This window comes from Phyllostomus hastatus, unplaced genomic scaffold (genome assembly GCF_019186645.2).
Source record: "Phyllostomus hastatus isolate PE091 unplaced genomic scaffold, TTU_PhHast_1.1 phas_scaffold_78, whole genome shotgun sequence".
NCBI lineage: Eukaryota > Metazoa > Chordata > Mammalia > Chiroptera > Phyllostomidae > Phyllostomus > Phyllostomus hastatus.
Genome location: NW_025334041.1, coordinates 108,331,803 through 108,620,160, shown reverse-complemented (window position 1 = coordinate 108,620,160; position 288,358 = coordinate 108,331,803). Strand labels below are relative to the sequence as shown.

Here is a 288,358-nt window from a genome sequence, read left to right as displayed (position 1 = left end):
TGAAAAGGTTGCATTGCTCTCGTAGCTGAGTGCCAAAACCCATTCTTGGCCAAACTCGCATCAGAACCTCACTGTGCTCACAGCCCAACACAGCAAAGAGGTACACGCACAGAACCCGCCTGAGATGCATCAAGAATGGAGATGATGGAGCTTGGGCGGCGGGTCTCTCACTCTGCCAGTCTGAGACGTCAATAAAAGATGGGAGGGAAGACCTGTGAAAATTCCACCCCCACCTTTTTTAACCAAAACATTCCCTTGTTGGGTCTCAAAATTTTCTACCATACACACTGGCTTGTAATTCTTTTAAATTTGTGAAAAACAATCCAACCAAATAATAGTCAGTCTGACATTTGCTATTATTTTTCCTTAAAAGAAAACAAAAACCTGATTACTTTAAGACAAACAAACAAACAAACAAACAGAAAACTGCTGCTGAGAAGCAAAGCCTGTGGCTTAGAAATCATCGCTCTGATTAATTGCACATAAGTGTTACCTGACAAATGGATTCCTATCATAAATGCAATTAACACACATTTCCTGTGATCCCCACTGTTTTTAGAAAAGTTTACGCCCAGCTCTTGAAGCAGTAACTGGAATAGCAATGTCAGAGGAAACCTCACCTCAGCACACGAGCAGACTGACTGTTTTCCACCTCAGTCAGCGGCGATCCGCCCCCCAGTGAAGAGTTGGACCCCGTCTCAACAGCTGTCCCAGGAGGTCCCTACCCCTCCACCCTCGGAAGTCTTGCTTCTACTCCTGAATGGGTCGGTCCACAGTGAAGCCCACTGTCAGGCTCTCCTGAGACCATCAGGACAGGCAGGGCCTCTGCCCCCAGGAAACCCCTGCCCGAGGCCCTGCTGGGGCCTCGTGGGGATGGGGCCTCACGGTCAGGTGTTTCTGGCAGCGAGGAGGAAATGCCATCCAAATCCAAAGAGCACTGGAGTAAAAGAAAGTCAAATCTGAGCTCAATTCCTGCGGGAAGTCAGGGGTATGAAGGACCGTGAGGGCTGAAGGGAAGGATGGAGGGCCACGTAGACTTTTCAGCAGGAGAAACGGAAGCGTCGGGCAGGCGTGTATGTCACTGAGAACATTTCGCAGCATTTAGAAGATACAATTTCCAAGGTTTTGACTCAACACGTGTTACATGCCTATACGTACCCATGTTCATTGCCCGGAAACTTACCTCACGGAGATGATTTATGTTCTTGCGACAGAACAGAGGAGTATTAAAACGGAGAAAGGGAATGTGAAAACAGGTCAGGGGAAGATGAAAGGATGGAGTCAGAACCACGCGACGCTCAGAGGCACGGTCCAGCCAGGAGACACCTGTTGTGCTTCAGCCACCATCCGTTTATTGCAAAGTGAGGTTTCAGCAGAACACAGGACAAATGAGTCCAGGAAGAATGAACTACACTAGTTAATGAAGTCAACAGACAGTACACGTACTTAGTATCAGCTGTAGGTCATTCTCGAGGTCAAATTTATTTACTATTCAAACGTTCAAGCTGTGCAGATTTTTCCAGGTGTACATACAACATATTTATATCATACCAAAGTTAGGTTTTTATAAAATACTTATTTTAAGGACTAAAGATGCTAAAAAACTCCTACCAACCACCAATTGGCTAAATATGTGACATACATTTACAGGCACTGTTAAAGGTCTGACATGGGAACACACGGGCAGTCACGCGGCTGAAAGAGAAAAGCTAGTTACTGTGATCACGCACTTGACTCACCCTGTATTAAAGCAGAAAATGAATTTAGGCCACATAAATTGATTTTAAGAACTTTTTTATTAGAAGATAAAAGCTATGTCCATTTAAACCATCATTCCTAGAAGAGCTACCAGTGAAATTGTCACCTTAATCCCAAACTGCAATACAACCTTCACTGTTCTGATCACCTTTCCTGTTGGTTGATACAGCACCTCTGACCCCTCCCTGATATATGTGGTGGTGACTGATGGTGGCGATTAGCAGGAGTTACATGTATGTAGTGGAAGTAGAGTAGGACTGACCATATACCCAACTGAACCACTACTCCCACTGAGAACAGGGTCAGTAAAATAATGGTTGAAAGCAATGCACATGTCTTCTGTCAAATCACTTTTGCTCCCTTTAGCAGTAAATGCCACACCACACACACATGCTTTGTTCCATAAAATCTTTACACGCTGTAAATACTTTTTAATCCAGGTTCAGATTATTAACAATAAAAACAATCATCTTCTTTCTTACCTCCATGGACTTTCGCAGGCCCAGATTCACCAGGTACATACACAGATGAGTAATTGGATAGACAATTTGACCACAGACTGTTTGCGAAACAGAAATGCTCTTTTTTTAAGGCAAGTATCTTTATCATATACATACACAGCAATTTATCCACTGGTGAACTTGATCACATGACAGTACAAAATTCAGCAAAAAACTGAGGTTTATGTTAACATAAACACAAATGTCAGAAAGTGCTAAGACGTTCTCAATGTACTTAACATATTTTATCCTTAAATGGAGAACTCTTCTCAAAGTTCTTGTATGTCCAGAAATACATGAGATTCTGAATTCTTTTTTAAAAAATGCTAGAAATTAAATACTCTTAAAATCTTTATAATAAGGCTCTCCACATAAGGCTAACCTTTGCTATAAGGCTACGTCAACTTTGTTCCTGAAAATGGCAAAATGTTTTCAAGCTATTCTGAACTAAAGAAAGAGGGATTAGTCTCATGAGAGATAATGAGGCGTTAAGTTTATTGAACAGAAGTAAAGAGGGAATAAGCAAATGTTAAAATACATCCAATAAAAACTTTTCCTATCACATTTCACCATAAAACTGGCCTATGGCGTTATAAAGATGGTTGAATATGTAAGGTACTTTTTTAGTGTGAAACAGACATATATTTACCTCTACCTAAATAATTCAAATGGAATTATATCCATAACTTGATATATGTGTATATATATATATATTAAAATCTACATTCTATGACCTTTACAAAAGTAGATCTATTCTTTACTTTCAAGTTAGAAATAGTTTAACAGTTTATCTTTGGGTATGTCCAGGCCACGGCTACATAAAACAAAAGCGGATACTAATCTAAGTCACTGCCACTGTGCACATCCACGTGTGAGCCAGCATCGGCTCGGGACCTTAACAGCGAAAAATGACCAACACCACGTAAAGCGGAACACATAAACCCCAGACTTCCGCTCTAGTCCAGAAACTTACAGTCAACAAGTATTTCTAGTTACTGAATAGTTTGATACAATGACAGTCGGTGAAAAATCTGATTACTAATTACACTCAGGTTAAAAACATTTTCCTTAAAATTAAAACACAGTATTCATTGGACCTAAATACAAAAGTAAACTAATGACAAGGCAGATTTTTTTTTTAAGTTTGGCAATTACTGCACTCATTTCCTCTGCCAAACTCCCAGTGACGTGGGGAGAAAAAAAATCCAATTATGTTCACCTAATAATTTAATCAAGTACGCTGAAAAATAATGTTCTGAGCAGAAGTTAATCAGAAATTGCTCATTAAATTTCCATCTTAAATCAAAATAAGGGAAACAAAATGGCATTCAAAAACTTAGACTATGTAACAGAATAAATTAGAATGACAGAGACAAATGCTATGCAAAATCTGGGAAATTCAAGAGCGAACATTTTTGGTAACCTCATTCTTGACTGTACATGATAAAAAGGAACTTAAATTGCAGATTGATGAATGGAAGTTTCCATTCAGAGTAACCAGACAGATCCCCCATCCAAATTCCACTTTCAGCGTGATGTCAGGCATCACATGGTCACGGGCTGTGGATTTCCGCGTGACTCCTACGGAACAGGCACAGAGCACCTTCCAGTTTTCAGTCACCAAACTCAGATACTTGCTCCCTTACAGAAATGTCCTAATATTGGTCAACAGTGGGGGTAGGGAAAATGAACCAATTCAAGGTAAATACCTAAGTCCTCCTTCATTTCAAGGGATCTAGAAATGTGCTTATTTAGTAATTAACCAAACACACCACTGACTTCAAATACCCGCACTCCTGGAGAGAGCCACAGATCAGCCACAGCCACTGCCCACACACTGAGTCACTCGTGTTGTAACTGTGACTGATCGCAACAGCAAAGTGAGCTCTGGGTGAAATCAGTTTTCTACTTGGAGTACACCACAGAAAGCCGATCACAGAGCACTTATTTGCTTCTGCCTGCTCATCATGTCTAATCAGCAAAATGCCCACCATGAACATAGGTGCCCACGGTATGGTTCGGTGCAATATCTCTGCAGGCAACCTATGGCAGTTCCGAGATTCCCTTCTAAAGGAAACCGTCCTGCCCACAACCTTCTCCCCACCTCCGAGAGATCTCTTCCCCTAAGCCAGGAGGACTGGCTCAGAAAACTGCTCCCCAACCTCAGAGATGCTAAGGCTAAGCTAATGCTACTCTGGAATTTGAATAGGGAAAGAAAAAAGAGTCAGCCAGGGGACACCAAGCCAGGGGACACCAGGGGACACCAGGAGAAGACACTGGAGGAGGTGCAGAGATGCCGCGCTGCTGCCAGGGACTGCAACCCTGAGAGGCCGGAAGAGACACGTCGGAGAGATGTGTGGGATCCGCAGACTCAAGCAGGCAGCTGCTGCTGTGTCTTTACAGCAAACGCCCACTGCTTCTGGTGACCTACCGTTCCCTCTAACGAATGAACCCATAGATGCAGGAACAATGATATATTTTTGAGTTACTGCTAGCTACACATTTTTTTTCTCAGCAAATTTTGTTTTTTAGGATAACCAACGAGGGTCAGGTTTATTTTCAGGACATTCAGTGAAAGTAGTAAACACAAATAAAAGAATTGTAAAACACTAGCACATTACTTTTAGTGAAAAAGTTGCCATAATTTTCATTACTCTATAAACTTTAGGAATTGTAACCATTATGCAAGCATTTCGATGACTAGTAATTGGGAATCCTACTGTTTCTAAGAGTAGTTGCTATGAGTACGCGGAATACATTTATTTTATATCTATAACAAACTATACCTCTCTTTGAAACTTTTCCTAAATATCTGTAGTATAAATGTAACGTTCCAAATGTAGCATACCGCAAGTTTTGGATAATAACTCCATTAGGCTTGAAGATTATTAACATTTGTACTGAAGATTATTAACATTCCCCCAGCACATCCATGTGATTTATTTAAAATGTAGCCATTAGGCAAGGCCTTCGGGGCATATGTACAAAATTAGAGAACTGTAAGTATTTAGTCAAGTACTACATTAACAATGTTACTCAAGGAAAAAACGCCAGTGGGGCCCTACCGTTAAAAGTTAGTCAGACTGGAAACTCAGTCTGGCAGGTGATCATCCAAGCCGTTTGGGGAAGCACTGTTTGCAGATAACTTTGACTTTTTCTCCAATTATTTTACTGACATAATTTCCTGAAGGAATTTCAGCATGATTATTTTCATGGTGAGGGATTACATTAAAATATCTGGGCTTAGTATTTTTGTAAAAAAACCTCAGGCTAAACCAAAGAATGGATGTTTTGCACAGAACAAAAGGAGTTTTTCAAAGGGCAGCTGCCAGGGCAAGACCAGCTGACAGTCAGTCATCCCTGTGCAGCCCCACGGGGCACGGTACAGCAGAGGCATGGATTGGGTAAATGCTCCTACTGTGTGCGCACAAAGGAATTTTGAAAAATTATTTTTTCCTACGGCAATACTACTTCAAGTCTTGTTTTTGAGACGAATGGCTTCTTCCCACAGAAATCCAGGGATACTTGCACTTTCTGGAAAGATGCAACTTTAAAACACTAGGAAACTCAATTCCAGGAACTCAGACAGGCCCTCTGTTTCTCCAGTGTTCCTACCAAGGTACTCCCAAGACAGGCGGGGAGGAGAACTGTAAGGGCTCCAGCACTGGCTGTTGGGGAGACAGAGCCTGCCTCTTCCCACGCCACCCGGGACCCTCCCCGTACTCCTGGGGTATCTGAGTACCGAGCCGCACAAGGTCAGGTAATAAAGGGGAATTAAATGAACAAACAGAAACAAATGATCTCTTCTGTGTCTGTGTGTCTCTGTATCTTTAGACAAGTGAACACAAACTCAAATTAACTTGGGTTAATGAAGAGGATCAGTTTAATAGTCTTAGAATCCATTAAGTGTATATCAACTGATGAACTATGAAAACCATCCACGAACACCTCTATAGCTTCAATCTGATTAGTATCTTGTACAGCTCTGGAAACTCTCTTCAACAAAATTTGCCTCCTGACACAGTGCAACAACTCAACGCACAACAAAACCTGTCCACCTCTTCGCTGAAACCTATCACCGAAACGTTATCATTACAATCCAGCATCCTTTCATGACCAGAACCCCCAACAAACTTGGAACACAAGAAAACTTCTGCAACCTGATCAAGGGCATCCATGAAAAACCCATAGCCAGCATCATACTTAATGGTGAGGACTGGAAGTTTTGCCCCTAAGATCAGTAATGAGACGAGGATGTCCACCCTCACCACTCACAGTTGACATTGTACTAGAAGCTCTAGCCAGGGTCATTAATTAGACAAGATCAATAAATTAAAGGAAGGAATAAGTAAAACCATCTCTCTTTGTGAATGACATGACATTATACATAGAAAACTGTAAAAATTCACAAAAAATAAATTAATAAGCAATTCCATTTACAATAGCATCAAAACCAACCAAACAAACAAAAAATACTTACGAATAAATAAACTAAACCAGAGAAGTGAACGGCTTGTACACTGAAAACTATAAAACACTGGAAGAAATTAACGAGGACTTAAGTAAATTAAAGCACAAACTGTGCCCGTGGATTGGAAGGCTTAATATTGTTAACATGGTGATACTTTCCTAATTGATTTCCAGTTCCTATCAAAATTCAAAGCTGTCCCTATAAAAATTCCAAGTGTTTTATTTTTCTCAAAATGGATAAGCCTGTTCTAAAATTCACATGTAAGTGCAAAGGACCCGGAATAGCGAAAACAGTCTTACAAAAGAAGAGGAACTCACATTTTCTGACTTCCAAACTGACTACAAAGCTACAGTCTCCTGTGCGGCTCTGGCACGAGAACAGACACACAGATCAATGGGAAAGGACTGAGAGCCGGAAATAAAACCACACATTGATGGCCATCTGATTTCTGACAGTTCCGTTCAATGGTAAAAAAGAATCATCTTTTCAACAAATGGTGTCGGGACAACTGGATTACCACCTCCCAAAGAGTGACGTTGAACCCCATACCACAGACCTGAAAGTAAGAGCAAATACTGTAACATTTTTATATGGAAGCATAGGAATTAATCTTGAGTTTCTTAGGTACAACACCACCAAAAGCACAGAGAAAAAATATATCAGAATACATAAAAAAATTAAAACCTGTGTGCTACAATTAATATCATTAAGTGAAAAAACCTTCGAACCGAGAGAAAAATATTTGCAAACCATGTATCTGCTAAGGGTCTAGCTTCCAGAATATAAAAAGCACTTTTACAACTCAACAATGAAAAGACAAATAACCCATTTTTTTTAAATGGGCAAAGGATTTGAATAGGCATTTTCACCCAAAAGGATATACAAATAATCAATAAATAAGCACATGAAAAATATGCTCAATATCATTAGTCATGAGGGAAGTGCAAATCAAAATCACAATGCAATACCTGCACACCCACCAGGATGGCTATTATACCCCCCAAAAGGGAAATGAGCACTGGAGGGGCACTGAGAAACTGAAACCCTCACCTACTGCTACTGGGAACCTTAAGTGGTTCGACTACTTTGGAAAATGATATGGCACTTCCTTAAAAATTAAACCTAGTGTTACCTCTCCCGCAGTGCCTCTCCTAGATACATACACAAGAGGATGTAAAACATGCTCACACAAAAACCTGTACATGAATGTTCACAGCATCATTGTTCGTAACATCCAAGAAATGAAAATAACCTGAATGTCCAATACCAGAGAAATAAACAAAATGTGGCATATCCACACCATAGAATATTACTCAGCAATAAAACAAATGAAGGACTGACACAAACTACAATGTCGTGGATGAACCTGAAAAACACGCTAGGTGAAGCAAGCCAGACACAAAAGACCTTGGGTTTTCATTTCTGAGCAATGTCTACAGGCAAATCCACAGAGACAGACAGTAGATTAGTGGTTACCAGGGTGATGGGTGAGGGGGTTGGGGAGTGACTACTAATGAGTTCGGGGTACACGAAAACCTTCTGGAGTAGAGGTGGTGATGGTGGCTCCGCTCTGTGAATGTACCAAAAACCACAGAGCTGCATGCACTCTTCAAAATGATATTTTATGATATGTGCATTTTATCTCATTTAAAAGAAACCCATTAATAGGACCCTCTTATTTATTTAGTTCCACTTTTTTAACTTCCCTAACTAGTCTTCCAAAATAGCTTAAAGTTTATCAACAAAACCACTGTTTCCCACTCCCTTCCCTGGCCACTCGCCTTCTGGCCTGGTGACCACAGGCTTAATCTCACTTGTGTGGTGTTCAGCCGACTAGGATGTGGGTCACTCAGGTGAGGGAGGGAAAAGCAGCAAAGATTTAACACAGGTAATAAAAAGAAGATATCCACCTACCATCCCCAGCCACCCCTCAGAAAACTTTTGTGGGGACCAGACAACCATGCCTTTTATTATTAATAGTTGATAGAAGTCTTCATTATGAAGTGCAATGTGATAACCTGATGTCATACACAGCAGATTTTCAATAATTTAATCTGATTCTGATCCTCATGCAGGTATGCCCTTGCCCAGAGACCTCATGCTAATAATGTACTTGAAAAATCAAATAGAAAAACACACACTTCAGGAGATAGTAACAGAACAGAAGGATGATTCACGGGTTGAAAGAATTCCCTGAGTTCCTGTATATGAAATATTATGTTTCAAATCTTTTTCTTTTCACCCAAATGATTGGAAACCTATTTACTACAAAAAGTGGGATGCACCTAAGTATTTCTTGCCAGTGTTCTTATCTCTGCCTTGTACTGCAGCACCAAAAAAAAATCATAAATTTTAAAACGTTAAGAAAAAGACACAAACATACAAATGCTCAATTTCTACCTGATCTTTTTAAACTGAGTCGACTGGAAGGTAATACAAGGTGACTTCCCTTAAATTACTATAAGCAAGATATCATTTGTCTTATTTAAAAAAAACTTGCAAATGGTAAAATTTTCTGAATAGATACATTCATGAAAATAGGCAGTTTAACTCAAAGCAAAAAAAATCTAAACTTTCCAATTCTGTCCTATGAACAAAAAATAAACTGCTGTCACATGGACCTGGAAGCAAAGCCTTGCAGCAATGTCATAATTTTGCATTTTACTTCTGAGTGTTTCCAACGAAAGAGCAGCCAGGGCTGAAGAAAGAAGACAAATCCACACGTAGCTATGGACACACACACACGGAGACATCTCTCCAGCTCAGAGTTCCAGTTTAGAACTCAGGTACTGCTCTCCACTCAGGAAGGGGAGTTCCCCTGCCCTCTGTGTTGCAGAGGCTGTGGAATTCCATCAAAGCTGCAAGATCAAGCTTGTTAATATCCAGTAAAAAGCAATGTGTAAGTTAAGCAAATCCTTGCATATTAAGACAGAAAAAAACCCCCTGTCATTACTTATACTTCCTTTAAAAAAAACCACACAACAACAATACACCCTACAGACATCCTCTACTGTGTCGTGGACAGAGTCATAGGATTACTTCAAAACGATTGAAATAACTGAAATCTAAGGGGGAGAAAAACCTACCTAATACAAAATTATGGGAAATTTTAGTCTTAGTTTTAATACAATGTTACATAAATAAAGAGCAACACTTCAGATATAAATGACATAGCATTAGTCCTAGTAGGTGAAACCCAAATAATACTTATTCCCCCTCTCTTTCATCCTCTAAATGTCATTAATGCTTTCACTGTACATGGTATAGTGTTAGTACTTTTCAATATAAATCACAGGTTTCTCACCAAAGTTTCTTAAAATTAATTTGTTTAAATTATAGAATAAGGCAGATTGTAGAATACAATCCCCTAAATAGTAAACTGGCAACTGCACCTATACTGATGATCAAAACTTCAAGTGCTTATTATGCCCTGGCTACTGTGGCTCAGTGGACTGAGTGCCAGCTTGTGAACCAAAAGGTCGTTGGTTCGATTCCCAGTCAGGGTACATGCCTGGGTTGCAGGGCCAGGCCCCCTGGTGGAGGGGCACATGAGAGGCAACCACACCATGATATTTCTCTCCCTCTTTTTCTCTCTCCCTTCCCTTCTCTCTAAAAAATAAGCAAATAAAATCTTTAAAAAAATTGGGAATGTCTAAATGTTTAGGCACTAGTGGGGAATTGCTACAAGGAAACAAAGTTAATCACAGGACCGGACCATGTAATCATGCTTGCAGATGACACTGCACCTGCCTTGGGAAGGCTCCACGGCACAGAGCAGTAAATCATTAATTTACTTTCGAGGCAGAACTGATACACGGTCCTCTGAGTGCAGATGGGTCTGAAAAGGCAGGAAGCAAAACACCATACGGAAGCATGCTGAACAAACAGGGAAGTGTGTGCAAGCTTCCCTGACCAAAATGGCACCTCTCCAGAACATTCCATTAAAGCTTCAACCCATGTTACTTCCTATCTAGCTATGGTATTTCTCAACCTGCACCTTCTAAATACTGCAGTGGTAACTATGCACTGCACTTATTTGCGTATATGTGAGTGGGTGCACAACTGAAGTTTTGCAATTTAAAAACTCGATAGAAAACCGGAGTTCCCTATACATTGGTCCCAAGCCCTCCTTCCTGACATCTAGGGCATCTAAAAGAAATGCTTGCTTTTTATTTGACCTATAAAAAGGGGCCTCAAAGAAAATATTTTTAAAAGAAATCACTCATGCCTTCTGATGTCACAAAACAAACAAGAAGTATGTCCAAAGAGCACGGAACCAGAAGGCTGAGAACGAGGTTCCTGGGTCCCGACCCGACACTGGGATGCCAACAGTCTGGGTCCACCTTAGGCTAAGGGACTTTCCAGGGTTTTGGTGCTAAAGCTCTGTTCATTCTTAGTAACTAATGGGTAGCTGAACTGTCTTCAGAATTTATCCAACATGCTCCTTTATGAAAAATCTGGCGTCTCCAACAAGAGAGTTTTTACTTGCTACTTGAGGGCAGCCTCACAGTCCGCATGTGTGTTCACCAATGTGGCTATGCAGGTACACGTATAGGAATTTGCTTCTCTGCCTCTGCACACAGAAGTTTCTCCCCCCAAATCAGTGAATAGTTTCTGCCCAAATCTGCCATGGACACTGTGGGAATATAAAAGGTGTGTGCAAAAAAGGGCACCCCAGTCCTCAAGGTATTTATAATTTATTTGGGAAAGAAAAGACACAGTATTCCTGCCCTGGCTGGTGTGGCTCAGTGGACTGAGTGAGCACCAGACTGCGAACCAAAGGGTCACCTGTTCGATTCCCAGTCAGGGGACATGCCTGGGTTGCAGGCCAGGTCCTCAGTTGGGGGTGCATGAGAGGCAACCACACATTGATGTTTCTCTCCCTCTTTCTCTCTCCCTTCCCCTCTCCAAAAATAAATAAATAAAATATTTAAAAAAATAAATGTAAAAAAAAAAGACATAGTATTCCCATGAAGAGTTCCCTGTCTCAGCAAAATGGATGGCTATTGTATCTTAATTAGTAATATCGGGATGCTGTTGTCTACATATTATTTGCATAAATCACAAAACCTTGATCCAAATAGGTAAGAAAAAAATAAATCCATGCTATTTATTTCCAATATATTAAAATACAATAAATGTTCAATAAATAATATAATTTATTTTGAGTATGTAATGGGTAGCATACCACTGTGCAATAGTAAGAAAGATGGGGTGAGATTCTTAATGGCCAAAATATCATATAAATCAGGAAACCGGGGGAAAGGAAAAGTTTTGCTATTATCCCCTCAGCAATGGCAATGGCAAAGAAGTGTGGCTTCTCAAAACCCAGAGGTTTGTGAAGAACAACCTGCTGGACTCCATTTTTAGAGATCCAGGTGGTAGCCCTAACTCCTTCACAATCGTACCATCTCGTCCCTGGTTTTCCACCTGTACCAGCTGGGGTCTGAACTCGATGATGGCTAACGTTCCTTTAAAGAACAATTCTGGTAACTCCTTCTCCGATAAATATATCAAAGTGCCATCCTCTCTCTGCCTCACTCCCCCCCACTAGATTATGGTGTACAATATTAAATTATTCGTTAATCTATGACTTTAATTTTTTGTGTCTATACACTGACTTCTTTATGGCAGCTGGTTAACAAGGCAAAAGTCTTAATTTACCTTAGTAAAATTTAGCACTAAACAGTCATCAGTTTTACATCTAGTTCTAATAATCTAGCTAAAATTATGTGGCATATTATTCAATAGTGTTGCAAGAAGTTTTGATGTAGCCATATTTCACAATGGCGAAGATCAGATCAAATAGTTACGTATTAATTGCTTTTAGCTGGCTTACAATGGCTAAGCTACACAGCAACCAAGAGTAAGAAAATATTTCATTTCTGTGTTTATGATAATCCAGTGACAACATCTAAGCATGACTTTGGTGTACATAGATATCTTTTCACCTGGCAAGCCTTAACCCATGTTGTTCAGTTGAAAAAAAAGAACAGAAGAAAAATATGGGCCATAATATCAAACTTCTTCTATTATAATTTTTATGCAAAAATCTTGTTGTTTGGACATCGGTATATAAGGTCAATTACCACCTAGTGACAGCAATGAATTCAAATAAAATAACTCCAATTAAATGCTAACTAATATAAGCTCTCTTCATTCTAGAACACTCTTTTAAAAGAGGCATTTCAGTAAAGAGATTTTACAAGTCCAAAATGAAAAAGTGAGGACATACTCAAGCTTCATGAAGCTGTGTGATTAAATGAATAATAGCAACAAAAATAAATCTGAGAATTGAGAAATGTGCTGGAAAAGTTTTCCAATACTATTCTTGCTTGTATCTAGCTCCATTATACAGTTTAAATTCAGCCAAATTTTTAAAGTATTTGTTAAACAGTTCCCGCATGTGACATATGTTTCCAAGATACTTCTGACATTGATATGAGAGATTATAAAACATTTAGAAATGAAAATGTTACTCTCCAACAAAAAACACCATAACTTCCAAGCTTCTTCTGAATTCATAAGATGGAAAAACATTTGGAAAATAGTAGCTTTCCATTTTAAAATGTTCAAATAATATACTTGAAAACAAAAAAAGAGTCATTGTTCAAGGCAAGAAGGAGACAAGCCTAAATAAAATAAGATCCTAAAATTAACTCTAGAGATTATTACTTCTCCTTTGCAGTCTCACTCCTATTTACTCCATAATAAGTAAACTGTTTTACCCCTTCAGCTGGGAAGGATAGTTTTTACCCCACCGAGATAACAGTTCCACGCTGCAGTGCCTGCCGAGCAAGAAACACATCAATGTGAAGGAGCATCAGCTCTTTCTACCAAACAAAGTATATGCAAGACTTGATTTGCAATGCATTAATTTAGGAACTCGGTGGAGAGGCTCCTACTGTACCTAGCTGATCTAAACTTGAGCTCATGGTAACACTGCACAAAGCTGTGGTAGATGAAAGTGATAGGTAATGCCAACAGAACAATTCCACTGACAACACAAACTCCTCCAAGAATTCTTCCAGGCATTGTGATAGGATACATATCTCCATAGCCAACTGTAGTCATAGAGATAATCACCCACCAGCAGGCAGCAGGGATGCTGGCGAAGTCCTTGTTGGATGCTTCCAGGTCCAACCCATGTTCAAGAAGCTGAGAAAGTGCACTAAAGATTGCCATGGCAACACAAATGAAGACAAGTAACATAACCATCTCTCGGTAACATCGTTTGAGAGTCAAACCAAGTGTCTGAAGACCAATGAAGTGACGGGCAAGCTTAATCACCCAAAAAATCCGCATCATTCTAAGCACCCTCAAGGTGACTCCAGCCCTCTGGAGCTGGGAGTTCTCGCCCGTAAATACTGTCATTAACACGGAGATGTAATACGGCGTGATTGCCAGCAAGTCAATGATGTTCAGGGGTCTCTTGACGAACTCACACTTGTTTTTGGAGACGATGAACCTCACGATGCACTCTGCAGTGAACCAACCTATGCAGATGGCTTCAATTATCCTGTCAAGAGAACAAAAGAAGAACCGATCATTTTATTTTTAAGCATTTTAATAGCTCTTAGAGTTTTTCAGACAGTACTATACTAACATATTAATTCAGTTACTTATTCCAGAAAACATAAAGGACAGACAGCATCACCAACATCATCAGACCCACTAGGACGCAACAGAACAACAAATACTACAGCTCAAATGAAAAGTAAACTTGAGAAAGTTCTTATTTACATACTGCATGTAAAACCACTGATTTTTTTGTTTTGCTTGTCACTAATACTTAAAACCTATTTCTTATTTTGTGAAATTGAAATGAACTTATAACTCAGCCAACCTCAATGTGACACGTCACGTACCCTGAGAGGGCACTGATTCTCAGCTGTGATGTCAGTTATGACACTGGTCAGAGGACTTTGTTCCTGTACTGCAGACGTACCCCCGTTTTCAATGATGCACTTCTTGGTAAATTAGAGTGAACGCAAGATCATTTCTCAAAATGGTACTCTGCCACCTCTGCCTATAGGCTTGGTGTGGGAGACGCGAGGCTGAGCCAGCTCTCCGGGCTTGGCAGGACCACCGTGCCCTCGCCAGCTGAGCAGTGCCGTCCCCGGGGCTGTCACAGTGCAGACAAGGCTGCGGACTCTTGCGCTGGAGCAAAACAGTTACCAGGATGAATTTTCCCAAAGACCCCGTTTGCTTTCCATAGCGATTTTTATGCAACATACATTTTTTAAAGGGCACACGTTAGTTAGAACAGTATTTACCAACCTTTCCACACCACGGCACGCACACGCACATCAGGGTAATATTTACATAATGTACCGGCGCCAAGGAGTTATGTTCTTAAAGTGGAAGCCGCCTGTCTGGGGGCTCTGGCCACTCACCGTTGCCCACAGTCCCGAGGCTGGGAAAATGAAATCTCAGCACACTAGTCAGGAAACCTTGATCCAGAATAAGAGGCAATTCTAAGGTAAATTTTAATTAAATTACATTTTAGATTTAAAGTAAGTTATAATTATTACACCATCATTCATGTTTTCCCACATAATTCTTTCCCATCGCTGACCTAGGCCCAAACATCAGAAGGACAACAGAGAGAGAAGAAATTGGAGTAGGGGAGATGGTAAGGCCCGTGGGGCAACATTTTGTAAAGAATTCCTCAAAGTGCAGTCACAGAACACAAGCGGTACTGAAGTTACTTGGGGAAATGAACATGTAAAATTAACCATGTTCCCCCTACTGTGACATTCGCAGGGCTTTAAAGATCAATTTTATTTCTTATTTGAATATGTAGTATATTCATGTAGTTCAAATTTAAAAGGTGAAAACAGCCTTGATTCGTGTGGCTCAGTGGACTGAGTGCCAGCCTATGAACCAAAGGATTACTGGTTCGAATCCCAGACAGGGCACATGTCTGGGTCACAGGACAGGTCCCCAGTAGGGGGAGCACATGAGGCAACCACACACTGATGTTTCTCTTCCCCTTTCTCCTTCCCTTCCCCTCTTTAAAAAAAAATGAAGAATTTTTTAAAAAATTTAAAATGTGAAAACAGAGGCTACAAAGAAAATTCTCCCTCTCAGCCCATTCCCCAGGCACCCAGTTTCCCAGTCTTCACGCCAGTCACCAAACCCTCAGGGCACTGTCTGTAGAAGCGACAGCCACTGACCACCAAGACCCTGGAAACCCAAGTAGATTACTGTCCTGTGGCTGCTGTTAAAAATCACCACAAATTTGATGGCATAAAAATAACAGAAAAGTATTCCCCCCTAGTTCTAGAGGCCAGAAGTGCAATCAGCATCCCTGGGCCAATGCCGAGCCCTAGGAGGCCACACTCCCGTCGGAGGGTCTGGGAGAGAGTCCACTCCCCGCCTCTTCCAGCCTCTGGTGGCTGTGGGCATTCCTTGGCTGGCAGCCAGTCATTGTAATCTCTGTCTCCAGGGCCCTGCTGCCTCCTCCTCCTCCTCTGTCGCTGTGTCAGATCTCCCCCTGCGTGCTTCTCATGGAGATGCACGTGACAGCATTTACAGCCTGGTGCGATCATCAGGATAATCCCACCATCTCAAGAGCCTTAATTTAACCACATCTGGACCACCCCTTTTGCCCTGTATGACAACACCTACAGGTTCCAGGGATTAGGATCTGGTATCTTTGGGGGCAAAAACTTACCACACAAAGTCAGCAGCTGAAGTCACATTATCTGCATCATCTGTCCCTCTGCTCATGGACCCCATGACTCTGCGGTTGGCGGTGCTTTCCCTGTCCCCACCAGAGTATCAGGAAAAGCTGCTGCCATGACAGCCTCTGTGAACCTGGTGGCTTAGAAAACTGGGAGCAATGAAACTTGGCAGATCGAGAGAAGAAGCTGCATTTGTTTTCAGTAACACTTCTCCCTGGTAATGCTCATCAAATATTCCGTATGTCCCCCACATTTCCAGCCCCCTTGCAGTTAGGCAGGGTCATATAACCAGGTCTGACAGATGAGCGGTTTGCCAAATGATTCTGTCACTTTGGGGCAGGAGCACAGAAGAAGTGCTGATTCTCTTCCCTGCCATGGCAACCTGCAAGGCCTGTGCCCTGCGAAATGGCTACGAGATGGCGGGGCCCCTGTGAGCTCAAGTCCCCGAGCGTCTGGGCAGAGAAGAACCCGACTCCGATTGGACCTGATGTGTGAGCAACAAATAAATCGTTGCTGGGTTAAGCCACTGAGATTTCTAAATGGGTTGCAATCCTAGGTAATAAACTGGTAAATACAGTAAGATCCGCACACGGTAGTAACAGTAATGGTTTTCTTGCAGTGACTACAGTTAAAATGTCACCAGTTCACCAGCTAACGTGAAGGGACAAGGGACGTGAGCAGGAGCAATGCACCTGCTCCCGCTCTGAGGGAGGCCCCTCGCCTCTCACGTGGCAGAGTTGCCTTGGTCCCCTAAGGGCTGTCCTGGCAATAAAATCCTAAGATTCTATTAAATTAAGAAGAGTAGAAATTTTAATTGTGCCAGAAATACCAGAACATTTTCTGTTTAATTATTTCGACCAGCAGCCACAGTTGTTCAGCTTGAAAAGGAGGAAACCCACAAGGTGCAGGATGATCCCTCAGTAGGAGAATTTCAAAGGGGTAAATGCCTCTATAACGAAGCCCCCTGGGCTCTTCCTGCCCACCCCCCAAGTCAGATGCAGGTTAGTCGGAATTCCACACTAAAGGGATGAATCAGCGGGAAGCCCAGGCATCCCTCTCTCACCTAGGACTTTGCCAAGGCAGTCTCCAACAGCAAACACCGCTAAGCCTGCCAAAATCCCCCGTGTTTCCAGCGGCACTCTTGCCAATGCCACCACCGACGACTGCCGGGGAACCGAGTGCTGTTTCCTGAGCCCCAGAGCCAATGGTTGGGTACTCCCAAAGGAGAGTGCCACGAAAAACAAATAGAAGAACTAAAGGAGATAACTGGGGAACATATTTTTTGGAAGCCCATTCTAATTCCTTAGAGGCCCCAACTATGGAAGGTCATGGATTCAAGGCTGACAAAAATGTTTACCCCTTATCGAGGCCTTTCAGTTGGGCACTGTGCTGGGCACTTCACAGACACCATCTCATTTAATCCTTTCCCAGAATCCCAGAAAGTGGGCATTTCCCCTACTATCTCCATTTTACAGAGGACAAAACCGAGGCTGGGAAATTAAACACCTTTTCCAAGGTCACACAGCTAAAACATGATAGCGGCACATGTAATGAGTCTCGGGTCTACGGGGTTTTGAAGTTCTAAGGAACCCCAGAAAGACTAATAATTTTATGACAATGTTCAGTGTTAATATTAAATGATACGTGTCAAACAGCAGCATTTTTCAACCTGTCGGTTCTTAACCCATTAATGGATCAAAACTGACATTTTTCAGAAATTACATGGAAAATACCAGAGTACAGCGAAGTGTTCTGCAGGATTGCTCCTCCCTACAACCCCCGCCTCTGGCTGTCCTTGCTTTTTCTGCTTTCCCCGCGGCAGGCAGGCGGGCAGGCAGGCAGTGGGGGCCACACGGCTCTCTCCCGTGCCTGAATACACTGGGCTCTGCGCCTCCTCCCCGCACGCACTGCAGTTTCTCCTCTGTCGTTCCTCTGACCCCTGTTGCTCAGCCAACACAGGCACCAGACCCATACACTTTCTTAACAGATGAACAGGGACCAACGACCCTCTACAAAGAAACAGCCAAGTTCTCGACCGTGTATCCAAGGACCCCACCGCTCGCTCTGCTACGGCAGGGGGCTACTCATTGTCCATCAATCTCCATCAAAGATCAGAATGTGTTTCCGTGAAAACTCCCAGACAATTACTCCAAATAATCCTTACCTCCTTGACCACTTTCTGGCATAATCAATTCTATTTTCAACCCCAAAACATGAATTAAGTGCATTTTGGTAGAACCTGAGGTACAGGCATACCTGAAAGACATTGCAGGCCTGGTCCCAGACCACCCTAACAAAGAAAGTACCACAGTAAGTAAGGCCAGTTGTAATTGCTTTGCTGGTGGAGGGTCTTGCCTTCAGTTTGTAAAAACAAACAAACAAACAAACAAACAAACAAACAAACAAACAAAAAAACAAAAAAAACCCCAACACCTTTTGAAGCACTGTGAAGCAAAGTGCAATAGAATGGGGTATGCCTGTAGTATGTATATATCTACTAAGTGTGACTTAGTGGAGATGAATTCTAAAACCTAAGAAAGAAACGGTGACGATACTTTGTCCATGTGGCAGTTTTTAACTCTTTGAGATGGAGAACTGAGACCATTCATCACACAAAAGAAAACAGAACGGTACCATCACAAGCCAGCAGGTATGCAGCCCCCTGAGCCTACAGCCAATTCCACGCCCACAGCCACTTCCCCCCTCAAGTGTTATTTTGAAATGAATCTCAGATGTAGGCATGTGTTCCAGAACCCTCTCTCATCCTCCCTGCCTGGTGGGTCAACCAAGTGTTCACAAAGGAGGCGAGAAATGTCCCTGACTTCAGTCTGGGTCTGTTGAGACAGGCCAGGTCCAGCCAGTCCTGGGGTAAGGGTGGGATGAATATCCCCATCAACTTGGATGTGATTCCAAGCTCATGGAGCACACATGCATTCACCACACAATAAAGCTTATGAGTGCCTACTGTAGACCAGGCTCTTCAGAGTCCCCAGGAGGCCTAGAAGGATGAACTAAAGACAGAACTTAACTATAGTTACTAAGATGTTATTACTGGACAAGATGGATGCAGGGTACACTGAAATTCTGTGTACTATTTTTGCGACTTTTTTAAATAAAGGTGATTGTAATTTCTTTCTTTTTTTAAAGATTTTATTTACTTATTTTTAGAGAGGGAAGGGAGGGAGATAGAGAGAGAGAGAAACATCAATGTGCAGTTGCTGGGGGTTATGGCCTGCAACCCAGGCATGTACCCTGGCTGGGAATCGAACCTGCGAACACAGGTTCGCAGCCTGTGTTCAATCCACTGAGCTATGCCAGCTACGGCTGCGACTTCTTCTAAGTATCAAGTTATTTCAAAACAAAAACTTTAAAACAACAAAAGTTGGCAACTTAGGGAAAGGCAAGACATCCCCTCCTGACAACAACCTTACCCATATAAACTCAAATATAAAACGAAGACAGTGATAAATGCTGTAGTCAATGTACACTGAGTTCAGAAGAAGGATAGTTTCCCTTCATCTGGGGGCTGATGAGAGGCTTCTTTGATAAAGTGGCAAGTTAATTACAGGGAGGGGCACAAGTAGGGTTAGAGTTGTTCGTATGGAAAATAATATAATAATTAGTAAATAATAATCCAAGAGTAAACCCTGTGTTTCAGGTACTCAAAACTGTAAACTTACTTTTGCCTCCCCCTGTGTTCTGGAAAGATCAGCACAAGCAAAGTCAGGAAAGCGCTGAGTAAATTTGATGTAGTGAAAGCAATTACATTTAAAAAGTTAAAAAAAAAAAAGAAAGCAGCAGCAGCAGCCTAAGGGAGGTAGCAAGTAATAAAGATAATAAAGATGGAAAGGTAAATTGGAGCCCAAAGTTGATTTGATGGCAACAACAGTGGGTACCATTTATTGAAATAACTGCGATGAGGCTGATGCTTTCAATATACCATGTCATATACAGAGGTAAATATGACCCGGAAAAGAAGCCAGGTTATTAACAGTGTTTATTCAAGGAGAAAGAAAGCAGGTAGAGGGTTTGTAAAAGTAGAAATCCACCTTTTTTTTTTAACCAAAAGCATCTTTAATTCTTTCACAAATATTAACTATATGATTTTAAAAATAACTTACATAACCAAACAGTCGTTGGTTCAATTCCCAGTCAGGGCACATGCCTGGGTAGCAGACCAGGCCCCCAGTTAGGGGCACACGAGAGGCAACCACATATTGATGTTTCTCTCCCTCTCTTTCTCCTTCCCTTCCCCTCTCTCTAGAAATAAATAAATAAAATCTTTTAACAAGAATATTCTTTTATTTTTATATAAGAGGATAACTTTTACATATGTTATTATTAGTCTTCAGGGCCCACAAGTTGGCCGTCACTATTGCATTATCCCTACTTTACAAACACGCTCCAGGCTAAGTCCGTGGCCTGGCTGGGATGCTGGGGGGGCAGCGTGAACGTCTCTGCCGGGGGGAGAGACTGAAGACAGATGGTCTGCTTAGGGGACCACTAAAATATTCAAACACAAACGCAAAGGCCACACACCAAGCAGTGACCGTGGGAAAAAGAAGAGGCACGCAGGCAGAAAAGCACCATAGTGCTCAGAGAACGTGGGGCCTGGCTTGGCCACAAAGTGAGGTGTGCAGCGGGAAGAGGGCGTGGCTGCAGGAATTGTGGTTGGGTGTGTACACTGAAGCTTTATGGCAAAGCTGGTGGGTTTTGAAAGTCAAGTTACAGCTTTAAAGGCAAAGGGAACCCATTAAAGATCTGGCTACAGGTGGCTTCATTCATTCAATAAGCATTTCTTAAGAGGTTACTATGCGCCAGGCATATTGCCAGGCCAGCAGGTGGGGAAGAGGCCAAGTGTGCTGTGAGAACAGCCATCAGGCAGGAGGTAATGGGATGACTGGGGGATGATGGGAAGAAAAGGAAATGAGATGATGTGGCACGGATGTCGGAAGCCTTCAACAAGGCCCTGTCCTGGCTGGCTGGGAAGGGCAGAGAGTCATGGGTACAAGCATGTGGGCTGACGCCCACCGCTCAGCAGACATTCATCACCACCGGGAGCCTCCTGGAGAGGTACGAGGGTCAGAGGAAGCCAGACAGAGCCCCCGAGACTGTCCCTTTATTTATTTAAAGGCAAGTGAAGAGAGGAAAACTACCCAGAAAAATCTTATTACAAGGGAGGCCACTCTGAACCATTCTCTTTCCTTAACAACATCTTTTCAGAGCAAAAGTACATAAAGAATTTCATCAGCATCGGCTTCAGTGTTCCTGTGCGTTACCCTGCAGTCGAGGACTTTGGCTCTGGGCCGACTGTGCAGAAACCACCGTGGTTCTGTATATGACTCACCTGAGGCTCTCAAAGTCGAGGCCATCAGGGTAGTTTCTCTTCACCTGATGCTAACGAATGTGTTTTTAGAAGACTACTGTATCCTAGGTGGTCACACGAGTAGAGAGTCCAAAATCTATGGCTCTGATTGTTACTTCTGAAACACTCCCCAGAGACGACAGCGTCCATCAGCACCTGTCCGCCTTTCCAGGCACCTGTGGTCTCCACTCCAAGTGGGCCCCCCTTCCCCCTGCAGGTACAGTGATCTCTCCCAGCACCTTCACCTCTACCCCAGAGGGACATAAACTCATCTAAATAGTGCTACAAGAAAACCAGTCTCTTCATGAGAATCCATCCCCATTCCCTAGAACTGCCAGATGGGTTCTACTCCGTTTTTATTTAATTGGCAATTCATTAGTAGAAGAATTATGAAACTAGAAGGAATATCAAGAGACCATCTTCCTTTTCAGACAAGATCATCTTTAAAAACTGATATCTATTCTTTTTCTTTAATAGCATTGTGTTATTTTGATGTCAATATAGTTTTTACCTAAAGAGCTGCTCAGAAAATGAATTTCAAAAGAATGGTATTTCTCAAATGAGGTATTTCATGCTAATATCATTATTTGCTAGTTTTTAAAAGATTTTATTTATTTATTTTTAGAACAGAGGGGAAGGGGAGGAGAAAGAGAGGGAGAGAAATATCAATGTGTAGTTGCCTCTCACATGCCCCCTACTGGGGACCTGGCCTGTGACCCAGGCATGTGCCCTGACTGGGAATTGAACTGGCAACTCTTTGGTTCTCAGGCCGGTGCTCAATTGACTCAGCCACACAAACCAGGGTATTTGCTATTTTTTAAGCACAGGTAAATATGTCCAGAGCTCAACTTAGTTATTTTTGCTTAATTAGTGTGTACCAGATACTCACATGCAAACCTCAGAACATAAATGATACTTCTTCACATACAAAGTTTCCAACACACACACAAATAAAAAATTTAATTAATTATAGGGATAGTTAAAAATATCCACTTGTAAGTCTTTTCAAACAACAAGCTAAGCATTTTATAAAACATTCACAGCACTAAAAGCGACATATCTCAGCTCCCCGTCAATTCTCAGCTCCCCATCTGGAGTTACTGACTCCCAACTATCATCAGATAAAAGCTGAGTTCATGATCAGGTCATCCAAGGCTCCAGATCACGCTCATGCCACTCCTGCTTTGGACCATCTGCTCCAATGTAAGATTTTCTCAGGCCTCTGGCCTTTGCACATCTATCCCTCTTTCTTGGCTAATAGCAACCAGACCTTCAAGTCTGAGCTGAAGCATCACCATCCTTGGAAAGCCTCAAGGCTTTCTAGTTCCCTAGCATGGCAGGGCTTCTCCTGTGTCCCCCAGACAGCCAGCATGTATCTCTAGCACAGTGCAGATCACACTGCATGCTGGCTGTACATTTGCTGTGTCTCCCCAGGCCGCGGGAGAACTGGGCTCTGTGTGTGTGTGTATCTCTTTTAAGACACTATATTGGCCTAGTTATGACACTTAATCCAACAAATGTTGTTTGAATAAATGAATGGTGTAATAAACTTTATTAGTGAGTGCAGCTGCTTTATCAGTCTCATAAAATATTTATGAGAAAATGATGTATTTGTTGTGTTGATTTCTTAAAAATTAAAAATAATGCATTACCATCCTTCATACCACACACTAAAATTAATGACATGGAAAACAGTCCTAAAGGTAAAAGCTAAACCTGTAAAGATTTCAGAAGAAAACACAGGAATCATCTTTGTTACTGGGCAGTAGGCTAAATTTCTTATGCAGGACACAAAAGCAGTCATTGTGAAATAAAATACTGATAAATTAGACTTTATCAAAATTTAAAAATTCCAAAATTTTTTTAAAACTTCAGTACAGTGGGGGGGGGGCCTGGGATGGGAGTAAAAGAAAACTGTACTTGAAACAACAATTTAAAAAATGTTATCAAAAAAATGTTCCTGCCCTTTGACTCCATTAATTATAATAATAAGAAATTCTAAATTACTTACATGTCAATAAATAATAAAAACAATAAAAATTGGGAAAAAACTTCAGTACAGTGAAAATGAAGGTAAGCCAGAGACTAGAGGAAAATAGTCACAAAACATTTATCTGTCAAAGCCCTGGCTGGTGTGGCTCAGTGGACTGAGTGCCAGCCTGCGAACCAAAGGGTCTCTGGTTCAATTCCCAGGCAGGGCACATGCCTGGGTTGCAGGCCAGGTTCCCATTGGGAGGCATGCAGGAAGCAACTACACATTGATGTTTCTCTCCCTCTCTTTCTCCCTCCCTTCCCCTCACTCTAAAAATAAGTAAATAAAATCTTGTTTAAAAATTGAATTAAAAAATTAAAAGGAGAGATTTTTTTCCTGAAAGTTTAGGCCAAAAACGTGGGCGCGCATTATACACAGGAGCATGTTATACACAGCAAAATACGGTATTTAAAAATGAGCGCATTTCATTGTATGTAAATTATATCTCAATAAAATTGATTTTTAAACAAAAAACCAAGATACTTCACACCAGCCAGATTAGCAAAAGTTTTAAAGTCTGACAACGTGTAGAAATGATGAGGACTGAGCAACAGACTCTTACTACTGACAAAAGAAGCAATCAGTACAACTCCTCTGCAGAGCTGTTAGCAACATCTGGGAGAGACGTGCACACCTTCCAGTACAGTACCTCCAGTCCTAGGAGATGCGTTAAACGGATTCTCCTCTGTGTGCATTGAGACGTGAACAAAACCATTTATTGCAGCACCACTGTAACAGCAAAATTTCCACGGACAGCAGAACAAATGAATCAATACTCATTACATTATAGTTGCAATGAAGAGGTTATAGAGCAGCTGCTATCAACATGTGAGCATCTAAACAAAATACAGTTGAGCTAAAACATCAGGCCGCAGATTCCACTGATGACACCACTTCACAAAACAATGGTTTTAAGTCTACAAAAACAATCCTATACTTCTTAAACAATCCAGACACATATGCAAGCATATATAAAAAGTACTTTTAAATTTGTGGAAATAGCTTCCAAGTCAGGAAAGTGTCTATTTCTGTGGGAAAAGAAGAGATTTCAGTGGGAAAGAGGCACTCAGGGGACCCAACTGTTTTTTTTAAGCTCTCATTTCTTATGCTGGCGTACACGGGCGTTCATTGTGCTATAATCTGTATTTTTCACATGCCTGAAGGACTCTGTAATTGTATGATACCTAATTTCCTCTTCCTACCTTTGTAAGAAAAAAAAAGGAAATAAAAGAAAACATGTTTCTTTGATTTCACAGATTGTTTTGTTCTGCTGCTTAAGTTTTTGGTAGCTGTCGTCAAGGAAAACACATTTTGATTGGCATCAAGAAGTCTACTTTTTTAATGTTTTAAGTTTTGCTTTATTTTTAATAGTCTCTCATATTTAAAAATCTTCAAGGCATTTGCTGTATGCCTTAAAACACCAACATTTAATTAAATTATACAGATTTTAATTGAAAAATAGGGACAATTTATTTTAAAAGCCCCATGTATATTATACTGTTACCTGGAAAAACTTTATTTTTATCTTTATAGAGACTGAAAATGCTGCTCTTTCTTTCACTTGTTCTTAAATGGCACGTGTAAAAATAACTATCAATTAAATCCAATGTGGTCCTTAATTTAGTTCTTGGGATGTGAGTCAAAGTCCCCCACACACCATCCACACGCCCAAAGGCGAAGTTGCTGCCACACAGAAAGCAACGGAGCTTCAGCCAAGAACAGCCGCTCTGGATGGGGATGGTTTCCAACTCGCTCTCGTGTTCTGTGGCCCAGTCCATCACCTGACTTCTGTACTGCCTCTACCTGTAACCTGACATGCTAGTGACCTCAGAGTGTTTTGTCTAAACAAGACAACTCGCACGTTGTCGGGCATGCAGTGGGGAGCCCTGTAATATTTACTTCACCCACCCCCATCTCACGCACACCAGGTAATGTGCACACATACACAGGTCCTCACAAGATGGCATGCAGACGAGTCACACTGCTCCAAAGGGTTGCCTTTAAAGTGTCACAAATGAAAATGTTCCTTTTTCCTCAAAACATGTTATGTCACATCACACAACCATATTCATGGTGACCATAAATTAACACACATTATTAGTAAATAAACAGGTGGATAAAATCCTGTCACGAAGTGTTCTACTAATTGGCATTTTATCAAAGCCAAAAACTTAATGTTGTCTCCCAGGCATTTCAGCATTGCTACTTAGGGTTTAAATGCTCCGCTCCCTGAAATGCATCCTGACCCCTGCTTGTAAAGATACAGTTACTTACTGTGTCACCTGGGGAGCTGCTGCCCCAGCTGGTGCCCTCTCCCTGACTTCCTGACACTTTGTGACAACACGAGGGGAGACCCCCCAAAAGCCTGAATTAATTTTTTTTAAAAATTGTGTATTTATTCTTACATGTTTACATTTCAGTCACCTTCAAAGTACTCTCCATTTGATGCAATACACCTATCGAGACATTTTTTCCACTGCTCAAAACAGTTTTTGAACTCATAGGCTTTGATGCTTTTAGCGCTTCTGCCGGTTTTTTGTTTCATCTCTTCCACATCAGCAAAATGTTTCCCTTTGAGGACTTTTTCATCCGGGAAAACAAAAAAAAGTTGGTTGGAGGTGAAATTGGATGAATAAGAAGGGTGGAGCACGAGGGTCAAAAACTGCTGGACATTCAGCCCTGGCTGGTGTGGCTCAGTGGACTGAGGGGCCAGTTCGACTCCCAGTAGGGCACATGCCTGGGTTGCTGGCCGGGTCCCTGGTGGTGAGGGGTGCACGAGAGGCAACCACACATTGATGTTTCTCTCCCTTTTTCTCCCTCCCTTCTCCTCTCTAAAAATAAATAAGTAAAGTCTTTTAAAAATTTTAAAAACTGCTGAGCATTCAGCACAGTGTGAGCAGGTGCAGTCGTAAATCATCTATCATGAATTGGGCAAAGGTGGTGACAGTCTTCAAAAACGCCAGTTAGTACACTGATACAGATGGGTTCCTAAAACACTCATCCAGCCTGTACTACAAAGGGCCCACCCACCAGAAGATAATTCTAGGTTTTCTGGGTGCCCCTATAGGAAGCAATGTAGTCTCCCAAAACAATCCTGGCAGCTCTTCCCTGCCTCTAGCCCACTTGAACACAGTGGTCCCCAAACTTTTGGCTCATGCGACCCATGAAAGAATTTAGGAAAACTATGTATCACCCTTGGACATTTTTATTTTGACACTTGACAATTTTAAAGTTAAAACACCTACAAAGCATGCAAATTCTGCCATGTTGTAAATATTTAAAATATTTGTCAGACTGTTACATCACTTTTTTAAAGTGTCTAATGAATCCAAATACTTTTGTGTTTTCATACAGCCCACAAACTCTCCTTTTAAACACATGCTAACAGCCCTGGCCAGTGTGGCAAGGCTGGAGCGTCGGCCAGTGCACCGAATGGCTGGCGCCCGATTCCCAGACAGGGCACATGCCGCGGTTGTAGGTTTGACCCCTGGTCTAGGGGCATACAAGAGGCAACGATCATGCTTCTCTCTCTGTCTCTCTCCCCTTCCTCTCTAAAATCAATGTGTATTTCTTTATTTTAATTACACTAACAAACCCCTCTTTAACGTAATTGTACATTTTTATAACTTTCTTATAAAACTCGCATTTCCATTCCATTTCTTCAATATAATTTTGCTCTACTGTAATATATTTTCACGTATATGTAATATATGCTTGAAGAACTTTAAATATCCTATCATACTTCTCTGCAGTATCAAAAATTATGCTTATATCTTTAATTTTCTTCATTACCTATTTACCTGTAACTTAACTTGCTATATAGTCTGTTATTTTTTGTTGAGTTATTACAAAATTCAGTATATAACTAAACAAAAGGTAAGATTTTGTTTGAACTGTATCTTCAGGTTTTTTTTTTCTTTTCAACTAGTTCATGTCTTTTCAGCAGGTGAATATTTTATGGCCAAATTAATAAATGAATATTTCTCATGTCATTGGTAGAATGATATAGATTCAGCTTCATTTCTATTCCTATTCTTTTTCTTTTTTATTGAATTTACTGGGGTAACATTGGTTAATAAAAATATATAGGTTTCAAGTGTACAATTCAATAATACATCATTTGAATATTATATTCCTGTTTGTTTTTACAGATAAAAGAGCTGAAAATCCTTACTTAAACAAGTAGAGGAAAATGGAAGGACTTGTATTATAGGAATGTTATTCAATTCCCTTTGCCTCCTTCCAAGTATATGCAAAAATATCACATTTTGATTATCAAAAATTCTTTCTACACCTATATAGTATTTCTACAGAAAAGCTTTGACTTGAACATAATTATGATGAAACCATCAGACAAGTTCAAGTTAAGGGGCATCTACAAAACAACTGGCCTGGGTCTCAAAAGCATCGATGTTAAACGATACTCTGAGTGCAATCACTGTATTGCTGGACAGGACAGCGTCCCGATCGTCAGAAGGTAAGTGCTGACGTATTTAGGGATCAAGTGTCGAGATGTTTGCATCCAACTCTCAAATGTTTCAGCAGAGAAGTAATAATTGTAGACAGACCAACAGATCAAATCAAGAATAATTACTGTTATATGATGATGATAGACAAAATGAGGCAAAATCTTCACAATAGGGGAATCTGAGTGAAAGCCATAAGGCTGTTCATCATATTTATCTTGCAACTTTCCTATAGATGTGATATTTATAAAATTAAAAATTGAGGTGAAATTATTTTTAATGGTTTATATGTTGTGAAATCAATCAGATTCTTCACATTTGTTAAAAGCAAACACCGCCAGTCCCCTAACTTGCAGTCAGATCTGCTGCCCAAAATTAGAGTCACTCACTTTCTCACTTCCTAGGAAGCACTGCAGAAAGAAACGAAACAAAGAAAACAGAAACCACTTAGACCAAGACGTAGCCAGTGACTGCTGAATACACCAGGTCCTCTTCTACTTTGAGGCACAAGTTCTACACCTGATTATATTAGAAAGGGTTGGGATATTAAAATATTTCAGTACATTTGTCAACACAACATTTTTAATTAAATGTTTATATCTGATCACATGCTTTCAATATATTTTCATCAAAATGCTGGAACTGTACCTAGCTTATTCAGCTTGTGGAAAACGCCCACAAGGTAACTAAATGAGCAAAGTCAACACTCACTATTAAACCAATCATTCAAATCAGATGTACTTTTCTAAGGAAGAGACTAATTTATTTTTTTCAATTCAAATGCTGTGAAAATAGTGTATTTCTCTATGACAACCTTCTTACTTTTGAACTGTACCACACAGAGGGAAAGAGAAGGAGGGAGGGATGGGGGAAAGAGGAAGAGCGAACGTGAAGACAAAGAAAAGATGATGGAGCATTGTTGTGAGCCTGCTGGCCGGATGAAGTAAGGTCCTGCTGGATACTTTCTTATAGATCTTCCTGATTCTCTGGGTATTTCCTACCAATGTCCTCTTTGTTTTGCTATCACATGACTCTCTCTCTGGGAATGGCAAAGGCAAGATTATTAAAAGAAAAATACTTTGGCCCTGGCTGGCGTAGCTCAGTGGATTGAGAGCGGGCTGTGAACCAAAGTGTCGCAGGTTCAATTCCCAGTCAGGGTACATGCCTGAGTTGCAGGCCATAACCCCCAGCAACCGCACATTGATGTTTCTCTCTCTCTCTCTATCTCTCTCCCTTCCCTCTCTAAAAATAAATAAATAAAATCTTTTAAAAATAAGTAAATAAAAAGAATGCAAGGCTTTATTTTAAAAAAAAAGAATACTTTGAGTGGTGTCTTTCATTAGGATCCGTAATTTTTACAACGTTAGACAATGCACATTATTTAGTAAGACTCAGGATGGTGGGAGGACTGCCTTGTGAAACGGAAGGAGAACTGTGAAAGACCACTGCCTTCACCACGGGCATGTCCTCAAGCGGACTGGTGTTACGGAAGCGGACATACTGAAGGGCTTGGGACCTGGTGCTTTTGAAATGGTGGTTCTCCAACTTTTGGGTCTCGAATCAGGATCCGAATCGGGATCCCTTTACACTCGAAAATTTCTGAGACCCCCCCAAAGAGCTTTAGTTTAATGTAGGTTATCTCTATCGATATTTACCATGTTAAATGTTAATACTAGGAATTTTTTTAAAGTATTTATTCTATTTAAAAAAAACAAATACATTTACATATATGTGGAATATTTTTATGAAAAATAAGCATAGTTTTCCCAAAAAAAGTGAGCAAAGTGAGTCTTTTACCTTTCTGCAAATCTCATTAATGCCTGGCTTCATATAGGATAGCTGAATTATTCTGTTTCCACATTCAATATGTTGTGCTATGTTATTTTAAAGTATACAAAAACAGGTAGTTGGGAAAGGGAAGAGCACTTTAATAGGCTTTTATGATAAATGTGGATATGCTTTTTTGATATCACACCAAAAATCATAAAGTGGTAATTTCTTAAGGGTTAGCAGCAATGTGAAAACTGACATCCTATCACTGAACTTTTGGTATTTGGTTACATTAAAATCCACTGGAGTCTCTGGCACTCAGGGTGGATCTCTTGCCCTCGCATAGTTTTGCACACAGCAGGTATTAGTCACTTAGAATGTACCAGTTACTGAATGATGTGGGCCTTCCAATGTTAGCACATTTCATTCTACGATGTTTTACAGATTACACTGATTAACATCACCACCAATGACATCAGAAAAGTGATTAAGTATTGGGAAGCTGGCAAGCATGCATTGGCAGATTCAAGTTTTCTGAATGTCTGTTTTTCACTTGGAATCTCTGATCTTACCACTGACAACGATTACTGTCTGTTGTTTTCCTAGAAGGGACAGACTCATCTAGCTCATTTATGACGAAATGTCTGCTATCTACTCAGGTCTGAATAACCACATTCTTTGAAAGAAAAATGGTACTCCATGCTAGTTCTGCATGCAGCTCATCCAGCTGCACCAGCGATTTCCCCCGAGACAGCCACAGTGTTCCAGTCTGCAGCAGGAACGCTTTCTGCGACTTCCCACTTCATCACAGAGAAGATTTAAAATACATACTTCAAAGTCAGGGTTAACAGAATTAATAATTTTAATTGCTGCCCTGGCTGGTGTGGCTCAGTGGATCAAGTGCTGCCCTGAGAACCGAGGGGTCACTGGTCCGATTACCAGTCAGGGCCCATGCCTGGGTTGTAGGCCAGGTCCCCATTTGGGGGCGTGAGATAGGTAACCGATTGATGTGTCCCTCACACACTGTTTCTCTCCCTCTTCCTCTCTTTCTCCCTCCTTCACCACCTCTCTGGAAAGAGATGAATAAAATCTTTAATAATAATAATAATAATAGTTTTAATTGCTTTGTCAAGGGCATTCTTAGGTAAAACTCTTTTTTTTTTTTTTACTATATATGGTGACCTGGCTAGCTAGCTCAGTTGGTTGGAGGTTCATCCTGATACACCAAGGCTGCAGATTCAATCCCCAGTCAGGGCATGTGTAAGAGTCAACCAGTGAATGCATAAATAAGTGGAACAGCAAGTGATGTTTCTCTCTCTTCTCTCTCTCTCTCTCTCCTCCTTTTTTTCCCCCTCCTCACCCCGACCAAACTAATAAAGAAAAAAAGAAAAAAAATCTAACTGTATGTGGTGGTGGAGAATACACCTCCCAACCCAGTTTGGTGCCACTGACACTTCCACTGTGTTCTTGTACCTGGCACTTGGGGGATCTGGTGTAGACTTACATGAGGCCACATCGGAAGCCCTTCCATGACACTCAAGGCTGCCCAGGCTCTGCTCCCAGCCCTTGTACAGCCGTAACAACGCACCTGCCCATCATCAATGACTCTGGTTCTTCCTCCCTGTGTACAGGAAACTCCTAGAGGAGGGCGAGGGCTGTCGTGGTTATGCCTTAAGGCAACTGAATTATTCCATATATTAACTAATATGACTCACTCCCTTTTTTGAAATGTATTTCCCATTTTATTTCCTATAAAATCGTAAACTTTCAATGTTACGAAAACACAGTCCTCGATTTAATAGGGCGTATCTTGTGAATCCCAGTTTTGATCATCTATCCCTTCCTACCCACCTCCCACACTTACCAATTCAGAGTAAACTGGTAAATCTAAATCTGTAATCTGTATAAGAAAATCCCTAACTTGTAAGTACTTGATTTCCCACCCCAACCATAAACACTAATAAAAGCTCCTACTCACCAGAACTCCTATGACTGAATAGTACGCTTTGATTAGGGCAAGTTCTTGGGAAAAGAGAACAACCTGAGTCAGAGTAGGCTTTGCTGAGAGCCAAGGGCAGAGTTCGGCATCAGGCTGGTTAGAAGACCCGAATCAGCAATCAAATCCTGGGTCCTCAATTCTCAAAACATAGGTACTATCAGCTATCCTTATTTTACAAATGAGGAGACTCAGGCTTGGAAAGCAAAGTGTCTGAGGGAGCACAGCCCGGAAGGCCCAGGCCTTGTGAAAGGCCAGACAGAAAATGTTTAAGCTTTGCAGGCCATTCTGTCTCTGTTGCAACTATCAATTCTGCTGAAGTAGCGGGAAAGTTGCCATAGACAATATGTAAATGATTTAGCGTGGTGATGCTCCAATAAAGCTCTATTTATGGACACTGAAATTTGAATGTCAGGTAATTCTCACGAGTCATAAAACAGTATTCTTTTGGGTTTCTTTTGTCACCATTTAAAAATGGTTTTTACGTTCTTGGCTCAGGGGCTGTACAGAAACAGGCAGTGGGTGTGAACTGTCAGCAGCCACAGTGTCCCCACCCCTCTCCAGACCACCACCAGTCCTGCAACAGGGAGTGGGGGGCCAGTCCAGACCCCTGTCATAGGCCCTGGCTGGTGTAGCTCAGTGGATTGGGCATGAGCTGCAGACCAAAGGGTCATAGGTTTGATTCCCAGTCAGGGCACATGCCTGGGTTGAGGGCCAGGTTCCCTGTCAGAGAGCTTTCAAATGGAAACTGTCAATGTTTCTCCCCCTCCCTTTCCCTCTCTCTAAAAATAAATAAATAAAATCTTTAAAACGTATGTCTTCTGCTTAAAACCCACATTCATATACAAAGTGAAAGTCTTGACCATTTTCTCCTTTTAAAAAAAAAAACTACCCAAACTAATTGCTTTTACTTGGTTCATCCCTAAGACTATGCAAGATCTATTTTCCCCACCTTTGCTCCCAATTCCCTACCACTCTGTTTCCTTGCTCTTCCTCCAACAGATCAATGGCACACCCACCTCAGGGGGTCGTACTTACTGCATCCCTCCGGGTCCTTATTCAGACACCCATCACCTTCTCAAAGAGGCCTTTCCTGACCATGTTTTTACTTACTCTGTAAACCCCATATTCTGCTTTATTTCTTCATGGAACTTATCTCCATCTGTTTAGAATACATGGTTCTTGAGGGTAGGGGCTCTGTTTTCTTCACTGCCATGTCCCCAGCACCTAAAATAGTCTGGGATACTTAGTAGTTGCTCAATAAATGTTTGTCAAAATTAATGAGTAAGCGACTGGGAAGCCACAAAAACAATTTGCAATTGCCTTCTTAAAATATAACCTGCTCATAGGTTGAAGACAATTTATAAGCTGTCTCCTATCAAAAGAGAAAATGCTGCTGAATTTGCATGGGTCTTTCACACGTATAATTCAATAAAAAATATATACCGAGTGCCTACCCATGGGCAAGGTATTGAACAGTATGCTGTGAAGCACAAAATTTCTGTTCTCAAAGAACTTCCACACTAAAAGGAACCTAAGACATACTGACATGCAACCTCAAGAAAAGACAGCCCTGGCTGGTATGACTCAGTGGATTGAGCAGCAGGCCTGAAAAATGAAAGGTCGCTGGTTCAATTCCCAGTGGGAGCACATGCCTGGTTTGCAGGCCAGGTCCCCAGTGGGAGACTTGAGAAGAGCAGTCAATCGTTGTTTCTCTCCCTCTCTTTCTCCCTCCCCTCCCTTCTCTCTGGAAAAAAATATTTGTTTTTCAGGAAAATAAATAAAAATCTTTAAAAAGAAAAGATAGACCATGAGAAGGGGTCTAAGCAGGGAAAGATAAAGACCTAGGGAAGTTTAGTTTCTTGTCTTCATTCTCTCATTTGACCATCTGTGCGATAACCCCACTGAACAGGCCCAGAATAGGGCAAGTGAATGAACTAGCCAGGGTGGTCTCCTAACTTTGATTTCTGGGTTCTTTCCACCATAGCCTTTTCCTTTTGATATCTTTTTTGCCTCAATTACATACTTCCCTTTGCCAGTAAAGGCAAGAGTTGAGGAGTCCTTGCTATTCTCAAGCTAAGAAAATCATTAAATATATATAACCATTCCAAACACTCCAATGAGTTCACAAATGAATTAATTAATTCAAGCACAAATGTTTTGCCTGATTTATCTGTCTGGCCAAAACGCCCCAAGTCCCTTTCCTAGCCATTCAAGGGCTCCAGCTTTATAAACATTTCATACTCCTTCAAACACACCACCAAACCATAATGCTTAAAAAGGTATGGATGGTGATGGTTGTATAACTCTGACAACATACAGAAAGCCACTGAATATGCACTTTAAAAGGTCAGTTCCATGGGATGTGAGTTATATCTCAAAAAAGCTGTTATATTTTTTAAAAGGAGGTTGTTACCAAATGTTTGCTATTAAAATATTACTAATATGAGTATTCTATCCATTATTAATTGCATTACTATAATGGCTGTTATTAATGATGAGTGGTGCTGGACTCTTTTCATCCTGTTAGCCCGGCTGTTTTTCCCCTTTGGCATTTCTCGAACATACGTGCAGACATGCGCATCAATTTGGAAAGATCTATGAAAAAAATTGTGTCCTGCACCATGTTTGCATTTTGAAAAGCTAGAGTCAAACTAACCATTCCACAGCAGAGTGGAGCAAGGGTGTGGGTGTCAAATACCAGGTAGCCACTTACTCACTACGTGAGTTTGAATGTACTACTTACTTAACCCACCTAAGCTCAGTTATAAAACGGGAATAATAACAGTCCTACTTGATAGGATTGTTATGAGACTTAGATGACAAAATACACATAAAAACTGAACAAGCGACTAGCATATGTTAAGTATTTATTAAATATTAACTGGCAGAGCCAATACTATTATCGACTGGACGCTTGTTGAATGGACTGGGAGCCATCCCGATGATGGAACACCAGACAGATTTTTAAAGAAGCAGGGAGATTTACGCAAACTGATATGGAAAGGTTCCAAGATGTTAAGCTAAAAACCAAAATGCTAAACAAGATTATAGAAAGACCAAGTTATAAACTCTTTAAAATCTTTATAATGTGTACATATAATTATATATGCATGTATGTGTGAAAGTGCCTGCATGTTTTTACAGAGTATTTTTGGAAGAACACTCAGAAGCTGGGTGATGGGACTGAGGAGAAAGGGGCCTATTTATTCTTCACGTCATAACCCTTGGAGCCATACCTTTTTCCAGTGAGCGAAATTTTCATTTTTAAAAAAATTAAGAGAAAAACAGTAATGATGGCTTGTTTACTAAAAAGGAAAAAGAAAGCACCTTGATTAAAGAAAAGCTACTGACAAAAGAAAGTCTGCACTGAACTCTAAAACTGGCAGCAGACAGAAAAACCCTACACACATATTAAAAGAAACAGTCCACTGTGAAAGAACGGAATTTAACTGAAGTCTGGGTTATGTTCAATACTATCAGAGATCTATTAATTACTGGCTTCTGAAAATAGCCACCTTATCTACAAAGTAAAATCACTGAGACTTCCATCTTCAGATTCAAACACTGCCTTTTATTTTTAAAGTACTTAACAACCAACTGGATTTATATAATGCTGGCCTAGAAGGCAATAGAAAGAATACAATTGGTTTTTAAATTTCCATCACCTGGTGTTTCACTGTGATGGTTTCATTTTTTAAACTTGGACTTAAAATAACACTGTAAGAAATTTTCACATCTTTACATCTCAAAATCTCCCCACCACAACACAAAGCAATACAAATTAAAGATCAAAAGTCCCACATGAAGTAACTGTTAGAAATAATTTCTAAAAAAAACAGATTAAAATTACAGCAAGAACTGCATGCTACAGAGATTTAAAACTCAAATGAGAATGCTACTGCTGAGACTGACTGAAGAGACCAAAGTTCAGGGGCCAAAGAGCCCAAAAGTGATAAGGACAACTACTTCACATCTCACCCTCTTCCTCAAAGTTCTGGCTAGCAGAGGGCATTTTTTTTTTTTTATGAAACACTCAGCAATGCTGAGTAATTTTAAAAGATTGTATCTATATGTTCAAATACCCAAAGACCATTAATCTCCTCGGCAGTACTGAAATGATACTCAGATGTTACTAGAAGGTACACTGCCTGAAAAATCTTTAGTTTGTCTTGTCAATCAGATGTAGCGTTAAGAACATCATCAGTCTAAGATTAGTTATTAGGATTGTTCATTAAGGGAAGCTGTGAATGTCCTCACCAGAGATCTTTAACAGAAGGGATGGGCCGTCCTGGCTAGTGTGGCTCAGTGGATTGAACATGGGCTGCGAACCAAAGAGTCACCGGGTTGATTCCCAGTCAGAGCACATGCCTGGGTTGCAGGGTCAGGTCCCCAGTGGAGGCCAAGTGAGAGGCAACCGCACAATGATGTTTCTCTTTTCTCTCCCCCTCTTTCTCCCTCCCTTCCCCTCTCTAAAAATAAATAAAACCTTTAAAAAATAAAAAAAAGGATGGTCCTCATCATTAAGATAGCTTTGGTTGCACAAAAAAGGAAAATGGTACATGATCCCTTTTCCACTCACCCTCAGGAGATCCCACTTCCAGAACCTTCTCCACACAAGACCCCACCCAAATGGGAAGCAGGCCCTGTATAGAAAAGAAGTGGATTCCCAGCTCACTAGATGTGGGCCAAGGCAGTTAAGCGAAAGGGACCCCCAATGTCTGTGGGTCCTAACATTGCTTCACTCAATAAATGATACCTCACACACCATCCTAGCACTGGCAGATGAGTCATCATTAGTAAAATCCACATTTTGCCCAAGCCCAATCACTTCTCACCATCTTGACGGCTACTCCCCTAGATCAAGTTCCACATTCTCTCTAGTGCTAGGTCTTGTGGCCTCTGCTGTTGCCCTCTCAGCCCATTCTCTACCCAGCAGTCACTGGGGTTTTTAAAACACAGCAGATCATATCTTCCTTCTGCTTTAAAATCTTCCAAGGGCCTAGCTGTCACTCTTAGAATAATATCCAACCTCTTTCCCAGGGCACGCAGTCCCTGCCTGATGCTCTCCTGCCCTTGGACTAAATGCTAGCCCACGGGGAGGCCTCCCTTTTCTGTTCTGTAGACCAGCCAAGGCCATTGTCCCACTGCCTGTGCACTCGCTGTTCCCTCTGTCCAGAACACCCTTCCCTCCCTCTCCAAGGCCGGGTCTTTCTAATTGTTCACACCACCTCCTCATATCCTATACGAAGAAGCGCCCCGGCTGCATTCCAGACTCTGTGTTTCTTTTAATATCTGAAATTCTGATTTACTTGCTAACTTTGCTGTTTGTCCACCCTCTTGCTACCCCACTCGTCCACCAGCTCCATGAGACCCTGGTCTTATGTACCTCCACATCCACAGTGCCTGGCATGGTGATTGCCAGGAGTCAGACACTGGTTGACAAATGGTTAGAATTCACAATTATTCTTTAATCATGTACTTTTTCACAATAAATAGATATTAAAGGTACAGCTACTATGTCCTAGGATTTCTTTTAGTGGGGTCCTAAATTAGAGAACAAAATATTTGTAATTCATATCATAAACAAAGGGCTAATTTCTTAACATTTAAAAAAAATCTTCAAACTGGTCCTGGCTGGTGTGGCTCAATGGATTCAGTGCTACCTGTGAACCAAAGGGTCACCGGTTCCATTCCCAGTCAGGGCACATGCCTCGGTTTCAGGCCAGGTCCCCAGTAGGGGGCATGTGCGAGGCAGCCACAGACTGACTTTTTTCTCCCTCCTTTCCCTCTCTAAAAATAAATAAATAATTATTTTTTTAAAAGTCTTCAAACTGGTCTGGCTGGTGTGGCTCAGTGGATTGAACACTGGCCTGTGAACCAAAGGGTTGCTGGTTTGACTTCCAATCAGCACATGCCTGGGTTGCGGGCCAGGCCCCCAGTAAGGGGTGTATGAGAAGCAACCACGCAATGTTTCTCTCCCTCTTGTTTCTCCCTCCTTTCCCGTCTCAAAATAAATAAATAAAATCTTTAAAAAAAAGTTCAAACTACAAAAGTCATTGACAAAAATGAGCAAAAGGTAAAATAGCTCATCAAAAAGTAAGATAAAGAACTCCAAAGTATATGTTAAGATGAATAGTTTTATTCAAAATAAAAATAAATTAAAGCTACTAGATATCATTTTTCACCTTTCAGCATGATAAAGATATAAAGTACAATTAACATTTGTAGATTATGAAGAAACATGCTCTCTCATACATTGCTGGTGGGGGTGTAAACTGATATAACCTTTTTTGGAGAGTAATTTGGAATTATCTATAAAAATTAAAAGTACCCTGCCCTATGACTTAATTTTCAGGAATTTAGCTTATGGATATACTTTAATAAAAGCAAAATAACGCATATGCATAAGGATACTCATTAAAACATATCCTACAGATAAGAAACAATATAAATGTCCAGAAGTTATTCTATGCAAGGGAATATTATGCAGCTGTGTAAAAGAATCAAAAGCTCTTTATAGACCCATGTGGAACAATCTCCATGACATGTTGGTAAGTTAATAAATCAAGTTTCAGGACAGTATTATCACACTGTTTTTTGTTTTTGAAAATATGTATGGTATGCTTTGTAAATATATAAAGTGTCTTTGAAATGACAGAAAATACTATAACTTTGCTTACATCTAAGGAAAAGAACTGAATGATTGGATAATGGAGAAAGGCTTGCTTTTGTAGCTTTTGGACTTGAAACTATCATTTATATGATCATTAACCATCTAAAACAAATCAATTTGAAAGATCATATCCATACACAAAAGTTTTCAAATTACTGATTTAGAAACCTCTCTAGATTTCTTCCAAACTTCAGATTGTGCATCATTCCAGGTCAACAAAAAGGATAAGGATACTCTTATCCTTATTCCTTTTGCACAGTAAGTTTGTTCTTCTTAAATAATTATTTCTTGAGTCAATAGACATTTTTCTCGCTCTAGCACAGGGGCCTGTCCTCCTCAGCTGAGAGTTCTGCCACCTGAACACCACAGCCTTACCCACACAGCTCTTCAACCTCTGCAAGAGAAGATATATTCCTGGGAGATTATATTCTGAAATGTAAAATACACCGTAGATATTTATTGTGCCAGAATAATCATTTTTTTCTAGAAGATGCTATCATAATAAATAGTATAACAGAATTTAGCTGCCTTCTCGGGCTTTTCAACTCATCTAGTTTAGAAGCTAGGACGTGTTTATATGAAAAAATAATGACCATGCTAGGAAGGATATTACAGATGCCAAATAAGTATCACAAGTAAGCAATCCCTCAGGAAATTCAAGAGGAAACTCACATTTACTAGTGTAATCAGAAAAGGTTTCAAAAGAGAAACAGAATCTGAGTTGGGCCTGATGTACGATCTGTTTCAGTAGGCAAGGGAAGGCACAGAGGGATGGTGTGGCCCGTCTGGACAAACGAGCCTCCAGGTGGCGGAAGTGCTCCTAGCCCCTGGCGGTCTACTTATCAGTTCCCAAGCCTGCATGCTTCCAGTGCCCTGGATTAATTTTGATTCTTACTCATATCTCCCAGAGTTGTTATTTCTTCTCCATTCTCACCACCTCAGAGCAATCCAAGCTCTCATTCCCTCCTTATGGAGAGATCTCTAAACTCATCTTCCTGTTTCCAATCTCTCCCATCTCCAATCCACAGTGCACAACCCATGAATGACATTACTTTATATGTCACTCACCCCACTTTATACTCCACTCATCCCAAACCCACCGATGGCCAATTACAGCTTGCAAAGGCCCTTCATTCCAGGCCTTCTAACATTTTCTCTCCATCCACCTCTCATACGCCATCACCAGACTCACACCCACTCAATATAATATCCAGATATCAAGCCTATGACCATGCGATTTCTTTTACCTGGAAAAATTCTCCAGGTGGGGCACACGTGGTTGTACAGGTTGTGAACACTATAGTTTATATAAATGATACCCTCTGCCAGTGTACAACCTCTGTAATCTTCCAAAGATGGCTTGTTTCCATCCTCCTACACACCTTCAAGACCTTCTCAGAAAGCTCAACTCACATTGTTGATCAGTTATACATCTGATTTCTGCATCACCAAGTTGACACCTTTTCTTCACCAAAAAAAAAAACAACGGTACAATATTTGGCGCACCAACAGTGCCTTGAACACAGCAGATACTCAAAACATGCTTGCAAATTACAAAGGGCTAAGTTAAGAAAGGCAAACTTTGGCATCAAGAGCCTCGAAGGCCAAGAGAGAAGTTTTGACTTTACTTGGCAGGTAACAAGTATGATCAACGATCAAAATGATGTTTCAGAAATGCTAATTGCAGCAACCATAAGCAAGCAGGGGTTGAGAGATGAAACCAGAAGTGCCAGCTGAGGGGCCCTGGGGGGTGCGGGAGGCCTGCGGGGGGGTGGGAGGGGGGACTTCCTCTATAACGTGCAGCCTCCAAAGTCCTTCAGTCAGTCACCCTTCAATTTATCTGTTTGGGATAACAGACATTGATTTTCATATGCCATCAGAGTGAAGCTTAAAACTGGGCCATTAAGCCAAGAAAAGGACGCTTTTGCCTGAAATATCTGCGTATCTAGGAAACAGTTGTGACTTGAATAATTATATACATACATAAAACACATATACACAAATTAAGCATTACTCTTATCTTCTTCCTTCACTTCTTTTGCAGTCTTCCTCTTTTCCATCTGTCTCTCCCCTTTTTGGTTTCTCTCTCTCTCCCCCCTCCCTAAAATTATTATTCTTGTTTCCCATTTCTTTCCGAGTGCTATACATTAATGATCTCCAGACTGCCCTCCCCTCCTCCCCAACCCCCCCAATTTTATTCAGCTTATTTGACTGTTTTTGCTTATATACTGATTTAGCCAACTCCCTAAATATTTGTACTAGTAACTCAATTCTTCCACTTCCTTTCCTAATGTAGCCTCAACCTTCACTAACCTTAGAATTCTACAATTACTAGTGAATCATTCAAGGCCAATCATTTTCCTATAGTCCTCTAAGAGAATCAAGGGCACTTATGTATTTAGGTATATAAATTAATTTCATTGTACTGTTGTTGCAGTACCAAATAAGTAATTTTTATTGGTAATTTGAAAACTCAAAACTTTATACATTAAACAATATTAGTCTCCTAATGAATTTTCTTCCAAAGCACATATCTTGGAGCTCATGCCAAGACGTCCTATCAGTAGTGGACTCCACGGTACTAGGCAATTGCATTTACTTCTCATATTTATACAAAAATCTTTACTCTCCAAAGGAAGAATATCAAGTGGAGAAACCCACTGTAGTATCAAGGCAGGTAACACCATTAGAAACATATGCATGCTTATCAGGAAAAGATTACCTGGAGCAAGCTAAATTAAAAAAAAATGAATGAAGGGTAATCTTAACACAGTATCAAAGGTAAAACAAAATATGTAATTTTATATTTGTGCCCAAACAGGCTGTCTGCCTTGAAAGTCCAAATTTACCGAGGTAAAAATGATCTAAGGAAAGATTTAAATATTTTCTTTTCATCCTAAAGTGAAAAAAAATTAACTACTCAAATACTGTCCCTAGATTTAGGGCAGTTTAGATTTTTCTCTTCTACCAAGGTAATGTTTTTTTTCCCTCCCCACACTAAAGATCCTTCTGAATGCTACAGTGTGAATCTTTGGTACTAAACAGTGGGCAGGTGCTTTGCTAACCCCATACTTTGTAGGAAAGGATAGAATCGAGCACAGACACCTATTATCTAGAGTCTATCGTTAAGTTAATGCTCTATATAACAATTCCATTACAATACGTATTATACAGAGTGTATAGACTGTGTAAGCAGTGTATAGTACACCACATTCACAATAGAAAGACTTTGTCTTTTCAGAACCACCAAAAACTGGCAAATTATTCAAACTGCTCTTAGCTCAATTTTAGATTGTTGAATACTACCAATAAAAGTTAAGAAAAATCTAATTAACCGGTTGCTAAGTGCTCCAAAGTAAACTATTATCTGCCCTTCCCCATGCCCAGCGATTGGCCCACAAGAGAGGTGTTTTGTGTCTGGGCCAGAGCCGACTAGTGTCGGGGAAATAGGGGTGGGGAGTGAGCACCAACCGTCCCTTGCTGGCCGTGCCTGGGGCTTCGTGGACCCCAAACCCAGACTGACTCGGCCGCCCAGAGGCTTACAGGACAGAGACGGAACCGACGGACTGGACGAAAGGACGTGACAGGACGGACGCGACGGGCAAAGAAGCAGTGCGTCCTACCCGGAGGGTTCCCTCCCAGGGATGGCGGAGTACCTGCTCCGGTCATCCAGGCTGCGGTTGTCGGCTGCTGCGGCGCGCCAGTCTGGCAGTGTGCTAGCGCACAACACCACCATGGACACGATCACAAACACCACCGACACGCTGGCCAGGATCTGCGCGGCCAGCGACGACGTGGGCTCCTCGAAGGTGCGCCGCATGCGCTCCAACCAACGCCTGGTGGGGGCTGCCTCCGCACCGCCGGGTCGCGCCTCGTCGCGGCCCGGCTCGTCTGCGGAGTAGAAGGTGTAGGTGTCGGACATGCGGTCGTCGAGGCGGCGCTGGCAGCAGTACTCGAGGTGTGCGCCCTCCAGGCCCCAGTAGATCATCTCGTTGTAGAAGGAGAGCTCGCACATTCGCGGCGCGAAGCGCAGCTTGCCGTGGCCGCGCACGTAGAGTAGGATGAAGCCGAAGGCCTCCGAGTGCCGGTCGAAGAAGTACTCGTTGCGCTCGCGGTCGTAGTCGTCGCACACCTCGAGCACATCGCGCTCCGAGCGGCAGCCGTGCAGCCGGCTCACACGGCGCAGCGGGAAGTCCTTCAGCAGCTCCCGGGACAGGGAGTACCGGGCGCCGCCCACATTCAGTACCACCGAGGCCGCCCCGCTGCGCCCGAAGGTCATGGTTGACCGCCCCGAGGCCCTGCGGCCCCGAGGCCCGAAGGCGCCACGGCCCCCTAGCCCAGCAGGATCTGCCCGATGTTGGCCGATCCCGGAGCGCACCGTCGGGGCCCGCGGGCTGTCTGGCCCACTCTGCCTCCGAGCTCCGATTCTGCCCTTCTCTGGCCCGGGGATCCCTAGGCTCTAGCCTCCTCGGCAGCCCAGCGTCGCTCCTAGAGACACTTCCTCCGCGCGGCGGTACCTGCAGGTGTCCAGGGAGTCCCCTCCGGCGCCAGCTCTGCACCCCACTGGCGGAGACTGAGGCTGTCAGCGCCGCCGCCCCTTGCGCCCGCGGGGTGCCCCCTCCAAGGCCGGGCGCTGTTCCCTCTGAGGGGCGCGGGCGCCAAGAGAGGAAGCTGGTGCGGGATGGCTCCTGGTCCCCAGCTTTCCCTCCGGCCGCGGATGTGGCAACCGCCCCACCGCCGTCCAGAGGCAAGAAGCAAAGTGAGCGGTTTGGGAGGCTGCAAAGAGCCAGCTCGGAGAGGCGGGGGCGGGGCCTCCTCGCCTCCCGGCTCAGCTCGGCTCACCTCCCAACGCGCGCCGCCCTCCTCTTCCCGCCCGCACCTCTCGGGCTCGCTCTGGCTGGGATTCCCCGGCGCCCCGCCCTGGACCTCGGGCTCCCCGCCTCGTGATGCCGTCCTCCCCCTCCGCTCCCGCCGTGGCCGAAAGGGGTCCGCGGGGCGCGGAGGTTTGAAGCGGGGAACCCCGGGATTGCCGGGGGGAGCCTGCTCTAGCGTCCCGCCCCGGGCCATCAGGATGACCTGGGCAGCCCCCAAAGGGAGCTTTTAACAGCCCCCAAAGAGGCGACAATGTGGTGGGGAGGATTGAGGACTGGGGTGCAGGATTTGAGGGGCGGGGACAGAGGGCGTTTGGAGAGCTTTTTCCAGAAACTATTCAGAACCCAGCTCGGTTTCTGAGACCGCCCAAAGGATTTCTCAGAGAAGGCACCCCAGCAACTGCTTTTCGTGCCGACTTTGCTCTTCCTTTCCCGGCGCGGAGATAACGTACCGCGTGCTCCGAAGGCAGCCACACACCCCAGCACCCAACCTCAGGGCTAACCTCCCGAGGAGGAGAGCGGCACCAGCTCCCGCTTTCTGGGACACCGGTCCCAAGACGGAGCCTACGGGTAGTGCGCCTGGACCCTATCCTGACTTCTCTTCCAGAGTGGGGTAAAAGTCTGGGGAGCATCACCTTGCCACTAGCAAGAATTGCTCGTTGCCTTCGTCTGCATCCTCCTTTTCTTAAAGTCCTGATTGCCGCCGTGCGCCCCCAAGCTGGCTGCAGCACCGGTCCTCGGAGCTTTAAGAGCCCCTTAAGACTCCGCAGAGCGAACTGCCCTGCGCTCTCCTGTAGTCAATGCCCAGGCAGTGGGTTCCACTTGGCAGTTACATTTTAAAATGCTACTAGCAATTCACATATCTGACACCGGCAGCCAAGCCCGCGCAGAGGTGAAGCAGGTGAGTCTTAACGTAAAACTATGTTAAATCCAAAACAAATACTGGAAGAAAAAATAAGGGTGGAGATGGGTGGGATGTGGTCATCTGACCTGAGAGTAACCCGACTGGTTACTGAGAAAGGTTTTTTACTTTTCGTGATTTTGTAGGATTGTCTCGTGCCCACTAGAGGTCACCAAAAAGAGTCGGTTTGTCCTAGGTCTAGTATGGTTTCCTAGCGAAAAATCAAGACAGCTAAAAATTGGAGTGCTCTCTATCGCAATGTTAAAAAAAAGAAAGAAAGAAAACCACTGGATTTTTAAAAAATTTCTTGCTGTTTTAATTGAATTTATGTGGGTGAGATAGGTTAATAAAACCATACAGGTTTCAAGAGTACAACTCAGTAATATCATCTACACACTGCATCGCGTGCTCACCACCCAAAGTAAAGTCTCTTTCCAGCACCATTTATCCCCCATTTGCCCACCCCCACCCCACTTTCCCTCTGGCAATCACCGTACTATTGTCTGTGTCTGTATTTTTTTTCTTAATCTCTTCACCTTTTTCATCCAACCCCCCAACCTCCCCCACCTCTGACAACTGTCAGTCTCTTATATGCATCTATGATGACGTTTTGACTGGGTGGTTTCTTTCCTTTTTCTTTCCCCTTTTTTCCCCTAGTTTATTGGTGGGTGGTTTCTTAAAGAATGAAACCTGTAAGTTGTTTACCCCTAGATTTGTATAGTTTATCTTAGAAGCATTTAATGTGATTAAAAGCTTAAAAGCAGAAGTTTATTTGCTAAGTAGCTACTAAAACAGAAAAACAACCCTAAGGAAACAAGTTTCAAGGTAGAGTGAAGGAGGTGCTGGTCTTGAGCTGGCTGAAAGAAAGAGATTTCTGAGGAGGAGAATCTCAGATGTGAAGGATTAAAGTCTAAGGAAATCGAATGCATTCACTTGGCTGAAAGAATGGGGATCTCTATTGCAGAATTTAGATTTTATCCTAAAAGCAAAGGGATCCCAAATGATTTTAATAATAGAAATGGCTTGACGAAAGCTTTATTTCAGGAAGATTACTTTGCCTTTTGGGTTATTCTGAGAAGTCCATTTCTGCAACGCCAGAATGAGAATCCCACCCCCAAGTCTTTGTAGATGAGAAAAGAAACACTGAAACCAAGGGCTCAGCAGAGCTTGGAAATGGATTTGTTATAGGACATGAGGATGGAGAAAAGTTGGCAGATGTGAGCCGAGAGAAGAGCCTGGCTTCACACCAGCAAGAGCCAATTCCTCAGAGAGTTGTTAAAAATACTTTCTAGAAGCATCAGAAGCCACAGAACACAGATCTGCTTTGTTGATTACTTGCTCCAACATTACTGTATTTATTTCCTGTGTTCACCCTCTAAAATTCCTTTAAAATCTGTTGATTGAACCATTTAAAGAAATGTCACATTTTAAATTAAATTTGAGCTCAGAAAACAAATTAATATGACATTAATACAATTTGTGCCTCCTAGGTATATTTTCATAACATTTCTTAGAGATAGGCTTAAATCATTTCATTTGTTTCAAGAGTCATACTCCTATTTGATTCATCAATGACTGCCACAACAGCAATACCCAGATCATTTTCCTTTTTTTTTTAAACTTTATAGAGGGATATTCTTTTTTTTAATAAGATTTTATTTATTTATTTTTAGAGAGGGAAGGGAGGGAGAAAGAGAGAGAGGAACATCAATGTGCAGTTGCTGGGGGTCATGGCCTGCAACCCAGGCATGTACCCTGACTGGGAATCAAACCTGCGACACTTTGGTTCGCAGCCTGTGTTCAATCCACTGAGCTATGCCAGCTAAGGCTCCAAATCATTTTCTTAAACAAAGAAACAGGATGATGCAGAAGCAGTTGGCTTGTCTGGTTTAGAAAGCATTCTTAAAAACAGTTCTACTCTTTTGTACTTTTAAAAGAATACTACATTAAGAATTATAACATCTAAATTCTTTTCTGGATTGTGGGTGATATTGAAGGCCTTCATATATAAATCTTTAGGACGCATTAAAATTTAAAGACATCAGGCAGAATTTTAGAATTTGAAGGAACCAAGAGATTTCATTGTCTTGATTTATCAACCCATTATTTAGGGAGGAGTAAGGAGGCTTCCAGATGTGGCTGTAATTTGCCCAAGTCTCCCCAGTTAGCAGCATCATGGTAGAGACAGGCGGGAACCAGGTTTTTTAGTTCCAAACTCTAGTAACTCCATCTCCAGGCCTGCATTGCTACCACAACCTTCTATCTGGTCTCTCTGCAGTCCAGTTCTTTCCTCTGCCTGTGAATCCTGTATTGTGCCACCAGACAGCTCTTCCTTCTGTTCATTTCAATAGAGTCATTTCCCAGTTTGAGAACCAAAAAGGTCTATAGATCTACAGAATTTCAATATTACAGTATTATTGTCTGCACAATAAAGTCTAAACTGGTTATTAGGGCCCTCCCTAGATTAAAATTCTGGCTGCACAAGTTATTTGCTAAGTGACCTGGATCGAGTTCCTTAATGTCCTTGGGCCTCCGTTTTCTCCTCCATACCACAGAGGTGCTGATAGCTACATCCAAGGGGCGGTGTTGGGATTAAATGAGTGAGGGTGGTTGGGCTAAAGCTCAGGGCTCGACATTGGAAAATCTCGGTTTATGTACGCTTACACAAGCCCAGAGAGGACATGCTCACTCTCATTCCTGGGTTCTAAATAAATACAAATTGGACAAGTGAGTTGATCCATCTAAAAATGTGACCAATCGCAAATAAGTAACCTGAAATGTCAGAAAGGCAACGAAAAGTTGTGACCCTTAACTGCCGACTTTTCAGATCGAGCACAGATTCCTCCATCACTTTACTTTGCACAACTAGATGTGTTCAGAGACTCCCAACACCCTGCCCAGAGGCTTTATCAAGTGGTGTATGTGGCCTGTGAGTGCTGCCAGTCCTTGAAGCTTACTTATCAGCTCCAGTTTAGAAAGCCCTCAGCCTGCTGCTAATTCATATTTCCAAGTGTTTACACCAGCTTATTTCTCGGTATCTGCAGAACCAGTGGGTGCTTTAAAAAGTCAGCTTTTTTAAAATAAAATTTTAAAAAAGTCAGCTTTTTTCATGGAAACACAGCCTGTGCACATCTCTATTTTTAAGTAAATGGAAGACTACAGACATCTCCCATGATTACCACTGTAAAAGGTAAACTTGTAACTTTCAATAAACTGCCCTCGTAACAATTGCACCACGTCAACCCCATTCTTAAAAGTGAGAAGCCACCAAAGGGTCTTGTCACCCCATCCAACACCAATATTCTTGCCTTGTCTGCTCTAGGAAACTTGATGCCCTTACTCAAGCAGAAGGAACACTATCTTCCTTACAGTTCCAACTTTGGAGGGTTACCGTGTAGTTATTATAGGGGAGGCAAGTTTTTACCTCTCCCTTAGAGTGTTCAACTGGGCCTACGAATTAGACTGACATAAAGCATATTAGCTGGAGCCCTAGCTGGATAGCTCGGTTGGAGTGTCATCTCCATGCACCAAGGTTGCGGGTTCAATCTCTCTGGTCAGAGCACATGCTAGAATCAACCAAAGAATCTATAAATAAGTGGAACAAAAAATTGATGTTTCTCTTTCTCAGAAAAAAAATATATATACATAGACGGCTATGTATATATAGAGAGGGCTAATGTGGCTCAGTGGATTGAGCGAGGGTCCGCAAACCAAAGGTTGCCGCCTCGATTCCCAATCCGGGCACGTGCCTGGGTTGTGGGCCTGGTCCCCAGTGGGGGGCATGCGAGAGGCAACGATTAACGTTTCTCTCCCTCTCTTTTTCCTTCCCTTCCCCTCTCTAAAAAATAAATAAAATCTTAAAAAAAATAACAAAGCAATATATATATATACATATATATATATGTCTAGATAGATAGATAGATAGATGTGGACTGTCCAGAAAGTCCAGCCATGTAATATGAAGAGTAGAGACATTTACTGAAGAAGCTACAAGGAACATTGTACACAGAACAAAGAAGCTTCAGTCCCCTTCACAGTAGGGCCCCGTGAACATCAAACCCCCGCTGGGGAGGGAGGAACAAGTTTGGTAAAACCAGAGGAGGGAATCTGGCAAATCTTGAATGCGTCTTCCTACAAGATAACTAATCTTCAAAACGACACTTTGTTATCCTAAAATATTTGAGATGATATAATGTCTGATACTTGCTTCAAAATAATCAAAGGCAGGGGCAAGCAGATGGGAACATGGATGTCACAAAATTGGCCATGAGTTGGTAATGATTGAAGCTAGGTGATGGGGGGTTATTATATTACTCTCATTAATCTCTCCTCCTCTTCATTTATTTTTTTATTTTAAATTGTCCATAATAAAAGAGTAAAAGTAAAAATTTCAAACCTTCAGGTTCATTTAAGCCTGTTTTTGAATGTTGACAGCTTTTCCTCCAGACTAGACCAAAGTGCACCCTTTTACCATATTTATAGTGAAGAGTCCCTCCAGAGTTTCTCCAGAGTGTGGAAAAGGTCAGCACACGTTTGACTATGGACATTAAAATTTCATGTGCACTCACCTAGTGCTCTAGCAATTTTAATACCAGTTACTTACCCTACAGATAGAGTCATATATTTTGCAAAGACATGCATTTAAGGACCCCACTGCATTGCTTTCAATAGCAAAAGTCTACGAACAACCTAAATGTCCATAATTAGGAGACTGGCTGTTTTAAATAGCAGCATATCCTTGGTCTTAATGCTGTTGTTCACATAGGCTCATGTAGAACCATTTCTAAGCCAAACTGCTAAACAACAACGTCTAGGCCTTGAGCCGATTCCTTCTGTATAGTAAAGATATATAAATACAGACATGTGGTAAGATTTCTGAAAGTTATGGGTGGTGGTTTTTTCATTGAGGGACTGGGAAGGCTGGAGTAGCTATAAGGCCTACTTGTTATTGGTTATTGTAAACCTTTTGTCCTTTTTTTTAAAACCAAATGTAAGAATTATGTTTTCAGTTTTGAAAAAAAGAGTTTAAAAAATAAAATACAATCTCAGCACATATCCTTCTACCAACTTCCCCTTCTCTTTCCTCCGCTCATCCTTGCTGTGTCCTGCCTCCTCTGCCCAGTGACCGGTGGGGCCGTGCCGCTGCTGCTCCCTCTGCCCGGAACACTCTGACCCGGAGCATTATGTGGCTGACTCTTGCAGGTCGAGTCCTGACTCAGATGTCTCTTCCTCAGAGAGGTCTTCTCCAGCCATTCATTCTAGCATATCAACCTATTTTTTTTAATGTCCTTATCACTGTAAAAAAAAAATCAACTTGTTCATCCACCTGTTCCTTGTTTATCATCTGTATCCCCACCAGATTCTGCTCATTTCCTTTGAGAGCAGGGACCCTGGGTCTAGTTCACAGCAGTGTCCTCAGCTCCTGAAATAGTGCCAGGATCCTTGCTGAAGCTCAGTAACTATTTGTTAAAGGAATGAATGACTATTACTGTTAATTAAACTGTTGAATAAAGTTCCCACCCTGAGTGGTGTAGCTCGGTGGGTTGGGCGTCATCCCCTGAACGGAAAGGTTGCCAGTTCAGTTCCCGTCAGGTCAGGTTCCTGGTTAGGAATGAGCAACAGAGGCAATGTTTCTCCTTCTCTTTCTCCCTCCCTTCCCCTCTCTGTAAAAAAACAAGTAAATAAAAACTTTTTTTTAAAGATTTTATTTATTTATTTTTAGAGAGAGGGGAGGGGAGGGAGAAAGAGAAGGAGAGAAACATCAATATGTGGTTGCCTCTTGCACGACCCACGTTGGGGACCTGGCCCACAACGGAGGCATGTGCCCTAGACTGGGAACCGAACTGACGACCTTTTGGTTCACAAGCCAGCACTCAATCCACTGAGCCATACCAGCCAGGGCTAAATAAAATCTTTTTTTAAAAAAATTCTCTGAGTGCAGAACTGACAGTATCAGCATATACGTAAAGTGAGGCCAGAATTAACCAGCTTGGGAAATCCAGGCTCTTCAGAAAACCGACTTCAGTTTTGTTAAATGGTTGACATACTGTTAGAGGAGACGTTGGCACTGCTTTCCTTATGTACCTTCAGTGTATGCCTCCTGGCCTTTAAAAGCACTACAGAAGCCCTACTTATATAGTGGCCCTCACCCCTGGATCAGTGAGTATCCCTATGTCCCCTTTCTAGCATGTGCTTTAGTTAGAAAAGTTATTGGAATCAGCTCCAGTAGTATCTGAGTCCCATGATCCTCTCCTACCTGTCTCTGGAGGAAGGAGACATGTAGAAACCAGGGACTGCAAGGAAAGAACTGTCCACCTTTAACTTGAACACTTCAATATTGTTTCCAAAAAATAAATAAAACAGTCCAGAAAGGTACCCTAGCCAGGTAGTTGGTTAGGGCGTCATCGAGATATGCTGAGGTTGCAGGTTTCATCCCCAGTCAGGGCACCAGTGAATGCATAAATAAGTGGAACAACAAATCAATCTCTCTCTCTCTCTCTCAAATCAACCTATTAAAACAAAAAGGGAAATTTAACCTATTCAGAAAGGATTGGATGTGGAGGATCCAGGAGGTTCTATGCGTCTTGGCTTGGGAACCATAGAAAATACGGGAAGAAATGTAAAAGGCTGTTGGCCTGGTGGTAGAGTGGCATCTCAGAGATCCAGCTACCTGACTGGGTGCTCAGGATAGAGAAGAGCAGCTCTCCAGCAAAGCAGGCCTTGAGCTTAGACAGGAAGAAAGTGGAAAAGCCTAGCAGAGAGAGAGGGATTCCCCACTCTGCTCCTTATCACCTACTCAAACATCCTGAAAGAATATTCTACTCACGAGAAAAAAATCAAAGACAGTTTCTAAATGAATGAAAATCCCCCACTCCGTTTTATCCATTCTGCAAAGAGGACAGCTGCCTTAACGTTAATGAACCAAAATGAACTACTTTAGAAGTCAGTTTTCAAAAACACCTGCTGTTCTTACCCTTCTGTCCCAATAACAATCCATTTCCCTGCCCCACAATCCCAGCCCCACCCTTCCCCCCATGGCCAGTGCTGTTTTTTCTGCCTGAGGAAAAACTGGGGCTGGGGTTGACTGAAACGAAGCGTATATTCCTGGAAATGATCTTCTCATTGTAGATACAACCAAAATAGCACTGGCTTGCACTTAATAATTGATATACTCTTCAACGGCAATTGCATTTTTCTCCAAGGTACAGGATTTAAAATACTGACCATTTTTCTCCCATTCTTAACTGGAGATAAAATAATCCAATTCTGGTGTGTGTGATCCCCTTAACCGTCTATGGCAAAAACCCCAGGCATTTGCCTCAGTTTTTCCCGAGACACGTGTTCTTTTACAGGTTAGGGGGAAAAATGTTTCTAGTAGAAAGTCAAGAGGTACAACAGTATGGAAGAGGTGCAGTTCTTAAAGGAGGCTGTAAGCCCTGGCTGGGAAGCTCAAGTGGTTGGAGCGTTGTCCCACCCACCAAAAGGTTTCAGGTCCAATTCCCTATCTGGGCATATACCTAGGCTGTGGGTTCAAATCCAGGTCAGACCACATATGAGAGGCAACCAACCAACTGATCTCTCTCTCTATCTCTCTCTCCCCCCTCCCTCCCTATATCCTCAGATGAGAATTAAATTAAAAAAGGAGGTTTGAAGCAGATGCAGTTAGGTTGGTAGATGTCTGTCTTAGGCCTGGGTCAGAGAACAGTGCCAGTGGCTCAGCAAAAAAAATGGTGAAATGAGTGCTCACTGTAACTCCATGTGGCCATGTGGCCCAGAAACATCAGATCCTGTTCCCAGATAGGACCTTCCTGTGCTTGCAAGGAATCTTGCCCTCTGCTTCTCATTTGCTAGTACTTTAGGTCTTCCAGGTGGGATTTTTGCCTTTCCAGAGGAAAGTTATTGCAAATAAAAATCTTTGTAGCAAAGGATGCTGAGAAGCTGTTTATCCTTTCACTAGCTTCTACTGTGATGGATGAAACTGCAAGAATAATTAGAGCAAATGTCAGTGTAAATCTCCAGAGAAAGAAGAAAATAGCCTTACCACGTTTTCTTTAAGGATGCCGAGTTGGCATTCTTTTCTCTAGATTCAGTGTGTATTCAACTTCGTGTTGAGAGATTAGCAGACAGCCAATGACTCCTGGGCCAGCGGTCTATCTCAGTAGCAACAGACCCTCACGGAAAGGGAGACATTGTGAATATAAACTCCACTGAGTCAGCACTAGTCAAGACTTTCAATTTATAGTTACTGTGATTTCACAATAGTAACCACCTCAAAAGTGACATTTGTATTCTATACAAATTTAACATTGTCGAGACTTCCTCTTACTTATAGAACCCTTAAGGATACTGCAGTTTTAACAGTGCCACTAAACAATCAATTTTCTTACACTGGGAAAATGTGACATACATAAGTAATCGTGCCAATTCATTTGATTCCGTTACCATGGGATCCCCTAGAAGAATATTCACTCTGCCCTTCCTTCTAACTTTCCAAAGAATCGAATAGGCACATAGGAGAGGTTGGCATTTGTTACCCCTTCAGTGAGGATCCCATTTCATCTCTGCCTTAGCAAACACCTTGTTTAAGTTTTTTTTAATATTAAACCACAGTGATTTATATTGCAAAAACCGATTGGTGCCAGAGGGATGGTAGGGGATAAAATGAGAACTACTGGGAATAACCGGTCCTTATTCAGACTTTGACAGAGAAAGGACCCTGCCGTTATTAAGCTTGAGGAGGTCAATCTTCTTGGGTTAACAAATACCCGTAGAACTGAACATATCAGGCACTAACAAAAAGAACCTTCCAGAGAGGGCCACTAGGAGGCATGAGAAGGAGAGAGCGGTGGCCGCACCCCGGAAAAGGGATGAACTCCAAGTGAAGGAGCCTCCGAGGCCATCTGGCACTCAATGGTGACATGACACCTAAAGCTATTAAGAAACCCAGCTCCAAGGAAGAATAATACGAGGCTTTTCAAGACCTTCAGAAAAATTCTTTAGATAGTCAGACAGGACAGGGAAGCAGGTAGAACTTCCAGGGCAGAGAAAGAGGAACACCAGGAGGGGCATTTGGGAAATTAGACACACCTGGCTTGAAGCCCAGACGCGGAGTGCTCGAGTCAGTGAGGTGGGAACTGGGGAGAACCTGAAAGGCCCAGAGAACCACGAAGGTGGCTGCCCCATCCCAGGCTAATTTGAGGAGCAAATGCGGGCTCGTGTCCACGAAGGCCCCAGAAGGATCTCAGACTCCCATCAGACCGGGCAAGGCTGGCCCTCCTCCTCCGCCTCAGGTTGAGAGACAGAAGTGAGAACATGAATAATCCCATGTCTGCAGTAATGACAATCGGGCAAAGCATGGTTTTCTTAAAGCAAGTACGCTGTGCTCCATTAGCTCACCTTTTCTGTGCTGTGTGTAAAAAGCTCTACATATTTCACTTGTATGTGTGTATGTTTATTTAAAAAGCTTTTTACGTGAAAACTCAGTTTGTGTTTGTTAAACTGCAAGGAGCCCTGACCGGTGCTGCTCAATTGGTTTGGTGTCATCCTGCAAAGTGAGCAGGATGCTCACTCGGGGCACATGCCTAGGTTGTGGGTTCAGTCCCTGGTCAAGGCAGATACGGGAGGCAACCAATCAGAGTTGCTCTGGCACAATGATGTTTCTCTCCCTCTCTTTCTCCCTCCCTTACCCTCTCACTAAAAATTAATTAATTAACTAATTAATTAATTAACTAATTAATTAATTTTTTAAAAAACCCTGAACGCTGGCTAGTGTGGCTCAGTGGATTGAGCACTAGCCTGAGAACCAAAGAGTCTCTGGTTCGATTCCCAGTCAGGGCATATTCCTGGGTTTCAGGCCAGGTCTCCAGTTGGGAGCATGTGAGAGGCAACCACACATTGATGTTTCTCTCCCTCTCTTTTTCCTTTCCCTTCTGTCTAAAAATAAATAAATATTTAAATAAATAAATAAATAAAAATAAAACTGAGCCCTGGCTGGTATAGCTCAGCTGATTAGGTTGCCAACCTGCAGACCTAGAAGTTGCAGGTTCCATTCCCAGTCAGGGCACATGCCTGGGTTTTGGACCAGGTCCCCAGATGGGGGCGTGTGAGAGGCAACCAAGCATTGTTTCTCTCGCACGTCAATGTTTCTCCCTCCCTCTTTTTCTTTCTCTTTCCTTTTCTCTAAAAATAAATAAAACCTTGAAAAAAGAAACTGAAAGGGGAGGGATTTGAGGCCATACTTGGGTTTCAGAGTGGCGGTATCAGATACAAATTATTTAAAAACCATAAATACAATATCCCCTTTCGCTTTTGACCCATGCTATTTACTATGCTCAACATGGATATACCTTCACGAAGTTCAAGCTTTTTCTGGTTAGGGTCACAGCTCACTGCAGCTCCCTAGGTGTCCAGGTGACTCCCCCTTCCCTACCCCAACAATGGTTTTATAGAATTCTAATTTTTAGAGAGTTACAAACTCAAGGCAAATGCCATAGTTTTATTTTACAAAATGCTAATACCCTTATACTCAGAAGGAAAGAAACGGCTGTAGGAGCTCCAGTCTAGACTTGAAACAGTAAATGTGATTGAGTAATCTAGTGGTGACATCCCACGGACATCAGTCTAGCCGAAGCCCTTGTAAGCAGCTTTAAATAGAGAGAAAGCAAGAGAGAGAATGAGTATTAAAGTGTACAAAAGGAATTAGGAAACCAAAATGGAAACAAAAGCATGGCACACTTTACCCTAAGTCAGGAAATAGTAGAGGATGAAAATACAGTTGAGCACACACAGTGAGTGGCCAGATCTCAGTTGCTAATATTATTCTCCAGTGAAGGAATCAGGGCTTGGAGGAATGGCTGATTCTAGGGCTGGGGCACGATGAATCTGGAGCATCTTTTTTTTTTTTTTTTTAAAGATTTTATTTATTTATTTTTAGAGAGGGAAGGCGAGGAGGGAGAGAGACAGACAGACAGACAGACAGACATCAATGTGCGGTTGCTGGGGGTTATGGCCTGCAACCCAGGAATGTACTCTGGCTGGGAATCGAACCTGGGACACTTTAGTTCCCAGCCCACACTCAATCCACTGAGCTACGCCAGCCAGGTGGAGCATCTTATGATGCTAGAAAGTAAGGGAGTTCTAACAAAAGGAAACCACCACAACGATGGCAGTATGTCAGAGCAACCGAGGAGCCAACTGAAAGAGCTTCTAGTGGCCCATGCTGGAACAGTTTTTTGTTTTTAATCTTCACCTAATGATATAGTCACTGCTTTCAGAAAGAGAGGAATGTCAATGTGAGAAACATTGATCAGTTGCCTTCTGTAAGCACCCCCAACCAGGGATCAAACCTGTAACCTAGATACTCTTGTTACGTGCCCTGACCATGATCAAACCCACAACCTTTTGGTGTACAGGATGATGCTCCAACCAAGTAAGCCACCAGCCAAGGGCAAAGCTGGAACAATTTCAGCAAAACAAAACAAAACTAAGTGGCATTGGATTATAACCCAAAGCATAAAATGCATATTCATTAGCTCCTACTAATATTAGTATGTGACTGAATGAATGAATGGGAAATAGATACCTCCAGTCTTGGAATGGTGCTACTTTGTCTCAGAATCTGGTAGTACTAGGGCCCTAAAACCTTGTATTTTGGCACTGGTAGAATAGAACAAAAGAAAGAAAAAGGAAAAAGCACCTTCCATAAGGCCACCTCTCAGGCCTGACGGCCAACCTGGAGGAACCTAATATTCCATGACATATAATTGAATTACCAAAGCCTGAATCTTCTTGGGTCTCTTAAGGGTGAGTCATGGCAGGTGAATTAAGTCTTATTACTTCTGAATTTCAGTTTCAACCTCCTTTGCCAAGAGAAAGAACTGTCATGTCAATCGATGTTTCCCCAGGGAGCCAGAGTACACAGGGACCCCAAATACTACCTGAAGAAGTCCTGACCCAGGTAACCCCACCCAGACCAGGAAATCAATGCCCAGAACCTACATAAACACTAATCTGCAACCCAAGAACTCCGTCACCCAGACTGAGCCCTGGAGAAAGGCAGGTGCAGGTGTGGCTACCCCATAGCTTCTTGTTTGCCCTGATGGGTGAGGCCAAGATTCGTGGCTCTGCCTGTTTCTCACATGTCTCTGGAGGCCTACAGGGTCCTGCCAAGACGATGAACATGTTCTTTGGAACTTTTATTGGCCCTGCCAATAGTCAGTGTGCCCTGCTCTGCCATGTGAACCCAGACAAATGGCAGGCACCCCAAGGACAACTCCATTCATCCTCATCTCTGGAAGGAGGCCTATGTAGAATTGGTTTCCAAACTTCTTCTCTGTCTGTGCCATGATTTGTTTATTTTACTCATTCTTTTTCTTTCTTTCTTTTTTTTTTTTTTTAGAGAAAGGGAGAGAGAAAAGCATCAACCTGTTCCTCCACTCACCCATGCATCCACTTACTGATTCTTGTATATGCCCTAACTGGGGATTGAACCTGCAACCCTGGCACACTGGGACAAAGCTCCAACCAACCGAGTCACCTAGCCAATGAAAAGTTACAATACTCTGAACTTTCAGTGTCCTCCAATAGACTCTTCCCTTTACCATAGCTCCTCCCAAGTCCACCAAGAGCAGCTTCTCTGGACTTTGGTGTGGTTTGCTATAAGACCTGCTTGTCACATACTGCAATTCTTTGTTCTTCCCAAATAAACCCATTTTGCTGGAGAAATATATGGTTGTCTATTTCTTTGAGGTTAACAACCCAAAATAACAGTAGCATACACAAGACAGAATTTTATTTCTTTCTTAAGGAGAGAAAATTTTTGAGAGAAATAAACTTCCATCTTGTTTTGCTACTGGTTTTTGGACTTAGTCTATTATATGCAAATGAACCTAATGAGAAATGATGTGTGGATTTCTAACAGCCAACTTGGACCATTAGACAACAAGCTAATGAGGACAAAGAAGCAAGATAGAAGGAACTCAGATCCTGGATGACAGAGGAGCTATCATTGGCTTATTGTCTCAGGGTTCAAGAAAGCTATTAGCAGTCCACATTCCAGGCAGAATAAAAGTGAAAAGGGAGGGAATAAGGCTTTTTCCTTTTTTGTAAGGTACTTTTTAAGTACCGTACAAGACTCTATTTGCATTCCATTGGCCAGAACTTGGTTACTTGGTACACCTGGCTTCAAGAGAAGGTGAGAAATAACTTTTAGATAGATGAATTGATGTCTTGAATAAAATCAAGGTTCTACCACTGAGAAGGAAGAAGAAAAGGAATGTCGGGGTAAGCAACACATTTGTTGATATATGGCGATGGCCTGTATCACTCTGAAGGGACCCACAACATAGGCCTACACCTTCCCGCATGGGTGTGTGGGTAAAAGACAATCCATACAGCATTCACACTCCCAAGATGTCTCCCTGAGTTTCATACAAATTGGGGAAGCATAGAGCAAATCAAGTCTGTGCACAGGGGGCAGGGAACACAGGCTTGAAGACCATCTGCTCCCTTGGAGAAGGGCATCTGCCAGGGTGCCCTTAGAGAAGACCATCACTAAGACAATCCTGCCTCAGTAGCAATCGGACGATTAGGATTGTGTAGTGCCCTACCTTTGACCACAGCATAGGTGTCCCAATAGGGGCTTTATTGGCTCACGTAACCAAACTGCAAAAAAGGCAGGTGGATCTTGCCTCAGGGACAACTGAATTCACTCAGATGCCACCTTCCTCCTGCATCATCTGCACTTTTCCTTCCTGCTGCAGACTGGCTTCTGCTCCGCTGGGAATTTGTCTGCCAAATGAGCTTCACATCTACCACCAAAAAGGAGCCCTGACTGGTGTTGCTCTGTTAGTTGGGCATGATCCTGCAAAGCAAAATTTCAGTTCCCAGTCAGGGCACATGCCTGGGTTGTGGGTTTGGTTCCTGGTTAGGATGCATGCAAAAGGCCCCAATGGGGACCTGGACTGCAACCCAGGCATATGTCCTGACCAGGAATCAAACCAGACACCTTTTGGTTTGCGAGCAGGTGCTCGATCCACTGAGCCACGCCCGCCAGGGAAAATAAATAAAATCTTTAAAAAGGAGCTGTGCCTTCCTCTCTCTGGCTGGAAATTCAGAAAGCCCAGGGAGGGCTCTGATTGATCCAACATGCATCACATACCCTGTCCAGAAGGGTTGAGTGGGTGAAGGGGGAGGAAAGGTCTGGCTGTGGATGGACAAAGCAATGCTCATTACAGTTAATAGGGTTATCTTTGTAGAAACCTTTACCAAAATAAGAGGTGAAAATATGTAGAAAAAGAACCTTCCCTTTGTTGTAAACTCTGCTCCCACCATTTGATGTTTGCATTTTAGTTTTAGCCATTCGATAAACACTGATTGGACTTAGGTATTTCCCAAGTCTTCTCAGTAATATTCTCACTAACCAATTTTCTCCCTGGAGCCCTTACCCAGATGGCTACTGTCAATTAGTTAGCGCTCTTTGCTTGTAAATATTAGAAGTTTGCTCAAATCAGCTTAGGCAAAAATGATGACACAACCTATGGGGTCCAAAAAAAACAGGCATTGGGGGGACTGAAATCTGGAAGTAGAGGGCTGTAAGGTACCAAGGTAACATTTTCCTGGTTTGTCTATATTCTCTGCCCCCTCCCACCCCCACCTTCCCCTACACACTAGTTTCTGCTTAAATCTGCTTTCTGTGCAGGTGAGCTTTCTTTCCGCTCCCAGGGAATGTTAGGGTGGTCAGTGGTGTGGACTGTGAAAGAATTCACAAAGAGAAGAGAGTGCAGAGTAAAGGTTTCATCTTTACTTTCACAAGGGAGGGAAAGGGCTCACGGTGCGGAGATGGGCAGCCAGCACCAGCTCTGAAGGGTCAGGGCTCTGGGTTTTTATCGGTGATGGGAGGGGGGGTGGTTATAGAGCAGGATGTTTCCATTAGCTGTAGCTTGTTTCAATGCTATCTTTGGGTGCAGGGTCTGGTCCCATCGTTGTGGTCTGGCTTGTCCTTTTCTGAAAGTTCCAGAAGCCTTTGAGCCTTCAGGGCACTTCCAGTAATTTTCTAGTCCTGAGGATAAAGGCTCAAAACAATTAAGGTCAGTCATGCTTTATGGGGTCCAGCCAGCACTGGGAAAGGGACTGAGAAAGGGGCTTTTGTGTTATTAGGGAAGATCGCTTCTTCCCATTCCCACCATTCCAAAATGAGGATATACTCCTACATCAAGTACACAGACTCCCAAGTATGAGTCCCATCCCCACATTCCTTATTTCTTTTTCTTTTCTTTTTTTTTTTTTAAGAGAGAGAGGGGGAAAGGAAGGGAGAAAAAGAGGGAGAGAAACATACATTGGTTACCTTCCATATGTGCCCTTACTGGGGACCAAACCCGCAACCCAGATGTATACCCTGACCTGGAATGGAAACAACCACCTTCCAGTTCCAGGGATGACGCCCCACTCACTGAGCCGCACCGGCCAGGGTCCATCCCCAGGTTCTTGAATAACGGACCCACTTGAGCTAGGGATTGTTTCCCTCTATTTTTTTAGGTTCACTACATTTATTTATTTTTTTAAAATATTGTATTTATATACCTATCTGTTCATTTATTTATTTATTTATTTTTAGAGAGGAAGGGAGGGAGAGAAACATTAATGTGTGGTTTCCTCTCTTGCGCCACCTACTGGGGAGCTGGTCTGCAACCCAGGCTTGTGCCCTGCCTGGGAATCAAACTGGTGGCCCTCTGGTTCATAGGCCAACACTCAATCCACTACCTTTATTTTTAAAATCATAAAATGTTTATTTTTAATTTACTATTTAAAAAATTTTAATAAAATTTTTAAAAAGATTTATTTATTTATTTTTAGAGTGGGAAGGGAGGGAGAAAGAGAGAGAGAAACATCAATGTGCGGTTGCTGGGGGCCGTGGCCTGCAATCCAGGCATGTGCCCTGGCTGGGAATCGAACCTGCGATACTTTGGTTTGCAACCCGTGCTCAATCCATTGAGCTACGCCAGCCAGGGTATTATTTAAAATTTTTTAATAAATTTTTTTTATTTTAAGGGGTCTTTCCTTATTCCAGTCACCTATGGTCATGGAACAGGGTCCCAAATAATAAATATGCCCCTACACCCAGCTCTGTGCAGGTTGTGGGAATGTGGGTGAGTTCTCAGAGAATGCAGGTCATGGGCTTATATTGTTAGAATCTTGCCGAGAGCTTCCTGGTACAGATCCCCAAATGTGGAAAAAGTGGTACTGAACAGCAAAGACCACGCTGTTTATTTCTTGCCTGCCTTCTTGGCAACAGCTGGTAGTTGACTATCAGCGAATACCTAACCTTGAACAGCACATTCTTTGATCAATATAATGGTTTGTTTAGGTCTCACAAAGAGTAGAGGCCCCCAGCCCTCAGAGTCCAGATGATGACGGGAGAAAACAGCGTGGTCATGAAACCATAAAGATTTTTAATCCCAAAGAATGCAGTCCTCCAAGTGAATTCTCGAGTAGATGAACTAATGTACTTGATTTGTGGATTTGTGACATTATAACAAGATGAGACTTGGGAAAAAATGCTAGATTCTTACCTCAAGCTACAATTTTCCCTTCAGTGAACCTATCCATTTCTATGGTTTTAACCATCATCTCTATAGAAGACTCATAAATCTCTACAGGAGCCCTCCCCTCTACGCTCAGCTCCATATGTATTTCCAACTACACTGGGTATTGCTTTAAATATTCCAAATTCATTATGACCAAAACATAACTGTATTTCCCCACAGATTTGCTCTCACCAAATTACCAAACAAGCACTCGATGGACGCCTCCCCACATCCTCTCCATCTGTCCCCTTTCTCCAAACCCAGAACTACCCCCGTGGCATAAGCACTCTTATGTCTTATCTGGACAATTGCAATGGACTCCTCAGTGACTTTCTTACTTTTTCTCTCTGCCCTTCAGTCTATTTTCCATGCAAGAATCAGATTATCTTATTAAAAACTCAAGTCCAGTGTTGCTGTCTGCATCAAAAGCTCCTGATCTCCTACAGAGTAAAAAACCCCAAGCTTCTTAGCAATCAAGACTCTTAAGATTTTCTAGCTTTTACTTGTCCAGCTGCATCCCCCATTATGTGCTGGGATTATTAGGCTTCACCTCCTGGTTACACCCTATTAATGTCAATTTCTCACCCTTCCTGAAATAAGTATTTTCCAACCTAGGTGCCAGAATGTATATTCAGGGCAATGAGTGGAAATGTAATGTGCCATAATGGAGCTATAAGCAAGTGCTAAGGGAGCCCAGAGGAGGAACATCTATCAGCCTACGAGCTTGGGGAAGAGGTACTTCTAAGCCCCCAGTAGAAATGGCCAGGTGTAATGTAAGGGGAAAGGATCATCAGATACAAAGGCTAGGAGATGGAAGGAGCGGCTCTTAGAGCGTTTAGCATTTCACTGTGGTGTAGCAGACCGTGCATGGTGGGGGAGGGAGTCGGGGGACTGGCAGTTCCGGCCTAGCTGAACTGTAGGTGAGGCAAAGCAGCATTTTAGGGAAGTAGCCTCAATACATTTGCAAGATAAAGAGATGCCTCTGGAGTGTAAACAGAACCTAACAATATGCAAAACTTTGTCAGTAATTCAAGAGGGAAATACTCTGGGCAAGAACTAGGGCAATGAAGGCCGAGATCCTGGGATGAATGGAGGGGAGGGCAGGGACTCCCCAAGAGCATCAATGAGTTGGAGTAAATAAAAAATGGGGGAGGGGGTGCTCGTGCACAAGGAGAGGTGCCAAAGAGGAACCTGGTTCCCTATAGATAAGCGAAGAATATAATATTGTTTTAAAAAAATTTCAACCAAGTAAATTTGAAGATCCAATCAATTTATTAAGCAATTCATGAGTTGGGCAGCATCCCATCTAGCAATTAAATGGGCACTCCAAGGGGCTGTACGAAATGGAAGGATTTTATAGGAAGAAGGGTGGGCCAAGGGTACTGTTAGCAGAAGAAATGATTATTTTTAGTCTCGTTTGTCCACTTTGTGGGGTGGGCAGGGAACAGCAAGGGTATTGTCAGGGAGATTGCCTCTTCTCCCTAAAGGAGGATGGTGGGGTGGGGGGAGAGGGATGGAGAGGGCTCACGTGTCAGATTACCTCATCCATGCTGACCAGAGAATTCCAGACTAGATGATTAAGGTTACATTTCTGGTGACAGTTGAAACTGCACTTCAGTGAGGCATTAAGTCCAGGTTTGGTATTATGAGCATAAGTGACACCATTTTGGGTCTGCAATGTTCTCTTTAACAATAAAATGCCTACTGCACCAGATAAAACCTGTAAAGCCTCTAGTTTTGTGCCTGGTGCATGACAGATTTTCAAGGGGGTTTAAAGGTTACAAACCATTTTCAATACATGGCATGATATAATCCTCAGAAGTGTGGGCTACAAAGGCAGACAGCTTTCAGATGTGAAAATCAAGCCCCCTCACCCCTCCCACCCCCAGGTTCCAGCTCCTCAAGTCAATGGGGCTTGGCGTTGAGATTCCAGACCAGGCCTTTGACCAGAGTCATGGCTCCTTCGCAGTGTCTCCAGGCAGTTGTAAGAACTTCCAGCCTGAAATCCTGGTTGTTGAAATTCTTTTAAGCAGGACATCTTGAATTTTCCTCCCCAAAAAGATTCAAAGAAATGAAAGAAAGGTAATCACAATTATGATTGTACACTGTGCCAATCCTGAAACCGTGATTGGCTGATTTGGGAATTCTTGCTGTAGGTACCCTGGTGGGGTGGGGGAGGGAGCGCCTTAGAGTTTAATAAAAAAAAACCATTAACATCAGCTAATAGCAATGACAATGGAGGTCCCTGGTGATTGTGGACACTTAAATTGTAAATGGAAAACAGGAGGGCACCTTGGGCGTGCATTGTTTCATGCTAATGAAGTGGCTGCACGCAAACAAAGGCGGGGGAGATTAGAGGAGGGTGTGGCCTGGCCCCACGCTGGGTAAGAAGTCAGTGTGGCCTCTGGCCGTCCTAGACTCAGAATTAAGAGGTCTTCCCCTGCCCTTCTTGGCTTTGTGACCTGGAGCAAGAGTCTGCACTCCCCAGAACCTCTGTGTTTTTAGTGAAATGTACATAATTAAATCTAGGGGTGGCTGTTACCTACTGTCCAACTTGGCAAGTAGATCTTAGATTGATCATCTTTTTTCTTAGTCAAACCAACAAAGAGCTAAAAGTAATTACTTGTAGTTTCCTACGAGTACTGCACTCTATTTAGATGTGTTTTCTGCTTTCATGCTTTATGCATGTTGCAAATCTTCCCCAAGAATCCATGTTCCCGGGATCTGTGGCAGTACCTGATGGCGTCCCTGCTCTCAGGAGCTCACAGTTGGATAGGAGATGGGACATGGGGGCAGACAGAAAGCTGGGTGGGACATAAAGACAAATAACTGTATAGCATGGCAAAATGGGACACGTGTCACACAGATCCGATCACAAGAGTGGTCCTGAGGTGGGAGCACAGTGCTGAGGGAGCCACTGGGGTTGGTCTGGGAGGCTTCACATGACGTGGTCTGTAAACTACAGAGGCCCCCCAGTCCTGGCTGATGACTACAAGTCAATGAAGACTCTATAAATGCAGATTCCCTGGCTCCTTCCCCAGAGACACAGATTTTGTAGATCTAGGGAGGGACCTGGGGCATCTAGTGGGAGAAAAAAAAAACAACAAAAAAAACCCCAGCAAGAAAACAAACCGCCCTTTCCGGTGCTTCTGTTGATTGGCCAGATTTGGGGCCCATTGGTGCAGTATGAGGACAGGCCCAAATAATCGTGGCATTAGAATAAATGGCGTGAAGGGGTGTGAGTGCTCTGGGGAGGAGGTTTGTGTATAAGCTGAGAGGCTCACCCAGTGGAGAAGGAGAGTGTACCAGGTCCTCAGGATGTGATTGTAGAGGCCAAGGCCAAGGAAAGTCCATGCCCTAATCAAGGAGCTGAGGGTGGCTCTGAGTTGGGGGAGTACACAGAGAGAGAGGTGAGACAGGAAGCTGAGAAGGGGAGGCTGGGGACAGCTTGTAAAGGACCAGCCTTGAATACTGTGCTAAGGAGTACGGACTTGACTGTGGAGGCACTGGAGAACCAGCACATAATACCTTGATAGAGGAATATAAAGTCTTGCAGTCATTGTAGGGATTTGGTTATTCCTTCCTCTTGTCCTTGTATAAATTAATGAATAATTAAGATCGAAAGTGAATCTAAGTCATTCAGCAAATTTAGAGCAGAATATGAAGAAGCCTGTCTTTTTGTAAAAAATTTTTTTACTCATTGATTTTAGAGGGAGAGGAAGACAATGAGAGAAACATTGATTTGTTGTTCCATGGATTTATGCATTCATGTGTTTATTCTTGTGTGTGCCCTGCTCTGGAATCAAACCCACAACCTTGGACCCTCAACTTAGTGTATTGGTACAGTACTTGAACCAACTGAGCTACTTGGCCAGGGCTGAAGAAGTCTGTCTTAAAACCATCTCTCACTGGACTATTGAAAAAGCTTTTTGTAACTGGACACCTTGCTTCAGCCCTGCCTTTCTCAGATTTGTCCTCCTTGCTGCTTCTGAGATGTATTTCTAAAATGCTTGTCACATCCTCGCTTAAAACCCTTCAGTTGCTCCCTCTGGTCTCCACACATAAAACTTTCATGTTAGCCTGGAGATTCAGGTGATTCTGGTGACATGAGCACTTGTGATCTGGCATCTTCTTATTGCAGCTGGTTTTTTATTGTGGGCGTTGTTTATGTAAGCTACCTTAAATTAATTTAACCATGAAAAAAGAGGGGCTGGGGATTTGTTGTTATTCAGGAAAGGAGGGTGTCATGAACCTGGGGTGAAATGAGGCTGAATCTCAGAAAGGGACAGGAATCTGAGGTGCACTGGAAGGCTGGGGAATTTTTTTGCCTTTCCCTTCCGCCTCATGTCTTCCCCCACATTTTCTCTCTGCCCAGCAGCCAACCCGGTTGGCTCTGGGATTGGCGCAAGCAAAAGGGCAGGCTGGACACCCAAGAGATGGTGACAGTCTCCATACTGACAAATGTGGCTTCAGAAAGTTCTGCTCTATAATTTTGTGTCTATGTCTTTGTTTTGTTTTTTTTTAATTTTCCCTTAATTAAAAAGAATTTTTTATGAAAATCTAATATATTCTCATTGTAAAAATTTTTTGGACAACATCTAAGTACACCGAAGAAAATTAATTTTTCACACACCTCCCACTTCCTGCCCTCAGAGGTAACTGCTTGCTGTTTGGGTGCCAAGATCCTAGCCAATATTCTCACCAGTATATGCCTACATATTTATACTACAAATATCTAATTTTTGTTTTTTCCTAAATGCAATTGTACCACATGCATTTTAATCCAGCATATTTTTTCACTTAACATATGTTGTAGCTTTCTGTTTTTTTGGTCATTCTTCTTCTAAATTTCTCAGACATTTAGCCCTGGCTGGTGTGACTCAGTGGACTGAGCACCAGCCTGCATAAAACATAAAAGTTGCTGGTTCAATTCCCAGCCAGGGCACATGTCTGGGTTGCAGGCCAGGTCCCCACTTGGGGGTGTGAGAGAGGCAACTGGTCATGTATCTCTTGCACATAGACATTTCTCTACTCTCTCCCTCCCTTCCTATCTCTCTAAAAATAAATAAATAAAATCTCTAAAAAAAGAAAAATAAATAAATTTCTCAGACATTTACATTATTTTGCAAATGTTCAGCCTTGTATCTATGAACAAATACATTTTTTAAGATTTTATTTATTTTTAGAGAGAGGGGAAGGAAAGGAGAGAGGGAGAGAAACATTCCCAGGCATGTGCCCTGACTGGGAATTGAACTAGCAACCCTTTGGTTCGCAGACTGTCACTCAATCCACTGAGACACACCAGCCAGGGCAAGCAAATAATTTTTAAACCTGTGCTTCTGTACTTGATCGGAGAGAGTGGATCAGTGCCCCTCTCCCTGGAGGAGAAAACTCATGTATCCGAGCACCCAGAGAGAGGTGGTGGAGGGAATGCAGGACCGCACCAGTGGGACTATTATAAATTTTGGTCATTCCTTACCTAGCATTTCTTCTTAAGTTGTTTAATGTTTCCTTTTAAAAAAATTATTATTATTGTTATAATTTTCCATCTGTTACTCTTCATTTAATTTTTCGAAGGCCTGGACAGCTTCAGCCTTCACATTTTTCAAGTGTGGATGATTCCAGGTTCCCAGAAGTTCCAAATTCTCATCATCTGGAATTCTCACAGGCCTGAGTAACAACCTCTCTCAACTTCTTCAGCCTAAATAATCCCCGCTCTTAGGAGTCCTACCCCCCAACCCCCCTCCCCGTTTTCATCTGCTTCCCTCTGACTAGAATTCTCTAGGGCTTGGGGTGCCCTCATCCTCTTGGGACTCCTGGAACCTCAGACATCTGGGATATCTGAAGTAGAGGCCAACACGCAGGAGGGGGTCCTCAGGCAATGATACCACCTCTCTGAACATTTGGGTAATTTTTGCCTTTCCCAAGTGCCTTAGACAATTCAGGCTGCTCTAACAGAATACCGTAGACCGGGTGGCTTACAAACAACAGAAATGTATTTCTCACAGTCTCAGAGGCTGGAAGACTGAGACCAGGGTCCAGCATGGTCAGGTTCTGATGAGAGCCTACTTCTGGGCTGCAGACAGCCGCCTTCTTGTTGTACCCCTACACAGCCAGATCTCTGGAGTCTCTCTCTGTATTTATTTTTATTTTTTTAAACTGAAATTCTTCTGATTTTTTCTTTCTTTTTTTAAAGATTTTATTTATTTCATTTTAGAGAGAGAGAGAGAGAGAGAGAGAGAGAGAGAGAAACATCAATGTGCGGTTGCTGGGGGTCATGGCCTGCAACCCAGGCATGTGCCCTGGCTGGGAATCGAACCTGCGCCACTTTGGTTCACAGCCCACGCTCAATCCACTGAGCTACGCCAGCCAGGGCTGGAGTCTCTCTCTTTAAAAAAATTGTTTTTATTTATTTACTAGAGGAAGGGGGAAGGGAGGGAGAAAAACAGGGAGAGAAATAGTGATTCATTGCTAGGGTCCAAATCCACAACTCAGGCACGTGCCCGGACCTGGAATTGAGCCGGCACCCCTTTGCTTTGTGGGGTGACACCCAGCCAACTGAGCCACACCAGTCAGGGCTTGAATCTCTTATAAAGGCAATAATTTCACTCATGAAGACTTCACCCTCATGATGTAATCGCCTCCCAAGGAACACCCCCTGCCCCAAATCCTAACACCATCACAATAATATTAGAGTTTCACATTAGGATTTCAACATACCAGTTAGAGGGGGACACAAACATTCAGTTCATAATACCAAGATAAAAGAACGGAACTTTAGCCATGGGCTCTAATTTATCCCTTGTCTTCTCAAACACTGTTCTCTGTTGAAATTGTCTTGTAGGGAGACTGTCTACTTTACAGGGTGGCAGTATTTTAGCCTGTTTTAGTATTTTGGTCTATTGTCAGCTCTGCAGGTCTAGAAACATAATATATTTATGCCATCCTAACTCACAGGAGAGAGCTGCATAAATTAAAATGCCGATTTATTACACTTTAGGCACTACTATACTTCACTTTTTAAAAAGATTTTATTTATGCCCTGGCTGGTGTGACTCAGTGGATTGAGTGCTGGCCTATGAACCAAAGGGTTGCTGGTTCGATTCCCACTCAGGGCACATGCCTGGGTTGCAGGCCAGGTCCCAAGAAGGAGATGTCCAAGCAGTAACCACACGTGGATTTCTCTCCCTCTCTTTCTCTCTCCCTTCCCCTCTGTCTATAAATTAAAATATTTTTAAAATACTTTAAAAATATTTTATTTATTTATTTTTAGAGAGAAGGAAAGGGAAGGAGAAAGAGGGAGAGAAACATCAGTGTGTAGTTGCCTCTCATGTGCTCCTTACTGGGGATCTGGCCCACAACTCAGGCATGTGCCCTGACTGGGAATCAAGCTGGTAACCTTTTGGTTCGCAGGCCCGCACTCAATTCACTGAGCCACACCAGCCAGGGCAGATATTACTATACTTCTTAAATACAAATATTATCATGTTGGCTTCCTGTTGTCTAAAGGGCCTATAGTTTTAGGTCAAACTCTTTAGCTTGGTGTTCAATGACTTTACAATCTGACCTTGAACCAACTTCGCTATCATATGTCATGCATGTACTACCTATATGCTGTTCCCTTTGTCTGGAATGTCCTTTCTGACCCTCTACCAGAAAAAGTCCTTATTTTGATTGAAGGTCCAGATCAAATATTGCCTTTTCTGAAATCCTTCTCTGACCAACCCTGCCCCTGCAGCAGGCTATAACAATCACATCCAATTCAAGCTATTTTGGCCCTTATCTTATTAGATTACAACTCATGTCTGCCTCTTCCATTGGATAGTGAACCCCCTGAGAACCAGGACCCTGTTTCATCTATCAAGGTAACCCAGAGAACAGCACATTGACTAGGCACAAGAATCTCAAAAACGTTGAACTAAATTGAACTGATCCATTTGTATTTTCTGCAGTTACTTCTTTTTATTTCCCAAGTTCTTATAAAAATTAATTATGAAAATGTCAGCCTGTCTGAGCTGTCTTTAAAGGGAAGGAGGGAGAGGGCGTTTGTTCATGCTGAGGCCGTGAAAAGCCTGTCTCTGGGGGCCAGGGCAGGTGACTGCTTCGGAAATACAAGTGAGGGACCCCACAGGCAAGGGGGAAAATGTGGCAGGAAAAACTAGGCTGAATGACAACTGTTTCTTTCCACCAGGAAATTTCCTTTTGAGATGTTGTCTTTCCTCCAATCTGGGGATTCCTGGGGGCTGTAAAGGGAGGGCCGGGATCCCTCAAGTCTTCCCTATTTCGGGCCTCCTCTCTGTGCACAGTGGGTGGAGGCCATCTTCCTGACTGAGACCTGTCTCAGGTGAGGTGAGAGTCAAGGCAAGAGTGTTTATTGGTTGCCCAACATCTCACCACCCTCCTTCCAGCTAATCTAAAGGTAAGAGTGATAATGTGGGTGGGTGCAATAGAACAGATCTTGTGCCACAAGGAACTGGAGGTCGCTGGAGGAAAAAGAAGCAGCCAGAGGCGTGAGCTGTACCTGACTTTGTTCTGGTGTCTCCTAATCTCATTCCCACAGTGGCTCAGACTGTCCCTCTGCTTCCACATCTCCCCTCTTCTATTCTGACTCCCAAGTCCCTTACAAATCCCGTAGATCTGCCCAGGAGAGGGAGCTGGGAGCTGAAGGTGAAACAGAGCCATAGACGGAGGCTCCCAGCCTTTCCCATGATCTGCATGGTGTTTACCAAGTCCCCAGCCATGAAGTCATTTGTGGTGCTCTCTGCCGTACTGAAGAAAAGCAGATTTTTGCCTCAATTCCTTATCCTGTTTAAATATTTAGTTTAATCAGCACAGGCCCAAGTGCCTTTTCCATTTCCCCCGGTGCCTGGGAGCCATGCTGACACCAGCATCATAAATAATGCATCCAATCCAAGCAACATGCCCCTGGCTGGGAGTCACTCCATCCCTCACGTCTTGGGGCCTGCCCTCTGCGTTAGCTGCTCTGGGAGAAGCTGGACTGGAACAGAGAAGTCAGGCTTGAGCCTTGAAGGCTCTGCCACTCCTGGAAGGAATCATTGTGACAGGCAGGCAGCCCCCACTCCAGCCCAGATCTGAGGGGCCTTGGGGTATGTGTGAGGGTGGATGTGTAGGTGGGAAGGAGTGGGAAGAAGTAGGAACACCATGGCAACAGAATGTTCAAACTATGGCCTCAAAGTTGTTCTCATCTGGCAGAGAGACTTCAGGGCCACCTACAAAGGTCTGACCTAGACTCTGAGTGTGGAGCAGAGGGCAAGGATGCTAAGTAGGAGGAGGCAGCAAGTTTAGGGCAGAGAAATAAGGAGACTCCATGAAATGCTGGACCCTTCTCTCCTCCCTATGCCTCCAGAATTCTGACTCCTAATGTGGGTTCTACCCTCTATTCCAAGAACAGAGTTCAGATTTCACCCCATTACACCAGAAGAGTAGGGGGTGTGTGTGTGAGGGGGGGGGAAGTCCGGACCTCCAGGGGTGGACACTTTGTCTCCTCTTACAAAAAAAGAAACAATCATGGGATTTGGTTGGACAGGTCCTGGGTATCCTTTGCCAAAACCTCAAAAAGGTTAAATTGCCTTTGGGTCCCCTTTCCCTGGAGCCAGCTCTTCGGCACTCTGATGTGTGCAATTAAATGGGAAATAATATGTTGGTTACCACTAATGATAGGGTCCTGGCCTGGCTTTGTAAAAGAAGTTCCTAGGGGCAGCTCTGCAATACTCATGCTTTTTCCTTCCAAGACTTTAAAAGGAGATATAAACAATGATTCATTTATCCACAAGTTCAAAGTTTATCTATGAGCCCTTTAACATTTTCTGTCCTTTTTGAAATCAAAAGTGCAAATAAACTTTCCTCTCAATCTCTTTCAGAAAGGGCAGCTGATACAAATCCACAGATAAAGATAAAAGTTGCTGATGAAAGGAGCAAATTCTGGTCTCTAGCCTTTGTTTGGGGGGAGGGGGGTGTCAGGAGCCCACCTACCAGCCCTGGGAGCTGGGGTGTCTAACCTGCGGCCCTCGGGTTGCATGCAGCCCAGGATGACTGTGAATGAGGCCCAACACAAAATCATAAACTCATTTAAAACATTATGAGGTTTTCACCCCGACTGCTGTGGCTCAGTGGTTGAGTGCTGGCCTGTGAATCAAAGGGTAGCTGGTTCAATTCCCGGTCTAGGGCATATGCCTAGGCTGTGGGTCAGGCCCCCGGTAGGGGGTGTGTGAGAGGCAACCACACACTGATCTTTCTCTCCTTTTCCCTCCCTTCCCCCTATTAAAAAAAAGACATTATGAGATATTTTGTGATTACATGTCTCCATGTATTTAATATGGCCCAAGACAACTCTTCTTCCAGGGTGGTGCAGAGACTCCAGGGTGCAGAGACTCCAGGGTGCAGTTTGGACGCCCCTGCCTTGGAGTCATCTACACAATAGAATATCTCGGGCCAGAACCCTATCGATAGGTTTTGGCTGCCCAGGACCTGGACCGTTAGGAACCACCAAAACAAAGGTGGCAGGGGAGTTGGTCTCCAATGACTAGCACCTTGCCAAATCCAGTGGACAGTGTGTTGCTCTGGTATATCACAGTCGAACCCCTTTTAATTTTTCTTGGCTTCAGGGACCTGTATTCCTCTGCATTTCTCCATTCTCCCCCCTTGTGATTCTCCTCATCCTGGTCACTGCACGAGTACTTCTCAATCTTGGCTGCACAGTAGAATTTCCTGAGGATTTTCATTGAAAACAGAGACTCAGGGTCCATTCCACCCTAATTAAATCAGGATCTCTGGGGGGCGGGGGGGGGGGGGGGCTTGGTAGTGTGATAGTTCTGGTGCAGAGAGGGTACAGAACCAACCTCTGCTCTCAGTGCTGGCTTGTCCGAGGCCTTAGGCTTTGGCCTTCTTCTTTATCTACACTATCTCCCTGGTGATTGCACAAGTCCCCAGCTTCATGGACTGCTGACACAATGGTGACTCCAAAATTTGTATTTTCTTAGCCTGGGCCTATGTGCTGAGCTCCAGAGCCCAGATCCAGTTGTCCATTTAACACCTCCGAAGAGTTTATGTATGTATGTATGTATGTATGTATGTATTTATACTTTTTTCTTGAATTTATTTTTCTTGAATTTACTTTTTTCTTGACATTGGTGGATAAAATTATATAGGTTTCAGGTGTACAATTCTATAACACATCATCTGTATGTTGTATCATGTGTTCGCCACCCCAAGTCAGGACTCCTTCCATCACCATTTATCCCCCTTTACCCTCTTCCACCTTCCCCACCCCCCTTTCCCTCTGGTGATCGCTGTTGTCTGTAATCTACTGCTGCTCGTGGGAATGTGTGTTGTCCTTCAGGATACCGCCTCTGGCCCTTAGCTGAGGTGCATAGTATCTGAATGCCTTCTTCTGTTTGTGCTAAGTGAACCACGTCAGCTAGAAGGAGAGACACACTGAGATAAGCTGAGCTTTGTCTCAAGGGTTTGAGCAAGACTGAGATGCAGTGGTGCTGCTGGGCCCCTTCTTTCCCAGTGTATCTCTCTTTTATCCCCTTATTCCATTTCTATGTCCCTTAGCTTCTGCTCAGGTTTCTGGCTGAATCTGTGTTTCCTTAAAATTGAGTGGAGGATACCATCTGTATTCGTTTTCTAGGGCTGCCGTAACAAATTACCACAAATTGGATGACTTCAAAAACTGACATTTAATCTCTCACACTTTGGAAGGCCAGGAATCAGAAATCAAGGTGTCAAAAATCAGGGTCGCCCTGATCGGTGTGATTCAGTGGGTTGGGTGTCCTCCTGCAAACAGAAGGGTCACTGGTTTGAATCCCGGTCAGGGCACATGCCTGGGTTGCAGGCTGGGCCCCTGACTGGGGGCCTGCAAGAGGCAACGGATTGATATTTCTCTCACACATCGATTTTTCTCTTCCTCTCTTTCTCCCTCCTTTCCTCTCTCTCTAAAAATAAATAAATAAAATATATTTTTTAAAAATCAGGGTTGTCCCTTCTGGGGAGGGGGCATGGTTCTGAGGAAGAAACCCTATGCCTCTCCCTTGTATCCGGTGGTTGCTGTGATCTTTGGCTGTCCTTGGCTTATAGCTTTATAACTGCAATCTCTGCCTCCTCCTTCATATGGCCTTCTCCTCATGCTGAATCCTTTCTTCTGTCTTTTATAAGGACACTTGTCATTGGATTTAGGGCTCACCCTAATCCAGGATGACCTTAATAATCCAGATCCTTGATTTTGTCCACCAATATCCTTTTTCTAAATAAGGTCACATTCACAGGTTCCAGGTGGGCATATCTTTTGGGGGACCACCATTCAACCCACTGCACAATTTTAGAGGCCAAAGGGAGAGGTAGGAAATAGATTTGCTTTTTTGGGCTGTGTCTCTTCCCTTCTCCTCCTATTCTTTTGTCTTCCCTCCTCCACCCCACACTGGCTGCTTTTCTAGAGCTGGGAGCAGAACTCCGTATCTGAGAAATCTGCCGGCCCTTGTGGGATGGTCAGCCTGGAGCATTCCCCCTTGTCTTCATCATCTGCCTTGGTCGGTGACTATGTGACTCTTTACCCATGTCCTGCATGTTTGCACGTTTAGACCTGGACTCTGATCTTCTGAACCTGGACCTGCTAAACCTGTTTTTACCCAAGCTGAAGGACTCAGGGAACCTGCTTTTTCCCCTGGGGCCAGGGTTTGGCTTACCCCTCAGACAAGACAAGCTGGGTTTTGTACTGATGGTAACACAGAAGAGGATAGTTCCAGCCCAGGTCTGTCTCCTAAGCTTCAGGTCTGTTCATCCATCTCTTTCCTGAAGAGGAGACATCTACCTGGATGTTTTCAAAGGCATCTCGAACATAATACATTTAACACTGAACCTGTCAACGGTTTCCTCTCCCCCAACTTGCCTCCCCTCTTGTGTTCTCTACTCACCGAATTGCACCTCTTTCCACCCAGTTGCTTATAACTTGCTATTACCCTTTCTCTCTACGTCTCTCAAAAGCCACCAGATTTTGTAGCTCCTACCTCTTATATTTCCCTCAAACCCATTTATTTCTCTCACATGCCACTGATTCTATTCTAGGTCAAGCCATCATCTCTCTCACCAATGTCCCAACTCATTTTGCCTGCACTCTCTGCTCTCTCTATTACCTGTGATGTCGGCTCTTGGTTCTTGGGTTTGGCCAAGAAAGAATTCAGAGCCAAGAACTATAGCACAAGAGGAAGTTTATTTAGCATGCAAAGCGAAAGTATACTCAAAGAGAAGATTCGAGCAAGCTGCTCAGAGAGCTGGCTGCCTTGGTTGGCTTTGCAGAAAGACAGTCACAGAGGCAGAAGTAAGCCCGCTGGGCTGTGTGAACTCAGGAAACAATTTATAGAGGCGAAGGAGGGGCCTTTGAAAACGGGTTCAGGGGGTGAGGCCAGGATGACCTGCTGCTGCTGTCGGCTTCCCTTGCTGTTGCAAGTCTCATGAGGACCCTTAGAGCTCAGGAGAAAGAAGGCAAAGATACATGCCTAAAGAAAGAAGGGGCAAGGTGTGCTCTAGAGCAGTGGTCCCCAACCTTTTTTTTGGGGGGGGGGAAGGAGGTGGAGCTTAGGTGAGCTTTGCTAGCTTGCCTGCCGTTGATGGATTGGGGGTGCGGAGACAGGAGGGTGAGCTTCACTCGCTGGCCCACTGTGGAAGGGGTGGGGTGGGGTGATAGGAGGTGGCGCTCAGGATAGCCTTGCTTATGGCCCTGTTCCTAACAGGCCAGCGACCTGTAGCAGTCTGTGGCTCAAGGGTTGGGGATCCCTGTGAGAGAGAGAGAGAGAGAGAGAGAGAGAGAGAGAGAGGGAAAGAAATAGAGATGAATTCGGGAGTATGCAAGTGCACGTGAACACTGGGTTCCTTTGTCTTAAAAGCTTTATCTGTTTTCTAAAGTCAAGAATTTTAGGGAAGGTCTCAGGGGAGGGTCTGAACAGAATAGTCATCAGCTTTCCTGGTGTGTCTTTTAGTATGCTAATTCATCAAAATGAGCATATAGGGTCAGGGTCGAGGTCCCTACTGATTGGCCTGGACTAGGGGTCATTGCTCATTGCAGCTGTTCCTGATGTCAGCCATGGTAACACTTCATCTGGTTTTGCTGCTTTTCTGGGTCTGGAGCTGAAACACAACTGAGGCCTAGATGTTATCTCTAGTTTGACCAAAACTCTGTCTCTGTGTGAACATACTTGAGGCTTCGTTCCTCAGATTATTTGATGTTGATCAGAACCTCATTGTCCTGAGGGCTTAAGACTTGAGGGAGGGAGTGGTCATGCAGGAGACTGGTGAGTCAGGGTGCTGGATGAAACCAGTTTGAATCAGCTCTCTGTCTCAGTTTCCCCATTCCTTTTGCCAAGGAATTTTCTGAGCTTCCTGCTATTCTGCCTCATCTCCACTTGTTTTTTTCTTTCCTGCAGCCCGGGTCATTTCTATAAACTCTCCCTGATATATCCCTTCAGTGCTTCCTATTGTCCCTTAGGATTCTTTTCCTTGCCCCACACCCTACACTTCCCAGACATCTCTCATTCAAATCCACAGCTCTCTACATGCTGAAAAAGGGAATCACAACTGAGGCCTGGATGTTATCTCTAGTTTGACAAAAACTCTGTCTCTGTGGTCAACAGACCCAAGGCTCTGTTCCTAAGATGGTTTGATGCTGATCAGAACATCATTGTCTTGAGGGTTTAATGCTTAAGGGAGGGAGTGGTTGTGCAGGAGAGGAGGAGGCAGGTGAGTCGGGGTTAACCTTCTTGGGGCTCATCTATTCCCCATTGTGACTTTCAGTCCCCTTTTCACTACCTGGCACCAATGTTGTCACTAGGGAATCTCCTGTGGGTGCAACCAAATAGCTGAGCTAGCTACCGCCTTCGAGGGCATGTTGGAACCCTAAAACACACACTTCTAAAAAGCAGGACAGTCTGGGTTTGGTCCTGGGTTTCCTGTTTTTAGCACAAGGATCGATGGGAGGAGAAGCATCTCCAGACTCTAATTCCTTTCCCTTACAGGTTCCCTTGCTTCGATTCTTTTTTTATTTTTTATTTTTTTTATTATTATTTTTTTTAATATTTTATTTATTTACTTTTAGAGAAGGAAGGGAGGGAGGGGGAGAGAGAGAGAGAGAGAGAGAGAGAGAGAAACATCAATGTGCGGTTGCTGGGTGTTATGGCCTGCAACCCAGGAATGTACCCTGGCTGGGAATCGAACCTCAATTCTTTTTTTTAAAAAATTTAATCTTTATTGTATTTCTTTCTTCTCCCCCTCCCCCCCCCCCAACCCTTGCTTTAATTCTTGTTGTCACATACCTACATTTTTCCTGGGACAAAATCATCTTCCTTTAATGACCAGGGCCTCCTTAGAACAGCTCTGTTTTTTTTTCCAAAAGAATTTTAATAAATAACAAAATAAGTTGGTGGAGTGAGAGAGAGAGAGAGAGAGAGATCACAGAACACCCAAACAACATAGAGTTCCTTACCTAAAGCCTGGCACCAGTTTCAGATTTCTGTAATTACATTCTAGACCACCAGGCTTCTTTCATGAGGTCAATGTGAGGAAGCTTCCAGACTTGGTGGCCAGCCCCATCTTATTTATTTATTTATTTTTTGCATGTGTGAAACTTCACCGTGAAGTTGAAACAAAAACCAATTCTATGTCTCATGTATAGCTCTCTTACAGCATGCACTTCTCTTCAGCTCCATGGTGGGATGCTGAAAATGCCCTGGGCTTTTAGGCAATCCCTTATCTGTTTTTTTTTTTAAGACTTTATTTATTTAACTCTGGCTGGTATAGCTCAGTGGACTATGCGTGGGCCAGTGAATCAAAAGGGTTGCTGGTTCAATTCCAAGTCAGGGCACATGCCTGGGTTGCCAGTCAGGTCCCTAGTAGGGGACACAGGAGAGGCAACCACACATTGATGTTTCTCTCCCCCTCTTTCTCCTTCCCTTCACCTCTCTTTGAAAATAAATAAACAAATAAAGTAAACAAATAAATATTTTTTTTAAAATTTAGAGAAGGGAGGGAGAAAGAGAGGGAGACAAACATCAATGTGTGGTGGCCTCTCATGAGCCCCGCACTGGGGACTCAGCCCGAAACCCAGGCATGTGCCCTGACTGGGAATTGAACCGGTGACCCTATGGTTCACAGGCTAGCACTCAATCCACTGAGCCATACCAACCAGGGCCCTTTATCTAGTTATTCAATAAAAACAGCCTCCTTAGGAAATTTTACCCATGGGAGAGATGGATTTGCCCTCAAATTCCTGGCATGGTCCGAGAGACACTCCTTTGTAATGAGGATGGCTGGAATAGAGAGAAGAAACCTAATAATTATGAAGCTCTTAGCATGTGCCAAACACTTTAAATATTTAATTTTTAGCACAAGCCTTTGCTGTAGGTGTCAATCGCTAATTATATTTTGTAGAACTTGAGACTCAGAGGAGTTAAGTAATTTGTTCAAGATTTTAAAGCTAAAGAGCTAAACTAAGAGTAAAGTTTGGGCTGGTTGATGACAAGAAAGTAGAAGTGCCTTTGCTTTCTTTGAATGTGCAGGCTTTTCCACCCTTCTTTGTCTGGTTGGAGGGAGTCTTTTAGTCTAAACACATCTGCCAAACTCCCTGATGTGCATACCTCTTTGGTATTAGGAGGTACTGAAGTTTCATAGACAAAGTCCTTGTCTGCTGCCAGTTTACTGGATGACTCCAGGTAACTTATTCAACTTACTTATGTGGCAGCTCAGACATGGAGTGATGAGTGACGTCAGATTAAGTCACAATACATTTTTGATGGGATCTCCAATAAAATGATGATAAACAACAGCTATGCAGTGTGTATACCAGAACACTTGCTTGTTGTCTTTGGGTCAAAAGAGTTGATTGCAGGCTCCCAATTTGACACATGGTATAAAACCCTTGGGAATCTGAAACTTTCTCAAGTTGCGGGGGAGGGGGAAGAAAAGCAACAGACACCTGCTATTTGCATAGTGCTCTACAGAGCATTTCCGAATCTGCACAACTGATCCTCCCCCCGCCCCCCCTCCCCCCCAGCCTGCGCAGTGGGGTTAGTGTACCCATTTTAACAGATGAAAAATCTTGGGTCACACAGTCAATCAAGGTAAGTCAGGCAAAGGTGCTTTGCTTATTTTATTTTTGACTTTGCTTCAGATATCTAGAAACTTTTTTCACCTCAAACATTTGTCATAATGGACCAACACAAATGCCATCAACAGGCAAACGAAACACAGTTTTATTTTCTGGGGACACCTCCCATCCCTGCACAGACCTCCAAACCCAGAGTCAACAACACACAGCTCCGCATCCCCAGGAACAACAAAAAAACCATAGCAGTAAGGGATCATCTTCATGTTTGTTTGTCTACTTATTTATTACTTAAAATTTTTTTTAAATTACTGATTTTTGGAGAAAAATTTGTTCCACTTTATGCATTCGGTGGCTGATTCCTGTATGAGCCCTGACCGGGGATTGAATCCGCAGCAACCTGGGTGCATCAGGTGGATGCTCCAACAAACTGAGCTACCTCGCCAGGGCAGTCTTCTTGTTTATTACACAACAATGTCTGGGAGAAGTCTGGAATGGATTGGCTTCTTTAAAGAAAGTTGTTTGTGTTCGTGTGAGGGATAGTCAGCTAAGATTAAACTCTCCTTGTTTTTTTATTTCTGTGAGCGTATGAAAGCTGAGCAAACAGCGATTGTCTAGAGAATCAGCATGGGAAAAATAATAACTATGTAAAAGCTTTAGGCACACAACCAAGTTAACAGTCCAACAATAAACAGCACGCGGATTGACAGCATACCCTCCTTTGGAGGTGGTGATGGTGAACCATAGAGCCCAGTTATCCTTTTGAACAACGAACACCCTCCCCCCCACCCTCTCCTCTCGGCAGGGCAGAGCTGTATATAGGGACTGTTTAGAGGCAAGTCCTCCTGGTGTGGGGGAGTGGGTTCTGCTCAACCCAGTTTTGGGGCAAACGCTGATAGACGGGCCAATGCAGTTAGGGCGGACTTGGAAAGGAGCCAGTTTTTCTAGCCTGGTCCCCAGCTGGGTCTCTGCCTGGGAAGCTGGAAGCACGTGGTGGGGCTTCCTGGCCCCTGAGCCTAGAGGCTCCAACAAGCCCTATTAACATCGCCACAAGGAAGGCACCCTGCATTGTGCACTTATTTGTATCCACGTGTTTGCCTTAAGACTGGAACCTACGTGCTCGAGGTCACTTTTGCTGGGGTTCCCAGAGGGACAGACCTGTCTCCGGGTGGGCAGGTGACAGGGTACCTGGGTAGAGCGGTAGGGGCTCCGGAGAGGCTGACCCCTTGCTCCCACCCCAATTTTCTAATGGGCCCTGGTCCACATTTGCGAGTGCTGGCCTCCCCCTGGGTCAGGACCCTTACCCTAGGAGCCTCCACTTCCAGCAAGGTCCCTCAGACCGTCCCCTTCCCCGATTCCCTGCTGGCCAGGCACCGCTCCGACCTCCCCTGGTCCGGCCCACTGGGCCGCGCTGCCCTGGGGCTGGGAGCCCGCACCTGCCCCCACCCCGCGGCGTCCCCTCCCCTTCACTTCCCCCTCCCCTCGTTCCCTCCTTCCCCTCCCCCCTGCGGCGAGGCGGCAGCAGCGGCTGAGGCGGCGGCGGCGGCGGCGGCTGAGGCGGCGGCGGCGGGCGGGGCTCGGCTCGGCTCGGGCTCCGCGGGCGGGCGGGCGGACATGGCGGCCAACATGTACCGGGTCGGAGGTAGGAAGGCTCGGCCCGACCCGGCCCGTTTGGGAGCGGGCTCCGGGAGGGCGAGGTCGGGGCGAGTTCACCCTAACCGCTGGCAGCACGGGCGCCCGGACTGAGGGCGCGGGGGGCGGGGGGACGCCGGGGCCCGTAGAGGGGCCGGGGCTCCCTACCCCGCCACCTTCCCCTCCCCCTCCCCCGCCGGGGCCCGCCAGGGGCCCAGGCCCACCCCCCCCCCACCCGCCCAGTGTTTCAGGGTCAGGCCTGTACTTGGGGGCGTGAATTATCAGACGCCCCTCCGTGAAACTCCCATGGGGGTAGGGACCGTCGAGCCCCCTAATAGGGTTGTCTTTCCTCGCGTGGCTTCTAGGCAGTGGGGGTTGCACAGGGTGGGGGACATCCTTCCCATCTTCTACTTATCTTCAGTGGGAGTGTGAGGCGGGGGTGTGGGTGAGGGGGGCCCATCTGGACAGGCCTGTTTGCGGGGACAGGGCCCAGCACCTCTCCTTCCTCACACCCTCTTTGGTTGCTGTCCTGCCCCCCAAGAATGGGGCTTAGTGGGGCCAGGGCACCGCAGCCAGAGCGGGGGAGTTGAGCTCCGCCTGGACGTTTGCTCTCCTGTCCGCCTCCTTCCCAGCCTTCTGCAGAAGAGAGAAATAAGGTCAAACAAACTTTCTCCCTACTCACGACGCCCTCCTCCCTCTTTCCTGGTAAAATAATAATTCAGATAAGTGGCGTGTTTGTCTGTGAGACATGCTTTTGCTTCTCTGCTCATTAGCTGAGCTCCTGATGGATGGTGCTGGGAATGGCCTGCCTGAATGAGGCCACTTTGCAGAAGAGAGACAGGAAAGAGCTACTAAGATAGACAACAATGCAGCCCAGCCTCTCAAATAAACAAACACACAGTGGGCAGTTTCCAGTGAACCTATTGCATGAGAGAAGAAGCCACAGTTGAAAATTTTACACTGTTTGTTAAAGGCCTGCAGCGATTTTTTAAATAACAGAACTCTAAATGGACCTTGATTACATACGGTAAAGATATGAATAAAGACTCTTGATACCACCTCGGAGACCTGTGTCTCTTAGAAAGTGGGCGCCTGCCCTTGCCCCTCATCTTCTAGATAGAGCTGTGGAAAAGTTTGTCAATGTGCTTCCCCTTACTCTATCCACTCACCTGATTTCCTCTTTAAGTTGATGATTGAAATGTGCTTTGAGTTGCCAAGCCTTTCAAGATGCTCTGAATTTGTCTTAGGCCAATAGTTTTATATGAGAAGTGTACTCCAGAGCAAATTGGATTGGAGGGAAAAGATGTAAAAGTGGTTATAGTGTGAAAGACACTTGTTTGTCAGCTCTGACTGCTCAGTGATGACGTGAGGTGTCTTTGTTATTAAAGAGATGACATGTGTGGGACAGGAGTCCAGAACTTGATAAAACATTAATTGAAATGAACATGCCAGGAAAATAAGGGTCTGAATAGTAGGCACATGGGAGAATATATTAAGGTTGCATTACTGAGTTTGTTTTTACCAGGGAATGAATTACATGCCTCATTTTGAGTGTGAATTGCCTAATGTAGAAAGTCATAGATCCACAAATGTGAACTTTCTGTTGAAAAGATTAAGCTCTTTACTTCCTTTAATTACAGATTATGTCTACTTTGAGAATTCCTCCAGCAACCCGTACTTAATCAGGAGGATAGAAGAGCTCAACAAGGTATATACTTGAGTATCCTTGATTCTAATATTAAAAAGCAATTGTTTTCCATTGAAGATAATTGGGTAAAGGGCATAGAGGTGATTTTACTTTCAGTCCCAGACTCTCTGAAAGTAGAGATTTCAGATTAGAGAATTATGCAGTATTCTGAATGTTCATTTCCTTTTATAATTACCTCATATTAAATATTATTGGATATTTAACATCTGCAGATTTCTTCAGATTGCTTAGAGCTTCTCAGAGTAGGTTGTTCCTGTAACTCAGTTCCTTTTTATATTTAGAGTCATAATTTGTATTTCTCCCTTTTTTAAATTTTATTTTATTAATTTTAAATATTTTACTTACTTATATTTTGAGAGAGTGGAAGGGAAGGAGAAAGAGAAAGAGAGAAATGTCAATGTGCAAGACACATAGATCCAATCTGCTGTCTCTTGCATGGCCCAAAATTGGGGACCTGGCCTGTAACCCAGGCATGTGCCCAGACTGGGAATCGAACCAGTGACCTTTTGGTTTGCAGGCCGGTGCTCATTCCACTGAGCCACATCAGCCAGGGCAACTTCTCCCTTTTTAGTGAATTAATTTTGTCCTCTTTCAGCTTTAAAAGGAGGAAGTTAGGAAATACAGTATTGAAGGGAATTTGTAAAATTCTGGACTAGGCTAACTAGCTTTGATGTAATACGTAATATAAACTGACTTTGTACCTTAGGCTTAAGTAAGTAAAACTTTTACATTAAGGTTTGTCTCTGATCACAGGTGTTCAGGACGTCAGAAGCATTAAGACTTTGTAGTAGATGAGCTTTTCCAGTGGAGGCACACAAAACATTCAAAAACTACGTGAACCATAGATTTCTAATGACGCTCTGGTTTCCTGCAAACCACTTTGAGGGTTATTTGTATAGCTTATGAAAATTCATAGTGTTAAAATGTTTGAGGCTGTCTACTTGATGCCTTTCCCACAAAATACCATGTAGAGATTGGTCCATTTCTGAGTCCTAGGAAGCCAGGTATAATCAAGGACATTCCAGGCCTACAAACCTTGAGATTTTGGTTTGCTTCTGGGATTACAGTAGGAGCCATGCATTTTTAAAACTTCTGCAGCCTTGGCCAGTGTGGTTCAGTTGGTTGGAATGTCATCCTGTAACTGAAAGGTTGTGGGTTCGATTTCCTCAGGGCACACCTAAGTTGGGAGTTCGATCCTCCATCCTGGCCCATATGGAAGGCAACCAGTCAATGCTTCTCTCTGGCATTGCTGTTTCTGTCTCTCCTTTCCTCTCTAAAAGCAATGAAAAAATGTCTGAGGATAATGTTAAAAAGAAAATAAAACAAAACTTCTGTAGTGTTTGCGACCACCACCAAATGTAGACAGTGGCTCAGGACTGGATCAGGCTGTGGGCGGAACTGTCCCTGTCGGATGGCCACTCCTGCTGCTCTGCACTTTGCTCGTTTGGCCCCCAGCACCGTAGACAGTGCTTACGTGTTTCTTACACGTGCCCTCCTTAGAGCCATTTAGTTGTTACCATTCTTCTGTACCTTGCTCTTTTTTCCATTCTCTTATCACCATTGAGTATATGTAATTATTGTGTCTTTCCATTGCCTGTTTCCCCAAACTAGAATGTAAGGTCTGTGTGTGTAATGATTTTCTCTGTTCACTAATGCATCATCCCAAGTGTCTTAGAATAGTGGCTGGCCCACAGTTATGATGTTCGGTAAATATTTGTTGAATTAATGGATTTCTCAAATGTCTCCTGTTAATGCTTGTACATAGTTTTTCTGTTTACAAAGTATTTTGATTCATTTGTTCTACAGATATTTCTGAGAACCTGCCACTTGTCAGGCACTTTTAGATAGGCACTGTTAGGAATTCAAGGCTGAAGAAAAAAAAATGGAGACAGACACGAAGGAAATAGCAACTGTGTTAAATTTATAAACATTAGGAAGTATATAATCTAGGGATTCACATCTGTTACCTCTGTTGAGCCTCATAATAACCTTAAACCATTAAGGCAGATGCATTATGAATTATAGTCATGAAGCACACAGTGGAATGACTGGGTTACCCATTGAGCTTGAACCTGGATCATTTCACACTCCTTTATATTACCATTCACTTCAAAAGTACCCCTCCCCACTCACCATTCCTCACCTTCTCTCTGCCCCTCAGCTTTCAGCCAAGAGTCATTAATGTAATAATTGTCCTTTGGGGGCTGGAGATGACTGAACCATGAGGAGTAGGACTCTGTTATTTCAAGAATGGCAGTTTGACTGGAGGGAGTATTGGTAAACAACTGAAATTGGCTAGTTAAGTACTAAATATTCATAGAGGGCCTTTATTTCTGAAGGGATGTGAAAAAGATATCTTTTTTAAAAAAACATTGATTTTTAGAGAGGAAGCAGTTGAGGAGGACAGAGAGAGAGAGAGAGGAAGAAAGAAAGAAAGAAAGAAACAGTGATTTGTTCTACCTATTTATGAATTCATTAGTTGCTTCTTGTATGTGCCCTGACTGGGATTGAACCTGCAACCTTGGCATATCAGGATGGTGCTCTAACCAACTAAGCTACCTGGCCAGGCCTAAAAGAGATCTCATTTTAAATAATCCATTAAGCAAATATTTCTTGAGCACCTATTATGTACTAGGAATTATGTTAGGCTCAGATATAATAATGAACAATATGGATATAGTCCCTGCCCTCACAAAGTCTGTGTTCTCAGGGAGGAGATGAAGGAGACACATGAAAAGATGTTATCAGGCATAAAGAAAATAGTGATAAATAGTGTTAACTCCTAAGGAGGAAATATGCAACAGCCTTGCATAAGGAATAACAACTGGTCAGTTCTTTTGGACAGAGAAGGAAAGGATTTTAAGTGCATTGAAGTTGAGGCCTAAAGGATGAGGAAGAGGTAGTCATGGCAGAGGCTATAAGAATGTTCCAGAAAGGCCTTGACTACTCAGAGGTCAAGTTGACGAAGTGGGGAAAGCTGGATTATAGTATTTCTTTGTCTTTTTCTTCTTCTTTTTAAAATTACAGTTATAGACTTTAGCCTCAATTTTTCCAGAAAAGTTTTTTTTTTAACTTTTATTTTTTGAAATTTTATTTATTCATTTTTAGAGAGAGGGGAAGAGAAGGAGAAAGATAGGGAGAGAAATATCAATGTGTAGTTGCCTCTCGTGTGCCCCCTACTGGGGACCTGCCCTGCAACTCAGCAAGCTAGTAGCCCAGGCATGTATCTTGACTGGGAATCGAACTGGTGACCCTTCAGTTCACAGCTGGCTCTCAATCCACTGAGCTACACTAGCCAGGGCAGTTTTGTGAACTTTTAGGTGCAAAACTAAGTATCAGTTGATAATCACAGTTCGGTATTGTTATTTATACACGGATATAGTTAAGATGATCTTTTGGAAGAAGAATGTAAGGTTAAAATAGAAAACACCTTTTTGGTAAATTTTCTTTAGTCACTGTCTAGGTTGGGTGTTGGTCTTGCTTCTAAAGATGGAGCCTACATACATGTTGAAAGAAATCTTTCTGCACATAACATTGAGGATGTATTCTCAGGAAGTTTTGGAAGGTGTGATTGTAGATAAAATAGCATGTGGTTTGTTATTGGGATTTTTTTTTGTGTGTATACTGTGTAGTTTATATGTACCTTCACATTCTGCATATTTTATTAATCTTCCAACTTAGTCTGAGATTCATTTTGTTTTGGGGCTTTCATTTTGTAAAAGGGCTTTTTTTTTCTTTCAGTGGGAGGAAGGAATCACTGACTTCTTTAAGCATCTGATGACCCCCCCATCTACATTTGCACATAATTTCAGGAGATTCCCTCAAAGCCCTTTTATGGAATGCAGGTTAATACCTCTCCTGCCATTTGGGATCTTTTGGGAATAAGGGCAGAAATTGGGAAAGGAAAGTCCCTTTTTTAAAAAATTTATTTTATAAAGGTGTATTTTATTCTCATGAGAGAGCGAGAGAGAAATATTGATTGATTGGTTGCCTCCTGCATGCATCCCAGCTGGGGAAATGAAACCTGCAACCTAGGCGTGTGCCCTGACTGGGAATCGAACTGCTGACCTTTTGGTTACTAGACAATGCTCCAACCAACTGAGCCACACTGGCCAGTTGAGGAAAGTCCCTTTCCACTTGCTCCTTTTTTTATTTTTTTAAGAGAGGGGAAGGGAAGGAGAAAGAGAGGGAGAGAAACATGATTGATTGCCTCTTGCACGGCTCGAACCAGGGACCAGGCCTGTAACCCAGACATGTGCCCTGAACAGGAATTGAACCATAGACCTTTCAGTTTGCAGGACAGCGCCCAACCCACTGTACCACACCAGTCAAGGCTTTCCACTTGCTCTTTACTTTGGGTAAACCATGGACTTTCTGAAAATAGAAAGTGGTTTTTAAAAAAAAATTTTTTGAAAAAAAATGTATTTTCTAAGTGTGGGATAGAAACAGATATGAATATGAGGCAACTAAAATGGTTTTAGAGCTTAAGATAGACTCTTATTGCGAGAGGATGTTTTGATAGACCTGTTTGACAGAATAGAGATTTAAGAGACTACGACCTAAATGGAGAAAAGAAATTGGTGTTCTTTGTGGGTTCTTTTTTTTTAAATCCTCACCTGAGAACTTTTCTCGTTGCTTTTAGCGAGAGAGAGGGAAACATCAATGAGAGAAAGAGAAGCATCCATTGGTTGTCTCCCACAGGTGCCGGATGGGGATCAAACTTACCGGGACTGGGGTTTGAACTCGCAACCTAGGTATATACCCTGACTGGGAATTGAACCCGCAACCTTTAGGTTACGGGATGATGCTCCAACCAACTGAGCCACACCAGCCAGGACCATTGTGGGTTATTCTTTATACATGTCCCTACTTTTCCCACGTGTGGGTTTTTGCTCAGGGCCTTTTTTTTTTTTTTTTCCCTTAGACAATTTAGTAGTCCTCCAGGCCTCACCTGTTGGGATTCCTTTCCTTTTTTCCTAGTGGTCAAGGATCCTTCCACCCCATTTCTTCTTCCATGAAGCTTTTGCTGTCTCTATGACTGAGAAGTGGAGTCTGAAGGGGAGAGGAGAAAGTAAGGGAAAATAGTGTGGGGAATATTGTCAAGGATGTTTTACATTTATGTGTTAGTTGTGGGCAATTGTTGAAAGTTTCTAATCAGGTGAGGGACAAGATTATAGCTGGGTTTTGGAGGGTTTGGAGAGGAGATGACATGTGACCAGGCATCCTTACTGGATTGGAGGCTTAGTGAGGACAGGCACCATGTATCTGCAGTGCTTGGCCTAGTGCTGGGGCATGTAGGAAGGGCTAAAAAAGTTTTTAGTAAATATATATTTCTTTGAATGTGTACACACATGCACACACACACATACACACACCCAGATTTTACATATGTCAAATATTTAACCTAGGTTTTAGAGCAGTACTTTTTCATACTGTTTGTGGTAAAGAAGTTTCACTATCTTAGACTGCTTTTCTAAAAATAAAAAAGAAAAATGAAATTTAAAATAGGCTTATAACAATACAACCCCCATTTTTCATTGTTAGGTTCAATAGTTATAAAATTAACTCTGAAATTCCATAATACTCATTTCATTACACAGTTACAGTGTGGACTGGGCCTCAGACCACACTTTGGGTAGTTCATTGTTTGGGTAGATGCTTGAGGGTTGTGTGTGTGTGTGTGTATTGTAGAGGAATACTCTGGTTGTAAACAACCTAATAGCCAAGGGTGTACAAGTTAGAAGAGGTTATTTATTTTGGACTATGCCTCTCCATCCTATGCAGGTTTAAATAAGAACTTAATTAGGTTTGTAGAGTATTCCTGTGGAAGGACGTCGCTGGTGAGTCAGAAGAAAAATATGCCTTGAAACTCGTGTTTTGGATTTTTAACATACTTTTGTGTCAAGACAAAAACAATGAAGAGCTATAATTGAAGTCATTGATACATTTTATGTACATGGAAATATTGGTTTGTTCATTTCGCAGATTGCTGGATCATTACTTCTGAAGGATATATTTGATCATATATTGTGAAATCTAGAAGCACTTTGGTTAGGATTTAATATAATTTCAATTTTAAGGGGCAGCATTTCTATAAGACTTATTTTCACTCTAAAACTGCTGCTGAGCTTCACAAAATTGACAAATTTACTGCAGCACATATATATTCTTATTTCTTTATGTTTAAATATATCTGTAAGCCCAGAGAAATTCTGAAAATCTGTTTTCAATGTGTTTGAAATTGGAAATCACAATAGCTTTTTATTGTGCCCTATGTGTTTTTACAAAGAACTTTGTAATGAATGATTGGCCTTCTTGAAAGCTCTCAGAATTCATAAAGAACAGGAGAGTTGGAGCCTGGGCCCCAGCTGCAGTAAATTACACCCTAACTAAATATTGATTTGTATTCTAGACTGTAGTCAGAAAGAAATAAGAGCTTCAGTGGTTTATAACTCAAGGTTTTTAATACTTTCATATGGGAAGGGAAAGTAAGTACTACTAAGATTATTGACTATTATGGATTCATAGACTCCCTTGGGTTGGAGACTGCTTTTCCAAGTCGTTCGGTCCATTCGGCCTGATGGCTGCCTGCACCTGCAGGGCTTCATCATCAGTCCACTGTGGGGTGTTCAGGAGAGGGCTGGGTGATTTTACTCTTAGCCAGTGCTTCTGGGAGTGGTTTTGCAGGAGATATGTTTAACTGTCTTAAATAAGTTCTGTTGTGGCTGTTGAAGTTTTGGGGATTAGTTTCTCGTGGCTAATCAGATTTAACTATGTCTGGCTTTATTCATTAAAATGGTCTGATCACTTTAGTTTAATTGATGCCAGTAAGTTATTTTATGTTTGACATTTTAGTGTCACTTGGACCCCGAACAAGTGTTGTTCATCCTTATTTGAAATTTTTAGCTTTCTGATTATCCTACAGTTGTGGTTGGCACAGTGTAAAGATGAGTGTGACTTTATAATTGTGTTGTATTCTAGTTTTGTTCTATAAACTATTTGAATCTAATATTCAGTACAGATGACTTTTATTTTTCTTATTTCTTAGACTGCAACTGGCAACGTGGAAGCAAAAGTAGTATGCTTTTATAGACGACGAGATATTTCCAACACGCTTATAATGCTTGCAGACAAGCATGCTAGTAAGTTAATTGTTTTTTTTTTCTTGGATTAATAAAAAAAATGTCAAGTCTTTTGTTTTCCATAATGTGTGGAAAAATACTTTTTTGTTACTTGTAGCTTTTTGCATTCCCATTTTTCTTCCTCTTAGTTTAGATGGGAGTAATTTTTGGGGTGGTGATTGGTTTTAGTGTATTTCTTAGGTTGCATCATATGTTTCCTAATTAGTCAAAATGTTGACATAGAAGTCTTTGCAAGTAGGCTTTAGCAGACAATCAGAGCAGTGTTCTGCCATGTCTCATTTTCGATGGTGGTTTGAGTGTATAACTGTCAGGAAATTTATACTTCACTGGCATTTTCTTGGAGCACTTTTTTCCTGTCTGTAAATAACTAGATAATACTTACATTCTTAAAAATCTTGAGTATTAATTATGTGGTTATAGTATTAGGGATGCATTAAAAATTGCTAGAAAAAGAAATGCAAAGTGATATTTAGATATGCATTCCTGTAGATAACAGCTCTGAGCACTTCCTTTAAACATTTTTAAAAAAATTGATTTTAGCCCTGGCTGGTGTAGCTCAGTGGATTGAGCGTGGGCCTGCAAAGCAAAAGGTGACTGGTTCGATTCCCAGTCAGGGTACATGCCTGGGGTGCAGGCCAGGTCCCCAGTAGGGGGCGCACAAGAGGCAACCACACATTGATATTTTTCTCCCTCTCTTTTTCTCTCCCTTACCCTCTCTCTAAAAATAAATAAATTTTAAAAGAATTGATTTTAGAGATAGAAGAAAGGGGAGAGAGAGACATCAATTTGTCATTCCAGTTATTTAGACATTCATTGGTTGATTCTTATTTAAAAAAATTTTATTTACTGATTTTAAAAGAAGGAAGAGAGAAACATTGATTTGTTTTTCTACCGATCTATGCATTCATTGGTTGATCTTCTTTTTGGTAAACATTTTATTTATTTATTTTTAGAGAGAGGGAAAGGGAAGGAGAAAGAGACGGAGAGAAACATCAGTATGTGGTTTCCTCTCACGTGCCCCATATGTGGGACCTGGCCTGCAACCCAGGCATGTGGCTTGACTGGAAATCAAACCAGCGAGCAACCCTTTGGTTCGCAGGCAGGTATTCAATCTACTGTGTTACACCAGCCAGGGCCATTGGTTGGTTCTTGTGTGTGCCCTACTGGTGATCGAACCCACAGCAATAGCACACTAGGGTGATGCTCTAACCAACTGAGCTACCCAGGCAGGGCTAAAATTTAAAAAAAAATTTAAATGTAGTCGGTAAATACACCTAAGCACTTATTTGTAGTATAATCTGTTTGTATTGCATTTATTTGTTTTTTGTCCAATCAACGGTTTTAATATATTTTAGCATCTTTTTTTAAAACAACAGTCTTAAAATGATTTATTTTTAAGAAAGGCATATACAGACAATAAGTACTTTATTTTGAAAGCCATCTTTCAGTGTGACACTGTGATCTGTAGTGGGTCTTGGAGACCCTGAAGCTGTAGAGGCGATGTGGGGCTGGGCGAGGGAGGCCGCTGTGTGCACGCGTGCTTTGTTCTCTTCTGTCTGCTAGGGAGCTGTTCCCCCGCCGCGCTGCCGGTTTAAACGGGCAGATCGGTTGTCTCATGAGTTAAATTCCTATTACGTATTCTGCTGTGTAGTTCATAGTGTTTCTAAATTTCTGTTTTTATATAGAAAGTATTCATTATGATACAGATTGTGTAGTATTTACAAATTTTATATTGACAGATTCAGGGCATTCGTGTCTATCCCATATGTATGTGACCAAAATAATTGCTTTTTTTTTTAAGTTAAAGGGAGTTTATTAGTGAAGCAGTGAGGCAAAGAATGGGCTACTCCATAGAGTAGGCAAAATAATTGCTTATTAGAATGACATACTAATCAGTTATTTTAGCTATTATCCAAACTCTGTAAATTCAATGTGTAGTCAAGTGTCTACATGAAGTTATTTGCATTTTGTTCACCATTTACAACATAAACTTAAGAAAGGTAAAATGCTTCATTTATATTCACGTATTTTGGGGTTTAATTTAGCTGCTAATGCAGCTTCTTAAGTTGTTACTGCGAAAGTAGTGAAATGTAAAGATTGTTAAGGGATTTGCTGACCCTTCCTGGAGGGTCTCAGCATGCCTGTACCTGGGGGCTATTTTAGACTTGTGTATACAGAAAATCAGTATTTTCAAAATTGATTGGGTTTTGGGGATTGACTCATAGAAACCAAATTTTAAGAGACTTGAGTCAATCAAATTACATACTGGCAGTTGTGCAGTGTAGAGAAAGACCTGGGTTCAGATTCTGGTTTGCTGCTAGTGGCTTGCTTTGGAAAATTTTCTTAACTTCTCATTCATTTCCATTTTCTTCATCTGTTAGATGGGATTGAAGAAATTACCTCACTTTATGTTATATGTATTGTAACGCAATTTAAAAAGTAACGGGAGAACGTTGTGCCGTTGTTGCTGTGAGGATTAAGGGACCCACGGAAAGGTGCATTGTGGGTGCTCAACAACCGTCAGTTGGAGTTTCTAACTTCCTCAATCATTTCAGAGCATCTCCCTAGGTGGATGACTTCTGTTTACGTTGACCTGTTTTCATTCACTGTTTGTTGATATAGCTTAGTATGCTGGAGTTAGAGGTGTCTTTCTGTTTGTTGATATTGACTAAAACTTAAGGTGGGGAGAACAAATAAAATTGCCTGAATAGTTCACACTTTATAAAGAGGTTTACAGAAGGATTAATGGGGAGAGTGTCATAGATTAGAAAGATTTCAAAATTGGAATCCTGTGTGTGGAATGCCAGTTAATTTTACTGAACTTTAGTTGATCCATTTAAGAAACTTTTCATTATAGACTCCTTTAAAGCTTTGATTACAGGAATTATCAAACATACAGAAGTACAGAGAATGACATCATACACCTGGTGTCCATTACTGTGCTTTAACAGTTATTAATACCTGACCAATTGCTTCATTCAGACCGGCAATTTTCAGCCTTTTTCATCTCATGGCACAGAAAACTCATTACTAAAATGCCGCAACTCACCAAAAAGTCTATTTTTTGCTTATCTGACAAAGTAAGTATAATTTTGATTGTTGTACAAAAAAACAAACAAAACCCCCTAATAATAGTAATTATCTACCCTTTTGCTCCAAAGTGCTATTTTAGAAAATCAGGTGCCTCTAGTTTTATGTCAGGATATCTGATACCAAGAATTAACCAATCAGATGAAACCTTATTAATGCAATGTGACCAATAAGATGAAACACTATTATATGACCTATATATTTATGATTACAGGGCATTCACAGCAGATGGCTATTGTTGTGTTAGCTGTTGTCATTTTTTGACAATCTAAGGGAAAAGTGGTCAGATCCCCTGAAATAGGTATTATATTTAAAAAATTTTTGTGGCATACCAGTTAAAAATTGCTGGTCTAGACCCCTACTTACTTGCTCTATAATTTTAAGCTTATCAGAGAAATTTTACCATTTCATCTATAGATATCTCAGAATGTATTTCTAAAAGATAGGACCTCATTCAGACTTACAGTGAGTGCCAAGAATATACAAGGAACTCTCAAGTGCCCTATATCCAGATTTAGCAAATTAACATTTTGCCCTGTTGAATTTGTCACCGTTTTTCTATATAAATAATTTGTATTTTTTCATGAACAATTTGAGAATAGCTTGGAAATGTCAGTGTGTCCTTCCTAAATGCAAGGAAATTCTTTTAAAACATTTTAAAAAGACTTCATTTATTTATTTTTAGAGAGAAGGGGGAGGGAGAAAGAGAGGGAGAGAAAAACATCACTGTGTGAGAGGAACATCAATGGATTACCTTAAACCAGGTATCTGGCAGGCAGACCAGGCATGTGCCCTGACCTGGAATCAAACCTGTGACCTTTCTGTTTAGGGGCTGACGCCCAACCCACTGAGCCATACCAGTAAGGGCAGGAAGTTCTTTTACATAACCACAGTATAGTAAACAAGTCAGGAAATCTGATATTTACACAAGACTATTATCTCACAGTCCTTATTCAAATTCTATGTCTCAATGGTGTTCTTTATAGCTATATATAGCTTTTGTTAGTCTACAATAAAATCCAAGCTCACACATTGTATTTTATTGTCAGGTCTTCTTTATATGAAACCAGTTCCTCATCTTTGTGTTTTTTGACCTTAACATTTTTGACGAAAGGCCAGTTATTTTGTAGAATATGGCTCAAATTTGGTTTGTCAAATGTTTCTTCATGATAGATTCAGGTTAGGTGTTTTTGTAGGGATGCCATGTCTCTTTGTGTTCTGTAAGTTATTTGTGGGGAGATAAGTGGCAACTGTATAAATACCTTGTTCTTTCTTTTTAATCCGCACTCGAGGACATGCTTATTGATTGTAGAGAGAGGGGCAGGGAGGGAGAGAGGGAGAGAAACATCGATAGGTTGGTTGCCTCTCACATGCTCCCTGACCTGGATGAGCTCGCAGCCTAGGCCTATGCCCTGGTGGGAATCAAATCCTATTGCCTTTCAGTTCATAGGATGATGCTCCAACCAACTGAGCCACATGGGCCAGAGCTAAATGCTTTTTGTTCTTGGTCAAACTTTAACCTACTTGTCTTAGCATCCATTAATCATTTAGGATTCTGTAAACACTAGTATCTTTAATATCTAGTTAGTTTTAACATTTCTCCTTTCATGATTTTTTTCTATTTTATAGTTTGTTTAAAATGGGATCTAAATGAAGTTAATAGATTATTACTAATTAGTAAGACTCTGAAATCTTTTTCTCTTGTCCATCAATGTTTAAAAATTAAGTTGTAATTCACATAGCACAGAATTCCTGCTTTTAAAGTGCATAATTTAGTGGGTTTTAGTATATGCACAAAGCTATCACCACCACCACTATCTAATTTTAGAATATTTTCATTGCCCGAAAAAGAAACCAGTTACTCTTCATTCCCCCTTTCTCTCAGCCTCTGGCAAACACTGGTCTACTTTCTGTCTATAGATTTGCCCGTTCTGGACATTTCATATAAATGGAATCATACAATATGTGTTTTTCTGTGTCTGGAATTTTTTCTTACTTAGTATAAAGTTTTCAGGGTCCTTTCATGTTACAGCATGAATTCATTCTTTTTTATAGCTGAATGATATCCTATTGGAGGAAATACCATATTTTATTCATCAGTTGATGGGTATTTGGATTGTTTTCACTTTCTGGTTGTTAACAACTGATGTGAACATTCATGTGTAAGTTTTTGTGTGGAGATTGTTTAGTCTTTTAATCTGTAGATACACATTCATTCATAGTCTATCTCTCAATATTTGTTAAAAATACCAGGTTGTGCCCTGGCTGAAGTGGCTCAGTGGACTGAGTGCTGGCCTGCAAACCAAAAGGTCACTGGTTTGATTCCCAGTTAGGGCATATGCCTGGGTTGCAGGCCAGGTCCTCAGTGGAAGGTGTACAAGAGACAACCACACATTGATATTCCTCTCCCTTTCTCCCTCCCTTCCCCTCTTCCTAAAAATAAATAAATAAAATCTTTAAAAAATACCAGTTTGTTCATCCTATAATTTCCTTTGGCCTCGAGTTTGTTGCATCTCTTTTGCATTCTTTAGCATATTTCTCTGTAGATGGATATTAGATCCAAATTCTAGAGGCTCTAAATGCAGGGTATTTTTGGAGGTTAGGGGGACAGGATTACTTCATAGGTAACAGTGTATACTTCATGTATTACTTCATGAGGTTCAAAATGTATTGTTGCCTGTTCCTTTTTTAAAAAATATTTTACTCTGAGATTATTTATTTATTTATAATCCTCACCCAAGGACATTTTTTCCCCATTGCTTTTAAAGAGAGAGGAAGGGAGACAGAGAAACATTGATGTGAGAGAGCAGCATTGATTGGTTGTTTTCTTGCATGCGCCCTGACTGGGGATTGAACCCGCAACCCTGGGTATATGCCCTGACCAGGAATCAAATCTGCAGCCTTTTGGTAATGGGACGATGCTCAAGCTAATTGAGCCATACCGACCAGGGCTTACTTTGAAATAATTTTAGATTTATAGAAAAATTCTTAAAAATATTACCAAGAATTGCTATCTGCCCTTTAACTAGATTTGTCAGATGTTAACATCTTACTATATTTGTTCTGTTCCATCTGTGTACATATTAGTATTTTTGAACCATTTGAAAGTACATTGAAGACATATTTCCCCTAACTCTTAGAAGTAGTTTAGTGAATATCTTCTAAGATCAAGGATATTCTCTTATCTAATCTCTAATGTATAGACAGATTTTGCAGAATTTTCTACTATGGCCTTTTAGAGCAAAAAATAAAAGAAGAATTTTAAAACTACCCTTTTTGCAGTGTTATCAACCATTGATCAATGATTGCCTAATCTGTTAATTCATTATAGTTTCACGAATTGAATTCTGCTTCTAGCTTTAACATCTTGTTGGTGGAATATTTCTAGGAATACCGTGTTCCCTCTTCAGCCATCAAGTTACTCTTGAGGTTCCAAGCTTACAGGAAAGTCACGTTAAATGCTTGATATGGTTTTTCCTCTTTTTAGTTAACAGTTTCAAAAATAATGATCTAATAATGATCCAGTGATCATCATCAATTCATTTCTTTTTTTAGTTTATCATGAACTCAAGGACTTGAGTCTTTGGTATTAATTATCAATTACAGTTCTTATTGGTACTCAAATTGTCCCATCTTTAGCCAGCAAGACTTACTTAGGTTGGTTTTTGAATCATTTTGAAGTGATTGCAGTGGTCTTTATCTTAACCTGCTTCTCGCATGACAAGGTATTCCAGGCTCATCTTTTGCACTTCTTGCCCCTGGACCGCATCTCCATGGAGCCCTGATTCCTTTTACTGGAAATGAACTTGGAGGCCACAATCTGATCATTAGGGGATTGACTCTTTTTTGAGAGAGGGTAGTGCCATACCTAGATTGCCACGCACTTTTAACAGGTTGGGTTATTTTGTGTTGTATTCAGAATTAAAAGAAATCTTATTTGAGTACTTGTTACTGATTCTTCTAACGTAATTTCACTAAAATCCAGCATACATATTTTGTACAGTAAATGCAATATTGGTTGTCTTAATCTGTTAGAAATGCAATTTTGGATTAAAGGAGTGATGCCAGTTTAGGATGGACATGGTTCTCTGGGACTGATGGACTCTTCCAGAATGAAGAGTTTCATTAGTACACTTTATGGCCTTTTGCACATTTAGGATATTTTTGACATATGGCATACTCTTATATTGTGATTCCTAAAATGTAAAGCTACAGGAAATTAAAATCATCTTCAATCTGGGCAAAAGGTAAGGTGTTTACTGTACTCTCTTCTGTCCTTGGAATTTTCTTCTCTAATTTTCAGTTGTCGTGTCATTAACACTGGACTGGGGTTGTGACGTAGGGAAAAGTGGAATAAATGAGAATAGTGCTTTTACTTACTAGTGCTCATTCTGCTTGCCCTTGCTTTTCTGCTCTAACACGCACACGCTAACACGCACATCCTTGGAACTTTGTGGAAGGAGAAGAGGAAAGCAAATCAGATAGGGCCCTTGGCTGGTGTGGCTCAGTATACTGAGCATCGGACTGAGAAGCAGAGGGTCTCTGGTTCGATTCCTAGTCAGGGCACATGACTGGGTTTTGGGCCAGGTCCCCCAACCCCTGGTAGGGGGTGCACAAGAGGCAACCACACATTGATGTTTTTCTCCCTCTCTTTATCCCTCCCTTCCCCTCTGTCTAAAAATAAATAAATAAAATCTTAAAAAAAATAATAAGACTTCAAATGAAAGTTTAAAAAAAATTGGATAGGAAGATTTATTTATACCTTCTCAGAATTATAAAACCAGAATTAGCTGTTGGAGAAAATTGGGGATAAGCTGATCCTGCCTATGTGAAGTCTTCTTCATACAGTTTACTTACTTATTAATATTCTGGTATTTCTATGTTGTTATTGTAAGTAGAATCAGAAAGTGGTATTGACTATTCTTAAATTTTTTAAATAATGAGGCATTTCTGGATGTGGTAATATTATTAGGCAGTAAGATTATAATATGTTTCATGTGAAAGGTGAGATGACTTCTATACATAGTTCTTATCACGTCCCAGTCTAAGTCACTGTGTTCTTATAAAGTGTTTTGGTGTCAAAGGCCGTATTGGGAACTTTGTTTTTTAAGTTTCATGAATTAATTAAAAATATATGGAATGTTTAGTATGTTTCATAGTTTGGGGGCTAAAATGGGCTTTTATAAAAAGAAACCTTTTTAAAAAAGATTTAGAACCATTAATCACAATTGATTGTTACTTCAAAGTACTGAAATTGGATGTTTTGAATACATCTGCCTTCCTGGCCTTGGCACCCAGTTTGCACATTTAGAGTGCTCAGTGTTAAGTTCTTTAATGTTGGGGACATGGTCTTGATCATCTTTCTAGCCTGCATGTGTCTTGATCATTATAGTTGCTCCACAGATGTTTGTAGCTTTAAATTACCTGGGGGCCCTGGCTGATGTGGCTCAGTGGATTGAGCCCAGGCCTGCAAACCAAAGGGTCACCGTTTTGATTCCCAGTCTAGGGCACATGCCTGGGTTTGGGGCTAGGTCCCCAGTTTGGGGCATGTGAGAGGCAACCACACATTGATGTTTTTCTCCCTCTCTCTCTCCCTTCCTTCCCCTTTCTAAGAACAAATAAATAAAATCTTTATAAAATAAATAGATAAATTTACCAGGGGGACAAACCTGAAGGACAGCCAGGCTGTCAGTTGTTTTGTTTTAGCATCTTGGTTGGCTGAAAAGAATCTGTGGTGGCTTTCAAACATGATCCCCCGATTCTTTAACATTGATAGGTGGGGTACGTGTTTTCTCCCCCTGAATGTGGGGGGGGGGTGGTGACCAGTATAGTATGGTAGAAGTAATGTTACGTGAGTCCCAGGCCTAGGCCATAAAAGGCCATGCAGCTTCCTTCTGGGTCTCTTGGAATGTTTGTTCTCAGGATATTCCTGCTTAAAATGCAGTAGTTCGCAAAGACTAAGCCACATGGCAGGTCCGCGTGTAGGTTCTATGGTTGACAGTCCTAGATGAGCCGAGGTGCCAGACGTGGCTGAAGGAGCCACCAGCTGAGCTAGCCTCTGCCACTTGAGTCCCTGTTGAGGCACAGCAAGACTTCTGTGCCGGGCCCTGTCTGAGTTCCTTACCCCCGAACCTGTGAGCAAAATGAAGTAGTTGTTTTGTGTCTGTTTTGTGTCGCTAAGTTCTGGGGTGATTTGTCACTAGACAATAGATAAACTGAAAGAAGATCGTAATGGATTTTCTATTTTGTGTATTTTCAGTGACAGTTTAGAATTAACATCTAAGCTTATGGCTTTTTTAAAAAAGTACACCTTATTTTCTTTTGACACATTGACTATATAAGAGATACCATGGTGATGCCTTCCACTGAATGTTTTCATTATCAACGATTTTTGGCCAGAGTGAGCACAAGTCAGAAAAATTGCCCTCTATAATTCTGAAATGAAATTCGTATATGGCGTACTTTGTACATAAAATGTAAAAAGCAAAATTAAACTTAATATTGTGTTCTAACTGAAACATAGTAAGAAAAGTTTATAATAATAATAAAATATTCTATAATAGAATATGTAATGTGATAGGATCATACGTACTGTATTTCACCATATGTAAATTCTGGGGCATGACTGGTGGAAGACATTTTCAAATTATGAAATGCTTGCATGTTTGCATTGAATCACAAGCAACGCAACAGTTACAAATTAGATAGATATGTTGTATTTAAGAATGCTAATATTTGTTGAGATTTCTCAAAATGGTATTCTTGGTAAGTTCTGAATGAAATAAAATAACAGCCTTTTTGTATTATTATTATGCCTGCATTTCTACAAAGTTGAATTTTTTAAAAACCATACCCAAAATACCTTGTGTTACCATAGATAAAATAGAATTAGCTCTAGTCTCAGGTAACAAAATCATGTTTTTACCTACCTAAATGTCCAGGTGGACATTTGAAAGTCATTTGAATCAGTTCTTTGGTACTGGACTGTTCTCTGCTATGTACTTACGTTCTACAGGATGTCTGACCCCATTGTCTTCCATCTGTGAAACGTACCACTCCCATTGTGGAGCCCCCTCCTCTGCTCCTTTCAAAGGACTCCTTAGTTTGTGTACCAGCACCCATTCAAAACCCCTGCACTAAACTTAGTATCATAGAACAAAACGAGGTCTCTCTCTCTTTTTCTTCCTATTTTTTCCTTATTTTTAAAATTTTTAAATATATTTTCTTGATTATGCTATTACAGTTGTGCCATTTTTCTCTCTCTGTTATTCCCCTCTGCCCTGCACCCCTCCCCCCCCAGCATTTCTCCACCTTAGTTCATGTCCATGGGTCGTACATATAAGTCCTTTGGCTTCTCCATTTCCCATGCTATTGTTAACCTCCCCCTGTCTATTTTGTACCTACCATTTATTCTTATTCCCTGTACCTTTCACCCTTCTCCTCCCCCTCCCTGCTGATAACCCTAGATGTAATCTCCATTTCTGTGATTCTGTTCCTGTTCTAGTTTGCCTAGTTTGTTTTTGTTTTAGGTTCAGTTGTTGATAGTTGTGAGTTTGTTGTCATTTTACTGTTCATATTTTTGATCATCATCTTTTTCTCAGATAAGTCCCTTTAACATTTAATATAATAAGGGCTTGGTGATGATGAAATCCTTTAACATAACCTTATCTGGGAAGCTCTGTGTCTGCCCTTCCATTCTAAATGATAGCTTTGCTGGACAGAGTAATCTTGGATGTAGGTCCTTGCCTTTCATGATATTGAATACTTTTTTCCAGCTCCTTTTACCTGCAAGATTTCTTTTGAGAAATCAGCTGGTAGCCTTATGGGTACTCCTTTGTAGGCAACTCTCTCCTTTTCTCTTGAAGCTTTTAAGATTGTCTCCTTATCTTTAATCTTGGCTAATGTAATTATGATGTGCCTTTGTGTGTGCTTCCTTGGGTCCGCCTTCTTTGGGACTTTTAGCTTCCTGGACTTCCTGGAAGTCTCTTTCCTTTGCCAGATTGGAGAAGTTCTCCTTCATTATTTTTTTAACTAACTTCAGTTTCTTGCTCTTCCTCTTCTTCTTCTAGCACTCCTATGATTCGGATGATGGAACATTTAAAATTGTCCCGGAGGATCCTAAGCCTCTCCTTATTTTTTTGAATTCTTGTTTCTTCATTGTGTTCTGGTTGAATGTTTATTTCTTCCTTCTGTCCAAACTGTTGATTTGAGTCCCAGTTTCCCTCCCTTCATTGTAGGTTCCCTGTACATTTTCCATTATTTCACTTTACATAGCCTTTACTTCTTCCTCTATTTTGTGACCATATTCAACCATTTCTGTGAGCCTTTTGATTACCAGTGATTTGAACTCTGCATCTGATAGGTTGGTTATCTCTTTATGGCATAGTTATTTTTGGAGTTTTGATGTGTTCTTTCATTTTGGCCACATTTTTTTTGTCTCGTGACTGTTATGTAGTAGGGGGAGGGGCCTTAGATATTCGCCAGGGCAGGGCAACCCACGTAGCTGTGTTGTGGTACTGTAAGTGGGGAGGGGTCTGAGACAGAACTGTGCTGCTTGCTTAGCTCTGGGCAGGCTTTCAGTCACTTTGCCCACTACCCACAAGCAAATTGGGCCCTTCTGATGCTGATTCCTTGGTGGGTGGGTTTGTGTATGTTCTAGGACCCTGTGGGTCTCTCCAGTGAACTCTCCTGTGAGGCTAGGAGTTTCTCCCGCTGCCACAACCCCTACAGGTTTTTATAGTCAGTAGTTTTGAGGCTTTATTTCCCTGCACTGGAACCCTGGGTTGTGCAGTTTATTTCACTCCCCAGTTGTTCCTCTGGTTTATCTGCACACAAATGTGGGCCCTCCCAGTCCTATCGCCTCCGCCTTGCCCTGAGTCCTCTCTGCCCCGATGCCTGCCTTTGCTCCTCCTACTGGTATAGATGAATGTTTCTTCTTTAACTCCTTGGTTGTCGGACTTCCAAACAGTTTGATTTTCTGACAGTTCTGGTTGTTTTTTGTTTTTAAATTATTTGTTTTCTTTCTTTTGGTTGTGTGAGGATGTAAAGTGTATCTACCTATGCCTCCATCTTGCCTGGAAGTCTCTCTTATTGACTAATATATTCACTAACATTCATTCATCATAATACTGGAAACATGGAAATTATTCATTATGTTCAAATGTAAAAAAGATATTAAAATTTTCTCTAATTTCCAAAAATGGAAATTAAAGTTCTAAGCAGTAAAAAAATTAAAATTACTTGTACTCAGCTAGGATTGATACTGTTTTGACCTGAGAGAATTTGGTAATACCTAGCAGAATTGGAACTCATTATATCTCTTTCCATTACTGCATACTAATTGTAGATAAGCAAGGAAATGTGCCTTTGTAATAGCAAGAAAAGGGACAAGTAAATGTCCAACAATAGGGCATTGAACTAAACAAACTTTGTTTACTGTGTATGTCCTGGAATGCTTTGAAGCTTTTTAAGTGAAAATAGATTTATACATATCAACATGGACAGGTGGCACAATACATAGGTGAATTAAATAGTTGGATAAATATGTAAGATATAGCCCCAATTTTGAAACAAATATATGGAAAGTAAGATTTTATGGACATTTTGGGTATGAACTTTCTATGTACGAGGCCTGTCCAGTTGCCATCTGTTGCCTGATTGTATTTTCCCGAATCTCATCAATGGTATGAAATCTCTTCCCTTTCAAAGATGAGTTTAGTTTTGGGAAAAGCCAAAAGTTGCAGGGTGCCAAATCTGGGCTGTAGTGTGGCTGAGTCACCTGGGTGATTTGATGTTGTGCTGAAAAATTCAGTACGAGATGTGATGCATGAGCAGGCACATTGTAGTAATAAAGCTGCCAAACACCAGTTGCCATTAGCTGCAGCCTAGAATCATCTGAGTAGTTTCTGTGGAGTAATGTTCAAGTTTAATGCAAAATTTGATGCAGATTCATTGCTCTACTCTCTCAGTAGTTTTGAATGTGTCTATTGTCCACACTGTCTGGTACAGTGAAGTTGTCATTGTTCATGCATGTGCATTCAAATCCACTCTCCTTGGCTGCCAGGTTGCATTGATGTAGCGTAAATTGTGCTCGTTATGTTAACAGTGGTTAGAGTTTTTCTGGACAGGCCTTGTATACATGTATGTGTGTATATATACACGTATGCATATATTTGCATGCATGTGGCCTGTATATACATATTGATTTTTCAAAACAACAGTTATAAAGAACAATCAGAATAAGAAAGTGAGGAAGTTAAAATGGTTATTGAAATAAATAATAGGGCTGAATAATAAATGCTGATGAATTTAAGTAATAAAAATAAATGAGAGAGGGAGAAATTATTAAAAAGAACATTTCCCCAGAGGTGGAAGACATGAATCTTTAGATTGGTTGGAAAAAAGGGGCAAATACTTCATTTGAGAACACCAAAGCATGAGGATCCTATAATCTTTTTAGAAAGAAATTGATCAGTAAATTGAGGATCAATGAGGATCAAGATTTCTTAGATACCAGAAAAGCAAATTACTTTGAGAATTCAGTAACAGTATGAACTATAAAATAAAGGTATTCTTCAACACACAAAAAGTATGACATTAATTTAGGAATAAAATTCCAGGTTATCAAAACATTAGAAATGAGGAAGGGAAGTAAAAGTCTTCTAAAAATCTGGTATTTCGAGGGAAGAGAAGGTTATGTTCAATGTATTATGCTGACAGAAAGTTCATATTGGTTATATCACAATTTAAGGATAACATGTGTAAGGAGGTTGATAAATCATTTGATTTTACTTCATCTACATTACTAGATTAACAGATGAATAATAAATGGTCCCAAATAGACCCCAACTCAATAGGAGGAGAAAAAAAAACTAAGGTAAATATAAGATGATCAGGATAAGTGCAAACATGTTAATAACAAAAAGGTGAATGGAATAAATTCTTTTTTTAAGATTTTATGTATTTTTTTTTTTTTAAGAGAGGGAAGGGAGGGAGGGGGAGAGAGAAACATTACTGTGCGGTTGCTGGGGGTCATGACCTGCAACCCAGGCATGTGCCCTGGCTGGGAATCGAACCTGCGACACTTTGGTTCGCAGCCCGCACTCAATCCACTGAGCTATGCCAGCCAGGGCTAGATTTTATGTATTTTTTAGAGCAGGGGAAGGGATGGGAAAAAAGGGAGAGAAAAATCGATGTGTAAGATGTGTGAGAGAAACATCAATCCATTGCTTTCCATGCCCCCAGCCAGGGACCTGGTTCACAACCCAGGCATGTGCCCTGGCTCGGAACCGAACCGGGGACCCTTCAGTTCGCAGACTGACGCTGAATCCTCTGAGCTACACCAGCCAGGACTGAATGGAATATATTCTGTTAACAGGCAGGCTGTTAATTCATAACATTTGTCATTTTATAAATGAGGCCCAAAGAAAACTTTGAACAAATACCAAAAGCAAGAGCTGCACAAGTAACATTCTGTCTGCAAAGCAATGAAATAAATAATGAACAATTATTAAAAAACCAGCCATATTACTGTAAAATTTGGAAATTTATAAAACATGCTTCTAAATAGTTTTTGTGCTAAAGGAGAAATAAAATTTGCAAGTGTGGTGATTCCAAACCATAATTATTTAAAACCCGTAGGATGAGGCAAGAATGATACTCATAAGAAAATTTAAAGCCTTCAAAGCAACCCTTGGGGGAAAAAAATGACTAAAAATAATTACTAAAGCCAGGCATTCAAGATAGAAGAGAGAAATAAAGTAAATCCAAAACAAAGATGGAATTAAATAGAAAAGCAAAAATTAATGAAATAGGGGAAATATAGAAGTTTTAAAAATAAAGATTTGCATCTTTCAAATATTATTCACTTGTAAATGTTTAAATTTTCTCTGGATTAATCTTTAATTTTAATGATATTGATTTAATTTTAATGATAATGATAATGATTAAAATTCTAGTAGGGCTTTATTATACGACTTGGCAAGGTGATTCTGTCCTACACTGGGAGAAAGAAAAGTGAGGAGTGGGAGAGTGAGGTTCATTTGTTTTCTCTTTTTCTCTTGCTTTCTAAGGTTACGTATTTTTCTTTGGGAACCTGAGGTCATCTCTCCTAGGTTTTGCTGAGTAATGCTTTGTCATTCACTTCTGAGTAAGTCCCTTAACAAAACAAATGTGGAAGAGCACGATGAAACCTCCGTTTAACCAGCACCAAGCTGCTACAATTAATCAACATGACTTTATTTCCTTTACTCTTTGCTGTTTTTTCTTCCACCTTGGACCCCAATGCAGACATCAGTCAGGACATACTTCCCTCTGTAAATGTATCTTTTTTTTTTAAACCCTAATATGTATTCACATGAATGGGCTTCATTTGTTTGTCTGATGTTTTGATTATTAATTTGTTGATTACTTCTGTTAAGTGTATCAGTCCATTTTTCCTTGCATTTCGAGTAGTTTTTGCAGTTAACCATGTCAGGTGCATAAAGGTTGTTCTTCCAGATTAGATTCTTTTTTAAAAATAATAGTAACTATTTTTCTCAAGATGGTTTTTATTTGAATTCAGTTTTTGTTAAAAACTTACTGATTTGAGAGAGAGACAGACAGACATCGATTTGTTGTTCCACTCATTTATGTGTTCACTGGTTGCTTCTTCTTGTGCCCTGATGGCGAGGGGCTGGGATCTAATCAGTAACCTTGGTGTATTTGGATGATGCTCTAACTAACTGAGCTACCTGGCTAGGCCTGTGGTTTTTTTGCCCTGGCACTATTGCTATTCCCTTTTTTTGTGGTTAGTGTTTGTGCAGTTTATACATTTTTAAATCCTTTTTAAAAAAAGATTTTTAAAATTTATTTTTAGAGAGAGAGGAAGGGAGGAAGAAATAGAGGGAGAGAAACATCAATGTGTGGGTGCCTCTCATGTGCTCCCTCACTGGGGACCTGGCCAGCAACCCAGGCATGTACCTTGACTGGGAATCAAACCAGTGACCCTTTGCTTCGCAGGCCAGCGCTCAATCCACTGAACTATACCAGACAGGGCTACATTTTTTTTATCCTTTAATTTTTAATCTCTTAAATTGGTTTTTGGAATTCAATGTCTCATTAGACCACATACAGATGGATCACTTGTTTGCATATTTTGGTCTTTAAACCTATTCTGAGAGTCTGTAATCTCAGTAAGGATATTTAATTTTTACTGTTTAATCGTATTTTATTTAATTCCTCTGTGTGTCTGTCTTTCTCCTTCCTTTCTTTGTGTTGTTTTATCAGATTTTCTATTTGTCAGGATGATATTCTTTCTATTTGTAGTCTTATAATGTAGTCTTAAAATTTTAAAAATTTAAAATTTTTTTGCTTGTTAAAATATTTTGTTTTTTTGAGAGTCATATTTGATTGTGAGTCAACAGTTAAAAGGTACAAAAGTATATTCAGTGGAAAACCTCTCCAAATCAGGTCTCCAAAACCTAGTGTTCTGTCACAGCTCAACACTGATTAGTTGCTGGTGTTTTTCCCTGAGAAAATCAGTGTCTATAGAAGGAAATCATACATATGTATACACACATATTTTCCTTCAACAGACTTGCTTTCAGATTTCTACATACACATATTTTCCTTCATCTTACTTGCTTTCAAATTTCTCTTAATAATTTGAAAAACTTCCTTACATATTTTAAAGTAGACATCTAAAATTTTTCATAAAAATTTTAAGTAGTTGCAAAGATATATCTAGTGTGTTGTAAATATTGACATTTAAAAATTGTTGTCACAATTCTGTTGGAAAAGAAATATTGCAACAATTTGCTTACCATTGCAGGTTAAAAAAATGCAAGAACAAACTAACAGTTTAAAATTTCATGTGATCCCTTTTTCTCTTTGCGCTTCTTTCCATTTTGTTTTCTCCACAGAATTTCAACGTGACATAGTTTACGTTTGAAAGGTTTCATCATCATCATCATGTCATTCTCTGTAACAAAAAATAGTATGTGTAAATTAAAATGTAAAAATTGCTTATTTTTTCTGTGTCCATAAGGCTCAGAGTCTTAATTTCTCTTGTTATAATTATAGTACAAATATTATAAAAATTTTGATGATTACTAAGCATAAAAATGTATATTTACTGGAAATCCTCTGTTAATGAGATGACTGGGGCTTGCTGTCATCCAAACTATAATAGTCAATGAGTCCTTGCATTAATGTAATTCGTTGCTAGATTGAAGAATGTGGCAGGGTTTGGCACTGATTCCGTTTCTGTTTTTTGAGTTTATAGATGTAGGTTCTGACAGAATTTGTTCATCTAAGTAATGGATGAAAATAGTGGAGTTTTGCTCATTAATTGATTTATCAAATACATTTTGAGCTTCTGCTATGTTCTGGACACTCTTCTATGCTCTGGGGATGGGCAGGGAACAAAGCAGCAGAAATCCCTCTCCTCAGAGTTTACGAATTACCTCATTCTTTGTTCTTTTGAGTTGTATGTGAAAAATCGTATCGCGGTTTTTCATCAAAAGTGATTTTTGAACCACCACCATCGCCCCAAAGAACCACCCCGCATCAACACAAGAAATTTTTTTAAAAAGTAATTTTTGAAATGATTAAGCAACTGACAATTCAATTAGGACATCCTTCAGTTTTGCTGAAAGCCAAGAATTTGAAACCATCAGGCTTAGAAGAGGTTTCTTAACCAGTTGTTAGAGTCATTCATGGTCTCATTTTCTGAAAAGCACATTAAAAAAGCTTTACCAAGACCTAACGAATGACTGTTAATTATACTTTTTGTTCTTTCATCTATAGGGATTGTATCACCTACAGTTCTGTCAGGGAAACACAACCAGCTGGAGATTGGTGTATATATATTATATACACACACAGGTATACTCTCCAACTGGTTTATATAAATATATAAAAAGATTCAGTGCAAGTAATTGGCTTATAAGATTGTGGGGGTTGGCCAGCCAATTCTGCAGTCTGACTAGAAAGCTAACAGGTAGAATTTTGGCTTCAGAGAAACCCGAGTTTCCCTGGTGAGGCCTTTCAACTGATTGGATGAGGCCCACTCAGATTATTAGGGATAATTTCCTTTGTTTAAAATCAGCAGATGTTAATCACATCTACAAAGTATTTTCACAGCAACATCTAGATAACAGTTTGAATAATTGGAATATAGCCTTGCTAATTCAACAGAATTAACTATCAAAGGGATCTTATTTAAACCAATACACTTACAAATGTTTGGAAAAGTTGAAATAATGTTCACTTAAATATACCTTTGTATTTTAAATTTATGTCTGATAAAGTGTTTAAATCTCGCCCTGACTGGTGTGGCTCAGTGATTGAGTGCCAGCCTGCAAACCAAAGTATCGATGATTCAATTCCCAGTGTGTAAGGCACATGCCTGGATTGTGGGCCAGGTCCCCAGTAGGGGGTGTGCTAGAGGCAACCACACATTGCTTCTCTACCTCTCTTTCTCCCCCCCTTCCTCTCTGTCTAAAAATAAAGTCTAAAAAAAAAAAAAGAAAAAAAAAAAGAAAGCCCTGGCTGGCGTAGCTCAGTGGATTGAGCGCGGGCTGTGAACCCAAGTGTCACAGGTTCGATTCCCACTCAGGGCACATGCCTGCGTTGCAGGCCATGGCCCCCAGCAACCACACATTGATGTTTCTCTCCCTCCCTCCCTCCCTCCCTTCCCTCTCTTAAAAAAAAATAAATAAAAGTAAATAAATGAATAAAAAATCTTTAAAAAAGAAAAATACTATAAAAATGCTCAAATCTTATATATGTCCTGAAAATATATTTAAATATGATATGTAAATTGATATATAAAGCATTTAAATATATTTTCATCAGATTGTCGGAACTGTAGATTTTGTTTTTCCATTTATAGAAAATGACCCCCGGTAAACCTTAATGGCTAAGCCAGTCCTTATTGACAAACAAGGCAGCCAAAACACCCTGCCGTTCTGTCAGAGAGTCTGAGTCCTTTTTCCAGTTTCATTACATGAGTACCATGCATTTCCAAGGCAACCATCTTCGGAATTGTAAGAGAGGCTCCTGGATAAAGCTCAAAGCCTTGCTGTGATGCACTAAGGCCTTCTGAGTTTTTTGTTTGTTTTTTTATAGATGCTCTTTGTTTTTTCATTTTGTTTTGTCTGTTTAACAGGAGCTATGCATTTTTTTTGACCACCATTCACTGTTTGGAAAAAGTAAAGTCTTTAAGTGAAAATTGTTCATTTATCTACTTATTGCTGATTGGCAGGTAGATAGATACCTGATGCCATAGTCTAAAATATTTTTTAATTCATAACATCCTAACACTGGGCAAAATGCCTCAATTCTAATACACACTTCTCTGTTACTGAAGTGTGTGTGAGATGCAAAACTCGTCTGTGTGAGTTTCGGCTATCTTGGCTAGCTTCAGTTTTGGCTTCAGTTTTGTTACCTGTAGTCTCTTTGCTTCGTGCCCAGGAGCAGTTGGTTCCCTGGGGCTCTGCCCCACTCTGCCATACAGGACATTTGAGGGGTGCGTGAGAGAACGCCAGTGGGGTTGAGACCAGAAGGATCAGCCTGATGCCTTGACACTGTGCTAGTTCTAGGGTAGATCAGTAGGAACTAGTACACGTGAAAGTTGATCTGAAAACTGAGTTCCTCAAACCTGTATTTGTGTACCTCTTGAACAGGCACCCTCAGAGGGGCATGGGTTCACCTTTTGAAGCTTTCAGATGCACTGTACCACTTTTCCTGGGCCTTGTGTTTTTCTCACCTTGGAGAATCTTTCATATCAGTACTTTCTTTTAATGGCTACATCGTGTGATCTACTGTACTGTGGTAATTTAACCACTCGTACTGGTGGAGTATGGTGTTTTTCATCTTTTGTTCTGAAACTGGTCTAGAACTTACCATTTAGCACAGGTATAAGTATAGCATCTATATTTAGTATAGATTCTTAGAATGGTTGTTGTGGGGGCAAAAGATTGTGCATTGTGATTTTGATAGATATTGCCAAATTGCCCTCCTCAGATAGGGTACCGGTCTACACCTACCAGCAATGAGTGAGTGTCTGTTCCCTTCTACCCTAACCAATACAGTTTACTATCAGGCTTTTGGTCTCTACTGACTTAGTAGGTGGGAAATGATATTTTAGTATAGTTTTATTTTTCTATTTCTCATGAAGATGTGGCTTTCTTATAAAAGCCACTTATATTTTTCTGCTGTGAATTGTTTCATATCCTTTGCGTATTTTATATTGAGTTTAACTTTTGCTAAGTTAATTTGTAGGTAGACAATCTTTGATTAACTCAGTAAAGAAAGAAAATCAAATACCCTCACATTTAACCAGACATGTTTAACCTTGTATTTTGCCCCTTTTTTTTAGCATAAGGAAATAAATTTAATTCACATTTTCTTCTTTCCTTGTCCTCTCCATTCCCTTGTTGAAACTACACAGCATGTAGTTCTGGATTTTTACTAAATAATAATAATGAGTTAATAATAATAACACATAGCATCAGACACTATTCTAAGTGCTTTTACACGTAAGTTCATTTCCGTTACATGGCTGCTCTTTAAGATTTACTTGTTTAGGTTTACTTGTTTGTTGCCTCTCCACTGTTTCTTGTATCCATGCCATCATTATTTTTGAATTACACTTGTATTTTGTCTTGCTGAAATATGTCCTCATCTAAATTTTTTTTTTTTTTTCAGAAAGTGCCTGTGGGTGGTAAACTTATTAAACCTTTGCATTCCTTAAAAATGTTTTTATTTTACTATCACACTCCACTGCAAGTTTGGATATTATAGAATTCTAAGTTCAAAATAGTTTCCCCTCATAATTTTGAAGCAGTCTTGGCTGGAAAGCTCACTGGTTTGAGCGCCTACCTGCAAACTGATAGGTTGCAGGTTCTATTCCCAGTCAGGGCACACGCCTGGGTTGAGGGCCAGGTCCCCAGTTGGGGCATTGGAGAGGCAACCAATCGATACATCTTTTGCACATCACTGTTCTTCTCTGTCTCTGTCTCTGTCTCTGTCTCTGTCTCTAAAAGTAAATAAAATCTTTTAAAATAAAACAAAAAAGAATTTTGAAGCAGTTGCATCACTGTCTTCTGGAATACAGTGTCCTTGGTAAGTCTGTTGTCACCTTGTCCTGGTGGCTCATTTGATTAGAGTGTCATTGATATGCTAAGGTTGTGGAGTCTATCCCTGGTCAGGACATGTACAGGAAGCAACCAATAAATTTATAAATAAGTGGAAAGACAAATTAGTGTTTCTTCTTTCCTCTCTCTCTCTAAAAATCAATTAAAAAAAGATCTGATGGTCAATCTCATTCTTGCTCTTTTGTGGGTAATAATTATTTTCCTCTGAAAGTTTTTCTCTTTTAGAATTGTTGTTCTAAAGCTCTGACTGGTGTAGCTCAGTGGATTGAGCGTGGGCTGCGAACCCAAGCATCGTAGGTTCGATTCCCAGTTGGGGCACATGCCTAGGTTGCAGGCCACGGCCCCCAGCAGCCGCACATTGATGTCTCTCTCTCTCTCTCTCCCCCTCCTTTCCCTCTCTGAAAGTAAATAAATAAAATCTTTAAAAAAATGTTCATTAAAAAAAAAGAACTGGTGTTCTGACATTATCATAATATGTCTACATTTTGGATTTATTTCAGTAACCATTCTATGCATTTTTGGTGAAGATGTTCGTATGATCGAGGACCTTTAATTAGTTTTTGGCTCAGGGATGTTTTCTTCTAAGATTTTTTTTAAAGATTTTATTTATTTATTTTTAGAGAGATGGGAAGGGATGGAGAATGAGAAGGAGGGAAATGTCAATGTGCAAGAGATACATCAACCAGCTGACCTGGCCTGCAACCCAGGCATGTACCCTGACTGGGAATTGAACCAGTGACCTTTCTGTTCTCAGGCCAGTGCTCAATCCACTGAGCCACACCAGCCAGGGCAGATTTCTATTTCTCTCTTGTCCCTCTGTCTTCTGTTCTCTTTATGGAATTCCTAGTAACAAAAGTTTGTGACTTCTGTTAACTTGATCTCATTTCTTTAATTTCTTAGGAATTTGTGTGGCTTACTAGGATAATTCTTTGATATAATACTCCAAGTTACTTATGTAATTAGTATCTTATCTATTTTGAGATGTTTTTTGCCCATTTGTTCAAATTGTAATACTTCCAAGAGGAATACCAGGGAGAGAAGGAAAAATAAAGCAACAATAGAAAGTCACCCTGGCATTTGAAGAACTTTTTCTTACTTCTAATCTTTGTACTTTGACCACAAATTTTATTGGCAAGGGTAAGTCTAAACATATTTTATTTCTAGATTATCTGTTGTATTTTTCTTATGAAGTTTGACATTATGAGAACATAGCCCATAATTCTGTTGTTTCTCAGGCTATAAAGTACATAGGCATATAGATCTCAGCCTGATGCTCTCCTTTTCTTCTTTTCTGTATCCAGGGGCAAAGCTGGCTAGTCTGAGCCCTAACTCTGCCCCTGGAGACCCTTCTTAGTTCTTTCCAGGCAGCTTCTACCAGTTGATTGGAGCCGGCACAAAAAACCTATTCTCTTTCACAGCATTAAAAGTAATAAACATTCAGCTTTGGCTGGTGTGGTTGAATGGATTGAGTGCCGGCCTGTAAACCAAAGGTCGCTGGTTTGATTCCTAGTCAGGGCACATACCTGGGTTGCGGGCCAGGTCCCCAGTTGGGAAGTAGTGAAAGGCAACTGATGCATGTACCAATGGATGTATGTCTTGCACATCGATGTTTCCCTCTGTTCTCCTCTCTCTAAAAAGAAATAAAATCTTAAAAAAAATAGTAATAAACATTCAGCCCTAGTCAATGCAGCTCAGTGGTTAGAGCATTGTCTGGTAGCTGAAGGGTTCCTGGTTCAATTCCCAGTCAGAACACATGCCTAGGTTGCAGGTTCATCCCCAGTCCTGGCATGGACCACATGTGGATCCCCTATCTGGGTACCTACCAAGGCAACCAGTCGATGCGATGCTCCTTTCTCATCAGTGTTTCTCTCTCTCCCTTCCCCTTTCTCTCTAGAAAAGGCAATGAAATTGTCCTCAGGTGAGGATAAAAAAAAGTAATAAATATTCATTCGTAAGGATACTTTTCTTTTGCTGTTTCATATATAATGTTTTTATTTTTGTAAATGATATTTTGTAATTAGCAGTTATGGCAAGTTTGTGTCTCATTAACCAGATTATTATCAACTGTAAATATTATAAAGGTTTATTATTTGACAAGCTAGTTATGTTTTATAATAACACATTTTCTTATTGATCTGTAACTTTGAATGTTAATGATTATTGTCTTTTTAAACAAAGCAAGTACTATATTAATACTTTAAAATTGATGTCACATTGCTTATTGATTGTTAAATGAGGCATTCCGATGATTAGTTAGCTTCTTTAAAGGCCTTTTACTAGTTAGCTTTACTTAATTTGTGGGTTGGAAAGTTATAGACTCATGTTTTATATTTGATTAGTTGAATAGAGATCATTTTTGTGGTCAGAGTATCTAATTTAAAATTTTCCACAGATTATGTTTTTAAAAATAATTTTTGCATTAAAGTTCAGTATAAATACTGAATTCTGTAGCTTATTCCTGTTGCCTGTATTTCTAATAGTGCTTTTACCGTATGCCTTTATTGAGAGTAGAGCAAAGTAAGTTTCTGTTTACATTTCAAACTACAGAATTTTAGATATGGCAGGACCTTATAAAAAGTCTGTTGGAATTCTCTATATTTCATAGCTGAGTCCTTGACCCAGTCAGTATTACCTGGATGGACTTACATTCTGCCCTTTGTTTGCTTCTTTTCTGTGTTTTGTTTATCTATCCCTATAAAATATATTTTAGAGAGGTTAAATATGAATATACTCCATTTTATATTTGTCCAAATTGGCATTGTGGAAAAACTGGTTTTGGAGTCAGACCTGGATATTGATACTGGTTCTATTTAGTAGCCATGTGGCCTTAAGCAGATAGATTAAGTTTGCTGACTTAAATTTCTTCACCTTTATATAAGGGCTTGCTAATACTTTCTACCTTATTACCCTCTATGTCTTGAGGGTTATTATAGGAATAAAGTGTCTGGTAAATTATGAGATGTGCAGAAAATGGTAGCTCTCTTTTTTCAGTTTTTCATTAAAATTTTGTTTTTTAAATATATATCTATTACTTTTGTGTTCTTTAAGTTGAATTTATTGGGGTGACATTGGTTAGTAAAGTTGTATAGGTTTCAGGTGTACAGTTCTATAAGACATCATCTGTATATTGTGTTGTTTGTGTGTTCACTACCCAAAGTCAAGTCTCCTTCCATCACCGTTTATCCTCCTTTACTCTCTTCTACCTCCCTCCACCCCCTCTCCCTCTGGTAATCACCATACTGTTATCTGTGTCTGTGAGGTTCTTTTTTCTTAATCCCTTCACCTTTTCACCCTGCTCCTTAACCCGCTTCCCCTCTGACAGCTGTCAGTCAGTTCTCTGTATCTGAGCCTGTTTCTGTTTTGTTCATTAGTTTTTTTGTTCATTAGATTGCATATATAAGTGAGATCCTATGATACTTGGTTCTCTGACTGGCTTATTTCACTTAGCATAGTACTCTCCATGTCCATCCATGATGTTACAAAGGGTAAGATTTCCTTTTTAAGGCTAACTAGTATTTTACTGAGTAAACATACCACTGCTTTTTTATCCACTCATCTACCGATGGTCTGTACTGTTTCCATTGCTTGGCTATTGTAAGTAATGCTGCAGGAAACACAGGGGTGCATATCTTTTGAATTAATGTTTCAAGTTTCTTTGGGTATATACCCAGAAGTGGAATCTCTGGGTTATAAGGCAGTTCCATTTTTAAGTTTTCTAGGTAACTCCATGCAGCTTTCCATGGTGGCTGCTCTAGTCTGCATTCCCACCAGCAGTGCGCAAGGGTTCCCCTTTGTCCACATCCTCACCAGCACTTGTTGTTTGTTGATTTATTGATGACAGTCATTCTGACAGGTGTGAGATGGTATCTCATTTTGGTTTTGATTTGCATTTCTTTGATTATTAGTGATATTGAGCATCTCTTCATGTATCTATTGGCCATCTGTATGTTCTATTTGGAGAAGGGTCTCTTGAGGTCCTTTGCCCATTTTTTAATTGGGTTGTTTGTTTTTTTGGGGTTGAGTTTTATAAGTTCTTTATAAATTTTGGGTGTTAATCCCTTATCAGATGTATCATTGGCGAATATGTTCTCCCATTTAGTGAACAGTCTTTTCATTTTGTTGATGGTTTCCTTTCCTTTGCAAAAACTTTTTAGTGTGATGCAGTCTCATTTGTTTATTTATTTGTTTTTGTTTCCCTTGCTTGAGGAGATTTATCAGAAAAAAATATTGCTACAAGAAATGTCAGTGACAGTCAGAAACCAATTTGGATTTGCTCTTTCACTGGGCCTTAGGTGCTTACCAAATGTAATGGTTTGAAGGAACAGATCCAAGGCGGGGTCTCTGGAAGACTCCCAGAACAATATGAAGAGCTGACCCACACAGAAAGCTGGTTCTTCTGAAACCTTTTTTGGAGCTAAGCTAGCAGCATGCTTTTTCAGTTGCCCCTCAGGAAGTTGGAAAATGGTTACCCAAGAGCCTCAAGTTGGAAAATGTTCACCTGAAAGTCACATCAAGAAGCTGTTGACACCAATCTCTTTCCTGACTCTGGGACCTTGGAGAATGGACACATTGCTGCATAAAAGCTTCGCCTTTTCAAGTCTTCTTGCTAATGGCTAAGAGTCTCAGGAAGACGGCCCCCACCTCATAGCCTTCGAGTACATCTAATGCCAGTTCTCACACACCGTTTGGGAATTAGAACTAGAGCTAGAAATCCCAGACCCAGTTATTTTCAGGGGACTGTTCTCATTCCAAAGGTTTATTCTTTAGTCACTCAAAATACAGTTCATCTCAATGTGAACAGATGTCCATTCTGAGTGCTCAGATGTTAGCAGTGACCTGATACTGTCCCTGCTCCCAGAAAGCCTGATAGGGGACTTCTAAAGTGACACCAAGCGCTTTTAGGAAATGATCATTCATAAGTTTGAGTACCTCAGTTGCCTCTACGTTTTATAGTAAAAGAGAATTGTTTCATGACAATTTTTAAAATATTTTATTTTTAGAGAGATGGGAAGGGAGTAAAAGGGAGAGAAACATCAATGTGTGAGAGAAACATTGACTGGCTGTGTCTCACATGTGCCAAGACCAGGTACTGAACCTGCAACCCAGGCATGTGCCCTGACCAGAATTGAACTGGTGATATTTCACTTTGCTGCATGACACCCAACCACCTGAAGCCACACTGGTCAGGGCACATGACGATTTCTGATAATACGACAGTGTAGATGGGAGATTCTTTTTTAGAGGCATGGAGAACACTTAAGAGGAGAAAACTCTCTTGGATTTGGTCAGTTCTGTTGATGCGCTGAGCAGTATCTTCGATGGCTTCTGCCATTGTGCATTTATCATCTTCACCTGTAAGGCCTCCAGGCCATACATATTCCTTTCTTTTTTTTTTTTAAGATGTACTTATTTATTTTTAGACAGGGGAAGGGAGGGAGAAAGAAAGGGAGAGAAATGTCAGTGTGTGGTTGCCTTTTCTGCATCGCTGCTGGGGACCTGGCCTGCAACCTAGGCGTGTGCCCTGACTGGGAATCGAACCAGTGACTCTTTGGTTCACAGGCTGGCACTCAATCCACTGAGCCACCCCAGCCAGGGCACATATTCCTTTCTTAAAGAGCCAAGTAGGCATCTGTGGCATAATGCAAATTCTAGGCCAAATGTCCAGAGGTTCTCCATCCTTTTCCCTATTATCTTCTCTTCATCTAAGATATAAGGAGGGCCTCCTTACTTTTATTCTTCGTGTGCAACAAACATAATTTTAAAGCACCGAAGAGAACCTTATTTGTTTATCTTTCTTTCTTTTTTTTTTTTTTTTGTCATCCAGATGTGGCTTTTTTCAGTTCTAGAGGACAAAGGCAGAACAAAAGATCATAGCTTGTGTCAAAATTGCCTCTGCATTAGACAACAGATAGAAATCTTTTAAAAAAAAATAGGCTCAGCTTCCAGTCAAGATGGAGGCATAGGTAAACATGCTTCACCTCCTTGTGCAACCACAGAAAGAATTACAAATAGACCTCAAAACAAATAATACCCAGAACCATCAGAAAATTGAGCTGTATGGAAGTCTGACAACCAAGGGTTTATTTATTTTGTTTTTTTTTTTAAAGATTTTATGTTTTTATTTTTAGAGAGAGGGTAAAGGAGGGAGAAAGAGAGGGAGAGAAACATCAGTGTGTGATTGCCTCTCGTACATCCCTTACTGGGGACCTGGGCCGCAGCCGAGGCATGTGCCCTGGCTGGCAATTGAACTGGCAACCACCTTGTTTCACAGGCTGGCACTCAGTTCACTGAGCCACACCAGCCAGGGCTGAGTGAACATTTTCATATTGTGGGATTTGTGAGTTTTTGTGGCAAGTTTGTATAAATAGCTGGTTAGCCAAACTTTGCATTTAAGAGTATGGGTAATTCATGTGGGTGGAACTGAAATTCCTGACAGGATTAATTTCAACCTAGTAGAAAAAATTATTGCAGGTTAGGCTGTTGGAAAAACCTTCCTAGAGGTAACAAAATAAAATACTTTATTTTCTGTTTCTGTATAATTCCTTTTGCCTTTTTTATTTTTAAAATTCTTTTAACTTTTTTCATTTTTAATTTTCAATTACAGTTGACCTATAATATTATATTAGCTTTAAGTGTACATCCCAGTGATTAGACATTACATAACTTACTAAGTGGTCATCCCCATGAATCTTGCATATATCTGACACCATACATGGTTATTAGAATATTCTTGACCATATTCCCTACCCTGTGTTTACATCCCCATGATTACTCTGTAACAATCAATTTGTACTTCTTTTCTCCCAAACATTTTATTTACTTATTTTTAGAGAGAGGGGAAAGAAGGGAGAAAGAGGGAGAGAAACACCAATGTAGGAGAGAAAGATTGACGTGGGAGAAAAACATCAATTGGTTGCCTCTTGCATTCCGCCAGCCCTGTAACCTGCCTGTAACCCAGGCATTTGCCGTGTCTGTGAACCGTCAACCTTTTGATTTGTGGGGACGATGCCCAACCCAATGGGCTGTGCAGGTCAGGGCCAGTTTGTATTTTTTAATCCCTTCATCTTTTATACCCATCTCCTCAACATCCTTCCCATCTGGCACCAGTCAGAATGTCCTCTGTATCCACTAGTCTGTTTCCATTCTGTGTTTTAGATTCAGTTGTTCGCAGGCTGTGGCAATCAGTCCACTGAGCCACGCCAGCCAGGGCTTAGATTCAGTTGTTGCTACATATATATTTATTGCGATTTTATTGTTCATATTGTTTATCTCTCTTCTTCTGGTACCCTCATGGTGTAAACGCTGGTTCACTTGAAATTTTCTCAGAGGTTACTTACACTACCCTCATTTTGGGAGGGTTCCTTTTTCTTTTTGCTATTCTGATTGGGTGTTTTGTGCTTCCTTATAATCCACATCACTGATTTGATTCTCACCTTCATCTACTCTACTGTTGATGCCCTGTAAATTATTCTTCATTTCAGCTACTGTATCCTTCATTTCTGATGGGTTCTTTTTTTGTTGTTGAGATTCTCATAAGTTCATTGAGCATCCTTATTACCAGTGTTCTGAATTCTGCATCTAGTAGATTGCTGTCTCCATTTTGTTTAGTTCTTTTTTGAGAGTTTTGATCTGTTCTTGCATTTGGGACATGTTTCTTTGTCTCCTCATTTTGGCAGCCTTCTTGTGTTCGTTTCTATGTATTATGAGAAGCTGCTATATCTCTTGGGCTTGGTAGAGTGGCCTAATGTAATAGGTGTCCTGTAGGGTCCAGTGTCACGATCTCCCCATTCACCCAAGCTGGGCACTCCAGGTGCCCCCAACCCTGTGTTGTCTGTGTACTCCCTTCTCTTCTAGTTGAGCTTTTATTGCTGTCAGCACATCAGGCCAATCAGCTGCAAGGACTGGCTGTGACCACTGACCACCAACCTTCTAACCACTGCAGAGGAGATCATCTGTATTGGGGTTCACCCCACAGAGCAGAACTTAATTCAGCAGGGTGGGCCTGAAAGTTGGGTGGGGCAGGGCCTCAGGGAATCGCCAGAGTCGGGCAAACAGTGTGAGCCTGGTTGATGGAGTCTGAAATGTGGCCTGCCAGCTCTGTGGGGGGCAGGCTCATCAGAGGAACTGTGGCCTGTGCCAGGAACACCTGTCTGGGAGAAATTGGTCCCCAGCTCTTACCCTGATGCTGAACAATTCAGTTCCTCCCTGTATGTCTCTGGTGCCTTTTAAACTACTGCCCCCATGCAGGAGGTGAGAGGGAGTGAATGGGAGTTAGTCCGTGTTCAGAGCTTTAAGAGGAACTGCTGGAGAGGGACTCCAGCCGCCTCCTGTACCTAAGCTCAGTCCCCACTGGTTTTTACAGCCAGAGGTTATGGGGACTGACTTCCCAACACTGCAGCCCTGGGCTGGGTGGCATGGTGTGGGGCTGGAACCCATCACTCCTCAGGGGTACTTCTGCAGGGGAGATAAACCTCTGGATTTTTATTGGCCACACATGGGTATGGGACCAACCTATCAGTCCTGTGTTTCTTCTGTCAGTCTCTTGTGGCTTTTAATCCCCTAGTTGTAGGACTTCCAGTTCGATTGCAGGTGGTTCTGAATGATGGTTGTTCTGTAGTTTTGGTGTGGTTGTGCGATGAGGCGAGTGCTGTGTTTGCATACGCTGCCATCTTGACTGGAAGTCTCTTTTTGCCTTTTAAGTGTGATATGTTGACTCCTTTGCTGGTTTTCATAGCTGGAGAAGGAGATCTATCTTCTTTTGTTGAGGCTATTTTCAGATTATTTAGTACTGTATACCTTTGGGGAAATGTTTTCTGTATTATTCCTCATTTATTTGAAATGACTTTTTAAAAACTCACATATGATTACATCCTTTCTCATATAAATGACTGTAAATAGGAAAGGATGACAGGATTATAAACAATTTTTAGAAATTATGAAGCTTATTATTGAAAGACTCACAGAAGGAAATATACTGCAGAAAATATCTGAAAGAAATGTAGTTGTGTGATCTGGCTAGTGTGACTCAGTGGATTGAGCGCTGGCCTGCGAATCAATGGGTCACTGGTTTGATTCCCAGTCAGGGCACATGCCTGAGTTGCAGGCCAGGTCCCCAGTTGGGGGTGCATGAGGGACAACCAAACATTAATGTTTTTTTTTTCCCTCTCTTCCTCCATTCCCCTCTCTAAAAATAAATAAGATCTTTAAAAAAAATGGAATTGTAATCCTGTACCCTATGATTGATTCTTGTTTTTTATTTTGTGTATGGTAGACTATAAATTTTCTGACCCTTGGTTTCTATACTGTGTAGACCTTTGAAAAAGATGATATTTTATTGAATGAGAAGGCTCGTGTTTCTTAATTGGTAATTAATATATCACATACTTCACAAGTTTAAATACAGTGCATCATTGTCAAATCATTTTAGATTTTTTATTAGTTTGTAGAAAAATGAATTTTTCTTAATGCCTTTTTTTGGTTGAATGATTTATAGTTCTTAAGGTTTTTAAGTATTTCCAAAGAGTCTTCTATAAAGCATGAATCAATTTTACTCTGATACTTTGGTGTCGTTTAGTTCTCTGCTATATTTTCTTGTAGAAGTTTCATAGTTTTAAATTTAACATTTAATTTATGAATCATTTTTAATTTTTGTATGTAGTGCAAGGTATGGATTCTAAGTTTTTGTTTTTTTGTTTTGCTCACACATATCCAATTGTTACAGCACCGTTTGTTCAAAAGGTATTCTATCCATTATATTGTTTTATGTCTTTGTCAGATCAGTTGGTCGTATATGTGTGGTTCTTTTCTGGACTTTTTTTCTGTTCCATTGATTCGCTTTTCCCTAATATACATGCTTTTGATTATTGTAGCTTTCTAGTACTTTTTGAAATCAAGTATGTTAGTCCTCTAACTTTGATTTCTTTTTTTTGAGAGTTGTTTTGGTTATTCTAGATCCTTTGTATTTCCATATGAATTTTAGAATCGGCTTGTCAATTCTCTACAAAAAAGCTTGCTGGCATTTTGATTGGGATTGTGTTAAGTCCATTGATCAATTTGGGGGAAATTTATGTCTTAATTATACTGAGTCTTCTAACCTATGAATACAGTGTGTCTCTCAGTATCAGCAGTTCATTTCTTTTTGTTGTACAGTATTATTCTGTTGTACGGTGTTACCACAATTGGTTTATCTACTCATCTGTTGGTGGACATTTCAGTTGTTTCCAGTTTTTGACTAATAGAAGGTTGCTCTGAACATTTGTGCACAAGTCTTTGTGCAGACTTATGGACATACTCCTGGTTTGGAGTGGAATGGCCTTATCACACGGTAGGGGTATTTTTCACTTTTTAAGAAACTGCAAACTCTTTGCGAACACGATTGTGCAGTTTTATTTCTCCATCAGCAGTATAGAAGAGTTCTGGTTTCTTCACAGCTTTGCCAGCCCTTAGTATGGTCAGTCTTTGTAATTTTAGGCTTTCCAATAGGTATTTAGCAGACATTGTAAACTGTACGTTTTGCGTCCTTGACATTTTTGTATTCCTATAAATGTTTTAGAGCTTTGTTCTGGGATCCACTTAAGTAACTTGAAAACTGTTTGATCTTTTTGGTTGTTGTGCTTATGATATTGTTAAGTGGGTATGGAGCTGTTGGCGCTTGGACTAGGGCTTAATTGTTCCTAATACTTAGGCAACACCTTTCTGTAAACTCTACCCAGTACATCGTGAATTGTGATTTTTCCCAGTGTGGCTGTTTGGGAACAAGTCCGCTCATGGCCGTGTGTGAGCACTGGGCAGTGTTCCTACTATTCTTTCCTTGGCTTCCGCTAGTTTTCTCACATGCATTCACTCACTGGTACTGTGCTTGAGGGTCACCCTCTGAAGTCTCCAGGTTTTCTTTTCTCCTGGTTCTCTATCTTCTGAACTGTAGTTGGTTTGGTCTTCTTCATCTCTCAGCTTTGTCTCCTCAAACCTAGGAGTCTGTTATGCTCTGCCTCAGTTTCCCCTCCGTGCACCATTGTCTGGAAACTCAGGGGAGCAAGCAGGGCCAATGCTGGGGCTCTCACCTTGTTTGCTGCTTCTCTCTCAGGGACGAGTGTTCTTGTCTGATGGACAGTGGTCCAGTGTTGAGAAAACTGATGTTCCATGCATTTTGTCTTCCTCTAAAATTATTAATTCTTAATTGTTTTGGTTGTTTCAGACAGGAAGGTAGATCTGGTCCTTGTTATTTCAGTCGTCAAACAGGAGTTCTAGTAATTGTAAAAAAAAAAAGTTTTAACTGAGGTATAAAATACAGTGCAGCGGCTAAAGTGTGCACGTCAGTAAGTTTGTACACGTGTCTGTGTTTCTGTTGCCACCACGCAGATGAAGATAGATGAACTTTCTAATGCCCCAGTAAGTTCCCTTCTGCCCCTTCACAGTCATTACCACCCTCTTCCTCCTCAGGTAGTTACTGTTCTGATCTGCATTACTGTCTGTTAGTTTTGCCTGGTCTTTATCTGTGTAGAGTACCTACAGTATTTACTTTTTTTTTTTTGCCTATTTTCACTCAGCACCATGTCTGTGGTATGCATTTATGTTATTGCTTGTTATTAGTTACTCATTGTCCTATTGATGGGCATTGAGTGATGTTTTTGGCTTCTATGAAAAAAGCTGCTATGAACTTTTTGTGTAAGTCTCCTGTTGTACTTTAGCTCTCGTTCCTCTTGGTGAATGCCTGGGAGTGGAACTGCTGGTTCATGGGGTGAGGAATAAATGTACTTTGGCACTATGACCAAAAAGTTTTCTAAAGTGGTTGAACCAAGTTTCACTTCCTCTCTTTTAATGTATGGGAATTCCAGTTGGTTTTTGTTCTTGATGAGACTGGTATTTTCAGTCTTTTAAATTTTAGCCATTATGGGACCACAGGTTTTCTTTTAGTGCAGTCAAAGCATAATACTTGGGTTGAGTAATATGAAGGCTAGTTCACCAGCTGTACTGGTTTGCCTGGTACTGAGGGACTCTCTGAACTTAGGAATTTCAGCTAGCTAGCTTTCTTTCTTTTTAATTAATTAATTTTTTTAAATTGTTGTTCAAGGGAATTTCGGTTTTAAAACCAGGACAGTTCCAGTCACCCTCAATGAGGCTCTCAGCTGATACAGTCAGCAGGATATAGAAGTAAAAGCAGGAAATTCATATAGTCAAGCCAAGCCCAAGTACAGATAAGGACCCGGGCCAGCTGTGTTCTCCAGCTAACAAAACAGGGACCCTCCCAACTCACCCACCTTTTTTCTTTCGTCTAGGCTTGAACTGTGTTTCTTTAAGAAGGCACTACTGGCCCCTCAGGGTACAGTAGTTTTTTCCTCTGTCATACTTCTGGAATACCTTACATGATTTATAATATTTATGACACATGGAAATACATATTCTTATGTGTAATCCTGGATCAACTATAATTTTTATCAGGGTGGGGCTTTTAAAAATAAAAAGATTTTCTGTATTTACTTTTAGAGAGAAGGGGAGGCAGAGAGGAACAGCAGGAGAGGACCATCAGTCAGTTTCCTCTTGCACACTGCACCTACAGGGGCTGGCCCACAACCCAGGCTTGTGCCCTGACTGGGAATGGACTGGTGATCGTGCAGTTTGGGGGGCCGTGCCCAACCCACTGAGCTGCACCAGTCAGGGCAAGTTGGGTTATTTCTAATCCTTTCATTTTGTTCTTTAAGTTTTAAAATTGATGGCAAATGGAAAAATGCAGTGACATGTTTAGCCTGTATAAAATTCCAGATGGACTTTGAATATATTACAAGGTTGGGCAGCCTTTGCTAGATGCAGTGTTCTTTGAATAAATAAATACAAAGCAGAAATAGCTTAGATTTCCATGGGATCCTAATTTGCTATAGAACAACTTGTAAGTCATTGTATCTCATAGTGTAAAGATAAAATTCCTAAGACAGGGTTCATAAACCCAATCAAGTAAAAAACCCTTGCTTCATCCAGTTTTTTGTTTTTCATTTCATGTTAGACTATACATATACATACATATACATATATATTTTTTATACATATACATATGTATATCTCTTTTATATCTTTTAACTAAGTTCCTTAATTCTTTTTAGGAGTTCTGTAAGGACAAAACAATTTTCATAATAACAGTGAGTTGCCATTTAATTACTTTATTGATTTTTCTCATGAGTACAGTAGCAGTTTTTCCAGAGGCTGTATGACATGTGATGATATCATCACTCTTCTTGGTAATGGGTTGTGTGCTTGTGATTTCTTGTGTTTTAAAAATTTCTCCATTTAAATTTCTAATACAATATTGGTAGATGTGACTTAGAGAAAACAAGGACCTCTTTGAGGTCTCTGATAGGGTTGAAGAGAATAATGGGGCCCTGAGACTAAAAAACTTGGCAACATCTGGTATAGGTGCTCTGCCAGGAAAACTTTTTTTTGCTTTCAAAATATTCTCATATTCTTGTCATCCCCAGAACTTAATATGTAATGTTTTTTAAGAAATGTATATATATTTAATAATATTTTAAAAATATTTTATTTATTTTTTAGAGAGAGGGAAAGGGAGGGAGAAGTAGAGGGAGAGAAACATCGATTTACCAGAGAAACATCCATTGGTTGCTTCTTGCATGTACCCCAATTAGAGACCTGATTGGGGATCCAGCCCACAACCCAGGCATGTGCCCTGACTGGGAATCAAACCGGAAACCTTTCGGTTTACAGGCTGGCACTCAATCCACTGAGCTATACCAGCCAGGGCTAAGTAATATTTTTTTAAAAAATTACTGATTTTAGGGAGAGAGAGGAAAGGAGAAAGAAAGAGAGAAATACTGATTTGTTGTACTGCTTATTTATGCATTCATTTGGTTGCTCCTTGTATGTGTCCTGATGGGAGATCCAACCCATGACCTTGGTGTATTGGGATGATGCTCTAAGTAGCTGAGCAACCTGGCCAGGGCTTGAAAAATGTTTTAAAATTAATGTTTTACAATAATGGTTCTTAACTGACGCTCAGCTGGCCTGGCTCTACCTCAGACTTCGTAAATCAGAATTTCTATTAGTAGGGTCTGAGTATTTGTTTTGTTTCCAAAAAGTGAAAACATTTTAAATTTGTTTTAATTTTCATATAATTTGCCTTTTAAATTAGGAGCCATTGTTTTTAAGAGATAGGAATTGTTTTCCAAATGCCAAAGAAAAATCACACTAAAATTTATCTTACAAAAAATAAGTTTTTTATCTAGCACTGTTAGTCATTGTCCTAAGCAATTTACATATGAGGGAGGAATTATGTACACATTTTATAAGTGAAAAAAACTGAGGATTACAAAGAAGACATAATTTGCCCAAGGCCACTCAACTAGGCAATGAGGTGCTAGACTTTGAATTCAAGTGTGACTCTGAAGCCTAGCCTCCCCCCATCCTGTGTTAGATCTCCACAGAACTGCGGCCAGAATGAAATGTGAAAAGGAGAGCCACTTAACAGTTGCTTTTTGGTGGTTACTCTGAGCAGTGTTTTATGCCGTAACATTGTGAGTCTATCCTTGCAGCCACCGACTTGAGTGTTAGCTGATAATTCTCACCTAGTCTGCTGTGAACATTGCTTGAACATCTCTTTTACTTACAAGTGAAAGAGCATGGGCACAAAGATAAAGGACCCATCTTTGTTCTCAGGGGACTCTGAATCAGAGGATGGTAGTGCAAGGCACATTGTGACAAGTACCTTAAGCTTGTGTGGGTGATGCTTTGTATCAAAGAGGAGCGGATTCCTCCCGCTGTCCATTGACCAAAGTCTCATGGGTCAGGTACTGAAATCTCAGAGGCTTCTTCCAGCTTTACATTGGATCTTCTTACTGCTGTTAACTTTTCATTCACTCAGATCTTCTCCCCACTTATCGCAAGCATTTCTTTATAGAAACTTTAGACTCTTAGCTGTTTTCTATTTTTGATCTCCCAGGATGGGCCACTTTTCTGTTCTCCTCCCTCTTTTCAATCTTCAGAACTAAAACTTATTTGTATTTTTATAAATATATTTATTTGTATATATTTTAGATATTGATTAATGTTACACAGAATGCCAGTTGCAATTTATGTTTTGTCATGATGATAGAGATGAAGAGAAGGGAGATAGAGGTGAAGAAGTGATTACCAACTGTGGTGGTTGTCCCCGTAAAGAAGAAAACCGTAATGTGGATTAAAGTTCACAGGCAAAAGAAGTGTTTTCTTTCTGTTGGGTACTATTTATTTTTTATTTTAAAGTATTTTTAGGGAGCAGAACAGAGAATAATGTAGTGCTGATTATGAACTTACCAGACAGCTTTTTCTTCTCTTAATATTTTAACGTATTTGCTTCAGATTCTTATCATGCTGTATGTATCCCCCCCTAAGCCTATTCCCTTCCTGGTTTCCCCATAGGTGAATTGCTGTCTTACCTTTGGTTGGTTTTCCATTCATGTTTTCATGATTTTGCTATCTATGTGTGTATCTATATAGAGCACTGTTTTTGCATTTAAAAAATGTTCTTGTGTATATATATATATATATATATATATAGATATATATATATCCTTCTACAGATAGCTTTTTTTTTCTTAGTATCAAGTTTTGAGATCTATCCATGTTAGTGTGTGGATCCACTTAGCATTTTCAGCTACTGAACAGAATTCCATTACATGAGTGTACAGCAGTACCCTCTTATCCACGGTTTCTCTGTCACAGTTTCAGTTACCTGCAGTCAACTACAGTCTGAAATATTACGTGGAAAATTTCAGAAATAAATAGTTAATTTTAAATTGCCTTTGGGTCTGAGTAGCATGATGCAATCTGAAGTCTCACACCTCCCTGCTCCGTCGCGCGCAGGATGTGAGTCATCCGTTTGTCCAGTGCGTCCACGCTGCGTGTGCCACCTGCCCAGTAGTCACTCCGCAGCTGTCTGGGTTATCAGATCAGCTGTGTCGCAGTGTTTGTATTCAAATAACCCCGAATTCACTTAATGCCTCTTCGCATAACTTTTATTACAGTATATGGTTGTAATTGCTTTATTTTATAATTAGTTACTTTTGTTTTTTGCTTACTGTGCCTAATTTATAAATTGGACTTCACCATAGGTATGTATGTATAGGAAGAAAAGACATAGTATATAGAGTTTGGTCCTCTATGACTGTAGGCATTCACTAGAGGTCTTTTTTTAAAAATATATATTTTATTGATTATGCTATTACAGTTGTCCCATTTTCCCCCCTTCACTTCCCTCCATCCTGTACACCCTCTCCCACCCATATCCCCCCTTTAGTCTTGTCCATGTGTCATACTTATAAGTTCTTTAGCTTCTACATTTCCCGTACTATTCTTACCCTCCCCCTATCTATTTTCAACCTACAATCTATGCTACTTATTTAATGTACCTTTTCCCCCTCTCTCCTCCTCCCACTCCCCTGTTGCTAACCTTCCATGTGATCTCCATTTCTGTGGTTCCGTTCCTGTTCTAGTTGTTTGCTTAGTTTCTTTTGGTTTTGCTTTAGGTGTGGTTGTTAATAATTGTGAGTTTGCTGTCCTTTTACTATACATGTTTTTTCTTTATCTTCTTTTCTTAGATAAGTCCCTTTAACATTTCATAAAATAAGGGCTTGGTGATGATGCACTCCTTGAACTTGACCTTATCTGAGAAGCACTTTATCTGCCCTTCCATTCTAAATGAAAGCTTTGCTGGATAGAGTAATCTGGGATGTAGGTCCTTGTCTTTCATGACTTGGAATACTTCTTTCCAGCCCCTTCTTGCCTGTAAGGTCTCTTTTGAGAAATCAGCTGGCAGTCTGATGGGAACTCCTTTGTAGGTTACTGTCTCCTTATCTCTTGCTGCTTCTAGGATGCTCTCCTTCGTTTTTACCTTGGCTAATGTAATTATGATGTGCCTTGGTATGTTTCTTCTTGGATTCAACTTCTTTGAGGCTCTCTGAGCTTCCTGGATTTCCTGGAAGTCTGTTTCCTTTGCCAGAATGGGGAAGTTCTCCTTTATTATTTGTTCAAATACGTGTTCAATCTGTTGCTTTTCCTCTTCCCCTTCTGGTACCCCTATAATTTGGATGTTGGAATGTTTAAAGATGTCCTGGAGGTTCCTAAGCTTTTCCTCGTTTTTCTGAATTCTTATTTCTCCATTCTTTCCTGTTTGGTTGTTTCTTTCTTCCTTCTGGTCCACTCTATTGTTTTGAGTCCCAGTTTCCTTCCTATCACTATTGGTTCTCCGTGCATCTTCCTTCATCTCTTTTATGGTAACCTGCATTTTTTCATCTAATTTGCGCCCAAAATCAACCAATTCTATGAGCTTCCTGGTCACCAGTGTTTTGAACTGTGCATCTGATAGATTGGCTATCTCTTGGTCATTCAAAAGGATGAGTCCTGGGGCACTGATCTGTTCTTCTGTTTGAGACATGTCTCTCTCTCTCTCTCTCTTTTTTTTTCTTGGTCTGGTTGCTTCTGTTACAGTGAGGGGCGGAGCCTTAGGTGTTCACCAGGGCTGGGCACCCCAGTTGCTAGATTGTGACATTGTATGTGGGGGCAGGGGCGGGGGTGGGAGGGAACAATGGCGGTATCTCCGTTCTCCTGGGACCTCAGTCCCTTCTTTGGGATCCTGGGTTGCGCACTTCGCCCTGGTCCACAATCACCGCCTCACTGGGTCCGCCAGCTGCCGCTTGGGTACTCAGGGTCCATCCGCTGCGATCTTGCTCACCCCGGATGCCTTATGTGCTCCTGGTTGCCTTATGCGCCCAGTTCTCCCTGTTCTCTGTGTGCCTGGACGAACGCCCGGCTGCTCCTCTCCACCCCTCCTACTGGTCTGTTGGGAACCGCCCTGACTGGTATCAGAGGCTGAAACCCCCGCCTAGCTAAGGCTAAGGGAACGCCCTTGGAACTGTAAGCCAGCAAGGAGACAAAAGCTTATCTTCCTGGCAGGAATGCTGCTTCTGCTGCTTTATTCATAACTGAACCCCCAAAAAGCTTGGTCGGTTAGCCAAAGACGGGTAAGATTCCCCACGGGGGGAACGACCTAAGACAGGCACGATCACTTTGGGAGGCCCCCCCAAAAGAAGGACTTGGGGGGCTGCAGCAAAAGGAGGTGATGGACCCTCACTCCTCGGCTTTGACATAGCCTGAGTTCTCAGCGGCTTTGACATAGCCTGAGTTCTCAGCGTCTGGAAGAAAATCTCCTTATCTCTCGGTGGCCTTAGTTCCCTTGCTCCACCTAAGCCTGAAACAATGACAGGGTGGTGCAGCTCGGTACTGAGAAGTGCGGATTCCCCAGGGTGATCAGGCCTAAGAAAGAATATGTAAATTACTGTGAAACCTTCTTTGTTTAGAATGCTCTCAGTTGAATGAGAAGGGTCTTAGGAGGAAGTTATTTTATTCCTCAGTCTTACAGCTCTTTGACCCCCCAACTCAATAGACCGGCAGAGTTCTTTGTTTTCTATAGTTCCTTACTTCCCCCTAATGAGTACTGTACTTTACCTGAATTATTATGCAAAATGAGCCCAATAAAAGCAGGTATGGACTGTAAATCAGCGCGCTCCTCACTAGAAGGGTTGGCCATTTCGTCCCTACTTCTCCACAGAAACTAGTTTGTCTCTGTGCATGTTTTTTCTTGTGTGTTTATCGTCGAGCCATCCACAGCGTTCCGTGGTCACTGCTGGCCAGTGACCCACGCGCAACACCGGTCTGGATGAACGGGTCTACTTCAGCTTCTTGGCTGTCTGACTTCCATTGAGATAAATTCTTTGTCAGTTCTGGGTGTCATTCTGCCTCTCTGTTGTTGTTCTACTCTTGGTTGTGCGTGGAGGTACGGTGCGTCCACCTATGCCTCCATCTTGCTGGAAATCCTGTAGAGGTCTTAAAATACCCTGCCCCCCACCATGGGTGCTGCTCTGTTGAAATTCATCCAATCTTTTGACTTTTCAAATTTCATTTGTCCTCACCCTCTTTTTTCAGGTTTTGCCTTTTTCCTTTTTGATATAATTTACATGCCACATAACTCATCCCTTTAAAAAGGTATACAATACATGGTTCTTAGTATATTCACAGATTTGTGCAACCATAATCATCATTTAATTCCAGGACATTCACTCCAAAAAAGAAACCCATACCCATTATGAGCTATTTCCCCATTTCTCCCTTTACCTACCCTCTGGCAACAACTAATCTTACTCTCTCCCTCTCTCTGTAGATTTGCCTATTCTAGACTTTTCACGTAAATGGAATCTTATAATAAGTGGTTCTTTGTAACTTTCACATTCGTGTTTCTTTAGTATGTCTGAAGATTCATCCACGCTAAAGTGTGAATTGACACTTCATTCCTCTTTATGGCTGAATAATACCCTATTGTATGGATATACTGCATTTGTATATCCTTTTTTTTTTTTTTCAGTAAGACATTTGGGTTGGTTTTACTTTTTGGCTGTTATGAATAATGCTGCTATGAATATTCATGTACCAGTTTTTGTGTTGACGTGTGTTCTCACTTCCTTTGGATATATACCTAGCAAGGGAATTTTGTCTGTCATATAGTAACTAACTGCTGAACTGTTTCACAATGCAGTTATATCATTTTACATTTCCACAGATCTTATACAAAGGTTTCAATTTCTCCATTTTGCAAATGCTTGTTATTATCTTTTTTATTCTAGTCATTCTGGTTGGTGTGAAATATCTTGTAGTATTGACTCGAATTTCCCTAGTAACTAATGATGTTGAACATTCTTTCATGTACTTACTGGTCATTTGCTTACCTTGGAGAAATGTCTGTTCTCATCCTTTGCCCATTATTTCATTGTGTTGTCCTTCTGTTCTTGAGTTATGATTTCTCTGTATATTCTGGATATTAGATTCTTATCAGATACATAATTTGTAAGCATTTTCTCCCATTCCATGTCTCTTTTGTTTCTTGATAGTGTCTTTTTTAAACACAGAAATGTTAATATTAATTCCAATTTATCTATTTTATTTGATTGCTTATGCTTTAGGGTGCCACAGTGAAGAAACCATTGCCTAATTTAAGGTATGAAGATTTATACCTGTGCCTTCTTTTAAGAGTTTTATAGTTTAGCTCTTACATTTAGGTTTTTGATTCAGTTTGAATTAATTTTCGTATATGGTGTGAGGGTCAAAAAACTTATTTCTTTGCATGTGAGTATCCACTTGTTTTCAGCACCATTTTTATGGTGAAATGACTGTTCACTCCCCCGGGGGATTGTCTTGGCGTTGTTGTCTAGAATCAATTAACCGTAAATATACAGGCTTGTTTCTGGACTCAGTGCTGTCCCATCGATATATGTGTCTAGTCTTACACCAGTCCACGTAGTCTTGGCTGTTGTAGCTTGGAGTAAGCTTTGCAATCTAGAAGTGGAGTCCTCTTAACTTTGTTTTTTGTTTTTGTTTTTCAAATTTATTTGGCTATTTTTCGTTGTTTACATGTTCATAGGAACTTCAGGATTACTTCTTCATTGTTTACAAAAAAGGCAGTGGAATTTTGGTAGGGATCACATTGGGTCTGCAGATCGATTTAGGAAGTATTGCCACCTTAACAGTACTAAGTCTTCCAGTCTGTGAACATTATTTTTTCATTTCTTGGGGCCTTCTTTAATTTCTTTTAATAATGTTTTATAGTTTTTAGTATACAAAATTTGTCTTTTGTTAAAGATATTTTGTTAAAGATAAGTAATTTTTTCCTTTTGGTGCTATTGTAAGTGAAATTGTTTTCTTAATTTGTTTTGGATTGTTCATTGCTTGTTCATCAGTTATGTAGAAATACAATTGATTTTTGTTTTTTTTTGTTTATTGATCATTTGCCCCTAGACTGTCAAACTGTTTTTTCCTCTTCATTCTGATAGTTCCATGCACTCTAAATTGTCATAAAAAATTGTTCTAGTTTTGTTCAACTTGCTTATTTTTTTTGAGGGCTCCCCTCCCCCCAACCTTAACAGGCAGGCTTGAGTTGCATCAATACTAAGCTATCCTCAGGTCAGTAATATGCCTTCAAACATTGGGCACTTGTTATTAAATGCATCAGTAAACATTGTTAACCACCTGCTTTTTTGTATGGTCGGTACCAGCTAATGTCGTTGTAGGCTGATAATTTCCTTCAGATAGAGACCTAGGAAGCTTGAGAATATAACCTGTGGAGAACTCTCCTCCTGCCAGCTCCCGCTCCACCCCTCCCATCTAATACATGGGATTCCAATCTCCTGAAAAACACCCAGTTTCAAGTCAGTAACACCTCCTCCCTCCCTGTGTTCTGTCCCTTGTTCAGTTTGCTACATTCATCAGTTGCCTCCTCTGGTTTATGCATGCCACGTGCCTAATCTCTAAAGCTTTGCCTGAGTCCCCAATTGAAACCTGCTGTTGAGACTGCTCTCCTAGGTGGATGCTTTTGTGCTCTGGACTACTCAGCTAGTTTGATTTCTTCTCTGACCTCTGCTGCTTGGACATTATTTGTGCTGGCCTTGTCCTGTCCCCTTTCAGTCTGCATGGGTAATTAGCCTTAGTGAGCTTTTTGGCCATGCCTTCTTCCTCATCTTGTAGTCTAAAACTTTGAAATTTGTGGAGCCTGCAAATTATAGTGCGTGACGCTATGGAGCTGCGTCACGCAGTATATTGCACATACAGCAATAGGTACCATGATATGTTGCCCCTTAAAACTTCATACAATCCCTTTGTACAGTTTTCTTCTGTGTTCTGTTTTCCCTCCTTGCCCCAGTGTCTTCTTCCTTGTAAACTATGTGTATGAAACTTTTCTAACTGTAAGGAAACTATAGTAAATAATTTGCTGTCAGCCTCTTCTGTCACTATGTATACTGTGGGACTTCTAGTTTAATAACTTTTGGAAGGTATTTGATGTTCTATCAAGCTTGGTAAATGATTTTAGAAAGTTATAATTAAATATGTTACCATGTACGTGATTTTTGATGATGATAGTCATATTTGGTCTTTTAGGATTTTCATTGTCTACTTGCTAGCTTTTTGCCATTATGGCTGTTTAATGTTTTTTAGGATGTGAATGACATGGGAGTCATTCTTGTTCACAAGTCAGTGCAGATTTATAGAAATATGCAAATGAAATTTAACTAGTAAGTTTTTAAAGATGGGTTTCAGATGCTTATGGGGTGGTTTCCATCTTTGGTTAGGTTGGCCTCCAGGCACTTGGGTCCTTTCCACTTTGTGCCAAGAGGATGTGTACAAAAATAAAAGTTGCCATTCTTGTCTGTAGAGCTTGTTGCTGTTTAGCTCTATAGGGTATGAATTAGAATTTAGTTAGCTGTGTTTTACAGAACAGTTTATCAAATCCTAATTAGGTAAACAGTGTAATTTTGTATGTGATCTTTGCTGTGCTAATAGTGTCAATGCAGCAATAACTTCATTATTCTCTACTGGTAAGATGTTATTAGGCTTGCAAGTAAATGGCCCTTTTAGTGCTGTATTTCTCTTTGAGTAGTTCATTAAAAAGAGTAGTCTAAGAATTTTAAATCACTTCATTCTTTTTGTTGAGCTAGGTGAAATCAGTTTTTCAGGTTCATTTTCCATTTAGAGCTTTCAAAATCTGAAAGTAGAAATGATCTGACACTTAGCTCATTCATTACCCTCGCACAATTCAGGAGAACTGCCACAACTGGGGGATTATGTGTGATGAAAACCTTTTTGTGGTCCAGGGTTCATAAATAAGAACTTTTAAGAATGGTGAAGAACAGAAATGTGTTGTCTTTGTGTGTGTGTTGCCAATCAGTGTCCCAAAATTAAGGCCTCAGAGGCCTGAACTTGGGCTCTGCTTCCTGCGTGAAGCGCCTTCCCCGCTTCTGTCTCCCACGCGGACCCTCAGTGCTCCTGCTGTCCCCCAGTCACACACGCCTTGTCCGGGCAGGGTTGCAGAGAGTCTGTGAGCCCTCAAGAGGCATTATATCTTTAAAATTTTTGTATCTGAAATTATTTGTGATTATATCTATAAAGGACATTTGGTCATTTTTTTTTCTTTAAAAAGAGTGTTAAACACAGTGCTTTTTTTTTTTAAGGGGGGAAAAAAAAAGCCTGATGTAAAACTTGGTTTTCTGTTTCTTTCATCCCTTCCTCCCAATCCTGTTTCCCAAAGGCAAAACTTGGAATTGTGTCTTCTTAGAAACTTTTTGCTCACTGCTTATCTCTAACACCTTGTTTGCCTGTTTGGACACCTGATATATACTGGGAAATCTTGGTTGAATGAACGAAAGGTTGTCCTTACTGTTTCAGACTTGGTAGTTTACCATGCAGTTCTGGGTTGAAGACCAGTTTTCCTCTGGGATGACGTTGCTCTACCATCCTAGCATGCAGGGTTGCTGTTCACATGCGACTCCCTGAGTCTGGTTTCTTTGCACAGGACCTATGTTTCCTTTCCGTAAACTTCTGTGACCTTGGGTTAGCACTTAAAAAATTAATCATGCTGGGAATTCAATCTGGACATTCAGCTGGCTCAGTAAGGAGAAATTTTCTTGAATCATTTCTTTAGGAGGTAAAGAATCTGTTTTCTGTGTTGTTTCTTCCTGATTTTTATTATTAGGATGTTGGACTTAATGAATGTTCTTTCATTTTTTTTTTTTTATCTTTTGGAGTTTTTAATTATTTATCTCTTTGTCTTAGTGTTGTAATTTAGGGGAGATTTTCTTAGCGTTACCTTGTAATCCTTCTATTAGTTTTTTATTTGTTTTTTTTTTCCAAATAAATGCATTATCCTATTTTTTGTTTTCTGATAATTCTCTTTTTCAGTAGCATATTCTTGTCACTGTGATGCACATAAGACTTTTTACCCTTTCCTCTAGTTTTATAGTGTTGGCCCCACCCCTCTCCTTTCTCCCAACACCTGGTGTCTTTGAGGGCAAAGCCAGCCATGCTCTGTGTCCTTGTCTTCTGCATTTCGTCTCCTGCATGCTCGTGGGTTTGTGGATTGTCACTTCCTGGTCTAGGCTCAGTGTGGACTTTTCTTCTTCTCATCTACTTTCCATTGTCTAAAGCTTTTTTTTTTTTTTTTGGTTGAAAATCTTCATTGCTCCTTCATTGTTTCATCAACACTGAAACGTTAATATATTTTAATTGCAGTTTTGTGTGGTGTTCTGGAGGAAGAGGAGATGTATATATATGTTCCTTCTGCCATTTTTAAATTGTAGTTATTCCTCTTCCTTTGAAGCCCATGTAACTTAATTTTATGGTTGTAATTCAAATGAAAGCTGAATATGTAAATATAACATTAATTAGTGTGAAGAAAATATGGAATGAATGGTTGATTTTTATCTATCTTAATATGCAGATAGATAATGTGCTTTGTAATAATGAATTGTTTGAATTTTATTTGTGTAGAAGAAATTGAGGAAGAATCTGAAACAACAGTTGAGGCCGACTTGACTGATAAACAGAAACATCAGTTGAAACATAGGGAACTCTTTTTGTCCCGCCAGTATGAATCTCTGCCTGCAACACACATCAGGTAAGAACTTCTGTAGAAGTTAATTTGAAGTACTCAGCAATATCGTGACAGTTGAAAACAAACAACCAACCAACCCCGAAACAACCTTCTTGGAAGCATTTTCCTGCCTTTGCTCATGATCTTGCCCAAGTTAATTTACTAAAATGCTTCATAATGGAATCTTATCTTAGAAATTTATGGTGTGTATTAGTATATCAAAGCCCGGAGAATGTTCTTCAGTAAAGTAACCACTTAGCTTTGTTTTAATCCAGACTTACCCAATTTATTTGGGTATCTGCTAGCGTCCTGCAGAGAAGTGTCTGGCAGAGACCATTTTGGGAAATGCTGGTTTTCTTCAGATTCCTACAACATTACAGAGTCATTAGAATCTAAGAACTAGGACCCAAGATCTGGTTCCCATGCAGGTGACTCTTGATCCTGTAGAGTATATGGCCTTTTGTTTTTCTTTTGGGAACCTCTGGGATGAAACTTTATATTCTTTGTTACTGACTTGCATTTACTCTGTGCAATGGTAGGATGCAACAGCGAAAAACTTCGGTCTTTGGTTTGTAGTTTGGGGCCCTGTGGAGGAATGAGGGTGGCCTTCTGTGAGGGGCTGATAGTGGTAACATTTAAGTGTAAATAGAGTTGAGCTGTTGCTCAGTGTACTCTGTAATAGGTGCATTTTGGAGATGTAACAAAATGTTTTAATTAAAAAACAGGGAGTTACTGACCCTCAGGGTCAGGAAAACACCGGAAGGAGGTGGTGTTTACTTAGCCTTTGAGACACTGTGGGGTGTGTTTCAGGCAGAGGAGACAAGTGGGCCTGGGCGTGAGCAGGGAGTACCATGTGTCCAGAGTGATGGTTGTGAGGAGATGGAGTGTTTTTGTCCCTTCAGCTGAAAGAAGTTCCTTCAACTCTTGTTCACAATCTTTATTTCTTATGTTTAGCTTTCTGTTGGTCATGGTTCTCTTAAAAACTATTAATATACATAAATAAAATATATTAACCGTTTATTTCAATGACTGCTCCTCCTTTTTAGCCCCCCAGTGTCAGTATTGAATTTAAGTCTGCCCTTTTGGGACCAGATGGGTTTGGGGAGTTCCAGAGCTCCGATTGGGTCCTTGCACGTCACACACACATCCCCGCGCACCCATACCTCGCCCTCGGGGCCTTTGTGTGCACTTCTCTTTTCAAAGCAGACAGAGATCTTCCCAGGTAGGAAATGCGTGACAAAGACCCCATAATTCCTTTTTCTCCAGGTCTTTTAAGAAATGTCCTGATTCCCCATTGATAATAATAGTTAACACTGTTATTATTGCTTTATTGAGGCTTTTTAGGGGACACTATGTTTAGATTGGCTACAGTTAGTATAAACTGTGTGAATTAGGTCCTCTTACTGAAAAAGATAGTGAGGCCAGGTAATTTGAAGCAGTCATTTTACCTACCAGTAAGAGTATTTCAGGAATTAAGAGATTAAGTTAATTTTTGCTCAAAGAGATAGAACATGAAAACATTTTATAATTTTTTAAAAGAACACATTTAATAATTTTTTAAAAGATATATGTAATTAATGCTAAAGAGCCATGTGCATATATTATTTAATTGGAAAAAGCTAGAATATAAAGATTCATTTTAAACTCAAGAAATATTGTGGCCAGTTATAGGAATCTTGCCAGAACAAGAATCTGACAAATGTTTTTTAAAATGTATCCAACTCACACACAAGTGTATTTTTAATGTAACCTCCTGATAGGTTGGAATCTGTTTACAAGTAATGTTGGTTTCCACAGATTGCTTGGAATGGAAAAACAGGTGATGTGTTTTTTATCTTTTATAAGGACTGAGAGGATATATTGAAATATAATAGTTAAGACACTTTCATATTGAACATAGCAATTACCTAGTTTACATGACCAGACACTGTTGAACACATTTCCTGAGGGTATTCTAGATTAGATATTTTAATAAGTACTCGGTAAATAAGACAAGGTCCCTAGCTTTGTAAACTCAAGAAGTTTATTAGGTGGCAGTTCTTTTGAATTGCAATGAAGACACAGGCATTTGGGGCTCCCCTCACAAGGCTGAAAGGGACATTGTCTCTCTTTAAACAGCTGAATGGGGTCAGGGGCAGTCTCTGGCCAAAGCGAGGAGCTGTGCTCACCAGCCCTTGTGCTGATGGAGAACAAGTGGCACGTTGGAGCCGTCTTGACATTTTGCTACTGTTGAAGTCATGCCCTATCTATTTCTGCTACAACAGGAGGAAATTACTGAAGCCCCATTGTTCCTTGGCAGCAAAGAGGGGTGATTTGGTGAATGCTGGCTTTTTATTCTCAGGGACGTTATCGCGTGCCCAGAATCTCCTTGTTCCATGTGCAACATAGGAGAAGACCTGACTGAGGCATTCCTGAGGTCCGTTGCAGTTTGTGAGTGATAATACTGGATGCTGTGAGCTTCTTGAAGTAGCAGGAAAGCAACTCTTTGTTCCTTCTGATTCCACTGGAAGAGAGAGACCAGGACAGTTCTGGGTAGGGTTAGTGATTCACCTCTTGTTTGTGAGGTAGACAGGACGTGAGCAATGAGAATGTTTTTGGAACATTTTTTTTGGGGGGGTGGCAAGAAAGGGGAGAGGCAGTATAACACTGTGCCCTAGGTCATTAATGATAGATTATGTGCTACATACATTATAAAGCACTATAAAATTGATTGTTATGCCAGCTGCTGGACCTGTTATAAGTATATATAATACTGTAGTCAGTCTTATATATGGCTCATGTTTATAGAACTTGGCTTTTAAAAATTTAACATTTATTGAACCTTTATGCCTACTGTAATTCTACTTGCTTTACATGTATCTTGTTTAATCCTTACAATGACTTGACAAAGTAGGTCCTGTTATAACCCCCATTTTATGGATAAGGAGACTGAAGAACAAAAAGGTTAAGTAACTTGTCAGATTCACAGCTTTTAAATGGCAGATTCAGAAATTGAATGCGGTATTATGATTTACATGACTGTAAGTGGTATAAAGTGTCAGACACAGAAAGAAAGCTGTTTAAGTTTAAACTTGTTGAATAGATAGGCTCTTTGATTTTTTTTCTTTAACATAATTTTTTGTACTTAGATGCTCTAGTCAAATGGACAGAACTAAATGAAAAATTGAGTTAAGTATGCATACTAAAAGATAATGTTACAATGCTAGATATATAGCAGCAGCTGGGGAGTACCTACTGCATTGGGTACCTAAGTTTATGCATGTCATGTATACGGTCCAATGTCAATTTTTCCACATCTTGAACACACAAAGCCTGACTTTTTAAAAACTGCTAATTACAGCACTGCATGTGTAATGATTACCAGCTTCTGGTGCAGCTGGTTAGTCGTATTTAAAAAGAACCAATCCTTTCCTGCTGCCCAACCTTGGCACCTGGATCATACAGCCTCTGAAATTATGCTTCCATGTGTGTTAAAAGCATTTCCTTAGGTATCTGTTGGCTGTTGGCCTCATTTTGTCCTTCAGTAAGGGTTTTGGACCTAATGGTTTCTTGTCCGAGTCTGTCTTGTTATAAGGAGTTGGTGGTGGTAGAAAAACCAGCATACCTGTGTGGGTCGTCCTGGTGCTTGGTCAGAGGAGGATCCTGTCTGCCTCATTGCTTTACCCTGACTGTGTGTTGTTTTTTTTTTTTTAAAGAGCAGAGCCATGGCGCGTGTGGCTCAGTTGGGTGTTGTCCGTAACTGAAAGGTAGCAGATCTGATTCACCATCAGGGCCCATACCTAGGTTGAGGGTTCTCTCCCTGGTCTGGGCGCATATGGGAAGCAACCAGTGGATGTTTCTCTCTTGCAGCAATGTTTCTCTCCTTGACTCTCTCCCTGTCTCTCTAAAAGCACTGGGGAAAAAAAAAAAAGTCCTTGCTTGAGGATTAAAAAAAGAAAAAGAGGCTGGAGAAGCCATTCCAGAACCTAAATTAGTTGTCTGCAGTACAATAGGTACACACCATGTTCAGTCTCTTATTAATGGCAGAGTACTTCCGAGAAAACTGTCCATTCTTTCCTTTTAAACGATTCTTAAGTTAGGATTTCAGAATGCAGAGGTCACCCTCATTGCTCTGTAGAAGACTGGCTGTAACCACTATTCGTAGGAACTTGCATTGGTTAAGTGATTCTGTGTTGCTTTTAACGTGATTTCCTTGCCTCCAAAATGAGGCGCTTTCTTAATTCAGTTGAAAAAGTATCTCGAGCAGCTGATACAAATCCTGGGGCTTATGTAATATTTGTCTAGATTGTTCTAGTCAGACGTTGTCTTAAGAGTGCAAGATTCTTGAAGGTTGGTATCTTTTTTTCCCTTTTGTCATGACTGCTGTGGAACATAGTAAACAACAGCCAGTCTAGAATTTGAAGCTTGTATACTTTCCATTTAATTTTATTTGTGTTCTTTAAGGAAATGAAAATCATCAACAGATAATAGAATAATCTCTTCTCAGTTACCACTGACATTAAATGAATTTTTAGATTGTGTTCCTTTTTCTTTTATGAGAATTAAAGATTTGGATATTGGCTCAGGCCTCTGAGGGGAGTGACTTTTTCAGATAATAAATAGGCTTTTATCAGGAGGCCTAGTTAGAGGATAGGAAATCTTTTCTTATACGTTGGGTTGGCCAAAAAGTTCCTTTGGTTTTCTTCCGTATGGTGGCTCTAGTATCGCTAAGTTGTCTTTAACTGCATTAACTTGAAACAATTTTGTTAGATTGTATTGTGACAACTGTCATATCAGTGTGCATTTAAAAAAAACTTACCAAATTGGTGAATTTTTGTTTAGCCATTTCAGTATTGAAGATGAAAGACAACATGGAACATTTTTGGCATATTATGTTTTACTATTTCAAGAAAGGTAAAAATGCAATTGAAATGCCAAAAAAGATTTGTGCAGGGTGTCAAGTGGCTTGCCAAGTTTCCTGCTAGAGTTTTCTCGCTGGATGATGCTCCAGGGTCAAGTAGACGGTCAGTTGAAGTTGATAGCAATCAAATTGAAACATTAATGGAGAACAGTCGATGTTATACCACATGGGAGATAGTTGACATACTCAAAATATCCAAATCAGTAAAGTTACTGGTGAAAATGAAAAATGTGTCTTATATTTTACTGAAAAAACCATGCAGACTTTTTGGCCAACTCAGTACATACATGGGTGGTCAAAGGGGCAAAAGTAGGTTTGCAGTTGTGAGTACACAGAACACAGAGTTTATTCTTGCATCATTTACTAGTTATTGTCTTATTTTCCATACGAACCACTGTAAATCTACTTTTGCCCAGCCTTCATCGTCACACACCAAAAGAATTTATGAGCAGTACATAGCACCTTGAGAAAGGGAGGCCTGGAGAAGCTTCTAGCCAACAAGCAGTGCTGGGCGGGGAGTGTGCTCGCTCTCTTACATTTGGGTGTCGGTGTCGTCAGAAATGGGAGGTCGCAGTGAGTGTGCCACGTGGCTCAGCAGCTGCCCTTCTCAGATTTGGTCTAACAGAAGTTTTCACGTGAGTGTGGGGAAACACGTGTACTGACTTGTTTATTTTTTCAGTGAATGGTTCATATTTTGTGAATAAATAAGGTGATTTTCATGACTAAGTATGTGTCTGCATCACAGATGTGGATAGGAACTTGGTATTTGATGGATTTTAAATTGTTTTAATATCAGAAAATACAAGCAGCTTTCATCCTTTGCTTTTCTATATTTCTAGTGCTTTGAAATGAAAAAACACTTTAAGTATATAATGGAAAAAGTGTTATTTAAAAATTTGGACCTAAGGAGGGAAAAGGCCATTCTGTGTTCATTTTTATCCCTTTTCGGCCCGACGATATGGCGGGTCCTGATGAAGACGGTAGGTGGAGATTGCCGAAAACTCCTCATGCTTCCTTCGCTGGTAGTGGTAGAGGGTCACATTAGCTATTGCCATTTGATAGCAGATCTGTTTCTAATGTAAGGGTATATTTTTCAAGTATTTTTATTGCCTAATGCTAAATTTTCTTAAAAAATTATTCTGTCAGTTTATATTCCCACCATAGTATGTTAAAATATGCCATTTGCTGTTCTCATTATCACTGGATTTTGAAATAAATTTTTATTGTTGATATTTTGATAACCAAAGGATTATAATTTATTGTTGAATTGTGAAAAATTCAGAGGACCTCACCCCCTTCTCTATTTCTCTTTCACACACACACTCACATCCCTAAAATTCCTCAGCCCAGCAGCACGTACATTCTGGTGTATTGTTAATGCGTTTTCCCTTCTAATCTTATGTACGTTTGTTGGATTTTGGCCGCACGTTGCTGGAGTCCAGTTGGAATGACAGAGGAGCTATGTCATTCGTGTGTAGTGTCCCCCGTTGCTGACTAATGCATATTCTGTGCTGCTGTTGTCACCTTTGCTCTTTCTAGGTTGGTTAGTGTGTTTTTAAATATGTGAGGAGTATGGTTGGAAAGTGAATGATGGAACAGCAGGAGGAGGGGAGGACAGTTACATAAAGAAAGAGGGCTAACTCAGAAATGAATCCGAATGTCGCTCTTTGGAACAGGCAAAGATTTCTTACGATTATGAAGAGAGTCTGTTTTCTTAAAGTTTTACTGTTTCACCTTTCACATTTAAGTTGATTTTATGTATATGTTATATAGGATTTGTTAGAAAACCACGTTTAAAAAGATACCACTTACAGTATCATCAAAAACAGCAAACGCCTAGAAATAAATCTGAAGAAAGAGGTGTAAAAAAAGGGGAAAGATGTGTAAACACTCTATCTAGAAACTACAAGTATTGCTTAAGGATTTAAAGACTGAAATAAATGCAGGATGAGTAAATGCATGACAGTATGTCAGTTTTTCCCATGTTGTTCCAAATTCAATATAATTCTAAAGAAAAACTCAGTGAGATTGTGTGTGTGTGTGTGTGTGAAGTGAAACTGTCTGCAAATTAGGCTGATTGCATGTGAATGGAAAAGTTCAAAAGAGGCGAAAATAAGGCATTTTCAAAACATGGTTCCTGTACTCTGGGGTGTGTCTCCCCCCCCGCCCCCGTCCCTTTCTGGGCCTTGTGAGGGCAAAACTATTTTCAAAACAATATTAAGATTATTTGCCCTTTCCCTGTATTGATTTTGCAAAACCAAAAAGCATTTTGGTGCACAAGCAGTGGTGGATAAACTGCGGCACCTTAGCGCTGGTCAAGGCGCTTGGCGCTGTATTCTTCACTTCTGTGCACTTGCAGTGGAAACAGAAACAAAATGGCACTAAAGAACGTTCTTGACAAAACAGTACAATTTATTAATTGTAATGAATTATAATCCTTCATGTCTTCTTAAAAATTGAGGAAAAATTCACACAAAATTTATTATAATGTACAGGGTACAAAATCCTGTAGCGTGAAGTACATGGACAATTTTGTGCTATCATCTACCTTGTTTCAAGGGATTACACATCTTTTTAGCGTTCCGTGTAATGTCGTGGGAAGTTTGCGTAAATCACTTACATTCCATATGGAAGTGAGATGGTCGTTAAAAAAAAATGACTCATGGGATTGTTTGAAACATAAGCTGAACTCGCTGCCTTTATCATGGAGCACCGTTTTTACTCAGAGTGCCCCTTAAAAGACAAACTGTGGTTATTTAGACAGGAGCACTGTACTCCATTGTGTATTAGGTGCTCTCCCATGGATAATGTGCACCCATGTTTTTGACCCAAACTTTCAGGGGGAAAAATCTTTTGTTTTAAATTTTTAATTCATTTTTTACTCATTTCTATTGAGACACTTATTTTTTGTATTATTAAAGGAATTTTTTTTAAAAGATTTTATTTATTTATTTTTAGAGTGGGAAGGGAGGGAGAGAGAAAGAGAAACATCAATGTGTGGTTGCTGGGGGTCATGGCCTGCAACCCAGGCATATACCCTGACTGGGAATCGAACCTGCCACACTTCGGTTCACAGACCGCGCTCAACCCACTGAGCTATGCCAGCCAGGGCTTATTAAAGGAATTTTAACATTTATTTTTGAACATGTAATGGTGCAAGAGATTTTATGTAACACATAATTACAGAAGAGCAGATGAAAGGTATTTCAGGCACTACCCCATGTATACTGCACATCTGTATTTTTCCATCAAAAATTTGGGCAAAATAGTGCGCATTATACTTGGGAAAATACGGTATTTGGTAGATGTTTTTTGAAAATGAAATAAACTTGTTACTTAGGCAAAAATCTAGTTGTCTCCTAAGCCAGTCATTGAAGAGATTTGCAAAAACATAACACCACTGTTCTCATTAAACTTTTTTTGTTTTGGAAAATAGAGTAATTATTAATAAATGTTTACTAATATAAAATGTTTATTTTTATTTTAAATTAGTAAATGTTAAAGTTCACTTTCAGTTTTAATTTCTAATGGCGTAAATAAATATTGGCAGGTAAAACCCCAAGAAGCAAAAGTTCTTTGAAGTTCACAATTTTTAGGAATGTAAGAAATCTGAGACAAAGTTTGAGAACCATTGACAAAGTCAATGTAGAAGAGCAAAAATGTTAAGTTGATATCATTAGATATTAAGACACTCATATAGTTACAGTAATTAGAGTAGGGGGTGGTCTTAGTAAGAACATTGAGGAATAAACCAGTGGAACATAATAGAAAAGCCAGAAGTGACTCACATACATAGTACAACTTCCTATTGATGTCAGCACCATTGCAGTCTGGGAGGGGAAGGGTGGTCTTTTTAGGAAATGGTCCCAAGTAACTTGGGAAAATAAACGAAGGTTCCCTTTCTCTTTCTTTCTTTTTATCCCCCTTGCTAATTTTTGTTGATGAAATGAGGATTTTGTTTCTTACTGTTTGGATTTTGCTGATTGCATTTCTGTAGTGTCCTCTACCATGCCCCTCCCTCCCTTGTATTTCCCATGAATTGATGATTAGATATAGAGGATACATTTCAGTATCATCCCTCCCTTCCTCCCTCCCTCCCTCCCTTCTTTCCTTCCTGGAAGAGGGACATTCAAGACAAAACTTCTTTGTATGTGGTATTGTATATCAGGAGATAGATAATACACGTATTTCTTTTCAGGATATTACTGGTATTTCATGATTATTTTCTAAAGATACATTAATTCATAGTTGTTACTAGTTGGAAGACTTCTGTGTTTTTTGGTTCTGATTTTTAATTTTAGTTTCATGGTTTAATGTATAATACCTTACATTAGAGGGTCCCAATCTTACCACACTCAACCTCTCTTTTACACATTTTGTGATATGTTTTTTACTGTTCTGGAGTGAAATTAATTGGTACATGTCACATGATACATAGTTTGGCTTGCTGTTGAATTTTGGGTTAAAAATTATTTTACCTCAAAACTTTGTCTTCAGACATTTATTGTCATTGAACAGTAGTGTTGTATCACATAGATTCTTCATACTTTGCATATTACTTGTTTTCCTTCCCTCTCTTAAATTTTCTTAGAATTCTCATACCCATTGTATCCTGAAATTTGGGGGATGCGTCAGTCATGATGATATTTGGTAGGCAATTTAACATTTTTAATTTATTGACTTTTTTTAGAGAGAGAGGGAGAGAAGCATCAATTTGTTGTTCCACTTATTTATGCATCCATTGATTCCTTCTTGTATGTGCCCTGATCAGAGATTGAACCTGCATCATTGGCATATCAGGGTGATGCTCTTACCAACTGAGCTACCCAGCTAGGGCTGGTAGACCTGTTTTCCTTTATAGCTGGAAATTTTTTTCCTAGTATTTCTTTCATTCCCCCTCCCCCATTTTCTAGTATTTCCGCTTGTGTGTTAGATCTCTTGGATTGACAGTCTTTGTCTTTCCTTATATTTTCTGTTTTTCGTTCTGAGCTAAATCTTTGATTCTTATGTTCTAGCCTATTCACTGATATTTTACTTTTGCCAGTCATACTTTAACATTTCAGAGGCTCTTTTTTGTCTCCTTAATGTTGTTGCTTTTCCACACATCCTATCTTTGTTTTATGAATGCACTATCCACACAGATCTTTTAAAATTTTTTAACTTGTTTAAATAACCTCTGTTTCCTCTAGGTTCAGTGTTTGTTCTTTGATATTTTTGTTGTCTTTTGTGCTGTAGTCTCTCTTCAAATATTTGATGATTCACAGCTGTCTGTTCTTATTTAAAATCAAAGGAATGATAGAAAGGCCAACCTTGTGTGGGCGGACTTTGCTGGTAGACTTCCAGCTAGGATGTAAAGCTGGCTCTTCTAGGTCCTCCTGTTCTTACTGGAACTTTTTTTTTAATGTTTTTTAGATTTTATTTAGTTATTTATTTTTTAGAGAAATGGGAAGAGAGGGAGAGAAACATCGATGTGCCAGAGAAACATCATTGATTGCCTCTCACATGCCCCCAACTTGGGGCCTGGCCTGCAACCCAGGCACATGCCCTGACTGGGTAATCGAATCAGCAGCCTTTCATTTCACAGGCTGGCACTCAATGCACTGAACCACACCAGGCAGGGGGCTCTTACTGGAACTTTTTCAGGGCTCTGCTAAGTAAATCAATTCCATTTTCCCCAACATCAGCTCTCTTTATGCATATTTTGGGCTTTGTTCCTTCATTATCTCGTTCGATTATATTAGCTAAAACCACCAATTCCAAATTTAATATTAATGTATAGTGGACATTTCTGCCTTGTTCCTAGTCTTACTGTTTCCCTGCTAATAGAAAGGCTCATTCTGAACTTTGGTTTGCTTTGCTCAGTCTCTCTTATCTGTCTTTGTGTTTCAGAATTTTCTGAAATCACTCATGTACCCTCTTGATGGGTCCCTCTTCATAGTGATTTAGGTTCTTTTGTTGCTGATTCTCTTGCCATCATCTTAAAGGCATCCTAGAAAAGAGAAGATGAACACACAGGCTTTGCCAGTTATTTAAGTCATTATTCTGTTGAGACTCTAAAAGTATTATCTTCCCACTGCCCATTGGAATGCTGTTAAACACCTTTCAGTTAGGTCATTGGATAAAAATACTTTAAAATATTGGGATTTGTCTTTTTGTGTTAGTCTGTGAGGTGGAGTTCTCAGACTGTCCTGAAAATGCATTGTAATAGTTAGGTTATTCAGCATTGAAAAAAACACTTCTTTCCATTTATAAAAACTGATTTGAAAAAAATTTGGTTCATGTTTTACCTAGAGAAATTAATATTTGAAAGTAGACCTTTTCTTTAGATGGTCATACATGTAAGAAACTAATAAATGAACAAAATACTTGTCTATAAGATAAGGGTTTAAAAAACAAAACAAGAAAAACCAAATGATGTTCCAAAGACTGCAGAGCTGTGGTTAGACGGCATTCGGTAGGACTGGACTGCTGTAGTGGGTTACTGTGAATTACTGTGGTTGGGGACCGTACGCCCGTTCTGGATGAACATTTGGGGTGATGTGGGGCCCAAAAGCAGTGGATGGTGGAGCTGTTCTTTGTGTTGTCAGGATCACAGCCAGCTGATTCGATGCCACCGCTTTAAAAAAATAAAACTTCTGGGGGGGCATGTAACATATTGACATGATCCAGAAATTAAAATATGGGTCATACAATAAACTGTCTCACTTCTGTAGTTTCCTAGTGTGTATGTTTGTAGACTTGTATTGTTAAAGAAGAAAAATTTAACTGAGTAAATCTGAATATCTATCTAATCGACTTTATTAAATGATTCATGAATTGGGCAGCATCCCATCTAACAAACAGAAGGGAACTCTGAGGGACTGTATAAAATAGAAGGTCTTTATGAGCAGAAGGAGGGTGGGACAAGAAGTTTAAAAATACATTATTACAGGCAAGGTCACCTTGCATTAGGAGAAGGCAGGTGGTTTTTTATGAGCTGGATTACCTCATTAGTGTTGATCAGGAATTCCAGGCTGATTGATTGAAAACTCTCCTCCTAAGGAGAGACTGAAATTGCAGGTAGGTTAAGTATTGAGTCTTGGTGGGTTTATCAGAGGTGACTCCAGTTTGGGTCTGTTGTTTCTTTTTAATGTTCTGTATACTTTCAGAAGCTGAATACTATACTATTTCACATATATTGAAGCAGCGAGATGTGTTTATGTTTGTGTCTCTGAGTAAATTCTGATACTTTTATATTGTGCTTTTTAAATGAAATGTCTTGGGAGATCTGCCTCATTCTTTGCTATGGCTGTTTTATACAGGCTGGGGCAAAAAGTAGGTTTACGGTTGTTCATATGGAAAATAATATAATAAGTAAATAATATAAGAATAAATAGTTTCATGTACTTAGGACTGTAGACCTACTTTGCCTTACCCTGTCTCCCTCCCTCCCTCCTTAACTCCCTCCCTCCACTCATTCCTTCCTCCCTCCCTCCCTTCCTTCCTTCCTTTTCTTTTCTTTTTTCTTTTCTTTTCTTTTTTTTGCATTTCTGATTTAATCATAATTGATGAATACTTGGTTCATTTTAGTCTTTTGCTGTGAAAAATAATAAACTTTTACCTGGGTCCTTTCACATATGTGTGATTGTGAGGATATGTACAAACTAAATTATACCAAAGAAAATATATGAAAATGCCCTAATTATGCTTTCTGGATTTTGTATTTGTTCATGGTTCTGTATTGGTCTGAGCAGGAAGATTCAACTGAAAGGCTTTGCAATTTGTGGAATTAGTTTATGATGTGTTTGTTGAGACCTGTTTTTGTTTTCTTCAGTGAAAACAATTTTTTAAAAAGACTTAAGTTGATTGAAAAATGCTAACTTATTTAAGTACGTATGTAATAAAAGAGATTCACTTAAATTAGTAGTCTCTAATTGGCTACTAATTAGTAGTCTGTTACAGGCTACTACTTCAGTTGGCTACTAATGTTAAAGGAAATGATTTGGAATAGAAAGTGTTATAAAGGCAGTTTTCTTCCCAAATTTTATTATGCCAATATTTTTGAGATGTTAGGTTTAAAAAATTGTCTTGGTGTTTGTAAACAAAATTTGAATTAGCGCTGTTAGGCACTATTGATGACTATAACTAGTACTACTTACAAAATGAATTCAATGTAAGGAAGTTACCACATTTTTGGGACCATAAGATGCACCTGGGTTTTAGAGGAGGAAAATAGGGAAAAATTTTTTTGAAGCAAAAAATGTGGTAAAATATTTAATAACATAAAGAACACAATATTTCACCAATATAAATGTAAACAGAACTCAACAGCAGCACTAACAACCATTATTCTCCCCAAATTTCGGGGGGCGGGGAGACAGGCAGAGAAAGTGGGTCTTCTAGTCTGAAAAATATGGTAATTATTGTGCTTTGACTCATAGGATTGCTAGTGGGTGAACTAGAGGGAAAATACAGTAAGTGGGAAAAAAATCATACCACATTTTAACATTTTAAAGTGTAGATGTTTATAACACACTTAAAAAATGTTGTTTATTCTATGTAATCTTTCCCTTGAAATGATCAGTTTGTCCCCTGTGGGTTGAAGTGTCCTTTTCCAACCAAAACCACAATGCAGGAAAGCCCTGGGCTCGGTCAATGTATACACTGCATATTGTTCCTAGTACTGGTATTCCACGCAGTGGTGGAAGTGCCTGTGAGTTCCTGTGATTTTCCCGGCAGTCAAAACAAATTGTCACCCTGTTCTGGAGAAGGGGCACTTCCTAGTGCGTGCCCACTACCTTTGGACATTTCCGTTTCTCTGAGCTGTGAAAAGGAGAAGTGGTACTAAGAGAAGGGTTCCCCCACCTTTGAATTACTCATTGACAGTTTCCTCCATATTTTCATCAGCTCTTCAGAGCCATGGATTAAAGTCTTAATCTAACTTCGGTACTGTTCACATACACAGACGGAGTGATCTTTACAAAACACTACTTGTCATTTTTCTTCACAAAATCCACATTAAGTCTAAACTTCTCTTTTTGGCTTTTTATTCCTCTACCTTACCTACTCAAACAGATGGTCCATTTTGTGTTTGTTTGTGTTTTGGTCCTACTTTCATTTTTATTTCTTAACATCTGTTAAAGCAATATTAACAATAGAAAATATATCTTTGAACAGAAATACTTAAAGGTTTCCAGGTTCCTTTTTTCTCTGTCCTTCTTCTCCTTTTTGTAATCTATAAACTGATTCATAAAATCATATTATTTCAATTAACATAGGGGACATTAACATGTCCTTAAATGTTTGTTACTAAGATACAGCTAAAAAATGATTCAACAACTCTAATGTAGTGCAGTGTTTTTTAACCAGGGACAGTTTTGTCTCCTGGGGGACACTTGGCAATGTCTGGACGGTCTGGTAGTCACAGCCAGGTGTGAGGATGCTGCTGTCATTCAGTAGGGTGGATGGATAGAGGCCAGGGATGCTACTTAAATAACCTGCCTGCCCAGGACAGCCCTCACAACAAGGAATTATCTGGCCCCAAATGGCAGTAGTGCTAAGGTTGAGAAAACCTTGCTCCCTTAGTATATATGTGTATATGTGTACATATAGTAGTCATACAGATTTGTGTACTTTATCTAATTAGAATCACCCGTTACTTTACATTTTATAAAGTTTTTAAAAAAATTATTGATTGATTTGAGAGAGGGAGAAACATCGATTTGTTGTTCCACCTATTCATGCATTCACTAGTTGATTCTTGAATGTGCCGTGACAGGGGATCAAACCTACAGCTTTGGCGTATTGAGATGACTCACTGACCAACGAAGCTATCTGGCCAGGGCTAAATTTAAATTGTGTTGTTTTTACAGTCAAATGTATGTGTATAGCATTTAGTAGTATTGGTCATATGCCTGGTGTCCCCTCTGCAGTCGTTTTCACTTCTCTGACAGTGGCTTCTGCATGTACACTGCTTCTATTGTTCAGTTATAAAAATCTCTCTTTACTTTCTCCTCCTTCCCTTCTCTTTCCCTTGTGTTTCCAACGTATCACAACTTTTATTTAACTTAATGATCAGTCTTTGTATTTTATGGCCATTTAAATATTCCTTACATATTCTTTCTTGTACAACCTTTTGTTTTCCTTAGAATATAATAATTGTTTTGCCTTTTCCTTTTCATTAGTCTTCTAAAATGTAAAAAGTTTTTAGCCCTTGCTTATCCAAAAATCTTTTTCGCAGTTGGATGGTGATTTGTTTAGGCATATAACTCTGGTTTAGAAATAATTACCTTCAGAATTTTGAATCTTTCCTTCTGTCCTGTTTTACAGTACTGCTGTTGAGAGATACAGTTTTCTGAAAGTATGTTGGACCTTGTAATTTCATTTCATTGCAGTGTAGTTAATGGATGCGGTGCTGTATAAAACTGTTTATTTGCCAAATTCCCAATCACAGAACCTAGCATGTGTTTTTTTATATGAAAAAATCTTCAGAATCCAGAGCAATGTAAGACTGATAAGGCCAATGAGGAAAATGCCTTTCTTTAATGAGGAAATAATGGCTTTCACTGAACTAGGGCAGTTTAAAGGCAGACTCTGCATCTGTTGTAGTGGTATTCCAAGTTCAGTGTGCCTAGGGTTTGCCTGGTGATGCTTGTTAGTCAGGTAGATTCCTTGATCTTTCCCCAAGATACTTGGACTCAGCCAGTCTGGCGTGGCACTAAGAAATTTGCATTTTTCGAAGCAGGGATGGTAAGTTCTGAACCATTCTACAAGCCGCACTTGTAAGAAGCTGAAGGAAATTCTTCCAGCAAGGTGGAAATGAATGTTAATTTAAACTTTCTCTTTTTAACTTACGCAAATTGGTGACATCTTTAGATAAAAGAAATGTATAACCTGTATGTACATTTTTACATATGGTATCGAGTATATGGGATTATATAGTGGACATTCTGTTAAGCAAATAGTAGGCTGACCACCTGCCATTAAATATGGGACCATGTTGTGTCATACTTATTTATCCACTCCCTGGCTGGTGTAGCTCAGTGGATTGAGTGCTGGCCTGTGAACCGAAAAGTTGACAGTTCAATTCCTGGTCAGGGCACATGCCTGGGTTGTGGGCCAGGTCCCCAGTTGGGGGCGTGCGAGAGACAACTGATCATTGTTTCTCCTGCACATCAATATTTCTCTCCCTCCCATACTCCCTTCCTCCTCTTCTCTCTGAAAATAAATAAATAAAACCTTTTAAAATATATTTATTCCCATGTCTCTCTGTCCCAGCATAGTCTCTAAAACAGTATATTTTTAAGAACTTTTTGAAGATCTGTTGGAAAGTAGGTATGTTACCTCTATAGAAATGCCTTGCTTTTGTGTGGCTCCCTGCAGAAAAGCAGCATGAATAATTACATGGGCCGGGAGTATTCTTTCTTTGTGTTACGGTCTTTGATATATTTCATCATCATGCTTGGGTATCTTTATTTCTGAAGTCTTAAAACATGTGGAATACAACAGTTAGGAATATTGTTTGTGATTTAGCATACATCTATGATTATATTCAGAATTTGATAATTGTTGCTTTCATTGGGAGTTTGCTTGAATTTTTCATGTGTTTATCTATGTTCCAACATTTGTTCAGCATAAAGGAAGCCAACACTTTAAATCTCATTTTAAACTACTTTTATCAGCAATTCTTGGCATGTGGCACATGTGTTAATTACATAATCATATTTACTTCATAAAATAATTCTGACTCAACTTCCTGCTTTGTTAGCTGTGAATATATATATGTACATGAAAATTTCAGCATTTGGATTTTCATCTTTAATTTGGAAAAAAGTACAAAATAGCTACCATAAAGACAATTTAAAAACTTAAATCACCTATTATCCTCTCATCTTTGCATAAAAGCTACATTCCTCAAAATAATTTATATTTCAGATTGACTGGAGTATCCTACTTATTTTTTAAATCATGGGCCTCTAAAACAGTATGAACAGTGTTTTTTAAATGTCCTAATATAATTATGAATCTCCTAAAATAATTTTTAATGATTTGTTTAAATTCTCTTGTCATTTCAGAGATTATGGAGAAGACTTTAAGTATGTTATATTGGCTAGATAAATTTTCAGTGTCTGTTAGCATTTAACATTCAAGTGACTATTAAACAGAGAGGGATATATTAAAATAACATTTAGTACCTTTTACACTTCCATTTTAAAGAAACACAATTTTTGGACTTCCAGTCTAGCTGGAAGCGTAGTCAAACACACTTTGCCTCTGCACACAACTATAGCAAAAATTACAACTAGACTTCAAAACCAGTATCAGCCAGATTTGTCAAAGAATTGAGCGGTATGGAAGTCTGACAACCAAGGAGTTAAAGAAGCTACATTCATCCAGATGGTTAGGAGGGGTGGAGACTTGGAGAGGTGGCCGAACGTGTGGTCCCACATTCACATGTGGTGGATAAAAATTGGGAGGGATTCCTAAGGAGTGAGTGATCCCAGCCACAGAACAGACCACCCAGCCCAGTATTTCAGTATGAGGATGATAAATCCCTATAACTTCTGGCTGTAAAAACCAGTGGGCTTTGGGGTGATAGAAGAAACTATGGGATTCTCAAGAGACTCTACTTAAAGGGCCCACAACAGACTTAGGACTCATGCAGGCCCACACCCTTTGGGATTCAGCACTAGGGCAATAGCTGGAAGGCCACAAGGGTTATGTGGGGTAAAGGAGAGAGAAGAGTGAGGTAACTGGCAGCAGGGCAAGTGCTAGGAGACAGCTTCCAATCCTGGGCACTCTCCAGAGGCCAGGTAATGGTATTGTCCCCTCTCCAAGCCAACTACCCCCCCCCCTCCCCAGCTCTCGACTCCCCCCACCACAGAGCCACAAAGTGATGCAATGGGTTTCCCCACCCTGGCAATTACCTAGACTCTGCCCCACACAATTTACAAGTGCCTTTCCTACAATAGGCCACGTTACTAAGACAGGGAGTCAAAGCAGCTCTACCTAATACACAGAAACAAACACGGAGGCTGCCAAAAATGGGGAGACAAAGAAACATGGCCCAAATGAAAGAAGAGAGCAAAACTCAATGAAAAGAACTAAATGAAATGGAGATAAGCAACCTATCAGATGCAGACTGGTGATCAGGATGCTTAAAGAAATCATTGGGTACTGCAACAGCATAAGAAAGACCCAGGAAGAAATGAAGTTTGCATTACGCAAAATAAAGAAAAATCTATAGGGAACCAACAGTGGAGGGAAGGAAGCCAAGAATCAAATCAACAATTTGGAACATAAGGAAGAAAAAAGCATTCAATCAGAACAGCAAGAAGAAAAAAAGAACTAAGAAAAACAAGGATAGAATAAGGAGACTGGGACATCTCCAAATGTATCAACATTCAAATCATAGGGATGCCAGGAGGAGAATAGTCACAGCAAGAAATTGAAAACTTACTTGAAAAAACAATGAAAGAAAACTTCCCTAATTTGGTGAAGGAAATAGACATACAAGTTCAGGAAGCACAGAGATTCCCACACAAGATGGACCCAAAGAAGACCACACCAAGACACATCCTAATTAAAATGCCAAAGGTTAAAGATAAAGGGAATCTTAAAAGCAGCAAGAGAAAAGCAGAGAGTTACCTACAAAGGAGTTCCCATAAGACTGTCAGCTGACACAGGCTAGAAAGGACTGGCAAGAAGTATTTGAAATGATAAAAAGCAAAAACCAAGGACCTACAATCTAGATTACTCTATCCAGCAAAGCTATCATTTTGAATGGAAGGGCAGATGAGGCTTCCCAGACAAAGTAAAACTAAAGGAGTTAATCATCACCAAGCCATTATTATATGAAATGTTAAATATTTAAGAAAAGAAGATCAAAACTATGAGCATTAAAATGGCAAGAAATTCACAACTATCAACAGCTGAATTTTAAAAACAAACTAAGCAAAAAACACAGGTGGGGGCCAACCTTGGCCTGCACCACATGGGAAACCCCAGGGCTAGTGCACCCCATGGACATCTACAGAGCACATTAGAACACCACCATCCTGTCCCTGAACAGCTGATTCTCCAGAGGGCGAAGGTTGGTGGTCAGTGGTCAAAGCCATTCCTTGTAACTTACTGGCCTAGGTAAGTCCCTCCCATTAATCTGCTAGCAGCAAACAAGGCTCAACTACAAGAGGAGGGTGCACTTGGCTCACACAGTGGGCGCAACTCAAGCATCCAGCTTGGGTGACGGGAGCCTGTGCCACTGGACCCTACAGGACACTTACTACATTAGGCCACACGACCAAGACAGAGAGTTAAAGTAGCCCTACCTAATACATAGAAACACACACAGGGAGGCTGCCAAAACAAGGAGACAGAGAAACATGGCCCAAATGAAAAGAACAGATCAAAACCCCAGAAAAAGAACTAAACAAAATGGAGACAAGTGATCTATCAGATGCAGAGTTCAAAACGCTGGTTAGAAGGATGCTGAAGGAACTTAGGGAGGACCTTAACAGCATAAAAAAGACCCAGTCGGAAACAAAGGATACACTAATTGAAATAAAGAACAATTACAGGGAAACAACTGTAGTGTGGATAAAGCTGAGAATTAAATCAATGGTTTGGAACATAAGGAAGCAAAAGCAACCAATCAGAACAAGAAGAAAAAAGAATCCATAAAAGTGAAGATGGTGTAAGCAGCCTGTTCCAGGCTTTATTTAATCCAACATTTGATCTATAGGGCTGCGGGAAGGAGAAGAGAAAGAGCAAGAAATTGGAAATCTATTTGAAAAAAATAATGAAAACAAACTTCCTTAATTTGGTGAAGGTAATGGACATGCAAGTCCAGGAAGTACAGAGAGTCCCAAACAAGATAGACACAAAGAGGCCCACTCCAACACACATCATAATTAAAATGCCAAAATTTAAAAATGAAGAGATGGGAGGGTGAGTATGGGAGAATGGGGAAAACAGTGCAGGAATTAAAAAGTCCCAATTGTTAGGTACAAAACAGACAGGGGAATGTTAAGAACTGAATAGGAAATGGAGAAGCCAAAGAACTTACATGCATGACCCATGGACATGAACTAAGGGAGGGGATTGTTGGAGGGAATGGGGGTACTGGGCCAAGGGGAGCAGGAGGGAAAAATTGGGACAACTGTAATAGCAAAATCAATAAAATATATATTAAAAAAACACAATTTTTGAGAACTTAAAAGATTTTATTTCTTCTAGGTGATTAAGTATTAAATGTTAGAAATATTGCTTCATTGCTATTATTGAGGCAAAAAAAATGGAACTTTTGGAAACTTCATTTATTACTGAGGCACGCTGCAGTGTGAGCACATGTTCACAGGTCATAGCGTCCGTGGCAGCTGTAGGTAGGCTAACAGCAACAGACCCAATTTCCCTGCCTGTAATTCTGTCCTGTGTAAATGTCAGCCAAGTGTTGACTTTAGTGTCGTTATGTGTACTGAAGTAATAATGTTAATTTTTCTGCTTCACTAACATGCATGAATAAAATGAAGTAGAAAAACAGAAGACCTTTGGTAATCAAAATAGAGATTTGATAATAAGGGTATTTTGTATGCTGTCTGCTGTCAGAGAACTCTTTTATAGTGATATTAATCTAAGGTGATTACCAGAAAAAGATGTTTTTATGAGAGGATTTTTTTTTAAATTTGAGGAATATAATGTAAACATGTTTAGAGAACTATAATTATTTTTTTACCTATGTGTTAATATTTTACTTTTGGTATTTTATTTTGCTTTTGGTAATTTTGTTCTCTGAATTGTTTTTCTTTTTTAATTTTATTTTTCAATTACTGTTGATATTCAATATTATTTTGTATTGGTTTCCGGTGTACAGCTTAGTGGTTAGACAGTCACATACTTTCCAAAGTGATCCCTCCGATATTTCCAGTACCCACCTGGCACCATGCATAGTTATTACACTGTTATTGGCTATATTCCCTGTGCTGTACTTTCCATCCCCATGATGAAGTGTTTTTCGCTCTGATAATCCAACAGCAGCATGTCTTCTTAATGCATATGTGATGTGTTTGATTTTGCTTGTTATTTTGTACAGAGCAAGTAGTAACTTCTGTTTAGAAAATCAAAAAACACTGTGACATTTAGAAAATTTTTGTGAGCCCTGACAAATCTATAACTTGAATAGTCTGTCAAAATTCTCCTGTCAAATTTGTAGCTACATTGAAATTTTCAAGCTAGTGAGGATAATTTTAAAAGTGCTTGTAATAATTTCCTCTTCCTGGTTAACCTTACTATTTCTCAAGTTCAGACAAGCCCTTTTTAATGGCATCAATTTCCAAACTCACACCCAGGGCTTAGGGTCAAAGGTAATCGCCATCAGATGTCAAGGTCCACGCAAGACTATAGATCTTTATTTTGCCCCTTGCTCTGTAGAAGTTCCTTGAGTTTAAATTTTAACTAGTCTTAGAGCAATTTCAGTATAGGTAAGTCAGTTAATCCTGATATGAATGTGTATTGTTTTTAGGTTCTTATATGCAGTGGCTGCTTTAAAAATCTGAAGGTTATATTAGGCACTGGTTTTCATGGTTTGCATAATGTCTTTGTCTGGAAAATATAAAATCACCTCATATTTATTCATAGAGTCAGAAATGGACTTAATCTGAAGGTTTCACTGTACTTTTTTTTCTTGAATAATTAGGAATTAACTATAAAGTGCTTTGTGTTAGAAGTTTTTACTGCCTAACACAGTTTCTTCCATAGGTTAGCCTCTCAATAAATGTCTATAAAGACAGTCTTTTGTTTTAGGTTACTCAACACCAGGAGTGTAAAGGATTATATATACATTTATATATATTCCTAACTGCCATTTGGATTCTTAATACCAACTTTACTTTTGGAATATTCCTTACTTTGTATAGTATACATCATCACTGTGAAGGTGAAGTCACCTTTCTTAAATGTTTATTTATTCATTTTTTTTTTCGCTTTTTTAACAGGGGGAAATGCACTGTTGCCCTTCTGAATGAGACAGAGTCAGTATTGTCATATCTTGATAAAGAGGTAATTCGCCATTATACTTGTATTGTCTTTTTTCTCTTTTATTTCACATGAAACCCATACCTTTGAATTTATTTCTGTTTGTACAGAATTACTACACTGCCACAGTGGGATAATAGTAGAAGTATCATAACTGGAATGCATTTGGACAATTTGATTTTTCTGGTGAACTGAGACAAGAGTGGACAAACACTCTTGTGTCTGCCTGTCTCTCTTCAGTTGGTAAAGAAAAGCTTTGTAAAGCATGGCACATGATTTTGCTGGTAGTAGAAGAAATATTTTTGGCTTTATGAAAAATGACTTTACTGTAATTGGTCCTCCTGTCTTTAGTTTGTTTGGTTTTTAATACATAGCTTTTCTTTTAGACTCCAGATGAGATTTTACCATTGGTGGTCTGATTTCTTTCCTGGAACCCTAATAACTTTGTCAACAAAAAATATTTCTTTCTGTAAACTTCAACAAGAAACATTTTAACATTTTTTAGTAAGTTGAATTAAGTATAGGGAGGAAATGGTTATAACCAGAGTATTCCACAGTTTGAAATGACTTGTTAGCATTTGTATGATGGGAAAATATTTTACTGTTGATGGTACTTCAGTATTTAACCTTTATATTTTCATGATGTTTTTTTTTTCCCAAGCCTTTATTGTGTGTATATATATTTTTTTTTAAATAAAGGGACATATTTTTTATCATTCTTAAGTATTATCCTCCTATCTCAAATGAAGAAAACGTAACTGAAAAGACAGATAAAAATGTCTAGAACTACTATACATCAGAAACTCTAATAAAGAAAACTAAAATATTCAAGGCCGAAAGAAGGCTAATAGTCTTTAAAACTTAGGCTTATGGAATTTAGAAAAGAAGGTACTTGACTTTGTTGTCAGTGTGTCCAACAGAATGGTCGATAATAATACGGATAATGATAGTGCTAGAAATTAGCACAGATGTAGAAATAAAAGGAGGAAGCATTCAGTATATTTCAGTATGTTTTACTGGTATTTTTGGAGGAGTGGAATTTTTCAAAATATGATATTTTTTGCCTTCTAAGTTATTATTAGCAATTTGGATATGCTAAGGACTGTAATAGGTGAAAATTTGCAAAGATCTTTAGGATTTTTTTCTCTACTCTTGGTTTTTTCACCACTTAATTTTTCATCAATCTTTGAGATAGAAACAATCTAAAAGATAGGAACTTTAAATAAATAAAGTATATTTAAGGAAATCTTTTTTCTTTTTTGTTTTTGGTGGCAAAAAAGAGCAATTTAGGAAAAATAAAACTGCCGACATTATATTCTTGACACAATTTGGAAAACACTTTTGTATTTAGATTTGCTACATTAACCATTATAAGACTGTCCTTGAGAAAATTTTTTAGTCCTATTAAAATAATCGAATTTGGCATATTTGAAGATGGTAACTTGAAGGCAACTTTCTGATCATTTTTTACTTTGTAACTGTCCTTGAAATTGGCAGATTAAACAATTCTCAGAACACTTTTCCCCTTGTGTTTTTTTTTTAATTTCTATTTTAACTAAATACATTTTGAATCTTTTCCCACATCAGTACCTATATATCTAAGAAATTTAAGCAATTTAAATGGCCCTAAGTAATAATTTTATTTCATTTTACAGTAAGGTATGGCAATACTGCACTAACATTTTACAGACTGAAAGTGACCTGAAGTGTATCTGCTTTTAACAGTAATGGTGAGCCAGTGACAATAGTATTGGTTACCTAGTAACATTCTTTGTTGCTCTGGTCATAAAAAACAAAGAAACAGTAACTCGGATTATATACTGACCGTGATCCCTGCCCCCCGCCCCAACCTATTAAACAGGTTGGGTTATACTGCAAATTTTTTCCTTTCCTTAGATAGCATTTTTTTACTTGCGTAAATGGTCACATAATGATGGTGTGACTTATGAAGAGTTTTACTGTTTAATGTTTTCTCCTGACAGTGACCCATGATTAAAACACTGTGAGGAATTTCTCAGTATCTTCTTGTCTGGTTTTCTCTCCTGTTGTCACAGTCCATAGGACCTTGAGAGGAGAAAGCTTTATAATCTGACAGGTCATTTCTTCATTAGCATCTTGCCTGGCTGGGTCTTAGTAAAGTGTTGATGGTAAGGCTAGGTCCTTCCAGGACATCCTAATACAGAGAGTTGTGCTGTAAGTGACCCTCAAAATCATATTGGAAAGCAGGGACAAGACTTGACTGGTTCACATGGCCTCCATTGATTATGCAGAATTCAGCAAAGGACTGGTGGCCAGGTCATTTTATCCACTAGGCTCAGTAACTAGGGCTCTTTTGCATTTTAAGGGAGCAGGATAGTTAGTGAACTGTGCTTGTGGTGGGTATGTATAGTTTATGTTTCTATACCTATCTACACATACATATAAATGTTTCAGAGAACTGCAGAATTATAATTGGTAGATGTATATATAATGTGGATTGTGTACATCTTACTATTTTAACACAATTTGGGATGGACACCCCAAAACTAAGTGCCCGATACGTATGAAGGCGTTCATACTTTAGTGTGGGATTCAGAGGTTTAGATGATCACTTGATTTTAGGTGTCTTACCCTTGACTTACAGCTTCACTTTGCTTGCTTTTCAAAACCCTGTTTTAGAGCAACTAATGGTTTTCTTTTAGACTAAAACGAAAAAATAAATCATAATAAACTGCTTTTATTGTAAGCTATTTGTTTTGGCTAGATGTAATATTACACTATTTTACATGATGGCAATACCTTCATGTTCTTAAACATATATGAATTTATTCACTAAAACAAAATTTTATACACTCTCTGAAGTTTTATGGTTTCATTATTGTGACATTGAATTTATTGTTTTATAAAAAGTTTACCTAGATATTTTGTCATTTTCTTTCAGGATAGCTTTTTCTACTCACTGGTCTATGACCCCTCAGTGAAAACACTATTAGCTGACAAAGGTGAAATCAGAGTGGGACCTAGATATCAAGCAGACATTCCAGAAATGCTCTCCGAAGGTATGTTTTCTTTTGAGTTTCAAGTCCTATGAAAACATGCACCATATCTTGAAACTCAAACACTGTTTTCCTCATATGGGAGAAACAACTTCTAGGCTAAAGTTTAAAAGGCAAAAGTTCTTCCAGTTTCAGAAATGCAAAAAAAAATAGCAAGGGATAATAATTTATTTAATCAGTGATTCTCTTTTGATTTTATATTTTTATGAGTTTTTTTGCTTTTTCACTCTTTTTATTTTAGAAGAAATTTAGAAACACTCGTGTTGTTGAAATTGCATTTTGCTGTGGCATGCTCCTGCCTTGAGATCCCGAGTGCCCCGCATGCCCTGTATCTGAGGAGACCCTGGGATCTGGGGAACAGTTACATTCTGGTGGGGATTCTGCTGGACCTAGGCAGTTTATGTACCGGAGAGAATCAAAGCTTTGCATTTTAAAAACATCTTCCATAAGTTCTTTTCATTATCACTGATTTCAGAAGTAAAACATTACCATTACAAAATAAAACTCAAAATAAGGACATGTACAACATAGGAAATGAATATCATCCCCTTTGCTCCTTCATTCCAAACCCATATGTAATTACTCTGATCAGATAGAGTATGTTTGTTTTGTCCACACTTTGGCTTATGTGCCATCCAGGACTGGTCCATGCACAGTGGCAGGCTGCACGTGTTACTTTGCAGATGCTTGTTGCAGTTAACAGTGTGTCTTTAGCATCTTTCCCCACGAGTAGAGTGACTTCATTCTTGTAGCGACTCTTCAGCTCTTGTATTTGCATAGATGCATGGTGATTTCGTTTTCCATTCTCCTGTTGATAGACTTTTAGATGTTTAGGGTTTTTTGTAATTACATATATGCTGATAGAAGATCTATGCATATATTTGTGCTGTGTAAATACTTTTCAAGCATAACCTCTTGGAAGTGAAATGGTATGTACATTTTAGACATTGAAAATGCTTCCTTGCCATTCAAAAAAGCTGTTACTAAGTTGTAAAAGAAAGAACCAGATGCCATTGGCAGCACTGATTATGAGGGATATTTTTCCCCTTCATTTTTTCTCTCAACATTTTATATTTCGTTGTCTCCATTTTGAAAGATTTAGAATTTGAGATTATGTTTGCTTTCATTATCTGTAACCCTTCTGTAAATTTCTTGTTCATTTTCTACTTGGTTATTTATCTTTTTAGGTATTGGGAGGCGTTCTTTGAATATTAAAGGTAAACAAAGACAAAAGTATTTGTCTTTTGTCTACAAGTATTGCAAGAATCCTATCCCCCATTTTATTGAAAACATTTTAATAGTGATTTACATATATATTTTTTACTTTTGTCATATAGGAATTTAGGATTTATTATTAGTCTTTCCTTTAAGGTCTTTATAATTTGCAATATTCAGAAAAAGGCCTCCACTTTTGTTTTTGCTTTCTGATTATTGAAGGATATGAGCTTTTCCATAAGTAGGTTTTTCTCTGTACCTTGCCTTACTGCTAGAAAATGTATGCAGAAAAGTTAAATCAACAGTTACTCAGGAGAGAGTTTGTGAGCATAGCACACATTGGTGTCAGTGGTGGGTAGTGGGGATGGCCATGAATACGCCAGGCTTCAGGCTTCTGCATTTTCATGAACTTAAATACCAGGAAAGGTCAGTCAATAATGATTAAGTTTGCAGAACAGAATGCTGTGTCTGTATTCAAATGTTCATTGGATGTTTTTGCAAGTAGACTATACATTCATTTATTATAGGCTGAGAGATTGCATTTATTTACATTCCGATCTGTGCAAATCAATTTGTCTTCCAGAAATAATTTTGGATGTTTGTAGCCCTTAATGTTTGATGTTAGACATAATTATATCCCTGTACCTAAGTGTTCACTAAATATTTATTATTATTTTTTAAAGATTTTATTCATTTTTTAGAGAGGGGAAGGGAGGGAGCAAGAGAGGGAGAGAAACATCAATGTGTGGTTGCCTCTCAAGCACCATCTACTGGGGACCTGGCTCGCAACCCAGGCACATGCCCTGACTGGGAATCAAACTGGTGACCCTTTGGTTCACAGGCTGGTGCTCAATTCACTGAGTCACACCAGCCAGGGCTAAATATTTATTATTATTTAAAAAACTTGATTTTTAAATTTTACAAATAGTGCTGCAATGGGTATAACAGATAATTTTATAACTGGAAATATAAATTTTTTACTCTGGATATAACTGAAAAAGTGCATTTCACCATTTTTAGCGTACAGTTCTGTGAGTTTTAGATAAATGTATATGCTCCCAGTGCGATAGTTGGGCAAGCCCGTCTGTCCCCAGACCAAGTCTTGCATCCCCTCAGCAGCCTGTTATTACTCCTCCCTGAACTCTGATCTTTCCCTTCTTCGAGCTCTGCAGACCTGGTGTTCAGGTAATCTGTTATGCTGTTTTTATTATTTGACTTAAAATTTTGTACTGCCTGAATCATTGATTGTATGGTTCTCCCTTGAGTACTGAGCACAAGCCTTGGCATTTAAAAAGTCTAGAAAGTTTTGCGTACTGCTCAAATAAAGATAAATGCTGAAAAAAGTAGTGAATCTGGGATGTTTCAAGTAGCAGTGGGCAGAAAAATCAGATCATGCAATCTCCCGAGTTCCTGTTTACCTGAAAAACTAGTTAAATGTAGTACTTGCTCCTTGAAAAGCAAAAGTCTAATGAGAGTGATGTAATTTGGAAAGCATTATCTACCTAGCTTAGAATTTTAAAAAAATACTATTTTGGGACACAAAACAAGACATAAAAGACAGTAATTGTATAGTGCTTCTAGGTAAGAGGAATTCTTACCCAGTTAAGGCACTGCGGGAGTTATGCTAGCTATCTGTCAGACATTCTTTGCATTTAGAAAATGGGACTAAATGTTTGCTAATATAATAGGTTTTAGAGTTCATTAATGAGTATTAATTGCCTTTAACATAACATTTCTCTTGCTAGTCTTCTGGGTGAGTGGTTTACAAACTTATTTAGGTGACAGAACCCTTTCTTTAAATTAAATGTTACACAATGCGACCTTAAATAATATAAGAAAAATCAGGTAATTGTGAGTAAGGTGGGGGGAGAAGGCCACATTAAATCTCTTAAGGTGCCCTGGGGAACCTTAGGTTCAGCTACAAGTTGAAGGCTGCTGGTTGGTATTGCACACCTCTTGGAACCCCACCTCTTCATTACACAGTCAAAATCCCCAAATAAAATCTGCAGTTAGAAGTACTTATGATGAAGTCCTTTGTAAAATGGCGTAACAAAGGTACGCTACTGTATTCTTTTTGCTTCTTCCCAGTTTTTTAAATCTTAAAAATTATTTTATTGCAATAGGAATTGTCGTAGATATACAATTACAATGGAAACAAAACTAAGGTTCCTCAGATCATCCCTTTTTACTCACTGTTAACCACTGTTATTAATTTAACATATTCTCCCAGACTGTTACATCAATATTCTGTAGAGATCCGTGAAAGTATATTCCATGCAGTTTCATGTGTTATAGATTCAAGTTTGTTTTATCTATCTCTTATTACATATTTTATAATAGGGCCAGTGTTTCCTTGCTGTTCTTTAAAATTTCTTACTGGAGATGTCTCATCTCATAGATTTTATTTCTTACTATTGAAATTTATCTCAGTTTGTCAGTTTTTTCTCTTCCAGATTTATTAGTATTCTGATTGAAATTGTATTAATATTATATAATACTTTGGGAAGTGATTGATTATTTTATAGTATTGAGCACTATGTGGGTCTGTGTTTTTTTTGAGGTTTCTGTTCTGTTCCATTGGTCTGTTTGTTCCTGCTCTAATAATTCACTGTTTTAATTATAGAGGCTTTGAGTATGTGTTAATATCTGGTGAGGCTAGTCCCGTCTCATTTTTCAAAATGAGTTTATTATCAGCTCAATTTAACACCAGGAAAAAAAAACCTTTCCTATATTTATTGGGACTATAGTTAATTTTTAAGTTATTTTAAGGAGAGCAGACATTTTAATGATGTTGAAACATCTCAACCAGAAACAAGGGATATCTTGCTCTTTGTTTAACGCCATTTTTGGGTCTTGTGGGAATTTGTTTTTTTAAACAATAGAGTTAATCACACAGATTTTATATATTACTTGTTAAGCTTATTTTTTAAAAGATTTTATTTATTTATTTTTAGACAGAGGAGAAGGGGGGAGAAAGAGAGGGAGAGAAACATCAGTGTGTGGTTTCCTCTCATGTGCCCCCTATTGGGGACCTGGCCTGCAACCAGGCATGTGCCCTGACTGGGAATCAAACTGGCAACCATTTGGTTCATAGGCCAACACTCAGTCCACTAAGCCATACCAGTCAAGGCATTAAGCTTATATTTAAGTTTATAATTTGTTGGCTTTATTTGTAAGTATTCAAATTTAATAAAGAAAAACATTTTTCATCATAATTGAAGAAGTCACTTTGAGCTCTTATTTCAGCCTAAAATATTCAGCATATACAAAATATTTCTTTTAGTTTATAATCAGGCATTCAATTAGATATAAGACTTAAAGACCTTTCTTTTTTCTAATTAATGAATTTTCAGGGGACAGGATGTAGGGCTGCAAGTAGATCTACCAGTAGTTATACCACACTTGAAAATCCCAGACAATGCCATCACAGAAATTTCATACATAGCCAGTACCTGTTTGCAGGGAAATTAAACAGTAGAAAACCTTATATGCAAGAACAGATGTTTATGACCTTTGATACTCTGGAGTGGGCACATTTTGCCCAGTGGCCAGATTCCAGTTTGCATTGGCATGGGTTGCAGAACTTGGATGGGTACCCTGAGTAGATGGCAACATCAGAACCATGCCAGACCATACTACAGGCTTACATTCTCTGTGAACATGTCTTGCTGGTTTCTAAGACATTGTTGTAGCATTTGTCTTGGTAGTGAGTAAATCTTTTTGTGACTTTAAGAGTTTTTAAGTTCATTTATGGACCGCCCCCCCCCCCCGCCCCCCCATGTAACAAACCAGAGTATCGGGAAAGATTGGTATGAGGTTTGCAAAGGAAGATAAAGGTTTCTTTGAGATTTTAAATCTTTTATTGAGTTTGAATAAAGTACGTAGAGAATTTTCCATAGAAAAAGGTAGCATAATGTGCAAAGTTTTGCATTATTTTTTAAAGATTTTATTTATTTATTTTTAGAGAGAGGGGAAGGGAGGGAAAAAGAGAGGGAGAGAAGTTCCAGTGTGTGGTTGCCTCTCATGTGGCCTCCACTGGGGACCTGGCCGCAACCCAGGCATGTGCCCTGATTGGGAATCGAACTGGCCACCCTTTGGTTCGCAGCCCACGCTCAACCCACTGGGCTCCACCAGCCAGGGCCAAAGTTTTGCATTATTAATTCACGGTGTTGTAACATGGAAAATTTAAGAAAGAAATCTATTTACATATTAAATTTAAAATTACAGCTGTTAAAAATACAATAGTAACATAATTATTAAACTACAATGGCTTGATTTAGAGGTTTGGGTTGAAACTGGCTGCGCAGTGTTTTAGCTGGGTAACCTTGGAAAAACTATTTAACCCAAATTCCCATTTCTTACATATACAGGGTGGGGCAAAAGTAGGATTACGGTCATGAGTACCTGACACAGAGTTTATTTTTGTATTCTTATTTATTAATTACATTACTTGCTGAATAAACATCTTTAAGCTGACTTGTGCCCCACCCTATATAACAATGTTGTAATGATCAAATAAAGTAATCCATTTAGCACAGAAGTCCACACTTACTGTTATGGTTAGCTATTACTGCTGCTTCTGCCCTGGTCACTGCTATCTAATGCTGCTAGGTAAATAACTCCCGTTAGTGTTTGGGAGCTTCAGGAGGTGTCTGTCTTTGAGAGTTAAAGAGTTAAATTAGTATAGTTTTCTCTGCTACAACACATGCTTTAGAAACACGAATTAGCTCACATGCAATTGGTAAGTAGGAAAATGTCAGTGCAATGTGGAAGTTGGGTCAGTTCATCTGAGGTTTTCTCCAGCAATCAGTGAAGCACATATTCTCACCGATAGAGAGCTTAAGAAAAAGAAGATGGAAATTCTATAGAAGTGCCTTCCACTGGTGCAAGCAGTGGCTGATTAAGTGGCCTCAGAATCTGTGGTACTTTCTACTATGTTAAAACTATGTGGGTGTCGAATCACTATGCTGTACATTTGAAACCAATATAAAATAATACTGAAAGTAAACTGTAATTGAAAAATTAAAAAATAAAAACTATATAGTGAAGCTTGGAGTTACAGAAGAAGGGGCTGTGAAGATAATTCCCCCGAGTTCAAAAACACCTGCACCCTGAACTCTATTTTTAACTTTGTTGGAACTGTGCACAGTGACCTATATCCAAGTAGAGGAAGTGTGAGTCCAGGGTTTAAGGAGATAAAGGATTGGCTGACCTTTGTGCTTGGTGCAAATATCAGTGGAGATTTAGCTGTGTTAGTATTTTTATTATGATTATTACTGTGTGGTTGCGATTTTTTTTAGTGCTCTGGTTACCAAGTTCTATAGGTTTTCAAAGTTTTGTCCTATTTTTCATAAGCCCTATTGTTTTAAGTGTGTAATTTTGCAGAATGTGCTTTTCAACAATGTGGTGGATGTTAATGAAATTAAAAACACCAGCCTATAAGAATTTAGTGTAAGTAGGTATTGATCTCAACCACGTAGAAGAGTAAGCTGCGGGGCAGTTTCATTCTACACGGCACATTATACAGTGTCCGTAGACATTTGTGGTTGTTGCTGTTGGTGATGTAGGGGTGGAGTTGCTACTGTCGTCCTGTGAGTAGAGGCAAGGGGTGTCGCCAAACATCTTGTGGCCCACAGGACACCCCCCAGCACACTGTTACTTGGCCCCACGTGTCAGTAGTGCTTTAGTTGAGAAACCCTGCTGTGAAGGGCTCCTGGGACATAGTAAGCACTAAATAAAGGTTAGTTAACATTTACATAATTATAATAAAACATATTTTCAAGCAAGTTGTTATGATTTGGTCTATAGCTGTGCTTTGATCCTGTTCAGTTTTGTGCCATACAACGTTGTGTGATTGTTGTTGCTATATATTATATAACCTCATCCCATTTAGTTAAACCTTTTTCTCTTATTATTCTTTTCCTCATCATCATCATAATAATAATATTTGATTTGTAAAGATTAATATTTGGGCCCTGGCTGGTGTAGCTCAGTGGATTGAGTGTAGGCCTGGGAATCAAAGGGTTGGTGGTTCAATTCCCAGTCAGGGCACATGCCTGGGTTGCGGCCAGGTCCCCCACCCCCCAGTAGGGGGCGCACAAGAGGCAACCACACACTGATGTTTCTCTCCCTCCCTTTATCTCTCCCTTCCCCTCTCTCTAGAGATAAATAAATTAAATCTTCAAAAAAACCACACAAAGATTAACATTTGGACCATTTTACTGTCTTCCAAGACTTTAAAGTTGTTAAATTTAACTTATTGAGTTACTTGTACAAAAATTAGATCCCTCAGATTTTAAATTTTCTTTACTCTTCATTTATATTTAAGTCATCATGTAATTTCTTTTTTATAAGTGTGACTGCAATTTTATTTCTGAGTGTTTTATATTTTTTGCTATAATGAATGTGATTTTTTTAAACAATATATTTTCTTTGTTGGGAATGCTCTTGAGGTTTTTATATTCATTTTTTATAATTTAGTACATTGGCCAGAAGTTTAGAACAATATTAAACAAAAATGGTGATAAATGGTATCTGTGTGTATTTCTGAATTAACTGTAACACAGAAAGTGTAGTATTCCAGTGATTGGTGCAAAGAAAATTGTATTTAGAACAAAGTGTTTCCAGCTGTCCATGACAGAGGCCGTGGATAGTTTCATACAGCCTTAGTTCTTCAGAGTCTTTGAACACTGTGTGCTCTTAGAGGATATACTAAAGAAGTCCTTGGTTCACATTTTCTAGAAATCTTAAAATATAGCTTGAAGGTTAAGGTTAACACATTTAAAATGATGGCTGAATCTACATGTCTCCAAAATGATGAAGGCCATATGAAGCAAAAATGGGGTGCTAATAATACGATTCATACAGTTAGTTGGTAAATTCATTTGGTAGGAATTCAGAAACTGGGGAGATCTTTATGAACTGGGTTATTTAAAGATGTGGGACTTGAGCAAATTATCGTAAGTGGAGGAGGAAGGTGAGATTATTGCATTGACTGGCATGAACATGACCGGAACATGGAATTAATCTTGGTCCAGTCTCTGGCTCATACCACAGTTACAAAGACCATTCCAGAGATTACTGCTGGCTTAGCAGAGAGTTTAATTATACAAATTCTAAATAAGTTCATTCAAGAGCTTCTTAAAGGCTTTTTTTTTTGTTATAAAATGATCAAACTCTGATATAAATGTAATTATATATGGTGAGTCCAAAAGGGAAATTTTTTATTTAGTTTAGAGTGACTGTTTGATACAGAACACTTATATATTTATTCTCTTTGTTGTTGCTGTTTTTGTTCTCATCCCATGGTATTGTCTGTATCTTAGATGTTAGTACAAGTGCATCCGGGAGTGGTATTTTATTGTTTGCAGCGAATGTATTTTAGAATACTTATGTGGAATTCTCTTCCTGCTGTGTGCTGGAGAATGGATGGGTGGAATTGTAATACATCGATTTCACTAGAATTTGAAAAGTAAACACCAGTTTACCCTTAGTTCTGGAGTACATAACAGAGAGGAGGGGCTTAACACTGCGTGGCATTGTCATTTCATCTTGTATTGCTTAAAAATTAAGATCTCAAATTTTTATTTTTATCATCATTTTTACCATTATCATTTCTCTTACTTAAAATACATTATTTGAAGATACAAGGAAGTGTAAATGTGACATTCTCCTTTCTCGAGTTTCACAAGTTTACAAATTTTTTGCTTTTTAACTATGAACCTAATGTTGAAGGTCTTGGCTCAGCATGCTGGGAATTGTAAACAATAAAAAACAAAACCCTTTCCAACACTTAGATCTGTTTGGCCTAGTACTCCTTCTGCTCTGCCTGTTCCTTCCTTTATGTTGGGGGTGGCAATTGGTCTCAGGTTATCTGCCTTTGAACAAGGGGCAGGATGGGCAAGTCCCCCACCTGACAGCAGTGGCTGACTTAGGAGACTACAGATAGACTGGCTGTTCTGCCCTCCCCCTTTCTCTGTTTGAACCACTGACACCTGCTTGCTCCTATACCAGGACCGAACACATTAGAAGCCCATCGCCTGGATTTGTCAGGGGATGTTTAGCTCCATAGTATGTCTGTCAGTGCAAGGCACTGCCTGATACTATAGGTAGAGGGATTCTAAAGCAAAACAAAGCCAGAACCAGTCCCCAGTCTGATAGGAAATCCATAGCTGTGAGTTAGAATTTCAGTGGACTCCCAAGGCTGTTTTCCATTGCTGTCATTTGTCCTCACGTTGAGTTCTGCCTGATGGTTGTATCTCCTTGTGAGATATTCCTAAAGCAAAGCATCCAGCATTGTCATCCTGCATTGTCATCAGTCTTCTCCTCAGCCTTCACCTCCTGTTAGCTTCCTTCTTTCTGTTAATGGCCAGCACTATCTCTGTAGTTCTCCAGGCTGCCCGCTGCCTCCGGTACGTCACTGACGTCCTAAACCTTCTCCCTTTGGTGTCGTCATTGTCAGTCCCGTGTCTCTCTGTCTCCATCGGCTGTGTCTTTAGTGCAAATTTTATACCATTGCTAAGAGAGAGATGACAAGTTTGATTCTGGTCTTTTCACTCTCCTACTGAAAAGGCAAGGACTCTTCATTGGCTTCCTTTTCAGAAAATCAAAGCGGCACCTTCAGTAATGTGTTCATAATCCACTTCTCTTAGCTACCTCCTCTCACTCCCTTTAATGTACTCCTGACAAAATGAGCTACTTCCTGTCGCATTTGTAAGCCCTGTGGCTTTGTTCATGCTCTCATTTCTTAGTCCTAATGTCCTTTTCTTCTGCCAGTGCATTCATATCTTTCCGTTCATGGCCCAGATGCCACCTCCTTCACGGCCTCACTTCCTAGCTAGTCTGAAATGATTTCTCTAATCTTTGGAACTTCACAGCCATATCTCTACCTCTCTTGTGATGCCTGCTTTTCTCATTTGTGTCACAGCTATTCGTGTATAAGTTTTAATCCTAGTTTAAGTGTCTTGCTGCTGGAGCGCTTTCCCTTTTGTCTTTGTATCCCTTAGAGTGAGGCTCAGTGCCTCACACATGCAAGCATTCAGGAAATACATGTTACCGACGAGTGAAAATACCGTATGGTTTGGTTGTGTTATTATCAGTGTTCACGTTATGAAGTGTTCTATGTTCTGCATCTGCTGACTGAAGAAATGCACCAAAACCATGAAAATTTACTTTGCGTTTTTGATGGAGTGGTTACCGCAGTTGTCAGTCGTATGTGACCATGCATGTGCCTCGTGAGTAATAAGGCTCCGTTTCCTTTGTTCTCGGACAGGAGAATCAGATGAGAGGGAACAGTCAAAATTGGAAGTTAAAGTTTGGGACCCAAATAGCCCACTTACAGACCGACAGATTGACCAGTTTTTAGTTGTAGCACGGTGAGTATGGCACTGTTGAGTCAAAAACATCTTTTCTCTGTAAAAGATTTTGTACACATTTCATTTTCTTTGTAATCTACTTTTTTCATTGGTTGTATTTTTGTTTTTCTAGTTATATAAGAAGGCCTAATATCACTTAACATCTGCTAAATAATTCAAAATCCGGGTGACCTGTATGAGTCTCCAGGCCAGTGCTTCTGCTGGTGACTCAGTTCTACTCTCGATTCTTCACTATGGTCTGTTCCACTGACTGGCTCCTCCCCAATAGTATATGAGAGGGGACCTCTCACCCCGCAAACCAGAATTCATTTATAAAAATCGTGTACTTAATCTTACATGTTTAAACTTCAGTCACCTTCAAAGCACTCTCTATTTGATGCAATACACCTATGGAGACATTTTTCCCACTGCTCAAAATAATTTTTGAACTCGTCAACTTTGATGCCTTTTAGTGTTGTGCTGATTTTTGTTTTACCTCTTCCACATTGGCAAAATGTTTCCCTTTGAGGATATTTTTCATTGGGGGAAACAAAATACGGTCTCTTGGGGAGAAATCGGGTAAATAGAGGGGGGGATACCCTCCTATTTATGTCCCTACGACAGGGTCATGCTGTTTTAGGTCAAAAACTCTGGGCACTCAGCACAGTGTGGGCAGGTGTGCTCGTAAATCACCTGTCATGAAATGGGCAAACACATAGAGTCTTAAAAAGGAACTCATTGAGGCCGAATGCAGCTTCTCACAACAACGCTAGTTGGTATGTAGGTACAGAAGGGTTCCTAGGACACTCACTTAGCGGGGAAGCCTGTACTACAAGGGGCCACCCTCCAGAAGATAATTCCATTTTTTGGCTGGGGGGGGGGTCCTCCTCCTACAGTTTTAGGTTTGATTGTTATTGTTTTGTTTTTTGTTTTGTTTTTTGTTTTGTTTTTTTTAAATTTTAAAAAATATTTTATTTATTTATTTTTAGAGAGGGGAGGGGGAGAGAGACAGACAGACAGACAGAGAGAGAGACAGAGAGAGAAACATCAATGTGCGGTTGCTGGGGGTTATAGCCTGCAACCCAAGCATGTACCCTGGCTGGGAATTGAACCTGTGACACTTTGGTTCACAGCCCGCGTTCGATCCACTGAGCTACGCCAGCCAGGGCTGATTGTTATTGTTTTTTCCTTGATTACCAAGGGCCATATGTTTCCTTTTGTCTATAAGCCAGAATGAGAGGCACCAAAGAGATGCATCTAGTGTCTTTTTAAATTTCTTTAAAAGAAAGTCTTCTAAACATAAATTAAGACCACGGTCACATACCACTGCACATAGCATCAGAATTTGTAAAATGTGAAAACCCTCAGTGCCACACATTGGCAAAGAGGTGGAGCAGCCAGCACTCACGCCCCTCCCGAGGGACTCTGAGTTGGTATGGCTGCATTGGTAAACTGTTTGCAATCATCTGACATGCATATGTCTTCAGTTTCACTCCGCAATGTATACCTAGCAGAAGCGCCTACACAGATCAGCGCTCCAGACGACGCATGTGCAGATAGCATGGCTATCACCATCCATAGCAGCCCCAAACGGGAAACATATCCATCAGTGGTAGGGTGGCAGTGGGACACAGTGCAGAGGGTGCTCCAGGTCAGAGAGAACGAATGAACACAGCTATAGCTAGCAGCGTGTGGGCATCCACGGCAGCATTTTGAACAAAAGAAGATGGACACAAAAAGATTACATAGTATGTGATTCTATTTAAATTCCCAAATGAGCAAAATTAACCTATAGTGTTAGAATCCAGGATGGTGGTTCATTTGGAGGAAGAGGGAGGGAGTAGAGATTGGGAAGGAGCCCAAGGAGCCTTCTAGGGTGCTATCACCTTCACTTTCTTGACCTGGCTGTTGGTAACATGGATACACTTTAACTTTACCATCACTACATAGCTGTACAATGTGTACTTTTCTACACATGTGTTATATTTTAATCAAAATGTTAAAAAAAATCTCTTCCTGCCCTTGCGAGGTTGCTCAGTTGTTTAGAGTATTGTCCCTGTTATGCCAACATTACGGGTTTGACCGCCAATCAGGGCACATGTTAGAGCAACCAGTGGCCCTGGCTGATGTGGCTCAGTGGATTGAGCGCTGGCCTGTGAACCAAAAGGTCCCCAGCTGGGGGCTTATGAGAGGCAAAGATCAATGTGTCTCTCTCACATTGGTGTTTTCCTCCCTCTCTTCCCTTCTCTCTAAAGATAGAAAATCAATAAAATTTTTAAAAGCAACTAGTAATTGCATGAATAAGTGGAACAACAAATCAGTTTCCCCCCCCCCCCCCAAATCAGTAAATTTAAAATTATTAAAAAAAATCTCTGTCTTGGCTAACATGTTGAAAAAATAGATAAGTAGCAAGTCTTCATTTCATGCTTTACCTCTTGAATTAGGGTTCTTTACATATTGGAAGCTCTTTTATATCATTAAGTGATAATTAGTGTTGTAGTAATTTTTTAAAATGGAAATCTATTCTATATCGAGTCCTCATAGGAAGAGGTTGATTGTATTTCCAGGAAAAATGTTACTGGGATTTCACAGTTGGGCCAAAAAAAAGGGTCAGAACTTACTTTGCAGTAATACTCAAATGAGCTAATTTACTTTCAGTTTTTTTGTAGCACATTTGGATACTAAATTGTTTATTCTGTGGTGTTTCAAAATAGATCTTTTCCTCCTTTATGCCTCACAAACTACTTTTTGTCAATTTTAATGGTAAATTTTGGCTTATTAATTCTTAAATTTTTTAGAAAATACTTCTTATTTGATACTTGATTTTCAAACATCCAAGAACTTGTGTGACTTTTCTTTTACAATTTTTCATTCACTACCGCAATGTGTTTCTTCAGTAGAAAAACATAGCAGAGCCTTGATTTTTTTCCCCTCTGTTTTTGTGGTTTGCTCAGTGCTGTCGGGACGTTTGCCCGGGCCCTGGACTGCAGCAGTTCTGTGAGGCAGCCTAGTTTGCACATGAGCGCAGCTGCGGCTTCTCGAGACATCACGCTGGTAAGATGCTTTCTGAAATTTCAGGGCTCTTTCCTCTGCTCCTTGTTCAATTTTAAAGCCAAAGTAGCAGTGCTGTAGACACGAGAGCTTTCTGGCTCCCAGCCCCGCTGACTGCTGGGCAGAATTAGCTTGGCTGGTGGGTAAAGGGGCGTGTCTCATTCCTAAGGCACCTCGCGCGTGAGCTGAGACAAGTAAGAATGACTGTTCATGGAGTGGGTACAAAATGGTAAAAATATTTTTGGGAACACGGTTCAACATTCTGACCCATTTGTTTTCCCTTTGGTATTTTTTCCACGTATTCCATCTAAGTACCTGAATAGTTGTAGATCATGTATAATGCTTTATAGTTTTTTTAAGTGAAAGTGACCATGTCTTAAAGCTGTTGCCGTCGGAATTATTTTGTTGTCATGACCATTGCTTAGTATTGATATTAAGTTCTTGTATCTTTTTATTAGAAAGAGGTTCTGTTTTCTTACATCATTTTGTTACATCGTGGTTGCCATCTTCTAAGACTGTTTCTCTTTTCCCTTGGTAATTAAATGAAGCTTCCTATATCCAGTTTAATTTGCACCACTAATGCCTGCCATGGCTGGGCATTGAGCTTGGCACTTGGCTTCTCTCTGCCTCCAGCAAAGTAGCTCTGCAGGTGTTTCACTGATTGACGTTAATTACCATATGTGATTACCATAACCCTTCAGATAGGCATGGCATGCTCATTTTATAGGTGGGAAAACTGACGTATGGTGAGGTTAAGCTCTTTGACCAATATTCATTACCTGTAGTAAAAGTTTCAATTTTATTTTCTGATGGAATGGAATGCAATGGTAGCTTTTATTACTTTCTCATTATATTTTAATTTGAAATGCTTTCCACAAATATTTATCATAATAATGAAAAAAATTCATGCTGGGACGCATACCAAATTTGTTTCTTACAGTGCTTTCTTATATTTTTGTACAATTATAATGAATGATGAAAGCATTTGTAATCCATTGCCATTATGGAATTCCTTTATCCTTTCTCAAAGACTAGAATGTTTATAGAAGCAAGTTTTGTTCTCTTCACGTGTACACGAACATTTTATATAAAAGTTCAGGAGTTTCAAAGTAGGTTGTGATTGGGTTGTGTAGAACTTGCAGAGCACTCCACCGGAGAAGTGAGCATGTGGATGTCGCCCTTGCAAAAACTTAAAAAATCCTACCAGCAGATATTTATGTGAATCAGAACTACATGGATCTTACCACTACTTTGTATATGTTTTTCTGTTCAAAAAGATCCCCCTACTTCTGAAATTGATGGAGGCTTATTACAAAAAATGGAAAAATACAGTACAGCAGCAGCCAAAAATAGTTTTGTTTTCAGCACCCAGAGTACAATGTATTCTTTACCATTTTATGTTTGTTTAGCTACTTTTTTGCATCAGGAACAATAATAATAAATTACAGAATAGCACAGAGGATAATATAATAAAATTCCACATAATGCCACCTGAAGTAAGTGTTCACAGTTGAGCAAGTGTGAATAGTATTCTTCCCCAGTTCTTTCCCCCCTTCTGTCTGTCCTCTGACCCCCCATTGCCCCTGCCTCCAGTCCAGAGGCAGCCACTGTAACAATCTGCTATGTAGTCAGTCTATTTTATGGTTTTACTGTTACTTATATACCTTACAATAACATAAATATGTGTTTTGTATGTGTTTATATTACCTCTGTAAAATTTTGCCATTTTCTGTTGTGATCTAGCTATGCTAGTAAATACATACGTAGTTAACGCATTTTAACTACTTTGTAGTATTCATAGTATTCTTTAAAAGAATACTACACCACATTATTTATGTATTCTCTTACCATGAACATCTGGAGTGCTTTAAAAACATTTTTCTTTTGCTGTTACCCATAATGCTGCACTGAAAAATACAACACATTTCCCTTTGTGAGCATGTGTGTGAGCTTTCTGGACAATAACTACGGTTGAAATAGTAATACACAGTGATTCATAGGTCAGTGTTGTTTTGAATTTGACCACATGCAGCCAGATAATTCTGCACATTGTCAGCGACGTTTATAATATCACATCAGTTGAGTGTTCTTTCTTCATCTGTTTCTTTGCATTGTCTTCAACACTTGGTATTTTCACACTTAAGTTTTACTGCCTTGATGCTATCTCATTTTAATTGTGTTTACCTGATTACTTTGTGGGATTAAACATGTTTTCATATTTTTTCTCCTTTCTATATTGGATTCATACCCCTTGGCTAATGTTTAATATTCACTCACAATATTGTTCTATTTTTTCTAATAAAGTTTTAGTTACATTTAAGACTGTAAACCTATCTGGAGCTTATTTTTAAGAATGGAGTGAAGTAGGGATTGAATTAATTTTGTTTTCTCATGTGGAAACTTAATCATCACATCACCTTTTATTGCATTTCTTCTTTCCTTGTGATTTTGTAATGCCCCTTCTGTCTTATTTAAGGGTTTTAGTTATGGTTAGGCCTGCTTTGGATGTCTGGTCTCTTCTCCCTTTTGTTGATCTGTTTGTCCCTGTTTAAGCGCCACATTACAGTAAATGAGGTAGCTGGTGAGACAAGCCCCACGTGAACTTCCTTTTAACACAGGGTCTAAGTCGTGTGGAACAGCGTTTCGAACTCCCCCCACCATGTTTTCCCTAGCACTTTAACACACTCTTTCATCTCTTAGGAGAACCTGGAAAAACTTTTTTCAAATATTGAATGATCTTGCCTTGTATAGATGATATTGTTACTTACGTAGCCCAGTCTCTTGTGATTTAACATTGTTTTTGTGAGATAATGCTTCTTAGATTATGATTGGGGATGCTATCTCTGTAATAGTTCAGCAGATTCCCTCTATTTTGTCTGAGGAGTAAGGGTAGAAAGCTTGTTTGTGAGATGACACAGAGCTCTTAGGACGCACTTCAGACGGACTTGCCTGAAGCCTTGACAGGTGAGGAGCCCTATTGGGCTCTTGGTTCACAGCTGCAGCAACTCTCTGCTTCCCACTGCTGGTAACTGGTGGGATAGCAGATGAATTTCTGGTGGAAGACCACTGAGTTTTCAAGATTTGATGTGTTTTTCTGTCAGTGAGGAAGACCATTTATAAAAGAAGCATTTTAAATAAGACAGCTGCCCTGGTCAGTGTGGCTCAGTTCATTGGAGCATTGTCCCATAAACTGAAAGATCGTGGGTTTGATTCCTGGTCAGGGCACATATTGTACTTTGCAGTGTGTAATGTGCTCCCATGTATAATGCGCACCCATGGTTTTGCTCCAAACAGTCAGGAAAAAAAAATACTTTGTTTCGATTTTTAAATTCAACTATTTACTTATTTATTTTTTAAGAAACAAAACTGATTATCTTATTCCAGGGTATTATTTTATATATGGATATCATTACTGCTTTCTAGAATTACACTTTTAACGCATAAGCATAAATAAAAGAATTAAAGACATACAGTACTGAGTTAGTGCTACCCATGTATAATATGCATCCATATTTTTCCCTCAAAAATTTGGACAAAAAAAGTGCACATTATACACGGCAAATTATGGTACCTGGGTTGCAGATTTAGTCTCTGTCCGGTTGAGGTGTGTACAAGAGGCAACCAGTCTATGTCTCTCTCTCTCACATGGATGTTTCTCTCCCTCTCTCCCTTCCCCTATTGATCAAAATCAATAAATATGTCCTTGAATGAGGATAAAAAAAGTAAGTAAATAAAAATAAAGAAGGCACAGGCTATATACCTTAATTAGTTTAAATATCATTTTATGTATATCTTTTACAATACTGGGCTATTAAGCTCCTTCTAAGTATGTACTTTCAGATCCTCCACTGTTTTCATCTCTTCTGTTTGTTTTCTTTTGTATTTAGCAATTTGGAGGTCACTTTTACATTATATCGAGTGTTAAATTATTTTTTACTATAATTGTTTTTTAAGCAGCACTATACTCATGGGGCTCAGGAAATTCTGCTTTGGCATGTTTGTACGACTGGTTTCAGAGACAGGGTTTGGATCGGTTCTTGACTTCTACTTAGGAGTTCCCTCTGCTCTACCAGATTACCTCTTCTACTTCATTCTCACTAAAATGGCTTGAGTTTAAATATTATTGTTGTTGTCTATCTTGAATTAGGCAGCACTGAAGAATGTCTTTTCTTTTTTCTGCAACTCTTTAAACAAAGATTTTATTTATTTATTTTTAGAGAGAGGAAAGGAGGAAGAGAAACATCCAAATGTGGTTGCCTCTGGAGCACCCCCTACTGGGGAGCCTGGCCTGTATCCCAGGCATGTGCCCTGATGGGTAATCAAACCAGTGACCCTTTGTTTTGTAGGCCAGTGCTCAATCCACTGAACTGTACCAACCAGGGCTTTTTTCTGCAACATTTAAATGCCTTGATTTCCTGCTTTCTCTACTCTAGGTTCAACTTTACTTGGACTCTATGTATGTTTTTTTTATTATGTTTTCAGCACCATACAGTTGACATCTTTTAGAAGTTGACAAAGCAGAAAGAAATTGATTCCTTATCGCAGATGCTGGCTCAGTGGTATTAGACTTTCCCACTTTGATGTTAAAATATAAGATCCTAAGGCCTTTCTATAATAATGAGTGGGAGTAGTTAAAAATTGATTATTAATATTAATATGAGTTTTCAGATTTTTTCCCCTAAAAGAACATGTGAAAGGCTAAGTTGTTTTGTGTTATTAAATGAAAATTGATTTTTTTATTTAGCTGAATTTGGAGAGTCCCATTTTTATTTTTCTTTCAGTGTTTGCAGGCTTGTAACAGATCAGGTTAGTATCCCTTTCTGTATCAGGTGACCAGAAGACCTTCCACTGCAGAGAAGGTGGGGTTGGTAAACCTCAAGAACCTTGGTAGCTCGTCTAGGTGGTTTTCTTGTGCTTTTTTTCTGTGAGGGCTGCAACTGGGCTTTCAGCACTCCTAACCCGACACATCCATTTATCCAAGACTGTCCATGTACACTACTTGTCAGATCACCAGTAATAGTGTGGGAGCAGGTAATTAAGCTGCCAGTAGATCGCTAGATCTACTTTCCTCATTTTGAGATCTGTTAATGAACGTAGCTGGACTGTGAATTTCAAACACTGCTAGTCTAATGTATATAATAAGACTTACTGTTATTAGAACATTGAAGTCATGGAGGCTTCCTAGGTTTCATCCTTGTTTTATTAAAAATTAAAGTGTACTTTGAACAATAGGCAAACAAAAACATCAGTTTATTAAAATACTTACACTGACCTTTACTGCCTTAAGGAAACACAATTCCTTATAACAGAGTAAAGCCTGAGGTGGTTAGTAGGTAGTAGTGGGCGGATGTCTAGCCTGTTACTTCCTGTTTGTTGTCTGCACCCGTGTGGCGGGAAGGCAGGAGTGCCACGGACGTGGTTAGGGGGCTGTGGCTGGAGCAGAGCCTCAAGGTTATCGAATAGGTACAGATCATGTAAGTACTGGATTCCTCTTTTGCCTGGGCTATGAGGACTAAAGCAAGTTGGAGGGTGGGATCCCAGAAAAAGAATGTTTTGAGTTGTTTGGGGCTTTAGAAATCTTCTGAGATAAACTATATTAGAGATAGTGGTGAAGTAACTTTTATATAAAGACTCATTTAATTAGTGACAGAATGAGGACTAGAAACTTAGGCTTCTCAGTGCTAAGTCTGATTCTGGGAAAGGTCAGGCTGTGTTGATTTAGTAGTGAGGAAATTTTATCCAGAAATGTCTCTAATTCCTGTATTATGTCTGATCTTTTAAAAGTGCAGCTCTGATTTTGCTGTCTCCAATCTCACATCCTTTCAGTGACTTTTAATTGCAGTTAGGTAAAAACCCGGTTCCTTAAACAGTCAGCAAGACTGTGGGGTTTTGCCTGGCCTGTCTCTCTAGTCCCTTGCCCACACACTCTCCTCCGCGTCCTTTGGGCTCCAGCCAGGCTCTGTTATTCCTTTGGTTCCCCGGTTTGCCTCCTGCCACAGGACCTTTGCACATTTGGTTCCCTTTGCCTGGATACTCTTACAGTCCCACTAGTTAACCCTTACTCTTTTTTTAGTTTTTGTCTAGTGCATCAGTCTAGGGCAGGTTACTGTGTCCTGTGCTCATGAACAAAACCAGCTGTGTTCCTCCATGTTGTTTATAATTAAACATTCATGTTTGTGATTATCTACTTACGGTCTATTTTTCTTTCTTTCATTCCCCACGTGTCAGCTTGTATATTCATTAATATAGTGACTATATCTGTCTTTCCTCACTATTGAATCCATAGCACCAAAGATTTTTCCTGGCATACTTGCTAGGTGTTTAGTAAATATTTGAGAATGAGCAAATTAATTTCCATCTCTGGGACAGATTTTTTTTTTAAAAAGTCATTGGAGTATATTATTTCTATTCCATTGTTTTTCAACATTTTAAAATCTTCTACTGAGTACATCTCATCACTAAAGAGTGATGTATAGTTGAATTCTAATATCATTGTATCCTCAGAGCTGTACACACACAGTCTGAGACCAGGAGTTACAGAATGATTTAGGTATTGGAAACACTTGTTTAAAAAGTGTAGTAAAACATACACAACAAAAAAAAATATCACTTTAACCATTTGTAAGTGTACCATTCTCTGGCGTTAGGTATCTACCTTATTGTACAACCATAACCACCCTTCATCTGTAGAACTTTTTCATCCTTTCCAGCTGAAACTCCAGACACATTAAATGACTCCCCATTCCCCATTCCTTAGCCCTTAGCAACCACAGTTCTGTTGTCTCTATGCATCTGACTGCTCTAGGTACCTCATCTAGGTGGGACCATACAACATTTGCCCTTCTGTGACTTGCTTATGTCACGTAGTTAATATCACTTAGGGTTCTTCCATGTTGTAGCATGTGTCAGCATTTCCTTCCTTTTTAAGGCTGAATAATAACATTTCATCATATTTAGATACACATTTTGTTTATTCATCCATTAGTAAAAACAGGTTGCTTCTATCTTGGCTGTTGTGAATGATGCTATGAACATGGGTGTGCAAATGGGTACACTTTCATGATTCTGTGGTTTTTGTCCCCCTGGAACTGTAGCTTATGCGAGTGACCTAACCTCTCTGTGTCTGAGTTGCCTCGTCTGCAGTGGGAACAATAATAAAACCTACCGGCCCTGCTTCACGGGGTTATGGATTGACAAGAAGAGTGTATTACAGATATACTTCTGAAGGTTGCTAACACATGTATCCAAGCGTATAAAACTTGATGGAACTGCAGTTGCTCCCCTGAGCATGCCTTGCTCCCCTGAGCATGCCTTGGGGCTGGGGCTGGTTTCCCTGGGCCCTGGACTCTCTGAGGGGTGTGGAGCTCTCTGTGACATTGGCTGTCTGGGTTGGGTGGAAAACATCTGATTCATTGCTATGTAAGAAGTCTTTGTGTACTTCCATCAACATTTCAGAAGAGATTAGAATGAACCGTTTATGAGCCTTCATTTAAGGCAGTGTTCACAAACACTGGGCTCTTAACCTCGTGAAGCCTGTTCCAGGCCCTGTCCTCACTGGGAAAGAAAGAAGGTGGTGCCTCAATGTCCTGAACGAGACCTGGCACCCTCTTTTCAGTTTCTGGAAGAGCCTGTCTCTGAGTTACCATGTAGCGTCAGCCTGAGGATTTAATGAGATAACGCTTGTAAATAATTTAGAACAGTGTCTGGCCCAGTGTAAGAGCTCAATAAATATTAGTTGTTATTGTTGACAAGATGATGATAACAATGGTGCCTTTTCCGCTCAGTCTTGGTTGCGTCTCATTTACTTTCTTCTGATTTTGTAGCGCTATTGATCGTCTGAAAGGGATTTTGTGACGCCATTTTCACTGTCATTGTGGTAGATTATCAAGTTTGAATATGATTGTTAAGCTATGATTAATCATACATTTTAATATGCTTGTTACAAGAAAATCACTGTAATTTCTTCTTATAACAAGCTACAATTTTTACAATAAAAATTTCCCTTCAAGAAAAATTTGGAAAGAAGAGGAAGTTGATTCAACCGATGATAATTTTATTCTTCAGGTGTAAGCTGTTTGTAAAAATGGTAGCCATTAATCTTGCAATTGATTCTTTATTTGTAAGCCCTGTTCAAGTTACACATTTCATCTAGAACCTTGAAGGTACTGGGGACTTGAGGACAGCTTGTAAATCGTACTTGTTACATTTTTAAAGTATTGTACTCAGCAGAATGTATAAATCTTTTTTTAAAAGATTTTATTTATTTATTTTTAGAGAGGGGAAGAGAAGGAGAGAGAGAGAGAATCAATGTGTGGTTGCCTCTCACGTGGCCCCCACTGGGGACCTGGCCTGCAACCCAGGCATGTGCCCTGACTGGGAATTGAACCTGTGATGCTTTGGTTCACAGCCTGCGCTCAATCTACTGAGCTACGCCAGCCAGGGCAGAATGTATAAATCTTTTGGTTAACATTTTTAAGCATCAACTTGTACCAGAAATCTAGTCTTTAAAGTGAATATAAAATTGATAAAATGAGAATTCATATAATTTTTTAAAAGTCAATTTGCTTATGAGTACTATCTGTGTTTCCAAATCTGTAAAATTAAATTGGAACTAATGGACTCCTGTTACAGTGAAAATATATTGAGACATGAAATTTTCCTTTGTTCTAAATACATCATTAAGGCAATAATATTCACATTAGACACACTTTTTTGGTGTGTGACGATTTATTACAGATAAGAATTTTAAAATGATATTAAAGGAGCTTAGAAATAGTGCATATTGTCCTCAGAGAAGTGTTTGTGTATGTTAGGGTCTGTTTATCTATGTTTTTCTTTTAAATTTAAACTTAAGTTAGTTTTCTTTTTGGTATATATAGCCCTGGTGTGTGTGTGTATGTAGCCTTTGGTATATATAGTGTGAATATTCACACTACTTTTTCTTCCATGTATTTAATTTAAGAAGCATCAGAAAAAATCATTGTAGATTGAAATTATGGGGAAATATAATGAAAATTGTTTTAAGTTCTTTGTTTAGAGTCAGTGTGAAGAGATTTGGATTCATAAGTATGAGTTAATGAAGGCTTGTGTTTATAGTTTTTTAAAAACTTAGCTTTGTATTTTTGAGATAATGCAAAAGTACCAAGACTTTCTATATTTTTTTCACCTAGGTCCCCCAATTGTTAATATTTAATACATTTTCCTCATCATTCTCTCTCTATATACATATTACAATTATGGAATAGTTTCAGAATGGATATCCCATTATCGCTAAATATTTGGAGAGGTATTTACCAAAAAGAGTAAGAATATTCTTTTGCACAACCACAGTGTAATAGTCACATTCAGGAAATGAATATCGCTGTAGTACCGCTGTTTAATCTAGAGACTTCAGTCTGATTTGCTAGTTCTCTCAGTAATGTCCTTTATAACAAAAGAAAAAAAAATTTTTTTTTCTGGTACAAGATCTGCTTGAGAATTACTTACTGCATTTAGTAGTCATAGCTCTTTAATGTACTTCAATTCTGAATGAACAGTTCCTTATTCTTTCTCTCTTTCAAAACCGAGGCAATTGGAAGAGCACAGGCCATTAGTAGTAGTAGTAATAGTAGTAGTAGAATTATTACTGAATATCCCTCAGTTTGGGTTGTGGTTATCATTAGAATAAGATTTTATTCTACTGAAGACCATTTTGGTCAGATTTTTCCATTTTTTCCTAAGTTTCAAATTTATCAACACAGTTTTTTAATAGTATTTTTAATTGGAAAATTTTGCTATATCTGCAGGTATAAGTAGCTTTTCTTTTTTGTTGTTTCTGTGGTTTCTCTCCTTTTTCCTTGATAGTTGTACCAGAGTTTTCTCCTTTATTGTCTAAAAGAGTGAGATTTCAGTTTAGTTGATTTTCTATATCATTTGTTTTTGTATTTGTTTTTTTAAAATATATTTTATTGATTATGCTATTTCAGTTGTCTCAATTTTTCCCACTTTGCTCACCTTTGTCTGGTATCCTCATTGCTTCCAGCAATCCCCTCCCATAGTTCAGGTCCATGGGTCATACATAAAAGATCTTTGGCATCTCCCTTTCCTATACTGTTCTTAACACCCCCCTATCCATTTTGTATCTACCAATTTGTACTTCTTAACCCCTGCACCTTTTCCCCCATTCTCTCCCTTCCCTGTCTCAGCTGATAACCCCCCAAATGATCTCAATATGTATGATTCTGTTCCTGTTCTGCTTGATTGCTTAGTTTTAGATTCAGTTGTTGATACTTGTGAATTTGTTGCCTTTTTTGTTCATAATTTTGATCTTTTTCTTCTATAGTTCCTGTTAACATTTCATATAATAATGAGTTGGTAATTGTGAACTCCTTTAGCTCTGCTTTATTTGGGAAGCACTTTCTCTGTCCTTCAAATCTAAATGATAGCTTTGCTGGATACAGTGATCTAGGTTGTAGGTCCTTGCTTTTCATCACTTTGAATACTTCTTGCCAGCTCCTTCTAGCTTGCAAGGTTTCTTTTGAGAAATCAGCTGACAGTCTTATGGAAACTCCTTTCTGGGTAACTCTTTGCTTTTCTCTTGCCCTTTTAAGATTCTCTTTGTCTTTAACCTTTGGCATTTTTACTATGATGTTTCTTGGTGTGGTCCTCTTTGGGTTGAACTTGTTTGGGACTCTTTGTTTCCTGGACTTGTATGTCTGTTTTCTATTTTTCACTAAATTAGGGAGGTTTTCTTTCATTATTTTTCAATTAAGCTTTCAATTTCTTGCTCTTCCTCTTTTCCTTCTGGCATCTCTGTGATTTGATTTTCTGGCACTTCTGGTTGTTTATTGTTTTTAGATTGGTTGTTATCCTTTTGGTTGTGCAAAGAAGGGTTTCTACCTACGACCTCCAACTTGGCTGGAACTGGCATCCCTGTGATTTGTATGTTGGTAAGTTTGGAGATGTCCCAAAGGCTCCTTATTCTATCCTCGTTTTTTAGAGTTCTTTTTTCTTCTTGCTGTTCTGATTGAATGCTTTTCTTCCTCCTTACATTCTATATTGTTGATTTGATTCTAGGCTTCATTCCCTCCACTATTGGTTCCCTGTAGATTTTTTTTTTTCATTTAATGCAAACTTCATTTTTCCCTGAGTCTTCTTTTAAGCTGTTGCAGCACCCAGTGAGTTCTTTGAGCCCCCCAATCATCAGTATATTTGCATTCTGCATCTGATATGTTGTTTATCTCCATTTCATTTAGTAACTTCCTGGAGTTTTGTTCTCTTCTTTCATTTGGGCCATGTTTCTTTGTCTCCTCGTTTTGACAACCTTCCTGTGTTTGTTTCTGTGTATTAGGTAGAGCTGCTTTGACTCCCTGTCTTAGTAACATGGCCTATTGTAGGAAAGGCACCTGTAAATTGTGTGGGGCAGAGTCTAGGTAATTGCTAGGGTGGGGAAACCCATTTCATCACTTTGTGGCTCTGTGTAGGGGAGGGCACAGAGAGGGGACAATGCTGCTGCCTGGCCTCTGAGATTGCCTGGGAGGAAGCTGTCTCCCAGCACTTGCCCTGTTGCCAGTCACTTCACTTTCTCCCTTTTTCCCCGTGTGCCACTTGTGCCCTTCCAGCTGTTGCCCTGGTGCTGAATCCCATACAGGGTGGGTCTGCATAAGTGCTGAGACCTTTGCAGGTCCTTTAAGAGGAGTATCCTGAGAAACCGTCAGTTTCTTTCACCACTCCAAACCCTTCTAGCTTTTATAGCCTGCAGTTACAGAGACTTACATTCATGGTACAGGAGCGCTGGGCTGGGTGGTCTGGTCTGGGGCTGGGATCGCTTGCTTCTGAGGCATCCCTTCAGACTGTTACCCACCACACGTGGAATCGCCCATTCCACCTCCTCCCTGTGCCACTCCACATCTCTGCCCCTCCTGCGCGTGTGGACCAGTGTGGCTTCCCTAAAACCTGGGTGATATTTGTAGTCTCGCTGTAATGTTTGCTGTAGTTGTGCACGGAGGCAAAGCGAGTTTACCTATATCTTCATCTTGGCCAGAAGTCCTATTTTTGTTTTTTATTTTCTTCTTTTACATTTCTCTGGGTCTACTCCAGTATTCCTATTCTAGATTTTTTAAGACCAATTTTTAGCCCATTAATTTCATTAGTCTACTTATCAATATTTAAGATTATAAATGTGTCCCTAATTACCACCTTGATGGTACCATGTATTTTGATATATAGTATTTTTTTTTATCATTTGCTTCTAAGTAGCTTCTACTATACTTCATAATTTTGCATTTGATTATGAGTTAATTTCTAAGGAAACGAGGTTCAACCAATAAATTTATCCTGATTGCCTTGGAGGTTGTAGTCAGAGGACATGTATGCCTGTAATATGTTTTGATTTCCTTTAGGGCCTGAAATATAGTCACTCCCTTGTAGCAGTCTCCCTCCAGAAAATGCCTTCAAGGTGAAAGCCAGGGCCAGTGTGTAAGCTCTCCTCATACTTCCTCATCCTGAGTTATCTTAGCCTCTCCTTGTCTGCAGTGGTTGGCCTTCAGTGTCTTCACGCAGCTGTGTTACGTGTTTGCCTGGTTTGTGTCTAGTGCCAGCCAGGGGGCGAAGAACCCATAGTTCTGCTCTCGGTAAGTTTGGAAATGACTTTTAGGACCAAGAGGTTCACACGGCCTGCTGCCCTATAGCTTTCTTGTGGTAATGATCTGAAGGTATGAGCACACATAAGAACATGACCCCAGGTGTTGTATAGAGTGATGCTTGAGATTCGAATGAGTGACAGCTATGCCTCAACAAATTTGACAGTGAAGGAGGAATTTTGTTTTAAGTACTATGCAATGAAGAAAAAATAGCATATAAAATTTTTTTTTGTATAGAAGAAATTTTGCCTTAGTCATGATTTGAGGTTTACTCATGAGAGTTTATATTCATCTTCTGATTGGAAAAACCATATGCTCAATAATGCTCATTAATTTTTAAGTAGATTTGATATTCTGAATGCTGTAATTTGTGCTGGAGGTATACATATAAAGTTTTTGTCAGATTATCAGGAAATCAGTTGTTAGTTTTGACTGTATATGTGTATCAGCTGTTGTCAAAATAATGCTACACGGTAGAGGTTGGGTTCCTGGGAAACACGTTAAGATGGAGATTTGCATGCAGGAAATCTATTAACACTTGGAATCAACACTTGTGAGAGAGGGGGGAAGGAGGCAGGATTTAATAGAAGGAGAGGTGAGCTAGGATACATTCTGACTGAAAGCCAGCTGAGTCTGCGGGTTGCTCTAGAGAGTTGTCCCAGATCGGCGTGAAGGGCTGGGCCTTTCTCCTGCATCCTTGGATGAAGGCTGCTGCAGGAAGAGAGCACGGCCTGGGGTGGTGACTCTTCCTTAAACTGAGGTCATTCCACAGAGGACCGGCAGCTGAGGGCTCTCTGTTCACAGCACTTCTAGTACTGGCTGAATGAGTTCTGTATTCTCAAAGGAAAAACACAGTATCCATTATTTACTCCCCAGAATTTCAGTGGCTTATAACGACAAGCATTGATTTCTTATACACTAGTCTGAAGATTGTCTAGGATTCTGCTGAACTGGACCGGGGCCACACTGCAGGTTGTGACCACATCTCCTTCCTGTCTCGTCTTCTGTTCGCAAGCGTCAGTAGCACAAGGGGCAAGTCCAGATGCACGAACACATGTGAGGGCTCTGTTAAGTCACATATCTGAACAACCTATTGGCCACTCAAGTCATTGTCCAGGCCTGATACCAACAGAGGGGGAGGATGCCCCCCTGTGGAGGTCCGTGGGAGGAAGTGAGTGTTTGCTGGACAGTAACCCAGTCTACCATAGTGTGCCTAGTGAACGGAGGATGAGAATTTCACTGCCAAAATTTCATCGTCAGTCTTTCTCCTAAAATATTTGTATTTGTCATCTCCATCTGTTGTGAATGAGATGAAATGTGACAACACTTTCGGTGCTATTTGGCAAAGAGAACAGCTTGTGCTGAATTCTCATGATTTTTAAAATTTAGTTTTGAATGGATCTTGTCATGTGTTATCTGTATAGCTTTTGGAAAGATGGTAATTTTGTATGTATCTGGAGAGAAGCCTCTTTTTTTTTTTTTACTGAATTTAGGGTTTAAGTTCTTTTATGTTATTTTAAACTAAGGTGTACATGCAGTAAGGTGTATTAAGTATCCTGCACTTTAGATGTACAGTTTATACATTTTTACATAAGTGTATTTGTAACCATGTAACCACCACCCAGGTTTGGGCGGGGCAGGGGGGACCTCAATGCTAAATCCCCAAAGGGTTCTAATGCCCCTGCTCATCAGTGGTCCCCTGCCCCGCAATGATTGTTGAGACCTTTCTTACCATCAAATAATTGTCATTCTTCTCAAAGTCCATATAAATGGAACCACCAGTATGTTCTCTAGTATGTCTAGCTTTCTGGGGTTCTATTATCTTACTGGTAAACCATAGTCACTGTTTTTTGTTTTGTTTTGGTTTTTGGGGTTTTCCCCCCCCAAACTCCTACATGTTTTCTTAGCTTATTTCTATGAGTCTTTACTGGGTATTGTCTTTTCTATTAAAGAAAATACCTTCTGTATTTTACTTATATCTTTTCAGGGTAGGATTAGACTATTAAAGTCCTTTCAAAAGAAAAGCTGTGTGTCAGATCGATGGAGTTAATAGGGACTCCTAGCAAATCATGTGATCCCCTGGTTTCCTTTGTCAAGTGGATCACTGATTTCAACAGAATTATTTATACTCTAGGAATTCCACAGTACATGTGTCTGGTGGGATGTTTATTTTCTACGCACACTGATAATTAATGCACCCTCCTCTGGGCTATGGAATAAATGTAGGCTTTGGAGGTTTCGTAGCTCCTGGTCAGCTGTGAGTCTGACCCATTTTTCCATTTGATTTGTGGTTCAGTGCAAGAATTAGTCTTCCCAAAAGCAAGTGCATACACAACCACACTCTGAAAAGAGCAGACAGTCACTGGAGATTTTGGTCATAACTACTTATAAAGCCTAAGATATTACTTTGGTTCTTTGAAGCCTTATTATATAATAGCTCATCCTCAATTTTAAAAGTCCCTATAAGAAAAGCATTTTCATTCACCTACCATGTACAAAAGACTGAAAATCCATTCATGCTTTGAGTGGTTGGTATAATATCAGCCAAGAAAAAAATCATTTAATTCTGTTACTTTTGGCTTCAGAGCACTGTTAATTATAAAAATTACTTATACCTCCTAAGGAATCTCAACAGCATAGTTAATTTGTATAATTACTGATTTTGAATACCATTTAATCTTTTTTAGTTTTGTTATTCATTGTAAACTTAGGGGTTTTAAAAATAACCATTTATGAAAATATATTAATTGAAGGGATCCCTTTTTCCCCCCCATTTTCATAGGTCATATATCCAGAAACAATAATCATTTAGTTTCAGGGATAATGTAAAAATGTTTAAGAGTGTACACATCAGCCAAACTGCCAAGCCTGTCAAGTGGCTGGAGAAGGGGAACTTGATTCTGGAGTTTGCAGAGCACAAGCAAAGAGTAAAGAGCGAATCAAACGTTTCTGTACCCATGCTACAGAAGAGTGAGAAGCAGTTCCCTTGAGTGGAAGTTTTATTCCTTGATTGTGACACATAATGCAAAAGACTGTGCATGGTCTGTGGTCTTCGCTGCGATTATCACTGGGAAATTGATGAGGTCCCTGCTTGCTTTTATTTTCTGGAATCCAGTGGTTCTTGTATTTTTCAGTGACAGTTGACATTCAGTGTTACATTAGTTTTAGGTGTACGGCATAGCAATTAGACATTTATATGACTTACCAAGCAATCCCCCCAATAAGTCTAGTGCCCACCTGGCACCATACACAGTTATTACAGTATTACTGACTGTATCTCTGTGCTGTACTTTTACATGAGTGTTTTGTGCCTGCCAATTTGTATTCTTAATCCTTTTCACCCAGCCCTCCAAACTCCCTCTCACCTGGCAATCATCAGTTATTCTCTGTGTCTGTGGGTCTGTTTTACTTGTTCACTTATTTTGTTTTTTAGCTTCCATGTGTAAGTTAAACCAATACCAGTTACGTTATTTTTCTTTGTCTGACTTATTTCACTTATCATAATATTCTCTAGGTCCATCCATGCTGTTGTAAATGGTAAGATTCCATTCCATTTTTCCTTTTTTTTTTTTTTTTTAGCTAAGTAATACTCCATTGAATATATGTATCACATCTTTGCCAGTTGTCTATTGATGGACATTAGGAGCCTTCCATGTCTTGGCTACTGTAAATAATGCTGCAGTGAATGTAGGGTGCATATATCTTTTTGAATTGGTGTTTTCGATTTCTTTGGATATATGCCCAGAAGTGGAATTGTTGAGTCATAAGGTTGTTCGATTTTTTTTCATTTTTTTAACAGCCTCCATACTGTTTCTCAAAATGTCTATACTGATTCTCAATCTCACCAACAATGCCTGTGGGTGCCCTTTTCTCTACATCCTTGTCAGCACTTCTTGTTTGCTGATTACTGATGACAGCCATTCTGACAGGTGTGAGGTGATACCTCATTCTGGTTTTAATTTACACCTCTCTGATGATTAGTGATGTCAAGCATCTTTTCACATGTCTAGTAGCCCTCTGTATGTCCTCTTTGGAGAAATGTCTTTTGAGGTCCTCTGCCCAGTTTTTAGTTGGATTGTTTATTTTTTTTTTGGTGTTGAGTTGTCTGAGTTCTTTATAAATTTTGGATATTAACCCTTTATCAAATGTATCATTGGTGATTATGTTTTCCTATTCAGTGGGTTGTCTATTCATTTTGTTGATGGTTTCCTTTCCTGTGCAAAATCTTTTTAGTTTGATGTAGTCCCATTTGTTTACTTTTTTCTTTTGTTTCCCTTGACTAAAGAGATAAATCAGAAAAAATACTACTAAGAGAAATGTCCCAGATTTTATTCCCTGTTTTGTTCCAGAATTTTTATGGTATAAAGTCTTACATTTAAGTCTTTAATCCATTTTGAGTTTATTCTTGTATATGATGTAAGAAGGTGGTCTAGTTTCTTCTCCTCCCCCTCCTTCTTTTTTGCATGTATCTGTTCAGCTTTCCCAATACAATTTACTGAATAGACTCTTTACCCCACTGTATGTTCTTGCCTCCTTTGTTAAATATTAATTGACCATACAAGCGTGGGTTTATTTCTGGGCTCCTGTTCTGTTCCATTGATCTACATGCCTGTTTTTATGCCAGTACCGTGCTGTTTTGATTACTACGACATTGTAAGATAGTTTGATGTCAAGTGGTATGATTCCTTCAACTTAGTTCTTCTTTCTTAACATTGCTGTGGCTATGTGGGGTCTTTTGTGATTCCATATAAATATTTGGATTATTTGCTCTAGTTTTGTGAAATATATCATTGGTATTTTGATAGAAATTGCGTTGAATCTATAGATTGCTTTTGGTAGCATGGACATTTTAACAGTGTTAATTCTTCCTGTCCATAAGCACAGTATCTGCTTCCACTTATTTTGTATCTTCTTCAGTTTCTTTCTTAGTGTCTTATAGTTTTCTGAGTACTGAATTTTTACCTCCTTGCTCAAACTTATTGATGCAATTGTAAATAGGATTGTTTTCTTAATTTCTCATTCTGATAATTAATTATTGATATAAAAATGCTACCAATTCCTGAATATTAATTTTATGTCTTGCTACTTTTACTGAATTCATTTATTGATTTTAATGGTTGGTTTGTTTGTTTTTTTTTTTTGGTGGAATCTCTATGTACAGAGTATTATGTCATCTGTAAACAATGACAGTTTACTCCTTTTTAATTTCGGTGACTTCTATTTCTTTTTCTTGTTTGATTGCTGTTCAAATACTGTGTTGAATAAAAGTGATGAAAGTAGACATTTTGCCTTGTTCCTGATCTTAAGGAAAAAGCTTGCATTTGTCACATATGTCCTTTATTATGTTGAGATACATTCCCTCTAATCCCACTTTGCTTAGGGTTTTTATCGTAAATTGGTGCTGGATTTTGTCACATGCTTTCTCTCCATCTGTTGATGTGATCATGATTTTTGTCCTTCACTTTGTTTATGTGGTGTAAAACATTAATTGATTTGCAGATAATGAGCAAACCTTGCATCTCATGAATAAATCCCACTTCATCATGGTGTATGGTCATTATAATGTGTTGCTGAATTTTGTTTGCTAATACTCTGTTGAGGATTTTTGCATCTATGTTCATCAGGGATATTGACCTATATCATTTTCTTACTTTGTAATGCTTTTGTCTGGTTTTAGAATAATGGTTATGGTGGCCTTGTAAAATGAGCTAGGGAGCCTTTCCTCCTCTAAATTTTTTGGAATAGTTTAAGAAAGGTAAGTGTTAATTCTTCTTTGATGTTTGGTAAAATTTACCTGTGAGGCCATTAGATCCAAGACTTTTATTTGTAGGGAATGTTTTGATGGTTGGTTCATTAATAGTTATTGATCTCTTCAGATGTTTTTCTTCTTGACTTAGTCTTGGAAGATTGTATTTTTCGAATTTATCTGTATCTTCCAGATTGTCTAATTATTGACATAATTGTTCATAGTGTTTTCTTATAGTCCTCTCTATTTCTGTGGTGTCAGTTGTCACTTTTCCTCTTTCATTTCTGATTTTATTTGGGTCCTCCCTTTTTCTTGATGAGTCAGTCTGGCTAAAGGTTTATCAACTTTGTTGATCTTTTCAACAAACCAGCTCTTGGTTTCATGGATCTTTTATGTTATTTTGTTAGACTATTTTGTTTATCTTTGCTCTGATCTTTATAATTTCATTCCTCCTACACACTTTGGGCTTTGTTTGTTTTGTTTTGCTTTTCCCTAATTCCTTTACGTGTGAGTTTAGATTGCTTATTTGAGTCCAATGATTTATTCTAAGTGAAATGTCAACCCTTGTTAAAGCACTTAGTTGCTGTGCCTAAACATGTGTACGTGTCCTAAGTCTTGCCTTTAGGTCTGTCAACAAATTTATATTCTGCAGTCTTGTTCAGAGTCTTAATATATCACAGCATAAATATATTTTTTAATCCATACCTTTGCTACTTCCCCCCCTTTAACAGGTGTTAGTTGATACTGGAGCTTAGTTTATGTTCTTGCACCGGGGGAGAACTGTCTACTGCCCCCTATCAGATACTTACAGATCACTTACACACTAAATCTTAAGACCCTTCTTGTCTTGTAGATTGTGACACCTCTCCATTTGTGAAATTTTAGATAAATATCAGAAGATACACTGTGTTTAAAAGAATTGCATGACTTGGCTTTCATATGTTAGAATGTTTAAACAAAATGAGCTCTTGGCAAAGATTTGATCACATTGTCAGCCAAATCTGCACCACATGTATGTGCTTATCCTGAGACAGGGCTAATCATCCTGTTTTGCTATTTTCCTGCTACACATACAGTGACATACATGTTAATGGATCAATCGCTTTCTCTCCAGTAGAAAACTGTTAAGTTTTTCAAAACCTCAAATTTTGAATTTTTGGAACCTAGATTATTTTCTGCATTTGATGGGAGGAAAATGCTAGACCCAAGGTACTTTTGCAAAAAGTCAATTATATTATCATAACCTATCTTTTCTTCTTTCAAATTATCCTTCATATCACTCTCCCTTGAAATGTATAGAAAACCCCCACCAACCTAGCTGTTCCAAGCATGTCTGGTCATCTGTTCTTGCTTAAAAAATATCAACCAAGGTAACTTTTTTTAAAAATTTACTTATTTTGAGAGGCGGGGAAGGACAGGAGAAAGAGAGGGAGAGAAACATCAATGTGTGGTTGCCTCTCGAGCACCCCTTAATGGGGACTTGGTCCACAAACTAGGAATGTGCCCAGACTGGGTGATGAAGAAAGACATTGTGGATGAGACGCGAGATATTCACATGGACTACTGAGTCCTATGGAAGAAAAGGGCGAACATGGCTTTTCTCTCAAGGGGAGCAAAAGCTGTGGTCTCCGCCATGGCAGGCCTTATTTCTTTTCTGGGCACATTCCATGATGGTCCTCATTTACTATGCACAGGTTCAATTTAGGTGCTTACCTTTTACAAAAAACAAAGGAGAGGATGCCACTAATCACATCACAGAAGAAGGATAATTGCAAATGCAAAGGAAAGAGTGGTTGAACTCATTACACTTGTTCTTGGAAGGTTTAGCATAGATTTTAGGAAGTTCCTTTGCAGTAAATGTTTGCTGCCTCAATTCAGGGTGAGGGAGTTTTAGCAAAAGCAAGTCACAAAGTGGCCTAGGTACATTGCAGGCCTGATTCCCAACGGGAGAACCTACCCTTGGGCATGGGTCCTGTGCATCTCCGAGTGGGAGTGGGGTCCATGCCATGCAGTATGGTCTTCTATAACTGGGAATCAAACTGGCAACCCTTTGGTTCGCAGGCTGGCGGTCAATCCACTGAGCCACACCTGTCAGGGCCAACTAAGTTAATTCTTAGCACGGCAAGGTTAATTTTGTTCTGTTTTGTTTTGTTTTGTTTTGTTTTGTTTCACATGGACTGGTAATTTTTTGTTGTAACTCTCGTTCATTCTCAGTTCCATTGATTTCTTTCCATTTTTCCTTTCGTGGTACATCAGTCTCTCAGTCCAACCTGAGAATATCTTTCTCACTGTCTGATACATAATCTGTTTTTCCCTGTTCAGTAAGGTTGTGCCATCCTTATATAATAGCTGAAGTAACTTTGGCATTTTTAATGGAAAGGATGATGAAACTTACTGGGTTCCCAGATTAATACCTGGAGGTCCTGGATCTTCATGGTTAAGTTGCTAGAACAAATGGATGCATTTTAAAAGATACGCACCTTAAAAGATACTAATCAGCATTTTCTTAAAGCAGTAGATAACATTTTAAATAATTGTTAAGTAATCTCTTCAAAAATTTTTTTAATTCTAGCCCTGGCTGGCGTAGTTCAGTGGATTGAGCGTGGGCTGGGAACCAAAGTGTCCCAGGTTCGATTCCCAGCCAGGGTACATGCCTGTGTTGCAGGCCATACCCCCAGCAACTGCGCATTGATGTTTCTCTCTCTGTCTGTCTGTCTGTCTGTCTATCTATCTATCTATCTATCTATCTATCTCCCTCCCTCCCTTCCCCCTCTAAAAATAAGTAAATAAAATCTTAAAAAAAAATTTTTTTTAATTCTGTGAAAAAAAAATACATGCCATCCAAGTATATTATTGTTAATGAAGTGCATCATGCACTGTTCTTTGATAATCAAGTTTGCATTTATGGCTGATCTTTTCTCTCCATTTTGTTTTCTTTAGTTTCATGCTATGGATACATTGTATAGACATGGCTATGACTTGAGCAGTGCAATTAGTGTCTTAGTGCCCCTTGGAGGACCTGTTTTGTGCAGAGATGAAATGGAAGAATGGTCAGCCTCTGAAGCTAGTTTATTTGAAGAGGCCCTGGAAAAATATGGCAAAGACTTCAATGATATACGCCAAGACTTCGTAAGTAGAAAATTGTGAATAACATAAAATGTTGAGGTGGGAACATTTTATTTGTTTTTGAAATCTGGTGAGCCTTAAAGTATTTATTTAGTGATTCTGTGATGAGTACTTTTTATCTGGTCAACATAGATTGAAGGCCAGTATTATAAAGGGAGAAGCTGACATTTATTCTGGGAAGTAATTGTGAGTAAGACCCTGGGCCAGGAGGCCCTAGTTCTTGCTGTAAACCTTGGCAGTGTACGTTCATGCTCTTCACCTCTCTGAGTTCTAAGTTTAAAATGTATGAACAGATTGTCTAACCATTTGTGCTAAATATATCTGAGTCCTGCTTCTTAGGCTTGTGGCCCTCCTTTAGACATCCGATATTTTTCTAGTTGTCTCATTGTTGAGTCTTAATTTGATGTGGACCTTTGATGTGAAAACAACCTGTAAAGCAGAGAATTTGATTTACAGGCTTTCGCTCTTTCATTCCTCTTAATGATATGCAGTTTCTTACTTGCCTTTTAAATACTAGATAATCTTTAATGCTATTATGTACTTCTTTTTGTCTTTGTGTTTGTGGAATTGCTCTTTCATTAAGCTTACAGTCTCTTTGAAATGGAGAAATTTCCATTTGAAAGTCCATTAATAGATATCTATAACAGTCATCCTTTTAAAACATTATGATAATAGAATCTTTATAGATGGTGAAGTATTTGATGTGAGCTAATATCCTGCTTTTTATATTGTTGAATTTCTGTTTGAATTCTTTCTGAAGCAAAATTATTATTTATCAATATGGATACATTAAATTCCAAACATGATAATTTAAGCTGTTAGTGTCACTGACATTTCTTCTGGCAAAACATCACTCATACCCAGATTGTTATATGTCATGATTTCAGTTTATAGGAATGCAGGTGAGAATTTAAAATGCAGTGGTGGCATTTAGCTTCAGATGGTCAGAATGACACACCAGTGCAGTATTATTAATATAAAATAGCTATACCACTAAATAGAAACCACAAAAACAAAGCCCCTCAAAGAACAGAATCTGCAGGTCTGACAAAGGAATAGAAGAAGAGAAACCCTTCTAGAGTAAAACTGCTTTCCCTGCATCGAGTGTGACATGCCTATTTTATGTTCTCGTAATCTTTCTGGACTTACTCAAATTCAACAAATGTCTGTTGAGCATCTGCCACATGCCCCGTCTTCACGTAGGCACTAGGCTTGCAACAGAAACGTAACAGTACTTCAGGGAATGAGTGCATAATCAAGATCAAGAGATGGAAACACGTACACGCAATTAGAACAAAATGTTATTTCTGTCAGTAGTATGAACAAATGTTATGGGGTATTGGGAGGGGAATTATGGGTTGTGCCAATCAAGTCAGATATGGCTTCACAGAGTTATCTGGCATTTCAGCTGGATCTCTGATGGTAACGGGAGAAAACAGCAAATTGGAAGATTTATATGAGGTATGAAACTTGCAGACAGTACTCCTGGGCACTTAACACAGGACTGCGAAGTAACTCTGAATAATAACCGTGGTGCACTATGCTTGGACACAGAGGCTGACATTGATATGAGAAAAAAATAACTAGATGAAAATAACAATGATAATGCTATTAGATGTTTTTTTTTACCTTCACATTATTAAGAAAAAATCCTCGTAAATTTGCAGTGTGGTATATATCAGTTTTTGCTGAAGGTGGTTAGAATTCTTGTTGACGAGCCAGTCACATTACATGTGTTGTAGTTTGGAGGTGGAAATTGTCTACCAGTGTCAAAAACATTAAAGAATATATAACATCAGGAGGCTTAACTGCCCAAAGGGTTTATGTTTTTTTTTTTTTTTTTTTTTTTTTAGTTTGGGTGTTTTAAAATAAATTGTATTGCCCTGGCTGGTGTGACTCAGTGGGTTGAGTGCTGGCCTGTGAACTGAATGGTCACTGGTTCAATTCCCAGTCAGGGCACATGCCTGGGTTGCAAGCCAGGTCCCTAGTTGGGGTGTGCAAGAGACAACCCATCGGTGTTTCTCTCACACACTGATATTTCTGTCCCTCCTTCCCCTTCTCTCTAAATCTAAATAAAACCTTAAAAAAAAACCCTAATTGTTCACCCCACCCCCTACTACGTTTAAAAGCAATACAAAAACCGAAAGGCCATATTTGACAAGCCCACAACTAGCATCATGCTCAGTGGTGAGTGACTGGTACAGGAAAGGGTGCTCAGCATCCCTAGTCATTAGGGAAATACAAATCAGAACCACAATGAGGTATCACCTCATACCTGTTAGGATGGCTATTACCAAAAAGATAAGAGATAACAAAAGGATAGGCATCAATTCTTCCTTAAATGTTTGGTGGAATTTACCAGCAAAGACATCTAGTCCTAAGCTTTTTTTTATCACAGGTTTTTGATTCCAAATTCAATCTCCTTATTAGTTATATGTAATCTATTTAGATTTTCTGTTTCTTCATGATTCAGTCTGGGTAGGTTGTATGTTTCTAGGAATTGATCTTTTTCCTAGGTTATCCAATTTGTTGGCATGTATCGGTTCATAAGAGTCTCTCATATGAGCCTTTTTATCTGAGTCTTATTTTCTCAGTCTAGCTAAAGGTTTTGTCAGTTTTATCTTTTTTTTAAAAAAGCCATTTGTTACATTGATCTTTTCTATTTTTATAGTTTTTACCTCATTTATTTCTGCTCTGATCTTTGTTATTTCATTCTTTCTGTTAATTGGATCCATTCTTTTTCATTCTTTTTTTTTTCTCCTCTGAGTGGATAATTTCTAATGACCTATCTTTGAGTTTGCATATTTTTTCTGCTTAATCAAGTCTGTTGTTGATGTTCTGTATTGTATTTTTCATTTAATTCCTTGCAGTCTTCAGCTTCAGGATTTCTGTTAGGTTCCTTTTTATTATTTCTATTTCTCTATTGTACTCGTTCTGTTAGTATATTGTTTTCCTGATTTCATTGTGTTGTCCAACTGTATTTTCTTACAACTTACTAAACTTCCTCAAAACAACAAACATTTTTTTCAGGCAAATAGTAGATACTCATTCCTTTGGGGTCAGCTACTGGAAAATTACTGTGTTCCTTTGGCAGCGTCTTATTCTCTTAATTTTTCATGTTCTCATAGCCGTCTATGGATGTCTGTGTGTTTGATGGAGCAGTGAGTGAGTGACCTCTTCCATACTTACAGACTGGCTTTAGTGGGGAAAGGCCTTCACCAAACCAGCAGGTGGTGTGAGAGCACTGGCTCGTTGGGGAGGGCCAAGTGGCATAATCACATTCGGCTCCATCAGCCGAGGTCAGTGTTGGTCAAGATTGCAGGGGTCCTCCGTGGCCATGGCTGCAGGTGTGCAGTGGCAGTGAGAACTGTTACAGTCTGCAGGGACACAGGCTGCAGGGGGTCCTCCTGCTGTCTTTTTCTCCATGGGGTATGCCATGGCCCAGGGAGACCCTCTTGGCAATGGGTCTGGCTTTGGAGTGTCCTGTGATGGTGGAGGTGTGAGGCATGGGCAGTCCTGGGTCTGCCACAGAGCCAGGAGTGGGGATGTGTGCGCATAGAGTGACAGCAGTCCGGGGTGCTGGCTAGTTTCCAGGGCCCTGGTGCCTGAGATGTGTGCACATGTGGAACAGTGTGGAGCTGAGGTCAAAGTGCAGGTACATGTGGAGCTGCTGGGACTCTGGGGTCCAGGGTGTGCATGGAGTTGGAGGTGGGGGGCTGGCAGCCCTGTTTCAGGGGTAGGGGCACAGCAGTGTCTTCTGGGAGTGACTTAGCAGCGTCTCCCAGTGGCATCAATGGCTGTCGGTTACCTCAGGGGCGTAGGTGCTGGTTTCTCTGCGGAGCAGGCTGTTGTGGTCCACGCCAGCACACACCACAGGGGCCTGTGCTGTGACAACTGCAGGAATTCTGTCATGGGGGCTGTATGAGGTCCTGGTGGCAAAGGCTCCTGGGCTGCTCCTCTGTACAGCAGGCCGCTGGGGACCTCCCTGGCACCCATCTCCTGGCTTATTTTGACAGTCTCCACCCTTCTTCCTTGTTCCTAGCCTTTCCCAGATGTCTCGGCTAAGCTGTCTGCAGTGATTCCTTCTGTGTGGTGATTCTTCATTATTTGCTCCACCATGTTGCTGTAGGTTCTTAATTTGACTCTTCCGTTCTCCCAGGACTATTTTTATTTGTTGATAGCTATTTACTGTTTTGTTTTGTTTTGCTTTGCTTTGTTTTGTTTGTGGTGGGGAAAATGAGACTCGTATCTCCTATTCTTCTCTGTTGCTGATACCTCTCTGTCCGTTTTATCTTAAGTTGTCTAGTTTATTGTCATAAGTTGTTCATAATAGTCTCATATTATCCTTTTAAGGCCTGGGGGATGGATCTGTAGTGATGTCCCCCTCGCTTTCCCAGTGTAGGCCTTCTCTCTTTTTTTCTCATCAGTCTGGCCTAGACTGATCAAAAAAAATATATTTATTTTTAGAGAGAGGAGGAGAGGGAGAGAGACATCGATCTGTGAGAGATACATCAACTGGTTGCCTCTCACACTTCCTAACCTGGGGAACTGTCTTGCAGCCCAGGCATGTGTCCGGGTGAGGAATCACACTGCGGACCTTCCAGTTCACAGGCCGGCACTCGGTCCACGCTGGCACTCAGTCCACTGAGCCACACCAGCCAGGGTGGGACTTCTCAATTTTATTGAGCTTTACAAAGAAGCAGCTTTTGGTTTGATTGACTTTTCTCTTCCATTGTTTTCTGCTTTTATATTTATTATTTCCTTTCTTTAGCTTGCTTTGGGTTAAGGTGCTTTGTCTTTTCCTGATGTCTTTTTAAGGTTGTAGCTTACATCATTTATTTGAAACATTTCTTCTAATGCAGTCATTTTTTGGCAGCATATATTTAGCTAACAGCGATTTCAGCTTTGCCTGAAAAACTTTTTACTGTTTCCTTTGAAAAGATTTTTTATTCTTTCTAGAATTCCTTATCTCTCTCTCTCTCTCTCTCTCTCTCTCTCTCTCTCTCTCTCTCTCTCTCTCAATACCTAAAGGTGTTTATTTGGCTTATGCAGTTTCTGATGAGAAAGTTAGTATGTATGTAAATTTCCTTTTTCTTTGTGTTTAAGATTTCTCTTTACTACTTGGTTTTTAGCAGTTTTACTACTACACTGTGCCTGGGCGTGCTTTTGTAATTATTCTACTCGTGTTTCTGAGAGATGAGATTTTCTGTTTGTGTATTAGTTTGCATAATCTATATTGATTTATCTTCTAGTACACTAATTCTTTTTTTCTGTTATAGCCAGTATACTGATAAACTTGTTAAAGGAATTCTTCAAATATGATAGCATGCTCTTTTCTAACATTTATTTTTTATTCTTTTTTATGCTTTTGATCCGCGTTTAAATTCCCCATCTATTTGTGTTGTCCAACTTTTCAACTAGATCTTTTCATGTAGTAAAGATAGTTTAATATCTGATATGTCCAATCTTTGGGTTATACTGGGGGTCTGTGTCTGTTGCCTGATTTATTTCTTGAAAATGGGACGTTTATTTTTACACCGTTTTTGATGTCCTGTTTCTTTGATTGGATGTGGGGCATCCTGTGTAAACAACAACACAGACTGAGTTAAGTAGAATTTGCATTCTGAAATGCCCATGCCTCTTCTCCTTCCAGGCCACTGTTGTGGGGGATCGAGTCTGTCTAGTCAGTAGTTGGGCCAGCTTTGGGTTTTGTTGTTCGTTACCTTCAGCGCGACACCTTGGACACCTTCAAGCCTCACAGGGCCCCCAAAGCTTAATGATACATTCCCTGTTTTTGCCAAATATGCCCCTCACTCAGCAGGAAAGGTTGCCCACCTGACTAGTTCCCCCAGCATCTCACCCAGTTTGCAACCTGCTGGGTTTCACTTCCCAGCCAGCCTGAAGAGTTATTCAAACAAGCCAGTCACATCCTCCCATGAGAACCTTCTTTGGGAACCAGGGCACACTTACCCTCTTGGGACACAAAGCCTCACTTCCACAGCTCTTGCTGGCCCACTGTTCCCAAGTGCAACCGCTGTTGTGGCCCTCCATGGTGTCCTTGCCCCTGAGCTGTGAATATGTCAGCCTCATCTGTTTTGTCTCGGGCGTTATGTGTTCTATGTCTGGCCATCTTGCATTGTTTTGAGGGGTGGATTCCTCACTGATGGGGTGAAAAGGAGGGGTTCTGAACACCCATAGACCTGAGACTCTTTGCTGTGCTTGACGTGGGGCCTGGGGTGTGGAGGGTTTTTTCAGCGTTCCTGCCCCCACCCCGGCAGGCCCTGCACTATGGAGCCTCTCTCCACATGGTTGTGCTTCTCCCCACAGTAGTACGGTGCTGCTGCTTACTGCCTGCACGGTTCACGGTGTGGGCACCGAGGGTTCCTCTGCTGTCCTGTTGAAGCCCTAGTAGTCCTCGGCAGGCTCTGTGTGCCCACGTCTCAGTGGCAGCATTCCCACAGCTCCTTTGCTGCAGCCAGCCTCTGCCTCGTCTTGCATTCTACTGGCAGGGGGCTGTGGTTGAGCACAGACTTCTCCCTCACTCCAGTGGCAGACGGCCTTTGCTTTGTAACGTATGGGAGAAGGACCTGGGGAGCAAGGGATTTTCTTGCCTAGTCCCCAGTGGCAGCTGATCACCATTTGCACACCCATATCACCACCAGTGGGGGTTTTGTTAGGTCTCTCGCCTTGTTCCAATTCTTGCAGCTGACCACCTCCAAATTTTACATTTTTGATATTTGATTGATTCTGACCCGGTCTGTGGTCTGTTATGGTGAATGTTCCATGTGCTCTTGGAAAGAGTAGATATTTTGCTTTTAGATGGAATGTTCTGTAAATGCTACTTAGGTCAAGTTTATTGATAGTGTTGTTCAAGTCTTTGGAATCCTTACTGATTTTTTTGTCCATTTGTTCTAGTACTTATTTGAGAGAGCACTATTAAAAGTCTCTAGCTATAGCTGTGGATTTTTCTATTACTCCTATCAATCGTAATTTGGTTTTTGCTTTAATTATATTGAAACTCTGTTATTAGGTACATACACATTTAGGATGGTTATGTTCTTGTGGTGAATTGACCCTTTTATCTTTAAATCATGCTTCTTTATTCATGGTAGTATTATTTGTGGTCGTCTACTTTATCTTTAATTAGTATAATTAAGCTTTCTTTTCTTTAAAGATTTTATTTACTTTTTTATTTTTAGAGAGGGGAAGGGAGGGAGAAAGAGAGGGAGAGAAACATCAATGTGTGGTTGCCTCTTGTGCACCCCGTACTGGGGACCTGGCCTACAACCCAGGCATGTGCCCTGACTGGGAATTGAACTGGCGACCGTTGGGTTTGCAGGCTGGCACTCAGTCCACCAAGCCACACCAGCCAGGGTCATGTGTGGGTTCCTTAAGGGGAACTGCTTAGGACTCCAGCAGTTTCTTCCACTGACTCAGTCCCCACTGGTGTTGGCATCCAGAAGTTATAGGGACTTTGTGGTACTGGAACCCTGGGCTTGGGGGACCTGGTATGGGGCTGGGGCTCATTGCTCCTGAGATATCCCTCCCAAATTTTTATCCACCACACAGGGATGTGGGACCAACCCATTCCACGTCTCCAGCTCTCCTACCAGCCTGGATGGATGTGGTTTCTTTAATTCTGTAGTTGTCCGATTTCCATTCAACTCGATTTCTCATGCTTCTGATTGATGGTTGTTTTATATTTTAGTTGTAATTTTGATGTGGTTGTGTGAAGAGGTGAGCCATGTTTACATATGCCGCCATCATGACCAGAAATCCTGGAAATAACAATGTTTGGATTTTTGATCTTTACATTATAGGGAAGTAAACTATAAGGAAGTTGGAAACCATAATTGGAGATGACAGAATCCATTTGAGTGAGCCAGTTTAAGGAGAAAGAAAGCTATTATAGGGTGTTAGAAGGCTAACAGAACCTCTGGGAGTTTCTGGGGATCCAATTTTAGATCGGGACTAAACCGGGACTTGTGAAGCCTAGAGCAGTATCTGACCCCACACTGACAGCGTTCTAGCAGCAGCCCTACTACAAAAACTGCTGCCTGTACTACCAGTCATGCTTTGTGTCTGCTCCACTGTGAGTCTGTCATTAAATGCCACATCTCTAGGGTCTGTTCTTTAGACACTTCACTCCTTACTGATTTTTGTATTAGAGTGCTTTTGAGTATGGGTGAGAGAAACTCAACCTCACTGAGTATAGAATAAAGAATAAATGTATGGGTTTTATTGGTCAGAGTTCTTAGTTGCTGAGTACAGAATTCACTGTATCTAATATAAGCAGAAAGGAATGGAGGATGTTAGATTCTTATAGAATCTTTGAGAAGACTAGAGAGCCAGGCTGGGATGCTATTCTTTCAGGAACAGTGGAAACACCCGTGCCCTCTGCAGCTTCGCACCCATGGTTTCAAGCTTCAATCGCTGAAAGGTCGGACATGGCCTAGGAGAGCCTGATGTCTCAACCATTGTGCTGGCCAAACTGCCTGGTCTCCCTGCATGCGGCCTCATTTTGATGTTGCTCACTTCCGTATCTACATTTCAGTCGGGTTTGCCAGTGTGGCTAACCCAGCCCCTATGTCTGCACCCTTGTTCAAGGGCGTCTGGGAAAAACACCGCTTAGAGCTTCAAGGAAGATAAGCCAGTGGTTTGGAAGTGGATGTATAGTAGCTGCCACACTCACTTCTTTGGCTACTGAACATCCATCCTTGCTTTGCTTCCGTCTTTGTAAGCAACAGTAATGATCCCTGAATCATTAGAAAATGTGGTGCCATTTCTTCAGATGGGGAGGCCCAAATTTACCTTCACTCCGGTTGATGTTTATTCTTCCTCTGGTTTGAGCCACAACCCAGACTTTATTGCTTGTAGCTTCTACAATAAATTACAATATTAAAACTACCACCAAGAGACCTTACAAAGAAATAGAAAGGGAATTGGGGTACAGACGGAAAGTAATCATACCAAGCAAGGGCAGAAATACGTGTGGCTCCTTTAGTCTTCTTTTCTGTTTCTGAGGTTCATCCTGAGGCCTTCGCTGGGATTCAGAATTGAATTCCCCCACTCTCCTCCCCTCAGTACCTTTAATAACCAGAGTTCTCAGTTTGGTAGGGTGACCCAAACCTTCATTCTTAAGGGTTCTGAGCCCTGATTAGAAGCAGTATTTCATGGGAATAAGTCTTTCATACTCTGTGGGTGGTATTGCTAGCCAATACACGACAGGCAGAAAAGGCAGATCATGTTCGGACTGAGAGTCTGTTTGATGAGGATAGACGGCTGCTATTCCAGGATGCTGAGAGTTTAACGTACCTGACAGGTTACCAGGAAGGGTGCCATGTTGGAGGCCCAGTGTACACTCTTCCTTGCAGTTTGGACACCTGGAGTGATCAGATCAGATTTGGTGAGAGGACATCCATGTAGTGGCACCCGTGTGTGATCTGTCTCCTTGCCTCTGTGTCCACTCTGTGTATGTGTCCTTTGAGTCATTATTGGTGTGGTTAGGAGGCGAGGCTGACTGATCGCCGTAGAGGAGATAACTTACCTGCCTGATATTAATGAGAGTCTTGTCTGCAGAGGGAGCCCGGGAGTGAGCATGAGGACGCAAATAGCCTCACGCTCAGGCCCGTCCTGGTTGTCTGCCTGCAGACCTCTTTTCTGAGCCTCACGGTCCCCGACATTCTAACCTGATTCCTTTCGAGTCCCTGATCGTTGTGACAAGTGAATAACCCCTGCCCACAAATGGGCGTGGGTTAGTACTGCCGGCCGGCTCCCTCAGCTCAAGGTAGAAAGCCAGGTGTTCACTCCCATGTGCCACCTTCCAAAAGGGTCTCCTCCTTCACTGTGCTTCAGAGCCGCTCCTGCTCCGGACTGAAATTCGGCAGCTGTGTTGTTCCAGTCGCTGCCAGTATATCACGCAGAGCCGTCTGCACAGTTACATCCTTGTCCTCCTCAACTGATGTGTCACAGGGAACGCCCACGGAGCCCCAGCTGAGGGTTGAGGGAGAAACGACACTGCATTAGGAGTGGGCACACTAGGCTGGAGTGGGCACACTAGGCTGGGGCATGTTCTTCACGTGTTCGCGACCTGCTCCGCTCCATGACGAGGGCCTGGTGGTGCTGAGCACACCTGACTAGGACTTCGTGGCTCACCCCCAGATAAAGTCTGGGTCGTGATGAAGCTCAGGTTACGTGGGTCCCTTGGTTTTCTTTCTCAGGCTTCCAGCTAATTACATGTCAGGGGTTATTTCTCACAAGAAGACTTGTTAGGAGATGGAGGTTTTAGCTTGCATAAAACCCTAGGGGACACTGCCAGTGAGTGTCCTGTGAGGTCGTACCCTCTGAGGTCTGGGCGTGCTCTTGTAAGCCCCTCAAACTGTCGCTCAGAGCCCTCCAGCTCCACTAGATTGCTTGTTGGAACGGAGAGCACTGTTTGCTTTAGTTGCGATGTGAATTCCAGTGACTGTACAGATTTGGGTCCTCCAAGGAGACCACATTTGTAACTGCTGCTGGAGTTGCCACCCAGTTAAACTTAAAATAAATTCCTTCTGTTTTCTCTTCAGACCAAATAGGTGGGTGAAATATGGAGGTGGTAGGAATTGCATGGGTGTTTCACACACGATCGCAAGCTGCAGTGCAGTCTGGAAAGTACTGGTTTTTGACTTTAAATATTTTTTTATTTTTCAGTTACAGTTGGCATACAATGTTATAACAGTTTCAGGCATAGAACCCATTGATTAGACATTATATAACTTACTAGGTTTGGGAAGTGCTGTTGTAACTCGGACCCCGACGGTGCATCAGGCACAGCTGGATGGCAGTCAGGGTGCCGAGTCACCTGTCTGTAAAATCTGCGACTGCAACTGAAATTGTGAACGTCGTCAGTCATTTTGTGGGAAATTCGATCTGCCTTGATTTGCATCTTGGATGACTATAGCGAACGGATCTCCCTTTACAGAGGGACATGCTGAATATATTATTTGGTTGTGGGTCTGATGATTGGGAGCTCATTCAGCCATTTTTGAATAATGAAAAATAACAAAGGCCCTGATGAGTGGCTCAGTGGGTTGGGCGACGTCCTGCAGACCAAAAAGAAAGGTCATTACTTACTTGATTTCCACACTACGCCTGAGGTGTGGGCCAGGTCCCCAGTTGGGTGCGTGCGAGAGGCAGCCCGCCAGTGTTTCTCTTGTACATCGATGTTGCTTTCCCTCTCTTTCACACATCGATGTTTTTCTCCCTCTCTTTTTCCCTTCCTTTCCCTCCTCTAAAAATAAATAAAATCTTTAAAAAAAAAACCCAAGGGCAAGCTTTCTGTTTTTCCAGTATGAACCACTCTGGGCTATGTTCTTTTTCTCCCCCAGAGATTTATGGTAAGTTTTGGTTTTATTTACAACTAAAATAGGTCAGAACAGTTTTTTAAAGGATGAAAAATATACCAGAGACCAAATGACACCCAGTTGTAGCTGATGTCTTTGGAAGTAAAAGTAACTCTGGGTAAATCTACTTAAATATCATATGTAAAATTTGTGTTCCAACTTCACCTATATAGCCCGAGAACAACTTTCCTGAGTAAATCATAAAATAGTATTGGTCATAAGGTTTATAATTTTTAACAAAATAGAAGTGAGAAATGAAATGTGTTGTATTAGTCTCTAACTGAATGTGACTTGTTTGGGATACCCTGTGCTAAGAATTAATTTCTGTTTCTGTAAACTGAATGAATCTTCCACATGGATATTTTCCTCATTATTTTAAAGTATTGGTTTTAAAGGAAAGCAGTTGCTGTAGCAGTTTGTTTTTATTTTCATGTTGAATATTTTTTCAGCTCCCTTGGAAATCATTGACGAGCATCATTGAATATTATTACATGTGGAAAACTACTGACAGATATGTACAGCAGGTAATTTTTTTATATCGCTACCATTATATTGCATTAAAGTGAACTTTCTGGTCATATTTTAGTATTCCTTGGCAGTATGCTTAATTTTAAATTTGTTTTGTTTTATGTTTTCTAGACTCTTAAATTGCATGATTTTATAGCCTTAAGATGCTGTATTAAGATTTTAGTCTTTTTTTTACTTCAGAATTTATTATGATGGCTATTTTGGAAAGACAACAGGGAAAGATATCACTAGAGAGGCACTATTTTCCTTTCCAGGTGCCTAGTCCTAACATCTTTGTGAGTTTACTTGAAGGAGATGACCTAAGATTTGATGTTAGCACAAACCTTTTGAACAAGTTATTTTTACAGTATTAAAAATTTAGACTGATGCCATAACCATATAATTTGAGATATTTTGAAACCTCTTTATATGACATTTGTGTGACTATATCCCCTACACCTGTCATCTTACCTGTAGAAGTTAGTCTTGCTCGTTTGATGTTTTGGTACTGTACACACATTTTTATCCAAAAGTATTTCTAAAAGCAGGGAATCATGTGTTTTTGAGTCCTTCCCACATGTCCCAAACTGAGGCAATTCTTTATTTTGAGTAATACTACTTGGGAAAAAGCATATTTTCCTAGAGTGACTTCAGTCAATACTTGTTTTTATAGACTTCTAGTCACGTGTCAGAACGGGTAAAGAAAGGGGCATATATGTTTAGTACAGACATTTTATTTCTTAAGTATGTGATTGCATAGTGGCATGTGTTGGGTGCTGTAAAAATACACTGTAAGAATCACTGTCTTATTATAGTGAGTTGTTGAGATCGAGAATAGTGAATGCCAGCCAACCCATGGCTTGCTAAAAATTTTCCTGTGTCAGCATCATATGTAATGCAAAAAGTGCTTATTTGAAACAGTTTAGCTACAAGTGAAGACCATGTGCTCTGAAAACCCATATTATTTAAAGCAAAAAGAGTCCCCAGAGGTGGCAGAGATAATAACAACATCAGGGATGGTTGAAAATGTTTGGATAAAATTATTTTCAGAAATTTTAACTCTGTCCCTAAAAGTTTTAAGTTGTCCCCCTAAATGTTTTTGTTCACTCCTCATTAAGAAAACAAGGAGAAATATTTTGGTTTGTCTTATTTTTGGATATCTACCATATATTATTTTCCTCCCCTATTTGCATTCATTATTGTGTTGATCAGTCTCTGGATCTGACTACATAATCTTTTTCCCATTCCTTTCCTGCATTTGGCTCCTAATTGGTTCCTAAAATCTGATGTGAGTTCAGCCAAGCTTTAAAGTATACTGCATATCTCCCAACATTTGAGGGTAAATGCTTATTTAATTGTATTTAGAATAGTTACTATCTCTTTCTTTTGCATGGACTTTGAAAACTAATCATCTCTGAATATTTTTCTAAAAGTAAAGATTATGTGTGGTTTTTTTTTTCTTCTCAGAAAAACAAAAAAAGAAATAAGGTCAAAAATAAATTTGAAAAGTGAAAATGGTTACTTACAAGTTCTGTTGATTTACTCATATGGGGAACGGAGTTGTTCATTGCTTTATTTTTAAAATCTATGTCTAAAATGTTATTAATACTTATAGTTCTGTGTCTGAGAATCTAGTGACTTTTCTTACAAATTATTGCTGCTTAATTTTCTTACAAACTACTATATGCCCTAAAGTGGCAATCTTTTAATTTTGCTTTAATACATAATTTTCTTGTGAATTTTTTAAAACCATGAAGTGGTAATAATTCTTAGGCATTGCATGTAACATATTTTATCCATCTTTTGAATTAGAAACGTCTAAAAGCTGCAGAAGCTGAGAGTAAACTGAAACAAGTGTACATCCCAACTTAGTAAGTAACGGAAATCTTTTAAAATGCTTGTCATGGTATTAATGCTATCAAAACAAAATGTGTCATGTGGGGCAGTGTTAGCCAAATTTGAATTTTTTGTGTATCTTGTTTTCTTCTGCCACAAAGCATGAGACTTGCTTCCCCTGACCACTGCACTGATGTTTTCAGAGAAAGCTGGCTGGTGGGGGAAACACCGAGCAGACCGCAGGAGGACTAGAGGGGAAGCGGCCCTGTGTTGTGCTCCGTCACAGCTGCAGGGGGCGTGTCAGGAAGCCAGCCTGTGACACGCCACCGTTTGAAGCAACTGTGTTTCAGAGAGCTACCAACTTAGGAAACTTGTCCGTGGTAGAATGGATTTTGTTTGGGTAATGCGCATTGCCCTTTTGGGGTATAGTAATTTTATGTTATTTGCTTAGAAGAATGGTTAGGGAAAGTAAGTAGAATTATACTTTGTAAATATTTGATAAATAATGAATATCTTTTGATTGACTTGGTCTAGCATTCCATCATTTTCCTTTGGACTTAGAAATCATTGTTATATCAAAATGAATGCCAGTATTCTTTTCATGTGCTATGTTTTAAATGACTTACAATCTTGTTCTTGGTATCTTTAGAGTTCTATCATGTGTTTGTTCAGGAAAATCTAGTTTATTGAGCATCATGTATATAGTGCTATCCTAGGTTTGGGGGTGGGTTTAAAATGAGACTTACTGCAAAGTTCAGCCGCAAGATTTTTCTCACTCTATAGGAGTGAAGTACAGTGGTTTTGTACTAAACCTTTTATTTACTGAATTTTGACGTATTAAGACATTTGTATATATAGGAGGTCTCATAGAAAATGAATTGTACTGTTCTTACTAATCTTTTATCTCCAAGCAGATAACATCTGCATAATGGTTTCTAGTATTTTTGAAAAGTTTATATTTTATTTGACTAATTTATAAAAGAATAACTCCCCAAAGGAAATACTGTTGTGATTTGTGTCTTAGATTTTCAAAAGTAAGCATACCAGCTTTCTTGTACTTTACCATGCTGTCACATCAAAGGACAAGTATACTTAACCAAGACTCACCAAGTAACCCAGATAATTGTTTCTATTCTGTTTTGCATTGACTTTGGAGCCTTGATCAAAGTCAGAGACCAGTCACCTATAGTCTGTGGACCAAATCTGACCTGATACCACCTTCTTCTTCTTCTTCTACTTCCTTCTTCTTTCTTCTTCCTTCTTCCCTCCTTCCTTCTTCCCTCTTCCTTTTTCCTTCTTCCTTCTTCCTTCTTCAAATCCTCCCTGGAGGACATTTTTTTTTCAATGCTTTTAGAAAGACAGGGTGGGAGAAACATTGATTGTTTGCCTCTCACAGGCTCCCCAACCAGGATTGAACCTGCAATCTAGGTTTTTTAGTCTTTTAGTCATGTGGAAGGAATGGAACCTGTGACCTTTCAGTATGTGGGACAGTGCTCCAACCAACTGAGCCACACTGGCCAGGGCACCTGCTATGGTTTTTGTTTGTTTGTCTTTTGTTTGGGGGGGGAGGGGTTCATTTATTTATGTTTTAGAGAGGAGGAGGGAGGGAGAAAGAGAGGGAGAGAAACATCAATGTGTAGTTGCTTCTTGCACACCCCACACTAGGGACCTGGCCTGCAACCCAGGCATGTGCCCTGACAGGGAATCGAACTGGCAACCCTTTGGTTTGCAGGCCGGCACTCAATCCACTGAGCCACACCAGCCAGAGCTGTTTTTTAATAAATAAAGTGTTATTGGAACACAGTCATATTCATTCATTTATGTGTTGTCTGGGTCTGCTTTAGTGCTATAATTGCACAGTTCAGTGGTTACGATAGAATTATGATATCAACAAAACTTAAAATATTTTACTATACCAACCCCTGATCCAAGCGAGTGATTTTTGGAGCTCAAAACAGTTTTTAATTGTGCTTCTTAAAGAAATTATATATGCCATGTACATCAGTAGAACATATGAAGCTGCATTATTGAGTTGGATTAAGAATTTGAGTCCTTTGAAGAACTTCCCAGTTAACTCTGAAATAGAATATTTAAAAACAAATAATATATTGAGAATGATTTCATACTATCAGTCTTCTGAGCCTGGCAGTTTCCTCTGTGCAGAGCACTCAGCTCAGTACTGGAGGTAGAAAGGTTAAGAAGACAGGCTGCATTCTCATATGGGGAGGAGGATGTCAAGCAGCTTGTCGCCCAGTGTGACAAGTACCAAGAGGGCGAATAGCTCTTCTGTGGCCGGTGTGGTAGGCAAGGGCCAGGGGTTTGTCCATCTGATGAAGAGTGGAAATGGATTTTAAACAAGGAAGTGTTATGATCAAATTTATACTTTAAAATCACTGGCTATATTTTGGAGAATGGTTTGGGCAAGGGAATAAGAGTGGATGTAAGGAGACCAGTTGTGAAGTTTGCGGGGAGGGAAGATGGTAGTAGGTTGACCTGGAGTTGTGGCCCTGGAAATGGGGCTCTCTGCCTGGGGGTGATTGATCACCTGGGGGTGATTCTAGGAGGGGAGGGCCCGTGTCAGGGTTGAGTGCGAGGTTTCTGCTAGCACAGCTGTGTGGCTTGCCGTGCTCTTCACCAGGCTAAGAAACTGTGGCAGAGAACCAGATCAGGTCATTCTGAGTTTGTCGTGTCCATAAAGAGGTGTTGAATATACTGTCAGATATATTGGTCTTAAACTCAAGGGAAAGTTCTGGGCTAGAGATACTAATTTGAGCTTCATCAGCACATCATACTGTGTTTTAAACCATGGATGAGATTTCTTAGGAGGAGCAATAAGAAAAAGGTGCCTTGGGCCAAGCTTAAATTGGGTATTTATATGTCAGATAAAGTATGAAAGCTATAAAAGGATGGTAAGGTGAGTGCATTATCCTCAAAACTGAGAGAGGAGTGTGTTTCAAGGAGGGAAAGAGATTAACAGTGTCAGATGCTGGTGAAAAATAGCCAGGGAATTGAGCAACATGGAGGTCATCAGTGATCTTGAATGGAGTGGTGAGGACGCCAGGTAAGCCAGGAAGCTGCATGTAGTGAAGGCTTGCAGCTCTCAAGAAACCTGGCTGGAAATGACAGTCAGGAGAGAGCTCTCGGCTCTGCAGAGTAGGTTGGGGTGGAGAAACGTGAGAATTTTTAAAATAGGAGAAATATGTTACATGTTAGTGAGGGGGGTCCAGGAAAGGGAACCAAGAGGGCAGGAGGGGTAGAGCCTGGAGCAAAGATGTGGGGAGGAGGGATTTGAGATCAGATAAAAGAAGGGCAGTTGCATGTACTGTGACTTTGAAACCTTTTTCATATGTTTGGCTTAGAGTGAAAGTTTATTCATTCGGATGGTCACGTTAGCATCTATCATTTCTCCCCTGAGAGTTAATCTGTAGGTTCTTGGTTTTGCAAAACATAGTTTAAGTGATTCACATGCCTGTATTCAGTCTCTGCACACTTGTTTTCCTCTTGTAATTATTATAATGTTAAGGTCAGTAGTTTACTCAGTCAAGTAGCATTCTAGCTTCAGGTGAACCACTGAAATTGTGTTTACTCATATTTTTTTCAGACAACTCAACTGTAAATTTGTATTAGCTCTTTTTCTCCATGTATATTTAACCACAGGTTAAATGTCAGAAATTTTTATATTTTTGGAAGGTCGTTTAATTTCAAGGGGCCAGCATGTCTGTCTGTCTATAACAGATTTTTAAAATCAGAAATATTATTATGTCCCTTGGAAATCTTAGTCATTCTAAATCACTACTTTTCATTTTGTACATTTCCAAATGAAAACTATAAGAAGAGAAATACTTCTTTTGGCTTAAAATGTGTTTTTAAAACCAATTTGTCTTCAAGACACATTGCTGGCACAGGTTAGAAATGTAAATAACAGCCCTTTGTACAGAATAGCAACCTCAGAGTGCTCAGAGATTGAATGATTTCGTCTGGGGGTGGTGGAGGTTTTTCACCAAGAGTTACAGTAACAAAGCCAAGAAGAAATCTTAATTTGCCACTAGGCCAAGTTTACGTACTAGGCTTTTGCTGGTAATTGGAACCGTGGGAATGCGAAATGGCAAAGAGGACACTTCTGAACCGACTCTGTGTGGAAACCCCAAGTGTCTTTAGAATAGTGATCCCTCATTACTGTAGTCACCACAGAAGATAGAAGTGTTCAGCAGTTAGTCATTCAGCATTTATTTCTCTCAAATAGATGTGAAAGCTCCCTTGGGTCAGGCACTGAAAAAATACATGTTAAATGAATTATAAGTTTATTGAAGGCATATTATGTATACCTGTGCAGTATTGGGTTGGCTAAAAAGTTTGTTTGTTTTTTTCTATAAGATGGCTCTAGTTAGTTGCCTTTAACTTCATTTGAAACAGTTTTGTTAGATTGTATTGTGATAGCTGTCACATCATTGTGCATTTTAAAAAAATCAAAATTGGTGAATTTTTGTGTAGCCATTTTAATGTTGAAGATGGAAGAAAATACCCAAGATTTTTTGGCATATTCTTTATTATTTCAAGAAAAGTAAAATTGCAACTGAAACACAAAAACGGATTTGTGCTGTGTGTGGAGAAGGTGCTATCACTGATCGAACATGTCAAAAGTGGTTTGTGAAGTTTCATGCTGGAGATTTACTGGACGGTGCTCCGTGGTCACGTAGACCAGTTGAAGTTGATAGTGATGAAATCGAGACAGTAATTGAGAACAATGCACATTTTACCACAAAGAAGATAGCCAACATACTCAAAATATCCAAATCAATAAAGTAATTGGTGAAAATGAAAAATGTGCCTTTCGTTTTTCAGAAAAAACCCTACAGACTTTTTGGCCAATCCAATATTATCGGGCATGGCTTGTGAGCAGGGGAGTTAGCCCACCCTAGGTGGGGACAGGTTAGCCACGTTCGCACAGCAAGCACGCAGGTAATCTGGGCTACATGTTCTGGGGAAGTATGGCCTTTGGGAAATTTGCGTGTACACTTCTGGTAGATGTCACCTTTTTCCTCCTAAAATTTTTTTCTTGAAGACAAAAACCTCAAAATACATATATTGGTTTTTCTAATTTTGAATGCTGTGTAATCTTCCTCAAAGAAGCTCAGACATAACAGAAATTATCGTCACAAGCGGTCGGAAGCTGCTGAAGCCCCTCGCCTCTGGAGGCGCCCTGTTGACGCCGAGCGCGTGTGTGGGGCGCCCTGCTTTCGTGCAGCCTCCTCGGGAGTCAGCAGGGGTGGCTCGGTGGTTTTATCCGAGCATGGCACGTCACCTTTGATTTAATTTATGTGATCCGTAAAAGGATTTTATTTTCTCAAGAGAATTTGTGATATCTGGTAAAGCTTAATAACGTGTGTCTTCAAACGCACCAGAGGGTGTCCTAAAGAAATTGTATTTGGGTGGAGGAGAGAGATGGTTGTATTAATTTTGTGTCAGGCATAAGAGATTGGTTTGTATATAGCCTTGTTTTGTAAAGATGAATGGTTTGACTTCTTTTTTTTATTTTAATTTTTGATTTTAGAGAGAGGGCAAGGGAGGGAGAAAGAGAGGGAGAGAAACATTGATGGCTGCCTCTGTATGCGCCCCGACTGGGGACCGGACCCACATCCCAGGCATGTGCTCTGACCAGAACCGAACCGGCGACCTGTTGGTCTGCTGGCTGGCGTCCAACCAGCTAAGCCACACCTGCTGCTCTGGGTTCACTTTTCCAGTGTATTTCTTCTTTGCCAAACATTCAAATGTGTTTATGTTTAGTTCAGATAAATCAGTAATGAAATGTAGAGCCTTTTGCCTTGTTTTTTGTACAAGTCATTTTTATGACCTTATTTTACATTTCATTGAAAGCAGCAAACCAAATCCCAACCAAATATCTACCAGCAATGGCAAGCCTGGTGCTGTGAATGGAGCCGTGGGGACCACGTTCCAGCCGCAGAACCCCCTCTTAGGCCGCGCCTGCGAGAGCTGCTATGGTGAGTTTCCTCCAGCGGGGCTTTATTTTCTCTGGGGAGGCTTGCCTTCCTTGACATGCAGGCAGCTGTGCTGGCACTGGTGGGAGGTTCGTGAGGCCAGCACTGCGTAGAGGACAGGACAAGGTAGCCTCGGAGTGACCAGATGCCCATCCTTCCCTTCCGCCTGGACACTGAGTGTTTAAGCCCTGGGTTTCCTTGGATTTGCTTCTCTGGAGTCCTGTGTTTGTGAGTATCCACAGACGGCATTGTTAGCTAAGCTGCATTCGGAGTTGTTAATTGGCTGTGTGCAAACCATGGTCCCGTGAAATATACCAAATCCCCTTTTGGAGTTTCTCAGTGTACTTTGATAAATTAAAGGCTACAAATAATTCTGTAGGAAAGATCTGTGTGTGGTCCTCAGACCAGATTCCCTCAGAGCAGAGGTTTGGGAGATGATGCTATTCTGTGGTATTTGCTTTTGGCCTCAGGGTCCCAATTTTTTAAAAAAAATTTTTTCTTTATTTTTTAGAGAGAGGGGAAGGGAGGGAGCAAGACATTGGATTGGTTGCCTCTCACATGTGCTCTGACTGGGGACTGAATCTGCAACCTAGGCATGTGCCCTGACCAGGAATTGAACCCGAGACCTTTTGGTTTACGGGAGATGCTCCAACCAACTGAACTCCACCAGCCATGGCTTAGGGTCCCGATTTATTCATCACTGCCTAAAACCTACCAGAGGCTGGCAGTATTATATTATATATATTGTGTTAGTGAAATGAATTGGTACATAGTTGATACACTTTTTATGTTTATTTAAAATCACAAATAACAGCATAATCTCTTACTTAATGAGGTATTGGTGACATTATTATCTGTGTTTCTTCCAACCAAAGTATCCTGGAGTGGGAGTGGAAAGAAAACTAACGGTTATTAAATGTCTACTTAGTTCCTAGTTTTTGTCTCTCAGCAGCTCTTTCGGGGGTTACAGAGCCTGCTTGCTGCCTTGGGGACAGAGGAATGAGGGCATCCATGACTCTGCTCCCTGCTCCACACCAGGTTTCAGCATCAGCAACAGCTTTTAAAACCAAACATGTAATTTCTCCCCTGAAACCAAGGCAGGTGGGAGCCAGACAGATTGATGGCTTCATAGCAGTGGTGCACGTCTAACCGTTTTCTGTGCCCTGGGAGTATGAGGGGAAACGGTTTGTGGAAAATTAGCTTCTTTTTGGCCAAGATTTTATATGGATTGCATCACAAATGTCTTTGAATTGGGAATTCTTAGATTTCAAAGTACATTTATATTTAAATAAAGATAAAAAGAATCCTGCAGACAAATGATATGAGTTAATCTGTCCTATTTTTTATTTGCAAATTCCTCTACCCATATATAATCTTAAATATCCATTTTAATAATTATTCTGCCATTTTTATGTTTGCATGACATAAGCTATTTTAATTTTATAATATTTTATGTTCATATTCTAAAATAAGTTCTATCATAAAATATATCTTAATGTAATATACATGTAAGATTTATCATTATAGAAAGAATTTGGTGTTTTCTCTTTGTCACTTTTTAACTGATCATTAATTTTATATGGAGAAAGACATTTGTTGACAAATATTAAATGATGTGTCTTAGTTTGGGTAAAAATGTATATTTAAGTATGAATAAAATTTTGTTTTCAGAATCCAAAGTAAGTCCATGCCCTAATATGCAGAGTTCTTGTAATTTGTGTTTTTTTAACAATCAACTTACCGTTTTTAAATTATAAGAGGAAAGGTTTTTAGGCTGCTACTTACAAGGAGCCCTCCAAAAAATAATACATGATGAGTGCACAGTATTTTTCTCAGTAAACTGAAAGACAGTTTGATTGCAATGATTGCTACATTTTTTCCCCCTTTGGTTTGTGAAGTGTTAGCTGACACCTTGCTATGCAGTTTGAACATTTTGATTTGCCATATCTTACAGATCAGGGGAAGAATATTCCAAGGCAAATTTACAGAATTATAGTAATAGTTTTTATGCACCTCATTAACTTAAATGTTTCAGCGCCATTGTTTTCTGACTTCAGATGGGGACACCTCACGTGTCATGGCAGGGCTCTGAAGTGAAGAACAGCACTGACACGGGTTCACAGTGTCCGGCTATGTGATAAAATCTACCAAGTCGCTAGGTCTGAAGCGCGAATCTCTGCTACATACGCTCACTTGATACGGACTTAGGCTTGAAAGGATCTGTTTTTTAAAGGAAGAAGTTTAAAATGATTATTTTGTCTATTGATTAAAATGAAGGAATGAAAACCAGATGCCTTTTCTGTCACATTCCTGCCTCTGTCAGTGAGGGACCTCTGAGCACCGGGAACTCCAAGTTGTTTCTGAACCATAGGTCTGGGAACCTGGATTTAGGCTTTAAACACTACCTTTCTGGTAATTATTTCTAGAAATGTACACAATAAAAAATGTCTTTAATTAACAAAAACTCCCTCAGTGGCACAACATATAATATAGGATACCTCACCTAATAGCCTGTCTTAAGTAGATGCCACAGGCACTTGGTTTGAGAGAGAAAGATATGTATGTCTTTATATATATAACACATATATATGTATGTATCTATAAATGTATATGTGGTTTTTAATGAATTCTGAGTCTTGAAAACTATAGGTATGTATTAGACTTTCATGTGTGGCTTGTAAGATGGCGGGGAATGAAATCGTAAACTGAAAGAAGATTCAGAATATTTTTCGAAATATTTGACTCTATGTATTGATGTTACAAATTCTATAGCATCCTTTGTGTTTTCTTCCTTTTCCTCCATCTTTAGCTACACAGTCTCACCAGTGGTATTCTTGGGGCCCGCCGAATATGCAGTGTAGACTGTGTGCAACCTGTTGGCTCTACTGGAAAAAATACGGAGGCCTGAAAATGCCCACACAGTCAGAAGAGGAGAAGCTGTCTCCCAGCCCACCTGCAGAGGTACTCGAGCGATAGTCCTCTTGGCCTCCAGGAGTGTCGTGTTTTTCAATGCCTGGATCAGTCCTTGAAAACAAAATTACAGTGTTAGATAATTAAAAAGCAAACAAAGCTTATTTTTATAGCTAAACAAAGCACCACGATATTCATGGTGGGTGTGGAGAGAGGGGCAGGGACAAATCACATCTTTTCAGATATTCAAAATATTTGTCTTGTGAGATTACCGAGACAAAAGAACAATGTGTGTAGGAGGCCTTAGTATAAGTAGAGCGTTACTGAAAATCTGTCTTATTACATAAAGTAGCAAATCGAACATTTATTCTATTCCTGGACTCTCATAGGAGGCACAAGGAGGTGTGGGCTCAATCTTGAGGTGAACACCAGTTGAAATACGATTTGGTATCATTCTCATGGCAGATAGCAAGCACCCAGGTCTACCAGAGGGAGACTATTCGAGCACTAACAGGATCTCAGGAGTCCTTCGGTATTTATTTCACACACACACACACACACACACACAATCTAACCCATTGGCAGTTCTTTACCCTTGTGAACGTAGTTTTGGATGTTAGGGTCAATTTTAAAAACAAAAATGTAGGATCACACAGATGCCCGCCCCCGACTCCAAATCCAGTTTTCTTTTCTATGTCCCCTCCTTCTTTCTAAAAGTACACACTTTTTAATTCTTCAGGGCAGTGTATTAAGTTATAGATGCTTCGGTGGAAGATTTAAAAACTGCACTTTCCCTCGAGCATAAGGCAGATAGCACTGCGCTTGACCAGCTCTGTTCTTTACATGTTTGTTGGTGTCTGATCCCGCAGGACCCGCGTGTTCGAAGCCACGTGTCGCGCCAGGCCATGCAGGGGATGCCGGTCCGGAACACTGGGAGCCCAAAGTCTGCTGTGAAGACCCGCCAGGCTTTCTTCCTTCACACTACGTGTTTCACAAAATTTGCTCGTCAGGTCTGCAAAAATTCCCTCCGGCTGCGGCAGGCAGCGAGACGGCCGTTTGTTCCTATTAACTATGCTGCCATTAGGGCAGAATGTAAGATGCTTTTAAATTCTTAACCTTCTGTGTTGTGCTTCTGACCATTTTCTCTCTTTTCCTCTCTCTCTGTTTTGTTTTGTTTTTGTTTTTGTTTGCAATAAACTTAAGTTCTTGTATACAGCCTTTTATTTGGTTTATTTTTTTTTAACATTGTTTTTGTCTGCTGCCATTTGTATCATGCCAACTTGAAAAGAAAACATTAAAACCTCTGAGCCTTTATGAGAGAGCAGTGTTCAGCCAAAGATTGGTGGGAGGGGGTCCTCCCCAGCGGGGCTTCACGACGGAACTGCCTCTGTAGCTCTGATCGAGGCGCCTTGACCTGGGGGGTGGAACCTCTGCACACTCCCCACAGGTGTTGGTACAGGGAAACTCCGGGACACACGGTCCAGTCTTACATGCATCCATTAGGTTTGAATAAAATTTGCCAATTTTCACTCATTAAAACTCGTCTTTGTATAAACCATGTTTTCCCTTGAACCTTCTACTGTTATACAGTATTTTGGAAATTCACTGTCCTTTATAACAAATGCCAGATTTCTTAGAAGAATTAAGCAACTTATAAATGAATCTTAAAGCCTTTTGGGTGCATTTTCTGAAAACACACATTTAGTTTCTACAAGCTAGTGACCAAATCTGTGGTTGAGCATCCTTCCTATTTGTACAGTTCAGTCTCCATTTCATAATCATGCATCATCTGTATTACCACATACCATTTACATGGCTTGAGTACTCATTTGCAGTGCATTCAGTCTTGCTTATCTTTCTTTCCTTTTTTTTTTTTTTTGAAGGTCATATGTATCAATGAATTGTGGACTGTTCTGTTATTACCATGTGCCCCTAAATGTGTCCCGAAGTTGCATGTCAGCTCTGACCCCAATCATGCCACTTTCAGTTGCAAGCCTGGCTGGCATGTTCGAGCCATGCAACTTTTTTCCTGTAAAGGATGAGAAAACTTGCCTCCTGGCTAAGACATAGAAATCCTAAAGATAGTCAGTAGATGCTTTTTCTTTATCTTTGAGATAAGAAAGATCTTATTACAAGATGTTCCATTTTGATTTAAAGGAGGTATCCTTAAAAAGGAGTAATGATTGAAATATATTTTGTTCCTAAAGATAGTTTTCAGCAGAACAGTTGAACGGCTTCAAATCTTAAAGGATTTAAAAGAAGAAGAACAAAAGTGCTTTGTGAAGGGAGTGGAAATTGGCACTAACTTCTGAGTCCCATAGAGGGAAAATTCAGCTACATTAGATCCACATATATTTGAGAATTTAGGTTTGTATTGAGGTTTTGTGCTAGCATTTCTGAGTTTATGGATTTATGCTATTTTTACCTTTTAAAATCCCCTTTAAGGAGCTGGAATATTTATATCCATCCAAACTGCTTAGCTGATTTAAACCACATACTTTTAGCCCTTGCTGGTGTAGCTCAGTGGATTGAGTGCCGGCCTGCAAACTGAAAGGTCGCTGGTTTGATTCCCAGGGGGGCACATGCCTGGGTTGCGGGCCACGTCCCCAGTTGGGGGTGTGCGAGAGGCAGCCACACATTGACGTTTCTCTCCCTCTTTCTCCCTCCCTTCCCCTTGCTCTAAAAAAAATAAATAAAAATCTTTAAAAAATAAAACACATACTTTTATATATAATTTCTTAAATAAAAAGAACAATAAAACATTTGAGAAAGAAAATGAATGAAATTCTTCCATTAAAATCAGCTGGGATCCAGTATCATCTTTGTTCCTGTGAATGGAAAAGAAACTGTCACCAACTAAATTGGCTACTGAGGAAGCTTTTGCTTCCTGGGGCTCTTCTGTTCATTTCTCAGCGAATTTGTAAATTGCCATTACTTTGATTGTTCAGTGAAGTGTAACTTTCTGTAACCTCATTTTAATTTTTTTCCCTCAATCGAAAGGCCATGCTACTTTAAAAAAAAAAAAAGACACGATTAAATTACCTGTATTCTGTTTCCACAAACATAGATACAGTAATAATAAAAGAACAGTCATTTATTGTGATGAGATTCAAGGAGCATTTTATTTTGTATTTAGTTTCTTGGGTTGAGTTACATACAGAATTGGATTCTCAGAATAATGAATTTTACCTCAAGATTTAAAATTAAAAAGCTCCACCAGGTATCTACTCAGTTTTTTTTTTTTTCCAGACAAGCAAATAGTGAACTCTTCCTAGCATTTAATTGAGTCTTACATCGTCTCCTCCCTTCTTACGAGTGTCTTATTACTACCTCCTCAGCAGGTCCCTTGGTCTTGGCTTGTTAGCGAGAGATTGGGTGTTAATAACCTGGTTCTGTAGCAGCCTTGTCTCTGGTCCATTGAGAATATATGTGTATTTTCTAGGTAGATTTTTGGTTTCCCAAAGTCAGTAGTGACCCTGTCCCTCCCCCTGAAAGTTAAGAATCACTATGGTGCAGTATGAATGTATTTTTAGATGAGGTAAAGGATTGTATCTGAAAATATTGATACATTAAGAGATGCAATTAATGCATTTTAGAGTAATTCATCATAATATTGGGAAAGGAAAATAGCTTTCCCTGTGAACTTGCATCTCTTCCTCTTATAAGCACTGTGAAAGTTTACCCTTCAGCAGCACCGTCAGAACTAGTATAGCCAGAGTGTATGGCGTATCAGACTACATGAGAGTGAAGAAGTGGGGAGCTAAGGAGACAAACCCTCAGATGAGGGGGAGCACACTCACAACTAGGAGTTTTTGACTTAAAAGTTAATCCTTGTTTAAAGGAAATTTTTGGTTGATTACAGCAACTCACTGTCTTTATTTTCATTAAGAAACTGGTATTAAGGAGTACAGCATAGTAAAAAGGGGAGTCTCTGCACGTATGTAAAGTATCCCAAGGAAACATAAGTAGAATCTGTGGGAAGGGAAACGGAGGGTGAGGGAAGGGTGTTGGAAAAGAGGCTTAACATTCACTGTTCCTCCTCAGACTTTTTCCATTTTGAACCATGGGAATATATATTTCCCATTTTAAATAGTTTAAAAACAAATAATTATATAGTATGACCAACATGTTTTCAAATGTATGAGATATAGAAAGTGATTTTTTTAAAACCACCTTCTCCAAGTAAATTATTCATTTAATAATACACCTTTGTGTGTGAATATGTAAGTCCATGCCAAAAATTACATCGGTAGAATACCTGAGCCAATTCTACCATACAGACAGTGCTTATTTAAAATGCACTGGAAGACCCAGAACCAAGCACTGCACTAAGTACCGTGTCTTTGACAAGATTCGTGGACTGACAACAGGGTTGTAGCAGCATCAAGTTGCAGACAACCTGTCCCTTCTCCCCCTTGACATTCCTCCCCGCAGTGAAAAAGCCAGGATATGATCATGGGATTTTTGCTCTGTTACTGCCGTCAGGCATTTCCACCGAGTTACCAGATGGTTTCACCAAAGATCAGTAAATTACCCAATACCTGATGAGCTCAGGGTTACTATTTGAGATTCAGGATCCTCAGAAACGGAGGATGAAGTAGGTGCGTTAGCAGCATTCTGTGGATGAAGCCGGGCCCGAAGTGGACCGCTTGCATGCATCAGTACGCGGTTTCTGAGTAGATCCCGCAGCAGGCTTGAATGATAGCAGCACTCCCGGGTATGAAGTTCAAGAGGCACCTGGAGCCATTTTTTAAATTTTCTGTTCGAAGATGCCAATTCAACTTGGAAGCATCCCAAGGCCCCATATTCATCAAAAATTTGTTAATGTATTCACTGAGTTTTCCTAGAGATGTATCAGCAAAACTTAATAATAATTGTATGAACTTTTTGTGTAATTTTAAGAACTAACATTAGGAAAGAATAGTCTTATTATTTGGTATTTTGGAGAATAAAATTTGCTTTTGGAGGGCCACATCAAATTTTTCTAAAGATACAGAAGTGGTTACAAACCTTACTGCCATTCCCATCTTTGGAGGGAACCGCCGTCACCAGTGTCTAAGGTACCCAGAGGTAGTCTGGATTGGTTTCTTAAAAAATAAATTAGGTTAATTTAAATTAATTTTTTAAAAGCTAGATTAGGTTAATCCAAGAATTTTTAGGTTATTTCCAATCAGTCTCTAAGTACTATTGCAACAAGTATCCCTATATAGATAGCTCATGTGTGAAATGTGAACGTATCTTATAGGATAGATTCATCAAAGTAAACCACTTGGGTCAAGGAGCATGCATTTTGAATTTTGCTAGCTGCCCTTAGACACGTACAGTTCACAGCACCCCCACCATGTCCAGAGATGCCTGTTTCTCCGGGAGCTTGCTGGCAGTGTTTTCTGAAAGGTGATGAGTGAGCTACATTCCCTTGCATTTCTCTTTTTGAGTGGAATGGAGATCTGCGTATATTTGGAAACCATGTGCATTCCTTTGCTGTCAACTGTTTTTGCCCCTCTCCTGTTTTCTATTGGATGAAAGTGTTAGGGACTTATGGGAACTTTTTATATTATATGGAAATGAACTCTTCATCTGTGATATGTGATGCAAATATGTCCCCATTTTGTCTTTGATTTTGTTGATGGTGAATTTGCCCAATTTTTAAAACATGGTTGAATTTATTATTTTTTTAATGGCTCCCGGGCTCTGTGTCTTGTTTGGAAATGCCTCCACATTGCCTAAAAGAAAGTTCTGTGGGTCGTTTTGTTTTGACGGCGATTTTGAAAGCCCATGTGAGATGTTTTTGTGAAGTTTAATTCAGGGTGTACTTTTTGCAGTTTTTTAACTTATCCCCTTCCTATTTCCAAAGCAGTTTAAAAAGTGGCCATGAGTTGCGATGAAAGCAGCAGTGTTTTTCCAGGTTTGCCTCAAGATGTAGATCATGCCCTTGGAGGCCAACGAGCCGGGCCCTGCGTTCAGTTAGGAATGCGAGCGCGATGCAGACACTCTCCCTCCCTCCGTGTGCGCAGACCTCGGTTCCTCCGGGTTCTGTGGGCGGTTCTCGGGTTGCTTTATCTGTGTCCTTTTCCCGCTCGCCCATGGGAGTTATCTCCGTGTAAATAGTCAAGTGAACAGTTTGGGAGCGAGGACTGACAAGTGGCACCACTGGCCTGGCCTTGAGAGCCGACCAAGTTCTACTTAACCAGCCAAGTGCGGACCGACGATCCTGTCTGGTCATTCCCTCAGGGTGGGACGTGTTTTTGCTGTTTGTACGTCGCTGGCTGTAGTAGTTTTTGTGTTAAACCGTGACTAGGTAGTCTTAGCACTGTTCCTCCCAATTTCTTTACAGTTGAGATCGATCATTTGTGTCACCATTTGCTCTTTAAAATATAATGAGGATTGCCCTGGCTGGTGGGGCTCAGTTGCCTGGAGCATCGTCCAGTCACCCAAAGGTTGCAGTTCGATCCCCGATCCAGGCACTTAGATCCCCCATCCAGGTGTGTATGGGAGGCAGCCAACATCTCTTGCATTGATGTTTCTTTCTCTCTCCCTTCCTCTCTTTAAAAGCAATGAAAAAATAAATGTCCTCAGGTGAAGATAAAAATTTTTTAAAATATATATGAGGATTAGTGAAATATGGACCCTTCTAAAGAGCTTTGCTCCCCCACGCAGGTGCTCTGTAAATTGTTCCTTGAAACATCACATAATTACTCCAACTAATTTAGTGAGAAATTAAAAACATTAGTTTAAAGTGAAATATCTTTGGGTGTTGTGTTGGTGACCCCTGTGATGGGTTTGGTGATCTTGTCAAGGTGCCGGTTGTATGGGAATCCACCAATTGCAGCCACGTTGGCGGTTTTCCTTGGAGCCTCACCGACTGGAGTGAAGAGCAGAGTTGATCTGATTACCAGTAATGCAGTGATTGCCGTCCTCCAGACACTGAGGAAATAACCAAGATGGTTCGCTGAAGCTATATTTTATTAATAGGAAGGAGAGAGATTTCTCTTGTCCTCACCCCACATGGAACTTGAATTTTAAATGACTGAATAGTGTTGAGAAGGAATTATTATTTAGTATTAACTCAGTAATTTGACAGGTGTTTGGTCCTTGCAGGATTTGGGCTGCTTTTTAATGTCTATTCAGATTACTCATCCAAAACATGCTTATTATATTTCCACCTGTATCTTCACTATCACTCAACAACAGGTGAAAAGCTTCATACCTTCGTAAATTTTTCCCCCTAAAGAAAATCAGCTGAATAGGAGGAAAAGAATGGGGATCATTATAGTTGTCAGTGGTTGAATCATAATTAGCCACTGTTTGGGATACATAATCAGATTCCTATTATTTGAGGATCTCTGTCATTTGTACTTTATTTCAATATTATAAAAAGTGTTGTTTTCCCACCTTTTTCTGCTTAATAGTTATTAGAAAAGAGTTTCCTAGGGGAAAGGGCTAGAGCTTATGAAAAAGTTAATTTTTAACTTGAAATTATTTGAGATTCCAGATTGAATTGTACATTTTATTTTATTTTTTAAATTTATTGTCACCCGAGGATACATTTATTGATTTTAGGGAGGGAGGGAGGGAGGGAAACATCTATGTGAAAGGGAAGCTTTTGCCCCCTGTACACACCCCAACTGGGAACCGAATCTGCAACCTGGATATGTGCCTCGAGAGGGAATCGAACCTGCGATCTTTCAGTGCCTGGGACCGTGCTCCAACCAACCAAGTCACACCAGCCAGGGCTTGAATTGTATGTTTTGGTAGTCAGAGAATTCCTATGGATGTCAAAGGAAATTTCTTGTATGTATACCTAGAAACGTCGTCTCAGCCTGTGAAAGAACAAATTCTCTCGTTATCAGAAAGCCTGTAGGACATTCTGGTCCAATATTTGAAGGTGGAAAAAGGCGTAGACATCATTAAGTTTTGTGACAATATCTGCAAATGTAAAAAACTTCAATACACATTTTTCTTGTCCCTTAAGACTCTAACAACTCCGGTAGGGCGGGCAGTCTTGTACCACATCTACTCTTGTGTCGTAATGACAGCTGATTAAGATGCAGAGTGTTTATGCTGTGTGCTTATTTTTCTCTGAAATCTCTTATGGTAGGTTGTGAGGAGTGCGATGTGAGCTTTTATCACCTAATACCCCTCTGACTGATTCTGTTGGATGAAATATTCTGCATACAGGTGACCTTTTAAATCTCAGCGCTAACGACGTCATGGTAGGATGTGAAGGCTGGAACACCGGTGATAAAAGCAAATAATGACCTATGTTTACCCTTGTGCGGCTGTCATCTGATGACAGTGGGTTTCACCAAGCTAGATGAGGACTCCCCAGTGGAAAACCACTCCACCTCGGTCAGGGGTGGCTGGATGGGTTACCTTTGTCAGCTGTCACTTTTGTCTTCCATGCCAGAGTGATGTGGCATTAGGATTGATTCAGCCTCGTATTCCATGGGAAGTTTTTTTACTTCAATGTAGAGAAGCCGTGGCTAGAAAGGAGACATATTTCCACTGCTTTACAGAGGGGCATGCACAGGGACTGTGTGTGTAAGTGCATTTTAGCTGCACTGGTGTGGGGCTTTCAGACAAGTGTTCTCCAGGTAAAGGCCTCACTCAGGAATCTGGAACCAGAAACTCAAAATTGCACAGGCATCTGGTGGATGTCTTGCACTCGCACCTTTTGTGCCTGCAGCGTGTGCGGTGCAGGAAGAGAAATCAGCCTCATGGGTTGTCTCCGTGTTTCTTTCTCTTCCCAGATGCAGACAGACACGCCGACCTCTCGGGAAGTCCGCTGAAAAGCAAAAGCACTAGGAAGCCTTTGGCATGCATCATTGGGTATCTAGGTGGGTGTCTTCTAATAGTGGAAAAACTCAACGTTCTATGTCTTACAAATATTTTGCTATTCTGAACCAAAGTCAAGCCTTTCAAATAGCTGAGGTTGGATACCTTGGTATGTGTAGTCAACTTATTTTGTTTTAGAAACTTTTATTTTTATTTTCCAAACACACCCAACATACACAATTATGGATATGTTTACTTTTACCAAAAAAAAATTACTGAATAAAAATGTGATGTGTATTTATGGATATAAGTACAGATTAAATTAAAATGAGAGTCATTAAATTATTAGAGAATGAACCATCTTAATATTTTGATTTAGATCCTTCCAGTATTTCTAACCCACCTTACCCCTTTCCGTAAATAGAACAGGATTGGTTTATCTACTTTTTTTGTAAGATAAAACTGATTTTTAACCTGCCTTTAAAAAAGACATAGTTCTGATGTGCCAATTAAGGTTACTTTGAAAGAGGAGCATTTGTATTACTTCCTGAAAGTTGCCAAATATGATGGTTCCATTTACATGTTGAAATACCACAGTTAACAAGAGTACCAAAAAAAATGACTTGGCAATAACTTCTTTTTCTTTTTCCTTTTTCTTTTGTTTGCAAAGATTCCTGATACACCTTGAAGCTCTAATGGCATTTTGTTGCACCCCTTATATTCTTGCCTTTTCACTTTCTCATTAAAAGCGAGACATGTAATCAGAGAGTTGCACTGAACTTTGTTACTCTGCCAGAATTTGTAGTTATGAAGTATTCAAACTTTAGACATCCATTCTTTTAAGAATCAAAGCATAGCCTTGAGCTTGGTCTATTATCTGGTCCTCACCAGAGCATGCCAGGAGTCAGGAGCTCACGGCTTCCTCTTTAATGTTAGTCTGCCCCCTTATTTCCTGCTGTATTCCTCGCGGGCTGAAGAGTTGCTTTGAGAGCCTCCGGAAACATCACATGGTTATCACAGACGTGACCTAGGTCATAGCGGTTAGGTTCTTGAAGTTTGCGGTCTGTCTGCCCTTGCAGGGCCTAACCCTAGAAGCCCCTTCCCACCTGCAAGGGAGAGTTTCTGATCATAAAGAGTAGAATATAGCATTGCACCTTGGTCACCTTCCCACAGGCAGTCCCGTATTCCTCCAGTGGGCAGGGTGGTCTCGGTCCCCACCAGATGCGCTCCCAGTTCAGTTGTGCTGTCCTGCTAGCTGAACCACATCCCTACAGAACACGCTTCTGAGTATTTACTGTGTACAAGATGCTCTCTAAGTGGGTTAGGGGACACCAAGATGAGTGAGACCTTGCCCTCAAAAATCTTTGTCTAGTAGGGAGAGCGCACAGGTTAGACAGTTGAACAAAGGGGTTCTACAAAAGAATGACAGGTAATAGGCACTGGGCGCTTGGAGGAAGGGGTAGTTATTTCTGATGAGTGTTAGGGCAGCCTACGTGAAGAAAGTAGTAATTGATCTCAGCCTTGAATGATATAGAGGATTTGAATTGATAGAAAAACAGGAAAAGTAATGTTTTTCCCTTATGGGACCAAGATAACCAAATAGACAAAGGCTTTAATGAAGTAAGGACCTGAAAAGTTTAGGGAATGCAGGTTGGTTTGGTCTGGATGGAGCCTGGAGTGTGGAGGTGGTCATTTAAAATGAGGTCCCTAGACCTTCGACACCATGTTGAAAAAAAAATCAGCACTAGATTTTGGTTAGTACTTGGTTTGTTTCTAAATGTTGGCAAGTGCAGGATTTTGACCAGAACAAGATACAATTCCAACAACACTCAACGAAGGCTCTTTCTAAATTTCAGTCAGTGAGGCTGTCACCTTGGCCCTCCCCTCAGAGACCGGGTGGCTTGTGCACACTTGGCACACTGGGCGTTGACTCAGAATCGGTGAGCAGGTTTCTCCCTGGAGGTCCTTAGGTTCCAGTTCCTATAGTGCTGCAGTTTTCGTCCATCTACCCCATTCAGAGAGCGAACGGTTCTGGGCTGTGTGCCCGACAACAACATAATTCCCTTAAACACACGTGTACCACGTGCACGTGTCAGTTTGGTGATCCATCCTCGGGTGAAGTTTCTCTTGTACTGCTTCTTGACTCTAGTATTTGGAGTTTGGTGTCAGATTTCACGTCTATCAAAACGCCCTGGGCTGGGAGTGAAGGACCAGGGTCCTAGGCCCTGCTTGCAGAGCCAGAGGAGGAGTTCTGTTTTCCACCAGATCTGGTCACTTGTTCAGCGCTGGTTTGGTATAGAACACAGAGGTAGTTTCTCCAAGGCTGCCTCTCTAGACAGCTTCTGGATTGCCAATACCTTGAAGAGTCAGATGCCTTATTATTCCCTTGGTAAAGCTTGTATTTAAGTGACCTTCTATAGTGGTTCTTTTCTTCCATTCTTTTTCTTTTTTTTTTTTGGTACTGACAACATGAAGCTCCAGCTAACAGGGAAGATCCCACTCCCTTTTGATAAGTAAAGCAGCCATGGGAACAGCACTTGAAGCTGATTAATTATGCAAGTCCCTGGGAAAACAGGCTGGCTCATAAGGAACTCTCGGCTCATTAAGAGATAAGACGTTGTGCCTATTAGCCAGTGACGTTCACACAGAGATTTTTAATACCATGTTCTGAGTTGAGAAACCTTTTTCCCCACTGTCAGAGATCCATCCTTCAAAGAAACCTAATGTAATCCGATCTACACCAAGTCTGCAAACCCCAACTACCAAGCGGATGCTGACCACCCCGAATCACACGTCGCTGAGCATTCTGGGGAAAAGAAACTACAGCCATCACAATGGCCTGGATGGTATGTAAGCCCCGGATCACAGGGGCTGTTCTTTTTAAAAAATTTTTTTAATTGAGAGAGAAAGAGAGAAACATCAATTTTTTGTTCCATTCATTTATACATTCCTTGGTTGCTTCTTGCATGTGCCCGGACCAGAGGTTGAACCTGCAATCTTGGTGTATCGGGACAGTGCCCCAACTAACTGAGCTGCCCGGCCAGGATGCGCAAGGGCTGTTCTGAGAGGCCAGGGACCCTCTGCCCTCACCAGTTCCAGGCATCACCTGCCAAATCTAAAAATATATAACAAATGGGATCTTCTACTCTCTGATTGAACTAAATGGGTGGTAAGGGGAATAAAAGGGAAGGTGGTCCTGTGCCGCAATGAAGACATTTGCCAGGTGACATTTCTCCGTCTCCTCAGGAGGGACATGTTTGCTCCCACTTCCTCTGAGGAGGCGAAATGTGTGTTTAGCAGGTGGCCTCTGCTGGGTGGTAATGTTCTCGCTGCAATGCACACTCACTGCTCATTTGTGTTTCCTCGAGCAGACGGGATTACCTCGCCTTCTGTCTGAGACAGGAGTGCTCTCTGGGGCTTCTTCAGCCGTCCATGGATTGTTTTGGATTTGGCGTTTGTCCCCTACTTCTTTCATCTTATAAATTTTTTTAATTGCTCAAGAGTGCTACAAATCACGAAAGGAATTGCCTAGGTGATGTCCTAAATAGAGGAATAATAAGTTGTTTCAAATGGAAAAACTGAAAACTCTCACCTCTTATCCAAAGCACTTCTCTTGGGCTTGGCCATGTAATGACCCTTCAGGTGGAATTGAATTATGTTCCCAACTGAACTATAAACACAAGCATAATACATCATCCAGGCAATATATATCGCTCATTTCAATAGCCCTGGACTTTGAAACTGTCTTGATTGTTTAAATGTTGGCATTTATTTAAAACCCTTTCCAGGCATTTCATGTCTTGCAGAACTCTCAATTCCTTCAGTGACAGTAAGTTATTTATAATGAGGCCCTAGAGCAAGGATGTGAACTAGACCTTCTAGTAATAATTTTTCAGTGTGTGCTTTTGGTGGCCTGTCTTTTGATGGTCATTGTGATGTCAAAATGAATAAAAAATTCAGGATGAGGAGTTTAGCTTGCATTTATGGGCTTTTCAATGTGTTGTAGATGTGGCTTTCCAGAATGTATTTACACAGTAATCTTGCAGAAATCACTTCCTTGCTAATGAGAACATCAGCCATCCTTGCCACAGTGTGCCTGATGCCTAGACAACGGGAAACCAAGGAACAGTTGTGTCAAAACGTGGAGACTGGATTTCTTTCCAGCTTTTCCTTGCCCACAGCCTGGGGACTTTGTATTCAGGCTCATTTACAATTAGGAATCTTTCTCTTCCATTTCATCACTTCCCTGGCCTCTCTCTAGGTTTATAGCCCTACTGCAGAAAGCAAAAAGTTCATTCTGGTTCATGCAATATATGTGTATCAAATGAATATATGTATTTGTTCTTTATGGTGAAAAGTTTTTTTCCACTCGCACGCACCCCATGGTCATGGTCACTAGGTCCCAGTCCTTTATTGCAAAATAGAAACCACATACATTATTTTAAGAGCTAATAAAAGAAATTGAATTGATATGACAGGTGCTGGAGGACAGGATGGGCATGTGGGGTGTGTGGGGCTGGAGGTGGTAGGGTTAGGAGAGCAAAAGGAAGCAGTTGGGGCTGTCGCAAGCTGGAAGCTCACGAGGGCTCTGAGGAGCTGGAACTCAGACCTCCAGCAGAGAGCCCTGTTCGGTCGGCACTGGCATCTCTTGGGAGGTGTGATGAGGCTGGTCTGGGCATGTGGAGTAAAGCTGGGCACTGAAACAAACCTCTGTGGCTACCTGGGGCCACGCTGGCAGGGACAGAAAAAGTGTGTCCTTAGGTCTTGCAGGCTCCCTCCAGCACCCTCTACTGGTGGTACAGGGAGCCTGGTGGTGAAGGAGAAATGTGTCCACAGAGTCCCAGCCCCAGCATCTCTTCTGCTCAGCACACTGCCTGGGCCTTACCAGGTGCTCAATAAACATAGCCTGAGTAGAAGGGAGTTCAGATCAGGGAGCTGAGAAACGAGTGTAGGAGAACATACATTTTAGAAAACGTCCCCATTTCTGTATTCCCAGTGGACCTTTTCCTTGGGACAATGGGTCTGTTTCTTACTTCTTTGGGATATAGAACCCTGAATTTCCAAAGTGAACTCAAAGTACCAGAAGAAATGTCAGGCTCATCGTGAGTTTTCATGGGGTAGTTAATATTGTCATGTGCCGGAACGGGTAGATACAAACTCACGGGAAAGCCAGGCCCTGTGTGACCCAACAGCAGAATCAGTTCTCACAGCCACCCGGTCATCAGAAGTCCGCCAGACACACACGCACCAAATAGGGTGTTGATGGGTAGAACGAGCTGAACAGGAAACAAAATCTGCTGGTACTGAAACGTGCCGGACTCCCGGCCTCAGGGCACCCTGCCCCCTGCCCGGTGGCTTGGCCTCCTTCACTCGCCATCAATCCTCAGGTGGAGGCTCTTGATGATCGGAAGAGTCTCTGGGTTTCTGCTGGCAGAAAGGATTTTAAACAGTCATGGACAGCTTCCGATTGTCTTCCTGAAAGTCACCATCTTCCTCCTGGCCCTGGCCCTGGCCCTTTAAGACCCCGTTTTGACTGCTGGCTGGGAGTCAGCACTCTGTGTGCTGGTTACCCTTTGTCACCAGCTGCACGCAGACCTCCGTGACCGCCCTCGTGGCTGTCACACTCCGGGGATGAAAACACAATCTGCACATGTAGAAGCCCCATTATTTGGGGTCAGTAATGCTAGGAAGAGTAAAGTTCCAAAATATAGACCTGCCTGGCCCCTTCTCAGCCCCCTGCACTTCAGTCTCTCCCCTCAGGGCTGTGCCACATGCAGTCATGGCCCTTTCCGGGCTTACAGGTGCTTGGGTGACGTTTTCATTGCCGGCAAACCGAGTAGCTACCACACTCCACCTACTCGGTGAGCTCCAGGTGGCCGGGAGGAGAGGAGGCCCTGAGATCCGGGAGGGAAGCCCCGTCACTGGAAAGCTTGTCCATGTGTGAGAGCCAGCAAGAAGGGCAGCGGGGAGATGGACCATGTGCCGTGGACATCCGTGGGTTTGCAGTCAGATGGGATTAATTGCTGCAATTGATGATTATTTCCTGTGGCCTTGGATGCAGTACTCGGTTTCCTCTGTAGAGCACAGAAAAAAAAATTTGTTTTGCCTTAATGGAGTTGTTATAATGATTAAAAATTCTTCATCTACTTTATATGACTTGATCTTCTGAACACTTTATGAGCTAGGTGTTATAACGTGCATTTTATTTTTTTATGACTTGTTATTTTCAATTTTTAAAATTTTAGTTGCTGTTGATAGATAACATTATATTAGGTTCAAGTACACAACATAGTGATTAGACAGTTACATAACTTGTGAAGTGATCACCTCGATAAGTCTAGGACCCACCTGAAACTGGCTTTTTAATAATGAAAAAAACTGCACAAAGCTCAGAGAATCTAAGGGCTTTGCCCCAGGTCGCGCTGCTAGCAAGTGACAAAGATGAGATTTAAACTTCAAGTCCGGTGTTGTTTCCCCAGGGCCACGAAGGCCCTGAATTTGTATGTTGAGGGCAGCAGGTACCTGGGAGATGTGTACGTTTTCTGTGTGTAGCAGATGGGTGTGTTTGTAAATCCAGGGGGGAACACAGGGGGTGTTTTTCTTTGTTCAGACTGTGGAGTATGCGCCATCATTGTCTGATAAAAACCTTCGCCTTCTTTTCCTGTCTCTCTGAAACTCCTCTGCCCATATGATACCCCCTTCTTTCTCTGGAGCTTAGGGCATAGGAGCTATGTTAGTGTCAGAGAGAGGAAAGAAAAGAAAGAAGAGAAAATCCACACAATCACTTAAAAAGGTGAAATGTGTTTAAATTAAATTATATGCTATTTCCAGCATTGACTCTGACTTGTAGTAGATGTCCAGTAAGTGTTAAGAGCCATCCCCTCCTTTAACAAAGAGCTACTATTGAAGTTTTATTTGAAAAAATTTTAAGATACTGACCAAAGATTTTGTACTCAGCCTAAGAGTATGATTCTCAAAAATGACTCATGGGTTTGCCTGAAGGTAAATGATTGCACATTAGAGGGCCGAGTATCTATAAAGAGAAATGGCCCTCAATGAAGTTATTTGGAGGGTGATTGAAGACCAGAAATTGGGTTTATAGAGAGGGCTTACTGAGCTTCCTGCAGGCCCCTGTCATTCATAGCACAGGGGGTGGGACGCAATGATCCTCAGACAGTGGAACCTTTCCAGGGTGAAGGCCGAGCCAGAAAAAGAAGTCTGGGGACGAGCCAGCCGGTGAGCTGCACGGCCCCTCTAAGAAGGTGCCCTGGGTTGCCGCTGCTGTCACATGCTTGAGTCTGGGTCCATCAGCACATCTCTCATCCCCTGCACAGGGACAAGGAGACTGCCTACTCTGTCTCCGTCTCCATCAGCGGGTGCTCTTGAGAACAGATGGAGCCATGTAGTGACATAGACCAGGGCAGGCCTGTGTCAACTGCAGGTGCCCTTCAGCCTTTTCTGGGGTGACACAGCTTTGGTCCCAGGAGCACTGCTGAAGCGACAGGCTCAGAAGAGAGGTATTTGCAGCTGGACTGAGTCAGGGCGTCCGAGCCAAGGAAACTGATGAATTGTACAATAAGCTGCTTTTTAATCTGCTCTCCTCTGGTTTATTTCCCCAGGGTATGTGAGTCCACTGGAAATCTAGTTTTGTTTTGTTTTTCTTATTTGTTTTGTGCATTGAGTAATATTATTTCTCTCAGTCTCCCATGTACAGGGGCCATCCAATGTGGTTGCCTCTAAGAACAACGGTAGGGCGTAAAGACTGTCCTCCTGATGACTTGTCTCTGGAATCAGTGACTCGAAAGTTTCAGCTGTTTGCGTCTCAACCCTGGGGACGGGGAGGTGGTGAGGGCCCTGGTACCAGTGAGAGAGCGCAGGGCACGCATCTGCTGTCTTCACAAATCCCAGTAACAGTAGGCTGCCAGGAGCCGCTGATGGCTCTCCTAGGCATGCTTCCGCTGGCCATTTCCGAAGATTACAATACTGTTGAATCTTCTGAAACACTGTTTATGGAAGAACATCAAGTACCCCCGGACTCACCTCTGGTCTCCTCGTCTTGAGCTATAATGTTATATAACCTGGTTAAATACATAAAATAACCGTTGGAGTTTTTAGTTGTTTGTTTTTCAGTATTTTTTTTAATGGATCCTTATGGCTGCAGGGTTTACTGAATGTGAAGCAATCACAGCAGAGAACCTAATGTGTCCAGAGAGCGCAGGACAGCGGAAGCCTTACCTGAGGGCAGTGGGTGGGTGTTCTCTCTGCCCTGAAGCCGTGGGGTGGGGACTGTCGCAGAAGGCAGACCCAAGTGCATTAGGCAAGAGGAATCCACACCTGGGTGTTTTGGCATATTCTGCTAGGATGTCTGATTAGCCACCCCTGGGGCGATGTCTGGGGGTGCTAATACTGCAGTCTCACCCGTAGAACACTCCTTTCCTGTCCCCGAGGGAAGTGCTGGTGTGGGAGCCTCTGAGAGGTCTGCCTATCCCCATGACTCTCTCAGTAGTGGGTGGGGGGCCGGGGGGGGGGGTCTTAGAAGAGTGACAGAATCCGCGGTAGTTACTGTAGCGCCCTCAGCTGCGAGGGCCAGCTCTGGCCTCCTTGAAAAGTCTCTATTTACCTGCATCAATACAGGAAACCTTGTTTAACTAACACACTCCTGTGAACTCCCATTCTCAGTGCATGTATCGTAGAAGGTGAACCTCTGAGAAAGAAAGTGAACCTCTGACTTGAAGGCTTGGGTCCCCAGTTTGTTTGTTTTTTTCTTTCTTTCTTTCTTTTTTTTTTTTTTTTGAGGTGGGGAGGAAGAGATGCTTGGGAAAGGAAAAGGAAGAAACAGTAGAGGGAAGGGTTTGGGTCCCTGAAAAACACTCTTCTTTGGAAGAGGTTCAACCCACTCATTGAAAGAACAGGCACAAATGTCTGAGCGCCCGCTGGGACACCGGTATTAGGCACCCCAGGGAAGTGAAGACCAGTCCCCCAAACCAGTCGGTGAAGGCATCCCTCCTGCAGTCTCTTCGGGTCCCAGGGAAGAGTGAGGAAGTCTTCTGAATCTGCGTTGTCTCCAGGGTGGTGGAAATGGAAAGATTTGTCACAGTCTAGTTGATTTGGGTCCCCCACTGGGTTCATTCTGAGGTTCCCAGCCTTGCTCGCTGTTATTTTATTTCCCTGTTTTCTGTTTTTCCTTCCAGATGACTGAGCACTCTTTAAACTCAGAAAACATCTGAGTTATAATCTTTGCATTTTCTCCTCCAACCCAATATTTGTTTTTACTAGCAACTACGTGCATATTAATAAGTATGGAGAATAATGAGTGTCAAGCCAAGGAGCAAGCTGGGAGGCATCTCCATTAGACGGGTCTCCCAACGAGGGTGTCCGAGAAGACCGTTTCCGTGAGGTCGGAAGGCAGCGTCACGGAGGGCCCGCAGCAGCCCTCCGGGCGGTCGGGGGGCTGGGAAGCAGGGCCAAGCACAGGGAGGGCGTTGGAGCCCGAAGAGTCAGCAGAAAAGTAGTCGAGACAGATGTTGGACTCCTGCACTGCTCGTCCGGTTTTCTTCTCATTTCTCTCCAGTTTCCTTTCTCTGTGTCTTTTTACTCTGCTTTCTGGGAGACTTTCTCACCTTTATATTCCAGCCAGATTTGTCTGTTTCTCCCTTTAGTTTGTCAAATTTTACTTCATGTATTTAGAAGTTCTGTTATAGAGTATATGTGTATTTAGAATTTTTGTCTTTTTCACCTATTTTTAAAAAGATTTTATTTATTTATAGAGAGAGGGGAAGGGAAAGAGACAGGAGGGGAGAAAAACATTGATGTGAGAGAGAATCGTCTTTGGTTGCCTCTCGTAAGTGCCCCAGCTGGGGACTGAACCCACAACCCAGGCAGGACCCTTGGCTTTGCGGCATGACACCCAGCCAACTGAGCCACACCGGTCTGGGCTGTCTTTTTGACTTTTTTGTCAGTATGAAATAATCCTCTTTATCTCTGTTAATACTTCTTGTCTTGAAGTCTATTTTGTCCGATGCTGCTATGATTACACCAGTTTTCTTTTTCTCTTGTTTTTAGTTTTTTTTTAATGAATTTTTCTATTTACTAAACTCACCACAGAATGATTCTTACAGCATCTCTAAAGGCAGCCCATGTTGTTCTAGCAGATTTTTTTAAGAGCCCTATAGGGCCATTATCCATGACCGTTTCTTTTTAAAATAGCTTTATGGAGGCATAATTGGCATTCAGTAAACTATATGCATTTTAAAATATACAAGTTGATAGGTGTAACATATGTATACACCACCACCATAGTCACGATAATAAGCTCATACATCTTTCTCAGATTTTTCCTGCACCCCTTTACAAGGTGTGTTCCTTCCTCCCCACCTGCATCCCGGGTGGCTGCTGACCTGCTTCTGGTCACCACAGAGGAGTTTACATTGTCTAGACTTTTTATAAATGGAGTCGTATAGTATGTACCCTTTGTCAGTTTGAGCAGATTTTAGAGGTCTGTCTTCAAGTTCACTGATTCTTTTATAGCATGAATCTTCTGTTAGTCCCATTCAACAAATTGTTCATTTCAGAGTTTGTACTTTTTCAGTTTTAGGATTTCAATTTAGTCCTTTTATATACCTCCTAAGATACATCATCTTGTCAACCATTGTATCCGTATTTTTACAGGTTCTTCAACATACTTATAGTAAATAGTTTGTCCATATCTGCTAATTCTAACATCTGATTCATCCATTAATCATCTAACAATGACTGTTTTTTCTTTTGGTTATGGATTTTTCTGCTTCTCAGGTCTAATAATTTTTAATGGGTACTGGTCAGGGTGGATGTAAAGTGTAGAGACTCTGGTTTCTGTTATTTTCTTTTTTTAAAGATTTTATTTATTTATTTTTAGAAAGGGAAGGGAAGGAGAAAGAGAGAGAGAAAGAAACATCAATGTGCAGTTGCTGGGGGCCGTGGCCTGAAACCCGGGCATGTGCCCTGACTGGGAATCGAACCTGCGATGCTTTGGTTTGCAGCCCGAGCTCAATTCACTGAGCTATGCCAGCCAGGGCTGGTTTCTGTTATTTTCTTCTGCAGAGTGTCCAGTGTGGTTCTGGTGAGCAATTAATTGGCAGAACACCTTGATTATGCAGAGGCTTGATTTAACACTTTATTAGGTCTGGTCTATTTGAGTTTTTGTCTTAGTCCCATGAGATATCAATGGAAAAACCAAACTGTTTGCTCAGCCGCCTCTCACTCTGAAGAACCTGAATTCTAAACTCTGTCTCCGCTGCTCGGCATTTCAGCCTTCCAGCAGGCGTTTTCCACTGGGCTCCTTGGAGTCTCACCTGTACATGCCAAGTTCAAAAATCCGCCAATGATTTGAGGGCAGCATGTATGTAGATTCGGGGCTCCCCATTCTGTGCCTCCTCTCCAGGATCTCCTCCCTCCACTTCCAGTTGCACTGGCAGCCCTGAGCTCTGACTGCTCCCTGAGGGTTCCTCATCCCAGCCAGACCGCAGCTTTCTGCGTGAGCGTGTTCCTCTTGTCCCGTGTGGAAGTGCTCACAAGGGCAAGGCCAGCTGAGCGGATCTCCCCTAGTCTCACTCTTTTCAAGGGTCCTATCTGCTTCAGTTTTTGCCTGATTTTGGTTGCTCTCCAAATAGTACCTTCAAACAGTTGTTTTTTTATATCTCATCCAGAGTTTATCACCATTATTGACTACAGAGTTAGTTCAATATAAATTACCCCACCATTACAGGAAGCAGAACTCCTCCGTTCTTTTATGGGCTCCAACTTGCTTCTCTCAAAAAAAAATTTTTAATGGCCTCCTGTTTGTGTTTCATGGATACTTACCTTTTCTTACTTCTCTGAGGGTATTAGTGATAGTGCTTTTTGTTTTTTAAGTTTTCTTCTCCATGAAGAGTCTGTTTTGTCCAATTTCTTTCTCTTGTCCTTTGCTTTGGTTGCTAACATGTGTATTAGAGGGTGTTTTCTGGGGACTTCCTGTTGTGTGATAGTACTCTGGAGTAGACTAACGTCAGGTTGAAAGGTCTGTGCTCGTGCTTGTGGGTGGAGCCTGTAGAGCACTTCATGGTGTGGTGATCGACGGGCTGTTTACGGGACACACAAGCGCCAGGATTTTTAGGTCTTTCCACCTGGGCTGCTTCAATTCCCCAGCAAAGATTCTTCCCATCTATTTCGGTCCGGTTAGGCTGCTGCAGCACAAAATTACCATAGACTGGGTAGCTTATAAACAACAGAAATTTATTTCTCACAGTTCTAGAGACTGCGAAGTCCAAGATCCGGGTGCCAGCACGGCTGGGTTCCCGTGAAGACCCTCTTCCAGGTCACAGACCGCTGACTTCTTGCTGTGACCTCTCTGAGGCCTCTTTTACAAGAGTGAGCATCGCATTCATGAGGGCTCTGCCCTCATCACCTGCGCTCCTCCCAAAGGCCCCACATCCTGATATTCATCACATGGGTGTTAGGACGTCAGCATGCGAATCTAGCGGGACACACACACACACACACACACACACACACACACATTCAGACCACTGCACCACCTCTTCCCCAGAGGGTGAAGGTTTGGCTGTCTACATCCTGGGAGCTCAGCGGGGAGAAGGCGGGAGGTCTCTCACAGTCCGGTACATCTGCTCTTGCGACCCCTCAGTTTGGGAATTGGTCACCTGCCCTCAACTGCGCTTGGCTTTCCGGTGTCCCCTGGACTTGAGGACTTCTGCTCAGTCCTCTTCAGAGAATAAACATCCAAACCTGTGGCAGGTCGGCAGTTGCCTGGGGATATGCAGTCGGGAGAGCTTCTAGGGGTCTAGCCGCTTCTCAGACAGCCTTCACGTAACCTCCTCTGCCTCAGTTTCCCTTGCCCACTTCCAGAGTTACCTGGTGTCTGTTCCTGAGCCTTTGAGCATTTTTTGGACAAAGTAGGTTCTCGGCTTTCCACTCTGCTGGCTTTGGCCTGGCCTTCTTGTCTGGTCTGCTATCACTCATTTATCTGTTTTCCACCCTCCAAAATCTGCTGGTGGTTTCTCCTGTGGGCATCAGAAGGGAGGGGAATTAGCTGAGAAGGCAGCAGCTGGAAGCCCCGAAGAGGGCTGCTTTCGTTGCGCTGGTGGGTTAGAGTGCAGAATCTTCAAGTCCACGGGCTCCAAGTACTTGTGAGTAGTCAAACCCATGGGGACAATTTTGTAAGAAGCAAAGTGAGTGCTCATGAATCAGGGTTAATATAGACAAAAGCAGCAAATGTAGATTAATGCATCTGAGAATTGATCAACAAAACAGGAAATGATTTGTAGTTCATCATCTAGGAGCGAGACTGGAGAATCTGTGTAGAGTTTTTCCTGGGGCCTCAGCCAGTGCTTCCATTCTGGGGGCTCAGGGCCTGGGTCCCTGCGTGTGGCTCTCATTCTTGCTTCAAGAAGTGCAGTGCGGTGGGGGAACTGCGCAGCAAGCGGTGCAGGGAGTGTAGGGATAGCTGTATAAGGGCAAGTGCTGAGCACCGGGGTTCTTCAGCCTGGAACGCAGAGAGCTGACATATCTCAGCGTAAAGCCCTGGCCACTGTAGAGAAGGCAGGTGTGAACCTGGGTGCCAGAGACATAGCTTCTCTGGTGAGGGCACTGCTTTCCGAACTGGAGCAGGTGAGCTTAGTGGAAACAGATGAAAGCACCATTTACTGTGGCAGGCCGGACACTTGGGGAACTACTACAAGTGGCTCTTCTGGCAGTCGGCTTAATTCCACTGGGGTTTGGACAAATGAATGAATGACAGAAGTCTACCTCTTTCCCCCCAGCCAACCCCCCCAAACAAAAAGAGAGGAGTGAGGCTTCTGAGACATAGTGACACATATATAACCCTTAATTTAAACCCTGAGGAGGACAGTGTGCTAGATGGAGAATGGTCAGTTTGGTGTAGTAGGAAAAACTTGGCCTGACTCAAAAAGATCTGGGTTCAAATCCCGACTCCTCAGTTTACTCACTGTGTGACTTTGAGCAAGTTCCTGACCTTTCTCACCCAGATAAGGTTCTGGTGCAAAGTTAAGTAAGTCCGTTACCCAATCTACAGGAGGATCAGTACAGCAAAAGTTAGCCTAAGGCCCAAATGGAAGTATCTGCGTTTTTCTTGAACACGTACTTGCTGAGCCCCACCAGTTACCAGGCTGCGTACCCATATCTCCCCTGTTCCAGAAAGGCTCATGAAGTGAAGGCACAGTTCTGCTCCACCCTGCCAACCTTCCTCAGGATGGCGGGAGGCTGTGAAGGAGGGCGCCCCCGTGTCCTCTCCTGGTGGCAGGCAGCGTGTGTGATAGGAGAGTATCTGAGGGCTAGCTTGGCGGGATCACCCGAGCCCATCTCAGCAAACAACCCCCGTGTCCCTCCCAGACACTTTCCTACTAACCAAACCGAAGGTTTCGCAACCCACTGATAATACCAGACGGTGATGGTATGGTTTTCAGCCACTTCCACTTTCCATTTACTCATTTCTTCCGAGAGGCTGTTGGCGCCCAGCTCTGGGACAGGAGAGTTAAGGTCTTCGGGGGAAGTGGAGAAGGCGAGGGTGAGGGACACTGTGGTGCCGTGGGTGTCTGAGGTTCATTCCCCTCCTACAGAGAATCATGCCCCAGCATCTGAGTGCCCACATCACTATGATTAATTATCGTCATCTCGGTTGCAGAGTGCTGTGGCTTCAGTCCGGCGAGCACATAGGCACTTGCCAGTGATGACTGACTCCGCCCGTCCACAACCCCGCTTTAAGGCACTTCACTGTTATTCCCGTATGTTCTTGGCCTCAATGAAAGTTTCCTTTGGTCCAGACTTAACCCACACCTCGAGCCGTTGAGTTCCTGCCCAACCTTCTTTCCTCGGAGGTCGTGATGTTGGTGGGAGGGCTGGTCCCATCCCTCCTCTCACTTGGCCTCCACCTTCAGGCCTCGTTTAACTTTGACCCCTTTTCTTTCCTTTTCCAGAACTCACATGCTGCGTGTCGGACTGAGCTATCCCTGTTTCATCCTGTAATGCAAGACTTGCTACACCGTCCTGCTGACGTTCACGGCCGTGCCTGGGAAGGAGGCAGCCCCATTCCCAGTCCATTTCAGCGGGAGCCCTCCCCGTGCAGCCCCTGGAGACTCGGTGGGGCAGGGGAAGAAGCTGTAGGAGTGCACGTCCCAAAAGCCGAGTCTCCATGTGTGAATCAGTGTCACCTCGCTTTGCTCTCAGAGACCTCGCTGCCCCAGCCAGACCTGCCTGCGAATGAAGGGGAGGAGGGAGCCACTGGTCTCCTCCCTGCTCCGCACCTGCACCCCGGGCACAGCGGCTCCTGGGGCAGCGGGGCGGCTGAGAGCTCAGAGCCCCTGCTGCCCTGCATGCGCCAGCTCAGCTCTGTCGTAAGCTGTGTGACTGTGTACAGGAGGGGCGTGGCCTCTTTCTGAATGGGTTTTTCTTAACACATGTGCCAGAGTTTATGCCGTTCACAGTGTTGCCCCTCTCCTTGCTGTTACTGTCACTGACTTTTCCTCATTAGGCTTCATAGTTATTTTTTTTAAATGGGAAAATGTCCTTCTTTACTCCCTGCATTGTATATTCAGCCCACCTTCCCTACCCCTCCAAGGTCCAGAATTACCTGAGGTTCTGAAAAAGATAAGAAAGCCGTCTTTGCTAAGCCTGTGAGCTCTTCCTATCGTCTGTATTTTGTCCTTGAAGAGAGTTGGTGTCTGCTCGGTTCTGCCTGGTCCCAGACAGCTCTCTCTGGAGCAGGTGTTGGAACTGAGCTGGCATGTGTATCACTGTGACAAACCACCTGGGCACTGTCCTGTTCCCTTACAGCCGGACCGGCCAGGCTGGTCCTGCAGCAAGTGACAGACCACCGGGTTTGTTTTAAGCAGATGGAATCTGTGCGGCCAAGGAAGGTGAAGTAGAGAGCTGTGTTTGCAGGTGAGTCTGGGAATGGGCCACCGTGAGCCCCCACACGCCCAGCCCAAACGTTCCTGTGAGCACATGTGCCCAGGCCCCGGGACAGCTGTCTGCACCCCAGTTTCTCCTGGCTTGGGCTCTTCCTGTCTGCTCTCAGCTCCAGCCCTTCATGGTGTCACAGGCTGCTGCTCTGCGGCTCTCTGCACGCAGCTGCAGGACGGGCACTGAGTGCCCCATTGGCAACCCTGAGCAGGTGTGAGTCTGGCTACTCCCCAGCCCTCCGTTTGCAGGGACAGGCTGCAGGGCACCGAGTCACAGCGCCATGACAGACAACTGGAGAGTGGCCTCCCAGCTGCCCCTGGGGTCTGCAGCTGGGAGGCAGCTGAATGGCTGATAGTAGGTACCCCAAACAGCCAGGTGGGTACAGGATAGAGTGGCTACCATGGAGTATTGACCCCCTCTCCTCGCAGTCCCCAGGAGAGTGGGGTATCACTAAAATGACAACGGCACTCTCAACATCCGGATCCTCAGAGCTGGGTTCAGCTCAGCAAAGAGCAAGTGATGTGCGCGTGCTGACGACAATGCTTGGAGCCTGAGCCGCCTTTTCCTTTTCTGGCTTTGCAGTCACGGTGGCTTCTCTTCTGAGGAGGAGTTGGTTCTTATCTCAGGCTTTTGCGGGGGTGACCTGGGGACATTCTTACCACTGCCAATTCTTGGAGCTATTCCGGGTCTTGGCTTGGGACCCCGAGGGTGGGCCTGTGTCAGAGGCGCTCAGTGAGCTATGTGGAGGTGGCAGGCATTGTCCTCAGGGCTCTTCAAGAGAAGCCCCTTTGGAAAAGAGCCAGGCAGAGTGGGCAGCTGGCTCTCCTCATGACGCGCCACATGGTGTGTTCTGGAAAGAGAGCTCTCTGCATCCTTGCCCTGGGTTGGTTGTCACATACGGACGATGCACTGTCCCTTGCCCTTTCGCTTTCCTCCCTTAACCCACGTGAAATATGACTGTTGTTCGAGAAACAGTGAGCTGCCCGTGGCTGCCGCCAGCTTCATCCCTCTGCCTGTTGGAGAGGCCCTCCTCAGCAGGCCCAGGAGATCTGGAGGCAGGGGCTGGGCCAGGTCAGAAGGACGAGCAGGGAGGCCCACCCCAGATCCAGGTCACCTTTAGCTTTGGGACATACGCAGCTAGTTCTGAGCCATGTGTACCAAGGAAGCTCTTCCTCCGCCTGGTAGCAGGAGCTGCTGGCTCTGCAGCCCCACCCTCCTACGAAGAGGATGCTGACTAAGACTCACACTCTCACTTCACCTCTGGGAAGCCCCTCGGCCTCCTGAGTGAGCCCTCCAGGAACTGAGGGGGGTGGGCGCCAGGTAGCCGCCAGCGTTGGCCGCCGCCGTGCTGGCACTTGGTGCTGGGAGGGTTTCCTAGCCACCCACTTTCTGGGGCCACGGTGTCACCACTGAGTGTGTTGGTGGGACATCCCTATAGTGCAGTGAGCTTGTGGGGTGGACATACAGAGTGTCTGCAGGACCCATAGCAGACATGCACAGTGGGTGCTGTGCTGAACCTGATCTCTGCTCCCTTGGGTGACATCCCACAGGCTCTGCAAGTCATCCTTCCTCTCCTTCTCCATAACCCCCCCCGCCCCCGATTTCCTAGAGGGGCGCCAAAGAGGACGGCACCAGGCGGGTATCTCAGCAGGCCTCTCACAAGTCCACCTTGCCCAGGCCCAGGTCCTGTGGCAGCGTCCCACCAGAAAGACAGAGGCCACTCTAAGTACTTAAAACAAGGGGATTTGAATCCAGGTCATTGTTTAGCACAGACACAGGAGAAGCTGAGGCCAAACGGGAGCGAGGAGCGACCCAGAAATGAGTTGGAAGGCTGGTGGGACACAGGGGGGAGGCCGTGTTACTACAGCCTGGGGTGCGGGGACACTGGGAGGAAGCTGAGGCCACAGAGGGCCTGTCTGATGGGAGCTGTGGCCACAAGTCATGGACCCCAGGCAGAGTCAGGGAGAAATGGCCTGGCTTCTCCCTAGCTTGTGCCTTCCAGATATCTGCAGGTGCCTCTTGTTAGCTACACCCAGCTGGGAGCCAGCTGACCTAGGGGCCTGGGACAGATAACCCGCAGCGGTCAGCTCGCCACCACTCAGCAGAGTGGGGGAGGGCGAGGAGCGGGTCGGGGGTAAGCAGGCGAGGACGCGTGGGGCCTTGGTCTCTTCTGTGTCACGTCCGAGCCTGGTGTTCATGCCCCATGCTGTCCTAAGCTCCCAGTGAAAGGAGGCGGAGGAGCTGCCCACTGGGTGTTTGCAGGTTCTTTGTCTTTCTACCTGGAGAGAAAAGTGCTTTGGGGAGGGAGGGAGGAAATCTTTACCCCTGACAGTCATCCCTGTTTTCCTTTGGGGGAATTCACCCATTTAGCAACCCCAGCTCACCATGCCCCTCAGGAAAGCTGCACCTCAGTTATCTGCGCCCCCCCATAGCTCTCCCCCAATCTCCGCTTACCCCTGCCAGAGTACAGGGACCTAGACCACGCCTCAGTGGTCGTGAGTGTCTCCCCAGAATAGTTCAGTCAGAGAATATTACAGTGTGACCATCTGTCTGTAAGTAGATGCCATCTACTAATCAACTTGTGTCGTATTTCCAATAAATTTCTGGAAGTTATGCCTCGTTTTATGCTGTCCTTTGGCAGGACAGGGGCTCAGCTGTCAGGCTGGGTGCACTCTCCCCTCCCCCACAGCCCTCGGCGTCAGGGGCCCCTGGTCCCAGGTGCTGCATCCCCCCACATAGCTTCCCCCAGGACTTGCGTTTTCTTCCACTGTCTGATAAGCCAAGTAGAGGTTTGTGAGGCCAGGTCACTGCTACAGGTGGCCTGTGCCCCTGTGTCCCCCAAGCCTGGAGGTGTGAGGAGCAGCAGGCAGCTGTTGCCCACCAACCACCTGTCACTGCTCCTCCACCCAGTGCCAGTGGTGGGGGAATGCGGGCCACCCGGGTGGTGAGCTGAGCGGCGGGGGGGGAGGGGGGGACGGGGGGGGGTGCCTGTACAAGGGGAGGACTCCTGCGCAGATGAAGCAGGCAGAGGGCCTGCACACCCCACAGATGGAGGCCCAGCACCCCCTTCTCACACTGTCCTCCTCTGGCCTGAAAGTCAGAAATAATGTCTGCGTTGACTCAAAAGGTTAGGGGAGCCCACTCCAAATGCCTGGCAGTCTCCCTCTCTTTCCCCGGCCCTGGGTGCCGAAGCCCGCCTGGTAGACGTCATGCTCCACTGCGTATTTTGTTGGTTCCGACCTGTCTGACTGCAGTGTGGACTCTGCCTCGGTTGCTGTGCTGGGACCATTGCAGGCTCACTTGGGCCTCCTCCAGCCTGTGTTTGTGACTGTCATTTGCTGGCATTTGTGAGAGATGGAGAGAGAGTCAGTCCAAGTTCCTTTCAAGAGATTCGCTGGAGAAGCAAGACATACCCATGTGAGGTTACTGGGGAACAGAGAAGGTTGTACCTGAGGTTGTGTGGGTACCTGGCTGAGTCCAGGATGGAGGGCTCAGTAGGGCTGGCCTGGTGGTCAGGGAAGGATTTGTGGAAGCAGAGGTAGAACACAGAAGCCCCACCTCCATGAAATCCCTAAGGTGCCCGTGCTTCTTGGTGTCTTTCTATTAAGACTTTCTATCCTGACTCAGATTTCCTTCTTTCTGGAGGCCGATCTGTAGAGCTCGGAGTGCCCTATGCCCTGCCTCCCAAGGTGTATCAGTGTTAAGTTCCATGGCCGAGACTGGGGGTTTAGGATCAGACTTGCTCAGGAGGTTTGCTCTGCATCAGCCTTCCCTTCCCTTTGTTCTGATCTTGCTCCCGAACTGCAGGGGGTCGCTGGAGGAACCCATACCTCCTGCAGGGACTGTTGCTACCCCAGCGCTGTGGGTGCCTGACTCACCAGGTACCTGGACTGCTTGCTTAGTGGCCCTTGTATATGTTCTTCAGGCACCTGTTTTCTTGTGCTCAGAACCGGCCATCCCAGTCCTTTGTCATCCCTAAGCCCCCCCCTGCTGAGAGCCCAGCCTTCTAAGCATCCCTTTACCTGTCTCCCCCTCCGTCCCAAGGCTGGCTGCATGTAATAGTGCCTTTCCAGCCACCCAAGGAGGTGCTCCTGGCACCCATGTGCTGAATCGATTCCTCCTTGATCTCCTGTAGGGCCTTGCAGGAGAATGTCCTGACTCGGACCAGACTGCCATTTACTGGCTGTGTCACCTCGTGCAAGTTACCCTACCTCTACGAGCCTCGGTTTTTTCATCTGTAGGATGGGATGGTAGTGTCTACCTCATAGGACTAAATAAATTGTAAAGTGGCTTAGAACAGGGACTGGGACAGAGTATTTACTATTGTTCTGTCATCATATTCTCCCCTCGCCCCTCATTGTCATCTTGTCTCCCTTCCACCACTGCATTTAAACTTCTCTATCCCATCAACAAAACAGCAGAGCAGTCAGACCCCCCCGGGTCTGTCTTCTGCTTAGCGTCACCTGATGCCATTGCCTTGCCTCCCTCTGCTGGCACATTTGTTGGAAGAGGGAAGCGTTGTCTCCATTGCTTCAAATCTCGTTAATTTCTCAACCTACAGAGTACTTTGTGGCTCCCATTCCTCCCCTACTCCCAGCTGCTCACTGAAATTGCTGTGGATACAGGCACCGGTGACCTCCTGCTGGCCAAATCCAATGTTATTTTTAGTCATTGCACTTGAGCTTTCTTGAGCATCTGAAGCTGTTGTCGTCATATTACTTTCTTTGTTTATGACACTGGCCCCTTAGTTCTCCCCAGAGAAACTCTAAGTAACATTCGGATACTGCTCATCGCTAGTTTTTCAGATTTTTTTTTACAAAGATTCATTTCAGAGATAGTGGTAATCCCCTGTGGACCCCCTTCCCATGTTCCTCCATTTCAGAGGCAAGCACTCTCTTTAACTTGGTGTTTGTCATCCCAATGCATGATTTTATGCAATTAATACATATCTATGAATCTATAACCAATGTAGAACATGTTTTGCATATTATTAAACTTTATGCAAACGACAGTCCATCGCTTCTTGCGAAGCTTGTAGGTAGTACCAGACGATGCGTTGTTGATCCAGGGTCTCAGTCCGAGGTGCTTGACCAGACAGCGTCAGACACACGCCATGGTTTTCAGAGCAGCTTTCCTCAGCATGCAATTAGGAGTTTTTAAAATGTCATATTCTTGTACGAGGCACTTTGCAGCCTGTCTGGGTATTTTATGTTTGGCTTTTACCTTCATAAAAGGTGCCTCTAGTCTGTTCTTTTTAATGGGCAGTCTCCACACTTGGGCAAAGAGATTACCTTGACTTCCTTTTATGCTCTTCCTGCTATTTACATTCCTGGTTTTCTTCCCACTAAAGGTTTCTTCTTGGCATCCTCTGGGTCTTCCTCTGTGTGCCTCTTACTCGTGGGGATTTTTTCGAAGCATAATTCGTAGTCATCTTCATTCTTTGCCCAGGCGATCCCATCCATTCCCATAAACTGTACTCTGGATTATCGATAGTAAGAGGAAGACTCTGAAACCGTTCCGGCAGCCCCGAGTGTGCTGCTGAACAGGCTTCCCCGGGGCCCTGTGAGCCCCTCCAGCTTGTCTTCACTCTTCAGCTGCCCCGCCCGGCCTGCTCCACTACCTGTATCCTCAGTGGGTCCCCCTCCACCGCTGCCCACAGTCACCTCTCCCCTTCACCCAGCCCGTGCTCCTTGTCGGCCCCTTCCCACTCTCCCCACTGCCTTCATCCGGGCCCTTGCTTGCAATACAGATTGTTTCTTACTTAGGTCGACTCCCATACCCCCTCAGTGCAAAACTCCTTATCTTCGACTTTTTAAAAAAATTTTAATTGTACTGATTTGAGAGAGAAACACATCAACTTGCTACTCCAGCCATTCATGCATTCACTGGTTGATTCGTATATGTGCCCTGCTGGGGATCACCCCTGCAGCCTTGGCACATGGGGACAATGCTCCAACCAACCGAGCTGCCTGGCCAGGGCCATCTTTGACTTCTTAAAAACCTCACACTTACTCTCCTTCCTGCCATATCGATTGTCTCTGGGACCAGCTCAGGCTCCCGAGTTGCAGGCCCAACCCGCCTGTCCTCTGTCTCCTAACCCTGTGCCTAGGCCTGCTCCTCTCTTGCCTCCGTGGTCTCTTCACCTCTCCCTGCACACCGAGTCTTTGCACAGCTCGGCGCCCTTGTTCCTGCTCTCGCCCATGTCAGGGATGCCGTTCCCTTCACTACTTTGCTTACCCTCCAGGGTTCAGCTCACATACATTACCTCGCTGACACCTGGGCAGAGCTAGCTCTTCGGTCCTCTGTGCTGTCAGAAATGCGTTGCTACTTCAGATTCCCTGCGTTGCCCTGGCTGGGGTCAAATTTGATCCGTTTGTAGGTCTGTCTCTCCCATCTCCGCCTGGAGAGGCTCAAGGTCAGAGTTGTATCATCTGCTTTTGTAGCTTAGTGTCTGGCCACTGGTGGGTGCCCAGTAAATGCTGGGTGATTAGTGGCTACGGGCCCATCAGCCCAGCCCTGCCTGCTGTCCCCCTGCCCAGGAGTCCCTGGAGTAGAGGTATGGATGCCAGTTGTTGTCCCTCAGGTTGACAGCAGGTTACGTTAAGAGAAAGAGAAGACAGAAGGCACACTCAGTAGTTACAGTGAATAAAGCAGCCCGCCCCAAGGGTCAGAATGCTGCTGGGAACCCAAATACAGGAAACGGGGTCTTTGCTCAGCCTGCCTTTACCTTCCCTTACACCGCCACGGGCATTGCCCTCCGATTTGTAGACAATCCTGCACTTCAGCACAGATTGCTTTCTTCTCCTCCTCCTCCTCCTCTTCCTCCTCCTCCTCCTCCCCTGTCCCTTCTCGCCGCCCCCCACCCCGCCCCACCCACGCTCCAGTTACTGTCTTCCTCACTCAGTGCTCTGGCAGCACGCCTGGGGGTGGGTGCTCCTTGAGCAAGTGCTCAGCCCCCAGCCCCCAGGAGTGCTTGGGCCTCTCATGAAAGTGTCTGCCTCAGAAATGACAAAACTCAGCCTGAAGTTGGGCTGCTCCGGGCTTGGCCCACTTCTCCTTGTGGTGGCAGAGGGTGGAGAGGCGGGGAGTCCCCGGGAGTGGCTGTACCAGGGTGAAAAATCAGCCACAGGAGGAATGGAGCCGGGAGCCCTGGGGACAGAGAGACATGAGGAGCCACCCTGGGGAGTGGCCCGGTGGCGTAACTCTTTCTATCACTTGGTTTGGGTTCTTACATCTGTGGGTTTCTAAGAGCACTCGGTGAGTTTTCAGAAAAGGGAAGAGTACTAGAGATATACCAAGGAAATGGGTTCCAATGTCGGTCCGGTCCATCGTCCCCCAGGCCACCTCCCTCCTTCTGGCATGTTCTCTCCATCTCCCACCCCAACATCCACACTGTTCCTGGATGTCCCCCTCCTGGGGCATGGGGGCTCTCGGGTGCTTTGGGCTCCATTCCTGAGACATGGGAAAGCACCCCAGTCCGTGATTTAACAGGGTTGGGCTTACTGGAGGGAACTGGGAAGAGAGCATTTGGTCCCTGTCATCACAGCCTGTAGCCGAGGCCTAGATGCCTGTGTCCAGGGTGGGTGGACAACCAGTTCCAGCCCTTTCTGTCTCCCTAGCAGGGAGGTGCACATCTGATGTGGGGGAGTGTTCATTCTCCTGCGGTGGCCAGGGCTGGGGACACACAGGGTTCGGGAGGTACATGTTTGGGGCTTTAGTGACCTCTAAGTAGTCCTTTGGGGGCCTTGAAGGCTATGCCCTTGCCTGTGACTTCCCCTTTGTACAGTAGAGACAACCACTATCCTCCAGTGCACTCCCCCCCCCCACAAAAAAAAAATCCCTGATTCATGCCAGGTACACACCTGTGCCTGGGAGACCCACGCCAACAGATGAGTTAACCCAAATTGTCTCAGATGCTAACTACAGGCATATTGAACAGAACAGAAAGGGGCAGAGGTGGGCAAGATAGTCTTGGAGGAGAGCTGTGAGCCAGCTCTGGTGACCTGGACTCTCACAACTGGTGTGAGAGGCCCTGGCTCTCACACCTGTCATGTCCTGGTGGTGTAGCTGCCACCACAGGTGCTAGGGCCAGGGTAGTGCACTTGGGCTGAGGAAAGCCTTGCAGGGGAGGGAGGGGAGCTGGAGCTGAGCCAAGAGCCTGGACTGGCTGGAGGTGGTGAAGGTGGTGACCTCCACATTGTCTTAGGGGAGAGCAGAGTAGGGCCCAGTCCTTGGTGCTTTGGGAAGGACCTTGAGGGTTGCAGGAGAGAATCTAAAGGCCAGCGAGGAGCAGAGAACTCCCAAGGACCCAGCGGGGCTGTGCCTCACATGAGCCCGAGGACACTCCAGGGCTCCAGGAGTGTGGAAGGGTCGTGCCCTGGGGAGCTTCCCCACTCTGTCCGCAGAGTTTCCCTTGACCTTAGGACACTCACTTTGAACCCTACTGTTGTCAGAACTAAATGGACCCAAAGACATATTTACCCAGATTTGTTTAGAACAGCCAGGACAGGAGGACTTCTGGTCAAGATGGTGGCATAGGTAAACACAGCTCACCTCCTCACACAACCACATCAAAATTACAACTGAAGTATACCACAACCATCACTCAGAACTCTCAGAAATCAAGGTGAATGGGAGTCTGACAACTACAGAATTAAACCACATCCATTCAGACTGGTAGGAGTGACAGAGACATTGAACGGGCTGGTCCCACATGCATGTATGGTGGGCAAAAATTTGGGGGGGCATCTCAGGACTGATGAGTCCCAGCCCCACACCAGGTCCCCCAGCCCAGGGTTCCAGTGCCAGGAAGATAAGTCCCCGTAACTTCTGGGTGACAGCACCAGTGGGAATTGAGTCAGTGAAAGAAACTTCTGGAGTTCCAAGCAGTTCCTCTTAAAGAATCTATACATGGACTTACTCAGATTCATTCTCTCAGAGCTCTAGCACCAGGGTCACAGCTTGAAAGGCACCAGAAGCATATAGGGAAGACCTGAAGTGCCAGCATCAAGGTGGGAGCTGGAGGACAGTTTTCTCCCAGACAGAAAGGTGTGCATAGGCCATTGTCCTTTTTCTGAATCCTTTCCCCACAGAGCCACAGAGCCAGCAGGCTGGGGCCAAGTCCGAGACTCCATCATGCTGGCTAACACTATTTGCCCCTCCCTGGAGATACCCCGAGATTCCAGCTCACCCAACTTACAGGCCCACCCAAACTAACAGAGACTTTTCCATGTAAATGGCTGGTCTTGGCTCATGCTTCACAATTTCTTAAATCCTATCAGTCCCAGTACCTCTTGCTAAGTGGCCCCAGGCCCAGCACTAGCAGCAGCCAGTCTAGATTCACAGCTTGGCTTCACCTGGGAATCTCCAAGCCCAGCACAAGTAGCAGCCATCTCAGATTGCTTTATAGCTCAGGAAGGGGGCCCCAGGCAGAGCATGGTTGGGGACTGACCTTGGCCTGCACTACCCAGGAAACCCCAGAGCCTGCACACACCGTGGACATCTATAGACCACATCAGACCACCTCCACCCTTCCCCTGCTCAACTAATCCTCCATGGGGGGCAGAAGTTGGTGGTCAGTGGTCATAGCCACTAACCTGACATAGCCACAGCAGCTGACTGGCCTGGACAAATCCCTCCCATTGACCTGACAACAACAATCATAGCCTAACTACAAGAGAAGGGTGTACTCAGCTCACATGAAGGGCACACCTCAAGTACCCAGCTTGGGTGATAGGGGAGGCTGTGCCACTGGACCCTACAGGACACCTACTACATTAGGCCACACTACCAAGACACAGAGTCAAAGCAGCTCTACCCAATACATAGAAACAAACACAGGGAGGCTGCCAAAATGAAACAAAGAAACATGGCCCAAATCAAAGAACAAATTAAAACTCCAGGAAAAGAACTAAACAAAATGGAGATAAGCAATCTATCAGATGCAGAGCTCAAAACACTAGTTATAAGGATGCTCAAGGAACCTAGTGAGGACCTCAACTGCATAAAAAAGATATAGTTAGAAATGAAGGATGCACTAATTGAAATAAAGAACAATTGACAGGGAAACAACAGGAGAGTGGATGAAGCCGAGAATCAAATCAATGATTTGGAACATAAGGAAGCAAAAAACAACTGATGAGAACAATAAGAAATAAAAAAATAATTAAGAAAATGTCCCTAATTTGGTGAAGGCAATAGACACACAAGTCCAGGAAGCACAGAGGATCCCAAATAAGACAGATGTAAAGAGGACCACAGCAAGATACATCATAATTAAAATGCCAAAGGTTAAAGATAAAGAGAGAACCTTAAAAACAGCAAGAGAAAAGTGGTTACCTACAGGGGAGTTCCCATAAGGCTGTCAGCTGCTTTCTCAAAAGAAACTTTGCAGGCTAGGAGGGATTGGCAAGAAATATTCAAAGTTGAGAAAAGCAGGGCCCTATGGCCAAGATTGCTCTACCCAGCAAAGCTATCATTTAGAATCAAAGGGCAGATAAAGAGCTTCCCAGACAAGAAAAAGCTAAAATAGCTCATCAGCACCAAACCATTATTATATGAGATGTTAAAGGGATTTTTTAAAAGAAAAGGATCAAAACTATGAAAAAATAAAATGGCAATAAATATGTATCTATCAACAATTGAATCTAAAAAACAAACTAATAAAAGAAGAACAGAGACAGAATCATGGACACAGAGAGTGCTCTTACGGTTGCCAGATGGGAGGGGGTTCTATGGGAATGGGTAAAGAAGTGAGGAGATTAAGAAGTACAAATAGGTAGTTACAGAATAGCCATGGGGATGTAAAGTACAGTTGAGGAAATAGTGTAGCCAAAGAATTTATATGCATGACCCATAGACATGAACAGTGGTGTGGGGATGGCCTGGGGGGGGGGGGGGATTGGGACAACTCTAATAGCATAATCAATAAAACATAATTTAAAAAGAAAGGACAGCCAAGATAGGCTTGCACTTTCCAAGAAAGTTTATTAGTATTGAAAGGAAGAGCTGGAGACCCCAGAACATACAGCTGTCCAATTTCTGAAGCAAGACTTCTGCTCTCACATTAACGACCCGGGCGGGACTGGGCAGCTGAGCTGCAGCCCCCACAGCCCCTGCCTATCAACATCAGACTCTCATGCACTCTGGAGGTGACGCCAGGCCCACACCTCCATGAGGCCAACACTCTTTCTCTCCCTGCCACCCACCTGGCTCCTGTGCAGTTGGCTGAGGCACTCTGTGCTGACAACAGTCCAGGAGTGACCCTTCCCTCCACGCCAGAATGCCCTGCAGACCCCAGACCCAGGAGGGGCCTCCCTTACTCCAGGGAAACCTCCCGTGAGCCCTCCGCCTGCAGCTTCCCTATGGTCTCTGCCTTCCTGGAGGCCTCCTGGAGACGGCTGGGGGGCTGGTAGGAGTTCTCATCGCTGTCTGGGCCCTGTGAGCCCTGGCTGAGGCCCAGCAGGGTGCGGCAGTGGCGGAGGAAGCTGGGGCTGGAGAAGCAGTAGAGTATGGGGTCCAGGACACTGTTGAGGTAGGTGAAGGCCAGGGAGCTGTGGAAGAGCTGTGAGCAGATGTTTAGGGCGGGGCAGGCTTTCAGGTGGAAGGCCACGATGGCTGCCATGCCAAAGACAATGCTGGGCAAGAAGCAGATTGTGTAGACCGCCACCACGGCGGCCAGCATGCGCTTGGCCCTCCGGGGGCCTGCCCGCCCGCCCAGGCCACGGCACCGAATGGTCTGCAGGATGCTCACAACTGCGAAGAGGATGAGCGCCAGCGGCAGGAAGAACTCCAGCAAGTACAGTGCACTGTGCCAGCGAGTCCAGGCCGAGGAGTTCATGCCCAGCTGGTAACTGAGGCAGGACTTTCTGGGAATGGCGATCACAAACAGGTGCCCATTGAGGAGCAGGATGCTCCCCCAGAGACCCCCGGCCACCCAGGCGGCTGCCCGCACCGAGGCCCGGCTCAGTGCGTGGTGGGGCCGCACCACCTTCAGGTAGCGGTTGAGTGCGATGGCCGTGAGGAAGACCACGCTGGCCGTGCGGTTGGCGGACAGCATGAAGAGGTTGATCCTGCAGGCGACGTCCCCCAAGGGCCAGGTCTCGTCGTGGAGGTAGTAGTCCATGCGGAGGGGTAGGTTGATGATCAGGAGAAAGTCAGCGAAGACCAGGCTGACCAGGAACACCACGTTGGACGACCAGGGCCGCGTGTGGACGCAGAAGATGAAGAAGGCCAAGCCGTTCCCCACCAGGCCCAGGATGAACTCCACACCCAGGACTGGCGCCAGGAACGCAGACACCCAGGAGGAAGAGGCTGGGTCGCAGGAGGCTGGTGACCCCAGTGTAGTGGTGAGGGCCAAAAGCGTGAAGAAGGGAGTGGGAGGAAGGGCGGAAGGGAGAGTGGAGGGGGAGAGAGAAGGAAGAGAAGGAAGGGCAGGAAGGGCAGAGGGAGCGCTCTGATTATGAAATTCCATGTGCTGCATGGGCCGTGGACCCGGAGAAGTTTGCAGTCTTTCTCCCGCTGCAAGAGTGCTCAGGGGTGAGTGCTGTCTGTCCACTGGCTGCTGCAGTGACTCAGCGCCCTGGAAGCCACTGAGAAACAGCCAGTGTTCCTGTTTGCTAGCAAAGGGGAACCCTGCAGCCTGCCCTCCGTGCCAGCCTCCCCTACCCACACTGGGCGATGACCCCTCCCCCAGGTCTCTGATCCCACACTGGAAGGGACCATCTGTGTTTCCTGGGGAAAGAGGAGGAAGCAGGGCCCAGCAGGGGTGAGGTGGAGGCCCAGAGAGACCCTGAAGCAGGAGGAGGGCCCTCCTGGGGTGAGCTGGGGCAGAGTGTGTGCAGCTCTGAGTGATCAGACATCTTGCTGAAGAAGGAAGCTGGTCCTGGCAACCCACAGCTCTCGGCCTCACCCTGCCACCCTGGCCAACCCCGGCCCTCCATCGTGTGTACAGGCTGGGCAGCTGCCTCCCTGCCCCCACCTGCTGCGGCAGCAGGGACTGGGGTCCAGCAGGACTGTGTTCTGGGAGAAGGAGGTGAGTCTACGCCCGACTGTGCGCATGGCCTGTGGGGTCAGCCTCTTTGTGCTCTGCTGGCTGCTATAGTTACGCTCAGACTCCTGATGGTTCCAAAGTCTGTGATGGTCTCAAGTCCATGTACATGATGAAATATATCCCACAGAGAGAGGGCTCCCTTGCCGATTTCTACTGCCATGATCTGGGGACCTGGGGGCTTCTCCCTGGAATGGAACAATGCTGAGAATCCTGCAATTTCCGTGTCCACTATCTACCACACTCCTCCTCCACCTAGCATTCACTGAAGAGAGGGGAGTGGGAGGCTGAGGCTAGCTTCGGACCACGTACAAGTCCTGCTCTCCCGCTGCGTGGTGTTCTCATGCAGCCTTGTGGCCCCGCCTGAGGGCAGAGACGAGGGCCTGCAGTTCCCGATGACCTGGGACAGCACAAAGGAAGGCTATAGTTCCAGGACCCGACACCCACCCTTGCCAGCGGACTGTGGTGTGCCGTGTGCTGCCAGCTCTGTCTCTGGGTTTCAGGCACAGTATTCCACTGACTCCTCTCCCTCAGATGCCCCTGCCCTGGGCCCCTGTCTGGCCAAAGCTGAGGGCAGACAGGCTGCAACTACAGGGTGCAGGGTGGTGAGACCCCTAGCCTGAGCTTTGAATGCAGACAGGCCTCAGTTGCACACGGAGCTGCCTGCTTTCTAAACCTCTCTGAGCCTCATCTTTAAAGTGGGGAGCTACTCCCTTGCTAGCGAGTGGTAAGGATTAAATGAGATAATGTATGCAACAACTTCTAGGGAATTCCCTGGCACAGAACGAGTGTTTCAGAGAAATAGAAGATCTAATTGTTATTATTTTCTGTCTTGGGCTAGGCACTAGGGACAAACTGCTTCTTCTCGTGGCCACCTCAACTCTGCTGAAGGCCTCCCTGGGACATTGCCACGTTGTCTCAGATTCCACACGGAGCCACACATGGCTGCAGTCCCCAGCACACACCAGGCCTCTCCCTCACTGCCTTGGACTGTTTGCAAGTTTGGGGGAGGCTGAAGGTGTTTTTTCTTTGCATTCAGGAGAGGAGAGCCCTTAGCGGGAGACAGGTGTGTGAAGCAGACATCCCCCAGGGCCAGAAGCCTCTTCTGCAAAGTCCGGCTCCGCTCTGCTCTTCAGTGGAGCGGATCAAAGCAGTGAGCCGCTGGGCCACGGTGGAGAAGGCAGGGCTCAGAACTGAAGCTTTCCAGAGGAAATGTTGACTGTAACCAGGAACCTGTTCTGTCTGCATCCAGCTGCAGCTGCCCCTGCTTGCCCCTCATCACCTGCTCAGTGAAGTCCCAGGATCCTGAGCGCAGATCCCCCACTACAGCTTTCATGTCTCATTTCCACCCACTGCTGCTTCTGGGGCTCCCGGCACTCGGGTCCCAGACCTTGCCCAGGAGCCCTCTGAGTGTGAGTGTGGGATGCCTCACCCAGCAGGGCGAGCATGGGGCGGGCAGCCAGACACCCCTCCCCATGGCCAGCCTCCTCACACAGCTTTGAGCCCCCTCAGGGCCCCTCACGGCCTTCATGTGTTAACACGGCTGAACTCTGAGTGGGGGCTGCGGAGGCTTTAGGTATTTCTGTGCCCCCCACTGATCCTATCGGCGGAAATCACCCCTGCTGTTGGGGGAAAACACCAAACAGATGCTATTTTTTAAAATTATGTAAAAAGAATATATGGGAAAGAGGCAGGGAGACGAGGCCAGCTGTGCCCCCAGGACGACAATGCCTGTGTGGGTCGGGCCACATGCCCAGTGACGATGGCCCCTCTGCACGCAGGGACAGCCCCAGTGGACCCTCCCCACGCCCAGATAATGGGGTCAGCCGTCAACCACAGCCTGTGTCCTTGTAGAACCACAGGCGCCTGTCCACCAGGAAGCCTTTATTGAGGGCCTTCTTGGGGGCAGACAAGTGCTGGACTGAGCCTGTGGGGACAGGAGGGAGTGACTGGCCCCACAGGAGCCTGGCGCCAGGGGATGGGAGGAGAATGGGTGACAACGAGGACGTCCAGGGCCTGGCAGGGGCGCGGAGTCACTGAGCAGCAGTGCACCTGGAAGGAGCGGGGGCTGGGAAAGTAGCTGTTCGGCAGGGGTGGCGCTGTGGCTGCTTGAGAGAATTACCCCAGGGGCTTCTTGCGGGCAGGGTCCTGGGTCACAGCCAGGGCCACGGAGCCTTGCCCTCGCTCCCAGGCATACCTGTAGAGACACAGGCGGGCAGGGGTCAGGCAAGGCCGGGCCCTAAGGATTCCAGGGAGAGGAGAACAGTCCCACAGCCGAGGGCAAGTCCTCCTCCTGGACTCACTCAGTCCCGCTGGGCACCAGGAGGCTTTCATCAGGGGTCAGGCTCAGGTGCTGTCCCCCCACGGTCACCGTGGAGGAGCCCTCCTGGAGGAGAAGAGCAGGAGAACTGAAGGGGGTCTATCAAGCCTCAGTGCCTGACCGAGAGTCCTGAGTCAGCCTTGGCAGGAGGCCCTGGGAGCCGATCTGGAGTGTGGGGCGCCAGGCCCGGGAGCAGCCTGGTCCCCAAGGGCAGGAGGTTGTGCCACCCTCTCCTACAGACCCCACTTGCCAGCTGCCAGAGCCACACGTCCACATCCTGTCTCGGGCTTTTGCTGCTGCCTTGTCCATAGACGATCACCTGGGAGGAAATGACACAGATCTTTCTGGTGCTTCCTGCCCCCAAAAGGAGATGGCCTTAAACCTGGCCCCCAGACACCAGACCAGTGTGGGGCAGGGGCGGGGCAGGGGCGGGGCGTGCATTGCAGCCACATCTCCCTTTGTGATGCAGAGGCTGCCCAGGCTGCAGGCCTCCCTGCTGCCTCCATCACAGTGGGTGCTGCCCACCGGCCATTCGGGATCACACACACCAGCCCTCTACACACACACGCACACACACACACACACACCTGGTCCCTCTGTGGCATGCCACAGCTATCGCTGACCCACAGGAAGGCATACCTAGGGGCACTTGCACGTGTGCATGGCATAGCACAGACTCACGTAGCGCATACACATAGCTCCTCAAAGGGTGCCCTTTGAAGGGTGCCAGGCCCACCTCCCTGACTGTGAAATTTTGGCCTAAGGAGCAGGAGGGTGATGGGAAGGGATGAACCAGAGCAAGAGGCCTGGAAGCCTGCAGCAACCATGCAGGCCGCACTCCTGCTGGCCCAGGGTGCACTAGGTGGGTATTTGTTGGCATAAACTGAAGCAGGTGGGAGTAGGGGTGAGAAAGAGGTGGAAGGCAAGGCCCTGAGGCCAGCGTGGCGCTGAATGACGTTGTCATGACAGGTGGCAGGGACTTTGCCGTGTGCACCTGCTTTCAGAGTCTGCACTCAGTGAGCGACCCTCCACGGGGCTATGTGATTCACACGGCAAGGACATGCCATTTGCACACTGTAAAGCACAAGCAAGTATGAGCCTCCCAGCAGGTCTCCCTGCCCCCACACTTGCCCTCCCATCCGGCCTCATCATCCCCCTGCTTCAATATTTGGGTGAAGCTCTGCTGTCTCCAGGATAAGTCCTTGAATGTTGCCTGCCTCAGGAGACCCTCCAAGGCTTGGGCACTGCCTGCTGCTCAGGCTGCCCCTACTCCCGCGCTTCACCAGCCGCGCCCCCCGCTTACCTTACAGGGCCAGCCTGTTCTAAGCTTTCAGGCCTTTGCTCATGCTTCTCCCTTCCCCAGAATGCTTTCACTACCTCCCTTTCTTTTCTAAATGCCTACATTCACTTTAAAATGTAGCTTATACATCACATCCTCCAGGAAGCCTTTCCTGACCTCCCTCCCAGTGCAGGTTCCTCTTTTATCCTCCTGTGGCTTCCTAAAGCTTCTCTACCCAATATATTGTATCACAATTGTGGTGATTAGTGATTAACTTGCCCATTTACCAGACTATACACTCTCTGCGGCAGCGATTCTATCTCCCTTTCCCTGAAACACAGTAGACACTTAGTAAGTGTTGAATAAAAGAAAGCCAGCTTCGTTTGGGTCTCTGTATACCTTTCCACCTGACCCTCACCCCCAAACACCTCTCTCCCTTCCAACTCCCAAGGCTGTGCCTGGGCAAAGGCTCAGGAATCCCTAGCAGGAGGATGACCCCAGGTCCTAGAAACCTATCATTGGATGCGACAGCTCCCTACTCTGAAGGCAAAGGAAGATTTCTCAGGACCACCCACAGTAAAGCTTTTGTTTTCTGAGTCAGAAAAAAAAAGGAAGACCTCTGCCTATGTCTACAACTTCCGAAGTTGCGTGTGTGTGTGTGTGTGTGTGTGTGTGTGTGTGTGTAGTTCCCGTTTCCTAGAGCTGCTGGGTGGACGCCCAGGGCTACATTACCTGAGTCTCATAGGTGTCCCCAAAGAGACTGAGGGGTGTGCCCCCCTGTAGCTCCCTGCGGTGGCTATCCAACCAGGCCTCCAGGGGCATAGGCTCCGTGACGGATCGTGTGCTCAGCGGGAACGGCGTTTCCTTGAGCAGCTGGTCTGCACCCATGGTCCAGCTGTGGTCAGTGTCCTCTGGTCCAGCCCTCCCAGTCCCAGCAGACCCGGTTCCCAGGGGACCCAGCTCTCAGTTGCAGGAATGGGCTCTGGACCAAGGCCAAGGACCCAGCAGCCATATGGGGGTACTATTTGGTGCCATCTTCCCATACCTTGAGTACTGGGCAGAGTACTCAAAAAGGGACTCCCTAGTACCCTAGGCCAAGACCCATTCTACCCTGGGAAAGGAGGGAGGGAAGGAAGGAGAAAGGCGGTTCTGGTGGCCTTACCAGGGTTGGGCTTTCCTGTTCTGTGCTGCTCAGAGCTGAAGAACCTGCAGGGACATGTGAGGAAGGGGAGGAGCGGCCAGCATTCCAGACTGAGAGGTCAGTGAAGCAGACACACAAATGCTCTGGGGTGTTGGAGGCCACACATACTCGTGGGGTCCTTATACGACTCATATCTGCCATCTGCTCACTCCCAGACCTGTGGAGCAGCCTCCTTCCCTCCCCAAGGGGGTTTCCAGCTTGGGCTTCCCACCCTGGGAGAGGTCATCTTTCTCCCTAAATCCCAGGGCTGTGGGAGCACTTCTCAGGGGCATCAGCTGCCCAGCCAGAGCCTGGGGCCTCAGGAGAATGATGGGCGGGGCTGGGGTGGGTCTCACTCCTGAATGATGGGGGCCAGCTGTGTGCCGAGGTCCTCGCAGTAGAACCACTTCTCAAACAGGACATCTGTGGTGTCTCCCATGTAGTACCTGCCCGAGTGAAGGATGGGTAAACAGCGCCCCATCTGGGCAGCCTCAGGGAAGCCTCCCTCCCACCCAGCTCTGCCTGTTGATCTCTGGGCCTGGCTGCAGGCGCTGCAGGTCCTGCAGAGCCGGTTGCTAGCTTTGCCCTGTTAGCACGCAACCTAGTGGCCATGCCTGGCTCTCCCAGAAGCAATGTGCACCCCCAAAGTGAGAGGATGATTAACCACCCCATTTGCATGCTTTTCCTGGTTCCTGAAGGTTGATGATTTTCAAAGTGGATAGGACTCTGAGGCTCAGAGAAGCTGGGCAGTTTGGCAGGGATTACGGCCTGTAAGTGGCAAAAGCAGGATAGGCTAGAAACCATCTTATAAGCGTAGAGAGCATCGTGGCAAGTATCTTTGCTTTTCTGAAACGGAGCTGAAGCTGACCCTGAATGCAGGGCCTGTGGCTGGTTGTTCCATCTGCCTACTGGCACTCTAGGTCAGAGCACATGGAACCCTCAGGAACCAACATGTGGAAGATGCCCCCTAGATGAGAGAGCCTTTCCTTTCAGGGCCATGGAGGCCTTCGAGGACTGAAGCAAAGCCCTGGGCTTCTTCTCGGGAGGAAGGTCCGTATGCACGTACACATAGCCTCTAGTACTACAGGTACTGGAGGCCCATCCAAGCCCCCCGCCTGGCTTGGGGAGCGGGCGGAAGGAGCACCTGGCAGACCAGGGCTGTCCCTCCGCCCCTGTGTGTGCAGCACATCTGTCACCGAATGCCGAGTCCCCAGTCTCAGCCCCCAGGGCCCGGGCAGCTCTGCCTGTCCTCCAACTGCTCCCCAGAAAGAGAAGGAGTCCCGCTAACAGGCACAATGCCTCACCCCACCAGCACCTCAGTTTTACCCTGGGCGCTGGGCGCCACAGAGCTTCCTAACTGGGCCGTGATGTCCTCTAGAAATTGTCTTCAGAGTGGAATTTTAATGTTGAGTCCCTGGCTTTTATTAAAGGTCAGAGCAGCCAAATGAAATCTGTTATTGAATTTGCTATAAAAATGTTATTGAGGAAACCGTCCTCCCCATCACTAGAGACTCCCCAGATAAAGCCCCACGGGAAGGTTTTCTTTTAGAGTTTGAGGCCAGGCATCTGCTTTTACGACAGACTATTACACAGCAGACTAGCGGGCAGACATTAACATGGTGCTTTTAAAAAGGAATTTAATATTATAAGAAATACAGATTTTCTTTATGTAAAAAAAGGCAAAACTCAAACCCAGGCTTGAATTAAGGCTGTAATGTCAGAAGGTGCAGATACACACAAGAAAAACAACATGGAAGCTTATGCGCTTTGTTAGATTTAACTGGTGGGATGACAATTGTTTTTCTTTTCTCTTTATTACTGTTTGTGGTGGGGAGTTGGTTGGTTTGTTTTGGGTTTTGGATTTTTTGTGTGTGTGTTTTGAATTTTCTTTTTGAGATAACATTCACATACCCTAACATTCACCCTTCTCCTGACAGGTAATTTTTAATTTTGTTCATGCCTTCTTGTAGTTTTCCAGATTTCAAGAATGAATGTGTATGACTTTGATAATTAGAAAAAAGGAAAGCATTAAAAAAATGTTTGCTATAACAGCTGTCAGTAACTTGTTGGGAATTTTTAATTTTCTTAGTAAAACATACGAAAAGTAGTTTAGCTTTTGTAAAAATCTATGTTCCCCTGAGCCACAGGCGGCGCCCCGCTTTCGGAAGATAATAACTGGGTGACTGATGGGAACCAAACCGGAAGTCAGCTCTGGAAACATCGCCCTGCTGGGGGCGCTCGGCCCCTCTCTGGGGGTGACTCCCGCTCCCATCCCGCCTGTCCTGGCCTTTCCTCTGTTCGTGTCCTGCCAGCTCGGCCATTTTCTGGCAAATTCGACTTGCCCGCACCCAGTCTCTTCACCTGTAAAGTACAGATGACAAAGGTACCGGCCCCACAGGGTCACCGTGAGGATTAACTGCATTCAAGTGCACATAACGCGCTCGGGCTGGTGCCGGGCCCGAGCAAGTGCAGTTCAAACGCCAGCGCTGGCTGTGGAATGAGTGGAGCAGGGAAGCAAGCCAGGGCAGGAGCACCCTGGCGGAGACTGAATACACCCGGGGGCGGAGGCTGGAGGAGCGGAGGTGTTGCGGCTGGCCTGGGTCAGCTGGGTCCGCCTTCAGCGTCCACACCCTTCCCAACCCCTCTGCAGACCTCAGTGCAGAAAGCACAGGCTCTGGTCCCAGCCCGAGGTCTGCAGGCTGAACGGGCAACCAGAGGGTCACCGAGAACATCCTACCACCTCCATCATCAAACCCATCGCACCGCCCACCCTAACCTCTCCCCATCAGCCGACAAATACAGGGTCTCCATGGCCTCCCCATTCTTGCTCAGTGGCCAGGAAATGCTTTCTTGGGTCTATCTCAGATGGCTTCCTTGATTGCTTGCCTACCTCACCCACCCCATCCCCCACCCCTGTCTCTGCCCCACTCTCCCACTTACCTGAGCCCATCTAGCTCGGTTTTCAGCCGCCTCCGCTCAATCACCAGACCCACAGTGTTGGCAAACCTCTGCGGAGAGTGGGGGATCCTAGCGGGCAGGAGGAATATCTGCAGTGGGGGGACAAGGTGTCAGCAAGACTTCGACCCCCCAAGGAGACCTCAGTGCCTACAGTGTCCTGGCCTCCCAGCTGACCCAGAGGGTCCAGCCCAGCCCACCTCTCTGCCCAGCCTCCACCAGAGAGCCGGAGAAAATGTCGGGTTGTGCTGAGGATGGGGCAGCCCAGAGGAGGGAGTGCCTGAGGATGGGGTTGGGGCAGGTGGGCAGGTGGCAGGAGGGCAGAAAAAGGCGGGAGGACAAGATCTTGACCTAAGCCAGGATGAGTGGTCTGGGTCAGTTCCTGTTCTGGTGGCCCTTCACCTCCCACCTGCTGGGGCCCACCTCACCTCTCCCTGCCGAATGACCACATCCCGGTGTTTCCCTTGCTCCAGGACTTGGAGAACCATGTCGCCCTCCAGCTGGTAAAACACCTGTGGGACCAGACAGCAGACAGGTGTTCAGACCCCTCCCTCACTGCTTCTAGGTCCTTGGCCTGATTTCTGACAAGGAAACCAGAGAATGTTCCTGAGGCCCTCAGAGTTTATGATCAGCTCTGTCACTCCTGCCCCGAGGCTCCCCTGACGTGTGCCACAGACAGAAGTGCCAGTGACACACAAGGATCACATCTCTACATGCAAGCGATGACCAAAGTACCCAGGACACGACAGTCGGTGTGTGGCTTGGGGGCAGGAGGCCGCGCCTGTCCAGGTCCCTCAGGAGGCCGCCATGTAAAGGGTGGGCGCCCTGCTGGAAGCTGGGCTGGGTTGGGGTCGTGGGGGACCGGAGGTCTCTCCTTCTGCTAGCTCCCCAGGGTGGGGTGGGGGGCTCCTACTGCATTTCCCCTATTCCATCCTAAGTATATAATAAACATGTTGGCTGAGATCACCCCTTGGAGCTGAGAGGGGGAGGCAGATGCATTTTCTCCCCACCAGCCATACATTGCACGGGTGTTAAACGCCCCAGCCACGTAGTTGAAGGGGTGTTATTAATAATAATGATTATTATCATGTAAGGAGTTACGAGTGGCAGAGGTCCTTGTCCCAGCATCTACTAAGAGAAATCAAGCTGAACTCAGGGAAACTAGAGGAATGTGGCCCTACGGTCTGCCGTGAGGGGCACGCCCACACAACCCCTGTGGAGGACACTGGGCAACAGGCAGGAAGAGCCTCCACAGCCCACAGCCCTGCAGGCTGGCCAGAGGGGCTTCTTTGGATGTAGGACCTTCAGTGCTGACACCAACAACATCCAGGATGAACCGGGACAGTGGCCACCTCATGCTCTTGAGCCAGCGATGCCCTCTCCAGGCAGGTGCTGCAGTGAGTCAGGAATGCACCTGGCGCACGTCGTACATGCAAGGCTGTGTCGTCACCGCACACGGTGGTTAAAAGCACAGACGCCAGCGTCACATGGCCCTCAGCTCAGCCGGGTCACCGTGCGCCCTGGGTCAGTTCTGTCGGCCTTTCCATGCCTCTGTTCCCTCATCCATAAAATGACAGCATCTACTCAGAAAGGTGCTGTGAGGTCTGCCTGGGGTGCTGCTCACAATGTATCAGTGATGGCGGGAGGAAGAAAATAGTGCTAATAGTAATAATAGGGGAAAGGTCACTGTTTTAGGATTGAGTCAAAACACAGCACATTGTGCAACCATTAAAAACTATGTTTGAATAACTGTTAATAAGGTGGCAAAGTGGAAAATGCTAAAGTTATCACTATCACGTTAAAGTAAGAGCCAGAATTGCACCCAGCAGGATCCCAATTAGGTAACCAAGCATGTGTAAATCCAAGCGGTGTCCACGGTGGTCGGATTCCCCGAGTGGTGGGATTACAAATGAGGTATACATTTGTTTTTCTGTATTTCACATTTTTTACAATAAACAATATTTACTTTTATTATTAGAAATAACCCATGCAAGTTATTTAAAACAATTAAAAAACAAACAAACAAACAAACCTCCCAGGCTCTCTTAGGGAGAAATTCTGCAGCACCACCCCATCCACGGACCAGCCGGGAGGAAGCACCTGTGGGGATGGGGTTGCGGTTCTCTCACGGTAGGGGGAGCGAAAGGAAGAGCCCAGCGAGCCTAGGGAGCGGCTATAGCCCTCGGGCCCTGCAAATATCAGGGAGAGCTGGGGTGAGGTAGGGGCTGGAGTGGGGTCTGGGTCAGATTCACACCCTGTGCAGGCAGGTAAAAGGTGTTAGTAGCCATCAAACGAAACCATAGCAGGGAAGTGGAATTCTGTCCTGTCTCTCAGTCCAGCAGCCTTCCTTGTGATGAGGGACAGGCCTGGCCGGGAGCAGAGGTGCAGATCCAGAACAGCAGATCACAAACAGCCTTGGGCAATCCAAAAGGAATTATGCTCAATTTGGAAGTAAATAATGTTGGGGGCCTGGTGCTGGCTAGAAGATTAACTGTCCCTGTGGGCAGATACTAAATTGAATTGGAGCTCTGGTGCCTGGAAAGGCCTTACAGGCAGAACAGGCAGGGGAGGGGCCAGGGGGTGCGGAGAACCAATGCATATTAAGTACCTCCTCTGCCCCGGGCTCTGTGCATGTACTGTGCGTACATCGAACCCCTCTGCCAGGCAGGGGCAGTATCCCCATGTGCCCTAAGGAAACAGAGAGGTGACACAATGTGACCTGTCCAAGATCACATGGTTAGGGGGAATCAGACTCGCTCCCAGCTTGGCACATGCGCAGCTGGGGCCTCCTCACACCTGTGCTTCTAAGGGAAGGACTGGGGTAAGTGGAGCATGTGTGGCAGGTGAGCCGTGGCACCCAAAGGGCTGTGGCTGAGGCCTGAGCACAGCGAGGGGAAAGTTTGGCTCAGTGACCCCGTTCTCTCACCAGAGGAGGAGGAGTCTGAGCCTTGGGGCTGGGTGGCTCCTGCAGCTCGGCCTGCAGTCCCTGGGTGAGGCTTCCCTGGGTGAGGACAGGCAGGAACACAGAGGATGCTGACTCTCCCAGGGCCTTTGCCCAGAACTCTCCTCTGCCTCAGGTTGGGACCAAGCCTTCACGAACCCACCTCTAGCCAAATTCTCCCAGGCCACCTGCATGGGGACAGCTGCTCGGGCCAGTCCTCCTTATCTGTCAGCCACCCAGCTAAGTCAGGGCTTGGCCTGGGTCCCTAAGTGGACAGCCATCCATCAGAGTAGCTTGGGGGGACACCGAGGTGGGGGCGGTGAAGAGGTGGGAGGGTACAAGAAGGGAAGGAGACAGAGGGGTGGGCACTGAGCCCAGGGCTAACCGAGTGGGAGCCTCTGGAAGACATGATGCGGGCGTCCGAGTCTGACCGAGGTGGGCAGGGGAGACCCTGCAGCTGGCCTCGCCCCCCCATCATGGCAGCTCCCAACCCAATCCTGCCTTTTCCCTGCAGTTTTGGATTTCTCTGCTGTTTTTTTCTTCAAAGGAAAGTGGTCTCCAGGGGGTGTGGTATAAGAGGGGGTGGCCAGAGAGGTGTGGGCCCGGGGAAGTGTGAGAGGTGAGGGGCTGGCCGGCTCAGCTCTGCCCTGTGGAGGCTGCTGCTCCCTGCTGGCCCTGGATTCTCAGCCCCACTGCCCCCATATAGTAGGTGCTCAGTAAATATCTGTGAAGTGAGCGATTCTCAGGTGTGCCCAGTCCCCAGCTGTGGCTGAGCTGCCAGCAGTTCGGGTACAGGCTGGTGACTAAACTGGACTCTGGACCTTGAACCCCAGGGCCAGGCCCCCGGGATGAGAGGCAAGGGGACCATACCAATCCTTTGTCACCAGATTCTGATAGCTGGGAACCCATCTGTGTCTCTTCTTAACAGGGCCCATCTTTTTTTCTTTATTTTACTCTTGGTTATTTACTTTGGGGGAGGTAGCACAGAAATACAGACCAAAATTCAAGGTTCAAAAGGGTGTTCAATGAAAATTGCAAATACGCCCTCCCACTGGCTCACTGTCCTCCCATCCCCCAGGAGCTACTAGCAGCTTATGTGTCTTGTACCCTCTAGATACAGAGGGGCCTTCCAGCCCCAGTCCTTCTCAGAGAACTCGGCTCCTGGGACCAGAGTGGAGCACCCAGGTCCCTCTCAGTGTTTGGGTCTCCCTTTGGAAGCCAATCTTGCATGTTCGGGTTTGGGGGGAGGGGGCCAGGGCCTCCTGCCTGGAGCAAGGACAGCACCTGTGTCCAGGGATGACGCTAACAGCCAGAGCCTGTCCTGCTCGCAGAGGCCGGGCTGTTTCTCAGGATGGAGCTGTCAAAGGTGCCACTGGGTGCCCACACCACGCAGGCAACACTGCTGCCTGTGACCTCGGTTGAGCGCCCTTCACCCATCAGCCATGTCTCCTGTCTACAGGCTCTGGTCTTGGCTGGGGAGCGTCCCCCTGCCCCAGGGCTGCGTCAGGGGAGGGGCAGTCCACATGCCTACCTCCTCGCCCTCCTCGATGTGGTAGTCCTTTCTGATGTTGGGGCCCCCGATGAACATGACTTTGAGCTGCTCCTTATGCCTACAATGGAGGAAAGGGGAGAGGTGCTGAACCAGCTCATGGGAGAAAACATCAGCAGCCTGTGGGGGGCTTGGAGGGAGCCTGGGCACACCTGGGAGAGGCAACAGGGCAGTTTCTGCATCCTGCCCCGTCAGTTTTTGAAGTTTGTCCCCTCCACTCTCATCCCAGGGTGCCCGTGCACGTCCAAGAGCCTGCGTGTGTCTGAGACTGTATGCATGCCTGTGTCTTTCTGCATCTGTGTCTTGGTGGATGCGTGTGTGTGTTTGTCCAGTTCCTCTGTGTGTGTCGCCCACATGCTCTGACCCAGTAGTAGGTGAATGTCTCTCTTCATCGGTCAGGATCCCTGGGCTGCACTCAAGATCTCCAAACACAGGAGGGTGAGCTGGAGGCCCTGCTTTCTGTAGAGGTAAAATGACTTTTGTCTACCTCCCGCTCCCTACAGAGCTGTCTGATTCTGAGACTCTCTGTTCCCCGCAAACTGCTGGGCTATAGCTGGGAGGCGCCTGCTTTAAGAAGTGGAGGGGAAACTAGTGCAGAGGCCCTGAGGCCAGAAGCACTGGGGGTCCTGGTGGTGTGGGAGTGTCTTGGGGAGCGATGGAGAAAGGCTGGGTCAGGATGGGGTCGCCCCCATCCTGAACTGTCAAGTCACCCCCAGTCTTGACAGTTTGGCCAAGGAGTTTGGTCCTGGCCTATGGGGTGCCTGAGAGCCTAGGAAGATGTTTTTCTTTTTCAGTAATCATTACTGAGATCTAATCTATCCTGGCGACTTTCAACCCTTTTCATCTCGTGCACATAAAGTAATCACTAAAATTCTGCAGCGCATGAAAAGTACATGGTATTTTTTGCTGATATGACAAAAAACAGGGGTAATTTTGATTCATTCACACCAGACAGCTATTGTTGTGTGGGTTTTTTTTTAAATTTTACTTATTTATTTTTAGAGAGGGAAGGGAGGGAGATAGAGAAACATCAATGTGCAGTTGCTGGGGGTCATGGCCTGCAACCCAGGTATGTACCCTGACTGGGAATCGAACCTGCAACACTTTGATTCACAGCCCGCACTCAATCCACTGAGCTATGCCAGCTAGGGCTTGTTGTTGTTTTTTAAATTTGACAGTCTAAGGGAAAAGAGGTCAGTGCCCCTGACTAAACAGCCAGGTGTTGCACGTTGTAAAAATTCTTGTGGCACAGCAGTTGAAAATCAATGATCTAGCTACATGTGGAAAGTTCTTGAATAAGCTCACTCAAGAAATATTTCAACCCATCCATCAGAGTGCATCAGTCAGATCATGACCTTCCTCTGCTCAAAACCTTCCAGCAGCTTCATATGTGCCCCCCCAACCTTGCCACCTTTCCAAATTCATAGGGATGAATTCAAACTCCCACACTGGAGTTCTAACCCCCAGTACCTCAGAATGTGACCTGATTTGGGAACAGGGTCATTGCTGATGCACTCAGTTAAGCTATCATGAGGTCTGACTGGAGTAGGGTGGACATCTAATCCAATATGACTGGAGTCCTTATAAAAAGGGAGCTTTTTCCCTGGCTAGTTTGGCTGAATGGATTGAGTGCTGGCCTGTGAACAAAAGGGTCTCGGGTTCAATTCCCAGCCAGGGCACATGCCTGGGTTGCGGGCCAGGTCCCAGATAGGGGGCGCTCATGAAGCAACACCACATTGATGTTTCTCCCTCTCTCCCTCCCTTCCCCCCTTTCTAAAAATACATAAAATCTTTATTTAAAAAGGGAGATTTAGGCACAGGCATACAGGACAGCACCATGTAAAGTGAGGCAGAGATGGGGGTGATGCCGCAGAAGCCAAGGAAAGCAAAGATCGCCACTAAAACACCAGGAGCAGAAACAGGCCTGGAGCAGAGTCTCCCTCACAGTCCTTGCCAACACAGGGGATGAAGCCACAGCCCTACCGTGGCCTGTGCCCCGCAGGTCTGCCTGGCCCTCCACCCCGTTTGTCTTTATTTACTGGCTGCCCCTCCCACTGGAAAGTCAGTCCCTGAGGAAGGGGCTTTTCTGTCAATTGGTTTCCTGCTGGATCGCTAGTGTCCTGACAGTGCCTGGCATGTATTTGTAGCAGGTGCTCGGTGAACACCTGCTGAGTGACTGAGGGGAGGGCCTGCACTTTGTGATTACTGATACTGGGGAAGCGCTGGAGGGCTGGGTGGGTGGGCCTGGAGGTGGGGCGACTCCCACTCCCCAGGCTGGAGGTGACAAGGGTGGAACCAGAGAGTGGCCCTGGGGCTGAAGAGGAGCAGGCGGGTATGAGACACCATCAGAGGAGAAACCAGAGGGCTGAGAATGAGGCTGTGGACAGGGTAGAGGTGGGGAAAGAGGTGAGGGCTTTGGGTGGAAGCTGCCTGTTAGCCCTGGTGGTGGCGCGCAGCGACCGAGAGTGTGGGCTTTGGAGTGAAACCCGTCCATGGGCTTGAGTGAGGACCTTGTCCCACCCTAACTCCGAGACACTGGGAAAGTTACTTATTAAAATCCTACCTCCTGGGGCTACTGTGAGAATTAAGTGAGAAGATGCAAGAGCACAAGGCTCAGTCTCTGGCTTGTCAAAGTATGAGGGACTGTAACTGTGTGCTTCGAGGGGCCACCTTGTTGGAGATGTTCTGTGGAAATGACTAACATGGGATTGTGACCCTGGAGGAGGGAGCCCAGGGGAGTGCAGGGAGGTGACTGGGAGGGCCTGAGAAGTCTGCTGGGAAAACACTGGCTGGACCAGCCAGGTCTGCTGGGAGAGAGCCAGAGAGAGAGAGAGAGAGACAGGCAGACAGACAGAATATGTGCATCCGTGAGTGTGAGTGTGCATGTGCCTGCCAGCGGGGAGGAGAAGAGGAAAAGCAATAAATCATGACAAGCCTGTGGTGGCTTTCTAGACAGAGTCGGGGTGCATGATTAGGCTATCCCTAGTCATAAGTTCTACTGCAATTCTGGGGCCAAATTTCTGAGAGTCCCTGGGGGTTGGAGAGCCAAGTTTCTCAGCCTTGGGCGTGATGGGCAGGGCTGCCACCGGCCATTCTCATCTCTCCTAGCCTCAGTTCACCCAGGCAGCCTCAGAAGTCAAGGTCACAGCCTCCATGCCTGAGTTGCCAGAAAGAGGAACAAAACAAGGGCGGTGGAACCCGGAATTGCCCACCCTACTTCTCTGAAGACATCTTGATGACAGCCCCTGGCTTCTGGGTCAAGGAACTCGGAGCTGGAGGGTGAGGGCTGAGGGGTGCAGACGGAGAAGAGGAGGTGAGGACAGGGGACAGGAGGAGGGAGGCGTGCGGGGGGACTCACAGGAGCTTGTTGCAGACCGGGGGCAGGAAGGAGGCCCGGTTCTCCGCCACCCAAGTCCTCACTCTCACAGGACGCTCCATGGCCATCCAGGGAGCTGTGCTCCCAGCTGTGTTCTGGGGCCTTCGGGGAGGCGTGGTTCCGCCCACTCACCTATTGGCTGCCTCGTTAATCAGCATCCCAGGGGTCAAAGGGCAGGGCAACGCCCTGGACACCGAGGGGGCAGTGGCTGGGGACCCGCGCGGTGGCTCCTGTCAGCCTATGATCAGAGAGCCCTGGTACCGCCGCCCCCCTGTCCCCTAACCGCGTACCAGCTTGGCCCCGCCGGACGTCGTGGGGAGGCACCCCTTACACCCACACGCGGGGGCTGGGAGCCTGAGAGAGGGGTGAGACTCAGCATCGAGAACTTTCCTGGTCCTTTGTCCCCAGACTTTCCGCCTGGGGCCAGGAGGGCCCCAAAGAAATACTGTGGTGGGGGGCAGGCGGCTCGGAACCCTGAGCCTCTGAGTCCAAGAGTGCTGGCACTGGAGTGAAGCCTGTTTCCTCGTCTGAAAAATGGGGATGTCTCCGCAGCCACCTAGGGTTGCACAGCGGCCGCCACGGGCCGCTTCGTGTCATCCGCTATCTTGTCACGAGGACGGAGTCAGGCCAGAGTCCCCCCCAGGTTCTGGCAGCAGTCCGGCAGGGGCGAGGAGCGGCTTGGGAGCCCCGCTGCAGGGTCCCTGGCGCATGGCAGCTACCCTCCAGGCGCGGCTGGAGCGCACGGTCCCCTCGCTTATATTCGCCAGAGGAGGCAGGCACGGATAAGGTGCCTGGCGCTGTTCGGAGCTCCTTCCGTGCCGTAAGGACAGAGGTCCCACGACAATGCAGCGAGGAGTTTTACAGATGAAGAACGGGGTGTCCTTGCCACAGGGCCCGGGCCCCGGACTGGGGAGGGCGGACAAACCTGTGCTAAAGGTGCAGCCCGTGTGAGGGCGCTCTTTACCCTGGGGGCTCAGGAAGACCCGGCACCCGGTGGGTGGGTGTGAAGAAAAGGGGCTGGTGTGCGGAGGAGCGGGAAAGACAATCGACTCCTGCTTGCTCCTCTTCCTTCTTAGCTCCTAGTTCTTAGGAAAATTGCGCGCGTGTGTTGGAGAAGGGTGGGGTGGGGAGCTGGTAGGTGGGGGAGAAAGAAAAAGCTCAGGCTCGGATACCGGAATCCGGATTATGGAGTTCAAGGAATTGAAAACTCCTCCCACTCCTGCCCACCTCTCCAGAGCCCATCTTGTCCCCTCCCTGCTACGTGGGGTGGGTGGTGTTCTCAGCGCCCGCAGACCCGGAACTCTCCCTCGCAAATCAGAACCCAGGCAGGAAACAGGATTCCCACACACCGCTGCTTGCACAGACCCCGAAGTTTCCTCTCCACGCCCCCATCCCCTTTTCCCCTTTCTCCCTCCTTTCAATTTTTAGTTTATTTATTTAAAACTTTTTAGTTGAACATTTCTTTCTAGAATATTGTTTGACACCAAAATAATTCAAACCACATTTTTAATCTTTCTCACTTATAAGTAATCAGCGAGATGCAAACAGTGACACAGGAAACGCCAAGGATCTAGAGTGTGTTTGTTAGGTCCGGGTATTTGTTACATGGATGAATGGGTGGGCGGGTGGATAAAGGCGTGATCGAATTCACACTAAAAGGAAAAATGAATGACTTCAGACCAACAGATGTTCTGTTACACAGTACAAGGGGAAGAATGATAGTTGCTCTGTATTTTAATCTACCTAGTCAAATAACATGAATCATTTGGGGTCTGAATTTATCCAGACAAATCCTAAACAGAAGCTAAATAATTTGCTGCATAGTCACTGTCAAATCTGCCCTCTGGTTGGTGCTGCATAAATGAATCACCATGTCTGTTCAGTTGGCAGGCCTGCTAACTTGGGTTTGGGGCACTATTTGACTGCATTCTGGGAATATTCTTCAGCCAAATCCTCAGTTCACTGTTTTTTTATTCTTTCTTTCTTTCTTTCAAATTGAGTTTATGTAATCAGATTCATCTCATCTACTGGGTTTTAAATTTCAATGGTTTCATACTTTTAATCCTCATTGAAGGATATGTTTGTTTGTCTGTTTGTTTATTTTAGATTTTACTCATTTTTAGAAAGGGAAAGGCAGGGAGAAAGAGGGAGAGAAACATCAGTGTGTGGTTGCCTCTTCCGCCCCCCCTACTGGGGATGTGACCCGCAACCTAGGCGTGTGCCCTAGACTGGGCATTGAACCAGCCACCGGTTGATTTGCAGGCCGGCACCCAATCAACTGAGCCACACCAGCCAGGGCTGTTTATTAGTTTTTTTTTCTTCAAATTTTTATTTATTGATTTTAGAGAGGGAGGAAGGGAGAGAGAAACATCAACATGAGAAACATTGATTGATTGCCTCATATAGGCACCCCGACCGGGGATCAAACCCACAATGTAGATATGTGCCCTGACCAGAAATCGAACCCCCAACTTTTTGGTGTACAGGATGACACTTCAACTAACTGAGCCTCCCAGCCAGGTCATGGTTTCACATTTTTATTTACGGATTCTTTAATTGGTTCCTTCCTACAACTGGCTATCTTCGTTTCATGGATGTGATACGCTTCCTTAATTTCTTCAAGGAAATTGTAAAGTTTCTATTAGTGAAGACAATATTAACTGCTGTAACAGGAAAAAAACCCCACCCCAAACTCAGCTTAACACATGAAAGAAAGTTCATTTCCCATTCCTATGAAGTGCAGTGGGGAAGCAGAATTGCCCTGCGCACTTAGGCGTCTATTTTGACAGAAGTCAACATGGAATTCTTATCTCCTTCATCATGTAACTTCTAACATCACCTTGCAAGGAGTGACTAAAAGAAGGCAAAATTAGACTGAAGGAAATCTCAGCCCATGATGCTTAGAGAAGCCAATAAATGACTCTTTCTAAGGGTACTGGGAGCAGCTATTAGGGTGCTCCAATCCCAAAGGGGATGAAGATGCGGGAAGAGATCCAGGAACAACTGCTGGGGTAAGTAGTTGGGGCACTGAAGCAGAAGCAGGCAGCACTGTCTCCTACGCATCTCCATCGTAACCCAGGCAACAATGATGGGATGATGGGAGTTTAGAGCCGAGACACAAGGCAGCACTTGAGGTAGCTGGGATCACCCAGAACAAGCTGGGAGTGCCCAAGCCCAGAAGACAAGCTAGCAGAAAGAGGAAAAGAGAGAGTGGAGGTGCTTAAAACCAGACCAGGCCAGAAGTGGTGCACACACTTCTGTTCACATTCCATTGGCTGACGCCGAGTCAACGGTCTCACCTAACCTCAAGGGAGTCTGGGAAAGGTTCTGGCTTTCTCTGTTTGATGATATTGGGTTCACTCAAATGTTTAATAATCCTTGTGCAAATTCTTTGTGACATTCTTTGCACAGTTCACTGAGGGAAAGAGAAAAGGGCTGCACTCCGTGTTATTTTCAGAGTGGGGGGTAGGCAAGACCTGCTGCCAAATAGGACATCCCGGCAGCTGGGCCTCTGGGGTTGGGCACTCCCAGTTTTTCCTGGGTTATCTTTCCTTTCTTTGCCAGGGCCACTGAATGCAACCCCACTTCAAATCACACTATTAGACACTCCCACTGCCCCACCCCTCAAACCCCAACATTCTGTGGCCTCCCCCTCATTCTTCCTGGCATGGACCCCCATGCCTTGAATGGGAGTGGATATACTTTCTCATAAGTGGGCTTTTATGTCTTCAGACACTATGGACAGTAGCTGAGCCTGGCATTTCTGATAGCCTAGGTGTCACGGAGGAATTCATACCTGCTACCTATAGATAAGGAAACTGGAAAATATCAGCCAATCTTACAATTTAATAAAACATAATCAAAGCCCCAAAAAAAGATAAACTGAAAAAAAAAACCCCTGACAAAATGGTGGGCTAAAGGTTTGAACAAATATTTCACAAAGATATACAAATAGTCAGTGCTCAACACCATCAGTCATCAGGAAGATATAAATATATCTACAATTAGATACTATTATGTACTCAGCAGATGGCTAAAATTAAAAAGACTGGCAATACCAAGTGTTGACAAAGATGTAGATCAATTGGAACACTATACTGCTGCTGGCAGTATGAAGTGGCACAACTACTTTGGAAATAAGAGACTGGCAGTTTTCTGTGAAACTAAACGTAGAACTTAATCAAAATTAAAAACTTGTGCATCAAAGGACACAAGAGAGTGAAAAGGCAACCCAAAAAAATAGGAAATGTTAGAAAAATTATATATCTCACAAGGAATTAATATCCAGAATATATAAAGTACTCCCAAAACTAAACAACAACAACAACAATTTAAAAATAGGCAAAGGATTCGAATAGGCATTTCTCCAAAGAAGATACACAAACAGCTAATAAGCTCATGAAAAGATGCTCAATATCACAAATTACTAGGGAAATGCAGATCAGAGCCACAATGAGATACCACTCCACACCCACTAGGCTGACTACTACTAAAATACTCCCAAACATAAAACCAGTATTGGTAAGGGTGTGGAGGCACTCCTGGTGAGGATATAATATGGTATAGCTTCTGTGAAAAACAGGATGGTATTTCCTCAAAAAGTTAAATGAAATTACCACAGGACTCAGCCCTCAGAGGGGCGCTGATCAGGGCTCACAGAGCCCCTGAGTGATGGTGGCCAAAGGTTCCTAACTTGAAACATGGGGAAGACAAAACAGAACTAGGACCACTAGAGAGACGACAACTGGGACCCAGCTATGCTGGGATACCCAAGTGCCCCCAGTGTTCCTGCTGAGAAGTGGGGTAGTTCCTCTGCCAGTTATGGCAACAGTTGGACCCAAACCTAGTGGACCAGGTGCAGGATGGCAGGTCTTAGAGACAATGCATAGGTAATGGTGGGGCCTTCCTTTTGGGAGGAGAATGGAAGAGTCCTAGCAGAGGCAGCCATGGACCTCCAGGGTTTCAGTAACCCTCGGGGATGTCATTAGGTCAAAATTTGAGGGTGAGTAGGAAAGCTCACCCTGTGGGACTGAAGAAAGACTAGGAACTGGAATAAAACAACCTCATTCCTATCTGTGTAGCCAACAACTGACTGAGCAGCTTTGATTACATTTCTTCACATGTGTACAGCACAGTTGGGTTAGCCATTCCAGTAATGGACATTTGGGGTTACTTCCCGTTTGGAGCTATTATTAGTAAAGCTGCTAAGACCAGTACAAGTCTTTCATTTTCCTTTCTTTTAGGTCAATACAGAAGTGAAATTACTGAGTCATCAGGTAGGTTGATGTATAGGTTTTTAAATCATTTTTTGTTGTAGTACAATATACATAATGTATAGTTTGCCATTTTAACCATTCTAAAGTGTGCAGTTCAGTGGCACTAAGTGCATTCACATTGTTGTGCAACCATCGCACCATCCACCTTCAGAAATTTTTCATCTTCCCAAGCTGAAAATCTGTTCCCATTCAACAATACCTCTCCATTCCCTCTCCCCTCGGCCCCGGGTAACCACCCTTCTACTTTCTGTCTCTATAAATGTGAGTATTCTAGGTCAAATAAGTGGAACCACACAATATCTGTCTTTTTGTGTCTGGCTCGTTACAGTTAGCATATCATTTTCAAGGTTTATTTATGTTAGGTCTTGTGTCAAAATTTCATCTCTTTTCAGGGCTGAGTAGTATTATGTGTGTGTATATATCACACTTTGTTTATCCGTTCATTAGTCAGCGGACACTAGGTCGCTTCTCCATGCTGGCGATTGTGAATAGTACTACTGTGAACGCGGGCGCACCCACGTCTGCTCTTTTCTTGCTTTTGCTTCTCCTAAATAAATCCTCAGAAGTGGACTCAGAAATAAGTCCTCATAAGCTCTCAGGGAACCCCTGAGAGACACAGTTTGAAGTGCCAGGCACTGTCACGGGTCTCCCCCTCCAGTGGCCGGCGCACTCTGCTCTGCGCAGTGTCGGGGGCATGGACCCGTAAGTTACACAATCCGTATTTGGATCCCAGCGCTACCCCTTACGTAGGTCCCCTCACTGTGCTTCTGTTTCCTCCTCTGTAAAAGGAGATAGTAATGCTACGTGCTTCGTAGGGTTGGCATGAGTATTAAATTAGTTCAAAAGATGTAAAGTTCTTAGAACAGTGCCCAGCACATGGTAAACAGTGTATGATGTGTTATTTTTTACCTACCTACCACTATGTTTCCCATTTTCTTTGAAAGGGTTTGTTCTCAAATGAGAAGTGAAAGAAATAATTATTGCATTCTGCATCAGCCAGGATCCAGTCAGGATGCAGAAACCACCCCAGTAATTTGAACAGGGAACGTGCCACATAAAGAATTCTTCCTTAATAAATGAGAATTAACTACCAAAAGGGCTAAGTAGAACTTTAAAGAATAAATAATAACTTATGCAGGGAGCAGCCACTGTCTCCAGAGATGACGTAGCAAGCCCACAGGAAGAATAAACTGGGAAATGGCCCTCGCTCCCTGCCGGAACTCAGTGGGGAGGGCGTGGCGGCGGCCCACGGGATGGCCAAGGAGTTTGCCGAGGTGCTGCAGGCTGGGGCTGGCAGGCAGGAAACTGTGCTGGGTGATGGCAGAATCTCGCTGGGAGGCCGCCCACTGGCAGCTGCGCTGTAGGAGCCAGAAGAAAGCTCTGGAACTAGGAAGAGGAGCTCCTGGATTCCTCTAGCACCTTCCACTGACAAGGCCCAACCATGGCACTGGCTGACGGGAGGGTGTTTTTGGAGCAGAGAAGCACTAAGTTGATAACTGGCACACACCCCATCTATGTTCTCATAATTAAAAATAAAATGAACAGGGAATCTTTCCTGTTATCGTTTTATGTATGTATAGCTGTACGAAGGGGCTGTGATTAGGATGGCCCCATGTTCCTGGTTGTCTGAGACAGTCACAGGCATGCTCCGTGGTCCAGTGTTATTAACTGTGCCCCTTTCCACTCTCAGACACGTCCCTGTTTGGAGGGTAAATTTATGTGGTCACACTGGCTCTGAACACATCAGCGTCTGTCGAACTACTCTTCCTGAAAGTAGCTAGAAATACAGCAAATGCGCGTGCATGCATGGGCACACACACACACACCCCTGCTAGAAGGCAACAAAGAGCTACTAAGGCAGTCCAGGGGTTGAGGGGCCAAGATTTCAGGGCGGAAAGAAATGCCATGAGGTGAGCATGGCACCCCGAGCTGCTTTCCTCCTTGAAACATTGGCTGCTGTGTAAGGGGAAGAAATTCAGGGCCTGAAAAACTGAACAGAAAACAGTAGTTCTCAAGAGTAATATATGATGTTGAAAAAAAGTACAGTTGAGTCTTTTAATAAGCATAAAGTAAACAGTCTAAGTGATATGAAAGCATAATTGGAGTTACAATGGGGGCTGCTTTTTTCTTAATGGTGCATGTTCCAGTGTAGGGCACCTTGGACCTGAGGACATCCAGTCTCTTTGTTCACACACACGAGTGTCTCTGCAGGAGAAATTCCTGGAAGTAGAACTGCTAGACCAAAGGGTACAAGCGTTTGGTGGATTCTACTGGACTGTCTTAACAAAACAAAATGAAAAGAAATAAAATAGGGTCCTTTTCTGCACACTCTTAAGAACATTGACGTTACCAATCTTTTAAAAAAATAAACAGGGTCCAGCAGAAGTAAGACCTGCTAGACTGTGATATTGTTACAGAATTACATGCTTATGATTTTGTAATAAAAAAGGGCATTATTTGTGCCAGACCCTGTATTTTATTGATTATGCTATTACAGCTGTCCCCATTTTTTTTTTACCCTTTTCCTTCCTCCACTCAGTACTCCCATTCCCTCCTGGAATTCCCCCCTTAGTTCACATCCATGTGTCGTGCATAGTTCTTTGGCTCTCCATTTCCTATACTATTCTTAACATCCTCCTGCTTCTATTTTTAAAGATTTCATTTATTTATGAGGGGAATGGAGGGAGAAAGAGAGGGAAAGTACCTGGCCTGCAACCCAGGCATATGCCCTGACTGGGAATAGAACCAGCGACCCTTTGGTTTCTCAGGTGGGCACTCAATCCATTGAGCCACACCAGCCAGTGCCCAATTATGCTTCTTAATCCCCACACCTTTCCCCCCATTCTTTCCCTTTCTCCTCCCAGCTGATAACTCTCCAAATGATTTCTATATCTGATTCTATTCCTGTCCTGGTTGTTTGCTTAGTTTGTCTTTTTAGATTCAGTTGCTGGTAGTTGTGATTTTGTTGCCATTATAATGTCCATTGTTTTGATCTTCTTTTTCTTAAGTAAGTCCCTTCAGCATTTCTTTTTTGTCTTTTAATATATTTTATTGATTATGCTATTACAGTTGTCCCACTTTCCCCCTTTATTCCCTTCCACCCTGAACACCCCCTCCCACCCACATTTCCCCCCTTTAGTTCATGTCCATGTGTCGTACATATAAGTTCTTCGGCTTCTACATTTCCTATACTATCCGTAACCTCCCCCTGTCTATTTTCTACCTACCATTTATGCTACTTCTTCTCTGTACCTGTTCCCCCTCTCTCCCCTCCCACTCCCCACTGATAACCCTCCACGTGATCTTCATTTCTGTGATTCTATTCCTGTTCTAATTGTTAGCTTAGTTTGTTTTGTTTTTTGCTTTTTTTTTTGTTTGGTTGTTAATAGCTGCGAGTTTGTTGTCATTTTTATGGTTCATATTTTTTATCTTCTTTTTCTTAGATAAGTCCTTTTAACATTTCATATAATAAAGGCTGGGTGATAATGAACTCCTTTAACTTGACCTTATCTGAGAAGCACTTTATCTGCCCTTCTATTCTAAATGATAGCTTTGCTGGACAGAGTAATCTTGGATGTAGGTCCTTGCCTTTCATGACTTCAAATACTTCTTTCCAGCACCTTCTTGCTTGCAAGATTTCTTTTGAGAAATCAGCTGATAGTCCAATGGGAACTCCTTTGTAGATAACTCTCTCCTTTTCTCTTGCTGCTTTTAAGATTATCTCCTTATCTTTAATCTTGGCTAATGTAATTATGATGTGCCTTAGTGTGTTCCTTCTTGAGTCCAACTTGTTTGGGACTCTCTGTGCTTCCTGGACTGTATCTCCCTCTCTCTGTGTTTCCTTCACAAATTAGAGAAGTTTTCTTTCATTATTTTTTCAAGTAAGTTTTCAATTTCTTGCTCTTCCTCTTCTCTTTCTGGCATCCCTATAATTCGGTTGTTGGTACATTTAGAGATATTCCAGAGGCTCCTTATACTATATTCATTGTTTTGAATTCTTTTTTCTTCTTGCTGTTCTGATCAAATGCTTATTTCTTCTTTATGTTCCAAATTGTTGATTTGAATCTTGGCTTCATCCCCTGCACTGTTGGTTCCCTATAGATTTTTCTTTATTTCACTTAATGCAAACTTCATTTCTGCCTGGGTCTTTTTTATGCTGTTGCTGTACTCAATGAGTTCTTTGATAACCAGTGTTTTGAACTCTGCTTCTGATAAGTTGGTTATCCCATATTCTGTTTAGTACTTTTTCTGTTTGTTTGTTTTTTTTCTGTTCTTTCATTTGGGCCATGTTTCTTTGTCTCCTCAATTTGACAGCCTCCCTGTGTTTGTTTCTGTGTGTTAGGTAGAGCTGCTTTGACTCTCTGACTTAGTAACGTAACCTGTTGTAGAAAAGGCACCTGTAAATTGTGTGGGGCAGAGCCTTAGGTAACCACCAGGGTAGGGCAACTCACTTTACTGTTTTGTGGCTCTGTGTGAGGGGAGGGCTCAGAGAGGACAATGCTGCTGTCTGATTCCTGGCCCTTACCTTTCTAGTTACACTTATTGGTGGCGACTGGTGCCCTTCCAGCTGTTGCCCTGATGCTGAATCCCAGAGGGGCTGGGTCTTCGGATGTTCTAAGGCCATTAAGTGGAGTCTCCTGGAAACCCAGTGGTTTCTTCTGCCATCCCAACCCCTGCCGGTTTTTTACAGCCAGAAGTTATGGGGATTTATCTTCCTGGTTCTGGAACCCTGAGCTGTGTGGCCTGGCCTGGGGCTAGGATCCTGACTCCAAGGTATCCCTCCCAATTTTTATCTACGTGTGAATGTGTGACTGCCTGCTCCATCACTGCTGCCTCTCTGCCCATCTCTCTTCCTACCCATCAGGGTGAATGTAGCTTCTTTAAATCCTTGGTTGTTAGATTTCCATACAGCTCAATTTTCTGATGGTTCTGGGTGTTATTTGTTTTGAGGTCTAGTTGTAGTTCTTTCTGTGGTTGCACAAGGAGGCAAAGCATGTTTACCTATGCTTCCATCTTGACTGGAAGTCCTTTTTTGATGTTCGATCTTTTACATTTTTTTCTCATCTGACCGGCTCTCCCTAAGTCTTCATTTAAGCTTCGATTCAGAATGAAAAAAAATCTGTGCTTCCCCAAATTATCAGCATGCTTCACTCTTCCATGTGACTTGTTCAGATCTGCATCACACTTCCCTAGAGCTTGGCCCTAGGGAACCAACATCTTTCTGCTCCTAAGGGAAAATAAAGGGTCACTTCCCCACATGGTGCTGGCGAGGAACAGGCACTATTAAGACAGGAGGAGGTCTTAGATGCTGCTGGATCCCTGGGGTTCTGAAAGGCATTCACTACAGCTTGCATTGTTACAAGTGGCAGTGGCACGTTTTAAATTTCTATTTAGAAAAATAATAATTAAAATAATTCTTTAGACAACCTCTTGGTCCATTAAAATAAAATCGCTTTGGGAGTCTCTTTTATACTGGTTAAAAATATAAAACGTAAAAAGTTTACTGAAATAAAGATCATACAATGAGGATTCTACAATTTGACTCAAGATGATCTTTATTCACTAGATATGCAAAGTGCATTTAGCTGATCAAAATGTTTATCTGGCTCACCCCAATGTCTCTTGTGTATCAGAAACCAAAATCAAAGAGAAAATATAGTGACAATTATACCCAATTCAGCCTTTCATTAATTATTAGGAATAAAGACTAGCCATACCCACTTCTTGTCATTTGCAAAACTGTGCTTGCATATAGCAGCCTGAATCCTTGAGTTTTATCTCATCATATAGATACAAAAACATGAAAATAATAACAACCAATTTTTATATTGTAAAAGTATAAATTCAGCCCTGGCTGGCGTAGCTCAGTGGATTGAGCACAGGCTGCAAACCAAAGCATCGCAGGTTCGATTCCCAGTCAGGGCACATGCCTGGGTTGCAGACTCGACCCCCAGCAACCGCACATTGGTATTTCTCTCTCTCTCTCTCCTTCTCCCTCCCTTCCCTCTCTAAAAATGAATAAATAAAGTCTTTTAAAAAAGATAGCCATACAAAGGTAAAACATACATATATTTTTTAAAAAGTATAAATTCCACACATTCATCAGGGAAAGCAATTTTCGTCTTTTTGATGCTACAATTAGTCATTAACTATAGGGAACAGATCAGCATGGCAATGGCGAATGTAGCCCAGTATTGATCCAGAAAATTGATCTAATGTGAAGTGGCACACAAGAGCCAGGTGTGCAGAGCGGCTTTTCCCCTGATGGGGAATCAGGTCTGCATTGTCCCTAGGCTGCTATGAGACTTGCTTTTGCTGAAACTCCCTCACCCTGAGTTAAGACTGCAGATGTTTAATGTATATCTCTGAGGCAACTCCCTCAAGTCTGTGCTAAGATGTCCCAAGGATGGAATATAACCAGATCAATCATTTTTATTGTTCCTTTGCATTTGCAACTTTTTCTCCTGTTTTTTTTTTTTTTATCTGTAAGAAGTAATCACCTAACTAAATCTAGAAATAATGAGAACCTTCTTTGATGTAATGCAACTGGAAAGCAATAAAAGCCTGTCCAAGCAAAGGTCGGGGTACTCTCCCCTTGAGAGAGTGGCTGTGCTGTCCCTTTTTCTCCACAGGACTCGGTAGTCCATGTGAATTTGTGTACCGCATCCACAACACACAGACTCTGGAGGGCTGGAGTCTGCGTCAAGTAACTTCCATACATTTTAATATACATTTGTCCCAACACCAGATTTATGTGTATGTTCTTTTTAAAGTTATTTGTTAACAAACCTCTGGTTGTTGAGATTTTCCCTTATGTAATTAATTTAAGCTAAATCAAACATTTTCTATTACATGGTAAATGGAAAAGGATTGAGACTAGTCTTTTTATATTATGGGTATTACTCAAGATTGTTCTGTTTTAAAATTACACACACACACACATATATAAAAATAAGTTTTAGTTAAAAAATCCCTTCTTTATTAACATCACACAAATTATTAAATGGTTAAATAATCTCAAGGTGTTGGCAAGAATATACATGGTAAAAGGAATTCTTCAGCCAAGATAGACTGAAAAGCTATCTGGTCGAGATCCCACAATGAACGGATGCAGAAACTGAAGCCCAGAGAAAAAAAGAGACAGTCACAGAGCCAGGGAGAACCACAGCTCAGACTCTTACTTCATTGCTTTTCAGAGTCAGTCTGTATGAAGTTAGGTCATTTGAAGGTCTCCAGAGACTTCTTGCTGAAGTCTCCCTGGTAGGAGAGGTTCTGACAGTACCTCCCTCAAGGCTCGGCATTGGCCTCACTGGTTTCTACCTTTAAAGCCCCCAAACTCTTTGGGAACTAAGCTATTCTGGTTTTCAAAGGCTTTATGAGGTGCTGCCTTCCCTTCCCATGCAGCTGGAAGTCAGTCAATATCTGCTGGACTCATAAGGGAGTAGACCTATAAATGGGGGGGCAGTGAGAAAAGAAGCTGGACCATCAGAGGCCAAATTTGCTGCTCACAGTCTACCCTAACAGGTGGGTTCTACCCGAGGGACTCAGGAGGAAGAGCAAACTGCAAATGCCACTGGATTTGAGAAGACACCGTGTAAGGGTCCACAACTTACTTTCTTGTTTATCAGGAAATTAATCCCTTTCCATTTAGGGGAAAAATTATTCCAACTCTGGGGCACACCCTGCATTTAACTTTACAGCCTGTTCTGGCTTTTGGGAAGGACTTATATCATAGGTTTACTCTGTGCTGTCCTTGATTTATCCTGAATTTGCGCACAAATGCTCCAAAGAGCCCTAATCCTGGCATGTTGTAAACAACTCTACATCCCACTACCTGCCTGGTGCCTGGTAGGATCTTGCAAGGTTGTTGATGGTGCCCTTTCTGAGCTCTTGCTCTAGATGTGGGTCTCTCACAGTTTATAAAACCATCTGGAGAGCCTCACCTACCTCCTTTCTCTGGGTAACTCAGGTCTGCACACAGCATCAAACTTCTTAAAAGCACCATTTTCAGGAAGCCCCTACCTTACACACAACCTGTCACTGTCTCGTCATTACCTGCTGATCACTCTAATCTCTTCTGTTCAATGTCAAGACTTTCTACAATCCTATTATTGCTCAGCACTAGTCACCTTAACACAAGTATTTTCAATGGGTACACTGCAAGAATTTTAAAAATATGCAATACCTGACCTAGTCAGGGACACTGACCTCTTTCTCCTAGGATTATCAAATAAAAAAAACAACAGTCAACACAAAAATAGCTGTCTGGTGTAAGTGAATCAAAATCATACCTATTTTTTTTGGGTCAGACTGGCAATAAAATGTTTTTTGGTGTGCTACAGAATTTTAATAATTAGTTTGTGTGCTGTATTAAAATTGAAAATCCCTGCCCTAACACAGCCCATTACTGTGGATAAGTCAGCATCAAGGTAACGACATACATGATCTTTATTTTGCCCTATCACTTCTTTATCAACAGGTGGTGTCCCCAGTCTATTGCCATAGTGTCCTGTTGTTTGGTCTTCTGGCTCTGTCAGGAAAGCACGGGTAACCACAGAGTGACCAATGTGCTAACAGAGGCCCAGGACACAATCCAGTGAGGCAACCACGGCAGAACAGACCAGCGGGGTGGGTGGGGGGTAGTAGGGGCTTTGTGGAGGTGGCTGCAGCTCGTCTCCCAGGGGGATTCAGGTTCCCGGTGGAGTTGTCAACTGGTTACAGGAGGAACAGAGCCTAGAGTCCCCGGAAATGCTTACACTGAAACATCTTTTGAAACCTGTAGGAAAAAAATGTAATAATAAAAGTAACAATGACATCAAACTTCAGCCTGGATTATATCTATCTTTATTTTGCAGTAGTAAAATAAAATTTTAAAAAATTTAAGGGAGGGGCCCACATAGACAAAAGTGCCTAAGGCGTAGAATCATCATAATTCAGTCTTGGGTACAGTGTTTACATTTTCTGGTTTTTAAAAAAGAAATGGTATCTAGATCTTTGTATGAGACCTCTTTATTTTAAATATTAGGAGCTAGTTTTAAAATTAAGCAAAACATGTGTGGCCCAATAAAATACGCACGCGGCTTAGCCTGCATCCTGTCAAAGGCCAGGGCTATCATCCTGTCCCCAGAACGCCCGTCGCTTGAAACGATTTCTGGGACACGCCTTCTGCCTGGAGTGCCCCTGCAACCTGTTCAGGATGGCAGAAGGAACCCCGGAAAACCTTCGGGGTGCAAGGCTCTGATGCCAAAGCCCCGCCCTGTCCGGTCTTCGCAGCTGGGTCGCCGACCCCTCCATCCCTCTTAGGCCTGGGTGGTCCGTAGCTGCCTTACTGGAAGGAGCTTGGTTCACACTTTCAAGGGTTTGCCCACTCCCTCTGACTTCCAGGGTGGGGGTCGACCCACTCGTCGGTCACGCGGGGGCGTGGGGCCCCGAGCAGTAGTAGTCCGGGGCAGCTGCGGCCCAGAAGCCAACACCGCCCCGCCTGGCCCCACCCCTCGGCCCGCGTCACGGCAGCAGCTAGGCCCGCCCGCCCGCTTCCAGCCCGGCCTCGGGGACTAGGGCTGGCGACCTAGGCGGCCCGCTCCGGGTTGGCGAAGCTCCACGGCGGAAGCAGAGGTGGTTTCAGACTGCAGAGGCCGGGGCTCCTCCTCCCGCCCTGTCCCGAGAGGTGGGCTGCGCTCTATTCTAGGACCCAGCGGCCCACCCGTCGCTGCCCTGCCAACCCACCCCTTCATCCCTGAGGGCGACCCTCGCGAGATTCCTCCGGTTTACTCTTCTGGAGGCGGCCATACCTGAAGGTGCGGGGCGGCTCTGGCCCTAGCTCTTTCCCGCCGAGCCGTAAGTCGCGGGTGCGCATGCTCCGCGGACGCCCGCACCAGCCCGGGTAAACCCTGATAGAGTCATCGCGAGGCCGACTGAGCGGAGCTCCAGTGGCGCAATCGGTTAGCGCGCGGTACTTATACAGCAGTACATGCAGAGCAATGCCGAGGTTGTGAGTTCGAGCCTCACCTGGAGCACGTCCCTTTTGAATACCAAACTCCCCCTTTTATCTCCCTTCCAAGGGAACAAGGTAGTCTCTCTTTAGCCCTCTCTCAGTTCCTGTCGTTTGACTGCTCAGAGAGCGAGTACCCCTCCCCGTAGGCAGGACGCCGATCGCAGTTCTTACTTGCTTTCCAAGTTGTTTGTTGCCCCCGTGCACCGTCAAGGTGCTCGAACTCGGTTTACCCACTGCTACCGCCTAGTTTAACCCCTCGGCGTTTCCATTAATGGCACCCAGTCTCGGTACAGTACCGGGGATGCTGCTCGGAGGTCCCGGGGCGATGCACCCGTGATGGGGATCTGTCTGGGCATCGAGTTAGAAAATCCTGGGCGCCCCATTTTACAGGGCGTGCCCGAGCTCTCAGCGACGGGACAAGCCCCGGGCTCCCGGCTGCTGCTCCTCGTCCAGGGCCGGGCGTGGCGCGGTGCGAGCTGGGTGGCGGGGCGGGAGCCAGGCGACCACTCGCGGGAGTTGGGGCCAGAGGCCCCGCGCGGGGGCGCAAGTGGAACAGCCCATCCCATCCCTGTTAAATAGTAATAACCGATCATTACCCCTCCCCCTGATCTGTGGAGACCCCTAGACCGCGCGGGCCCTTCCTTACTAGACAAATCTGGGCGGGATTTACAGACTTTGGAAAGTGTTCCTGGGGCGTCTTTTTCTCCCAGTTCTGTGTCCCTTGTCCCCGGTGTCAGTCTGGAGTGGTGGTATTCTTTGGTAAACCAGAGAGCAGATGTTTTTCAGTGCTATCCGAGTGGTGGACGCCCTTTCATGCAAGCCACCAATCCCAGGTTCAGAGTCCTGGAGGTGGGGGCTGGGGCAAGAAATCTGCCTCCCCATCCTTACCCCCCACTAGTGGTGAACTGGTTTGTTTGTTTGTTTACTTGCTTGTTTGTTTTAACCCAGCACAGAACACCTCTCTGAGGCGTGGGGGCTGCTTTACCGAGGGCCAGGTGGGTTCCCTGGGGCGGGTGGAAGCCCCACATGCCCAGAAATTGTGGGTGAGTCAGGGAACATGTTTAGTTAGGGTGAGAAGCCTCCTGGATGTGCTGTCTCCAGTGGTTTCAGCTGTTTTTATGGTGGTGATGGAAGTTAAATCCCGGGATGGAAATATTACTTGGAGTGGTGAGAAGCTAGACCTAGACAGCTCAGAGAAAATGTGGGTGGTGGGTGGAGTTCTTCTTTGTCCCCTCGGCTATACCCTAGTCCAGATTTACAATGGCGAGGCTCAGGGCAGTGTGAGAAGGCTGGCCCACCTCACCTAACCTGGCTGAGGGTTCCTCATCCAACCTGGGCCTTCCACTCAGCAGGTGGTGAGAATGCCCCTTTAAAAATCTAGGTCAGGCCTGGAAACAAGTATCTCCATAAAATTAAAAAGAAAAGTTTTGTTGGTATATAATTCTCATACTACGCAATTCACCCATTTAAAGCACACAATTCAATGGATTTTAGTATTGTATATTCACAGATATGTGTAGCCATCACCATAATTTTAGGGCATTTTCATCACCACAGCCAATTTTTAGAACATTGTCATCACCTCAGTAAGAAACCATGTAACCCTTAGTGCCCCTCTAGCCTCCCATCCCATCCCCAAGTATCTACTTTCTGTCTCTATAAATTTCCCTCTTGTGGACTTTCTCAAAAATGGAATCATTTAATATGTGATCTTTTGTGCCTGACTTCTTTTAGTTAGTCTAGTTTTTTCAAGATTCATCCATACCCTACCCTATATCAGTACTTTATTTCTTCTTTTATGTCTGAATAATATTCCATAATATGTATGGAATGGTCAGCATTTTAAAGAGAAAAATTTGCTGAAAACTGCTTTTAAAGGGGGAGTTAATTTTTAAAATGTACAAAACATAAAAATGATCAGACTTGCTTAGTGTATGTTCTCAACCTTCAGAGGTTATTTACTGCAAGAAATGGACAGGTACTTCAGAAAGCTGAGCACAGAGCAGTTCCCCATCCGGGCAGAAATAAAGGAATGGAAGATCGTCCTGTCCCACTTCTGTCCACTTTGGAATCCACCTAGGAACCCCAGCTCCTATTTGAAAACTTCTGGCTTCAAAATGTAGTTTCTTCACAAGACAACACATTCTATTTTTGTCAACTCTTCATGGTTAGAACATTCTTCCTCTTAAATATTTTTTCTGTCCCTATTGGTCATTACAGGAAAGGTGGTGGTTTGGGGAACTCTTTTTCTGGTGAGGTGAGAAGGCAGGAAGCCAAATTAGTTGCTCTTTCTCTGTTTACTCTAGAAATCCCCAGCTAGGAAAGTATCAGGGAGTGACAAACAAGCAGCCCATCGGCAGGTTTGTAATCCCACATCTTAATGTTCTGGTGATAGGATATTTTAAACTTGTGATGGGTGATTAAAGATCAAGTCAAAATTATGGGAAAATGCTTTAAAAACCATAAAGTATTATACGGAGGCAAGAAGGTGGCATTATTATTACCACAAGACTGATGTGTGTCTAATGCATGGTAGCTTTAAGGGGGAAGATGAGTAGGCGAACTGTGAATGTAGGTGGAACTTACAGCCGATCTCTAGTGGGAGAGAAGCCTGCCATACTCCGAGGCTGACATTAGCTTTGTAGATGGCTTGGATGAAGATAGGCTTATTAAAACTGTG

The 288,358-nt window shown here is 42.4% G+C and overlaps 4 protein-coding genes, 1 long non-coding RNA gene and 1 other non-coding gene across 8 annotated transcripts; 2 read left to right on the top strand and 4 right to left on the bottom strand.

Moving 5' to 3' along the window:
* Window positions 1-13,199: 13,199 nt before the first annotated feature.
* KCNG3 (potassium voltage-gated channel modifier subfamily G member 3) lies at window positions 13,200-43,441 on the bottom strand. 2 transcript variants are annotated; one of them, XM_045828347.1, is made up of 2 exons: window positions 42,347-43,441; window positions 13,200-14,248 (listed from the first exon to the last, which is right to left on the bottom strand). In XM_045828347.1, exons 1-2 carry the CDS (start codon window positions 43,000-43,002, stop codon window positions 13,603-13,605), a joined length of 1,302 nt encoding a protein of 433 aa, XP_045684303.1. In that variant the 5' UTR covers window positions 43,003-43,441; the 3' UTR covers window positions 13,200-13,602. The 2 variants fall into 2 exon arrangements, with proteins under 2 accessions (XP_045684303.1, XP_045684304.1); XM_045828348.1 differs by having other exon boundaries at window positions 42,380-43,441.
* A 36,275-nt stretch (window positions 43,442-79,716) lies between these two features.
* MTA3 (metastasis associated 1 family member 3) lies at window positions 79,717-241,467 on the top strand. 2 transcript variants are annotated; one of them, XM_045828495.1, is made up of 17 exons: window positions 79,717-79,830; window positions 81,461-81,528; window positions 88,577-88,670; window positions 134,249-134,375; window positions 156,219-156,282; window positions 159,179-159,296; window positions 169,780-169,882; window positions 172,816-172,915; window positions 194,219-194,407; window positions 206,235-206,309; window positions 208,105-208,163; window positions 214,006-214,127; window positions 216,934-217,085; window positions 217,904-218,126; window positions 225,785-225,871; window positions 228,509-228,655; window positions 240,776-241,467. In XM_045828495.1, the coding sequence occupies exons 1-17, from the start codon at window positions 79,803-79,805 to the stop codon at window positions 240,799-240,801; spliced, it is 1,782 nt and encodes a 593-aa protein (XP_045684451.1). In that variant the 5' UTR covers window positions 79,717-79,802; the 3' UTR covers window positions 240,802-241,467. The 2 variants fall into 2 exon arrangements, with proteins under 2 accessions (XP_045684451.1, XP_045684450.1); XM_045828494.1 differs by having other exon boundaries at window positions 214,003-214,127.
* An 11,264-nt stretch (window positions 241,468-252,731) lies between these two features.
* Window positions 252,732-256,490, bottom strand: OXER1 (oxoeicosanoid receptor 1). The gene has a single exon (XM_045828161.1). The coding sequence runs from the start codon at window positions 254,239-254,241 to the stop codon at window positions 253,078-253,080; it is 1,164 nt and encodes a 387-aa protein (XP_045684117.1). The 5' UTR covers window positions 254,242-256,490; the 3' UTR covers window positions 252,732-253,077.
* Window positions 256,491-256,677: 187 nt separating this feature from the next.
* On the bottom strand, window positions 256,678-270,545 carry HAAO (3-hydroxyanthranilate 3,4-dioxygenase). Its single transcript, XM_045828162.1, has 10 exons — window positions 270,391-270,545; window positions 267,015-267,093; window positions 262,971-263,054; window positions 262,528-262,634; window positions 259,944-260,033; window positions 259,570-259,613; window positions 259,140-259,285; window positions 257,379-257,447; window positions 257,112-257,194; window positions 256,678-257,005 (listed from the first exon to the last, which is right to left on the bottom strand). Exons 1-10 carry the CDS (start codon window positions 270,474-270,476, stop codon window positions 256,927-256,929), a joined length of 867 nt encoding a protein of 288 aa, XP_045684118.1. The 5' UTR covers window positions 270,477-270,545; the 3' UTR covers window positions 256,678-256,926.
* Window positions 270,546-282,640: 12,095 nt separating this feature from the next.
* Window positions 282,641-286,184, bottom strand: LOC123811679. The gene is made up of 2 exons (XR_006784419.1): window positions 285,975-286,184; window positions 282,641-284,460 (listed from the first exon to the last, which is right to left on the bottom strand). It is a non-coding gene; the product is annotated as an uncharacterized LOC123811679 (long non-coding RNA).
* TRNAI-UAU lies at window positions 285,608-285,700 on the top strand. The gene is given in 2 exon segments: window positions 285,608-285,645; window positions 285,665-285,700. It is a non-coding gene; the product is annotated as a tRNA-Ile (tRNA).
* Window positions 286,185-288,358: the final 2,174 nt, after the last annotated feature.

Coding starts and splice junctions, on each gene's coding strand:
- KCNG3 (XM_045828347.1), bottom strand. CDS start 43,002: ATGACCTTCGGGCGCAGCGGGGCGGCCTCGGTGGTACTGAATGTGGGC. Junction 14,249..42,346: donor CCTGGGAGGGAACCCTCCGG/GTAGGACGCACT, acceptor TTCTCTTGACAG/GATAATTGAAGCCATCTGCA.
- MTA3 (XM_045828494.1), top strand. CDS start 79,803: ATGGCGGCCAACATGTACCGGGTCGGAG. Junction 208,164..214,002: donor CAAGTGTACATCCCAACTTA/GTAAGTAACGGA, acceptor TTTCATTGAAAG/CAGCAAACCAAATCCCAACC. Junction 217,086..217,903: donor CTCCCAGCCCACCTGCAGAG/GTACTCGAGCGA, acceptor CTGATCCCGCAG/GACCCGCGTGTTCGAAGCCA.
- OXER1 (XM_045828161.1), bottom strand. CDS start 254,241: ATGCAGCACATGGAATTTCATAATCAGAGCGCTCCCTCTGCCCTTCCT.
- HAAO (XM_045828162.1), bottom strand. CDS start 270,476: ATGGCCATGGAGCGTCCTGTGAGAGTGAGGACTTGGGTGGCGGAGAAC. Junction 262,635..262,970: donor TGGTCATTCGGCAGGGAGAG/GTGAGGTGGGCC, acceptor CCCCCACTGCAG/ATATTCCTCCTGCCCGCTAG. Junction 257,006..257,111: donor CTGGTGCCCAGCGGGACTGA/GTGAGTCCAGGA, acceptor GTGTCTCTACAG/GTATGCCTGGGAGCGAGGGC.